Source organism: Vespula vulgaris, chromosome 23 (genome assembly GCF_905475345.1).
Source record: "Vespula vulgaris chromosome 23, iyVesVulg1.1, whole genome shotgun sequence".
Classification (NCBI taxonomy): domain Eukaryota; kingdom Metazoa; phylum Arthropoda; class Insecta; order Hymenoptera; family Vespidae; genus Vespula; species Vespula vulgaris.
Genome location: NC_066608.1, coordinates 132,792 through 376,584, shown reverse-complemented (window position 1 = coordinate 376,584; position 243,793 = coordinate 132,792). Strand labels below are relative to the sequence as shown.

General features: G+C 43.9%; 13 protein-coding genes and 1 long non-coding RNA gene across 29 annotated transcripts; 8 read left to right on the top strand and 6 right to left on the bottom strand.

Annotated features, from left to right (window-relative positions):
• The first annotated feature begins 4,845 nt into the window (after window positions 1-4,845).
• Window positions 4,846-5,949, top strand: LOC127071720 (BET1 homolog). Its single transcript, XM_051011291.1, has 4 exons — window positions 4,846-5,229; window positions 5,316-5,450; window positions 5,515-5,681; window positions 5,773-5,949. Exons 2-4 carry the CDS (start codon window positions 5,432-5,434, stop codon window positions 5,926-5,928), a joined length of 342 nt encoding a protein of 113 aa, XP_050867248.1. The 5' UTR covers window positions 4,846-5,229; window positions 5,316-5,431; the 3' UTR covers window positions 5,929-5,949.
• Window positions 5,950-6,091: 142 nt separating this feature from the next.
• On the top strand, window positions 6,092-8,101 carry LOC127071719 (probable ribosome production factor 1). 2 transcript variants are annotated; one of them, XM_051011290.1, is made up of 3 exons: window positions 6,092-7,014; window positions 7,238-7,502; window positions 7,593-8,101. In XM_051011290.1, the coding sequence occupies exons 1-3, from the start codon at window positions 6,570-6,572 to the stop codon at window positions 7,768-7,770; spliced, it is 888 nt and encodes a 295-aa protein (XP_050867247.1). In that variant the 5' UTR covers window positions 6,092-6,569; the 3' UTR covers window positions 7,771-8,101. The 2 variants fall into 2 exon arrangements, with proteins under 2 accessions (XP_050867247.1, XP_050867246.1); XM_051011289.1 differs by having other exon boundaries at window positions 6,092-7,152.
• LOC127071718 (tRNA (guanine(6)-N2)-methyltransferase THUMP3-like) lies at window positions 7,755-9,985 on the bottom strand. 2 transcript variants are annotated; one of them, XM_051011287.1, is made up of 7 exons: window positions 9,671-9,985; window positions 9,412-9,524; window positions 8,871-9,330; window positions 8,612-8,790; window positions 8,362-8,541; window positions 8,148-8,285; window positions 7,755-8,073 (listed from the first exon to the last, which is right to left on the bottom strand). In XM_051011287.1, the coding sequence occupies exons 1-7, from the start codon at window positions 9,762-9,764 to the stop codon at window positions 7,960-7,962; spliced, it is 1,278 nt and encodes a 425-aa protein (XP_050867244.1). In that variant the 5' UTR covers window positions 9,765-9,985; the 3' UTR covers window positions 7,755-7,959. The 2 variants fall into 2 exon arrangements, with proteins under 2 accessions (XP_050867244.1, XP_050867245.1); XM_051011288.1 differs by having other exon boundaries at window positions 9,605-9,741.
• A 2,414-nt stretch (window positions 9,986-12,399) lies between these two features.
• On the bottom strand, window positions 12,400-23,641 carry LOC127071760 (uncharacterized). 2 transcript variants are annotated; one of them, XR_007785217.1, is made up of 5 exons: window positions 23,146-23,641; window positions 14,603-14,728; window positions 13,614-13,691; window positions 13,426-13,547; window positions 12,400-13,353 (listed from the first exon to the last, which is right to left on the bottom strand). It is a non-coding gene; the product is annotated as an uncharacterized LOC127071760 (long non-coding RNA). The 2 variants fall into 2 exon arrangements; XR_007785216.1 differs by having other exon boundaries at window positions 13,426-13,691.
• Window positions 23,642-27,734: 4,093 nt separating this feature from the next.
• LOC127071894 (cysteine-rich with EGF-like domain protein 2) lies at window positions 27,735-29,466 on the bottom strand. The gene is made up of 4 exons (XM_051011701.1): window positions 29,015-29,466; window positions 28,226-28,883; window positions 28,033-28,128; window positions 27,735-27,962 (listed from the first exon to the last, which is right to left on the bottom strand). The coding sequence occupies exons 1-4, from the start codon at window positions 29,168-29,170 to the stop codon at window positions 27,742-27,744; spliced, it is 1,131 nt and encodes a 376-aa protein (XP_050867658.1). The 5' UTR covers window positions 29,171-29,466; the 3' UTR covers window positions 27,735-27,741.
• A 135-nt stretch (window positions 29,467-29,601) lies between these two features.
• Window positions 29,602-35,823, bottom strand: LOC127071895 (transmembrane protein 47). Of its 4 annotated transcripts, none has more exons than XM_051011704.1 (6): window positions 35,553-35,823; window positions 34,848-34,917; window positions 33,270-33,456; window positions 33,035-33,184; window positions 32,882-32,944; window positions 29,602-32,803 (listed from the first exon to the last, which is right to left on the bottom strand). In XM_051011704.1, the coding sequence occupies exons 2-6, from the start codon at window positions 34,896-34,898 to the stop codon at window positions 32,589-32,591; spliced, it is 666 nt and encodes a 221-aa protein (XP_050867661.1). In that variant the 5' UTR covers window positions 34,899-34,917; window positions 35,553-35,823; the 3' UTR covers window positions 29,602-32,588. The 4 variants fall into 4 exon arrangements, with proteins under 4 accessions (XP_050867661.1, XP_050867662.1, XP_050867663.1 ...); XM_051011705.1 differs by lacking the exons at window positions 34,848-34,917; window positions 35,553-35,823 and adding an exon at window positions 33,665-34,236 and having other exon boundaries at window positions 29,602-32,526; window positions 32,606-32,803; XM_051011706.1 differs by lacking the exon at window positions 34,848-34,917.
• Window positions 35,824-36,135: 312 nt separating this feature from the next.
• Window positions 36,136-39,954, top strand: LOC127071892 (CCAAT/enhancer-binding protein zeta). The gene is made up of 5 exons (XM_051011698.1): window positions 36,136-36,462; window positions 36,589-37,698; window positions 37,807-38,434; window positions 38,505-38,915; window positions 38,984-39,954. The coding sequence occupies exons 2-5, from the start codon at window positions 36,589-36,591 to the stop codon at window positions 39,517-39,519; spliced, it is 2,685 nt and encodes an 894-aa protein (XP_050867655.1). The 5' UTR covers window positions 36,136-36,462; the 3' UTR covers window positions 39,520-39,954.
• Window positions 39,955-40,096: 142 nt separating this feature from the next.
• LOC127071896 (chromobox protein homolog 1-like) lies at window positions 40,097-41,770 on the bottom strand. The gene is made up of 4 exons (XM_051011707.1): window positions 41,623-41,770; window positions 40,877-40,991; window positions 40,551-40,785; window positions 40,097-40,448 (listed from the first exon to the last, which is right to left on the bottom strand). The coding sequence occupies exons 2-4, from the start codon at window positions 40,970-40,972 to the stop codon at window positions 40,222-40,224; spliced, it is 558 nt and encodes a 185-aa protein (XP_050867664.1). The 5' UTR covers window positions 40,973-40,991; window positions 41,623-41,770; the 3' UTR covers window positions 40,097-40,221.
• A 524-nt stretch (window positions 41,771-42,294) lies between these two features.
• LOC127071893 (zinc finger protein 678-like) lies at window positions 42,295-45,442 on the top strand. 2 transcript variants are annotated; one of them, XM_051011700.1, is made up of 4 exons: window positions 42,295-42,659; window positions 42,992-43,266; window positions 43,354-45,270; window positions 45,416-45,442. In XM_051011700.1, the coding sequence occupies exons 2-3, from the start codon at window positions 43,000-43,002 to the stop codon at window positions 45,265-45,267; spliced, it is 2,181 nt and encodes a 726-aa protein (XP_050867657.1). In that variant the 5' UTR covers window positions 42,295-42,659; window positions 42,992-42,999; the 3' UTR covers window positions 45,268-45,270; window positions 45,416-45,442. The 2 variants fall into 2 exon arrangements, with proteins under 2 accessions (XP_050867657.1, XP_050867656.1); XM_051011699.1 differs by lacking the exon at window positions 45,416-45,442 and having other exon boundaries at window positions 42,296-42,659; window positions 43,354-45,336.
• Window positions 45,443-45,552: 110 nt separating this feature from the next.
• On the top strand, window positions 45,553-51,417 carry LOC127071891 (aftiphilin). Of its 2 annotated transcripts, XM_051011696.1 has the most exons (8): window positions 45,553-45,796; window positions 46,225-46,339; window positions 46,461-48,319; window positions 48,461-48,673; window positions 48,746-48,883; window positions 48,958-49,018; window positions 49,205-49,336; window positions 49,510-51,417. In XM_051011696.1, the coding sequence occupies exons 2-8, from the start codon at window positions 46,237-46,239 to the stop codon at window positions 50,040-50,042; spliced, it is 3,039 nt and encodes a 1,012-aa protein (XP_050867653.1). In that variant the 5' UTR covers window positions 45,553-45,796; window positions 46,225-46,236; the 3' UTR covers window positions 50,043-51,417. The 2 variants fall into 2 exon arrangements, with proteins under 2 accessions (XP_050867653.1, XP_050867654.1); XM_051011697.1 differs by lacking the exon at window positions 49,205-49,336 and having other exon boundaries at window positions 45,554-45,796.
• Window positions 51,418-51,700: 283 nt separating this feature from the next.
• LOC127071856 (uncharacterized) lies at window positions 51,701-55,316 on the top strand. Of its 2 annotated transcripts, none has more exons than XM_051011613.1 (3): window positions 51,701-51,868; window positions 52,216-54,730; window positions 54,807-55,316. In XM_051011613.1, exons 1-3 carry the CDS (start codon window positions 51,819-51,821, stop codon window positions 55,023-55,025), a joined length of 2,784 nt encoding a protein of 927 aa, XP_050867570.1. In that variant the 5' UTR covers window positions 51,701-51,818; the 3' UTR covers window positions 55,026-55,316. The 2 variants fall into 2 exon arrangements, with proteins under 2 accessions (XP_050867570.1, XP_050867571.1); XM_051011614.1 differs by lacking the exon at window positions 51,701-51,868 and adding an exon at window positions 51,899-52,151.
• Window positions 55,317-55,773: 457 nt separating this feature from the next.
• Window positions 55,774-149,845, top strand: LOC127071855 (amyloid beta A4 precursor protein-binding family B member 1-interacting protein). Of its 7 annotated transcripts, none has more exons than XM_051011609.1 (10): window positions 55,774-56,485; window positions 87,289-87,439; window positions 127,509-127,608; window positions 142,271-142,441; window positions 142,529-142,687; window positions 142,766-142,999; window positions 143,086-143,315; window positions 143,406-144,062; window positions 144,195-144,569; window positions 144,650-149,845. In XM_051011609.1, the coding sequence occupies exons 2-10, from the start codon at window positions 87,341-87,343 to the stop codon at window positions 146,048-146,050; spliced, it is 3,426 nt and encodes a 1,141-aa protein (XP_050867566.1). In that variant the 5' UTR covers window positions 55,774-56,485; window positions 87,289-87,340; the 3' UTR covers window positions 146,051-149,845. The 7 variants fall into 7 exon arrangements, 6 of the variants coding, with proteins under 6 accessions (XP_050867566.1, XP_050867563.1, XP_050867564.1 ...); XR_007785259.1 differs by lacking the exons at window positions 55,774-56,485; window positions 87,289-87,439 and adding an exon at window positions 87,453-94,972 and having other exon boundaries at window positions 144,650-147,098; window positions 147,173-149,845; XM_051011606.1 differs by lacking the exons at window positions 55,774-56,485; window positions 87,289-87,439 and adding an exon at window positions 87,453-94,972.
• A 6,156-nt stretch (window positions 149,846-156,001) lies between these two features.
• On the top strand, window positions 156,002-172,380 carry LOC127071898 (uncharacterized). Its single transcript, XM_051011709.1, has 4 exons — window positions 156,002-156,133; window positions 168,428-168,654; window positions 169,286-169,626; window positions 170,328-172,380. Exons 1-4 carry the CDS (start codon window positions 156,002-156,004, stop codon window positions 170,774-170,776), a joined length of 1,149 nt encoding a protein of 382 aa, XP_050867666.1. The 3' UTR covers window positions 170,777-172,380.
• A 43,676-nt stretch (window positions 172,381-216,056) lies between these two features.
• LOC127071897 (alpha-protein kinase 1) lies at window positions 216,057-228,284 on the bottom strand. The gene is made up of 2 exons (XM_051011708.1): window positions 227,521-228,284; window positions 216,057-227,371 (listed from the first exon to the last, which is right to left on the bottom strand). The coding sequence occupies exon 2, from the start codon at window positions 226,569-226,571 to the stop codon at window positions 223,116-223,118; it is 3,456 nt and encodes a 1,151-aa protein (XP_050867665.1). The 5' UTR covers window positions 226,572-227,371; window positions 227,521-228,284; the 3' UTR covers window positions 216,057-223,115.
• Between the last annotated feature and the right edge of the window lie 15,509 nt (window positions 228,285-243,793).

Sequence of the window (243,793 nt, the reverse complement as noted above, 5' to 3'; positions counted from 1 at the left end):
TATTTCAAAATTATCAACAAATGAATATGAGATGAAGAACTTAATAAATATATATGAAAGAGAGAGAAAGAGAGGGAGAGAGGAAAGAGAGAGAAAGAGGAAATATTTTTATTATATATATGAAAGTTTCATAAGAAAATATAATGAATGATACAAAGATTATTAATAAATGTTTATACATATTTGAAAAGAAATATAAATATTTTTTGAAATAAAAAGGTATACGTCTTGGTATATAAATGAAACGAATAAAATGGCTTGCCTGCACTCAGGAGTGCATATGAAAGGTTCACAGTAAGTACATGATTGCATTCAGGAATGCAAATGAACATATTATAGTAAGGATATATATTTCACATTCGGAATGATCAAAGGTGAATGAATGAATGCGCTAATAAGGATACTAAACGAAGAAATATATAAAATACGTCGATCTCTGGTGATAATTTTTTTTTTTTTTCAGTATATTAAACTTGTCTGTCAATAAGTAAATGAAATTTCATTTTATTTCATATGTAATAATTGAATGATATTTAAATGGTACAAATGAATTAAAAGGAAATTTGAATCATTCTGATAAGAAATATGTATAAACCTTGCTAGATGAATGAAACACATAAATGGCAGCCAGCACTCAGGAGTGCATATTAAAATATGTCAAGGATATACATTTTTATTCCAAAATTATGTACAAATGAATATGAAATGAGAGAATTAATAAGGATATATATATATGAGAGAGAGAGAGGAGTGAGAGAGAAGAAGGAGTTTTTTTATCATATGTACGAAAGTTTCATAAGAAATATTAAAAAGATATGTTTATATATTTCTGAGAGAAATATAATTATTTTTTGGAATAAAAATGCATAAGCCTTGGTATATAAATAAAGCGGTTGAAATGGCTTGCCTGCACTCAGGAGTGCATATATAATAAGTTCGCAATAAGTACATACCTGCATTCAGGAATGCAGATGAACATATTATAGTAAGGATATGTATTTCTCATTCAGAATGATTAAAAATACATAAACGAAAATGCACATATGAAAGTATTATATAATAAGTATTTAAAGTATTCCTACCTCAAAGTATTTCTTTAACATTACTTAATAATAAATCAAGAATATTTTATACTCTTCCTAATATAATAACTTATTTATATTTAAGTAGTGTGCAAATGAACGAAAAGAAATTTTGAATCATTCTGATTAGAAATGTATAAATCTTGCTAAGCGAGCGATATGATACAAAAATAACAGCCTAGCACTCAGGAGTGCATAAAATATGTCGAGGGTATACATTCTTATTCCAAAATTATCAACATATGAATATGAAATGACAGAATTAATAAATATATACATGAGAGAGAGAGAGAGAGAAAGAGGGAGTATTTTGATTATATATATGAATTTCATAAGAAATGTTAAGAAGATATAATGAATGATGTAAAGATTATTAGCAAATGTTTATACATATTTTAGAGAAATATTATTTTTTGGAATAAAAGTGCATATGTCTTGGTATATAAATGAAGCGAATGAAAAGGCTGTACCACACTCAGGAGTGTGAGCAAAAATAGTTCAGGGACAGGTTTGCATTCAGGAATGCACCTGGGATACTCAAGCATGTAGATTTTTATTTCAGGATAATTTAAAATATTTTATATGATTATTAGTAAATCAATAATTTTTTCTTTATCTTTTTTATGTACATTCACTTTTGATGATTATATATTTATATATATACTTTATCCAATGCCAACATAGTCTTATCACAAGTTGTAGGATGGCTCATTTATTGTAAGAGTCATTTTATGACTTGTATGAATATAATCATCATCTTATATAGATTTTAATTATTCTGATTAAAAATCTATAAGACTTGATGTAGTTAAGGAAATTAGGATCTGTTAAAGCAAGCAGTAGCAATAAAATAAATTCATATAAATAATATGTAAGAATATATTAAAGCTATTTTGCCTTTAATATGTGTAATATTTATATATATATAATCTTATTTTCCTCTTTCAGATTTCATATTTCATTACTATTTCATATACACATACAAATTGTATGGTTTTAAAATTGTGAAATTGTATTACTATATTTTTTATAATTTAATAGATAAAACGGTGTCTTATACGTAGACGATGTAATATGTACATCAGACACATAATGTAACTGCTTACTTCGCGTTAATATAAACGTAATAATATAAGATATATGTAATCTATTGATTAAATATATATATAATCTCGTTATGGATATGTTTATGGCGGTATACAAAATTGTGTATGCATTTTATAATACAACACAAGGTGCAATATACCTTTGTTCTCTTCCCTTTCTCTCTTTTTTTTTTTTTTTTTTTTTTTTAGCGCGACTTAATTCTTAAATATTGTGAAATATTCACAATTCTTTTTCTTTTTTTCATAACGTGTTTTGAATTATTTGCAATATGTATTTTAATTGTATTAAACAATTGTCAATTTATTATGTAATTCTATTTTTATATGTGTTTTCTATATATTTCTATATATTTCCATATATTTGTACATAAAATTCATTCATAAATTCATATTTTTATTTAAATGTAAAACCTATTTTCTAATACATTGAGAATTCGACATATTCAGTGCCAATTTTATGGCCATTTTAATACTTTATTTTTTATTTTTTTTTTTTTTTTGAGCATTACAATCTATGGTGAAATATATATGTATACAATTTTTTACTTATTAAATTATCAAAATTATGAAAATATTTGTCCATAGATCGTAAATAAAAATTTTGTCTTTCCACACATGCCCTTTTATATAGTTTTCTGTTACAGAGAGGTCGTTTTCAATTTTCAAGATTAAATATTGCAAAATATCCTTTTATATATCAGTGAGTACTAACAACAGTTTTGAAAATAATCTTCCAAAATTTGTCATACTATCATAGTGTATGACATAAAAATAAATTGATAAAGATTATGAATTCATCATGCAAAATTTTTGTTTCAGGTTTCTCAGGTGCTTTAATCAACAAAAAATTATAGCAAAATAATAATGTGGAGATCTAATTAATTATTGATGACGAATGAAGAATCGGAATTATAAAAAATAAGAAACAATGAAGGATACATTGTTTGTAATCATTTTTTTTTTTTCGTTTAAAATATTAAACGAATTTTAACTAAACATAGTTAATTTCTGTTTCAGGAGGTATCATCTAAATTGGCTCCATTGATTCGATTCCACTTTTCATTGGTTGTTCTTTTCGTTTATGAGATATGTATATGTGCATGTATATGTGTGTATAAAATAATTCTTATTTTAATATGTTTTATTTTCAGAAACTAATAAAATTATAAATTTCTTATATCCACAGGTTGTTTCTTCATTATATAAAATTTACATATTGTTTATATTGAAATGATTTACATGTTTTATGTTCACAGATGACTGCTAATTTATTATATGAAGTTCACACCTTTGGATTGCTTTTTATTTAATTATGAAATATTTTAGATGTTTTATGTTCACAGGTGACTGTTGATTTCTTATATGAAGTTCGGACCTTATTTTGATTGCTTTTTGTTTAATTATGAAATATTTATATTTACAGGTGATTGCTGATTTATTATATAAATCTCGCATATTATTTTATTTCTTCTTATTTAATTATGAAATATTTTAGATGTTTTATGTTCACAGGTGACTGTTGATTTCTTATATGAAGGTCGGACCTTATTTCGATTGCTTTTTGTTCAATTATGAAATATTTATATTTACAGGTGATTGCTGATTTATTATATAAATCTCGCATGTTATTTTTATTTCTTCTTATTTAATTATAAAAAGGTTCAAATGTTTTTTTATGTTCACAGGGGACTGTTTCATTATATAAAACTATTATATGTATTCTATTATGTATTGTAATGTTTATAGGGTATGTGCTAATGTGATTAGTAATGCGTTTTATTTTCATTTTCATCATATTTCCTCGCGTTTATCGGGTAGGTAGGTCGATATTAAACGGATTCATAAATTTTCGTCTGATCTTAATTGATTGAACAAAAATTTTGATTCGTTTCGCGATTTTGTTTTTTCCAAATTATAATAATTACTATTGAATGTGTAATAATAATGATTCTATATAATTGATTTTGAACTATTTGGCATTAACAATAGAGTCATAGCCCGCGGGTCTCCATATACAGCAACCTCCAAGTGGTGAGACCTGGTAATCGATATTACTTGCAATATGTGACTAATTCAATTAATGCAAGTACTGTCGAGCTAATGGCTGTATTTTTAATTCAATTAAAATTTATTACGTTCTATGATGATCTTTTCCATTTTTCATATTTTCTCTTTTTTGTATCTCAGTGGAGATATAGATAGATTATTTTATTACTTAATATATTTATTATTATATTTGTTTTGACATTATATATCTGTATTGTATAAATTGTACATATTAGTTCCTCGAAAAAAATGGTCTCATAAAATGTTTTTTTTTCTTTTTCTTTTTTTCTAGAATAGTTGATGCATAAAAATAAAAATTTTCTAATAAAATCCAAAAGAGATCCTTGCATAAATTATCATCTTTGAAATAAAACTTCCCAGAAGTTTTCTTAAGGTGGTACTATTGATTCAGTTCGATTTCTATGATTAGCTTTTGGACATTTTTAACTGCACTCAAAATCTGTTTTTAGATAAATATTAATATTATATAAGCCAAGATAATATTTCATATCACAATTTGGAAAGAAAGTCATTTAGAGAATCTTTTATTTATGTTAATATTTCTATTTTATACTCTGTGAAAACGAGACTACTCAACTATAGTAATTTGTAAATCTGCCCAAATGTGCCAACGTGTTCAATGACGCGAAATTTGATCTAACTTGCTAACATTTTATTATTTGTTGATTATGTGCGTTCAAGTTACTTTTTAATGACGTTTGTTATCATTTCTTTAGATTTTATTAGTAAATTGTAGATTTGTCCAAATGTGCCAACGTGTTCAATGACACGAAATTTGATCTAATCTTGCTGATATTTATATTATTTGTTAATTATGTATGGACTAGTTGTTTTTTAATGACGTTTGTTTTCATTGGTTCAGATTTCATTAGGGAATGAGATAAATATTAAATTATGAGTAGAATAATGACACATAACCTTCTGAGTTGATTGTATCATAGTAATTCTAAAATAGTGATTATTAATTTATAGATGTAGGTAGATGATGGTTTAATATATATTGTACTAAATTAATTGTTGATTATTATTGAATATTTATTAGCAATTATTATTTTTGCAGTTTTTACATTGATGTTGTATTTTATATCAACAATATTTGTGTTACAAACCTATAAAATAATTAAATAGTTCCACAATAAAATATATTATTTTTAAAGCTTCAAAATAGCGAATAAAATGAGAAGATCCCATTCGGGTGAGTAAAGCTAAATACGCAAATATACAAATATTATTTTATTTTAACTTGATCATCCTTAAAGGAGGTTATAACTATGAGCCTTTGCCGACAACATCTAGTCACAATGCTTTCGAAGATGAAAATGAAAAGATGACAGAGGAATTAAGTACTAAAATTAATGCTCTTAAATCATTATCAATTGATATAGGAACCGAAGTGAAATATCAAGAGAAAGTCTTACGTGGAATGGTTTGTAACTACATTAGATATTTATTATTATTTTATGCTACTGAAGTAACATCTTTTTTTAAATATACAATTATAATTTGTATTATTTTAGGATGATGATTTTGAAAGAACTAGTGGATCATTAGGTGCATCTGTTGGACGTGTTTTACGATTAGCTAAAGCTGGTCATAATTATTATATTCTATATTTATTTCTTTTTTCTATAGCAGTATTTTTTGTATTATGGATAGTTCTAAAATTTAAATGATTAAACTTCAAACTGCACTTATATCATTGACAATGATATATATCATTAATTTTGATTAATTTGATAATACTTCAGTAAGATGAAAATATATCTATCGACAATGATAACTTTTTTCAATTTAACTGTTAGTTATTCTAATGAATATTTTGTGTATGAAAAGTTTCAATATTATTTTGTATAAGACAATGTTTATACTTGTTTCTTAAAAGGATCTAATTAAATACTTGTATGAAAGAATTTCTTAAGATAAGCTTTGTGTATTGCAACTCACAATCGATTAATCGCAGTTCGATTAATCGAAGCTCTTGAAAATCAACCAATCAAATTTAATTTTCAAATGATTGATTCAACCAATCAAGTATCAGAAAATCTATTCCTGCCGAAATATCCCTTTAGAGAAAGTTTTGTTTTATGGTCGTATCTTTTTACAAATTGATATTTATGACATTATAATTATATAATTAAATCATTCAACCGTTACCATACTGAAGTGCTATGAAAATATATATATCTATGTACTTAGTTTGTAGTATGTCAAATAGTAGTTAGGTTAAATTAGATATATGTACGTGCGTGGCACGTGTTTCGCAGGGAGTATTGAAATATATATTTTATTTACGAATTGAATAAAGAAATACAAAATGAAGATTAAAAATTTAAAGAAAAATCCTCTAAGTCGTCCCAAAAAGAAGAAAGAAAATGCAGTGGAAGAGAATAATTCAAGTACATCAACGAGTCAATCTGCAGAGGTTATGTTGCCATCTGAAAGTAATTTCAATCATATTAAATGTAAAGCTGTTAGGTACGAAAAATGTAAACAACTGTTAAAACAAAAAGCAAAAGCTAAAAAGGAAGCAAAAAAGAATAGAATACAAGAAGGTGCTCCAAAGCAAGTACCACATACGATAGAAAGTTTAAGAGAAAAAGATGAAACTGCAATAGTTGGTGATTTGGATGATGAAGAAAATGAAGAAGTTAAAATTGATTTGGAGCATGATGAATTTGCTGCATATTATAGAAAAGAATATGAGCCTAAGATTTTGATAACGTATTCTGATAATCCAACAAGGAAGACCAGAATTTTTGGTAGAGAACTTACAAGAATGATACCTAATTCTATATCTTTATATAGGAATCGTTCTGGTGTTAAAAAAATGGTTAAAAGTGCTATTACTAGAAATTTTACAGATCTAATTATAATCAATGAAGATCGCTGTGTACCAAGTATTTTTTTTTTTATTAAAATTATAATTATAAAAAAAGTAGATTTTTACACAGATAATCATTGATTTTTTTAATGATATTTTAGATGGAATGTTAATAATTCATTTGCCTGATGGACCAACAGCGTACTTTAAATTGAGTAATGTTAAAATCACACCTGAATTAAGACGTAATCATAAAGAAATTACAGAGCATAGACCGGAGGTTATATTAACTAATTTTACAACTCGTTTGGGATATACTATAGGAAGGATGTTAGGTGCATTATTTCATTATGAGCCCGAATTTAAGGGTAGAAGAGTTGTAACTTTTCATAATCAAAGAGATTATATATTTTTTAGACATCATAGGTAATTTATCAAGATACCATATATAGCTAAAGAGAAATACAAAAAAAGTATATTGTATGTTTAAAATTAAATAAACATTTGCTTTGACAGGTATGAGTTCAATTTGAAAACAGGTAAACCAAGATTAAGAGAGTTAGGTCCACGATTTACTTTAAAATTAAAATCATTACAACATGGTACATTTGATAGTAAATATGGAGATTATGAATGGCTTATTCAAGGGCGACGACACGAGATGGAAACCAGCAGAAGAAAATTTTTCTTATAGATTTATTGGTATTATCTTTTTTACTTATATAATTTAACAGTATAAAAAAATATAGAAAATTACTTTTAGTGATTTATATAAAAAAACATTGAACTCCAATAGATTTTTAAACAAAAATTTAATTGTTTAAAAAATTAATTAGTTTTATTGTTTTGTAATCGTATGTTCGTTACTCGTATGTCATTTTAATTACTTATATTCTATTTTTGTTCGTTTTAATACGTATACAGCAGCATGTAGTCCTCCTACATTAACACCTAACATTTTTGTTACCCTGAATAAGTTACCAGCTCTTTGTAATGCCTATAAAATATAAGGAACATTTAATTTACATAGTGATTAATTGAAAGTATTATTTTTATATGCTTAAGACTTACTAGATGAAAACTACGTCTATCATACGTTAGCAATACTAATCGACCAGTAATAGGTTTCACAACTCGACCTAACTGCAGTAAGAACTCTTTATAAAGCACTCTATTGTCTGATATTTTACCACTGCGTTTCCCAAAAGGCTACAAAATGCATTTAGTATATTTCTGAATTTCATTATACGTAATAATGTAGAAAAAAAATAATATTTATAGATACCATATCAGTTACAACAATATCAATAGAAGAATTTAAGAGTGGTAAATAAGAAACACTCCACTGTGTTAAATCGACTTTAGATTTAGGACAGGAGATATTTATATTAGATTTTGATCTTAGCACAGCCTTTGTATGATTATCTCCACATAACATGTATGAATTTTCATAGGCTAATCCTCCCTAAAAATTATATTAATTTTGTAAAATGATAAATATATATAGTATTTAATTTTGCTTAAAACTAACATACTTCAATAGGAATAGAACCACTTCCACACATAGGATCAATTATGATATCCCCTGGATTTGGATGTGCCAATCTTAATAAGTTGTAACATATGGTAGCTCTTAGTGTAGTTGGTCCAAAATGCATAATATTTCTATGATGTTTAGATTCATGTGTAATACGCAGTTGTGTCACTATTTCATCTAATTACAAACAAAAAAGATAACTTAAGATCTAAATGTATCATAGAGTTGGACAAGTTTAATGATAAAATAAAGTTTACTTTTAATTATTTTACAGATTATTTCCAAATGATATGTAGATAAATCAACTAGCCAATGATATTTATCTTGTAATTCTCCTCCTATAATTCTAGCAGCTTCAGGAGATTCAAAGCTATGTGTACCAATTCTTTCACAAGTTACTCTATATCTTAAAACATCATTAATTTCTGCATCAGCTGGATTCTGTCCTCTTTTTCTGATTTTAGAACTTGTAGCTTTTAAGTTATCAAAAATTTTATCATGTTTTAGTGCCTCTTCATATTCATTAATAGTTGGATAGACTTTTCCTGGGAATTGAGTAATGCTTTTCCAAGCATTTAATGCCTTTTCCAACTTCACATTATTATGTACAACATTTGTACATAATTTTAAATCGGCTTCTTTATTGATTCCATCAAACATAAGTTTAAGTATGCTTCCAACTATAAATATATTATCTATAGATCTCATTTCTTGTACCTAGAATGTATATTGAAAATGATGTTCAAGAGCTTGACAGTTTTAAATAAAAATACATAATGCACATCAGTGAACAATTACCTTGACTAATTGATCCCAAGGGACATTGAAATAAATGTTTCCACGTTCTTTAACAACGTGAAGATGTTTATTTATTTTCTCTCTACATTCATCGATTGCTTCCCATTCAAAACCTGTACATAAATATATGTATATATATATATATATATATATATATATATATATATATATATACACATAGGCATTGTATTACCCGTATGTGCTTATCGTAGGTTATGATCATTACCACGTAATTAGATAATTTATATTATTATTTCACCTGTATCTACGCTTGTTCCAATCATAAAAAGATTATCGTCTGTTAATGATTCTTGAAAAAGACCGTATAAACTGGAATTCTCAGCGTTATCCATCTTTTTTTTTTATATTAATATATACAAAAGTATAAATTAGGTTATCTGCTGCACATCCCATCTAACTACATACATTTAACACGTGACACATCTCACGTGACAAAAAGTCATGTGATCCTGAATACAAATACGCGATGGGAATCATAAGATTTGAAATCGAATGCAATAGAATTAGAAATAATACACTCCAAATAGCCGATACCGTGACGTTTCGTTAAACATATCAAAATGATATATAAACGTTTGAAATAAAATTTTCGATGTTCGAGGAATCCTATTGGAAATATTTTGAACTTTCACGATTGCGCCTAATGAATACCATCCGCTTTGCACCGCGCTATCTATTTCTGCATTCTGTCAATTAACGTAGAGACTAACACGAGCTTTTCGCGATGTTTTAATTAATTTAGTCTATTATTAAAAAATACGTCGGTGGCGTAACCGTTGAATATACGAGGTCAACGACATCCTGATCGATCTTTGATCGTTTTATAACGGCTATCAATGAAATATTCGAAAATATTCGTAGATATCAAAAAGATGTTAACAGCAAAAATAGAAAGAGTAATATTTCGAATTCGATGACGTGTGCGCGAATGTCATTGTTTTAAATAAAAGATTTATCGGTCAGTTTCGACACGTAACATACACTTCAAGAATCTGACCCCCGTTCGACAACCCCTTTTCACGGTCCATGAATATTCAATGATGGACAATGGATGTCCACGGTAGGTGTCAGTTTCATCTGTTGTGTGTGCATTACGCCTGTGATTTAACTACTCTCCACTTCCGACACTGTCATCGAATTTACCGTCATTTTATTCGACTTTCGCAATCGTAGATTGAACATTTCAATGTATCTTTACGTTAAATAAGGTAAATAGACTTTACGTAAATTTCTTTAAAAAAGTGTATAATTACAAAATGAAGGAAGGAATTAAAAATGAATAAAGCTTATGTATTTTAAGAATTATCATCGTGGTCAAACAAATAGAATATTCGCAAGAGTTTCTTTTTTATTTTATTTCCGCAGATACGTAAAAATGAAAATAGGTGGGAAGATACATATACGTGTATCTACCTTATATGTATCTTCCTTATGTATGTAAATATGTAATTTCTTGATATTCATAGTACAATCGATTGATAGCCCGGATTAGGGGCGATCATTACGAATGGTAAAGGTGAGACAGGACAGGGTAAAGGGGGATGAGGAGTGATAGTCGTGGAAGCGTCTGCATCTTTCTCGGGTCATTTCGGGTCGAAAGTTCGTCGGGGCACCGTCTCTATACATAGAATCCTCTCTTTTCCTCCCCATATTGCGCGTCCTATCTTCTCACTCACATTTGTTTTATCCTTTTCGCCTTCTCTTTCCCTCTCTTTCTATCTCTCTTTCCAGCTATCTACCTATCTATCCATCTATCTCTCTTTCTCGTTCTCTGTTTCACCGACGACTGACAGGCGAAGCTAGAAACCTAAAATATTCATCAGCAGGAGCTGAACGGGCGCGACCAAACGTCAATCTGTCAACCTGCTTCCATCTCCGCGTCGGCATCTCCCCTCTTTTCCTCTCACCCTCAGCCACGATTTACCTATGCAGGTGTAGAACGGGCATCGGTTAACTAGACGGCAAAATTAAGGGAAAACTTTGAAATGCTTTTAAAATTTAAATAATGCACTGTTGCCCGACGATACTGTTGTTCTCCTCCCTCTCTCTTTTTCTCTCCTCACCCTCCTCTTCTATCGGCCACTCCGTTGATCTTTCGCGAATCGGAGTAGATTCGCTCGCACCTTCTCGCAAACCGACCCATTCCTCGTCTGCCAACCCTTGTTGTCTCGACTTTTGGCAGTTCTCGAAAAACATACGTCGAGGCGCGCCGGCATTGACGTTACGCACCGCGATATTAATGGCCTACCGATAGAAGAAACTTCTCGATATGACGTATGTCTGATTCTTGCTTCGCAAGAACGATCGAAGAGGATAGAAAAATACAGAAGGTTAATCGAGTTTTAATAGGAATTATCCTTTCGTATCGAAAAACTATCGTAAGATTGATAACGATTTCGAGTTATATAAAAAATTTCCTCGTTTCAAAAGTACGTTCGACGAGCATGGAGCGTAATTAAAGCTGGAAAGCTATTCGACTTTGAATAGCGAAGGCACTGTTGTATTGGCTTTCGATATCGTTTCAAAGACGCTATCCAAACGTAGAAGATCAAACAGTTCATTGATCTTTTCTCCCTCTCTCTCTCTCTCTCTCTCTCTATATATATATATATATATATATATATATATATATATATATAATAAATTAATATCGGGATTAAAAATTATATAAACTACTATCCTCTTTTCAAATAATCTATAACGTAGAAGAAATCTATGACTCGATGGATTAACATCATCAAAAATGATTCCGTGTTACTGAGAAAAGTTGCACTATTCTCTCCAGTAATTCAAAATCTATTCGATAAGAAAAATGATGAGGAAATCTTCTCGAAATAGTTCGAGTTTGAATAAATTCAATATTTGACACCTGTTGAAGTGCAACATATACTATTTCAATCTGTATACTGCAAAAGACAATTTGAACAGCGCCTTGGACTTCTTTCAGTTTGTTGGCACGTTATCCTTGGCACATGAAATAGGAATATTCTACGTTCCCTAGTAACGTGCTCGAGATAGACAATAATTTGTTCAAGTAAATGGTATTTAGATATCTAGATGAGTAAATATTGACCTCGATTCAAGTAGGTTGAAATCTATCGACGATTCAACATTCCTGTGCTACTAGTATATTCGATTTTTTATAAATCAATGTACAAATTCTCTATATACATTGCATTTTGTAAAATTTGCACTTTCTAGGAAAGGATTTCAACGAAATGTAGAAGTTTATGATTAAATGTATTATTATAAAATGTTTATTTCAGAAATATTTATAGCTTTCGATACATATTATCAGTTACAAGCATAGGAAAATTATTATGACCACCATATTGGTCTATGTAAAGGATTTATTTGTATTACGATAATAATTTTTCTAACTTATGTATAAAAGATTCGTGATACTTATTACAAACATAAAAAATGTACATATTTTCATTCGGAGATAATAATCGAGCCCTTTGAGATGAAAATCGATGAATTCAAACAATTGTATAACTTAGAATTTAATAGGATTATTATATAATTAACCTTGTTAATATAATCGATACTTGTCCATATTATACATACATTTCAGAAACAATGATAATGCGAGTGGAAAGTCCATATATACCCAGACACAGTACATTTAACAAATAACTTATAATAAATCTTAATGTCTATATTATATTGTTCGCAATAAAGAAGTCATACATCTGCTTTTGCTGAGTTTATGACAGGCAAATGAGGACAATGTTCCTTTCTCAGGTTTAACGACGATTTAAATGACAGTCAGACGTTGATCGAGAGGACGAATCTTTGCTCTTCCGTGATTATGATTATTGCCCGAAAGCCAGTATTGTTTTCAAGGCTTTCTGAGCAACAATCAAAAGCATAAAGAGCATTTTCATAGAAGAAGAATAGATAAAGATGATCCCAGCACTTGCAATAGAAAAATATCATTATTAATTAATAAGTCTTTTTAAGATTATCAATTTAAAGAAAATTTCATACCTTTGATTTATCCTTGAAAAGTTTCGATGTCATAAGGCGGGAAAACAGGAGTTTGTAAGAGAAGGATTAGCTTCTCGATTGTAATCTTTTTAGACGTCATCCATAGTAAGTCGAATATTTAACTTGAACGTTCAAAGTACATATCGATTGTTTACTTCTCGATCATTTCCAACATCCAGCATACATACCTTCGATGGAGAAAATCGTTACATCACTGATTGAACTGATATGTAAGTAGTATGTACATTGATACATAGTTTTCCAATCTAGAAGAATAATATTGAGAATTAGTATATTAATAATAAAAAGTAAATAAGAAAGTGACATTTTCAACTAGAACAGCTAGCTGTTAAAGACGAACATGTGGAGAGAATTAATTTGTGATGGGAGATGCGAAGAATCCTACGTAAATAACTGTTATTAGTACAGAAGAAATTGATTTGATAGAAAAAATAGAATGTAAAGATGTACGTACGTTGTTCACACACAAAGAGACAAATCTAGGTGAAGACGTTAAAGCAAAGGATGAACGAAAACGAAATCTTCGCATCTCGAGAATTGTGAACTACAGACGCAAACCTTTCTTCGAATAATTTAAACGTAGTATACTTCATCGAAGAACACTGATGATCAAAGAGAAGGATAGAATTAGAAAAAGGCTTTGGAAAAGGAAGCGAGTCCTGAGAAACGGAATAGCCGAGGTTAGGCCGAGGATAAAGCAAGACTCACTGGAATGACGATATGAGAGAAGACTCTCTCTCGAAAACGGAAATGGGATCGGAAGCGAAGGGCTACCATCGCCCTCGGAGTCCGAAACTCGAATGACGTAACTTCGGAGGTCCACGGAAGGATTGCAGGTGGATATCAAGTAGGGGTTGCTTCGCGTTCGAGAGAAGAGGGTTGCGATTCTGCGCGATGCGTCGGCGTCGTGCCAAGACGACGCTGACGCCATCAGCGCACGCCGCCTGGATATCGTCCTTTCCACGTAGCATCATGGTGGTGATGGTGATGGTGGTGGTGGTGGTGGTGGCTCGTCGTAATGGAGGAGGTTAAGGGGAAACTATACGGTGGGGGAAAGCGATATGGCGCGTCCATTAGATATTCTTGATCTTTGTAATTTGACAATGATCCGACAGCGAAGCAACGTCCGACGTTCCTCCTCCTCTCCTAAACTCACCCTTCGAATTCACCCTCTCTACCTTTTCGTCTTTCCTCGATGCACTGGGGTCATTGCACCTTCATCCGTTGATTTATTTTATTAATTAGTCGATGTCACTCCTCTGCACAGCGAGATAGAACCTTCCTGGAAGAAGATTGATTCGATTAGGCGCGCGTCACCTGTCGTATTTCCGCTTCTATCGTATATGTGAGTATTTCCGGACTTAAGATCTCATTGTCAGCTTCTTAGCATATCTTTTCCCATTCCATGCATAGTAAAACAAAAAACTAATATCCTTACTGTTAGGAAAAGTTTTATTTCTTTTTTATAGTTCTGCGACTCTAGCTCGTGCTCGAGTAACTAAATCAGTTTGCGCAGTTTCGTGGCTCTACATACATATTAGTAGTTATTTTTGCTTTATTCGTTACGTATCATTTTTATAATGCAATTATTTCATTTTTATAGTAAAAATAATTTTTAATGAATTATCGATTTGGATGTCTCATAAAATTTTGACGGTGGAAAATACCAGAATTAGAATCTACCGAACCGTAATTCATTTTGTTAATTAGCGTCGGTTCACGAAGATAAGGTAAGAGTATATACATTATGCAAAATCTTCGAGACGATCCTCGCCGACTAGATTAAGCTCGTTATGCGAATGCATTTCTGTCGCTCGATCGATTCGAATGGAAAAGCAAATGTGTATGGCACAAGCACAGATTCTTTGTCTGCTCGATGATATTAAAATGGCTAATCAATGCACGACAATAACGTTAAAAAATACTATAATTGATACGTAAAATAATATATAAATTTTCGTCATTACAACATCGTTTTTTCATATTTATAATATATATAAAGAGATAGACGATACGGTTACGAGATACGTTGGATGTTTATTTTTATACACGTATAGCATTTCTTCTAAGGAGAAAAAAAGTTGTTATTTCTCTGTAGTACGCGAGTTAGGCAGAACGATACAAAAAAAAAGACAACATATCTAGGATATATAACGTAGATAAGAAATACATGATACACTTTTGAATGAAACTACTATTTACAATCCGTGGAAGATTGTTGTTACGCGTCTCATTGAGCCAGTTCTATTCCGTCCTATCGCATCGTTCGTACGTAGATGTCGTCGAATTTATTTCGCAACGGTTCACGTTTTAACTTCGCACGGTGTATCGCAGATATATGAAGAAATTCAAACCAAGCACATACGTACGTAGTTACGAAAGAGAAGAAAGTAGAAAAGAAGATGAATCAACGTAAGACTCGTGGAGTTATCGACGGAGGATCGATTTGCGGGAAGGATCGAGAGTACGGAATCGTCCTGAAGAAGGAAAAGGAAAAGGAGAAGGAGAAGAAGGAGGAGTCGAGAGAAGAGAGGTGCATTGCCCTCCCATAATCCTCCACAGGCCGATGATCGCGTCGGACCAGGACTGCTTGGTAGGTACAGTGGGCAGCCTCGAAAGGGCACGTTCTAGCCGTGTCCAGTTAAACGGCCGATTGTGATCCAAGGTCATCGAAGGAACAGACGTGAGTAATCCAACCGCGTGGTCAACGACACGTTATGCAACACGGCCATTATAATCCATCACCCTTCTCTCTTTCTTCGTTCCTCTCTTTCTTCTAAAGCGTTACTTTCTTTTTAGTCGAATAAGCAAACGCCGAGTATCGATTTTTTACCGAAACGATTGAAAAATTAAGCTTTAGTTTATAAGAAAGCATTATTAATCTCTTGCAGATTACGGTTCGATGCAAAGGTGTTCTCGCTTCATGCTCGAGTGCTCGTTGCGCATCGAAAAAGAGAAGAAATCGTGTCTACCATTCTTTTTCATACTTTACTTTTAATTGAAATAATTTTTCTCCGTTCGTTCTAAATAGTTTTTGTTGCTCCTTCCTCCAATCTTCTTACTCCGTATTTCACTGTATTCTTTACCAAGAGACTCGTCGTCTTACACCTGTTGCTTCTTGGATAGAGATAGATCTACTCGTATAACGCGACGAAACGAAAGACGTGATAGACGGATAGACCTCGTTTTTGGCACGTTCACGGTTTCACGTCCGAGTTCGCGTTTTCTAGGACAAGAGAAAGGGAACAAAATGCACCCTATCCCGTTCGTTTTCGCCTCGCGTAATCCCATGTGTGTCCCGCTTTTTAGATTCGTCCCCGCGGCGGTACGTTGCTTTTTTACCCTCGAAAATCCAGCGTATCGACTGCCGGCGAAGCTGAGAATAGAGCACGTGCTACTACCCCGTGTGTGAAGTAGAGATGAAAGGGGAGAAAAATGGGAGAGGTAAAAAGAGAGGGTAAAAATCCAGGCGAGGTGCTCCAGGCGCAGCCGTCCTACCTAAAAGCATCAACGACGATTCAAACTTTGATCGAATTGGAATCCTTCAACAAATACATTTAGTTTCGAATAAGTCTTTCGATTTTAGATTGAAAAATTTATCTTTTCCTCTCATTTTATCCTCTCGCATCGATATTCATCTAAATTATTCGAAAATTTATCCTTCAAGTAGAGAGAGAAAGAGAGACACAGACGTATCGCTAATATTATATTTTTTTGCTTTCGGTATCATACAACTGCATATTGTATCGCAAAAAGTAGCCTAACGAGCTAATATCATGGACTTTAACGAAACGACGGTCTTCACTTTGTGTCTCTCGAGCTCTTACGTCGTTAATGTTGTTAGACTGACGTTAGAAAAGATTTGAAACACTTTTCAGGATCGTATTTTACTCTTTAGATCGTGCGAATTATATGATGAACGACTGACAATGACAGATTTCATCTTTCAAGCGACTAAGACTTCTTGATTCCATGCAGTTTCATCATTATCGAATGCCCTTAATTGCTAACACCGGTGCTCGCATGCTACGAGCGAAGGTAAGAGAGGAGACAAGAAATAAGTAGAAGAGTCAAGAAAAGATAGAAGAGAGAAAGAGAGAGAGAGAGAGAGAGAGACGAGCGTTTGAACTTGAAATTGCACGGCCCTGGACGCAAATCATGCTCGCTCGAGAATCCTTAAGCAGCTGTTGCGTACTCGAGCGGAGATCTACAGGGTGGTCCAATTTTCTGCCTCGTGTCGATTAATCTACTCGATCATTGAGAGAGAAAAGATCGAACTAATTTAATCGGTAATTATTTCTACTGAAATTTCTAAATAATACGTAAATCCGATACGTAGACATCTTTTTAATTTTCGAGTTTATCAGATCTTTAACTAATCGAAGATAATCGAGTTCACCCTATAGAAGGCAGACTTTGATCCGTTAAGTCTCGCACGGACGATTGTAAAAAAAAGTTGCGGTGTTAGCAAGTTTCGTTACTAACTCTTACATCTCGCTTAGAGTCGTTTTTTTTTCTCTTTGGCACTTCCATTCCTAATGGCTTTTAAAATCCACTTCTGTAAAGAAAAAGATTTATACTATCTTTTGTTTGTGTGCGATTAAAAAAAAATTCTGCGCTCTCTCTTCCTCTCTATCTCTCGATGATGGTTTCACCTGATGTTGTTTGCGCAGCTGCAATGTATTTCGAGTAGGTACGTTTCGTCGTATCTCAAACTCTCCACGAAATTCTATTAATAAAAAACCGATGGTGGTACGCTTAAAAATCGTGAGAGACAAATATGAAAGCAGACTGGATTCAGTCTGTCAGATTGATTTCAAATTATTACCAACTATTCTTATCAAAAAACTGTGAAACTTGGCGTCGACGTAATCGGATACGGCGATTCGTCATCCTGGTGAACGATCTTTGTTGCTAGCGGCGCTCTTACGTAAAAAGTGTCTCGTCGATCGAACAAACTCGAATATCCTAACAGAAAATCTTACATATCATTAATATACGCTACATTTAACCTCTTGATAACGCGAAAGATATCAATTTTTTTGCGATTCTGTTAATTCGCCCAAAGTATTTTACTTTTATTTCAATTAATCAGAATCAAACGGGTGATCTACTCAAGTTGAAACACAAGACGCGGGTTTTTCTACTTGGGTTGATTACCGATCAGTTCGTTATTAAAATTTCATTTCTCTAGTAAGGGAAATCTATCCTGGTAATTTTAGTAGGATCGTTCGTTGACCTTATTACGAGATCGGTTAGAAGAATCGTACCATCAGGACCGACACGAGGTGAGTCTAAAGAAAGAATAAAAAGGGGTGGCAGATGGAGGAGCCTGTAGGGCCCAGCGTTAGGGCCGTAGAGCATTAAAGCGCTGTTACGAGGGACTATGAAGCAGCGTGGTTATACACGGTGATGCGGCAGAAAACGAGAGGACGGGTTCTATTATCCTTGAGAAAAAATCTTCCATCCAACGGAGATACCACTGGAAAGGGGAGAGGAGAAAGAGGAGGAAGGAAGAGAAGGGAAGGAGAAGAGGATTGGATTGGATTCGTGGAGATCAGCGAGGAACGTTGTAAGAAATCGAATACTTCGATCGTGAGACTCTCACGAAGGAAGTAGCCTGAAACGTTCGATCGGTTTCCTCAAAAAAATCTTGTGGGTTTGATGAAAACTTCACGGACGTCTTGCGTAAGGGAATGGTGCTAGCCGATCGTCGAGTCATGGAACGGATTTTGTGAAATAGTCCAACGATATAGTGATCGTTCGAGTCTTTCAAAAAATCTCCGATTTAGATATTAGAGACAATGTCTATTGTAAAATCCGCTTCAGTGATTTGTGTCTATTATATCGAGGACGACGTGATCCAATTATGAGCGGAAAATGAGAAAAATAATTGCGATCTTTGCTGTGAGAAAACTGGATCTTTGAGTAACGCTTAACAATGAGGAATTTGATGTGTCTCAAAGAGCGTATCTCTTCGTATAAGTGTCCTTGGTTCGATTGGTTAAAATATCGAAAGAATACTTTGAAACGTCCCGTAGCATCGTTTCTTCGTCCGAAGGAGAACGAAAAATCGATTGGTCGAGGGAATTGTGGTTGTACAGGTGGAAAGTTTTGAAATGACCGGCATAACACCGTCGAGTCATGATAGCCGATAGAAGTTGTAGTTCGCTGAATACACCGATCAGCTATAAAGAAGCTCGTGAAACGAATCTGGATCATTCTGGACGATTTTTTTCTTTCCCTTTTTCTCTTTCTTTCTCTATTTCTTTCTTCGTTGTTCCAAGATTGGAAAGAAGTAAAAAATGTGAAACGATATAGATAAAAGCAATACCAATGAGGTTGTTAACTTTGCTCTCTAAAGAATTTAAGCGAATACGTTCGATAATTACCTTTCTCCTGGATAGAGTCTTTGATAATGTACATGACAATTCGTGTCATCGAAGATAATTAATTGGAATTGTGTAATTTCATTTATCAATAGATATTCTATGAATGTCTAATAGCTAATCGATTCTCGATTGGACGATCACCTTTCGTTCCTTCTAAATGCAATGCGACGATAAGTTTTATTTTGAGTTTCTTCTTTCGAAAGGACTTTCCATGATGGGGATAATTGTTTATCATTTGGCGATATATAAGGCACTGTTTCATGGTTACCAAGACGATGGATTTTAATGACCCTCTTTTTCAATCCTTTTTCATAAAATTCACAGACTTTATCGTGTCGTGTAATTATCACAGGTACATTTCGCATTTGAAATGACATTAGGACGACGTCCGGTGAAGGAGAAATTCAGCGAAAAGCATTTTATCGTTGGTTCGCTAATAAATTCCTTGGTGTTGCGCGAACAATAGTGAAAGATGCAATAAAAGCAGGATATGGCAAAAAAGGAAATGGCCGAATACCAATAATTTTCTTCTTTTAACGAAGGAGAGAAAACCTTTAAGTATCGTGATTCTGCGGAAAGGAAAGTTTTATCTTTCAACGGAGGTCGCCACACCTTTGATTTTAATGCCGTCGCGCGATATTATTATAGGATAAACGATCGAGAGTTCCGTTCGTCGAACAGCATCTCTCCTTCGCCAAGGTGCACCAAGCGCTAAAAGCAGGAACGGAGAGCGGTTGCAAATGCACTTAGAAACGATGTAATACCGAGAAGCCGGTCTTTCTCCGCATGGCAATAAACGTAGTGCAGCCAAGCATCGCCAAGGCAAAAGGATTCCGGCCAATGGAGAACGCTCAACCCTTTTCTTTCGTTCCTTCTTTTTTTTTAGACTTCTCGCAAAGATCTCCGGAAAGAAAGTTATTGAAAAACGAAGGAATTTTCTCTGTGATAATCACATAAAATTAAAACGATTAAAATCTCTTTCCCAGAAAGGTGTACATATTCTTTCTCTTATTTCCAAGGAAACTGATAACGGATCAGGATTGTCCTGTAATCGTCGAACTTTAACGTTCGATTATTTCTTTTTGTACGAGCTTTAAGACAAGATGAGTGAGAGAGAGAAAAAGAGAAAGAGAGGAGAGGGAGAAGACGCTGTTAACTGTATTTTTTCTCCGTCAGATAGAAACGAGTTTCCTCGAGGTCTTCGAAGAACTCCCCCAATCCAAAGGGTGGGATTGGCCACGCCATTTCGTTGTCATAGCAACAGTAGGTTAGGATAGGGATAAGCAATAGTAATGCGTCCTTTTTTCGGCGAGGAACCATCTTGCTGCTCCAACAATCACAAAAGCTTTCAACTTATCGTTGAATTTGTGCTTCGACCTCTCCTAACGTTTTTAATTCGAACTTTTTTTTAAACGGATGATTCGCACACTTTTTGACCCTTCCCCGTTTTTTTCCTTTTTCTTTTTTCTCTCTCAATGTCGATATCTTCCCCGCCGAGTAAAAAAGGGGGTGACGGGGTCGAAAATTTTTCGAGGAAGGGATTCGAAGCAGTACTTTCGTTCGTTGAATGAACGTGTGTTCGCGTAACGTAAAGGGAGAACAATATGATCCAGGTGTCGATAAAAAAAGGTGCTGGAAAAGGAAGCTTTTCAACCGAATCGATAGGATTGAAATTCCAGCGATTGTACGTCGTTGAAAAATTTCGAGGCTTTCTGCTGAGCTTTGAGCTTAAAGGTCTCAACAACAGTAGCAGTAGCAATACCAGTAGCAATTAGTAATTTATGCTATTATTTAATAATTACTCTACCGAGTAATTATTCGAATAACTTCGTTGTAAAAGGTTTACGAAATTTTAGAACGTGTTCTATTAACTAACCATCTATACTATGAATATCAGTGCGTTATTGTACTTTAAAGAACATCTCTGTAACATCTACATTCATCCGATGGATTTAAAGCAAACCGCATTTGTCGGTTCATCAGGTAGTCAATATCATCGATCGTCGTTTGAATCGAAAACGAAGAGAGAAGAGATAAAGGACCCATTAGGCGATTCACGTTAATCAACTCGTCGATCGATGTAATAATCTACAATGTTGGTTATATACGCCAAATACATTTTAAGTGATACGTGCTAATCATTTATATATTGCCTTGATTTCTTATTTTCTATTAAATTACACGATGTGTAATTTTTTGAGTTTATCAAAAGAGAATAAGAAAATGGAAGGAAGATACCGAGCATACGATTGATGGAATCGTTGCTGTAACTTTTTTCGTGAAAGCTAATAGTATCTTGCTTTCTTATCACATTCATTATCGTAGTGATTTAATTATAAGCATAACATTATTTTTTACCTCTTCCGTATCTCCAAAAGTCAAGAAAGTGTGTTATATGAAAAGGAAAGAAAGTTGATTATTACATTGTAATGATTACACGGAAGAAAGCCTTGGAATATTGTCGAAAACAAAAAAAAGAGAAATCTTCTTTTTTAGGGATGAGAAAAGTAGAATTCGATAAAAAAAATACACCATCAAAATGCGTTCGTGCGTATAAATATTGGAAAGTTGTGTTTTTTTATTGAACCGTATCTTGGCAATAGACCATAACGAAAAAAACTGAACAAAAATCATGGGTCCATACAAAATGGATCTCTATTATCTTTTAATTGTATTTTATTCGATATCGATTTTAAATTTCTCAGTCAATTACGAAAGAAACGATCAAACATTTCTGAAAAAAAAGAAAGGCGAGATTTTTTAATTTTCTATGAAAATGGATTAACCATATACTATATTAAAAAAATTTTGTTAAACTTAAAAAACAGGAGTTAAGAGAAAATGTTTATCAGAAAATAAATGATATTGATATTAATTAAATCATCTCATTTTGATATCGATAAGAAAATACACGTGTATATGAAATCCTTATCTTTTAATGTAATGTAATTAAATTTAGACATTATTTATCGCCTACAGAGAATGTTTATGTGATACTATGTTTTATCAGAGTATTTAAATACAAGTATTTAAATACTTAAATGTATATTTCTTAGAGAAATTATCAATTTCACATTTTTAACAGACTTCGTGTTATATTACGTTTTCATAAACATTCGATTATCAATGTTGGCATACACAAGCTTCTGTTTTAGTCGCATCTAAGACCATTAGCAAAACCATTAGCAAGCAATTAGTGCTGAAACAATATTATTTCGGAAAGACCAATTAAATTTGCAATTTATTCAGAAGTCAAAGAGCCACGACATTGAACGTCGACAAGAGAATACAAAGATATTGGAAATACCTGTAGAACATCGAAGAAAGAAGAATTTCCATGTTCCACGATCAACCTGCTGCATCCCGCAGGACCGGATTCTAACGTTGCGAGAAGGAAGGAAACCTGAGAAAGGATAAATCTGCTCTCGCGAAAGTCCCTCTAAGGAGATCTGACTCACTGATTCTGAAACGTATGTTTCGACTCGTTCGCGAATCGTTTTATCGAGTTGTGCCTCGACGGAATCGTTGATTTGATTATTTTATCAAAAAGTATAAAAATTCTTTTCGCGACAAGAGTACGACGCATCCGTCAGCCACGAACGCCCGTGACGGAATGCGAGAGCGTTCTTGCTCGCTCGCTCGCTCGCTCATTCGCTCTTTCGCTCTATCTCTCTCGCTTAATCTTTTACTCGCTTTTTCTTCCTCTCTTTCTCTCTTTGTTCTGTCATTTTTCTTATTTTTTGTGGTCTTTTCCTTTATCATATTTTCAAATCCAATTCTTTATTTATACATCATCGACTTGGTTGAGCTTATTCTTTAATGTCATTCGAGTTACCCGATTTGATTAATATGATTTTTGCAAAAGAATCAGACTACGAATTTCAATTTCATTATAATTAATTTGCAATATATAATTTAAACTGTTATGTTTAATGTTAAGTTTTTATATTCTTCATATTACTTTAATAAATAAGTGAATTTTTAACTAAAAATTCGACTATTTTTATGGTTTAAAATGAAAACTAAGAAAATAAAAATTTTGTATAATTTTAATAATTATAGTTTTACCCTTTGAATGATTATCAAATTTTTCAGTCAAAAATAAGAGCGATGAGATAGCTTGTATATCTTGTATATGCATATCTATTTCTAGATAAGTTAAACTCATTAACGTAATTCATTTAAATGAGATCTATTAGAAAAGTAACATCAAAAATCATAAAAATAAGTATTTTTGAAACAAAGTTTTACTCGCACTTACATTTCTTTAATACTGATTGAAGAATATTTGATGTAATGCAAAAAATGATTCCATTTTGCATTTATCTACACAAATGCATCGTTATCACATACTACACACGTGTGGGGATATAGGAGGGTGGGTACATTTTTTTAGACTTTCGTTGATCAATTCTACTCGTCGCTTGTAAGTCTAGGCAGTCCGTCCATCGATAGTTTATTACGTCAGCGGACGTCGACGAACCAATCCGGAAGAGTTTCTTGGATGGGTCAAGTATCCCCTCTCCTCAACTATCACAGTCATTCATTTTACCTAGCGACACACAATCATACGGACGTATGGGATGGATCGCATATAGCTTTGTGGATACTCGCGTAAGTAAAATGGCGATTTCATGATTTCAATAGTAGTAAAAAAACATTTATATATTATAAATTAATTATATATTCTGTAGTAACAATATTAGTATAGTCATTGATAAGTTCATAAAATTTATTTTAAAATAATACATATCACATAAGCATCTGATACATAATATTACATAATCAATAAGTATATAAAATTATGCATCTATAAATCGCAGAAAGATCTATGATTTTTACATGAAAATCCGTAATTTGATTTACGATAGAATGTTATAGAAATTGTCAATCATAAACGACGGACGACTTGTATATACGTTACACAAACTACAGTTTACTTATAAGTCTGCAAATAAAATTGTATTGTTACTATGTAGTTTCAATAACACTGGTTAAGAACAGAAATATTTTGTCTGAAATTATATAATGATTTGACTAGATTGTAGGATATATTTATATTTAGGTAAAATTTCAATTAATTATAGATATAATTATTATTCCATTTGACAAGTCATAATATCGGGTCAATGTTTAAAAATACTTTTTAGTTGTAGTAATGGCGCCGAATGTTTTCTTCGCCCCCTTCGCAAAAATTTGTAATATGGATATATTGTATTGAGTATTGCAATTTAAAACTTTTACTTTAAAGTTCTTTAAATCGTATAAATGACATTTCTCATGTGAGAAGCATTAAGCTTGCGTAGCCATCTATGAACACCCAACTGCAGTCAGTATTTTCGGAAAAATCTAACAAACTTGCATAATAAACATATCTAAGATAACAATACTCACTATCGACAATATATCCATATTATTTATTATTTGAAAGTAACTTGTTATTACAATGGCATAAAATACATAAACAATTATTTTTCCTAAACACTTCTTCTTATAGACAGCGATATGAATGTAGAAACAATTACTTTTATTACATTTAAGTGTTTCGTAAATTATATAATCATATTAATTTCCAAAAAAATGTATATATATTATTGTATGTACAAGTTATTTATTATCGTAATATACATACATTCTTGAGTGAATAATTAATTGCGAAGTAATTCTTTTGTAAAATAATACCCATAACTATAAATACATTATATAAAAGTAAAATGTATTATGTTCGTTTATTTTACAAACAATTGTTTCACTATCGATTGTTTGTTTAAAAATGAACGTAAGCAGCGGCCATTAATAACGCATTAATGGATTTCGCAATAGTAGGATAAATTTTCTTTTCATCTATCTTATATTATCCGTCAAATATCTTATTATAAAAAGAAAAATATGATTGTGTATCGAAAATTTTTATATATATCGAAGAAGCGACATATCTTCGCATATACATAGATAAGCAAGTAATTTTTAAACAAGATCAGCCGATGTTTCGGCTACTAAAAAAAGTATGATGTTGTAATCGTTATTTTATATGACAATCGCATATAGTAACTAAGCGATATTCATATAAGTTAAAACCATGTTTAACTCGTTGGATTTAAATTGTAAGTTTTATTAATTTGGGCCATTACTTATTGTGTTTAAAGTTTGAATACATATGAATATTTTCTACACGCAATCATATTTTTTTGTTTATAATAAAGTAAAGGATAATGGAAAAATATATATAAATGAAGTTTCAATAATGACGTGTGTACAAAGTAATAGAGATTTCATATAGGAGATGAGCTAACACATTTTAGTTAGTTATGGCTCTTATTTTTATGTAAAATTGTTTACGATACTAATATGATATTATTCTTCTATTAATGCGAACCAGCTTAAGTCAGAATTTCAGAAATTGTTTTTTAGGTAGATGCAAAATGTATACTATAACAAATGTTAAAGCAATTATAAAATATAAAAAATTTTTAAAGCAACATTCTTTTTTATATAGAGTATCCATTAATTAATGGGAATAAAAATACTAGCATAACAGACTCTTAAGAAGCTTACTTAAACACATGCTTTACGATTATTCCTTAATGCAGTTATATTAAAAACCAGCATCAAAAATTTTTAATGTGGATATAAATTGATACTAAGTATTGCAAGAACTTCAACTCCTTATGCAAATTATTCATAAATGAAGAAAGATAGTTCAGATTGCGAGAAAAAGTAGTCTATCTAAGCCATCTAGTGATAGAAAGTAAGATCATCGTTCAGCATTCCCTCGTAAAAATCTCTATATAAAATGAAAAACATAACTATTATAAACATTAGCTTCTTGAAAATATATAAAATCTTTGTTATTTTGTATACGTGTACATTGTTGACACCGTATTTGTTTTCTCATAGTTTTATTTATAATAAAATAACATTAATTAAATAAATCTAACTCATGCCAATACTATTATAAAATATCGATATCAACAATTATTATCTGGCAATAGTGAAAATATACTTTGCATTTCAAAAATTATACAAGTAAATTTTAATTGTTTCACAGTTTTATTTGACAACGTAGAATTGTCAAAATTATATACTCGGTTAAATTAATCACACAAATTTATTTTATATATCATACTTTTTTTCTTCAAAAACTCTTTACTTTTATATATCATATACTTTTTTCATTCAAAAACTTCTCTAGATAATATAAGTAAATATAGCATTAATTAATTAATACCTAATTTCTGAAAGATTTAAAATATTCCTAAGTGTCAAATAACAAATTATACCGACAAATTCATTTTTATACTACTAAAATATATAGTAAAATTATAAATTATACTGTATAACTTATAATTTTATAGTATATATTTTAAATATACACTGCAAAATTATAAATTAACTTTATATTTGTTATTGTTAAGAAAGCTCACGCACTGGTATGAAGCTTTATTCAAAAATTATAATATGGATATAAGTATTGCTAAAGAGTATTGCTAACGGATTCAATCATTCATACTTTTTGAATAGTCCTGAAGAATTTTTTCTTTCGTGCACGTTTTAATATTTATACGCCATCTATTGGTTATTACATGTATTAAATGGCATTTAATACGATTAGATAATTTCTAAATATAAATTATTATAGAAAATATATTAAATGTAAATTTTGTCTACTTTATAATATAATAATTTTTTTAATATAACTGTAAGTCACAAAATTGTACACAATGTTAAATAAAACTATATTAAAAGGAAAGAAAAAATAAAGTTAGCAAAATAACAATAAAACGCCATCAATTATTGTATAAATATTTTTGTCCGATACAATATTATTAAATAATTACATTCATAAAAATTATGAAATATTTATTAAAACTAATATATATTGAAGCTATATCTTCCGATTTAGTCAAGCTGGTCCTAAGATATCCATATTAGCTGTTGTATCTTGAATATTACTATGAGCAATCATATACTCAGACACTGATATATAAACTGCAACTAATATACCTATAACACTTGCTACATATATATTTCGTTGTAAAATAATACATGTTGCTACACAAAGACCAAGGTATGTTGCATATCGTGCAAAATTTTCATGTCTCTTGCGACCAAGAAGATCTGAATCTGAAATATATATATTAATTACTACCTCAAATTAATTTAGTATAATATCTACGAATAATAAAATATATACTTATGCACAAATTATCTTTTTTATGATAGTCATCTGCACATTTTATACACATATCTGGTCCATCTCCAGTACAACCATTACAAGCTTTATCACATCCTACAAATTTAAAATAACACAAAACATTTATTAAATATTAGTTCTAAATAACAGATATTTTAGCATCTTAATATTTTTCTTAAATTTATAAGTTTACCTAGACATGTAAAACCTCCTTCTTTATTGACACAAAATTGATTTCCTGGACAAGATTCATCACTTTTTAAGCATTCATTAATATCAAAACAACCTTGTCCATCTATCATATACCACCCATGAGAACACATCTCACAATCTTTGGGTCCTGGCCCTTTGCAAGAACCATTGCATGCAGCATGACAAGTAGAACATAGTAATTTATTTTCATCCTTATAAGATTCATAATAGCCTGGTGCACAATCATTACATGTTTCTCCATAATAGCCTTTGTCACAAAGACATTTACCATTCCCTTTTCTTGTACCTGCACCTTTACATTTACCATTTTTGTTACAAACATTATCTGGAAAACCTGGACATTGTATACATTGGGGACCATAATGATCTTTTGGACAACAACGTTCTGTTTGCTCTATACATAAATAATCAAATATATCTGGATAGGTATTTTGATGTTTAAACCACCATTCTTCTATTTTATTTTCTAATTCTTCTGCTATGGAATGACATTGATCTTTACCACGCTCTACTTCCTTACATAAATGTTCTTGTATTTCAATGAGACGTACTTCACTTCTTGCATAAGAACCTAACTTATCTTCTTCCCATGCACTATCACCACCTTCAAATTTTCCACGACTTGTACGTTCTAAACCCTACAAAAAAGTACTTGAACATTATTTAAAAATACATTCATTGTTTTATTAAATCTTAATTATACCATTAGACAGACAATTAATTAAAATGAAACTTAATAATAATTACTTAGTTAAAAAACAAACCTTACATTTTTAAAACTATTGATAAGTATTTTACAAGCAGCACATGGTGGATATTTTTCACTTTGTAATTCGTTTTTATTAGATTTTATACATTCAACATAATTAATTTCACAAAAGCAAAAAACAATGAGAAAGACAAATAAAATAGATTTATTGTGCATTATAATATAAAAATAATATAATTTATGACTTAAAAAATATATTTTCTAACATGAAAATAATGCTTAATATAACACATTAAATTAGTATATTAATATAAATTTTATTATTTAAATAATAAACATCCTTTTCTAAACATAAATAGGTACCTATCCCATGCGATATCAAAAAATTTTATCGTGTACATGATACGTCTGCGCAGATAAGTTGATTAGGTTGATGAGTGTTTATAAAAAACACGATAGATAGCGTTTCGATCATCAAAGCGCTACCTAGTAAGTAATTTCAAAAGTTTTGTCATTTCAAATGAAGGGCGCCAAATCAATTGATATTTTGAAAAAACTTAAATGATATAAAATCATTTTTTTTATCTATTTTATATTATTTGTTTGAGTTCACAAACCACAATAAAGTAAGTATAGAATAGTATCTCTTAAATGTAGATGTATATATATTTTTTTTCTTTGTACAATATGGGAGGTTCACATTAAAATGCGGCGGACTATTACACATTATACATAAGTCTATATGTTCTTTGTAGACTTCTAACAAGAAGACAAGCGGATTTACAATTTTTATTACACCAGTACTGTTTTTTTTTTTTTTTCTATAATATTATTACGATATGCATAGTATCTGTATTATATTCCCTACGTCTATTGTACGAAATACTAATAAATGCTAAATGTAGTATTAGTAATTTATTTAATACTACCAACGATATATTTTGTTTTCTTTTTCTTCATTAATAATGAGATGTGTATTTCTTTATAACTATAGATCAATTAATTATTATTTCTACGGACAATTCGTGTAAGAAACTATTGATTCATAGTTTCGATTAAATTAATATATCAATATACATTTACGGAATTAGGAATCAAATGGAACTATAGAGTTATTGCAACTACAGTCTAATAAATCAGACACTAATTTAATATTAGCCATTATATATACTGTTTCTCATTAATAAATATATACTTAATATATTACTGATAATATATATATATAGACTTGCTGAAATAAATCCCAGAGTTATTAACTTCACATGATTTTATGTGATGATTTTGATATATAAATATTAATTCATTACAAATAATAGATTACCTCACTAATTTCAAATTTTATTGTTATCTAAAATGCCTTTGTGAAAATTTGCCATATTATATGGGACAAAAAATATATGGCAAAATATTATACTTCTAATTAATGACTTTACTAAGATTAGAATTGACTTAGATTTTTCGTAACGTTGTTCACTGCAAAAGTTTAAATATGTTTTAAATATTGGTCGACAATACAATTTACAATACTTTATGATATTTTTTGTTTCTAACAATATTATATGTAACGCAGTCTTGTTTAGTTTAATATCATATAAAAATTTACTGGAACGTTAATTGTATATGTATATGTGTTAACATAAATTAACATTTCTAAATATAAACTTAGGTTTATGTACTGACAATGCATATACATATAATCGAACATTGCATATAAAGCTCTCATAAAATGCATGGTCATCCATATATCATGTTGTGAAAATTGCATGTACAACATATTAATAATATTACAATAACCATAGATGTATTACCATACTATTACAAGTATTTATAAGATACTTATATGTACATATACGTACATGTATATAATGCAAATAACGTAATGACAATACCTGCCCGAGCTGCCTCCATTGTGTTAAAGACTTATAGAATCTGTAATATGGTATTTTAACTAAGAGTGTATTTGGTTCATAGAAAATATTTCTAATTAAAGAGATATTCCTTTTTCACAATAAAAGATTTTGTCTTGGATTACATAAAAATGAAAAAAGGGATGTTCACTTATTACAACCCATTAATCGATGTAAAACATTATCAGAAATTTTGTTATATCATTTCATACTTTGGAATTATAATTTACATAAATTTTGTTTTACCGCGATTGTAGAGTCTTGATATTATTAATGTATTTATATTTACAGAAATGAACATTTTATACGAGTTTATCAAAATTTGTTTGATACTTGCTCTTACTGCTGTTTCAGTTGACTGTACTTGGGAAATATTCTATTAAATACAGAAATATAAATCATTCATATTACAAAAAATATTATTAAACAAAAACTTAAAATATAATAAGCTATATTCTTGTATGAGTATATATCAATTTACTAAATTTATAAAAATGTTAATATAAACATATAATTTATGTTACAAATATAAATCATTTTTATTTATAAGATCAGCTCGTGACAATAAATGTCAAAGCAAATATTTAATTATAATTTTGTAAATAGCAATCAAATAATAGAAATTAAAAATTTCTAAATATTATATAAATTCTATATATAATAAAAGTATTGACTACCAATAGTAAGTAAATCATAATAATTATTTAGAGCCTGCTATATCCAAGCAATATTAATTATAAGTATGACATAAATAAGTAAATTTATAAATTTGTATATTATAATTTTAATTAATTATTTAATTATATTTAAAAGAAGACCCATGAATATCTTAAGCTTGGAAGATACCTCATTAGTATGAAACCTAACTTATATATGTAAAAAAAGGCTGCACTATTGATAAGTAACAATAAATAAAATACATAAATTAATGATACTTATTAATATATTTTCTACTTATCAAAATTTTATGTATTTCTTAAAAATGGTAACATAATGTAAATATTTTACTCGTAAAAAACAAGATACATAACAACTAAAATAGAAAAAAAAAAGAACACAAGCTTCTTTACTTCAAGTCATTTTAGAATTGGTCAGCAATATTGTTCAATATTTCATCTATTATGTTTGTGCTTTACTGTAAATTATACCGAAATAACTTATGTTAATTGCGAAAATAATATGTATACACTTACATAAATAATATAAAACAATATTAATAATTTTACTACATGTAATATTGATTTGAACATTTCATGAGATAATTGTAATAATTATCAAAAAGTAAATTTATTTTTATACATCCGGAATTAACTTGGCAAACTAAATTATGTAAAAGAAATAATTTTCTAAAACAATTATAAATTTAGAATATATAAAGATTATATAATACTGTAGACAAAAACTTAAAATAACAATGGTCCCAAAATTGTATTAATTACTATAATTCCCATGATAATTCCAAATGGTAACTATTTACTAAAAAAATTATGTTCAGTCAACTGATAGATACTTTTGTAATTTCAGCAATGTTTGCTCGACATGTTCCATATATTTTACACCAAACCGTCTGTAACTCCAATATATTCTGATCTAACATGCAGGTAACATGTATAAAAACTGTTCATTTTCATATACACGTATACAACTCTTCGCATGGGTATCAAACTGTGAGAACAAAAAAAGAAAAGAATCACCTAGAGTACAACATCGGGCAGGGTGCAATGCCACTAGGCTAGTTGCGTACCACTTCGTCCACCATGATGTCCCATACCAGCCATTGAACTACCTCCTCCCATCTCGTTGCGAACTATTTTTCTTTCCTTATAATAAATTTCTTCACTTTCTTTGTCGCATAAAAGTAATACTGCTCCACCAAACAAAAATATAGCTGCACCCCATCCAACACCATATGCCCATCCAAATTCCCACATTGTTCTATTCCCTATAATTATTTTAATAATCTTGAAATAAACAATAGTTATAGAACAATATAATGTATAAACAATAGTTAAAAATTTACCAAGATTAAGTTCTGTGGCAAAGCACACAGGATAAATTACCAATGCAGTTAAGAGACATACAACTGAAATAAATAAATAAATAAATAAATAAATTACAAAAACAATTTATAGTATGCATGTGTGTATATGTAGTTCAATTTTACTATACTTACGAGCAATACCCATACATAAAACAGCAAATCTATAGAATTTATGCTTTTCTCTATGATCTTGTGATCTTAATCCAAGACCCGTTAAAACTGTTGCCATAATATCTGATAAGAGGCATATCACACACAAGGTAGCTGCAGCTTTTATATATGCTATAAAAAGAAAAATGGATCAATGTTTTTATTGTTTGAATTTCACTGTAAGAATACAAAACAGAAATATTTTTTATTTTCTTACCAACATCTCTAGCTTGATAACATCCTTGTGGATCTGGCATATTAAATGGCAGTGGAGTTGGTGCACCTTCTTCGATGCAATGTACAAAAAGTCCTTGTCTCCATCCTAGGGCCATTAGCCAATCCGTAGATGCAAGTCCCATTATCATTAAAAGTATCACTATGACCCCGCATATGAATGCTATTACCTATAAATAAAAATAATCATTTATCATATTTGTAAATAATGTAGATTGCTTGCATAAAATAAATAATAACATAACGATACTTTATATAAAAAACTAGACACTTGAAAAAACTATTCTGTACCAATTATGCTCTATTCATTTACATCACAGATATTAATTAAGATATTGGATGTATATTTTAAAAGTATCAATTAATGACAATGTATACCTGTGCAATCTCATTATCACTTATGTGTTCTTCCGCGACTGTATACATGATCATTTTATACTAGAAGCTTGTATCTGAGACAGTCGCGTCTTGTTATAGACAAACGATTATTAGACTATCTTTAAAAAAAATAATGGAAACTGACGTTCATGAACACCTTGCACCTCTTAACAAATAGTGTTGTTTAAGGAACATCGTATACTCTTTCGTGATTTATTAAATGAGAAGAACGAAAGTGCATTTAGCAAGCTCGCGTCAATGAGCAGATGAATCGATGGATGGATACAAGACGACGAATACACGAGAGTGGGGACGCACTTTCGTAAAAGGTAGTTGAACGATCGACAATAAAACTTTTACGAATGAACGTAAGGAATTTGTTTATTATCAAAACGTCACTAGAATATCGCAGATCGTTCAGAGAATTCATACAACTATTAGTCACTTAAAAAGCAAAGGTGAACCAAGAAGAAATTGTCGTGGGGCTCGTAAAGAGAAGCTTCCTACGAAAGAGGCTGCGCCCAGCTGCGCCCATTAAATGCCTGGCGCAGCGTCCGGGCCGATGCTGCGCGATCCTCCTCCTCCTCCTCCTCCTCGCCCTCCCCCTCTCCCTCCTCGTTGCTCTACGCAACTCCCAACCCCATTACCACCTGGCCCCAATCCTCTACTTTCCCAGTTTCTTTTTCTTCCTGCTTTCTATCAGATCTTTTCTTTGTTACCGGATCTCACCTCCATCTTATCATTTCTGTCTTTTTTCTTTTTTGTTTTTTTTTTTTTTATTTCTACCTCCCTACCATTTCTTTTATTATTATTTATTGTAATCTAACAATGTTTATTTTTCATTTAATACTAACTTTGTTCTCATGAATAGAAATAACTATTATATCATTGTTTTTATTTCTTTTTTTTTTAGATAGAAACAGTAATACTACTGTGTATATATAGCAGTATTTACTTTTTTTTTTGATATGCATACTTAACCTATTATTGACTTTATATATCAAACTTCTATTTTATTTAAGTGTGAAGTAATTCATCCTTTTTTTTATATTCTTTTTTTATGCATCATGAGGAGCAATCATAGTTTGATCATTTGAACTTGAATATTTTCATAAAAGAGAATAGCATAGTAGAAGATTTATCTATTTTGAAAACAATCTTTTCATAGTTAACATTACCTTACCTTTAAAGGTCTTGTGACAGTAACTGTTTCAATTGTTGTAGTTTGTGCCATAGCTTTCTAAGATTATAAACTGTAATAAATAAAAATCAATGTGTCATAAACAAAATATATAAACTCATATAACTGAAAAAAGAAATCAATTATAATCATTCTTAGAAATAATAACATAACAAAAATAATAAAATAAAAATAAAGCATTGAAAATTGGTGTATGGATGTTGTATCGTACTAAATTTATTTTGGATCATTAATAAAGAAAATAGTATTGAAATAACTTTGCTTGTATAAGTATGTAATTACATATCTAAAATCAAATATAAATAAATAGTAAAATAAAATGATTAGTTGTAACTATAATACTTTATATAATGATATAGGTAAAAAGGATCGTAGTGAAATAGGTAATAACATTATAATTTATATTACCTTCGTCTGTTGTATAGAATATCACATACAACCTTTGATTTTATTATATATATATTAAACGTGAGATAATATAAAATTCTCCATCATACTACATAATCAAAATGAACTGATAAGAGCTTAAGCAAAGTACAGATAATTATTTCATTGTATAAAAGTATCTATCTATGAAATATAGTTTTTGTAACATTTACGTAGATATTGTATTACATTGTTATAATTTATACTATTTCTTTCATTACCCATAGATTTATCTTCTGAAAATAATAATTGTTCACTTACGATATTTTACAAATCCATTTGATCATTGTCGAATGTCGCGTTGTCGCTTTTGTATTACTATTATCTACAATTTCATTTTAATATTGACACAGTTTCTCATCGTTTTTAGTTAATACGATTGCACAAATAGAAAATAATTATACTGAAAAAAGAATTGAAGTAGTCAAATCTTAAAACTGGCCATCCAGAATCATACTACATTAAATTAATGTGTAGATCTCATTGTTGACCGACTCTTCGCACTGATTCATGTATGTATGTGTCATCTAAGGAAAGGGAACACCCATGTCAAGTACTCAAGTGTGTTTGTAGAGACCTCTGGTCGACATACTTTTAGAAATGAGATAAGATCCAACATGGCGTTTGTTATTAAATTGAGAAATAAATATAAGCAGAAAAAGAGAATTTTTATATTTTAATTCCAAAAGTTTTTTTTATTATCAAAAAGATATTATTTACTTATTACAATCTCTAGTTTTGTAAACGAGAATTTGAAACTTAAATTTATTATATATCTAATAAGTGCGTGTAAACATATACACATATGTACATATTCTTGTATATTTTATAAACATTATCCATTTGTTTATATCACGTATCGATTCTAATAGATATTTATTATCTAATTTTGTGGATGTTTATTTTTATTTTTATTTTCACTTTCATACTCTACATTATCGGTATTATTATAAGACGCAGATTGTAGTGCCACTATTGGTAGGAATTAGTATTAAGAGTTTCGTCTCAAGCACATGTTCAGTTTAATTCAGTTCAGGTATCTGAATGTTAATTCTACAGAGAAAATGAATATACTTAAGTATATTTAAAAGATACATTTCTTTTTTGTATTTATAGTAGATATTAAAAAGTTATATTTGTGAAGTAAAATATAATTATTACATACGTAAAGGTAAATAACAAAATATATTATGTTTGTATTACATACATTGAGTTTAATTTAATTCTATAAAATCCTAAGAAATTACTTTATTTTATATAATACATTCATTTAATGTTTGGAAAATACTTATTCCAGATGAAAGGACATGGAAGTGATATTAAAAATAAAAATGTTTCTAAGTGGTACGAGGAGTTTCCTAAAGCAGAAGTATCTTACAAGCATGCAAAAACAGATTTTGAAGTGTTAAATTTAAAAGAGGAAGGAAAGAAGTATCTTAATGCAGACACTTCAGCTTTTCAATTAAAACAGTCACACTCTCGAAATTCAGAAATTATGTGGTTAAAAACTGCATTAACACGTGGTACAACTTCTGATAAAGTTGCAGCAGCAGTTGTTTTGATACAAGATAATCCAAAATATAATCTTGTGCAACTAATATCTCTTATTTCTCAAGTAAAAGCAGCTAAACACAATCAATGCAACATGATTATAACTGCTTTAAAAGATCTTTTTTTATCCGACTTACTTCATCCTAAATATAAACTCTTAAAATTTGAAGAGCAGGATTTAGATAAAATAGATAACTTGCAAACGTCGGATCAAATAAATAAGATAGATGGATCTAGAAAAAAATTATTGGCACATTGGTTTTTTGAAGATCAATTGCGTGAACAGTATGAAAATTTTGTTTTGTCACTTGCAAATATTGCCTCAGATACAGTGGATACAAATCGTGAGAAAGCAATATCTGTAATGACAGATTTGTTAATTGGAAATGCTGAACAAGAACATAAATTGTTAGAATTGATTGTAAATAAAATTGGTGATCCACATTGCAAAGTAGGTTCAAAAGCTGTATTTTGTTTAAAAAAATTGTTATATGAACATTCCAATATGAAGTTTGTTGTATTAAAAGAAGTGGAAAAGCTATTATTTAGGAAGAATGTAGGACAACGTGCACAATATTATGCAATTTGTCTCTTAACACAATTTGTATTAAAAACAGCAGATGACGAAATAGCAACTTCTCTTATAGAAGTATATTTTGCATTCTTCAAAGCATGTTTGAAAAAAGGAGAGCCAGATAGCAGAATGATGGCAGCAATCTTAACAGGAGTTAGCAGAGCATATCATTTTGCAAAAATGGATTCAGTTTTATTACGTGATCATATTGACTCTGTATATAAAGTTGTACATATTGGATCTTTTAATGTTTCATTAAATGCACTTAATCTTTTATATCATGTAAGTATAGTATTTTTGAATCTCATTGAATTTTTTTAATCAATATTTTATTAAAACGATTTGTTAAAAAATATAAATTTTTATTGATATTCCCTCTTTTATATATAGGTTGAAAGAACAAATCAATCAAACAGGTTTTATACAGCTTTCTATAAAAAATTATTGGATCCACAAATAGGTATAGCAAAGAAACAAGCAGTTTTTTTAAATCTATTATATCGCGTACTTCAAAATGATCAGAGTTTGTTACGCTTGTATGCTTTTATAAAACGGATATTACAAATTACATTGTATTTTCCTGCAAATATGGCTTGTGCTACTTTATACTTGATATCCAAAGTTCTACAATCGCGTAAGGATTTGAAGAACTTTTTGTTACATTCTCAAAATCCCATCAAAATAGAAAATAATTTCTCTAATGCACAAGAGAATAATTCATCAAAAAATAAAGAAATTATTAATATTGACGAAAATGAATCTATGGTTCCACCAGAAATAGATTTAAATATTATGATGAATGTTACTATCAATACTACTGAAAATTTACCAAAACAGGATATTGATGTAAAAGAAGATATTGATGCAGACATTAAAGATATTGCACAAAAACCATATGATCCATTTTGCCGTAATCCTTTATATGCAAATGCAATGAAAAGCTTATATGCTGAACTTGTATCATTGTCTAAACATTTCCATCCAAGTGTGTCCTTATTTGCAAATGCAATTATTCAAGGTAATTTTTCATTCATATATTGCTGTTAATAATAAATTAATTTTTATTTAATAAAATATTTTATTTTTAGAAAAAGCTATTAATTATACAGGAGATTCTTTGGAAGATTTGACATTAATACGATTTTTAGACAGATATGTCTTTAAAAATCCTAAAAAATTAGAAGATAAAAAGGTACAAAAGAAGAATGATCCATTGGCACAGCGTGGTAGTTATGTACCAAAAGGTATACGCTCTCTTCCTGTTGATAGTATGGCATATCTTAATGAGGCAGAAGAACGTATCCCAGTAGATGAATTATTCCTTTATCATTATTTAAAAAGAAAAAGCGAATCTACAAATATATGCAATGATAAAGACTCTGATAGTGAAAGTGTTAATAGTGAAGAGTTCAATGAAATGTTAGATAAATTTAGTACCAATAAAGATTTGGATGATTTGGATATTGCTGCAGCTATTGGAACAATAAAAAATAGAAAAGGTAATGAAATAAAATTTATATACAGTAAAATTTATTTTTATTTGCTGAAATTTAAATATTCATTATAGATGATGAAATAGATGATCTTGAAAATAGTGAATACATAGAAGATGAAGAAAATGATGTTAATAGCAATACAGATTTAGAGGCAGATATTGATGAAAAAAGTGATAATAGTTTAGATGATGTAGATGATTTTGATATAACAGACATAGAAGATGAAGATCTAAGCGATATATATTTTAGTGAAGATAGTGACAATAATGATGATGATGATCTAAGTGGAACTATCTCAAACATAAAAAATAAACACATCAAGGGCAATGATCCAATCAGACAACATAAGATAAAAAAGAATAACAAAAAGAATTTAGACGATATATTTGTATCCACAGAAAAATTTTCGCAAATGTTAGAAGAACAAAGTCGTACGAAAAATAAACATGGTAGTACAAATGCATTGAATACAATGGATGGTGCCACTTCTAAACAAATAGATTGGGAAACAAAAAGAAATCAGAAACTTACTAGATCCTTTGATAGAAAGAAACGAAAACGCGTCAAAATATCAAATAATAAAAACAGTAAGAAAACCAAACGATAGTAACATAATTCTTGTATTAATTTTTTTATATTTTGTAAGTTTTTAGATTTGACCAAGTCGTTTGGTCAGAATAAGATATTTTATTTTTGTGAAGTATTGGTATGATTAAATAGATGTGTGCTCGTAAACGATAAAATACACATTTAATATTTCTTAAAATAAAAAATCTCGTTTCTGTTGTACTATTCTGTTACTTATAATTGTAATCATTTGAACATAATACATGTATTTTACTTCTTTACATAATAATACAAGCAAACAAAAAATGTATTAAAAAAAGAAATAATCACTAAGAGTAAATAAACTTGCATCATATTAGTGATAATTAAGCTTCTTTTTGCTTAATAATGTTAACTTTATATTGTAGTGCAGTAAAATAATACGCTTTATTAATGCACTATGAATATCTTTTTTTGGTAAAATAAGTCAAATCATTCTTAATTTTAGATTGTCATATATACTAGTACATTTTTGATTCAACAATATGACTGTAACATGTTACTTACAAAGTCACGATAGATGTGCAAGTACTTTGCATTTAGCCACTTAGTATACTATTAGTAAAAAATTGCTTGACTTTGTTATTCTCCCAGTGCAACATTAATATATTTCGAAGATGGTTTACAAAACACGCAATATAATTTGTCGCTATATGCGGCAAATTCTAAAGCGTGCTGTGTACATATATTGTGAAACTAGACGCTACTCTTGGTCAGGTTTTGCAGAACTTTCTTCATCATGAGCTGGACTATGCCATGTTAGGCGTTCTTCATAAAACTTAATTACAATTTGTGGGCACTTTTCATTAGCAACACGAGCAGGTACTAAATCAGCATCATCTGTGCCTTTCCATTTCATTAAAAACATCAGTTCTCCACTTGAATCTGTTGCTCCAATAATGCGCTCTGGTTCTAAATTTCTATCAAATCCTAAAATAAAAGCTTTAATATAATTTTAACCTCTTAAAACTTACTACTGGTAGAGTTAGTTTTGTTTGGTATAAATGAAACTTTCAATTGTTATATATTTACCTTCTGGTTTCTTTTCTTCTGTTGCTTTTTTCTTAGCTTGTGTTGGTGTAGGTGTGCTAGAACTCTTTCTCTTTTTTTGTTCTTTTTCTTCGTGTCTTTTACCAGACGCTGCTGCTTCTTTTTTTTTACGTTGTTCTTCAAATTGTGCTATTAAATCAGGACAATCAAGGTTTTCCTCAGGTTCCCATGTATTTTCGTCATTGGAATAACCTTTCCATTTAAGAAAATATTCTACCTAAAAATTTACATTATAAACATTTTTAATCAATGTGAATCATATATTGTTCTCAAATAAGATAAGACTATAAATATAATATACAATGTACCTTTCCTTTCACAACTCTTCTATCAAGGACCTTTTCAACACTGAATTCTTCTTCAGCTTCTCCTTCCGTAGCTGATGATTCCTTTGACTTGCTCATTATATCTCAAGTAATGCAACTAAAAAATATAAAGTAATATAATATAAAAAGTAACATTGAATTTAAATTATAATAAATCACACAAACAAACTATATTCTCTTTTACACTTTTTATTTATTTTTTCATATAAGGTTATCACTTTTATAGTTGTTTTAGATACAAAACATTTTACAGATAAGTCTTATTCATAATATGAGTATAGTTAGGTTAGTTGTATCAGTCAAATATATTATTTACTATTTTATTTAATAATATATCTATAATATTTCAATATAATTATATAAAAATAATGTTACATTTGAAATTTTCAGCAATTTTTTAAAATAAGAAGAAAAAATGCTTATAGAATATAAATAATATATTCAAGTCTTTGTTATTTGTTATGAGATAAAGAATATAAAAATCAAATTTTTATAAATTTGATAATATTAAAATCTATTATAAATATTGCAACAATTCGAAATTAATGTATATTTTGAAGAAACTAAGAAGAAAAAGTAATAAGTTAATGCAAAGAAAATGGCGGTAAAGTACCGAATGCTATATAAGAGTAATTCGTTTATACTGAACTTTAATAAAATTACTCTAAAATTCTATCTTGAAAACATATTACAACATAGACAATGTACGTCATAAATGAATTCCTTACTTCTTATTATATATTCACAAAAATCTCACTGTATATAAGTTCATAAACCGACGCGGTATCGTACTTCTGGCGCCTACGCTGTCCGGTTGCTGTTCAGTGTTGCCGGACGGAGGGAAATTTTAGCGATTGCGCAGTTGTCTTCCGTTACTGCAGCTTGTTTCGGCATCGGTGTATCGAAAGAAGAGGGAAATTTTGCCGATCATGTAGTTATTTTTTTACTTATAATTACTTATAATGTAATTAATTAAACTTAAAAAGATTAACCTGAATTTTCAATCATTATAAACATAAATAATTTATTCAAAGAAATTTATTTTATATTTTATGAATTAATGTAATAATTTTTATTTATTATTGTTTTGTGAAGACTAACGCCATATGGTGTTTAAAAAAGAAAACATCAGCGTTTGGAATTTTTTATTCGTTGAGAATCATGCTTATTGATTCACATTGATATGAATTAAATAAAAAAATATTTCAATAATAAATTGAAATAATTTTTTATTTATTATATATAATCGTAATAAATTTTATTTATTCGTGAATGTTCAATTTTTTTATACTTAGGAGTTCTATAAAAAATTGCAGACATATATGACTACATATGACTAGCAGCCAATCAGAGGAAGTTTTATATATAACGTAAAAATTAGTTTAAATTTCAAATCATTAAACTATTGTTTTTTTTTTAATTTTATTATAAGTAATTATAACATTATTTGGAAATATGTTTGTATTTAGATTAATGAACATATGTTGTTGTATAGTTATTGTGCATTATTTAATTAAGAATTATTTATTTTTTGAAAATACAATTAAATAATGTGGTTAAATTCGTCGTAACATTGATTACATCCATTTTTGTAATTCGTGTTACTTCAAAAATTAGTAGATATTTATTTGTTTCTTGTTACCAAGACAATTTATTTACGAATGTTGTCTTAACGATAGTAAGCTACTAAAAAGCTTTGCAATTCAAGGACATTGAGTTTGCCATGAAAGAATATTTGAATATTTGTCTTCTTTTCAAGGAAAAGGTAATCTACTCCAATTCTTACTTGACAATTTCATTTGCCTTTTATTGTTCACTATAATTAGAAATAAATCAACAGAATTTTTTCAAAAAATATATTTCAGTGACTTTTATTAAAATTATTTATTATTATTAGGAATCCAATTAACTTTTAAATTAAACAATGTTTTCATCTCTTAATGTTCTTTGTATATTATTAATAATAATGATTTGTTTTAATTATAATCCTAATTACTATCTAATAACTTCATAAAATTAATTTGCAAACAATTATTATAGGAGGAATATATTTTTATTGATAAATATTATATTATTATGCTTTTATATACATTACAGTAACAAAAATGTTAAAGTCAGAATCTGTGAGTACTGTAAGTGATCGGGAAGATGATATTGATGATTTAGATGGTTCCATTGTTTGGTCCCAAGAGGATCCTCTTTCACCTAATGAAATATTAGAAATGGAACCTGGAAGTGCATTAATGAGAACTGATGTATTTTCCCTTTGTCGATTATGTGCAGGAGAAACTCCAAATCCTATATATATATATTCTGAGTTAGGAGAGTCAATGAAATTGGCCCATAAAATGAACACTTGTTTGAGTATAAAGGTATTATTAAATAACATGATTTAAAAAATTTTTTTTATATTTTTTTTATATCATAATAATCTGATAACTTGTAATAATATATTGTAGGTGAGGAAAACAGATCCTTTACCTAAACAGCTTTGCATCGGATGTGTTGAGAAAATAAATTGGTGTGATGAATTTGATATTCAGTGTATCAAAGCGGAGGAAACTTTATTAGAGATTCTTAAAGAGAAGCAATCCTTTAATATTACAGAGTCAACAACAGAAAATATTTTAAATAACACTAAATCTTGCCCTCTCTGTATAGAAGGACATATGAATACTTGTCAAGATGCAATACAGAATCCAAAAGAAATCGAATTATATGATAGTGATATTGTTTTGGAAAGTAGTGATGAGGAGAAAATATTTCATGATTTCAAGGCTGATTATGAAGCAGGAAATCGATTAATTATGTTACAATGTTTAGGAAGTAAGCAGAAGTATTTGAAGTGCGGTGCATGTATGAATCTGTATCATACAAAAGAAACTTTGGATGGCCATAAATGTAAGCCAAATATACAAAATACTTCCAAGCCATATAAATGCTTTTTATGTAATGCTACATTTACTTTTGAGGAACGTTTAAATTTTCATATGCAATTTCATAAAGGTGCAAAAGCACTGTATTGTGAAATTTGCAAAATTACTTTTGGCAAAGAATTAAAATTATATTATCATTATAAGCGATATCATTGTAAGGATATGACTGTTTCATGTTTGCAATGTGGAAAATTATTTAGTAATCAAGAGGAACTTAGGATGCATGTATGCGTTGATGGTAAGAATAGACCACATGTGTGTGAAGTTTGTAACAAGGGATTTTCAGATGGATATACTTTAAAACGACATGTAGTAACACATCTACCAGAGAAACCATATAGATGTTCTCAATGTTCTAAAAGTTTTACACAAAAATCAAGATTAAATAAACATACAGCTGCACATGGTATAATTATTGAAAATAATCAAACTATATGGAAATGTGTTCGCTGTGGAGCAGCTTTCAATTGTTGCGATGATGCAGATAATCATTATAAAATACACGAGGATAAAGTAATATTAATAGAAGAATTATTAATATCCAAGATATACCATTGTGAATTCTGTAATATGCATTTTACTGATATTGAAAATTTAAAGAATCACCAGAATCAACACGTTGTGGAAAGACCTTATAGCTGCAATATATGCAAGACAATTTATAAATCATTCGCAGAAGTTGTTTTACATTGGAAAGAACATCCACGTGTGTTTAAAGTACTAACTGTATTCTTATGTGATATATGTAATAAAGATATGAAAGAATTATCTCTTCTTTACAAACATAAGCAAAAAAGACATCAACATGTACCACGTATTTCTGAAACTGGCAATATGAAATATATTTGTGAACTTTGTGGATCTATATTTGATCAAAAGGAAAATATACAAAACCATGGACGAGATCAATGCTCGAAATTCCCGTGCGACATATGCGGTAGTTTACTACCTACTGCAAATTCTCTTAATGCTCATAAAAGAAGACACAGTGGTTTAAGACCGTATGTATGCAATATTTGTGGTAAGAGTTACACTCAATCTAGTCACATGTGGACACATAAAAGATTTCACATGGGAGTAAAACCTTATGCATGTGAATATTGCGATCAGAGATTTACCATAAAGCCTGACTTAGCAGATCATACAAGAAAAAAACATACAAGAGAAAGACCTTTCAAATGCGACGTTTGCAATAAAGCTTTTCTAACTGGATCTGTGTTTTACCAACATAGATTGATACACAGAGGCGATCGTCGATATAAATGTCACTATTGCGAAAAAGCTTTTACAAGAACGGAAGCTCTAAACAATCACATAAAAATTCATACTGGGGAAAAACCACATGCTTGCGATGTATGCGGCCGATGTTTTCGGCAAAAGGGTGACATGAGAAAACATCGACGTACTCAGCATAATGCCAAACAAGAAGGACAATGAAATGTAAATGTTTTAAATTTATAACAAATTATTTCACCGATTATAGTTTGTCATATTTTCAATAAACAGTGAGATCTATATTTATAAAATAAACGATTTGATTTTTTTTATATCGTTTAGATTAACATTCAATATTTTTTATTTTTAGTAACATTAGTATATATTTCGAACTAATTTGTATAAAAGAACAATACATTTTAGTTAAATTTATTATGGAAATAATATTGCTACGATGACTAATTAATTTTGTAAAACGCGCGTGTCACAAATGGCAGGTGCGCAGATAGCAATTGCGTCGCAACAGTGCGGAGAACAGGTGATATTCCTAATGTCTCATGACTTTATCACTGTCACGTATTTAATCGTCATACGGACGATCATCGATATTTAGCATTTGGCTGTGACAGTATCAATTGTGTAAGAAAGTAGGCGATTTCCTTAAATTATTAAAAAATGAATAGTTCAATTACAAGATAAAATTGTGAAAAAGTGCTCCTAATTTTTTGGAGCGGATACGAGATTTACTTGTGTAAGTATGTACATCTGTCAAGGATTTTTCTTTACAGACAGTACGCATATAAATAAAAGGCTATTAGTTGTTTTACTACCGATAATCGAGGAGATCTTTCTTCTATTATATTATGACAAAATATTTTCCAATAGAATATAAACGATGTGTAACCTATAAATACAGTGTTCAATGTATCTACCATGTTGAAATATTGTAAGGAAAACATTCAATATTTTACAAAAAATGTACTATATTATTTAAATAAGTCCATATAGGAGGCATGTGCATTAAAGAGTCATTTCTAAAATCTATAATTAACATTGTAGTGTATTATATGGGAACACAATTTCAATCCAAGAGTAATAATTCTATAGTATAAGTTATATGTATAGAATATAAAAGATTGATACTTAAATATTATTAACTTATTTATTTTTTATTTAAAGCAGGTTTGAAAGATGGCTTTTCCACCTTTAGTGAGTTCTACACCTCCACCTTTGGATAATTTTGGTGATTCGGATGAAGATGAATTTGGAGATTTTACGGCTGGTGGAATCGATGGTACGATTACATTATAATATCAACTCGTTATGCAATTCATAGTATTTCAATCGCATATTTTTATTTAAAATTTGTGTATAGATAAAATTTCTATATTATGATAATTTTTTTTGTTTTACAGGCTTATCCATTACATCAGATTCACCACATAAAATTATCACTCCTATTCAAACACCAATAATGTCTGAAAATGTTTCTCCAAAAGTAAATGGAGTTAATTATTCTCCATCATCTAACATATGCTCTAAAAATGATAGCATTCTTAAATGTAATATTCCAGATGATGTTTTAATTGTTGAGAAAGCAGAAGATATTGTGAGCAACATAGAATTACACGATAATTCAGAAAATAGTAGTATTAAAAAAAATAATTTTGATGATAATAGTATCATTCAACACGATAACTTAAATCTATGTAGTGAGAATGATTTAAAAACTACAGAAAACAATAATGATACTTACGATATTTGTACTCAGGTCATCTTAGATAAAGTAAATTTTATTAATAAGAGTGTAGTCAGTAGCAATAATAGTAGCTTAGCGAATAGTGTGAAGACTGTGAGCGAGCATGAAGGTTCATTAAATAATTTGGAAGTCAATGATGATGTAGAACCTTTAAGCCTAGATTTAGATGACCCCACAAATACATCTGATGGATTACAACATCTAGACAATGATTTTTATAACTATGAACAATTTAAAGATTCTGCAGATTGGAGTAGTTTTGATAATAATAAAATATTGCATAAAGAGTTGTCAGTTTCACAAGCAAATTGTTTTGATCTACAGTACGAAATTGTAAGCAATTCATATAATGATACAATTGTTAATACAGTCAATGATACTCACTTAGAATGCAAGTCGATGGATGAAAGGATTAAGAAGAATGAAAGTAATAAAAGCATTGAGAAGTGTGATTCTATGCAAAATAGTAAAACATTATCCGATTCTCTTCCCTCTCAAGACAAGGATGTAAAAAATGTTGACATTTTTCCTCAATCAGACTGTGATTTAACTATTGAGGAGGATCTTAAAGAAATTGGAGGTACATTTGATAAAAGTGAAGCATTAAGTAATGATATTGTATATACCTCTTTCAATTCTGATTTGGGTATAGATAAAACTATAAGGGACAAATCAAATATAGGTTGTAAATTTGTAAATAACGATATTGGTACCTTGCCTAATCTATCATGGAGAGAAAATACAAATCTTGAATCAAATACATTTGATACACTGGATATAGTAGAAAATGTTAAAAGTGGAATAGTTAATAATAAAAGTATGATTGCAATCAATGAAAATACGTTTGCTGTGAATACAAATTTAAATAATGAAGAAAATTTCATAGAGTCTGCTTTAATAGATAATAATTCGTTCGATAAAGAAGATCCTAATTTTACAGATTTCAAATCTACTGAAGATCTTGATAGAGTGTCAATATCTGAATGCAGTTTAAATGTCATATCTGATAATTTATCTAATACAGTACAAATTGAGGATAACTTATCCAAGTTATCGAGCGAAACAGATTTTAGACAAAATCTCTCATCTTTTGTAAACGTATCACTGCCAACCAATAAAACATTTTCTAATCATATACAGGCAGAAAATAGCAATGTAAAAAATAATTCAGATTTGGAATGTGCCACTTATAACGATAGAACCTGTATAGAACATTTCGAAAATGATACTTTTTGCGATTATCAAGAAATGCAACAAGAAAACGCAATGCCAACACATAAAAAGAGTGATACTTTTCCAGTACTTTGTAACACAGAAAATGCAGACGATGATTTTGGTGATTTTACGAATTTTTCAAGCGTGGGAGATGAATGGACATCTAATGTAGTTAATCCCAAAGTACCTGAAACTGATGATGACTTTGGAGAATTTAATAATTTTGAATCATCAAACAGTACAGTAGAAACACAACAATTTAGTTTGAGAGAATCTATGTGTCGGATAGAAAATAAGAATGTGAGTTTAGAATTTATCAACAAAAACATCTATTAGCTTAGTATATCACTCAGAATATTAGCATTTTTACCGCATGGTTGTTTCTTTTGCATGTTATTAATCTATATTTTTATCGTTTAGTAATCATGTGATTATTTCCAGGCTGCAAACAAGATAGAAGATATAGTAACAAATATGTTTTGCGTGATGCCTACGCTTCCTGAAACTGATTTAAAACCTTTAATTACGAAAACAGATAAAATCTGGCAGTGCTTGAAAAATGTAGAAGAAACTAATGCTTTAACTTATCAATGGTCTAATAGTACTAGTAATAATGTGCTTTTAAATGCACTTGGCATTGATTCGCGTAATATCGTAAGTATACGTTTTTTTTCTCATGTAAAATATATAACTTTTAATAAACTATAAATCCTTTTTTATTTGCAGTTATTTGGGCCAAGATGGAATACTAGTGTTCCAAGGTTTGCAGCTAATCTTGGTTTTACCCCTTTAGAACCGATAAAGGCTTCTGTTGATTCTCCCCCGTCTACCACGAATAAGGTGCAAGGAGTGTCTACTTCAGATGTAAGTTTAATTTACAGATAATTTAAGTAAAAAACTCATTTAAAGCACAATTAATGTTTGCAAAATCATACCAGGAAGTACCTGCTGCCCAATTTGATTGGAATAGTTCTGGGCTTGTTAATCCTTTAGATGCTAGTAAGTATACATTGTTTAAAAAAAAATTACTACAATGCATAGAAAAAAATAATCTACATGTAAAAATGCGGAAAATATGAAACGAAGATTGCTTTGGCTTTTCAAATAAAACTACTTTTCTAAGCTATGCACGCATATATAAATGTATATAATACATCCTCTTAAATATCACAAACAATAATACAGGTGGTGGGTTATCAGCTCTTCTACCATTGGATTTATTGTGTCCGTTTGACCCTCTACTAACACCCCACTGTTCCACATATTCCGAATCCTATCATCAAACAGCTGCTTACACACGGGACTCCATATATTATTGTAAGTGGTAGTGCTAGCATTCCTTTACCCTTGCACTCTACTATTTTTACAAATGTATTTTTTATACATGCTGTCCATAAAAAAAGTTTTAATATACCTTAATAGATGATACTGTATTTATTCATCATTCATGTTAATATTCATAAGAAATATTTAATTTTATTATTGAACAGATTCGTCAGATCCAACCGTTATCTCCGAGAACAGCAATTTACAATCCATGAAAATATCAAATAAAAGTACTTTGAATCCTTTCAATAGTGGATTGAACGATAGCTTAAAATCTCAGAAACAAATACAAACGGGCAAAATGATCGAACCTCTACCAGGGCCACACATGATCGATTGGAAATTAAAAGAGGAACATGAAATAGGGGGTAAAGGAAAAAGTTTTCCGCATAAAGTATTAAAAAATGCTCCGTCAATAAACAATAAATCGTTCCTAGTAAGCAGTAATGCTACAAAAAGTCAAGACTTATATTATAGAAAGTCGTCATTGTCAAGAAGAGAACATTTGCAAAATGCAGAACATGTCACTGTGGACAGGTTTGGTAGACCCATGTCTGTACACGCAGAGACAATGAAAGTTCTGAATCAACTACCAGATTTATCCTTTTTAAGTGCTAGAACTTTATTGTTTAATCGTGAGCAAAAACAAATTGTTCAAGACTTAGGTGCCATGATAAATCGGAAAATGCCTGGCTGAGTAACGTCGGTCTGAATACGAGTTTGATAAGGTAACATGAACAGAATCGAAAAAATTTGTAATAGATACTCTCAACAATCAGTATAATCAAAAAAATCTTCTGCTACCTTTCAAACCTGTGTTCAGACCAACCTCTGATCCATCTTGGCTCTTCCATGTTGGTATCATTGAAGAAGTTATGTCCTAAATGATATAACTGATGCTTCGGTAATTTACTACTTATTGGCACACAACAATGCACTTGACATTCCAAGATATGATTGTTTGTGATTATTATGAATTGTTGTTATTATAGTTATCCTTAAAAGTATTTCAATTTGTTTTACAATTGTAATTTAATATCTTGTTTCCTTAACGGATAATTGTCAAATAGTTAAGGTAAATATGTGTTTACTTTCTTTTTATGTAGGTCACATAGTCACTAAATTTCAGTATATGAAATAGTACATGAGATATTTGTTAATATTATTTCGTTTGACCATGTTCTAGTCTACACGAATTGAAAGAAGTTCCACACATAATGTATGTGTATGTGTGTGTTAAATTTTGTTAAGATATACTCATTGCAAATCTTTACCTAAGATAATACCTAAGAGTTTGACCTCTTTAAAGTATTATCATATGATTCTGTATTTACGATATTGCATGTTGCTACTTTGCAACATGTTTGTATATTAGAATATTTAAAAAGAAAAAGAAACGAGCAAAAGACAGATAGATAATTTTCCATGCAAATATATTACTTTTACACTCAAATAACACTGTTATCCCTATTCCAATATAGAATAATTATTATATTCATAAATATTCATGTCAGTTAGGGCAAAAAATACTTAAGTCAGAAAACAGTGGCTATGGTTCAATTTAATCAAGAAAGAAAGAAAAATAATGCATTCTGAAGCTACTAGCAAAGAAAAGTATTTAAAACGTGATGTATATATGATGCATATACACATAAACACGTATTTTTATTTTTAAAGCGAGAGTGCATATTTTTCTTTGCTTCAATTATTTTAGACATGGTCTGCATACTAATTGTAAGTCAATTACTTTAGATCCAAACCAGTTTCAACTGTTAATACGTGTAATAAATCTGTCAAGTGACAATATAAAAAATTGCCCACATTTGTCCCTTGACATTTTTATTATATTTTCTCAATTTCTATAAAAAAGAAAAAAAAAGAAGAAACTAGGACGTGATACTTAAATATGTCATAAATAGCCTTTACATTGATTACCAAGATATTAAAATACTAAAAAATTGCTATTACTAAGTTCGTTATTTATTAATATTAATATTGTAATATATTATATATATATTTTATGTAAAATATTGTCGATAATAATAATACATAGGAAATCATTGAAAAGAAAATAGTATTATTCTTATTCAAACATTATATTGACGTTATAATTATTTAACTCACTTTTAAGGATTATCATTTTAGGATGAGACTTAAGATATATTTAGAAGTAGTGTTATATAATTATCTAGTTATTTTGCTTGTTATTTATTATCAAATTTCGATATGTTACGTTTATTGCATGTTGTTACGTTTTATTGTTATTTTATTTTGAAGTAGATACGCGCGGTAGATGGCAGTAGTGTATCTAAAAATGTAATGGCGGCATTGGGCCGCGTTGCACATATTCGACGCATGCGTAATTAACTAGCGTGTGGTAGAAGTGACGCCATTTTATAACAAAGGATTTACGTTTCAAATTGAGGAGAGTTCGTAAAATCGTTTCTCAGTGATTTACTTGTAGCGAAATAAAATGATCTTCGCCCAATCACGTAGCAGAACTTTTGAGAAGCGTTGCAAAAAGTAAGTTTACTGTATATATGGCATTGACATTTTCCATCCCACGATTATATTACGCACAACATATTGCGTGTTACATGTATACAAAAGTAGCACGAGAAAACATTGAGAACGATGAAAGTTGTGAATTATTTTGTGTAATTTGGTCTTGTAATTGCCTTGACTTTTTCTCAAATTTTTATTTTATACCATTTTTTTTAAAAGTTTATGATTTTATCATCGACCAAATTATACAACCAAAAATATAATATATACAAATAAACTACATATTATTTTGGTTCTTTATGTAAGTCAATTAAAAACATGAGATCATTATATTATTATTATTATTATATCTTTTTATTTTGCAGTTTTACAAATAAGAAAGATAAAAAGTATCTGTTTTCTCAAGAGTTATCAGTGATGATGAAGGCAAGTGGAAGAAACTTAAGGTCTGGCAAGACGTCAACCAACAGAACATCTAATAAGATTAATAAATCTACGATAAAATCTGATACTGCAATGACAAATAAAAAGACAGCTATGAAAACCTTAAGATCAACATCTAAAAAATCTGATTTAATCAAAATAGAAATGATTAAAGGGAAAGAAGAGAAAGAGATTGTATCAAGATCTAAAAGAAAAAGTACTACTGAAACTAGAAGTACAAAACGCATAGTTTTAAGTAGTAAGAAAAAAGCAAACATTCCAGAGGGAGTGAAGCTAAAAAATAAGACATCAAGTTTTCGACAAATGTCTCTAAAAGAATCCTTTTCAAATCAGGAGGCTTTGTCCAAACGACTTCGTCCAAGAAAAGAGTGTAGGAATTATTGCGAGGATTCTGTGTTACAGCAAACAAATATTGTATCTCAGCAGCAAAAAGATACAGAATTAAAAAATGAACCAGCAGTGAGTGATAAGTTAAAGTTGCCTGTGTATAAATCTGTGAAACTTAATGAAGAATCTTTAAGAAATATGAGTGATATATATGATTTTAAATTTGATGAGAATGACTCTAAAGAAAAATTGACAGGGAAAAGAAAAAGACGTATCGTTAATCGTGTGGGACAAAAGAGAGTAAAAAAAACTAAACGTCCTAGACAGAAAAAGGTAGCAAGAGTGGTTATAGAAAGATTGTCAAGTGATATAATATCGTTATGTACTAAAGAGAAAATTGAAGATAATAATGAACAAAAGCATGTGTTATTACCTTCTACTGATATTGTAGAGAAATCTGAAGGTGACATTGAAGATCAAAATGAATTACTGCCAACTGCTGATAATAACAAATTTGAAGCTGAATCTAATAATGTGCAAAATTTAGAAGCGAATCAATCACTATCAACACAAGCTGAAGATACGAAAAAGCATCCAGAGATTACTGTATCAAAACCTACTGTAATTCCTATCGAAAACCTTAATAATAATGAAATTTTGTTACTTGATACGCCATTAAAATCAAAGCCAGATAATTTTGCTCCATTTAGAAAAACTAGTATCTTTTGTAATAGAATTAAGTCACATCAAGAAAATACGATAAATGATTCTTTAATTAGTAAGTCTTTGTCACCGATTAAAAAAACATCCGTAAATTTTGATGTAGGTAGTCCTTGGAGATTATCATCGTTGAATACTTTTTCTCAAGTGAAGAATCTATTCCAAAGTACGCCACAACCTAGGACACTGGAGATATTACAAGGTAAAATTAAACAAAGTACAAAAGATCAAGCTACAAAATGCTTGGAGACTATTAAAAAGAATGACGTATCAGAAATAATTAATGAAGATATAAACAGGCAAAAAACTTGTGAAAAATTTAATTACGTAAACAGGAAAGTTGGACAAGCCATTAGGAAATTTGGCACAGAGATTACAAATTTAGATAATTCTGTATCAATAAACAACAATACTGTGATTACTGAGCAGTACGAAGAAATGGCAAATAATAAAGAATTAAGAGTTTCAAATAAGGATTTGCAGAATACAACTGGAATACAAGGATTACAGAATACTACATCAATGGATTCTTCCACGTTCAACGATACAACAGAAGATAAAGAAAATGCTGCTCCTAAATCTCCTTCAAAATCTAAGAAATTTTTAAGAAACAGATTGAGAAAAGTTACAGATACAAATTCTTCTCCTTTACGTAAAAAAAGACATATAAAGGATAAGGAAAATTCAAATATACAATCACTATTAGTTAGTACACAAACATTTAATCGCAGTGGTTCTTTGCCACACGGTCAAGAAGAAAAGCAGGAGCAAAGTACGGAAATTTTTGAACCCCAACCAGGACCGTCGGGCTTGCAAAAATTTAAATCTCCGAGTCAAAAACCGCTACAACAAACAAATTTAAATGCTTTCTTAAACATAACGGAAATGCCTCAGAGTACTAGAATAAATACGGCTCATGGTATTTTCGGTGATGCACAATCTACGCCTATTAGCGGTAAACCCATTAAGTCTATTAAAACGATAAACGATACAAAACATATGGGATTGGATAATGCTTTTGGATTTAACGAAGATATTGGCGATACGATCTTAGATATATCACCAATTTATTCTGATTTAACGAGTAACGATGTACAAGATAAAAATATTTTGAAAACGAATGTAGAAGAAACGAAAAGAAAGTCGGCATTTCCTATGAGATATTCACTAAAAGAAATAAAAAAAGATACCGTGCCAAAAAAAGTAAAGGTTGGCGAGAACAACGAAAAAGGTAAAGCAGAAGAACCTTTACCCGAGACGAAAAATAAGCTCATAGATACAGCCGCTTTTTCGGATACTTTCGATGTTTTGGGAGAAGTAAAAGAAGTAAAGAATGACTCAGTAGATATATCATTGTTTACCGATCTCGAGCCTACTCACTTTACACAGGTTTGTATCGTTATAATATTATCATATCTCGTGCTATCTTCGAGAGATTAATATATTTACTTCGATATTTATTTAGCCTCCTACGCGTTCGTACAAGAGGAAACGTAAAGTCAGATTTAATTTCAATGAAAGCGACAGCGAGGAAGACGAAGAAAATAATATTCACGCAACAGAGAAAAAAAGAAAAAAACATGGAAAATTGAAGGAACACGAAGTACGCAGAATGGAAGAATGGGTCAAAAGTATCAACGAAACTTTCCAAGAGATCGATCATCACGAATTGGTGGTGGAATAAAGTATACAAAAGTGGGATCAATTATTATAATATCTTTATTTTCATATAATGTATAATTTCTTTATCGTCGTTTTATCGTAGGGTCCTATTTTATTTTTTTTTATCACCCAATTTTTACAACGTATCGCGTAAGGTTTTATAATTATTTTAGTTGTAAATGTATATGTATACATAATTTATCACACTTCATATTTTCCTAGGTCCCTCGTTGTTTATACATTACTATACTATTGTAAGATTACGTAGAAAGCTTAAAAATGATATTAATATATTTATATCTGTTGAAAGTAATCGAAATATTTTTTATTTCATACGATCATTATACGGAATCGTATGGATCGTAAAACGTTCAGGAAAGAAATTATAAAAAATTAAAAAAAATGTAAACAATCGAAGCTTACGTATCTAGTTTTTTTCGAGGTCGATAATGCATCTGCGATGCGTTATCGTCCTCGCGTTTTTTTATCGAACGAGTCGAGTCGATAATATTAACGATCGTATTTCATTGACCATCAGGTAAAGGATCCGTATGGGTAAAGAAGAAAGAAAAAACATCTAGAGTCGATAACAGCGAGCGGGGGAGTAAGAGAGTCAAGGACTAGCAGTTTGAAGAAATCGTCGCTAGAGGCGTTCGTGTTGCGGCGCAGAAACGAGGGGGTGGGGAGGTCGCGAGCGATGCGCGCGCATCGAGCGAAGGGGAACATGCGCAGGAATACGGGCGAGTAAACCGTCTGGACGGTTAGTGCATGGCGGCCCGAGGCCCGTATCGATATCGTCGTATCGCGCACCACTCGAGCTGACGTCCCGGCCGGGCACGAGTGCGTGCGTGCGTGCGCGCGGTGCGCCGGATTTCTCTCTCTCTCTCTCTCTCTTTCTCTGTCTCTCTGTCTCCGTCCGTCCGTCCGTCTCTCTCCTTTCATCCGACCTATCTATCTATTTTTCTCTCTCTCTCCCTCTTCCTCCTTCCCTTTCCCCAGACTATTTCCCTCTCTGTCTTCTCGGTCGCGCACATCTCTTCCTCCTTACGCGTTCCTTGCGCGATTCCTTTCCTTTTATCATCGTCGTCGTCGTCGTCGTCGTCGTCATCATCCTCATCCTCATCCTCATCCTCCTCCTAATAACCAGCCTCCACCCTTTTTATTTTCCATCTCCCTTCCAACAGTCCCTCTTTTTCCCTCCTCCCTGCGCCTAACCTCTTCGGGAGATCGCGCGCGCGCGCGACCGTGCGACGCGATCGTGGCGCGTTTTATGCCAAAGTGCGCGACCGGCTTAACGCACACGCTCGTTCCTCCTCGCGTCACGCGAGTATCTCGTGTCCCGATCGAGTAGTGCCTCAGTCATTCCTGTAAGCCTTCTTTATCCTTCTGGAATTCGAGGACACGGTTGCAGGGCAACGAGCTGCCTGTCTAGGATAAAGAGAGAAAGAAGAGCAGAAGAAGAAGAAGAAGTACGTCCTTCCGGTGAGTCTTCTTCCTTCCTCAAATATTTTTTATTCTCTCGTCTCGTGCCTCGTCGTATCTACGGCATCTCTATTAAAATCGTTTCTTTCCGTTCGAATTCCTACGAACAGGAATCGTCTTCGCGAGTTAACGCTCGAGTCGGTGAGTCGTTCGGTCTGATGTCATCGTCGTTCAATGTCAAAGGAAGTCGTTCCTATCGCGTGTCTTTCACGATCTCGCGGAACGTCACACACTTTCCAACGCATCGTAGTCGAACGTCACTCTTTGCGCACGTTACTTTTCCGTCACGAGTCGACCCAAGTACTTGCACGTTCCTTCGATATTACTCCTCTTGCAAGAACTCGCTCGATCCGCGATAAGCTACGATCTTCTCGTAGAACGTCCTATAGGAAATAGATAAAAGAAATAATAAAAAAAAGAAGAACTAGTCTCGCGAGATATCAGGCAAGAATCTTTTTTGCTCCGAGGAACGAATCGACCATTTCCTTCGATGTAACTGATTTTTTCTTCCTATTTTTTTTTTTTTTCAATTTTTTTTCCTTCCTTTCTTTCGTCGTCTCTTCTCCCTTATCGAGCCGTCATCTCGCAGTCGTACGAAAGAGAGAAAAGAGAGGAGAAGTAGCGCGGACGAGACGGCTTTCCTTCTCGTTTTCATTTCCGATCGGAGAGGAGAAGGACGAGATGGTTCTGCCTCGGAGTTGGACGCGTACGAAAGAACGAAAGAACGAGTCGGTGCTCGGCCGGCTCTGATACGCTGCCTAACGATCCGGAAAACGTTCGAGGGGACGAGAATCGATTCGTTCTTCGTGAATGCGAACACGTCGATCTCTTTCTCTCTTTCTCTTTTTCGCTCTCGTGCCTAACGAAAAAGAAAGGAGAGCATGGAAAACAGTATAATACTCTCGAACGGCAGCATCCCACTCACTGTCGGTCACGCGTTACTCCACAGCGGCGTTCCCAAACGACGCCACAGGTGTGGTCGTTGACTCCGACGTCGAACGCTCTCGTGCGATCGTACCGTCGAATCGATTTCATACCGATTTAATAGGAAAATTTTCATACCGATTTAATAGGAGAAAAGGAAAACCGGCTTTGCCAAACGTCTCTGATTTTCTCTGCGGAACCGAACGACCTGCCATAGAACTCTTCTGCTAGAGAAGACGTTTCGAATCAACGCTATTTCCTTTATATGGTTTTTCGTTTTTTTTTTGTTTCTTTTTTTTTACGGTCGAGTCTTCGGAATACTGGTTAAACGAACTTTAACAGGAAGTATGAAAAATGTAGAACGACGTGGAACGATTCTCGATTACAAGGCCAGCGTCTATCGTTTCGCACGTTCGTCCTATTAAGTCTGGTAATTATGCGGTAGCCTCTCTGTACTAATTGTAGGTTAAACGTTTATAGGCAGATTAGATTAGATAGGAGTACAACAAAAGAAACAAAACAAGGGGACGATCTCGGTCTATTTTCCGTTTAGATGGCCTATATACGTCGATGTAGATAAGAACGTTGGTATCGTTGGCATCCTTAGCGTCGTTCGAGTCCCAGTTTCCGGGAACGAAAGGAATTTCATCGTCCTTACGAAAGATCGCGCGATCGATCCACGGGGACGAACGTGGGGTAAAAGTTCGTTCGTGGAAAAGCTATCTCTCGAGGTTTAATTCGACGATCCTCGACGCTGCCCGTTAGATTTCATAAAACGATCGTACGGGTTACGCTCGATTTACTCGTTTCCGGAACGAATCGCGTCTACTCTGTATTTCTGTACGTCGCTCGACTTGTAATCGCCCGATGTAAACTCGCAATCGTTTCATAAATGGTTCTATTATTTTTGTATCGTTTGTTCCTCGAAACATCTTTACCGAATAGTTTTCGCGCATGGACATTATTTTCCCTCGTAGCTCAAGAGAGCTAATTCGAGAACGGACTTTCATTTACGCTTTAAATCGAGCGAAACGTGACGTCCAACGTCCAACGCAACGAAGAGAAAGAGAGAGAGAGAGAGAGAGAGAGATACTCGTTTACGTGATTCTAAATACACCTATTCGGACAATGGAGCTAGTTTCGAAATACGAAAATAGCCGCTTATCTGGTCGTTAATGTATTAGCTCGATGTTTGAGATAAATTACGATACGGTCGGTCGCCGCGTATCAAATTAGATAGGATCGAACGAGTTTTTTTCGTTGAACGATCTACGCTTCAATCACGCGTTTCTTGAACGGAGCTCTCGATTCGAGGCTAACGCAGAAGACGGTTAAAATCGAGAAGAGAAAACGATATATCTAATCGCTCGTTATCGGTTAAAACTTACGTTGTTCCTTATCGTCGAGCCGCGCGAAGATCCACTACGTTTGCCGAGCTCTCTTCTCGAGCAAGCTGTTTTTTAACCGCGTAGATAATCCACCTCTCGTGGTTACGGTAGTACCGGAAACGGAAACGAGGAGACAGGTATAGTATGCGCGTCGCATCGTAACCTCGCCTCGGATGTTACCTCCGTAGAAAGCCAAAACCATTCGCTCGGTCTATTAGCGATAATACGCCGAGAGTATCCTCTATCGCGTCGCATCGAAATGGGAAAGAAACGTTGGGGAAGATTCGTATTTCGAGATTAAATGCGATAGGCCAGAATTCGTTTTATCGTCGGGGCGAAACGTTTTTTATCGAATGAAACGAACGGTCACGGCGAGACACCGGACTCTTTCCAGCTTTTCCTTTTTTATTTCTCTTTCTCTCTGGCTCTATCTCTCTCTACGTCTCTCGCTTTCCGATCGATTTAGAGCGTCGTATCGATCACGCAACGGGGATTCAAATTCCACGGATCCGCTCGTACAGATCGGTCTAGATCGCGCGATAAAACTCTCTCGTGGTTTCCAATCATCGCCGGCTCGCTCGTTTGGATATAACCGAGATATTCCATTATAGCTTAAACGATATAATTACGTTCCTATCTCGAGTCTCCTTCGAGCAGAAACGAGATGGAAACGAGATGGAAACGAGATGGAAAGTTCATTTAGATCGCGATAATTCTCGTTGGAGTCTCCTCGGATCATTAAGGTATTAAAGTAGGAAGACAATGACCGAGCTCTGAGTCGACGGGCACCAGAGAGGAGAGCAAGAAAACCGTTGGACTCGACGCGGCGATACGCATGCACGCGTTTGCTTCTCCGCAAGACGAAACAGAGGCACGTTTATGCCGAAGGGAGAGTACCGCTCTCTCGAGTCGGGAGAGCGGTCACTCGAGTAGTAGCGAAATAGAAGTCGACGTTACGAAAGTTTCCTCGAAGAACTCGGAAACTTCTCGCCTAACGCGTCGGACCGTTCTCCTCGCAGCTTTCTTCGTTTATCAACGTCCGGCGCGTTTCGATGGTCGACGAGCACGAAATAACTATCGCGCCCACTTTTCTTTATTAAACGAGCCGCGCGACTACACCTTTAACATTTTCCATCGTGGAAGCGTTTATTTATCCTCTCTCGCGAGAAATTCATTATATCTTTGTATCTTCGAGTATCGTCTTTCGCGATCATCGACTTTGCCTCGGTCGACCGTGCACCTTTATTGACCTCGGTCATGACCTCGATAGCTATACGGGTGCGGGAAGATATCAAAGAACGTCGTTAGACGGACCCTTTGCCCTTAGCTCTCTCTCTCTCTCTCTCCCTATCCTTCTTCGTCTCGATCGCCGTTGCTTCTTCCCTTCGTTGATATTCTTATTCGAGTCGATAAAAGGTCGCTTTTCGAAGACGTAACTCCTTCGGCTATTAATAGAGTCTCCCTTTCTCTATCTTTTTTGGTGCTGCCGCTGGCAGAAGCCCTTCGTCGATGCGTACACGCCACTCTCGAGAGACGGAATGCTCCGAACGAGGAGACGAAGGAGAAGAGACGACGGCGGGTGTACACATCGTGCGGCCTTTTTGCCGCACACCGGAGGAGGACGAGCACACTTGTGCGGTTCGTTCGCATACGCGTTCTCTCTCTCTCTCTCTCTCTCTCTATTTCTCTCTCTCGCAACCTCATCGCGCGCGCATCCCCTTTTACGCTGGGCCCTCGGCTCAGCGCCCAGACAGAAAAAAGTGTCCAATAAAAATAAGTCCTTAAAGTGGTTCCCGCTAGTGCACGCGCGCGCGCACCAACTCTTTCTCTTTCCGCTTCTCTCTTGATCTTCCTCGCTTCGCATTTTCTTTAATCTCCGTTCGCCATCGGGTGTCGAGAAAATTTATTTTTTCTTCTCCTCTTTTTTCTTTTTTTTCGGTCTTTCGCGGAACCACCTAAACGATAAAGTATTGGCTTTACGATATCTTTGTTGCTTCGAGCCGATGAAAAGCCCGCGAGCGTCGCGATTCTTTCTCTACTATGGCGAGTATTTTTTTTTGTTTTCTCTTTTCTTTTTTCTTTTTTCTTCAAGAGAGACTTTTATTTTTGTCCCAGTTGCGACGTACTTTATCGCGTCCTTCGGGATTATATAAAATATAATCTTAGCTTTTCGATCGAGTTTCAGCTTGGAATCTTTTGTCGTCTACGTGAATCATCCTCCATCGTGATACATTATCGAGACTCTCGACAACGTTTCGTGGACGAGAAGGAGTTCAATAAAAATAAGTACCGAGTAGTCGATAGATTTTTTTTTAATCTTTTTTCTTTCTTCCCTCTTTCTGACTCATCGAAGTATATCGGACCGGTCTATATCCGACAGTTATGAAAGAGTCGAACGGTCCTGCCGTTATTGCTATCTTAAACGTTTTTGATCTTTAATTCGTGAACTTTGTTCCTTGGAAAATTGAAAGCGAACACTGAGACGTTTCCTGGACGTTTATGGTAGCGGAACGTTTCGAATGTTATCGCAGAAGTTTTAGCGCATCGCTTGTGCCGTCGCTTATCTCGAATCGTCGTCATTTGCAAACGTCGCTGCATCGTAGACGCGAAAGTATATCTGCGATGCGTAAGTACGCCTTCGTAGTCGCGATCCTCGAGCATCGCGATAACCTTGCCGATTCGACGACGATTCTTAGAGAGTCTTAGTCACGAGTTTGTTTTTTTTTTAAATAAATTTTTCCTCGCCAATGAATAGGACGTTCGAGTCGTTGAGAGCTTTTTTCACGTTATTGCGAATCAATTTTATCTGTTCGATTAATGTCATTCGCGAGCATTAAAGTAACGTAAATGTTTCTTCGTTTTCTCTCTGCGTTTTTACCGTTTCGTCAAAGCTAATGGAAATCAATGGAGCATTAAACGCGTTACGAAGCTCGACAAAGGCTCGCAGTTCTCCTAAGAGGCTGTTTGTACCCTCGCTGGCGTTCGACACCTCCCTCTTATTAACCCTTTCCTTTTTCGGTCGTTTTTAATCGACGAAAGTTAATTCTCGAGCTCGGGAAGGGTGTTTCCTCGGTACTCGTCGAGCCTTTGGCCCTCGCGGACCTAGCGTTTATCGCGAATGTTTGCAGGGTTTATCTTGGCGCACTTTGGAACGAAGTCGAGTGGCCGAGTCGAGTTAGTCGCGACCGTGCGACCCTCGGATTAGAACGACCACGCGGACGAGAGGTACGTACGTATTACACGAAGAACCGTTTTAATCGTCTTATCGCGTCTTAAAGAAAAAACGATTAAAAATTTTACAAGCCGTCGATGTTCCTTTAAATCAATTTTCTCAACCTTCTACCGAAATCGCTGTCGTCTGGAAGAATACGTTCGACAATAAGTATACACCTGTGCGGTAGGACGCGTGCCTTCGCTAGTTTTCAAACGCAATAGTACCTTCTTCGTGCCTTCGAGTAGCACCGCGTTCGAGAAGTTACACGCGATTTCGTCATTCGTTACACGATGCTACGGGCACGCACGCACTCACGCACGCACGCGCTCTTAGACCGTGCCGATAGCGAAGAGAAAGTAGCGGAGGTCTTTCCTCCTGCGAAGAGGGAGAGAGACTTCCTTCGATTTTCCTGGCCTCGCGTGCGACCTTTCCATATTTTCCCTTTAATCGCGTCCTCGTCCTTCCTTGGCTAGGATCGTCCTCGCTCGTATTTTTTACTTTACCAGAGTTGCTTTCCTCTATTTTCTTTCCCACATATTCTAGCTTATCTATTATTGGATTTTTATCCAATTAACACGGTAGCTGATACAAAGTACCGATACTTGTATTAAAAATAGAAATAAGAGCCGAGGCTATAAAGGGGTTCGCACGACATTCACTTTGCTACGACCTGACTGCGATCGACTAACTTTTTCCTCGGACAAGTAAATAAAAGTAGGAGGAAGAGCGCGGAGAGCAAAAGAAAACAGCGGTCACCTCGCCAACTGTGCGATACCGTTGTCTTTCCGTTTAATCGGTTAGAAAGATTTTCTTCGGTGCGAACGTCTTGGAATTTACCGCAGAGAGTTTTCACAGCTGCCCCGTTGAGCAGAAGGCGAGCAGCACGCCGTGCCGCTATATTTACTACTCCCTTTCGGCTTTCCGGTTTCCCTGTTACCATTAACGGCAGCCAATCGCGGAAGTTAGTTAATGTATATACGCGGCCTATTATTAGAGCCCTTTCGGCTTGCGGCTGTACGCCCCTCCTCCTCCTTACTCGAAAGGGTGGAGAGAAGTTACTCGCTCTTACACCGATCGAGAGATCCTTTTTCGACTTTCGAAAAGTCGATCGACGTTCGCGCGAGTAGTCACGAGTCCGCGTCGTGCTTGCGTCGAGTTCTCGAGAATGCTTACGCCTATAGGTGTGTATATATATGTTCATATATATATATATATTTATGTGTTTTGAAGTGTGCGTGTGCATGCCTCCGCGCGAGGAACGAGAAAACGATCGATAAAACCCAACGGAACGCCCCCATTGTTGGTGGAGAAAGGAAGAGAGAAAAAGATGGAAACTATTCTCTCTCTCGTTCTCTTTTCCCTCGAACGAGAAGAATGCCGTGATGAGAGAAAGAAAACGAGAGAGAGAGAGAGAGAGAGAGAGAGAGAAATTTCGCTTAACCTTTTCGAAAGCACGATACGAATAGAAGAAGTCGAGCAGAACGTGGGATAAGCGAGCGAGAAGAAAGACGACAGGTTCATCGAGCGAAACGAGCATCCAACGTCGATCGAAAGTAATCGCCGAGGTTGTTCTTACCGCGCCCAGGTCTTAAGAGAAGAAAAATTTGTTGACTCTAGGAACTAGCGAAATAGCGAAGGGTTCGACGTTAGAGTACCTCGAAATGATGCCGGCGCGACTACGAAATAATATTCTCGTAACGCGTCAAAGTTCGACTATAACTCCCGCGAGCGGTAATATTTAAAGCTCAACGATAAAACGTATCGCTGTTTTACGTCCGAGTTGATGCGTTTTAAAGCGCATTCCATGGAGAAACGACCATCGGTCTCCCTTCTTTCGGTTTTCCATTCTTTGCGGCTCATTTTCAGCGTTCCTTTCCTCGCCTACTCTCTCCTAGAGAGATCGTATCGTATTTTCTTTAACGTTCGTTGTCGCGGAACGTTAAGGAGCAAAAGAGATACGCGCTCGGTCGTTAACGTGACTCCTCTTCTGCTATGGGAGTAACGATTGCCCTACCGACGTCTTTGTTTCGGTGTTTACCACTTGCACGTTTTACGCGCGTTCAACGGCGCGGAAATGAGGGAGAGAGAAAGACAGAGAAACGTTTTCCTCCGATTTCGCATAGTAACCGAGTTCGGATAAAAACCGAGCGTCGTTTCAAGCGAATTCGCTACCTCCGGCCGAGCTCGTTCAAAGTTACAAAGAACGCGAGCTCGTTGCCTTTGTTACGTTTCGGAAGAATTCTAGCGGGCCGTGTTTCTTCTTGCTAAGCCCTTTTATCGTTTCCACCCTGAAGGCACAGCACCTAGTGTGTAGCACGTTTTATCTCGTCGATATCGACGGACGATTCACCGTCGCGTAGGTACATCCGTCCTCTCTCGAGTTTTACTCGATCGTGATTAGGATTTAGTCGGAGCGTGTACAATTTCCTTTTTATCTTTCGAGCGTAAGCGATTCGACCCTCGATCAGGACCCTTTTTTTTCCCACGTAGCCGCGGGTTCGAAATTATTAATTAAGACGATCGTTACGAGTCCCTGTTCCATCTTGACGTAGGCCGTACGAGTAAATGGAATATGCGAAAATATTGCTCGCAGATTCAACAGACAGGAAGAAGAGTCGAGAGGGCGGTGCAAGGTGCAGTTCCGATACGCGTACTCCGCACGTACCTATAGGTACTTTGGAGTTACCGGTGGGCGTTTACGGGTTTCTGGTTTATTCGAATCGATACCAGTCGACTCGCCGAGTATCTCGAGTTACTCGTAGACGCGCGTATATCGCGCCAACAGGTTGTTAACAACGAAGTCACGGACGTGAATCGACAATTAAGGAACGGCCACGGCATCGAGTATTCGAGTCGCACGACTCGCGTGGGCTAGATCGACGCTCCCGTCTTTTGCTCCCAAGGACACAACTTCTTCTCGACTTTTCCATTCTTTCGAAGATTTGCATCCTCCAAGAAGAAGCTCGCAATTAATCGTCCTTGTTCCATTTAACGACGTCATTCTCTTCCTCGATTAGAGATTTCCGCGCGTATCATCGGAAAGACGGAATTATTCTCCAAAACTACGTGATTTGCATTTCAACGTCATTTCGAAAAGATTCTTAGGGCGGCCGAGGAAGTTCGTTGACCCCAAACCCAAACCATTCCCGTTCGATTTCCATTTGAAAACGCGTTCTTTATACGCGACACCGATCCTCGACCGAACTCTCTACGATTTCCGAATGCGTACTTCCTCGTCGACAGGAAGTCTCGGCTACCTTCGTGGCACCCACGTAGCGACTTCCACTCGGTGTCTCAACCCGGTGTCGATGGAGGAGGAGGAGGAGGTTATTGTGCGCGACGCTCGAATTCGCGTAGGAGGATGTGTCGAGATATCGCATTCGATAGGAGCATCGCGCTTATGTAGACGTGTACCTTCGGGCGTATGCAAGTACGAGGGAGAAATACGACATGGGCGTTTCTTTCGACATCTCTTCGCTACCTCTTCTTCTCCCGTGGGAGACTCTCTCTCTTTCCCTCTTCCCTTCTCTTCCTTCCTTCCTTCCTTTCCTCTCGTCCGAGGAATTCATTAAGACGTATCGTTGAAAAGCCGTGAACCCCGATTTCATCGATCGTCGTCCTTCCACGCCGAACGAACGATACAAAAACTCGCGATCTTTCTCCTCTCTTCGTTTTGTCCGTTTCTTCTCCCTCCTCTTCCTCCTTCTCTCTTTTATTAGGCGCTCTTGATTCTCGAAATGATTTAATGGGGGTTCGGTCTCTTGAAAACGAAATAAAAAATAAAGAAAAAAATGCGTTTACAAGTTTTGACACGCCCTGCGTGTTTCCTTATCAGGCACGTCGACGCGACGAAAAGGCGGAGCTGCTGTGCCTACACGACTGCGCGTAGGTGCATTCGTGCAGGCGAATTCATACGGGCAATACGGTAGTAGGCACCGGCCAACCTTTCTTTGCCCCGTACTTATTATAATTTGCGAGGGACTACAAACGCAGAGCACGAAAAGCGTCTTTGCTCTGCCGCTTTGTATCGCTTTTAATTGAGACACGAGTTCTATTTTTTTTCCTTTTCCTTCCGCGAGATTCACCGCGATATCCGATACGACGTATTATACGCTCTGCATATATTTTTTTTTCAAAGTAGCAGTTTCGCGTCGCGAATCGAATCGCTCGCGATAATTTTTTTTATGAAAATTAATTAAAAAGTCGAGACGCCAAAGATCGCGCGACATCGTTAGAAGCGGACGTCTCTTTCGAAATATCTTTTTAATTAGCTGCGAGCGAAGTCTTTGCGAGCAAACGTTATATTTTTATCGGTAGGTACCACGCTTTCCGGTCAGAAAGTTACGGCCATTCGTAAGAGTCGGAAGATCTATTTCGATGCTACCACGGGATATATCGATAACGCGCTCCGGTGCGTCGACCGATCGTCGACGCAATTAACGCGATTACGCTCTGTAATCGTTCGAAAGATACGGTATCGTTGAGTTATTCGAGCCTTTCCTTCGTTCCCTAGCCACCCAATTAGGTTTCGCGGCCTTTCGAGATCGAGAAGGGTGGGCCCTCGGCTCGTAAGGGCGAACTCGAGTTTCTGTTGCTACCACGACGGGTCACGTTTTTTTATCGCAAGGGCGATTTTTAACGAGGTGTCCGAAGTGCCACGTTTTTCACGGTCTAGCCACTTCCTTTTCATCTCATCTACCTTTTTAATCGAACGATTGTCGACGAGACGAAAAAGAGAAAGTACTAGATTCCGTTTTTGATTTAGTTCCGTTTTCTTTTTTCCCGAGAGTACCGAGGAAAAGTATTTCAAGGGCTTTCGAGCTTCCGAGCGTGGAACGAAGAATTAATGACGAACTTCAAGGGAAAATCCGTCGTCGACGCGTTGAAACGCGGAAGCGGTAGAACGCTCTGGTCTAGCTTAGTAATTAAAGGAGTTGGTGGAAGCCAAAGGGATTTCGTGCCCCCGGCACCCACCACCACCTATCGCGGTACGTAAGTGCAGTTACTGCCTGACATTTTATCGGCTAACGGAAGCACGTTATTACGCGTTAACCCGAACACGAGGAAATGATAAACCTGTCGGCCATCTTTTCGCTCGTCACTTTGCAACCCCCTTCGTATCTTTACGCGGATATTAAAATTCGTATTTAGGAAGTTTTTGCCGTCTTTCGAACGAAATCGCTTCGAGATTGTCCCTAGGAACGGAATATTATAACGTCGGAGAGATATCAAAGGCAAAGAGACGTTGGTTATTGTTGAAGCGTCGCGCTCGAAATGTTGTCGACCTCTCGCATAGAACGACTCGTTCTTTGGTCTCGAAAGCGAGGCGTCGAAAGAACGCAGAAATGCACTGTGCAAACAGCGTTCTTGTTAACGCGTAGCAAGTGCTGCACCGTTTTTAATCCGGCGTGCACTCGTGCCTTTGCGGTTTCGACGTTTCCTCGTCCATCGGTTTTCATCCATATTCCCTTTCTCACGTTCGAACGTTTCAAACGAGCCGTATTTAATTTCAATATTGGCTCGTTTATCGTCATCTTCAAAAGCAGCCGACTTTCGATCGACGCCAAGAGAAGTTTATGGCCAGGATCGTTTGAGATTTCAAAGCACTTGCGAGGAATATTACTGACGGAGATATCGAGCTCGTGTTTCTCGGAAATACCAAGTTCAACTCGTTCCTTTCGTGCATCTAGTTTCTCGTCCGGTGCTTCCCACACAGGTAATACGACGATTTCATGTTTGCCCACGTACGTGTACATGTGCAAGCGTACATAGGTGCATACGTATGGCCGTCGTCACGAGGCACGGTGCATACACCTACTCGCCGTTTATACGGTCGCACGACTCGAAAAGAAGTATGCACAAATGTTGCGCGTATGCAGGTAGCTCCTCGCTAAAGGAAACGTGTGCGTACTTAATCCTTTATCCGTTCGCAGAACGGACGCGTGCAACCGCGAGCCTCCCATATTGCATGACGCGTCATTCCCAGAAAAATGTTTATTTGCGGAACACGACCTACTTCTCTTCTCGATTGGCAAAAAATGTAGCGAATTCATTCCTACGTTTTTACGATCGTTCGCATAAGGTTAAAGGACGATTTAGCAGGAGATTGGATTAATTAGTCGAGCTCGGTGCAACCTTATTAAAGTTATTGAACTTAATACGATCTTAAATAAGTCGACTAAAAGTAGTTTCCCAAGGGTCGACTTTTTCTCGGTAATTTTCTGGCCTTTTCCTCATAAATTTAATTCCGTTTTTTAGTACCTCGTCGCGCTAACGAGTCTCGGTGAATTTCTTTCGACGAGGAAATACGCTTCGATCTCGAGTGCGAAATCAAAAGAGAGAAATAATTGCGAAGGAAAGTAACGAACTAGAGTTTCGGGGGTGGATACGAGCTCGAGCGCGAGCGCGATCGCGAGTTAGCAACGTGTCAGAGCACGTAAAAAAGAGAAGAAAAAAGAAAAGAGAAGAAAAGAAAAGAAAAGAAAGGAAGAAACGACGATAGCAGACGGACTATAGTCGAAGCCAGCGTCCCTCCTCTTCAAGTTTCGAGCTTCTCTGTCTGTCCGTCCCTCCGTCGTCGTCCATCTCTCCCCTTTTCAAAGACAGGGAGAAAGAGAAAGGAAGATCTAAAGAGGATTCACCGTTCCTCCTCTCTTACTCTTGGGAAGCACCGGCTAGGGACAAGCAGCTTTTACCCATCGAGTGTTTCCGGGCGTGAGCTTAGAAATCGCGCGTAAGGGAATCCAGGAACGACTGTCGAGCTCTCCGATCCCCTTTTTCTAACGTACCTACATCGAAATATCGACGATTAACACCCTCGTCTATCGTCGACGAGAGCGTGTCGCGAAGAACCTCGAGGACGTCTCTCATCGAGATCGCTCGATTTTTACGCTCTTGGAGGACTTGTTGCTCCGATCGCGTACTCGCGCGCTTTGTCCGTCATCTCGACGCTTTTCTTCGATCTTTCATTTCGATCGTTAGTCGATAGCTCCGCGTAATAACGTTCGGAACGTTTGCATCGACGAATCGATACGAACGGTTAAAAGAATTTCTGCTCGAAGTATCTCGATAGCACTGCTCTATGTAATTTCTTTGAAGGAGAAGTTTGATGTTGAAACTTGGTGGCATTTAGAGGAGTTTAATGCGTTCAACTTGGCGAATGGCGAGTTACGCGAGAACTCGGAGAATTGCTGGCAAACCAGTGGAAATTTCAATGATGCTTTTTAGACGACTAATCGAGAAAAGTAGAATATTCATGGAATGGCAACCGGGCCAGAGAGGAACGCTCTACCTTTCTCTCCCTCTCTCCATCCCTCTCATCTATTAGTACCCACGATTCTGATGTAATTAATGAAGTTACGCTATAATGGAATAATGCGTTACTGCAACGTTCGCTCACCAAACGATGCTCGTCGTTAACGGCGTTGCGCCGACGACGATTGCAATCGGAGGGTCTTTAAAGGGTCATCGTTAACTCGCCGTAACTATATTCGACCTTTATGAAAAAAATCCTCATGGATTTGGAAGTAGAAAAATGTCGAAGCTACGTGGACGCGCGCTCGTTTGTAATACTCGTTTCGTCGGTACTCTTTTCAAGATATTCCGATATTTTTTTTTTCTAACTTGTGCGATAACCGATGAAATATGCGTGTATGCGAAACGATACGTGTAAGTTACGTAAAATTTTATGGATTTTTTACAAGGCATACGTTCGTGTAAAAGATGTAGTCGTCGCTGATAAAGGCCAAAGTGTAAACAAACGCAGCTGATTCCACTCGCGCTATCGTCCTTCGCTACACTCTAATAAGTTCGATCGATACCACGAATATCGTTCGGTCGAAGGGAGTGAATTCTTGTCGCTGTACGTCGATAGAAAAATTGGATAAAAAGGAATCCTTTTTTCGCGATTGAATTGACGTTCCGCGTGCGTATACGAGAAAGTATCTACGTGCGTGTACCGTCGAGAATTCGAATCGAAATTGTTATCGTCGAGAATAGAGCATCTCCGAGTCGTCGATTATCCTTCGTATTTCTAAAACTCCTACCTCTTTTTCCAAAGTCCGTCCCAACTTTTTCCCCGTTTCTTCGGTGCCGATTAAATCAATGGCTTTCATTAATTACACCGGACAAACTTACGCTTAGCGATCGCTTCGAAGCAACGAACGTATCGGTTTATCGATTCGCGGTGGCACTCCGTTTGTCCACAAATGGACAAACGATGTGACGTTAACGAGAAGAAGTAAATTTAGCAAATAGAATTTCTAAGGGACAATTCGTGGTAGAGGCATTGGGACGAGGACGAACGCGCGACGTTCTCTTAAAAGGTAACTATACGTCCAAGTGTGCGTACGTACATACGTAAGTGTATACGTTTGTAGCGAGTCGACGTGCATCGTATTCCTTGCAGCTACGACGTTTATTTGTTTTCTTTCGTGCGTACGTAAGCACGGTAGGCAGTAGACAGAAGTGCGGCTAACCGAGCCAACCGCAGTTAATAATCCCACCCTATGCTACGCGTTGTCACAGGTAAATAGATGTTCTTCTCTTAATAAGCGCACGAAATTGCTTATCTATTTTCTCTCTCTCTCTCTCTTTCTGCTTCCTGGCAGCGAGCGTAAATAATTCGATCTTCTCGTGGTCGATCGGGAGTACGCAATTAGATCGAGATAGAACGTAAAGCTGTTTTCACGCTCGTCGAAAGCTTCCAAGGATCGTCGTCGAGCGTGCTCGCTTTCCCATGAAATATTACAGCCAAGTCCATGCAGGAGATCCGGATTCTACAAATATCGATACGACTTTATGCGATGTCGAGACGTTTGCGCGTACGCGAATGAGCTCGTTCGAAGAAGAAAAAATGACGAGGAGTTTAGATACTTGGATACACTCGAATGATTCTATGACGATACCATTATCGACCCCTTAAACGTGCGTCGTTGCGATTGGACGCGATACACTCCGCACGTAGTAGATTTACAATTGGAGCTTCGCATACCGTCCCACGATAATCAGCGCTTCGTTATCGGCTGAATTGGTACCGTGACGGCGATTCGCTTCGTTGTTATTTCTCTCTCTCTCTCTCCGTATCCTTGTCTCTCTCCATTTCTTCCTCTTTCTATTAGTTTCGGGATGAAAGGTCAATGATAGGCGCGATTAAACGCGTTCCATTGATTTTCGAATTTGAAATTGACCGTAGCTCGGGAACGACGTTGGTCTCTTTTCTTTCTATTTGTCGAATAGTTTTTTCTTCTTTTCGCGTAGCTCGCCCTTACGAGGGGATATTCGAAATTAATTGAATTCGTGTACTAAATTTGTGCGTACTCGATAAACGCGCGATATATATGTTCTCGTAATACGAATCAATCGTAATCGCGTAATTCACGGGCTTCGGTGATTCGTGTCTCGCGATTAAACGGCATCGATTGGTTTCGCAGCGAGCTCCATCGACGCGCCTCTAAATGCATAGAACTCTCTACAGTTATGTCGTGAATCATTAAGGATTCATTTATTCCTTTGTGCTCGTTGTCTTTGCGTTCGCGATCGTTGGTCTGTAATCACGATGGAAAGGATGCCCGACAACGATTTAGATCGGGGTTAGTATTCGCGAAAAAGGATCGATGATAAACGCCGTTCTGGCACGTCATACCGTCGTTCGAGTAATCCTTCGAAGGGACAAACGCACGCGAGAAGACGAGGCGGTTCGAGGGACCGAAGTCGGTGCGTGTCGAGAGTGAAAATCCGATCGGATACCGTTGTACTTCCTTTTTGGTCCCGTAATTGCTTGAAATTTTTCCATCGTCGCAGCGTCGTTCTAACTTTTCCATACGACGACGCGATCTAACTGTTCTACGTGTACGTGCGCCTAACGCTCAAGTACGTACTTCGATCGTCCTTCTCTATTTATAAAGCTTTTAACAAAAAATTGCTATTTATTTAATCGATAGGAGAAAATCGATACACACTTACTTCCATCGTGAAAACTATTAGAAACGCGTTCGTGACCGGCTATTCCGTATCGTCACGCTCGTACTTATACGCCGGCAATCAACGTGGTGATCGCTTTCAAGCTACATTGTTGTAACGTTGTTGCGGCACCCTAACCTTATTTTATTATCGTTATTTCGATTTAACGAGGCTTTGTGTTCTTCCACCTCCTGCTTCAGCTCCAGCTCCTCCTCTTCTCTTCCTCCTTTCTCTCAGCACACACCTTTGCACCGTGCATTCTGCCGCTACGATGACTTTGCGATCCACGATATAGATTCGAGTCTTTCTTCGAGTCACAATTAGCTCCGATGAGCAATGAAAAAAAGGGTCCGCGTAGTCATCGTTAAAGGAATAAAGGCGATACCTCGGCGCGACGCATCGTTTACTTATTATCGCGATAATAATGCTCGTTGTTGTACTCCCTCCGAGATTGTAGCTTTCGGCAAAGGGGGTGTTGACAAAGAAACCCGTGATTCTATTCAATTAAAGCCGATCGACCCTGTCGGCACTTTGTGCCGTTAATTAATATCGCAAACGTCGTAAATAATTAGTAATGCCGCGATAATCGCGGATTAATCTATCGCGGTTAATCCTTTATCCGATATTTTCTATATACTAAGAAGCGCACTTACCAGAAACATCTTGTTAACGTTTTTACGCGCGAGAACGATAAATTTTCGCCGCTTATAAAACGCTTTCCTCGGAGCGAAGATTAAATTATTACCACCGTAATTGGCCGCGGAGAGCGCGCGCGCGCGAGAGAGAGAGTCGATAGGAGGAAGAGATAGGAGAAGACTTGGTGCGTACTTTGTAAACCGTCGGTGATAAATATAATTGCATCATCGGTGTGCGAGCGGAGGCTGTTTGGAAGCGAAGGAGGCGCTTCTTCGGGGAACAATGTGCCTAGATCCTAGCCATTGTAAGTTTCGTCACGCGTAGGCGTAATCGCCGTAATTTACGATCGTCTCTGAAGAACGCCAGAAACTCGTTTGAAATTTTCTGGCAGCCGGGTGGTCCGGCACTTGGTCGTGTGGCGATGTCTTCCCGACCATTACCATTCTTAGCTGCTCGGATTTGTAACGAGTCAAAGAAACCTAAGAGGACTCGCACCTTTTTCGGAATACAAATGGACGATCTCTCGTGGTGTCATCCTTTCTTCTCTTTCCCTCCGTTTTCTTTTTCTGTTTTTTTTTGTTTTTTACGATACGTCACATCACCTAATTTGACGGTTAATTATGAACGGCGAAGGGCATCGATTCGGAGTCAGTTTCACCGAAGAGAGATCAGGCGTGTGGGTAAATCTGGAGCTCGATCGACCGTTGGGTACCGGCTAACGACTGCCCACGTGCTACGAATTGGCACCCACACGAGCGAGATCGTCGCGTTAAACCTCCGGTGTTAAGCACCGCTTTTATTTGCACCTGGTTACACTCGCTTATACCAGTACCGCCCTACCATGGCACATAGAATTAACGATTATTGGCTGATCGGTTTCATTTGCAACGTTTATTCCAAGTAACGCTCGTAAACGCTCGTGCGATTCCGTTATATCGATACTTGCGTATGTTTTTAGCGATGATCAAAAGGCCGTACGAATATCGCAATTTGAATCGAGGTATTATATATATATTTTTTTTGATTACGAAGCTTTCCCACAATCGTCGCGAATCGTCGTATTATCGAGAAGAAGGAGAAAGAGGACTCGCGATTAGTCGAACCCGACAAATTCCGCTATCTCGAGTTTAAGCGTCGATGAAGGCAACGATCCGCGTGGGAATCCGATTATAGCGTATTCTTGACGTACGATCGATGCACTTAGAGTGCAGTTACGTAGGTAACGGTTCGCTACTCTTCTCGTGTGGTATCGTGGTTGCAACTCGCAGCTTCTCCGGAGATCGTTCTGCGCTGTTACAAACTCGTCCGTGCGTAAACACTGCGAAATCGAGGGAGCGAAAGAGAGAATTACCACGAAGGATCGACGATCCGTGCTCCCGATCGTTTCGTTTTGTCTTCGCATTCGAGCGAGCTTACGACAATGACCCGCTTCGAGCAAGGATCGTTCGTGCGTCACGAGATCGTTCATAGAGCGGGAAACACGATCGATATCCATTGAAATAAAGACATCGATCTAAGCGAGTCGTGCTCTTAGGAGACGATACGAAGAATATACATATACCTATCGATCTCGATCGAGATCAGAGTTTGAGACCCCGTCGCGTTCGGAAGCCATTCAAGGGAGATTCGTAAGACGATCGTGACTATTTGTAAACTATGGGTCGTTCGACGTGCGCTCGATCCATATTTAGATCGCGAAACTTTCGAGTAGCAGAACCACGTGAGGATATAAAACGTAAGGTACGCGAGAGAAGAGGACTTTTGTAATTAACTTTGTCATCGACCTAGATCGCCTGTTTCTTCGGGAGCGGAACGGAGAAACGTTGTAACGGAATCGAGAAGGTTCGTTTCTTATGCGCGCTATTCGATCAAATCTCGCGTGCCATCGAAAACGCGAGCCTGATTGAGACAAGAAGGTAGGCATTCTCTTGCGACGACGAATGATCGAGAAGAGAAAGAGACTCCCTATTGAATTTTATTCGGCATTGCGATTCGTCGTAGTCGCTCGAGAATCCTACCGAAGAAACGATCTCGGCGCGATATATCTCGTTCGAAGGTGGTCACGGGGTCGTTGACGATTCGAGTTTCTTGCGCCACGGGACCCCATCGGAGCTCCTCCTTGACCAAATATGGCGTGGAATGCGCCCAAACATTGATTGAGACTAAAAGAAAGCATTCCAAAATGGAAACGGACTTTGGAAAAGGATCGGAGAAAGAACGAAGCTCCTTGGATCTTCTTTTTATCGAAAAATAAATTATTACCGCTTTAAGAGTTCATCTCTCGAGCGTTGCTCGTGCTGCATTTTCCGTATTAATGAAATTCCGTCGAAAATTTTTTACAGCCGCGTTAAACTTTTGCATCCGACCGAAAGATTTCCAGATTAACCGTGAACGCTCGCAAGAAAAGCGGAAAGATCGCAAAGCCCGTTTAAATAAGAAATAAACTGCGACGGACGGAGAATTCATTATTTCCATAGGATGCACCGTCGTAAACCGTAACTTTCTACGCAAGAAGGTTATAATAAATCTTTCATACTGCCGCTACGAACTTCGAAAATGCAATTTTATAATAACGCTGGTGTAAATAGGACCCGTTTGACTCGAAAGTTATATTAAAATTGATAATATGCGAATACGAGTATACGGGGTGTCCCTGTTTACGACGGTAGTATTTAACGGAGAATTTCACTTTTATTAGTAATAAAATAATAAATACGTCGTATTTGATAATTACGCAAATACTTGTTTCGTCACATATAAAGTAATATCGCTGTTAACGAAGGACAAACCACGTATCTTTCTTTGTGCCTTTGAAATGATCGATCGAGTCTCTTACGAGATATTCCAATTTTTCGCGATAAACGGGACACCTTATGCATATTCATATTCTTATTATGTACACACGTTCGTGTAATCAAAGGTCGATCATTAAGCCGATCGGTAATACGAGTTTTACGAGCGTAACGAGAAACAAAATCGAATTGAAATTTGTTTCGAGCGAACGCTCAAAGCTCTTTTTCGAAAATGACGGGAAATTTATGCATTCGTTGGAAAGTTATTTCCCATACGAGCGTATAGTTTGCGGTTGGTATCAAAGTTGATGCGTAGAGATCGTCACGCAACGAAACGTACTCGCGTGAACGCGTACGTTCTCCGGGTAGAAAAACGAGAAAGATGAAAGAAAGAAGAAAAGAGTGACGTAGGGAGCTAGAGGAAAAGGGAGACGAAAGGTACTAAGAACGAGATAGATCGCGGAGATGTGGAGTGAGAAAGAAAGAGAGAAGGAGAGAGAGAGAGAGAGAGAGAGCAAGCATGAGGATTTCAAACGTGGCTTTACCACCGCACGTTGATGCACGGACTAATAGAAATATTGATTTCAGGGTCGATGCACTTTGTAGCAGCGCGTTTCCACGGGTTCTTTAATGCTGCATGATGCATTATATCGTGGTTGGAAAGAAACGTTTTTCGTGTAAATATTCTGTCGTACTAACCGTGTTTGCGGTTTTTGGAAAAAGAATGGAAAGATTAAGACCCCTACGTATCGCCGCTTAAAATATTAAGGAGGACCGATTTCTAAGAGTGTATATCGTCAGACCGGATATAGAGTCGACGATTCGATAATAGAAATTTATATTTAGAGACGGGAACACGTTCTAAGCGTTAAGTACGGCTCGGCTATTCCTGTATTTCTCTTGCTTCTGATCGCTCGTCCTTTATAATCTTCGTTTTTCGTCGATTCCCCCCTACCACCACCGCGGTTCCTTTTTCTCTTTTTCCGGAGTGAAAGATGGGAGAGAGACGGAGAGATCCTTTGGTGCACCGGGAAATACAGAAGTTCGCTTTGTTCCTAGCGCACAGCTGTGGTCGTGTTTAAAGGATGTCTCGAAGCCCGCCGTTATCCTTCGGCTTTGCCTTTGCCTCGTTCGTCTCGCGGGTAATTAAATTCAAGAGCGCTTAAGGATTACCACGCGGATTGCGACCTTGCTTGCAACGATCTTGCTTGCTCCAGGGGCCTTTCGAAATCACTATATTTAGTACATCCTATGCCGTGGAAATTGCAAGGTCGATGCGGATTGATTTCGATTTGCTTCTCCTTTGCTACCCGTTCTCTTCCATCTCCTTCGTTGTTTCAAACGAACTCGTTTCGATATTCTACCTCGCGCACCGAGCTACTCCTTTCAAAATTGCTTATAATAACACGATTTACGCGAGATTATTCGTATATACGCGCCTCTCGAAGAAAATCATCGCCGAATAGAATGAATCGCTCGTACGCACACACAAAGGATCATTCATGGTCGCCGGAAGACATCTCGATCTTCGATATCGCTTTTGACTTTCGTAGATGCGAGTTATTCCGCATACACATAAATATTCCTCCGTAATATATTTCGACGATCGATCATTCGGAAAAGAGAAACGGGCTTTGGCGAGATTATTAACGTTACTTATTAATTACTATACGGTAATAAACGATTCCGTTTGACGTTATAATAATTCTTAAGAGTTAGTAGGGTCGTAAATCTTGTCTCTTCGGTTGGCTCTCGAAAGGCAGAGTTCTTCGTTATTGTCGAACAACCCTCTTGCGCGAGTAATTTGCAAATAGTCGTACTTTTAAAACGCTCTCGACACGCGCGCTACGATACAAATGCACGCTTATCGAAAAAAAAGAAGGACGAGTAAATATAGAACTTCCTCGACTCGTAAGCGCGTTTTTTATCGATGCTGCCACGCGTGATACTTCGAGTCGTATATTTTCCATACGATTTCATCTTAGCACGCCTTGTCCTCCATTCCTCGTCCTTGAATCGCGATATCTCCTTAGAGTCTACTTTCTCGTTTCTCGGATTCTATAAATTTCCATATACATATCTATGGACGTGTAGATAGCTCGTGAAAAGTGAGAAGAAGCGACGCATGTCGAACGCGCGAAGGAATTTTCGCGGAAACGCGGCCTTGGCGCGGCATCATCGAGCGGGTGTTACGAAGTCCCAACTGATTATTTTCCGAATGAATCACGAAAGAACGATCACTGCGTCCGAGTTGACGCATACCTGGAGAATCGAGCGTAACGCAGCGTCGATCGATCGATCGCTTCGCGAGTGCATTTTTGTCACGCGTAATGTAACGCGTAATCGTCTCTATTGTTTTCGATGCGTTTGTAGCAGTACCGATTCAACGCGCTGCTCCGTCACCGAATCGAAGAATTTTCTTTTTTTTTCTCTTTTCTTTTTTATCTCGCGTTTATTCCCTTTTGTTTCATTCGATCGAATGGACGAAGCGTTCGATTTCGCGTTTGCATCGCGCGACGTTAACCCGCTTTCGAGATGCGATTACAAAAGAGTTATCAAGATCGAATGAGCTCGATTGATCCATGCACGAAGCGTGCCCTATGCATCCTCGGGAAATACCCTTTCAAAAGGGAGAGAGAAAGAGACGCCTGAAATATCGAGTTTCATTCTCTAATGCACCACAAATTGAGAGTCCGATTGAAAAGATTCGCAAAATCAATGCGTCGGGATCGCTCCTACGATAGGAAGAATTCCCAAATGATTTTCTTTTGACGATCCACGTACGTACGTTCCTTATTTCCTTCTCTCCCTCTTTTTCACGATCGTTTGCATGCTCGTTTCAACGGCGTAGGCCGGACTCGTTCTTTGTTTCGTGGCGCCTCGGGAACGCACGATCCTCCTTCACGGTGGATGATCTCGAGTGTGACGTATGCACAGAGAAGGAAAGATGAAGTAAGCGAGATAGAGTGAAAGAGATAAAAGACAGAGACGAGAGCAGCGGGTGTAGCGATGCTAAGTTTGGAACCGTTAACATATTTCCATTCATAACCGAGCCCTCTTCCCCTCTCCTCCTTCCCTCCTTTCTTACCCTTACGTTCCGTCGCGCAAACGAAGTCACCGACCCTCTTTTCTCTCTCTCTCTCTCTCTCTCTCTCTCCCTCCCTCTCCTTCTCTCGTTGCTTCGTTAAGGGACGTACGGCAGCCATGCGAACGACATTGAAATCGGATAGCTCTTTTAAACGACTGAGACAGCTCCGTATCGCGTGAGTCGCCTTTACATCCGGTCTCTGATAGTCGATAAAACTCGCTAAAACTTATTAGAGACGGTCGAGTATTTATAGAATCTTATCTTGAGTGAAAATTCAACTCACCGTCTCTCGGATAAATCGACATCTTCCGCGAGCTCGAAGATGGTCGCAATTAACGTTTGGTCCACGCGATCGTTCCACTTTCGATCCGGCACCTATTTATCAACCTTGTACTTTCCTATTAAATTACGTGGAACGTCTCCTATCGGGTATTAATAGCGAGTTAATCAAGTTCACGGTAAAGCGCAGGACGCGCTTTAAGGGTCGAGAGAGTAAGTATATCTTTGTACGTACGGGGGTCATCGACTTGGACATCGCGGAAGAGTCGAGCCGCGCTAAACAGTATATTTATCCGTTATTATTCCTTACCGAGATAAAAGCGAAGAAAATTTATTACTCGAATTGATCATCCAGCCGTGGGCCGACAGAAACGGAGAAAGAAATAGAGAGAGAGAGAGAGAGGGAGTCTATCCGTTCTCGGTTCTTCCATTTGGTTGATCAATACGTGCATCCCGTCTCGCTCTTTCTACGCGCTTGCATTTAGTATCCAACGTCCACGATATAAATCGCGGACGCCTTCCCGAGCGACAGTAACGGACAATCTCGGTGAAATCGATACGCCTTTGTCGCTGCTGAGATCATAGTTTGAAAAGGTCTCAACTTTTTACAGGCCTACGCAACGTTCGGTGTCAAGGAGGCCACTCGCTTCCATCCGATCGTTCTCGATTCGTTTTCTTTCTTCTCGATTTCGTTTTTATCTCTATATTTCTCTTTCTCTTTTTCCTCGAGTATAATCGTAGCGATCGTAGTTTCTGATTAGTCGGACAGTTCCAATCATTGTTCGAATTTATCGGTGGCGCGTTCGCGATGGAAAACTCGGGAAACGTTGGAGAGCTTCGTTCGATCGTCTCTTCCGAGCTTTGTCCGACGACAGACGTCGCCTGAATGTAACTCGTTAGGTTCCTTGTTTGGAAAATAGTCCACGTTGTATTCCGCGGACGCGTGGACTCGAATGAGTTTAGAAAAGCAACGCCCTAGTCTCGAATACCGTATATCGGCGCGTCAGCGTTCTATCGAATTAAGGTTCGATATCTCGTTCGTCGAACATCGAGCGAGATTATAAGAACGGCATCGACGAAAGACCGGATTCGTGTCGCGACTGACGTCGATTCAGACGTTTAAGCCATTTTGAGCACCGGGATTAGTAGAGCGGCGAAGACGTAACCCTTACCAGCAAGTTTTTACGTCGAACGTAAACCGGAATACATCTACGTAGGATCGATTCATTTATTCGATTTCGAATTATTACATCACGATTCTATTCGCGGTTAACGTCGGACATAATCGAGGACTTAGCTGCATCGACGATTTCGACGTTTATCAATCTTTCCGTTCCAGAGTACGTCTCATATAACGCGGAAACGTAGCTACTAAAGATTCTCCAGAGGCGAATTCGCGTGCGTCGATCCGTGTAAATCGTAGTTAATCGTACTCTCAAGGTAGAACGTAAGACGTAAAGTATACGTAGGTACGGTAGCTCTTCGAAGGTGGTACGAGTAGAAGGGCCATTATTATTTAGCATCGCCATGGGCAACGACAGTGCCGACTTATCGAGCGGTACCGTTCCTACCCGAAATACTCCGTCTACCGTTTACGTAGACGTAGTTCTTGCCAGGGAATACGTATCCTTGCGATTATCGCATTTTCCTGCTTTTCAGCAAATGTATTTTCCCTGAGTGAAAATCTGAGTCCCGGGAGCATCGAGAGCGTAATTCGTTCCGTTTATTTCGAGTAATTCGATCGGCCGAGATTTTTCTATGGAACCGAGGAAACGCGAAACGAACGTATGTCTTCCTTCGTGTCCTTTGTCCTATACTTGGGCGTATACGTGTACACCGAGTCGAGGATATAGAGAACGCTTTGTGTACGAGTTACGCATTGAACGCGCAATTTTATTGTTCGTAACCAACGCGTGGAGTTTATTAGGAGAGAGAAACGTACGCTCGGTTTCCGTTATTAGCGTTCGGTCAGAAGAAGACTCGTCTCTCACTGGCGTTTCCCGAAAGCCACGGCAAACGTGACTCATGTGCCACCCTCTCGAAGCAGCCGACATCGGAGAAAACCGAATTGATGCATTGTCCCGACATTCCTCGCCCTCGTCCTTTCCTCCACAGACTTTTCGTAATGCGTAGAAATTGTAGGCGAGAGCTTCCTTTTCGTCCTCTCATCCCCTCCTTTTTTTTTATTTTCTTTGGCACTCTCTCCGCTTCTCGCCTGCCTCGTGCTTGCATAAACGAAGATGTAAATGTTCGAAGGTAAAGATCGATAGTATCGGGGCGTTGCACTCGCGAGTAAAGTACAAGATGAAACGACGGGCGGTGGACGTGGAAAGGTTCCTCTTCGAGGGGGAAGCGAATGAGATTGCACGCGCCGGAGACAGGACGAAATTCGTTTATCTCTGCTAGCGAGGGAAAAACAAACGTACGTTCGATCGCTGATCAATTAAGATGAAAATTTGATGCGACATTTTTGAGGCTTTTATTCTCACTCCCCATTTCCAAATTCCAATAATCGGTCCGGATGAAATCTTGAAAAGACATCGAATCGCTCGTCATTCCGGGAATTCCTGATTCTCCCGAGAGAGTTCATATTCCATAATGTCGACTGCGATGTAAAGCGTTTGAGCGGAAGGATCGATCGCGAAGGGGGTGAAGCGCGATGGCATCGGGATGGACGGCTACGTGAGGCGAAAGATAAGACTTGGAAAAGGTGACGAGCGTCGGTGTATCCCTCCCTCCACTCGACCTCCAACTTCTTTTCCCCCTTCCACTCGTATATTCGGAGAAGGAAACGCTTTATCAGATTACTTCTGAGCCATGAGACTTATTCGATTGCCTTTTCGGTGCTTCGCGGAATCTCCGTTGTCGATCTTTCCTCTTTACAAACATCGCCTTCGAGGGAAAACGTTGGATATTCGAGAGATCTTTGACGAGTCTCCATCGATTCGATGGATTCCATTCGCTGGGAGATCAAATTAGACGTATAAAGGAGCGATCGCTTTGATTACGATTGTCCTTCGAATCCCATTCGAAGTAACAGATTTCCTTCGACCGATCGGATACAACGGGTATTTATTCGAGTTCGTTAACGAGTGTTTAAGGAACGATCGAGGAACACGCTTGGATGTTTGCCATCACTTAACTCGAACCTCGACAACGAGTCATTTAATGGAATCCGTCGATTCCATAGGTTCGTCTCTGTATCCCGCATCGACGATTACGCAATCGTAGGAGAGCCTTTCCAAAGAGGAATAGACTGGACTGGACGTTCTCGTCATCGAACGCCGATCCTCCGGGTATTTGAAGTGCGCTCGTCTTACCGGAGAAGGGGTCTCTCTCTTCTCTTTGTGATTTAGGCATCGATAGTGTGGTACGACGATAAATACGGTTGGCACGGCGGTGCTATGGGCGAGATACGAGTCTCGATCGATGCGTTTGCACGATGTCACCTCTTGCGACGTCTCGTCGAAAGGGATTCTTCGTGTTTCCTCGCTTATCTCGTTATCGAAGCTCTATTTATCCTATCGAATCGCGACCCTTTTCTCTCGCTGCTCGATACCTCGCGACATGCCTCCTTCTTCGCGTAAATCTCTCCTCTCTACGAATTTATGTAAACGCACCTGGGCTTCGATAAAGATCCCCGGACGTCCGCGCGTTCGCTCGAATTCGACGATAAGCTCGAAGATCGAGACGAAAGGATTTTTTTTCTCGTAGATCCTCCTTCGATATTCGCGCGAGCGAAAACGGATATCGACGTACACGTAACCAGACGTGCGTGCGGCAGCGGACGCAGGTACTAGATTTTGAGGAGCGTGCGTGTACGCCGCCACGGAGATCGATGGCAATCGATATCGGTTCGCTTTTATTTGGCGGTCGCGTGCGAACACGCACACGGCGCGGACACGCACGCGCACCGTATCGCTTCTGCGATTTCGCTCTACGAAAGCTCGGTTCAACGCTCCGAATTCGTCAAAGGATATTCCATCTATCCGTCGAAATCGAACGAATCCTCCGAGATGAGATCGATGGCCGATCGTAGAATCGCGGCGATTGGAAAATTTTTATTTACAACTGTTCTTTTTTCTTTCTCTCTTTTTAGAACGATTTCGGCCGCGTTTATTCTTCGTATTTTTCCCGCGTAGTACTCTTATTGGAATATTGCTATTTATCTTTCTACCGCATTTTAATACCCTCCCAAATTAAATTTTCAAAGAGTCAAAGATCGACTCAAACTACTCGTTATTATTCAAAGTTATTTCGTATTAATTATCATGTAATTAGCATACCAACGCGGGATAGAAAACAACGTCCTGAAAATACTATCTCTCTGATTCGCTACGCGCTCGGTTATCTCGCAACTTTCATCGGTCAAAAGTTAATTTTATTTCCTCCGGTTTCGTTTCAGTACCGCGTACGTTATATCGATCTCGACGAGTAATTAAGCTTTCTGCCATTTCATCATTATTTCTACGACGGACAAAAATATTTACGCTATCGCGAGTAGCTATAAAGGTTCGTCGAAATTCGAAATAGATGAAATTCGTTGTTTACGAGTAATTGAATTTTTTTCCTGAAAAATATCAATTTTTATAGAATTTTTCAAACGAAGCGAAGAAAAGAATTTTTGTGCGTCAGTTTCCATAACTTCGCAGAGTTAAGCCGGCAGTGCTTGAATTTCGAGTTTGCGGTCGCTACCGGTGTGTGCACGACATATTAGAAACGTGGCCGAAAGGCCGAAACCGATCGCATTACTGCATGCACTCGGGGAGTTGGTCACGGGAGAAATCACTGCTGTTTAATGTTGCGCGATATGTATATTCTCAGCGACGGTTTAACTGCTGCGAGCCCTTTCGCGTATACTTACAAGCGTACGAATTTTTCTATTTTCCTCCTTTCTTTCTCTCCTATTCACGGTACCGTAATCGCGTATGCGGCGTGCACGATGTAACAAAATTTATTCGCGCGAGCAACGTTCACTTTTTCCCTTCTTCTCTGAAATTCGAAAGTACCGATAAAAGAAATTTACATTTCAGAGATGCTATTGACGTCGATAACGCGCTAAAATACGTCGACCGACGTTTATTTGTTCCGAAATAAGTATCTCAGCGTGCGTCAGGATTGCGTACGCTCGAATTGTTAGTTTTCACAAAGATCGAATAACAAAGTCGGGCTATACTTTGTATAAAAGTGAAAGAGGGAGAGAGAAAACTCGTTACGCGCAAATGAAATCATCCTTACGTAATTCCTTTTATTCCTTTGTCGTAAAAATAAGGGCAAAAAGAAATACGTAAAGTTTCGGAGATAAAAGACGAAAGGTTGCGTCGTTCGTCGCGAGGATTTTGTAAACGGAACTCTCGGAGAAAATCGAATCTCTCGTTCGTAGGTCGGTGGGATAACGAACAGTGACATTCACGACGGTAAAATAAGACGTGTATGTACCTACGTTCTTACATGTGTGTGTATGTGGGGAAAAGGGCAAGCGTTGAACTACAAACGCGCCACGCTTCGTTGACGTTACACCCATCGTCTATCGTTGGAGTTGCTTTCGCAAACGGTTCTCACAGAGACCAGGCACGATTTATTTTGCAGATCTCTTTTCTCTTTTTCTTCTACGCGTAAAGATACGACGGGGAGGATAAAGAACTCGATATCTTAAAAAAAAAAACGTGAGTATTCCATTGCGTAATGACGTCGGCAGCAACGGGAGCTCGTCTCAGGGTTGAACGCGAGAAGCTAGCAGGAGGCCCTTGCTAGGTCGTTGCATTATTAATCGAGCAATCGATATCTCGCTCTATGCGTCGCGTCGTCGTCGTCGTCGTCGTCGTCGTCGTCGTAGTCGTCATAGCCGTCGCAACGTTTCGAATCGTTCTCTCTTATTCCGTCGCGTCGTTTCACGGTAAAACCTTGCAAGGACACGCTGGGAATGGCGTATCGGAGAAACTCGTCCTTTTCTTTCTCTTTCTTGTTCACTAGCTAGCGTAATTACGGAGCTGGCGAGGAAAGCGATTGACGTTACTCCTAAATGCAAGGTGTACACGCAGCAGCCGACTCCGTGTATGCACTTATCTCGTTATGCAATCTGCCCTTCGAACGCGGACGCCCGCCTGTCGCGGTGCGAGCTTCGATATGCTCGACTAAATAATTACGAGGACGCCCTTCGCGTACTTGCAATTAGTTTATGCATATCCGTACGCATCGTGCGTTTTTCTGTTTACATATCGTAACTTTTTATCGGTCTGGAGAAGTCGACGCGTTTTTTCTCGAATACGACCAAAAAAGAAAAAAAAGAACGGTTTATCGCGTGGGACGTAATAAAAACGATCTCTTTCAAATACAACGTTCATTCACGTTCGCGTTTTGTTATTTTATCTTTTTCTAGATTGGTTTGTTTTTACTCGCATCGACGTTTTATGCGCGTGACTCGCGAGAAGACTCTCGCACCGACGCGATTCGATCATTTTCCCGCTAAAGCTTTAATAGTTCCTGACGTAATTCGGAGTCGGTCGTGCCGAGGTCGTAGATAATATCGTCGTAGCTAGAGCATTGTTCGGTGTATGCAGCTCGATCCTCACGGTGGTATCGTTACGCGCAATGCAAATGTTAAAGGTTAATTCATTATATGGCGAAGGCACATAAGATAAACTTTTACTAAGAAATCTGGCGATACTACGAGCTCGTTTTCTAAACGTTCCTATAACCTTTTGCTCTTTCTTTCGAACTACGAGATCGTCGATTACGCCCGGAGAACGAGCGTTCGTTCTTTAAACGACGATCGAGGCGTTTAATAAAGAACGAATTTATCTTTCTTCGATTACTCCTTATTGAGACGTTTCTTCTCGATCCTACAACGTCTCTTCTTTTCTTTTCCTTTCGGTTTAATATCGAGAATTTAAAGAGAGCTCGTTAGAACCCGCTTCATTGATTCCAAGAGCAAATTCGCGTTCGTCTGGCTACGATCTTACGACGCATGCAACGACTCTGCTTCATTTCGGACGATCGCTAACGACCCGACTAGACGTACTTTGTGCTCGCCCACGCGATCGAATCGTTGAGAGAACGAATCGAATCCTCTCGATCGCTCGACGTAGAACGTTTCTATTTATTTCGAAGGATTATATTTGGATTATATTCGACGAATTTCCAAACGAATGGAATTTCGTTTATTAGAACGATACCGTGATAAAAAAAGAGAGAGAGAGAGAGAGAGAAAGAAAAAAGACCAAAGCGTTCTTCACGGATGAAAGAGCCGTGTTCTAAACAAAGAGAGGAGAGCCATCCGGTTGGACAAAGTTCAAAAAGTTGAGAAACTTTTTACGAGCAGGCAGTCTTTTTCTAAGAGCGTGCGAGTGACACGAAAGAAATACGCGTCGGACTTCTTTTCTGGGCGCCACGAACCTGTTTTTTTCTATGTTTACGTTCCCCCGGTTAAGCCGGGAATGGCGTCATACGTGCCACATATATACATATACCGATATGTTTGACGTCGTCTCGTTTGGCCTATCTCTATTCGTATAGGACTCTTCACAGGTTCCTCTTACTTTTCATTAAATTTTTTGTTGTTTTTCGATCGTTCGTCTTATCCCCGTCGTCGCGTCACGTTCCTACGTAGAACACAACGAACGATTACGATCTCGTGCGATTAAAAAAAGGAAAGGAACCATCGATTTGCATATATGTGTTTCTCGAAGAAAGTCACTCCCACGTTCGTTCGAGTCGTCGTAAAGGGCCCGAGTTTAAAAGTCGGCCGGAGACGTTAATCTTGGAATATGAATGACCGCGTTATCTCGAGGAATCGGACGAAGGGTTGGAAGCGTACGCGTTTCCAGCACCTGTTAGCTTCCCTCGAGAGCGAGAGCACGGCCGCGACCTTGAACCTTTTCCTGGTATCCCCCTCCGCCCCGAGTACTTTGATCTCGAGCTTCTTATATCCGAGTCGAATCGAATCGAATGGAATCGAATCGAAGCGAATCGAAGCGTTTTAATAAGAAGAACGTCTCGAAGAAGAGTCGCCGCCCTCGGCTCTGACTCACGCTCGTTTCTTATTTTTTCTCCCGTGTGGCAGGCGTGGGCGAGGATACACGTCGCATCGTTTCTCGATAAATCGATGAGAACGCACCGTAATCACCGTAAAAAGACGCAACGATCTCTCCGCGTGTACTCCGCCTTTTAATGTACTACCTCTCCCGTGTGCCTCGTTTTTTTTACTTTCTCCGCTTTTTTCCCGAGCTATTTTCGGCCCGTTATACGCGTACTCGACGTCGAGACGTACGGAGCTTCGTATCTTGTTTTCTCCATTTTGTGAGTCGCGGTAACACTTGACCCAGATCAAATAGGGTCCGTTTATCCGTCTCCATCTGCGTATCCGTATGGGTATTTACCGTTTATTCGGACGTCGAGTCATTTAAAAGCCTCGGTATCGATCACCGCCGCTCGTCCGCTCGATGGAAATCGGTCCGATACGACTTTGACGCGGATAATTTTACGAGGATGAGATAACAACAACGAGTCTTTGTCGTTTTCAGAAAGCGGAGGAGTCCAATAGCTCGGACTCGTAAGCCGAGTTAAGAATTAATCATGGATCGTTACGAGGAAGAAGCCGACGACAGCGACAACGAAACGGATCCCGAACAGCTGTTGAACGAATGGCTCGGCGAGTTGGATAGCCTGACCGTGGTGAGTCCGACCAAAGTTTCTTTCGATGTTATTTTTAGAGACAACCGTTGATCCAGTCGTTCCCTATCGTTGACAGTACCCAAGAATCGTTCGACGTTGAAAGTTCCTACGAAACGAATCGTAAGCGAGATAAGAAGGTCTCTTGGAAAGACAAACGTTCGCTGCTTCGAGTAGTCGTTCCACGCTCCTCAATTGGTGTCAATTGGCACGTGGTCTAAATAATACGACTCTATACGCGTACGTCGCGCGATCCTATGTATACGCGGGTACACGTACGTCGTACACGTATGCCCGAGAAACACGCAAGACGAGATACCGCCGACGGCGCGATGACATTCTTGAAAAATGTGACGTTCCTTTTATTATTCGTTGCGCGCATACATTCGCGATATTACGAGGGTACACAGTCACGGCGGGAAATGCCGAGCCTTTGGGCTATGCTCGATAATCGTGCGCCGTGTAGCATCGAGAGCACGGTCCGGTTCTATCGTCGATAGTTTTACTCGAAAGTCTTCGTTAACTCGGTCTTCGTATTACTTATTTCGCGACTATTGTTCGGATATAAACGATTCGAAGAAGCGTTCGTTTCACTTGGCTTTCGATTCCCGTTTCGAAACTCGATCCGCCGTTAACGCGTTAGGTACTCGACGATAAATTACCGACGATCGACTCGGTTAAACGATCGTGACTCGAACTTTGTCCATCTCGCTGAGTTTCGCTGAGAAAGAGAAATAGCGGGCTGAGAGGGAGGACTCCCATCCGTTAGTTCGAGTTCTTCCTGTCGGATACGAAGTTCTCTCGTTGTTCAGGATTCCGGGCGTTAATTCGATGAAATCGAACGTAATCGTAGAACTGCAGAGTTTGCTTCGCTTCGCTACTGGCATCTTATCGAAGATGGTCGGTCGTCGCTCAGATGTATCGCTCGTTGAATGGTTGGAAGTAGCATTTCCATGCGCTCGATTTTAACGAAAAACTCGAGCTTTACGAACACGCGACTCTTTTCGCGTTTCTCGCGTCGGTCGAACGATCGTAAATTTCTCGGACCGACGTAAATCTCGTCTAAACGATGGAAACCAGTTGGTTCGAATCGTCGAATCGGTCCTTACTCGGACGAAGCGCGAAGAGGGAACGCGAGTAGTCGCGGTAGCGCAACGAGTAACCTTGAATCTTCAGCGAGGTTCGAAGTACGACGAGTAGATACTCGAGCGAGCGAGAGAGCGAGGAAAAAAAAGAGGAAAAGGGAGAGAACGAAACGAGAAGAGAGTAGCTGTTACGGAATGAAGGATGTACGAGCACGGTTCGAGTGCCGGTCGATGCCCGAAAGAGCTTTTGCACTCGTGGTTGCACTTGCACTTGCACTTTGCATTCCCGACGACTGCTCGGCAGACCGCGCCAGATCGATAGCACCTTGATGGATAACGTTCTTGCGAAACGGTTAATCGTATCCTCCACTTTATTCGCTCTCTTTACAGCGGGAAAAAACAAAACCATGTGCTCTCGTTACGAGCCTGGTGAGATCGAGCGAGTCGAGCGAAATGAAACTAATTACGCGGCACTCGATACAAAGAAAGTCGAGTAAAACTAAAGCTAAAAGTTGTAACTGGGTCTTCGCTCTGCTATTACTCGATCGCGAATGACGTGTTAAAAAACTTGAAAATGGAAACGGAATGGAAGAAACGAAGCGAGACAACGGTCTCGCATTGCCTCGCGACGATCGATGACGAAACGTTCGTCGAAATATCAACTGCGATGCGAACGAACTGATTTCTCGCGACCAAAAGATATAGAGATTCGGAGGAAGGGAGGAAAAGATCGGAGAGGGATAGAACGAGAGCGGGAGAGTGACGAAAGAGCTTTTGCACTTGCACTTGGCGTTGCATCGGAGGTCGGTCAAGGCGGCCGTGCACAGATCGATAACATGGCAACGCGGAACGGATAACGTTGCACTCTGGTCGGTGACCTCTGGGTGGGTGCGGGGACCGTCGCAGGACCGTACTCGTTGCAATTCAGCGGTTGATTTTCGAAAAACCGCAAAATCCGATGCAGGTGTATACGAAGATGAAACGTCTGTCGTAAACCGCGATAATTAAAAAACTCGATCGAAAAATGATACGGGATCGAAGGGAGCGATCGTTGCTCTCGACGCTTTGAACTTACTTTTACGATACCTTTTTCTCGACTCGGATCGAACGGATTTACTTTCCGGGATACCGCGAAGACCGCTATAAAAAAACGTGTCGAAATTTTTTAAACATAAATCACACGTACGTTTAATCGCTGTTAATTTAACGTCACGATAAGATTTATTGGCGTATTTATAGATAAGATGTAGGTCGATGCAGATATTTTTTTATACTCGTTTTCAGCATCAGGAGGCTCTGCACGCACGTGTTTCGAACGCGTTAATAATAGCGAAGCTTTTAATTATATCTCGACAACGATTTGCACGCAATACGTTGTATACAACTTAATAATTTATTATATACCGTACCGCCTATCCGTCGCCTTCCAGCGGCAGGAAGACGTCGGTCTTGCAGCGACCTGCTCCGCGTCGTTATCCGCGTGCGGTACTTTACCGACGTTCCGCGTCGGTTGCTAACGTTCGTCGGTACAACAGATTCCAATAGGATTCTTCGACGGTGTTCCCGCGCGAAACACGGGCGGCGCTATCGTCGAGCGATTCGAATTCGTAACTCTTTAAAGCGCGCGCTTTGTCCGGCCGCGCATCATGTCTCGTACGATCCAGCGATCTAACGCTGTTAAACGAAACGTCCAAGGAGATTATATATTTTAATCGTAACGAAAATACCGCATAACGAAGCCCCGCATAATCTCGAGAAAAGTCTTTCCAAGAATCGTTTAGCCGTAGCGGGATACGAGTAGACGATATCGAGGCATTATTCGATCGTTAAGATAATAACGTCGAGTCGCGAGGCAAGATCGGTCGAGACATGCCCCTGGCGAAATAGACGAACGCTTAAGAACTTCCGGTGGTTATTAGTATGCGGGCTTCGTCGTATCCGCATCCGTACAAACGTTCGCGGCATCCCGAGTCCCGATGAGAACGAACGAAGCCTTTGTCCGATGATATTACTATATCCGTTGGATCTCGTTAGTCACGAGATCCTATCCGCGGCTCTGAGCTTTTCCGTTTACTCGATTTCTCAAATTATACTCCTGCGTCGCTTTGACAGGCGCATCCATCGTTCCGAAGAGTAAAAGTTCTTTAATTACCGTACCAAGGATTTTTCTCGACGAAGCATCGACATTAATATTAATATTTTCTTCCAAGGCGGTAGAACGTCGTAAAAGTGGTTTCTTCAAGGGGAGCAAATCTTTTCTTCGGAAAACTTATCTCCTCTGCGATCGAGGCCCGGTACCTGTGCTCGCATAAAAAGCGTGAAGGATCGGGAGAGACCTCGAAAAGAGAGAAATCATTCAGGTAGGTGCGTGCTGCACGTGGCAAAGGGCAGCTGCGCGTTCGGCTCGTCTTTCCCCTCGGCTACCCCCTCCCTTCCGTATCTCTCGCAGGGCTTCTGTTTTTATCCATATCAAGGTCAGTTCTTTCTGCCGCGAGTCGTCCATAGAAATTATTACTCTACGTGGAGTCGCAAATTGAGGATAGCGACTCGTGGCTACGCCTTTCTCTCTACGAGATTCGAAGAAAGAGCGGAATCCTATCGGCGCATCGGCCACGCGTCCTATTTGCCATCTGTTGCCGTCCTTCCGTTAATAGGCTAGACTACCAGCATGGATCTCGAAAACCTCCGCAGATCTCTTTCGTATCGCGTCAAGGATCTAATTGATCGGGGCCGCGTCGTTCCGATCTACGGGCTTGCGCGAAGAAAGTAATCTAGCTCGGCGATAAATTCGACGCGCGTCGAATAGATCGATCGAAGATCGAAGACGTTGCTTTCGAGCAGGTACATCGAAAAGAGGGCAAACGTATTGGCGCTCGTAAAAGGAAAGGAAGAAGGGTCGAGTTGCGAATCGGAGTTCTCTCTCAACACCTCGGCTTTTGGGTGTTAGCCGATGCACGCTTGTGTACATATCGGCGCTCGGTATCGTGGATGGCAGCTGCCTCGTAGTATAGGCAGCACGTGTTCCTCTTTTCGAGGCAGGTGGTTGGCGTCGTTAAGCAATCTGCCTCCCCCTCGACGAGAGCCAAGATTTGAGCGGCGGTCTACGGAAGGAATAAGAAAGGGAGAGAGAGAGAGAGAGAGAGAGAGGAGAGCCGTGCGGCTGTAGGATGGATCTCGTCGAGGAGGAAAAAGGACGGAGGGGAAGAAAGCAGATAGGGATGCGAGAGGAAGGTTCTCGTTCTGGCGAAGAAGAGAAGAGGCAGGCAGGTGACGCGGAGTTCCTCGCATCGCTTCGTGCTCGTCTCGAGCAACGACGACCGGTTTTCAGGATCGTCGACGTGCCGGCTTACTGCCGCTTAATAAGCCGTAATAAGGGCTTCGACGCATGCTCCTCGATACACGAGACACGATAAATCTCGCCGGCACGCTGCGACTTATAACGCGAATTGCAGAGTCGCGTCTCGATCTAAGCAGGTGGCTTCGATCGAGTCCCATTTCTTTTTTCTTGCTTTCCTTTCGCGATCATCCTCCCGTTCCCGTTCCCGAGCGTCTATCTACACGCTTCGCTTTCGATTTTACTCCTCGGAGTTCGTAAGACGCGACGGTTCCAAGTCTCGGGAGAAAGTGGCCTTTTGCTCGTATCGATCTTAGAAAGGTTGTGCCAGTAGGAGATCGTACGAGACGAAACGCGCGTTTACAAAATCGATGTTCCGTTCGTCGTTCGGAACTATTAACGACGAGGATAACCCGGTCCGACGGGGGTCGGGTCTTCCTAATAGATTTTTCCGCTCGCCACTCGAGCCGAGGAGTATCGCGTTGCTTGTCGTCGGAGCGGATCGAATTCGAGGACACGAGGGCAGCGTTCGACGGGGTGTTCAAGCCAAGCTCGCAGGTCCGCACTCCCTTTCGGTCCTCGGGGATCCATTTGGAGGCGTTTCGAGCGAGAAGAGCTAGAAGCACGAGCACGAGCTTCTTCGAGAGGACGCGAAAGGAAGGGAGAGAAGAAGCGGAATCTTTCTTCCTTTCTTCCGTTCGTTTTTCTTTCTTTGGTAAATCAGATGCAGCCTCGCTTCTCGGGAGCGTGCAACAGTTGGCGAGGAGGAAACATCTGTCGGTCTCGGCGCATGCGTATCCCCCAGGTAAAACCTGCGTTCTCAGGGATTCTCAAATTTTCTTTCGTCGCAGCTTCTCTTTATCGCGGACCAACCGTACAGAAAGAAAGAAATAGTCGGCGAATACGAGCGACTCTCGTATATTCCGAAGGTGTGGACAAAAATATTGATACGATATAAATCGGAGTCGAGCCCTCTGACTAATTCGGACAGTCCCTCGAGGGTGCGGTGAGTCATGCGAAAATTATATATATTTCTTCCGATCGTTTCGAAGGGCGCACGGAACAAGTCCCTGCCTTAAACGCTTTGGAGTCGAGTAATCGCGATAGCCGCGTAGCGATCGCGTGTTGCGATTCGCACGTAAATATATCGCTTGTCCGAGGCGAGTTCGATTAGTCACAAAAGCAGAACGGTGCCCAACCGCGTTCCTTGCAAAAGCGATCGCTCTTCGAGCGATCATCGCGTTACTTTCCGTTCAACGGCGCGAAGGACGCAACCTTTTAACTCGTACGAGCCTTTTATGCGCTCGTGAAAGAATAGGATCGATCACGCCTTCCTCGTTACGCGTCAAGGACTACTAAGATGCGAAGGACTTCTCGCAGGGAGCGCGGATTACAGGAAAGTTAGACGAAAACCGCAGAAATTAGCGGTTGAGAGAGACCTTTGGGTTTCGAAGCGGTTTCCTTTTCATACGATCCTGCTCGGTCTCCGCTCCTCGACTCGACGTGTCGCAAACGAGACGCGATTAAATCGAGGAGTATCGTTCGAACCGATCGTAGGAAGTTTCGCGCGCTTGATCTTGGATTGCTTCGTCCTACGCGTTGCTCTCGAATTACGAAGGATGTCGACTCGAGGCGATTAATTTCGATATTCTAGATCGGTAACGGGGTCAGTCGGTTGGCTGGAAGATGGATACAGTTCCAGCGGCGGTACGCTAATCCTTCGAGTCAAACCCGTTCGTAGGTCTCCTCGTAGGAGTATCGCGATGAAGAATATCGATACGCACGCGAAGGATCGCGTCTCGATCGTCGTCGATTGGCAAAGAACGGACGAGGAGCGGTAGAAAAAGGAAAGGAGCAGGACTTTTGAGAAACACTGCGTATCTGTGCCGAGCGCCACGCGACCAGGTCGTCCGGTCGGCCTGGGTGCCGGGTGTTGTTGAAATCAACGTGGTGGGGTTCCTTCGACGACCACAACGGAGCCTTATGCCTTCAGTCGACTCTCGGCTCTCACTGCGACTCGAGCTGCCTGAGATTCCGTTAATTGACTTTCGGACGCAAGTGTCGACACGCTCGATCGGATCTTTCGATCTCCGAGGAAGCAAAGACGCGAGTCTTCTCTCTCTCTCTCTCTCTGGTAGTTTCGAACCTGGACCGCGACGATAGCATAAATTACGCGTTGAAGTCGACGTCTTCTCGAAGGAGAAGGGCAATTCGACGCCCGAATTAGATGCCTTCGACCCGATAGAAAATAATAATCGACTTTACGGCGTGGCGCAAGGATCGTCGTAGCCAAGATAAATTCGAGCGAGATCGGTCGACGATCTCCGGTTCGAGCGCGGCCACGCGAGCATCGCGAGTATCGATCCAACAACCAGTTCCTTTTACCGGTCGATCACCTCCGGATCTCGGCTCGATCGCTCTCCGCTCAGTCGCCGTCGAGAAGTCGTTCGAGAAGGCGAGAGAGCACGCGCGGACGTGCTCTTCGTTGGCGCTTAATTAGTACGTGGGTGTCGACGATAGTCGAGGAAGGAAAAAAAGAAAGAGAGATAGGAGGAGGGAGAAGGGACGGAGGCAAAGGGATGCCGAAAGTGGTGCCGCTAGCGGAACGCTCGACGAACGGAGGAATCGAATAAAAGGAGCTCTGAAACCGTGAGAAGGAGCAGGCCGAGGAGGTGGGGGAGGAACGAAGGTGGTAGTAGGGAGGTAAATAGATGCAGGAATCTCTGAACGGCGCCATGTCGGTGTCGTAGTCGCGAGAAAAAATATTCGGTCTGGGCGCTCTTCTGTAAACGCTTTACGACGAGGAAGACGCCGTCTTGGAGCGCGAGGACCTTCCCGTGAAGAGGAACGCGCGTCCCCCGTTTAAATCGTTTCTTCTTGCGTTGATGGGACCTTTTTCTCGTTTCGTCGAGAGCCCGTTGAAAGGAGTGCGCAAACATGCTGTGCGGTACGTTCAAGAAGAAGAGGAGGAGTCCGGGGGAAGAGTACCGGTTGGTGAGGTCGAACACCATGCCGAGAATCGTGTCGACGCGAGAGGGTTCTCTGGTAGCCGTTCGAAGGACCAAATCCTCGAGGGCGACCGTTCGATCGTCCTTGATCAAAGATCTTCTCAATATGGTGAGTTTTCGTAAACGTTTCGATTCGAGACGTACCGATAGAGAAAGTCGATCTTTCCGATCGGAGCCGACTTTCCTATTTCTTTTTTTTTTCCCTCTCGAACGAAAATCGAACGAGTCCGTCGTCCGCCGAGTCTTCGTTCCAACTCGATCGGTCGCGTTCCGAAAGGTTCCCACGGGGTTTTTCGAACGTACGAGGACAAAGATGGTATAACTTATGCATCCGTCCCCACGGACGTCGATGTTTCCTTTGCGTTTTGGCGCCACGCTCGAGTCACGGTAACGCGAGAGGGCTCGCATCGTCCGGTCGATTGGTTCGCAAAAGGATTTCGACCGTCTTGAATCTACATACATGAATGCGAATGCGTCATGCTGCTACATATGTATGCACGTGCAACGCTCTACGATCCGTTGCCCGTCGCTAGCCGCGTACGTACTTAATTTGCATCCTCCTCGTTCGTACGGGTTCGTTCGGTAGATCGATACCAGCGAATCGGGACGATTCGGAAGGAGCCCTTCGTCCAAGGACGCGCGATTCGGTAAGCGCGTTTATTCCTCTTTAGTGCGCCGGATTTCGGCCCTCGGAACGTCGTTATCGGTATCCCATACGCGTCGGCGAGCACTTTTCGCGCGAGCGTGTCCCTTGCCCGGCCGGGTTAATTCGAAGCGATCGATCGATACGCTTTAAGAGCACTCCAGGCGTCCAATTAACACGCATATGCATACTTTACGAGTGTAACGACGATATGCGAGGACTGTTATCTCGATGGCTAGTGAAAGGAACGGTAACGGCTTGTCGCGCGAACTCGTAATTCTCGTTTCATTACCGTACTTTTTACTCCGCCGCCGTATACGAAGATTGAGATAAATTACGAAGGAAACGAATCGACCGCTATAAAATCCATCGTCAGGCGCTCCTCGATATATCCATTTTAAAGGCGACTTTATTTTTCAAGGACAGGATCGAGCAGGGGACACGCTCGTGCGAGACAGTTCTCATTGTTCCTCGTTTTTGCCCATACTTTCTTTGTTCGTTTTTTTCCCTTCAATCTCGGGAGACGCTTTTTGCACGAAAACCGGACTCGAGTACGGTATCGATCGAGAGATCGAAGGCCAACGGCGGTGCGCCCGGTCACGATCGAGCCTGCAGCTCGCGACAGCGTTCCTTTTAGCGTGCTCGTCGCGCTGCCGCTGCGACGAAGTCTTCTTCGTCGTCTTCCTCCCGAAAGTCGAGCTGCTTCTTTTTCGGTCTAAATCCGGCCACGTAGGCGCCTCCGAGCGCTCGCAGGAGTCCGAGTGTGCTCGGAGAAGAACAAGAAAGACCGAGAGAGAGAGAGAGAGACCAAAAGGAGGTGAAGGCACCTCGCGAGCTTTACCTTATAAGGTTTCCTCTCTGGACGCTGCTGCCCAACGCCCATTAGAAATCCTTTGTTGTCCCGACCTCTTTTCTCCCCGATGAATTCCCCGTCGAATCGACTTCGAGTCGTACTCCTCGATTCCTACGAGATGAGCTTTTTCTACAACTTTTTTCTTCGATAGGAATTTCGAGCAACGTTAGAGGACATCCAAGCGTTGGACCTTAATATTCAAGGATTTCGCTCGAGCATCTTTTACTCTAAATGTATCCTTTTTGTACGAGACGTTTTAAAGCGTCGAGAATAACGCGGTATAAATTGCACCCGTAGAACGAGAGAATTCGAGCGTACTTTACGGAGAACTCATGAATAAGGAAAGGGCGTAGCGGAGGTGTACGCACCGCGCGGCGTTCTCTAATTCCAACAGGATAACTTTTAAACGCTGCTGTGAAAAAGTTCTTCGCATGCCGCACGGAACGTTGCCTACGTTAATTTCCTCGGTAAACCAAGGTGGAGCGAGCGAAACGGCGTCCGAGATTAACAACGTGACATATTTTTTTCATCTAGAAACAACAGAACTCGTTTGCACTTTTTAACGATTCTTTGCGCTTGGGATATTTACCTTGGACGACTCCGCGTTTACTACCGCGGGATTTTTCTTCGTCGATCGATTACATTTCGACGTTTTTATTCCCGATGAGCTAGCGAGAGCAAGGACGAACAAAAAAGGCGAAGATATTCGGAAGGGGAAGAGACGCGAAAGAAGACAAACGAAGAAGCGCTTTTTTCTCTGTAAGCAATTTGTGTACGGCTGGACCACCTCTCGGCCACTCTCTCTCTCTCTCTCGGTCTTTGTCCAGCTTTTTTCTTCGTCCTTTTCTTCCCGATGTACCACCGTCCCTTGCTTCGACGAGATTCTCCCTCCGGATCTTGGCGTCGCGAAATACCTCGGCGCATTCCTTCGCATCGCGCCGCCGCGATTTGGGTCCACTCGCCGTTCGCCCGGCCATCTTTCTTAAAGCCGCTGTTAGAGCCCGAGCACGAAATAAAGTCGACTTCCGAGCGTTTCTCTGTCGAACGCAGAATTCACATTTAACGTCGTATTATCGTTTGAAATAATTCCGTGGAAAAGCGCGTCTCGTGTTATTTCAAACGGCAATAATTCTCGGCTCAGCTTGCAAGACGCTGGACACAGAAATGCTTTTCGAGATCTTTGACGGTGCATTTCCAGCTGGCCGCAGATCGAAACGTTCCGTTGCCTTCGTATTTATATCCGTCCCAGATCGTCGAACTTTTTCTTCCGGTAGGCGGTCCCTTCGCCGTAAATCCTGATTCATCCCTTTTGATTTTTCAGCGGGCAGCGCATATTCCTTTTCGTGGATCCGCGCGGGTACGGCTATATATACGACGGGAGGCACGCGCTTACGGTTTGCGGTCTATCGCCGAACGAACGCGTTCTTTTTTCTCCTTTTCGTCGTTCTTCCGGTCTTCTATTAGCGTCTCCCTCTCGTAGAAGCCGGAGCCATAGAGCGCCGTTACGACGTTCTTTCGAAATTGCGCAATCGGCGCGCGATCCGGCTACTCGTTTCGTCGCCACCGACGACCAAGTTCGTCGAACTTGCATCCACGTTGCGTCCCATATTTCCTTATCTCGTCGCGTCTTCGATATTTCACTCCGCTCCGTTCCACTTGTCATTCTTTTCTCTATTTTCCTTTACGATCATTAATAACTATTCTATTATTGCTTCCCCCGCGGCTCGCCTCGGTCAAAGACGCGCAAAGTAGCTTTCCTCGGACTCAATGAGATTTTTTGAACGAACCTACGAACGAGAGAGCCCTCGGCGCCAGTGCGCAAATTTACAAACGTCTAGTATTTACGAATACTCGTAATGCGCTTGTTTAAGATCATGTTTGCCGACGATAGCTATAAGAATTTCGTAACGACGTTCGATCGTCGATGTTTCTCGATATTCAACAAAGAAAAGGTCGATCTCTTACGTCAGGCAACGCGTATCGCATGCGCGTAAGTACCACGCTCGCGTCGAAGCATAATTCTCGCGAGTCGGCGGTGATAGAACATTTCATAACACGTCCGATCGCGAACGAGTCTTCGAGTCTCGAACGAATGGCGCCGCTTTTATCGTTCGAATCCTCGGAAAATATCGTTTGGAAGGCTCCGGCGCGTCTCTCGCAATTAATAAACTTCATCCTGCCGTTGTTGAGCGAGATTAATTAGAGAATTATTCCGAGCGTGCGCGATATAAAATCAATTCGATTCATTTTCCTATGGAACGAATCGATCGGAATCATGGGCGAAAGCTACCAACGAAAATCCCTCCGAGACAAAGGATTCGAGAAGGAGATAGGAATGGAAGAAGAGGGAGAGAGAGATAGCGAGAGATCATTGCTCTTGCGAGATCGACATTACAATTTCATTTCGCTAGCATAGCGATTCGCTTCGGTTCACCGATCCCCTCTCTCTCTCTCTTTCTCCTGTGGTACTCTTCTATTCTTCCTCTTCTTCTCCTCTTTCTTCGCTATTTTACGCCAGTTTCAATTTATGGCGCCGTACGAGGAATTTCTCCTAATTACCACTAATTAGAGTTAATACGGTAAATGCCGGCTGCCACGAACTCGACGTCAAAAGTCGATTCTCTAGTCAGCGAGCGCTTCTTTCTACGAGGAACGAGAGAAAGAGGAAAAGAGAGGGAAAGAAAGAAAGAAACGTCTTCGATAGAGAATCTCTTAATATTCTTTACGGATCGTTATCCGATCTTTTGTAAGTTTACTTATACGCCTATGCGAGTTTAATAGACAAAGAGAGAGAGAGAGAGAGAGAAAGAAAGAGAAACATCTCGAAACGCGCAGGGTTCGATCGCAAGGACATTCGTATAGACTTTTCAGAAGAAAGAACGCGTTAGCGTTCAACATAATGCTTTTACATTCCGAAAGCCTCCGACAACGGACTCGTAGCCGAAGGGCGTGGCCGCGTTCTTCGTACTCGGTTTAATCGTTCTCTCTGAGTAACGCGACGAATCGCTATGGACATCGGCCGAAGAAAATTCTCTCGAGAATAAGAAGAAGAAGAAATAAAGGACAAGAGCTAAGAGACGATCGCGACCGCGCGAGAATTTCTATTTCATTCGCCGAGAAAGTTCGAGAGAAGAGATATCGATAGTCTTCTTGATATCTCTCACGCTATTATCATTGCCTCGATACTTTCTGTTAACTACGTTTCCCAGACTTTCTTCTTGATAACTCTTTTTATTTTTTCTTTTCTTTTTCTTTTTACCTTTGCCCTACCAACGATGATCGGGAGAAAAGAGCGACGATCCAAAGAGGTCGACGTTAAGTAAATACAATCGTTCGCGATACGCGTTTGGAAATCCAACGAGAGTAAACGATCGTCGCGCATATTTTAAATCTAGAACGAGAGCTCCTTCTTCTCTTTCTGCCATAGGAGATACTCGAAACTTATCGCATTATTTAATGGCAGAAGGGGAAGGCACGCTGCGTTGGTTCGTTCGCGCGATCACGACGCGACAATTTCTTGCCGGTCGAAGCGGGACGATATCTCTCGTCGGATAATGAGCGTGGCAGCTGCTCCCGTCGTCGTTTGATACACCGACTAATATTTTTAGCGATAAACCGTTCGCTCGCTAGAAAACGCGACACGATTCGGTTTGTCGCGATGACGAAATCGTCGCGTTTTAAACGATTAGCATCGGAGTCCTGGAAGCGTCTCGCAATCGGTTAATCGACCCAATTGCCTACGATCTAGTCTTTGGATCATTTCTTTCGGACTCGAGCGGGCGTCGAGTCGTCTCGCGCTTACTTTTTAAGACGAAGAAGAGGAGAGAGGGAGCTCCAGAAGGGACATTTTCTCGTGGGATCTCTTTCAGCTTCCCGAGAACCCTTTTGGCTTCCGAGTACGCGTCCGTTTTTCTCTCTTTCGCTCCCGTGCCACTTCCTTTCTCTCTTTCTCCTCGGGATGTAAATCTCTCGAAACGATCTTTCGCCTTCCCCGGCATGCGAGCGGAAATCTTCAAAAGAATCTTACGCGAATTTTTTCTCGCAAAATCGTTTTAGCCTTCCAGTGAAATTTTGATTTCTTCAAAAGTACGGTTGGGATAATACGATTTGCGCGACGCCCCGTAAAAAATATTTACCAAGAATTCTTAAATCAATTAAGGCTCGTTAGCCGTTTAACTCGCAGGAGGTAAAGACGTCCGACTATTCGCGTCGTGTACGCTCGTCCACTCATATAGCTCGTCCCTAGATGATGAAAGACAAACAGGATTTCGCGGTACGCACTTCCATAGAAAGCGAGTTCGCGAACGAACCGGCTGCATGGGAAGTACACGGAACGAGATTACTGAATAAATCTAGGACGTAGGGAAACCCAAAGCGATTCGGATAATCTAATGAACAAATGGGATTCCAGCGGGTTCTACCTCGTACTCGCGAGTTTATCCTATATGTCTAAGTTTATTATTTTATCATTAACGATCGCGTATAGTCGTTTAGAAAGTTTCCATAGTTTCGTAAAAAAAGAACGAAAATATCTTTCGACGAGATTACGTTTTTTCCACGAAAATCTCTTCCACGAGACATAAATCTAGCCAAGATGGATTTGAGAGAGAAAGAAGAAGACGGATAGAAAGAATTCTTAACGTTTCGAAAGTAGTAATAAAAGAGACCGAGCTCGTAGGAAATCGGAGAAGGTGCCAAGATTTCGAGAAAACCTTTTTCCAGCTTCGACTCGTTCGATCGTCGCGTAGGTGGCTCGTCGTTTCTATGAAATACAAGATGAGAACGCACGCACGCACGTTTCCTACGGTCGTTGATGCTCGCTAATATTTCATAGAACGGTCGCAACATTTTACGATCGTTCGACCAAGGACGATCCGGTTGTCGTACTTCGATATCGCGAGTACATTTCGTTTGCGGTCCATTTGAATTTAATGCCTCTCCCATTATCACCGTTCTCTCTTCCTCTTCTCTTCTTCGCAAATCCGTTCGATACGGGGTATAACGTTGCATCGATGCATACCTACGTACGAAGCTTGATGCGCTAGTCGCGGCTGGAATAACGCGGTGCAAGGATAACGCGGAGGTCAAAAGTCTTCGAGGATCGTGTTATACGCGTTACGTGAGAATAATATTCGCGTTGGTTAGTTCGCTTTTTCGAGATCGAATAACGGTTATTCGATCGTTTAAGATAATCGTTAAAACGGTAAAATTATCTGTTATAAAAATAATCGATTTCAGAAAGATTCTTCTTCAAATTTAAACTCTTTAACGAGGCAACGCGGCAAAGGGAATAGAGACGATGGACGTAACCGAGTTATTTAACGCAATCCATATTGTAGGTCAAGCCGACCGTCGACGCATAATACTCGACCCTAGTTTTTACGACCGTCCTCCGGACCTGAACACTTTGCGTTTTCCGAACCGAATCGCGCAGCGTTCATCCTGTTGCGTCTACGATAAAGAGGTGTCCGGACCATCGTCCAGATTACTCTAATCTCCGCGGCGATAAATCCTCTCTCTCTCGAAAAATCGTTACGAACGCTCTTACTCTCGTATATTTTACGATTCTGTAAATGTTGGAATAATAAGGATAGAGGAATACTTGGAGAATTTCGAAAACGAAGCGTCGTTGAACGCGAACCTGGGTCTTCGATTCGATTGCGTTAACGCGTTTTCGATGCGTTACTTCGATCGGGTGGCAACATATCGAGGCGGCCCGACAGAGCCGAAATCAATTAACTTAGCTATGCGTGTCTTGTACTCTCTCGCTCGTCTGTGTGCGTGCCTGCATGCGCGCGGGCGCACGTACGAGCATACAAGTCCACGTAATCGGGCTCCCTTCGTATCGCGTCGCTCGTACGCACGCACACACGCACGTAACACGCACAAAGTCGGTCGTCGGTGTGCGATACGTTTGGAACGATGTGCCTAGAGCCGCGTGCGTAGCTGCCGCGTGGGTTGCCATGGGCAACTCATGACTAACACACACTGCACAGATCTCTCTCTCTCTCTCTCTCGCTCTCCCTCTCCCTTTTTCAACATTTCGCGGCTCTCTCGTGGTTCCCGCAGTAACGTAGCTACGAGTTTCTCGATCGACGCCAAAAGAGGTGCGAAGGTATCTTTATTTCGATTTTTTATTAATTTCCAATCAAAGTATATTCGCGGACAGACATTAAGAATAAATTCGACGTTAAGAAAAAGAGGAATCGACGTTAAATGGATTTTACATCCATCGAGGAATCGAGGAATGCGACGAGCCAAGATAGGATCGTCCGTTCGGACTTGCATCGTACGCGAAATAAATTCCGTGCGTGCTTCGTTAAACTATTACTTTTAGTTTCGTCGATGAATCGATGAAACCGTAAAAGTAATCTTTGCGCCACGTCACCGCGGATACAGGATTACCCAATAGTCTCTCTCGTATCATCGATCTCTCCGATCTCAGAGGATTTCACACGCTTCTCGAGTAATTAATTTTTAACGATCTCGTTCGCGATTTCGAAAAGGCGTTACGGTCATCGGGGAGTTTATTCAGGTGCGTTCGCGTCTCTCTCTCTCTCTTCCTGACATTTCATATCAATCTTTCGCCGCCCCTGCGCTCTTTCCGAGTTATCTTTGCCTCTCTTTGTCGCACGCGTTGGGACATCGTATTCTCCGTCTGTCGCAAGGGATAGGGACTCAGGGATGTAGCAACGTTAGCTCCATTGGCGAGCAACGGTGCGTGACCGAGGACACACCGTGTTTGTTCGAAGCATACACGAGACTCGCTGAACTCGCAATATTTTCTCTCGAGTCTTATCGCCTTCTAGTCCTTTTGTTCGTCCGTTTCCTATCGCCGAAAGGGATACTCCTCCGTGTTGTTTTCTCCTAAGGCGAACCTAAGCACTCGGAATGACCAGGAGACACGTCGCTTCTACGGATCGCACGTATATTCGTGGAACATAGTTGGATCCTGGTTAAGCAAATAGAGAGGATGATAATTTCGCAATCGGCTAGGCACGTTTCTCCGAGTCGAGCAATCTCTTTTATGCGGAAGAAAGTAATCGAAGGATACGGAGAAACAAAGGATCCTTTCTCGAGAGATAAAATAAGGATACGCATTCCGTCTTCCTGGAAAAGGAAAAGAAAACTTTCAGAGTATATCTGTGGGATCCTTCGAGGCGCTGACCCCTTAGTCTGGACTGAAAAGGGATCGTCCCTGAACCCGCGGCGAGTCGGACTCCGGAGCAGAGTGGGGGGTGGATCGTCGAGGTTCGTGGAGGGGACCGAGCTAGCTAGTGGGGGCAAGAGAAGGAGAGAAAATGGATGCTGCTCGGAGTGACGAAGAGCGTCAAAGTTGGAAGGTGGAGTGGGAATAAAAAGAAGGACGGAGACAGAGAGAGAGAGAGAGAGAGAGAGAAAAGGAACCCTCGGCCACCCTCGTTAGAGTGCACCTCCGCTCCCTTCTCCGCCTCTCCTCTTCGCCCACTCTTGCCTTCTCCCGTCTCTTCTCTCGACTCACGTTCGTCCAGCGGGAAGCTCGCAGGACAGGCAGACGCTTTCCGGCCGGCTTTGTGGAGAAGACGAGAGTGCGAGAGAGAAAACGCGCGCGCGCCTTCGTACGAGAGTAAGAGAGAGAGAGAGGAAAGGAGAGGAGAACGCAAGCCGGCTCGCCGCCTCCATACCACCTCCAGCATTCCCGGCGTGCACACACAGTTGCAGCTGCACCGCCGTCGTGGCTCGCTCGCTCGCTCGCTCGCTAAGCTAGCTAGCTAGCTAGCTCGCTCGCTCGCTTGCTCGTGCGCACACGCGCCGTCTGCGCGCGCGTATTTCTCTCTTTTTCTGTCTCGTTCTCTCTCTCTCTCTCTCTGTCCCTTTTTCACTATCTCTCTTTTTCTTTTCATCTCTTCCGATAGAATTTCGCGTATTTACGTGTGCGTGGTCGAACGACGCTGACTTTTACGAGCTGCGTGCTCGTAAGGAAATCCTCCCGAAAGGGATCGTCGGTGTGTTCGCGTTGATATCGATGGATCGTTTTTCCGTGTGACGATATTTTCACTTTTTTTTGGAAAAAAAAATTCGGAGTGATCGACGGTACTTTCCGTCTTTTGTCGATATTTTCTGTGCGGATAGTAGAGAGATCTCGTTTTATCGAGGATCACGATCGGCGGGAAGGATAATTCGATCGGTCGAATCGTGAAGGTTTGACATTTCGCAAATGTCAGACTCGAGAGGCAACGCCGTATTCGACTCGTAATCGGAGTGTCGAACGTGGACCCGCTACGATAACGGAACGATAACGGAGAGAGTATATCAAACGGTGTAAGTCCCAGGTGTACGTCCGAGAGATCGAGTTGTGTGAGACATGTGATCGTGAACGAGAGAGTTTCCTATTTTTCGTTCCTCGAGGAGAGGAAGAAGCTCTCTTTCTATTAAGGGAAAAATTTCCACGCGTAAAAAAGTCGACGACATGGATTGGATGAGGAGACAGGATATCAAGGAGGAGTCGGCGGAAACTCCTGCCGTCCTGACACCGGAAGACGCTGACGAATGTTACTTCGAGGAAGATACGTCGATAGACGAGGGCATGGTACGTTTTGCGACTATCAATCGACCATCGTTTTTATCGGATATTCGCGATACACTTTAACCGGAAGATTACTCGGTTAACGAGCACTCTAGTTTTTATCGTTCGATAAAGGAAACTATCCTCTTTGGATAGAATGCAAGTAATCATATACAATTATGTCGAATCAAACGACGTTCCCTCGAAACGTCCGGCTTTGATGGGATCCGTCGAGGATTCGACGATAATCCTGTCCTTTCTCTTTGATCGTTTCCCTCTTATCAAAAGGGCTTTTGTTCGTGGAAGGCGCGACGAGCTTATTTCCTCGCGAATATCTCGAAAGAGCCGTTCTTATCGCGAACTCGTTTCCTTCGTGCCGGGAGCCATGTGGTTCGCGAATACGACTTTGTTAATCTTCGATTCTTCGCTCGGGGATTATCCTTCGCAAGACTTCAAAAGCGTGTCTGCTTGAATACTTCCCCTCTTCCATCCTCTCTCTCTCTCTCTCTCTCTCTATCTCTCCATCTATAGCCATCTCTCTCGCTCGATTCTATTACAGCATCTCTTGCCGTCGTCTCCCGCGATCGCCCCGAGCTACGTCCAATGGCGCACGTAGGTAGGTATATACCACGATGCGGAATTAAAGGCCACGTAATAATTCATAACTCCATAATTGTTTATCCCGCGTAATAATTTACCTCCCTCGGCAACTCGGCTTTAATAGGGAAACGCGCGTCGCAGACGAGATCGATGCCGGTGGAATTTTCGAGGAGCGATAAGCTGTAATCCGTTTGCAAACCGGGAGCCTCTAATTTTCCGACGTAACGCGAACGCGATCCAAAGTGGTTCGATGATTGAAAAAGGAAAGAAAGAAAAAAAGAAACAACGGGGAATAACTTTTGAAAGCTTCCGCGTGATCTCGCTCGGCGTCTGGCGATAATTGGCAGGAGGACGAATCGGGCCGGGTCGACCGTTGGAGAAATTTCAATTCGCACGTGTCTCGTCGGCACCCTTTCTTTTTTACGCGTCTCACCACAGCGTGGCAACTCCCTCGTGGTCACCACCGGCACTCCTTCGAGACGATGCTCGATGCCGAGTGGCGGGCAAAGAGGAGGAAAATGGAGATCGAGCGTAAAGTTACCTCGAATCTACTGTTACGAGCGTTCGTCGTTCGCATTGTCCTTGCCTTTCGAGTGGTCGCTTTAGTTACCTACGGCTATCGGCTCGACCTAACGTTCGAGAGAAAGAGGGCGTACATGCGATCATTGTGCCAGCGTACGCACGTGGACTCTTTGATCGTGAATACTTCATTCGCAAGACCGAGGGTTCGATTATGTTTGACAAAGGAGAAATTAGTCCGGAGCTTCGGATTACGAGGGCAAGAGGGAAGAAACGCCGTAGTCATCGAATTTAATTTCTTTCGTATCCGACTCGCTCGTCGGTCGTTTCGTCGGGATGCCATAATTTTTCTAACGCTTCCTTATAGGCAGCTTCGTTAGTTTTGACCTTTTTACCGCAACTTTTCTTTCTCCTCGGTCTCTGGGAAGCCGTAACTTAGAGAATAATATTGTTACCAGCTGCGTCGCGCCGCTCTCTCAAGCCTTTCCGGTTCGTGTATTTATGATCACTGTGTCAGCTGATACCGACTCTCGGTTCGCTATCGCGTTACGAAGCGTTGTTCCAGAGCCAAAGCGATCGTCGCCTTAGGAACACAATACTCTCTGTGCTCGAGTGCATTGGCTCGTCGATGATAAAAAGAAAAAGAAAGAGAGAAAGAAAGAAAGAGAAGAAAAGAAAAGATTAGAAAGAGAAAAAAGTGTAGTCGTTTGGTAGTCGCGATACTAATTATCTTTGTGTTCGTAGCAGCCGCACAGAGTGCCCGAACCTTTTTCGTCGGACTTCTATCGTACTCGAGGACGTACTTTTTCTGGTCCTTTCGATAAGAGGAAGCGATAAGTTACACGAATCTACTCGGAAACCTTGGTAACGCTCGTGGAGCAGGTCTCGATGATTCAGCGCCAGCTGTGGCCTTCGTACGCCCGCTCCTTCCTTCGAGTGTCACGTAAACTCTTACCCCGAAATTTGTTAGTCAAAATTAAAGTGCCTCTCCCGAGGCTTACGCGTAGCGCGCATGGTTTCGCTTTCGACGATATCTTTTTATGGAATCTTGACGGCACTTTTTACCGTCGTACTTATCCACTTTGAAGCGACGATATAACGAAATCTTTTTCTCGAAATTTATAAAATTATTGTTCGGTAAAAACGGGAGAACGCGGAGAAAATCGTGGACGACTGGATCTGAAAACGTCGTAGACGCGATTCGAACGGCAAGCTTCGGCGCCTGTACGTCGGAAGAAATATAATTTCAGCGTAGGGTCGTTCCGAGCGATGTTGGGGATTCGTCTGTAGCCCTGAAAACGGGGGATGACGGCGACCAGTCACTTCCCTCACCCCTGGAAAGCCAGGGGATGAAGTATGACTCACCGTTTGCCGCCGCCACCCCCGTCGTGCTTTCTGTCTCGTGCGCTGCGAGTTTCACCCTCCGGGACCCTTCATCGAAATCTCCCGCACTCCTCTCTCTCTCTCGCTCTCTCTTTCTCTTTTACTCCGACTCGCTCTCCGTGCACCCTTCGTTGCTGCGGATCAAAAGAGAATGAGAACGACATTAACATAATCCGCGCCGACAGAATATCGAGAAAAAAGGCTCGAAACACGGGGCGGCGGTGGTTCAGGTGCCGTTTCAACGAATTATCGTTACCGACATTATGCTCGCGCGTGCAAAAGTCGAGACATTCGATAGGGTCATTTTTGTTCTCTTTCATCGACGATCGACCGTGAACATCCACCTACTTTTTTCAAGCTCCCCGTGAGATCGCATTAACTCCTAACGGACGAGGAGAAAGCCCTTTATCGAGTCACGTAAAGAAACGTACAATGGATATAATTAACGTTGGACGCGACTCCTACTTGATAGATTTAAAATCGCGGAGTGCGTATCGCAAACTCGTAGAGTTCGTTAGGGACGTGACGCGGAGTCAGCCGTCGCGAGTACCGGAAGTTTCGGATACACGGAGTCGCTAATTAAGGGCGTCGTTAGCGAAGCTAAAACGACGGCTCGTTTGCGATCTAAAACGTCGAAAGATGAAAGGGACGGACGCGAAAATGGCGGAAAGCGTCGGAAGCTTTGGTCGAGCGAGGTCGAGATAACCCGCGAATTGAATCAAGCCTCGAGTAAAAATTCGGCATCGAAGATAGTACTTTTCGAATGCATCTTCGAGCATCCACGAAACTATCATCGGAGATTTTAATACTCGTTTCTCAGGTCATTTATCATTTCACGACTAACGCAGCTTGGATAGATCTCGCCGAGGAAGCGAGCTAAAAAAAAGGTCGACCTAAAACGCACGTGGGCCAGTCGTCGTCGTCGCTTTCGCCCAAGGAATTAATCCATTAGAAGTCGCGTCCGTGCTCGCATATTCTTTCTCCATTAGTTACGTCTTCTCAGTCGTCTTTTCTTTCAACGAGGACGAGTAACGACCGAGCCGGAATGGGCCTGGAAAAATTCGATGGGTCTGCCATTGCGTTTCGATGTCTGTACGAGATTACGAGACGACTCATTCATTCTCTCTTTCACTCTCTCGAAGAAGGCGGGGAGAAGCCGGATTTATGTCTTCCGCAGGCGTATGAACGACGGAATGCACTCGCGGGTAATCGTTGTTACGCTAGGGGTTGCTGGCCGATTCGATCTTTCGATCTTCTCTTTTTCTCTTTCGGTCCGTTTGCCTCTCCCTCCTTTGGTTCGCGCGAGAACGTACGCTGTCCTTTATCGCCGTCCGTTCGATCGATCGAACTTGCGAAATTATCGACTGCTCCGGAGGGCAGCACGGAAGAGAATCGTTCCTTTCGTATCTACGAGATCGAGTGGCAGTCGTCGGCGAATTGGTACGAGCTTTCACGAGCTCGTAATGGTCTTTTCGTATTCCTTCTTTCTTCATCGCCAAGTTTTCATTTCCTTTATAAATCGCGTTTGCTTTGCGAGAATACTCGCGAGAGCTGACGATTAGTCACCGCCGCTCATTATCTATTTTCTCTCTCGCTCGTTTCACTTTCGATCGCGAACGCGAGCGAGATCCGTTCGACGGACGGCAAGAGAAATCGATATTACGGACGAGCAGCGAATTAGCTGTTTTTTAACGAATCGTAGGCAGAATTTTTGCGATGGAAAACGGTCGGACGAGGCTGCTGAACGATGGTGCAAAAACCTCGAGAGCTCAGCGTGGGCGAACGGTTATTATTGCCTGGCGCCAGACTGGAGGGATCCCCATGCTAAGAACGCGTTCCAGCCACGTTGTTTTCGTGCGAATAAAAGACTCGACGAAATAAAAGAATTCATCACGGATTGCATTAAATCGCAGGAGGTCGACGTATCGTACGTCACTTTCGAGCTCGCGATCATTTTTATCTCGGGAGAGACACGAAGATCGCGATAAGGCTTTGAAGGTCCTATTCGGCGAGACTCCGGAACAATTATTTTTCCACTCGAGATCGGAGAATCGATTTCGCGCGGTATAACGAGTTCGTCAAGAGTATCTCGTTCGTTCGAAGCTTATCCTCTCGACAGCGCGAGATCGGTCAATCGCCGATCGTACGCGGAGGGGTCGCGCGTCGCAACGAGCCTCGTGCTTTTCGTCGCGCGAGAAATTCCGACGCGAGTCGCGGACGAGCCTTTACCTGACTCGATTAGGTCCCATGGCCCCGTGGAATGCCATTTATCACAAAGTCCGAGGGCCCTCGTGGCCACGAAAACGAACGGTCCGACCGGCGGAGTCCGCTAGGACCACACCGTAGTCGTCACAAAGAGAACCCGAAAGATTTTTTGGCCAATTAAATGCCGCATTATCGGGCGCGCGATCGTTAACTAGACTCTTTCTCCTTTTAATAGCGTTCTTCGTTCGAGACGGAACACAGCCCGTTGTTAAAAGTCTCTTCTTTTCTCTCTAGCAGATGCGATCTACCGGTCCGTTCGCGGAGCGTTGTTAGAGTTAATAGTCTATGGTATTTATTAGCTAAATATCGTTAAACTTTGCCGGTATCTCCCGTCGAAGATCGACTTTATCCGACGTTACCTTCCTACTCGTAAAACTATCGAGTCGAGATAAGATCGTCGATCGGCGGATAAGGATCGCGAGGGTAATAATTATCTCGTTTTATTCGCCTCGGGATAGGGAGGTAGCTACGAAGAGGAAGGAAGCGCGCTTTTGTCCGCGTCGCGAATTCTTCGCTCGCTCGCGGTTCTCGGCAGCGATCGGCAAAGAGAACGTAGATAGTCCGAAAGTGGATTCGTCGATAATGGCCGAGCGGGCTCGTAAAGAGGAACGCCGGAATTCGAACTGAATTTCCTCGTTTCTCGAAAGGGAGTTTCTCTTGGCGCTATTACGATCTCGCGTCCAACGAGACCGCCGTTTCGCGGTGCGCTCGCACCACCCTCGATGACGATCGTTGCCCGAGGCACCTACGGATAACCTCGCGTCCGGATATCAACTTTCTTATTATATACCTCGTGGCAGCTGCGGGGAACGTAACGCGAAGATATACCGGAGTAGATTATCATCCTAATTCCCGGGTGAACGTGCCAAGATCGTTGGATAGCCGACGTTCCTCGAGTCCCGACGATCGACGCGTGCTTTCTTTCCTCCGATATTTTCATCCGGAGAGCGCGGAACGTTGAGAGCCCGCGCGATGACTCGGAGAAATCTCATCGAATCCACGGGTTTCCATGAATTCCAGGCGGTCTTCTGGCACGGAATCACCTCGGGATCACCGCGGGATCACCGCGAGGATCGAGGAATAAACCGGTCGTGCGTGAAACGTCTGGCCGGTCGATCCTTCCTTCGTCGTTCTCCTGGCAGAGTTTACGAGAAGGAAAAGGGCGGAGTCGGCCTTCGTCGTTGCCCCGTGCGCGACCCTAATGGGCTCGTCGATGGACGAACGACGCTCGTCTCTCTCTTCCGCGCTCGCTTCGTCGCGTTTCACCGTCGGCTCGGCGTTGACGAAATCTCAGCCGTGACGTCGAAAGACGTTCGTCGTTTTTAATACGATATTTTACGAAACAGCCGTCGTTCAAAGTCTTCTTTATTCGAAGCAGCTATCTCTTGTTCTCTTCGCGTTAAGCGTCCTCTTTTGTTCGTCGACTCTGCCGCGATCCTTCTTCCTTTCACCGGCATCCTTTCTCCGTAAAAGGAATCGCGCGGGCAGAGAGAGAGAGCGCAAAGTGAGAGTCGAAGGACTCGCAACGCGACCGTGGGGATCGCTCCTTCTTCTTACTCTTCTCGGTGCGGCAAAGGACACGCTTTTACGCCAATGCGTGAGCGAACGTTGCGTGCGCGAGAGAGAAAGGGCGGAGAGTAGACGACGAGAGGAGATAGAGCTAAAATGAAAGAGAAGACGGAGAAGAGAAGAAAGAGGGAAAGAGGGAGACGTCGAAGAGACGATGCGAGGATCACAGGCTCCTCGCGCTAGGATCCGTCGTTGTCTCGCCGCTCTTCTCTGCTCTTTCTCTTAGGCGTTCGCGCGTTCCTCGGCAGGGCCGAGTGCTCCCGGTCGTGCTCGACAAAAGGGTGCTTTTTCACACGGAAATGCCACGACGACACTCGAGCCGGATTAATCGAGCGGAACGCGGTACAGAGCACTCGACAAATGCGGCCTCGATCCACGATCGTTCGTCATTGTGCGTCGTCGGTCGTGGCGGCTACGCTCGTTGCATTCTCTCCTCGCCTTCGACCGATCGAAAGACGATAAAAAGAGAGGAGATCGATCTTGCGCTTCGCTCGAGCTCGAACGTATATTTACGATTTATGTTACAACCTTTGTGCAATAATTAATGCGATTCTAATCGACGGGATTACGTTTGCATAGATCGATATCGCGCCGTCGAACGTAGAATTTCAACGAACGAAAACGCGGCGACGTTATTAGCCGATCAAGTGCCGCTAATGAAGAAATAAAAGAGAAAAGAGAGAGCGTTTCCTCGAACGAAAACGAAACTCATCGTCGTCGTCGTGGTCGTCGTCGTCGTCGTCGTCGTCGGCGGCGGCGGGGAGAGAGAAGACGAACCTGGTGGGAAGGAGACGCGACGAGTGGGAGAGGAAAGACAAAGGGCAAAGAGTAGCTCGCGGAGGCGCGCTCTCGAGAGAAGGACGGAGGGAGAAAGGTTGGCAAGGTCACGGTCGAGCGATCTTTTCGACTACTCCACTCTTTGTCTTTTCCATCCATCTCTCTTTCTCTCTTCCTTTCTCTCTCTTTATATCTCCCTGTCTTTGAATTTGCGGCGCGTGGCGGGCGAGCTTTTCGTTCGTCGACCAGAAAAGCTTTCACACGACAGCTTGCACTTAGCGCGATGCATTTCCCTCGTACTCTAGCCGCTTCCCACGGCCTTAAAACTTCTTCGACCGTCGAGCTAATGCCAGTCCCTCCCTCTTCTCTTCTCCTCTCTTACTCTCCCTCTCCATTCTTTTTCGATATGAACATTTTTATCGTCAAGTTAATTCTATCGGATACGTCACGCCGTCGAACAGAGTTTCGCGAGCCTAAGCAAAATGGAATAACCAAGATAATAATCTTTTGGAGTCGCAGGGCAAAGGAAGAGATAGAGGGATAGGGGAAGAGAGAGAGAAGGGGGGAGGAGAGTAAATAAAAGGAAACGAATGAATCGGATAGAATCGGGATAACAATGAATGCCGTTTTTAGCACGTAGAGCTAAGCCGCCGTGACTAATCCGATCGAGGAAATCGACCAACGGACAGCGCGAATCCCTTTATTTCCCGTAAAGAGTGTTTCGCTGTACTTTCTAATGGAAACCGTACCGCGCTAATATCTCTGTCAATTTTATACGTTCGCGTTGCATAATAAGCCGAGCTTAGTATTGCTGAAAATCCGTTCGATCTCGATTATTTTCTCTCAACGTGTAAGACACTCGCGTTTCGTAATCCTCGTTGAATCGTATTTCTCCGAGTTTCCGTTTCGTAGGACATCGTTCTTTTAGAGCGATCGTTTTACGAGTTACACCAGGCGTGCGAGTTTACCTTATCCGCCAATATTTTTATAGTTTCCGTTCCGACCTCGTTCCATATGTGGAAGTTTCTCTCCGTCTCTCTCCTCCTCCTCCTCCTCCTTCTTTTTCTAGCACTTAATTCGTTATCGCCGAAGAAAAGTCAACGATCCCAAGGGTCTACTTATTTTTATCGCGGCTTCGCGTTGACGCGCGCACGGCTGACTACCTTCCTTTACATATTTTCAGACGAGGAACGACTTCACCGATATTTGCGTTTTTTGTGGAACGCTGAAAAAGCAAAATATTTTACAAGCTCGTCTACGAATTTAAAGGCTGGAGTTTCGCGGGACGATTACTCGGCTAGATCGAAGGAAAAGAGAGTCGAACGGAACGGAGTCCGCAGATGTCGCGCAGCTGCCAGGGCAAATTATTACCGCGTGCTCTAGCTGGATTTTGCTCTAAGAAGAACAACGATCCGTAGGGCACGATTCTCGAAACGAAAGCTTCACAGCTGTCTCGGGACTTTAGAATTCATAGGACAATGGGAAAATGTTGTCCGGCCGTACGTCTATCGCTCGTCAGCGGGACAGGTCAAGTTCGCATATTTTATTCCGCACGAAAAAGATCCTTTCCCAATTTTCTCTTCTTTTGTCCTAGACTTTTTCTTTTCTTTTCTTTTTTTTTTCTTTACCTCCCGTTCTTCGAAGAGCTTCATAAAAATGCCAGATCTATGAAAGGAAGAGCGTGCCCGTTGTGCTCATCGGAACGTCAAGTTCTCTAGGAATTTTAATGCGTTAAGTCGATCTTTCGAGCTACGGATCGACGAGTCATCGTTTATCTTACACTTCACACGCTCCATTGTGCGCGTCTTCGATGTTTTAAGAAGTTAGATTCGTCTCTATCCTCGAACGTAAGGATATCCGAGCGGCTATTGTCCATCGAATCGACCATCGTAAAATCTAACGTTTTATGTCCGGATTAGAGACGATCGGGAGACTCGTAATCGAGAGACGGTCCGAGGGCGGGACGAAAATCGTCTTGACCGAGCCTCTCGTAAGAAATATTCCAACGAGATGGTGTCCGATTACGTTCCCTTTACCGGAGTCGTTAATTCGGGATCCTTATATTCCTTGAAAATATTGAAATTATAACGTAAACCGTTAAGATATTTCGTGAACGTTCGTCGGCCTAACGAAGAAGAAGAATTTCTTCGGGTTAGCCTTTCTTGGAAAATCGTTAAACGGAAGGACGAAGGGAGAGGCGAACGTCGGCGGATAGGGAAGGGTAGCTTATTAACGGTAGAGTTTGGTAGACGCTTTTAATAGCCCTGTCGTTCGCCCGTAAAGTTAGAGCTTCGCTTCCGAAAATTTGCTAAATCGTATGCGAGCCAACGTTGGCGCGTGTCGACGCATAAATTCCTGCGGCACGCGATCCCTTTATGCCCTTGCAGAACTTACCTTCCCATCGTGGGTAAACCACCCCCTTCCCGTCTCTTGCTCCGACTTGTCAGGGCTACGACCTGCTTTCTCATCGAGCGTTTTCGCACGCGCGCACGCTTACGAAGCGAAATGTCGTCGGCATAAATTAGCGTCCGCTTCGGCGTGGGTAGATAACCGGAATTATTTTACGGACTACGCTCGGCCGCGTTGAGTTTAATGGTCGCTCGGCAGCAGACGTTTTTACCGCGAGAAAGAAGCTCCGATTACGATCGATCGGTTTAAAATTCCCTACCTTCTGTCCATTTTACTCTTTCGAACGGTTATCGTTCGTTGGAGCCAGTCGAACCAATTTCCATCCCGAACCGAGTTCCCCCTTTCGCGGTATTAAAACGAACGAAGGAATCGACTTCCATTCGCGGAGAATTCGAAAGGGCTTCCCAAAGTCCTCCGTCCCAGCGTGCTTTTCGACGTTACCGTGGCTTTTATTCAAAAGCATCCCCTCGAAGATTCGTCCTCGGGACGGACGTGTACCTTCCGCGAAAAATAAACAACGCTTTTATTTCCATCGGCCTGGACGAACTGGGGTAGCGAGAAAGAGAAATCGCGAGACTACCCCGCTCGGAGAGGAAATGGAGAAGCAACGACGAGCTCATCGGGCGTAACGTCATCCTTCGCGCACGATGCAACGATTTAACGAGCGACTTGGTCGTACCACGTCCGGTAATGCGAATTTGAAAGGTCCGAGAGACGCGGGTATTACGTTGTAACGTAGGCGCCTGCGGTGTATTTAATAATAAACATTCGTCGTTGGTAGTTCGATCACGTTGAATCGCGCCGAGCGCACAAGTCTTTCGTTGAATATTCATCGAATATCGTTCGCGCGAACGACGGTCCGCGAACGAGTCGTTCAAAATTTATACCTCCTCGCTTAGTTACAAATATGTAACTACACGTCTGTCCGTACGCGACGATAAGCGTTGCTCGCGTTTGAAATTTATTGTCTTTTAAAAAACGTGCGTATATTCGTGCTCGACGGGAACATCTTCGAAACGTACCGGAGTAACGCGATCTTTCCATCCCTTCGAGCCCTTGTTTTTTCCCTTTAACGTTTTTTCTCTCCCATTTACAAGCGTGAAAAAGGGCTGGCCGTTTGTAAGCGGAACGGCAGAGTTTTGATGCCGCTTCGAGGTCTCTCTTAGGGACCTTTAAAGCGCATACCCCTTCACGGCCTACGTGGGTGGTTCCTTCGTGCTAGGACGTTACACCTCTTTCCTCCTCTCTCTCTCTCTCTCTCACCAAAGTTCCTCGGAAACGTCGAAGGGTGAAACCCTTCTGGTGGCAACGATAAAAACGTCGACCTTCCGCTCGTTCGGTCGCTCCAAGAAAATCGATGCTACGTACGCGTCGCTTCGAATGTTCCCTCTCTCTCTTTCTCTCTCTCTCTCCCCGCGAATTCGTAAAGATAATTCATTTCGATAGCAACGCGCTATTATCCGTCGTATATACCTACGGACAAAAGCGGGAGACGAAGGTTCTAGTCGGGCTCGCAATCTCTTCGCGGAAGAAAACGCGTCGACCGTCCATGTTCCTCGAAGCGCAGGTGAATTCGAGGGAGAGTATTCCTTTGTCCGCACGGTCGGTGTCCACCGATAGAACGAGCTACCACCAGGAAGGAAGAAAGGAAGGAAAGACTCCGCAACGTCGAAACCGTGAACAACGAGACGGCCAGAAGAAGCTGGAAGAGGCCACCCGCACCTTTCTTAACGACGCTTTGTTACCACGGCCCACCTCTCTACTCTCTTTCGGGCACCTTCTTCGATGACTCACTCCGTGCTCTTCCTCCTCCTTCCCCGTCTCCTGTATCCCGTCTTTTATTTTTCCAGCATTCAAGGACCGCGCGTGCGAGCTACGCCTCCGAGAAGGATACTCGTGTAGCGGGACGACGCGACGTTTCGAGAAACGTTATGACTTTCTCTCTTTCTCTCTCTCTCTCCCTCCCTCTCCCTCTTTCTCCCGCCGACGTAATTTATTCTTGCCGCAGACGCGAAGCCGACGCTGGTCTCGACTCGAAAGTCGTATTATCGTAAGACGATGCGTTTTGAAACGTTCACGGAACTTGACTTTAGTTAGAATTTTGTTCGACCTGGGTATAGATTTCACGTATCAAATTTTACTAGTCATTCGTTTTCACGATTATTCTTACTTCGACTAATCGATATAATCCGCTCCGGACCGATATCGCGTCCGTCGGCAGCCCGTTGTAATATAAATATTTGACTACGACCCGGAAGCGAGCTCTGTTGTAATCGTCGGAAGTTTTCTTTCCGGCCTGGACGTTTCTGCGAAGCGGACGGTCGACTGTTCGGGCTGAGAAAAAAAATCTCAAAGTCTGACCAAGCGCAAATTTATTTGAACTCTCCGCAAACTCGATGAAAGCGATCAAAGTGCAAGGAGAACGTCGCGAAGAAACAAACGAGTCGTTTGAACGTTCATCCTCTTCTCGGTAAAACGGGTAAAAGAAAAGGAATTTTTGGCTATCGAAAAATCGTCCGACGAAAATTGATATATGGACGATTCGATAAATATCGATCGGAGATAAAAGCTAGTCGATAACGGATCGTGGTATGTACGTGATCGCGTCCGATACGTAGAAGCGTCCATAAAATAAGAGGAAGAGAATGAGAGAGAGAATAAAAGAAACTCGAGAGGGATATCTCGAGAGGACGAAGAAGAGATGCTTCGCGAGCACGCGAGGCTTCGCTACGGCGTTCGAGATCTCGAGAAAATTTACTCGACGAGAAAGAGAAAGACGAGAGAGAGATAGAGGCAGCGTCGCGAACGTTCTCTGCCGAGTGCAAGGGTACTAGGGACGTCTTGGCACGGAAGAAGAGTCCGAGTAAACGTCGGTCTCTTCTAGTACGATTCAAAGAGGAGTCGAAACTCGCCAAGCGGATTCCGCAGTCGATACGAAGCGCGAACGATTTCGAGTACCTACACGTACGTTCGTCTAATACGGATCGTGCCGTGAAAGTACGATCGCTCGGATCTCTCTGGTCCATCTATGATAATCTTTCGAGTCGAATTCCCTTTGAATTCGTCGAACGTAGCAACCGACACTACTGGTTATCATTTATGCAAATCCAATTCATGTTTTACGATATCTCTCGAAAAAGCGATTGCTCGATCGACGAAAAGACGGTGCGACAAGGATGCCGAAGGAAACGTTGGCACGGTCGTTCGGTTTCGCAAATGTCTGCTAGATGGTCGGACCGTCTGGGCGTTCAATGGTGAATTCTATGCTTGAATCATCCCTGGACGAAAATACTGCGAGTTCGGCGATACCGCGGAGCTCGTCGCAGAATGCAAACGGCGAGGGTCTCTTTCGAGAGAGCGAGAGAGCGAGAGAGAGTGCGTGTACCACCCGGTATATAAATAGACGGTGGAGTTACTCGCGTTCGGCTAATATTGGAAGCGTCTCTCTCCCCCTCTCTCGCTCTTTCTATCTCTCTTTCTATTTCTCCGCTGACTCGTGCTCGACTTTCTCCTTTCTTCTTTCTTCTTTCTTCTTTCTTCTTTCTTTCTTTCTTGCCGTCCTTAAAGAAAACGCGTCTTTCGCCACGAAGACTAACGCACGGGACGAATTTTCTTTGACGGTCATGGTCGGCGCGTTCGTCGGACGATATTTTTTCGCCGAGAATATCCGCGGCGGTCCTATCTTCTTCTCTCGAGTATTCGCGATGTTGCGACGACTGCATTTTATTTCTCTGTTCTCTATCATTGTTTTTTCTTCTTCTGCGTTACGGTACGTAATTTCAAGGTGAAATTTATATTAATTAAACGCTTAGTTTAATTATTCTCCAAGAGAAACGAGGTCCTTCCTCTTCGCTCAAATATCTCGTGGTAGAGAGATAAACGAACGGAAGAAAATAACGCAGATTGCGTGACAAGCGTAAAAATAGAAAAATCTTGTTGCTTTTGTCAGCGGTACGTTTCAAAAAAGCAGAAAACGGAAGTCGACGACATTCTTAATTAATAGGTATCTGCTTTATAAAAAATTTCACGATCTTTAACGAAACTCTAATCGTATAATTTTCGATTATTAAAACGGAGACGCTCGTCGACCTTCGTTTTACGATAGAAACTAGACGTCGTAATTCGCGACGAAGAATCAACGAACAAGAAAAGTTTTCGATTGCTTTCGGCTAAATGACATCGCTTGCTATTCGAACTAAGTTCGGTCTCCCTTGGCTTTGTTCTAAAGGGACAACTCTGGATTCACTCTATATTCTTGGCGAAAGTCGTTGAATTTTTTGCGATACAGGTGCTACGGCGCGGCTTGTGTCCTCGAATAGCCGGCCGATAACTCGAAACGATTTGCATTTTGAAAGGATGCGCCTACACATCCTGCTTGTTCTTCGTCGACGATGCTACTTCTTTCCCCACCTCCTCCATTTTCTTCCTTTTCGTTCCTTTAACATCGAAGTCGTGAGGGGACGTTCTAATCGACGAGGCTCTCGAAGAACACACGACGAGTAGAAAGAAGCACGTCTATATTTAAACCAGCGGGCCACACGACCACGATTGGGATGCGTGGAAATACGGAGGGTCGTGCTCGAGGAACGGAAGTCCAAGTTGCAGCTGTAGACGCCACGACGCGTCAAACGGAAGGCCGATAAGCTAAGTACCTTCGTCCGAACGAAAAAGATGGCCGCCATTTCTCCAAACGCGCAATCATTTTATCGTATATTACATTTTCTAAGCGACTAGTCGCACCAACCGCGTACGTCTGTTTCGCTCGATACGCGCGGCTATATGCGTTAGTCTCCGAGCGCTCGATGTAAATGACTATCTTGTGTGCGTCGATCCGGTTTCTAAATCACCTTGAATGTCACTTTGAAGAATAAGTCTGTCTCGCGCCCGGCCTTTCCTTTAAATATCGCACTTTTTCGCATTCGCTGTCCGCTCCGTCGTTTTGCTCTTCGTTCGACTTTTATACTTTGTTGTATTTCATTACCATTAACTTTCTTCTATCATCGTTTGAGCAGGAAGACACGAGAACACGCGAGACGATTCGATTTTCCATGCTCGTTATAAACGAATTGAAATAGGCACTCGTCTTCTCTCTCTCTCTCTCGTTTTATCTCGTTTCTCGGTTACTGAACCAGCGCTTCCTCGAAAGAGCCAATTCCCTCTGCGACGGCAATTCAATATCATCCAATTGTGTTCAAGACTATCGTCGGTGTCCGCAAAAAATTTCTCAAAGTCCTTGTTCGTGGCTAGTTTCTCCGCAGTCGTTACGTGCGAGCGAGCGTCAAGCTCGCGAGGTGGTATAATTAATCTCGTCGACTATTCCCATTTGTTATCAATAAAAGTGGTGCTTTTTCTATTCGACGCGTTTAAATGGCATCGAGAGGGAGTTCGCTCGGAAACGTACAGGATATTTTAATTATCGGAGCGTCTTCGGGAGCTATCGTTAGCGGGTCTCGGCGTATTCTCGCGAATATAATTTTGGTCTCGATAAGACGGACGGCTGAAATAAACGCCCAACGTGGTTTAATCGAGGTCGGACCCAAAAAGGCAAGGCTTGGTCGATTAAAAGTCTATTTTTGCGTCTCATTACTCCTTTCCTAGCTCCTCTCGCAGATTCTTTTTTTATCGTAAGAAAGGTAGAAAAGAAATTCGCGAGAGATCCGTAGGTCGCGTCTTACCGTACGCTGATAAGAAAAGGGGCGACTTTTGATGCGACGACGGTGAGCTCGAGCCAAGTCGAACGAGAATGGTTACACCGGCATCGGTAGTTACTCATCTTGCTCTCGAGCGGAAAAATATTCAAAGGATCCTTCTTTTGGCGAGCGTTCAAAAATATCTGCCGCGACGAAGTAACGATCGGCGGTGCGCCTCCGTTGCGGCTTTCTCGATATCAATTGTTATCTTCTTAATTACGACGCGGAACGAGAACGCATCCCGATTATCGACTCGATAATCGATATATCGCTTAGGATTCGTATAAAAAACATAGAAAGTTCTTTTCGCTCGGCGGACACGTATCAATCTCGATCGCATTTTATTGCTTATTCTTATTAGTTTGGCAAAAAGGCTCGCGTGTCCATTAGCGTTATTAAATCTTCTTTTATCAGTGATCGGGGAATAACTCGAGGGCAACGAGAAGTAAGTATATTTACGTAAAAGTACGTGCAACGCCAAACGTACTTATCGAAATGAAATTCGATATGGTAAATCGTATCGAGGGGGGTAGGGGAGAGGGTATATGGCGCATTTGTAAAATGAATTCTTTTGATAAAAACAATAACGCTCTGTGCGTGACAACGACTCCTTTTCGAGATACCTAATCTTCGAAAAAGCCTAAACGATTCGATAAATCTGGCTAGACGGTCGACTTTAAGAACGAGTAAACTCTGGGAGTACTTTGCAGCTTATCGCGACCTTATCTTTGGTCGTAGGATAGATTTATCGATCGACGACTCCTCGAACTTTATCCGCTCTGTGCGGTATCGTATGAACTTTCGTCGAAGTCGTTCGAAACGTCTCAAAGTTAAAAACAGATCGATCAAATCCGAACGGTGTCGAACGGACCAGAGGAGATCCTCGTTTGGCTTTTAGGAATATACACGGCGTCTCCGTAAAAGCGCTCCGAAATCAATACGTCACCGGTTTTGTCGAGCCGCGCGATTAATCACGCCGCTGGTACCATCGTCCCAACGAGTAAGGGTTGACGTCGTAGGTGGACGCTTTCGGTTGGCACGATGGATATTAGGGTGCCAGCTACGGAGGGTTTCGAAGATCCGATCTAATTTATCAAGCGGCTGACGCGGCGTTTCTCGATCCCGACGAGGATCGCGAGATGCGCGTCTCGATAAAGCCTCCTCGAGTCTTTCGAAAAAAATTTTCCTTCCACGCACGGCTTCCTACGCGCGTATCTCCTCGAGACTCTCGAGGATCCACCGATCTTATCGTTCCTCGCGAGGTAACGCCGCGTTTCTAGATCCAATCTTTTTCTTCGAGTATGAATTAGCTATAAATCGAAACGGATCTCAAGAAATCTTTCGTGACGTGGAAGCCCCGGAAAGGTTCATCGAGCGACGTTAATAAGCGTTTAATATCGAGCCTGAAATCTCTGCTGGTACCCTTCTAACGACGGAGGGAAAGTTAATCGGTCGGCGACTAGACGAAACGTTAGGGTCGAACTTTTGGGAAGTAGATGGGTCGCGCCGACTCAGCCAGCAGGATGCTCCTCGTTCTCTCGAAAGATCGCACGATGTACGATGATAAGCGGCGAGCTTTAAAGGAACGCCACTTCCGGACCGCTGCGTTCTCATGGGTACCGTCTAGTGGAAGGGTTCGTTGCGCCTAGAATCGTTAAATCTTAATCGGCTGCTCGATCGATCGTAGCCATCTCTCTGTCAATCTCTCGTCTCCAAAGAAGAACAGAGAATTTTGATCGCGCGAATGTCGGCTTCGAGGAAGCGAAAACGGGACTCGACCGCGCCGATATTGTATTCTCTCGCGAACATCTTGTACTCGAGAAAGCGACGTCGGTTCGCAAAAAGGAAGCAACGGAACTTTTTATCCGCGCGACTAAGAGCAACGAGATAAGCATCGCGCGAACACGTGCAAGTCTCTAGTGCGGCGTGTGCGTCGTATGAAAGCACAGGGAGAGAGAGAGAGGGAGATAAAAAGAGCGGAAGAAAGGGAAGGAGATGGATGAATCGCCTCGGTCCTCGAAGGTGATACACGCACGAGTCGAGCCGCGATCGTGTGCGTGCACGATGTACCGGATATGCAAGCACGCGACGACGGTGCGCCGAGTAACACGTGAATGCGTCTTTGCGACGGATGTTTATCCGCGAACGTGTCTGGCAATACAAGAGACGTCGCATATTTCTCTGTCGTTGGTGAAATCGACGAAGACGCTGACGGATCGTCGATGGATCGTCGACGGTACGCCGACGACTTCGAACGTCGTGCCGTACGATTTGATGGATCGACGAATTCTACTGGGAGGTAGAATACTCGCTTTCGCGCCGAGCATCTCGAGAAGGTATTCCTCGCGGAACGTCGAGAAAAATGGACGCCCGGATGACGAGCTCGCGAGCTGCGTCGTTACATCTTCCATCGTGTTTCGAGAAGGAACGAACAGGAACGAAGAAAAGCGGATCGAGCGAGAAAAATGAACGGTCCTCGGGTAGGACGCGAGCCTCTCCTTTCGTGGAATTCGACCCGCGAGATTTTTTTCCTCCGAGCGAATTAATCCTTCTCTCGGGCATCCGCTTGGGAAAAATTAGTACAAAACAATTAGTCGTTGGTGCGCTGCGTCTGATTCACTCGATGACTTGCTCTCTGTTTTTCTTCTCGTCCCTTGGCAACGCGTCTATAATTATATCTTTGCCATTATATCCTCCAGCGAGGCGCACGGATCGCTGCCCTAAGTCGCGAGTCGTCTTCGCGGCTATTTCGAGAAGAACACGGGACAGGAGCGAATTAAAGTTTCGTCGATCGCGCTCGAGGCTTCCAGATCGATCCTATCGAAGATTCGGTCGCGCGTACGTTCGCGTTGACGAAAGGAAGGAGAGAGGCGCGACCTGGGCGGGGATCCTTCGAGGGGCACTTCGAGAGCGAGTTACAATCGGGGAGGAGGGTGCGTTGGTACAGTCCTCGGTCGCGGGAGTGCACATTCGCTCGCGCGTGCACGCACGAGTAAGCGTCGACGCAGCACCTGAGCGACCGCATCGAATATCCTCGTTCGACGAGGCGTCATCGGCTTGTGCGACGTTCCACAGGGATTTGATTCGTCCCCCTCGACGACTCGTCGCTGGCGTCGTCGTTGACGAGGATACGGAACAGAAATTCCCCGGAAAGAGAAATTCCCCGAGTTGCGAGGAGGTACTCGTGCCTCGTTACCCGAAGAGGAAACGTTCGGTCGCGCGCCCGAGACCAAAGGAGGAATATCCCTGGCCGTTTCGTCGGAAAAGTGGAAACTGGTTTGGAGGACGTTCGAGGAAAAATTTGGCGTCGTCGAGGAGTCTATAGAAAATCGTAGGCGTCGGAGAGACATTCGGCTTTGATGGGAAAGTTTGGACGTTATCCGCGAGAGAACGCAATTTCGCAAGGCGTCGCTGAGAGATCCTCGATCAAAGGACGAGAGAGGAGGATCTCCTTCGCGCAGGAAAAAAGCCGTTGGCTCCTGCGAGAGAGTCGACGGAATCGATAGACGCACATGCGCGCTCGCGACAGGAGGCAAAAGAGAGAGGCCGAGAACGTGTGCGCGCACACGAACGTCGCAAGGAGGGAATCGAGAGAGGGCGAGGGACGGAACGCCGCTCGACTCCACGCTGAATCCCCTCGCGGATCAGCATCCAGTACTCGTACCACTACGACGGATCCGATAACACGGCCGGGAGTCCTCTCTCCTCGATCCTTCGTGCGCTCGTCCTAACCGGTTCGTTAGGAGAAACGATCGTTCGGAAGAAAATCGATCGCGATTTCACCGCGCGTGCCAACGCTGCGTCGTCGAGCCGAATCTTGGATGTTACGAGGAAGGGAAAAGACTTTCTCATCGTCGGCGGTTAACGCGGGATCGTCCGCAAACGGAGTCGGAGTACCCTCGATCGCGTCGTCTTTCGCTCTTCCTCCCGTCGATCTCGCGTTGGTATTTTCTGGCCGAGGGGAAAGATGTCTTTCAAAAGGTTCCTCTCGTCGTCCGTCCAAACTCTCGGAGGAACGCGAGAAACGTCGGAAAACCGTCCACGTGACTTTCCGTCCGATCGAGCTCCGCGCTCCGATAATATCGATAGCGGCCGACGAAGCAAAGACGAAGAAGGAAGCGATGGCTCGTACGCTTAGAGAACAGCGGAAGCACGACGAGTGTTTTCACAGCGCGTCCAGATGGACAGGCTGTTCCGATGGAAAAGCCACAAGGCGCACGATGTCGTGAGTACGCTTACGTATTTCGCCGAAGCTCGCGTTCGCGTTTTATTATGCGTTCTTAAAAACCCCGGGCGAGTTTCCTTCGACCTGCACGAGAAAAAAGAAGGACAAAAATAAAGAGAAAAGGTACGAGAAGAGACGAGAGGCGCGCGAACCGAATAGGAATAGAGCCCGGGTCTCGAGTTTTTTCTACGACGAACGAAATTATGCATGCATTAGGCAGTTCGGGTCATTCTTGAAAATTTTATACGGGGACTTTGAAAATTCAAAACGAATTGAACGTTTACGAGCGGCAGCTTTTGTACCGTAAAACGAATTACCCCGCGAACGTATCGCTCTCCGATGGACGAACGAAACACGCACGCGCATATTTGAATTTCGAGAAAGCATATATTCCGCAGGCAACTCATTTATTACGCAAATAATCGTACAAGGAATAGATTGATATTACACGGAACGTTTGACCGAATGCAAATGAAACACGTTCGTCTCGAGCGTGAAGCGTTACAGGGGGATAAAGTCATCGCGATCTTTTAAAATTCTCTTCGTTCGCTCGGCGATCCGACGACGACCGAGGTCGGAGGTACCGGAGGGAAGAACCGAATATTCGAGTCTCGTCGCGATTTAAAAGTCGTGCGGGACGCGCAAGCGACTGCTGCAAAGCGCGATCTGGCGACACCTCGTAACTCTCATTTCCTTCCGCGAGAGCGGGAATACTTTTCGTGGAACGATCGGTCGAAGTTGCTCTCGGAGTTTGGGGAAGCAACGATGATCGGTGAGAGGTAATAGGTCCTCCGAACGATCGATGAAGGACCGAGGGAAGAAGTCGAGGCGTACGCACCGTCGAGAGTCTCGACGTTAAATTCATCTTCCTGACTCGGAATGTTAAATGCAAATCGTATGTAAAGCGCTCCACCGGCTCTTGTTCTCCCCCTCCCCCGACTCTCGGCGGCATTTAAATATCGCTGTTAAGCTCTCCGCACGCACTTTCCTCGTAAGCCCGTTCGCGCGGCATCGCGAATCGCTTCCACGCTTTTTGCGATAGACGCTGTACGCGCCGGAGTTGCGACGAATTTATGCCAATTTTTTATCTCGCGGAAGTCGTCGCAGTCGCCGCTGGTTCTTCCATCCTATCCTTTAAAATTCTGCGCATCCTCGTTGGAACGGGATCGACTTTTGCGAGAGAACTCGTTCCCTTCTTCTTCTTCTTCTTTCGGTAGCCAAATTGAACGGAGAGACGGTGGCGAGTAACGAAGGTTCGAAGGTCTCGCCGAAAATAAACCGGCGCCAGGCTCGTTTCGGGTTCCTCTCTTTCGGCCCGTGTTCTTCTCGAGGAAAGCGCGAATGCCACTCGAGAGTCGTAGTTCCACGGAAGATCTCCGTCGAGAGAGCAGATCTCGTCTCCTCGTCTCTCTTCCTTCTTTTCCGTAGCGGATTGGCACGGAAAGCGGCCGGAGCAGCGCCTCTGCTCTTTTCATTCGCGCTGCTTGCCTACGGACGAGAGATTTGTTTTCCCACGGAAGATCAAAGGAACGACCGTTCTCGAGAAAAACGTTCCAGTCGTTTTTATCGAACGTGGAATCGATCGCCCGCTCGCGGTGCCCTGTTTCCATTCGTCCCGACGCAATCGACCTAACGATTCTCGACGGAAGACGCGCTTAATTACGTCCACGGGTTTCGCGTTACAGGAAGAGACTGTTTATTCGACGGGACCTAATTGTCCCATTCCTATCTCTCTCCGTCCCCCTCCGTCACAAGGTTCCGCGTCGCGTCGTATCTCCGAGACGAGAGTCGGTCGTGCGCGTTTTCGCGTACACGCGCACACGGCTCGTCGCTTTTATCGCTAACGAAGTTTCTACGCGCGCGCGAGCACTCGCTTCCATCTTCGACGTTCTTCGTCGGAAAGGAGGAGCATCGATCGAGTTAGCCAGTCAACTTCGTTCCCTAATTTCGTTCGTTCTCCTAATTAGTAGTCTCGTAGCCGAGCAAATAATCGTACGAGTTTTCTCTCCGTAGCTCTTTGCAACGGACATTTTTCTAATAATACCTTCTCAACGAATTTATCACGTTCCATTTAAGATCTTTATTATCTCAATTTTATCCGCATTACACGTTAGGCGTACGTGCATAGTTCGAGTCGTCGAGAGAGAAGGTTCTCGAGCGCGCGCATAGGCGCGCACACACGTAGGCGCGTGCACTCGATAGAGCATCGCCGAGTCAACATTTTGTCGTGTGTTCGAAGGTACGAGGCATTGTGTGCTCAGCGTGTACGACGCTCCTGCTTGATTAAGCGCCGTATAACACACTCCGTGTACACACGGTCGAGCGCGGGCGAGCAGGCTCTCGCACATTATTTACAGCTAATGGCTCAAAACGCGGAAGTCCGCCGGCTATATACGGCTTTTGCGCGAGCCTCGACCGTCCGTCGAACGCCGGAGAAATTTCTTTTCTTTTCGTAGAAAACGTGTCTTTCGTGCTGGCCACCCGGTAAAACGGTGGATACGTACCTCCCTCTTTCCTTCGCGGAGCCTCGCTCTCGGTATCCTCTAGAATCTTAATAGGCGTGAATCTTGCTCCTTTGTCTCGATTTACCTCCGTCTTCGGAGGGACTCATCGACCGCTCACACACAAGCACGCGCGTACGAATGTCCCGAGCGGAGTCCCTTAGACCACGTCCCATGAAATTCGCTTTCACGAGAGATTTACGCGCAAGATGTTGCCCCGTAATCTCGTTTCATTTCGCGTAGTCGCCGGGCGATGTTCGTCCGACGAAGCAGCGGAAAATAGAAACTACTTGATCGATCCCTTCGAATATTCTTCGAACGAACGCTTCCACGAGATAGCACCCTTGCAACGAGACTCTACGGCGCACCCCTTTTGCCGTGAAATTATTCGAGCGACCGGCGGAAATTGGGTGAGCCAATCGACGATCTCCCACAAATCGCTTTTCCAGCCGAGATGCGCCAACCTAAAGAGACCCAGAAAGGATCACCGATGGGAACTCTGCAGCTTACGAATTCCCTTTCAACCTCTCGATCGTCGATCGAGTCTCCTCTCCTGTTTCGTCCCTGTTTCGTTTGGATCGCATCGATTTCGTATCCTCGTCTCCGGAATGCGAATTAAAGCCGAGCAAACGCCGTTTTTACAGCATTTCTCTCTTTTTCTTGCAGGGTCTCGATAACGTGAGCTCGGCGACCCTCAGGCCCTTCAACTCGGACATCAATACTCCGAGAATCGACAGCTACAGGTTTTCTATGGCCAATCTCGAAGGTAAGAAGCCCGTTGGTGGTGACGTTACGATCGTACGTCGATGAGATTTCTTCTCCTCGTATCCGTCTCCTTTTTTCGCGACGCGCGCGAAGATGTAGCTCGGCGAAGGGAAAGCGGAGTCGCGTTTCAAACAGATCTTTATTACGTCCAGCGTACGATCGCCGCTGATCGATCAAAGACTCGATCGAAAAAATTTCTCGAACTATCTGAATGACCCAACGAGACGAATGGCTCGCGATACAAACGATCCGTAAATATTAATTAGAGATCGTTGTCCCTTTGAAACGCGCAAAAAGTTGACGCATCGTCGCATCGTTCAAAGAGTATTTCCATCCGAGTGTAGAAAATCGAAGGCAGACGGCGATATTAATATTTCTATTTCTGCGTAATTACGAGACTGAAAACACGAGACGTCTGCGTGGGTAGACTCTGGACAACAGTTCTTTCTACAATATTAGTTCCCAATAACGATGTTTTGCTGCCATAAATCAGCGGCGTTATCGGCAAACTCGTATACGTAATGACCATTCGAGGCTCGAACGTCGAACGATTTGCCGTCGGAGCGGACGATCCTCGCACCGACGTATACGCGCGTTTAGAATCGAATGAGATCTTTACGCCGCGTTTATCGCATTTTTCCGTGTCCGCGCGATCCAATCGCGAACCATTACCGTTCGCGAGAGTCGCTCGTATTTTTCCAAACGCGAATAAGAGGAACGGAACGAGCCCCGTGTCATTTAATATTAGCGAGTTCAAGGCGAGCGAGTCGGGACTTTATCCAATATCTTTCAAAGTACAAGCTCGAACGGCAGCAACGGCGGCAGGAGGGACTCGGACAAAAATCCTTCTCGATGCCCGGCGTCGGCTTTCACGTCGTATCTGCGGATTTATGCTCGACGATACCGCATTTCACCCTTGCTCCCTCCCGGCCCCTCGTTCGGCCCACTCCCTGCCGCAGCGTTGCGGCAGTCGATAATCTGCCATAGCCGACGGCCTGCGGTTTCATGACCCCTCCTTTTGTACTTTGCTCTACTCCTCTCTCCTCTCTCCTCCTCTCCTTCTCGCCGATCCTTCTTCCTTTCCTTTTTCGTCTTCCTTTCGCCTACTAACGCGACTTTCTCTCTTTCTCGCTCCCCGCGTTATCTCTCTCCGAGATACAACGTCGTTTTTCTTTCCCCAAATCCGCGAGCACCGAAAACAAGCTCCCTGGGCTTTCGTCCAACGCGCACGTTTCTCTCTCCCCGAGCTTTCGAACGCTTCGTCGAAGGATCCCTTATCTTCGAAGCAGCGATTCAAATATTTACTTCAAACGATATTGCACCGACGATATCTTCGTCGTTCGTAACGCCGAAGCAACGATCTTCCATCTTACCGATCTCGAGTTTAATACTCGCGCGTCGAGACGCTTTTTCTTCTCCCTCTCCCCTCCCTCCTTTCTCTCCTTCGATCCTTCACCTACGCGCGATTCGCTCTCTTCCGTCGAGAACGCGCGCGCGAGAAAGGTCGAGGGATAACAGCGATCGGCTTCGATGCCCGTTCGTTCCCTCGATTCGCAAGTTCGCTCGAGGGCGGACAATCGATACGATAATATATCGTTTCTCGCCGCGACGATGAAGAACTGGCTCTGGCGCGGCTTCGTATGTAGTATACGCGCGAATGGTTATATACATGTAACACGGGATTTATTCCGTCTTCGAAGCGAGAAAGAGAAGAGGGACGTGCTTATTATTTCTCTTCGTTCCGACTAACGATCGACGGAAGAGAGAAAGAAACGATCGCCCAGCGGAATTAACTGGCCGTCTGAATTTAATATCGGAGAACGATGTATCTTCTCTTCCTCGCGGAAAAGTTTATGCTCTTGGATGTTTCGTCGTAACGCTTTGGTAACGGAATTACGATCCGCTGCCCGTTACCTTTTTACCCGAATTTTCCTCGAATCGACAAAGGCGCGTTCCTTTTCTTTCCGATCGAGCATCGAAATTCTAGAGGCGCGAAGACTCGTCCGGAACGAGAGACAGAGAGAGAGAGAGAGTACCCGTAGACGTTTCCACGAAACGAGACCGTTATCGACGCCAAGAGGCGCCGATTCGCGGAGCGTAAGAATCGCGACTGATAGATAAAACGTGCCTTCAATTACGAGCTCGCGGCGTCTTGGCTCCTCGTAGAAATTTAATCAATCATCTTTCTCTCTCTCTCTCTCTCTTCTCCTTTCTCTCTCGCGTGCGCGTATTAAAATAGCTTCGAAGCTATTACGCTAGCGTCGCTCGAATCCGGCACGCCGCGTCGGTGCTTCTTTTCCATTCCGTGGCGATGCGCAGCATCTCCTTATTTACCTCCGTCTCCTCTCCCTCCTCTCGCGCTCCTTCCATTTCGCTCCTCTCCGGGCATTCTTCAGATAAGGTAACGTTGAATTCCACGGCTTGTTTCGTGTCTTCCTCCTCCTCCTCCTCCTCCTCTTCTTTCTCGAGCATTCCGGAACTTATTTACCACCGACGCCTCGGAGAACGCTTCGCTCGGACGAAACTGCGATCCCTTTCAAAAGCCAACGAGATCCCGCGTCTCCATCGAGTCTCCGATCTACGACGAGATCTCGTCGCGTGGACGTCGACGGGCCCCCGTTAATTATCCAAACCGTTTAATTCGTTCGCTTCGAAGAAATATTCGCGATGGAAATAAAACGCCTCGATTACGTACACGGTTGTCTCGGGAAAGAGGAGTCGATCGCTTTTCCCGTGGTCTTTTGATCGGTCTACCAAAGGAGAGAGTTCCGATCGAACGCTCGTGTTTTTTTTGCAAAGCTTTTAAAAGCGACGTAAAAGCCCGCGCTCCTGATAAAGTGCAACGTCGAGTCGGCGAGCGCGCGCGCCTTTATGTCCGGTAATATAGCGAAACGATACCGCGGGGAATTTTCTCTCCCTCGGTGGAAAACGCGTTTTCCTAGCCAACTCATTTTCGAGTCGATTCTTCGCGACTTCGCTTCGATTCCACTTGGGTGCACGAGGACGCTCGAGGACGTAATAGAATCGTCTCGACGATAACCCTCGCTCGTTAACAACGCCGAAAGCCGGTTTTAAGCTCGCGCGCTTCTACAAAGACGTTTCTCCTCGAAATACGAAGAGCCTCGATTAAGAGATATGCAAATCCTTTCCTCTTTTGCTTCCTCGTCCCGGCCAATTTTTTCTCGCGCCTACACCCGTGACGCTTTATTAGGATCGAGCGGGCTATAAGGTAACGCATTGTTTTTCTCGTAAAAAATTTCGATCGATTCGTCCGAGCTCCGTTAATTCGCTTTTTCAAGCGACGCTTCGCGCGCGCGCTAAGGTACGCCTTATTACGGGCTCGCTAACCGGTTCGGACATTTTTGCATGCAAGACCGTACACCGTCCGAGATACTTTTAACCGACGCGTATCTACGCTGACTCGCGGAGGTCCGCTCGCGATTACCGCGTTACCGCGTCCTTTAACCGGTAATTCGAGGTGAAAGTGACACAGAGAGCGTCCGTTAATATCAATGTCGCTCGAACTTGCCCTCGGTGATCGATCGGTCTCGAGCTATAAAGCTCCGTCTTGAAATTACTTTTCAACGTGTCTCCCCGTAAAAATCCTTTGAAAAAAGATCGCTCGATTCTCTTCTCCATCCGCGATTACCACTTTTACGATCGTCGAACGAGGCTTTTATCGCAACTCGCTTATCGTACTTCCGTTAAACGCTTCTTAAATCTTCATCCACTCGCGCGTTTTCGCGCGTTTCATCGATTCCCCGATAGAAGGGAAGCGGACCTCTCGAATTCGTGGAAGCCGGCCAAGATAGGATCTGTGCGTGCGCGTTACACGCCCAGCGTGAGTCGTAAGATCGCCGATATTATATCGGATGGAGTTTCCCGAGTGAAAGGAATAAAGGAGAACGCCCACTCGACGCTCCGCGACTCCTATCGATCGTCTCTCGGATCTTTTCGGATATTTTTCAGAAAGCCTCGATAAAGCGCTTATTCCTAAGACAATTTCCATCGGTCGTTTTCTATCGAACGACCGACTAAGACCGTACGACTTCTTTCTCTTCGCTCGACTAAGGTTCCCACGCGGTGGAACATTTCGCGGCGAATTTTTGTCGCCTTTAAGAGAGTTTTACGATCGTCTCCGCGCCGGGCAGGTGGGCGACTCGGCGGCCGACGTCGCTGCTCGTCGATCGCTTAAATCGCAGCGGATGCGTGCTTCGATCGAGCCACGGTAGATACCGACGGAGTACTTTACGATCGTCTTATCGCGCGAAACGGACACCCTATCGATTCGAGGCGATTTAAACGGCGCGTGCGACTTCGATCCAACTAAATATCGATTTTATCGTCCCGCGATTCTCCTACGTTCTTCGTATCGTCTCCTTCGCGTCGCGCCGTACGAGAAAATTCTTTTCAAAGATCGAACGTTCCCGTCCCATCGATCGAAATCGATTGATGGATCTTTGATACTTTATCTCCGACGCGGCGAAACACACTCGACGTCGCCGCAATGACGGCTATTTAATTTAAGAGCGAACGTCCGATTTCCTCGTCGAATTGGAACGAGCGATCGTAAATTTAGCCGAGTATTCGAATGGTCGGCGGATCGAACGACGACGTCGGATTCCGGAACGACGAGAGAATCCGAAGCGCTCTGGATCTAACGTCGACGAGGATGCTGGACGTCGTTCGTGATGCTCGGCTTCTCCCTGGGTTTCCGCGATCGAATAGGAGGGTTTCCCGTTTCCATCGAGACAGGTAATAACGATGGAAACTCTACTTTTCCGACGTCTTCGGATTCCGGAACGTCGAGACTTTCAACGATCCTTTTCCTCTCTTCCGTTCGAGAGGAGATGTTTACGATCGCGTCGTTAAGTGGATCAACGTCGAACGATTCGTCTCGATACGAGCTCGGGCATAAATAAATCTTCCTCCTCCCCCTCGCTCTCTCTCCCTCTTTCTTTTCTCTCGGACAAAGAGAGCGCGTCGTCTCGTCTCGTAACGAGAAATGATTTATGAGAAGCCTTGGAATACTTATGCATCCGTCGCGTCGTGTCGTTAATTAAAGAGTCACGTTGATCGCAACACGACGGAGGTAAACCCGTATTTTTCGCTACGCGTGCTCGTTAAAGCGCTGAATTAAACGGGAAAGAATTCGTTTCCGATAGAAATTCGACCTAAAAGGAAAATAACTCTTATCTCTCACCGATGCAAGATTCTATGTCTCCTTTATTCGCGAGTACCTCTTTAACTTTGCTCTTCTCTCGTGCCTTTCTTCTCCTCCTTTTCTTTTTCTTTCTTCTTTCTCAGGAAGCGCGAGCCACTTTGTAAATCGACCGAAAGTGCTACTCGTCGTTCGTTCTTTCCATCTTCCACGAACTTTCTCATCTCGTTTTCTTCGACTCGTCGGCTCTCCGCGTCTTCGTCACCTTTTCTTCCTTTTATGGCTCGCTAATTTATTCTCTTCGAGAAATCATTTCTTCTCACGCGACAGCGCGACCGACGGCCCGTTGCGAGTAAGATCGAGGTAGAAATTGCTGGAAGCTCTCTCTCTCTCTCTCTCATCCTCTTCCTCTTGATACGAAGTGCAACCGGTCGTCGTATTAGATTTCAACGTCTCCCGGCGAATCGCATCGTCGACTTCTTTTCGATCTTCCGCCTTTCCTCGGATAATCCTCTTCCAAGTCTTTTTCACCGAGTACCATTCTTAAACACCGCGCCTGGCAACTTCTATCGTTCCTCGTCGACGTTTCCTTCGCCTCTGGCCCGAAAGGATATCGGATCTCCTCGAGGTCGGAAAGACTAATTTCTCATTTTCTAGGATTACTCGGAGAACGCCGGACGAACGATTAACTCGATCAAGCGGCTGGGATCGTCGTCGCGATCCTCGGAAAAAAAATCCTCGAGGGCTACTCGAGATCGGCGAGAAGGAAAAGACGGGTCGTAATAAATCGGCGTGTTTGTCAGCTATTACAAGACTCGAATACCTCGCAAAGATAGAAATTTACAATTCGCACCGTTCGTCGAGCGTGTTATGGTCTGACGACGAACGCGAACGAACGGCTACGGAGAAACTCGCTGCGGGCGCTGCTCGCAAAAGTGATTACACGAGATTAGCGTATGCTTACGACAGCTCTAAACCGTTCGTCATTGTGTTCTCACAGTCGTCATTAGGGTCGCGTTTCGATGCGAGGTGCAAACGCGAATAACGCTTCGCCTTCGAAACGCTTTGCGCCGGCACCTCGACGCCTTCCCGTTGAGACTTTGAGTTTATTACGCTCGCCATTTAACCTAATTGCGGGTAGCACCTCTAATCGTCGCTGTTTCTCACCTTTCCGCCGTTCGTCAATTTTCCTCTTTGCCGTTTTATTTCGTTTCCTTTTTTTCCTTCGCGTTCCAATCTCCTCTCCCTCTGAGCAGAGCGCAATGCGTATCTACGAAATTGAGCTAATGAAAAAGTGTTGCGTCAGCGAGAAGGCGTACCTTCCCAATTAAATTCTGCCTCGGAATTCCAATTCCCGTTTTCGCGATTTTCCGCGCATCCGTGGCACGCTTTTTCTAAATCGCTCGCGTGCGCACGCGATCTCGTCGCGCGAACGCATCCGTGCGAGTCGAATAAAAGTGTCTGCGTTCGTGACCGTGGGCGGGGTTCATTAGTTGATTAAACAAACCGAGGGTAGCGCGTTCACGCGATTTCGAGTCGACCTTCTCCCTTTCGTTTTCACTTTTAACGCGCGTCCGAAGTAATTTAAAGAGCAACTACTCGCGAACGACAACTTGCGACAAGGCCTTCTCGCGTCGACGAATCGCTACGACGATCGTTCGTCGTCGGCTTCGATCGACGATCGAGCGTGACGGAGACAAGCGGGATCGACGTTGTTTAATTCGGTCGGATCTTTATCGACCTGTTAGAGCGCTGACGGAAAAAGAGGACAGGGAGAGATCATAAATTTATCTTCGTCGAGATCGTAGGATCGAACGAATATTAACGCGTACGCGCGGTATCGATGTATCTCGTCGCGACAAAGCGACGGGATTCGATTGGCATCGACGTAACAAAAAATCCGTTCTGGATAGACGCTAGTATCGGCAAATTGCCGCGGTAATTGCGACATATCGCTCGGCTACGAGTATCCGCCTTCCATTGTCATCGTCGTTTGCCTCGCACCGGCCAAAGCTTGCCAATTAAGCACACGACCGGGAATTGTTGCTAGCGAGCGGAGCTCGAAAAACCGGACGCTTCGATCGACGTCTTGCGCGTTGGAAAATCGCAAAACGTATTTTTCGAATTTTCGAATCGACCGTATCTCGCTTTCGACGCTCTATCGCTTCGAAGATAACGAATCGCACGTTAGCGTTTTTAACGTTATGCGTCTATGCGAGCCAAGGTGCCAAGTCCAACGAACGAAAGCGGTTCAACGTTCTCTCGCCAGCGAGTAATGGGTTTCGCGATGAACTCGTACCTAATGACGCTTTACACCTGTTGCAATTGCATACATAATCGCGGGTAGGTAAGCGATAACGGAACGCCGATGAAATCGACCGCACTCGCGAAAAGTCATTTCCGAAGGAACCATCGATACATACGCGCCAATTCTCTGCAAGATCCGCGCGTACGCATATAAAACCGTACGCCGTAGACTTTTCATCGGTTGCTCTCGAATTACGTTCGCGATTTGCGGATCGAGAGGGAGAGGGAGCGCGAGCACGGCGGTGCGGCTTCGAAAATTAGTTCCGGCAGCGTTCCGTTCGCGGCAGGGAACGTTTCCATACTGCGATACCTTGACGAGTATCGCAACGATTTAGTCGCCTTTTCTCGCGGTATCTCTTTTTTGTCGGCTCTCTCGAAATATCATTCAGGAGGTGTCGAGGAACGGCGATAAAGGGAAGCATAGAGGCGGAAAGTTCGGAAACGCGAGAGCGCGAACGGATCGTTCGGGAAAATGGCTCGTTTTCTTTGGATACCCTCGCGTGGAGCACTCTCGAGGCAGCGTTCGATTATTCGGATTCGCATTGTTTGATTTGCGCTCGAACGTTACTCGAACGCACTTGATACGCTCGTCGAGGCCTCTTTTCGCGTACGCCCCGATCGCGCGGGGTGGGCTCGATAAATACGGTGTTTCCGCGTCGCGAGTCGAACGCGACTCTTTTGAAAGAGACTCCGCCTACGATCGAGTTCTACGCGCTCGATTTCCGACTCGGTCGAACTCGAATCTCGTTCCACCGAGAGAAAGATTCGCAAACTTTTGCACGGTCGTTCGTCAAGAGTCGCAGCCTCGTCCGAGAGACGAGAGACGAGAATAATAATTTCGTGACGTTGTACGGGATGCAAATGTACGCACAAAGTTGGACATCGAAGGAGGAAGAAAAAGGGAATAAAAAACGTTTGAAAGACGTCGCAAGAGCGTCTCGAGATTTAAGATCGTCTAGAAACGGCGAGGTCGTTGGAGATCTCGCAAGGATTTTCTTTTGCTTATGGCGAGACAGAAGCAAACCGACTTGGAAGGATTGCCGATAAAAGGCGCGCTCGCACGCGAATCGTCCGAGCGCTACCTTATTACTTCTTTTTCTCATTCTCTTTATTCTCGATGGAAACTCGCTCGCGGTCGATACGCCGCTCGATCGCTTCGATTCGGAAATAATCGAGTTAATCGCGAAACCGACGACGTTCGATCGTATTATGGCAGAAACGAAGGATGTCTTGCGAAATCGCCCCTTAGAATTCGCGTTTTCTCGCCGAGTAATGCGGTCGTTCTTCGCGTCGAATATCGACGGAGATCGATGCGCGCGTGACTGTCCTCTGAAACGTCTCGATCGATTGCGCCATCCGTCCGAGCGAATTATTTTATAGAAACGTTCGCGACGACAGATCGAAGAGTTTTGCGAGTCGACTCATCGGCGCGCTCAATAATAAAGCTATCGGAAAGATTTTCTATCGCGAAGGGAAACGCGAGGAAAGATAGGCGAAAGAAAGAATAATCGAGCGGGCGCCTTCGGTCGATAATGCACGACTCCGGTTCGATTAATACGGGTTATTCCAGCTTATCGAACTAACGCGCTCGCATTCGCGTAATCGCGAGAAGGAGAGAGGGTGAACGAACTTGGGTGGCGATCGAAACTCGCCTTGGCGCGTTCGCCGACTGCGAAAATCGAGTAATAATAGCGATCTAACGTTTTGCACGACCGATCGCGGTTACGACATCGACCCTCGATCTTTATTTTCTCATGATTCTCCTCGATCTCTCGGCGATCGACCTTGAATCCGAAGAGTCTCGTCACGTAGATAGGACGCTCGAGACGAGCATCGGCGTTCTTTGTTCGCGAGCGCACGAGCGTCCCCGCGAAGAAAGACGTCTCCGTCGATACGATATTTCTCTAATACCTCGTCAAAATGTACAATATCGAAAGAAAATTTTTGATAGCCTGCCGGACGCGTTACATACCGCTACGCGTTCGCAAAATTTCTCTGCGGATCTCTGCGACGTAAGTCGGAAAAAAAACAAATTCCGCGGTCCATTTTTTGGGAGAATATTTTCAAACGATCCATTTCCCGCCGGTCGCTGGCGGACATTTTCGCGGTGGACGAACGAAAACCAAAAAAAGAAAATATATAGTTGCGATCGGAAAAGCGCGCAAAAAGCTAGGATCGTCGCGAAAGATTTATTAGGATTTTTACGTTGGGTTGGACAACGAACGAATTATTCGGAACGCGTATCCCGCTTGCTCCAGCCGGCATCCTTCGTAATTCGTCGAATCGCCACTGGCGCCCACACTTCAATCAATACAAATTTTCTGCTCCGTCAAGTCGCCTGCCACTAATATTACAACGCCGGAACGAGCTGCGCCCACGCGTTTCGCACGTTGGAAAGCTTTTCTTCGATCGTTGTTAAAAAGCCGCGATTAATACGGCACTTTCTATTATACAAATACGTATATATTTTTTTCTCGAAGACGACAAAGGGCTCCTATAATTTGCAGAAAGTCGCATTCGCTCGGTCGAACGGTCCAGGCCGAGGAGAGAAACGATACCGGTGGTAGCTGATAATAAACAGGCAGGGCTTGCACAAGTGTTATTCGCGTGTGCATCGTTCGGGTTGGAGAGCGTACTCGCTCACGTACGTAGAAGAGAGAGAGAAAGAGAGAAGGACGGTGAGCGTGTGTGGCAGCGCGTTCGTTCACACGAACGCTATAGAATCGTACCAACACGCAAGCGCGAAGGCGCGTCCGCGTGGAAAACTCGGGGCAGGAGGCGAGAGTGTTCACCTTAAGGCCTTCAGTCGAACGTTGTCACGCGCGCTGCGCGTATCTACGTACGGTCTTCTCCCGTCTTTTCTTCGAACGCCTTATCAATTTTCTTCTCGGTCCTGGGCTTTATCGATCATCGATCGTTACTTCCTCTCGAGTGCCGGTGTGCCGGACGGACAATCGCCGTGGCTCCGCTCCCTTTTGTTTCGTCGTTTCTCGCACGTGCTTGGATACAAAATGGCAGGAGGAGAAACAAAAGCCTAGCTGGATTTATTATTTGTCGCAACATCGCCGCGTCGTTCTCGCCGAATCGATAGCGTTCCGCGATGTTGATCAGTGGCAACGGTGGAACCAATGCGAGAGGATCGCTTTCCATTTCGTGCGATTCTAGAATGCTGACGAACTTTGGTAGCAACGACAGCATACTCGGTTATCTTACTGTCAAAGGTAACGACGTAACGACTAGATAATCGCGTACCGCCGTACCCTTCAAATTCCGTGGCCGATGACGAACGACGGCGTTCGGTCGTATACACGAATCTCGTGTTTGGATGTGTCGTCGGCCGATAAAAAAGCGTCGTAATCGAAAGATCGGGAGTACTTCGTTTCGATGGACGAACGATGAACTCGTCGGGATATCCCGTGGCACGAATTCAAAACACGGACCTTGTTTTTGCGGATCGTCGTCTTTTTTTTTTGCCGTGTACGTATCGCGATTAATATCTTCGTCGTCTAGCAGCGATTCGTTATTTTTTTAGCGAACGAAATCGATAACCGTGGGCGAGAGGGTCGAAGAAACAAAACGCGCGTTTTACCGAGCCTCCTCCACAGATCACGTAGTTTCGCGTCGTAGTGGCGAGCCGACTTAGCGCGTTTAACTTTTCTCGGAAAGACGTCCGTAGTCCGCTCTCTTCGTCGAAAACAATGTTTGCCGATTTGTTCTTCCAAGATCCACGATTTTCCTCGTAACTCAAAATCCGTCGACGAGAGAGCCTCGTCTTATTATTAGCGACGACAAGTATCCTTCCACGAAGCGCTAAAGTCGAGGGATCGCGCGCAGCCGGATCTTTCGATCGGTCGATCGGTGTTACGCGAGCAGTAAGGATATTTCTGCCGTTTGGAAGCCCGTGACTCACGTGCCCCTCGAGTCGCTTTAGCGTCAAGAAAGCAAGCATCCTCGTACGGAATACGAAGGAGACTCGTTTCGAGCGACTCGCGCCGAGCCTCGTATCGTCGACGTCATCCTCGTACTTTCGAATGGTTTCAGGCAAAAACGATGACGACGACGACGACGAGCGACGTTCCCCTTGGCACTGTAACGTTTTCTTAACGGTAACCGCTCGACGAGGAGGTCTCTCATCGTTCTCTTTCTTTCGCAGGCTCGTACGTAACATCGGTAAAACAAAAGAGGAGTCTCCTCGTTAACGTTATCGCCGCAGAGCCGACGTGGAAAGTGCAACGAGCGAGCAACGACCAACGCGTTCCACTCTGCTTCCGGTTTCCATTTCATTCATAATACATCCAACGGAACGCGTCCTATTATTCGTACGTCGACTTCGAGATATCTACTCGCACGGGAATCGTACTTTCGATCGTATGTATTATTGAACGTTAACGCGCGGCGAAGATCACCGTGCCACCCGGATATTAAATTATTTTCACTCGGCGAAGCAGGATACGGCCCTGCGAACCGAGCTTACGAACTTTGTAGCGTCGAGCTCGCTCGTTTAATACGAACGAGAGAGGCACGATACGCGGAAGCCGATCGTACGACGTATTCTCTCTCGACACATTTCCCTTCTGCCGATTCATTCCCTTTCGATCGAAAAGAATTTATTATCGCGACGCAACCGAGCTCGAATTTCTTCGACGAAAGTGCTTTCGACCAGCCTTTACATTTTTCCTCGGAATTTCGTTGCTCGTCGTTTCGAGCGAGATATCGCGTCGCATTCCACGCGACTCTCGTCATCTTACGGAGTCGAGTATCGCCGACGTGACAGAAATTATATTTTCCGACGTCGATTTTACGTACGGAACGGACGAATCGCGCTTGGAGTAAGTCGACCGATCGAACTTGCTCGAACGAATTTATCTCTTATTACGAACGAGAGCTTTCAAACTCGCACCGTTGCGATATTTTCTATCGCAAAGTAGAACGGGTTGGCCCATAAAGGGAAGTAAATCGTATAAATTTATGATCCAAGCTGCGGTACTTTGCCTTGGTCGTCCTCGTCGTCGGGAGAGAAGAAGCGGAAGGAGGGTACGTGAAATTCTAGGAGAACGAAAGAACGACGTCGAGCGAGCGAACGGCAGCGTCGTCGAAACCCACACGCGATCGCTCTCTCTCTCTCTCTCGAACTCGATGGAATGTAACGCCCTCGCATAGCTCGGACGCGAAACGAGCTTAATTTTGTTTTCCATGGAGGCATCGCAGCATCGTCCCGTCTCCCATAGAAAACCCGTTCCCAACTCGATCGCCCTTCCGATCGAATTTCGACGGGTAAACTTCGTTTCTTATTAGGACAAACGATCTATTCACGGTCGAAGAAGTTTGCCGAAGCGCGAATAGGTACGTACAATGTCTCTCGTTGAGGTTGATGCTCGCGCGTTTCATCCTCGAGCACGTGCTAATTTCGTTAATTATACTAACGAACTATACTACGGGCCTCGTGTTATCACGTGCGATTAACGATCCGCGATAATTACTACGCTACACGGCGCATCTAGGACCGGCGAGTTTGACTAGAGTTTAGTTCTAATAATTTCGATCTAGCGTACGCGCGTAACCGAAAGTTCTCGGTACGAGAATCGAGTCGGAAATAACTCGATAATCGCATCTCTTTTGCATCCAAGTTCGATTTACATCGTCGTTCGTTCCCGATGATAAAACGTTTCAGATTTCTACCAGCTTCCCGGAACGTTCCTCATCGCGTATGCTTCCTCATTTACGCTCATCAATCAATTTGCACACATTTCCGCGATTCGCTGGGGCCTCGCTATATCAGAAGAGAAGATTACGATTCGTAAAAATTTTAAAATCGCACGTTCCGCGTTTTTACGTTCGTCGAGCTCTCGTAGTCGGGCGAACGCGCGGTAATCGCTCGTACGCGTTCGTCGGACGTTTCGTAAGGAATGCTCGGCTAATCTCGTAAACGTGTGATTATTAGAGATGGATGTCGTGGGCTCTGCCGAGATAGAGCGGATTTCTTGGTGGCAATCGTTATTCTCCCGGCCTTTTTCTCTCCTTCTCTTCTATCGGCCGATTAGCGAGAAGCGGGAGTCGCGGCGTTGTGGGAGTCCTCGTTTCACGCTGGAACGAGCAATCGTCCTCGTTCGTTCGCGCGAACGCCAAACGCGAACGTAGAAATGTCCGGCAATTAGCGCAAAACTGGTTTCTTCGAAGGGATCGCCCGTAACTCGACTCGAGCAACGAGAGTCACCGATCCTCTTACCGGATCTCCCTCCCTCCATCTTCATTAACTCCATTCTACGTTATTGGAACGCGCCACCGTCCGATCCGATCCGATCCTAGACTCGTCCGCTTTTTGCTCGGACGTTCCTCCCGAGCTTTCGCGGATTACTCTCGAACGATTCTTCGCTGTCCACGTCGCCCTTCTTATCTCCTTCTCCGTCCTTTATAAGTTTTCCCTTCGTAACTCTATCCGTCGATATCGCTCGAGATATCGAAGGGTTAATCACTGCTCTCTCTCTCTCTCTCTCTCTCAATCTCTCTCTCCTGTAATCTATCGTAATCGCGAAAGTAATTGCGACGTACGTCTTTCGAGCGTTGCGGATATCTAAATTATCCCTACGATCGGAAGCGATTAATATCGACGATACCGATTCGATCGTATCGCGGTCGCGCGTTTACGTGTCGCGTAAACTCGGTCTATTTACGAAACGACCGTAGCGCGCGCCCGCGTCCATTTTCGTTTGTAAACGTTGCTGGATACGAGTCAGATTTCGCATCGATGAACCTTCCCTCGAGATATCGACTTAACGACGCGTTCCGACTTTGCCTTGTGTCATTTTATAGATCATTACGAGAGATACGAATATCGGTGCGCGCTCGAAACGCTTTTAACGACGACATTGCCTCGTCGGAGAGACGCTTCTCTTCGTTCGAGCGTGCCCCGCAGTCGCCTCGTCTTTCCACTCTCATTATCTCGGTTACGAAGCATTACCGACTGATTGAGAACAAGCTTCCATGTGATCAGGATATCCGATACTTCATTGAGATATCCGATCGTGAGCCTTTCGTGCGTACCTCGCGCGTTTTTCCCCGTCGTACGTTTCCTCGAGGATGGTTCGAGCGGTAAACGTTTCCAAATTATTATCTACGGATCAAAGTTCGATGCCCTACGCGCGCGTCCACGTCGCGTTTGCCTCAATCGACACTTTTTTTTCTTTCGTTCCTCTAGATTCGCAAGATGTCGACCTGGATGCGATTCTCGGCGAACTGTGCGCTTTGGAGCGGCGTTGCGACGGCGATATCGCGGCCACTCCGGCGCAAGACTCTCAGAGGCAAGGACGCCCGAATAACGGAAGGATCACCGCCACCGATAACACGGATATCGGCAAAAATGAAGGTGGTAAGAGGAGCCTGCTCCCGACATTCGATGCAAATTCGTGCTTGCTTTCGCAAAATATCGCGACTAACAAAGTTTCGATTCGCGCAGGCATTCGCACGGACAGCCCCGACAACGACAGCGCATTTTCGGACACGGTTTCGATGCTGTCCAGCGAGAGCTCAGCGAGCAGCAGTGGCTCGGGACACAAGCCACCTCAGACCGCCATGCACGCGGCTCCTCAGCAACAACAGCCGCATCAGCTTATGGGTAGGTACCTCGAAGCGTTCGTCTCGATTCCACGCGAAAGGGCGCTGCAAGATCTCACGTTGACAAATACTTTTTCAGACGCCGCGAGCAGAGCGAAGGCCGAGAAGATACGGCTGGCGTTGGAGAAGATGCGAGAGGCCAGCGTCCAAAAGCTCTTTATCAAAGCCTTCACGTTGGACGGGAGCGGCAAAAGTCTCCTCGTAGACGAGGGAATGAGCGTAGCTCACGTTTCGAGGCTCCTCGCGGACAAGAATCACGTGCCAATGGATCCGAAGTGGGCCGTGGTCGAACACTTGCCGGACCTTTTCATGGGTAATTCACGAGTCGACGTTGCGACGATTCGACCTTTTGCACGGCCGAGCTAGCTAACTAACGATGAAACGTTTTCTCCGTCGCAGAAAGAGTATACGAGGATCACGAGCTATTGGTCGAAAACTTGTTGCTGTGGACGAGAGACTCGAAGAACAAGTTGCTCTTCGTCGAGAGGCCGGACAAGACTCAACTCTTCCTCACTCCCGAAAGATTCCTGTTGGGCCCGTCGGACAGGTGTAGCAACGAATACGACGACCATTCGCGCAACATTCTATTGGAGGAATTTTTCTCGAGCAGCAACGTTGGCGTTCCCGAGGTATAAGACGAGGCGTCGAACGATAACCGTGTCGATTTCCCGTCGTGCTCTTTCGGTATCGCCTATTCACTGAGAATTTTCTCGTTTCAGGTCGAAGGACCGTTGTACTTGAAATCCGACAGCAAGAAGGGCTGGAAAAAGTATCATTTCATATTACGAGCATCCGGCCTTTATTACTGGCCCAAGGAGAAAGCTCGTACCGCCAGAGATCTCGTATGTTTAGCCACGTTCGACGTGAACCAAGTTTATTACGGCGTCGGTTGGAAGAAAAAGTACAAAGCACCGACGGATTTTTGTTTCGCCGTAAAGCATCCAAGATTGCAGCAACCCAAATCGACGAAATACATAAAGTTTTTATGCGCGGAAGACAACGCGTCTTTGGAGCGATGGATGGTCGGCATTAGAGTGGCCAAATACGGTAGACAGCTAATGGAGAACTACAGAACGTTGGTGGACGAGCTCGCGCAAGAAGACCTCGATCTATTGGCCCACGCGAGATCGTGTTCCGTCAGCTCGATCGCCGTACCACCTAATCAAACTCAGTATAACACGACCAACGACAACGCGAGGCAATTCATCGAAAACGCGAGGCACGAGACCCAAGCGACGACGAGGCAATACGACGGTCAACGGCAGAGTTACAATTCGGAACAGCGACAAAGCTACAACAACGACGGAAGGCTTAGCAGAGCCAGCAGCTCGAGTTCCAGCGGATGTTTGTCCGATGGAGCACCGAGTAGTTGCGAGGTACCGGATCGCTCCATCTGTCTCTTTGCTTTTCTCTTTTTTTTTGCTTCTCTTTTCTCTTCTTGGACGAAACTTCTCTCCAACGAAATTAACCCCTCGCGTGTCCGTCTCTCTCTCTCTCTCTCTCTCCAGGTGGCTTTCGAGTGTGGAGAATTTCCAACCGGAACGATAAAGCGAAAACCTTCCATGAACCCGAAACTTCCGCTGACGTCGATCACGAGGCAATTGAAGGAAGTGGGCGAGACTGTACGCGACGAGCCGGATTCCTGCCCGAGTCCGACCAGCTCCGGGTCGGGTACCTTGACCAGAAGACACAGCCGTAGGAGAAGCGGCACCGATTCGGACGGGTCGGGCACCCTGAAGAGACATCATAGATCCGGCAACGCTACTCCGGTCAGTCCTGTACCGCCCGGAACGCCGGTTAGGGAGAGAGCCAGTCCTATGGGATACGGGCGAACGGAGAGTCAAGAGTCCAAGACGCCGACCAGTCCTATACAACCGTGTATGGTGAGTAATACGAAGGAGAGAGCGGCTTCTACTCCAGCCGTAACTCGGAGCGAATCGTCAAGCCGTCGTTTCTTTCGTAGATGGATTCTATCACGTCGCTGCCACCTCCGCCGTCGCCCTCGAGAGTCGCCGAGGAGGGCGAATCGGACAGCGAGCCTTTACCGCCACCGCCGCCGGAAATGTTTCGTTCGAATCTCTCTCTGGACTCGTTACCGCCGCCGCCAGGGGTAGGCGAACTTCCAGTTTGCAACACGCCGGAATTGACCGGCTCCTCGTTGAGTCTCGCCTCCTTACCGCCGCCGCCGAGTCCTCTGGTCGGCGAGACCGGCACGATACGCCGCGCGAGACCGAAAACCTCGAGCCCGTCGAATTCGATGACTCCCGAGAGCACGCCTACGCACGCCGCTTCCTCCAGGCCATCCAACAGCAGCAGCAGCAGCAACAGCAACAGCAGCAATCAGCAGACGTACACGAGCGCGAGTATCGCCACGCAAAACGCCTCTGCTCTTCAAAACAGTCAGAGTTACGGGAGCAGCAACGCGACCAACTCGTCGAATTCTCCACACAGTTCCTATCCTGGCTCGAGCGCCAGCACGCCGACTTACGCGCCGAGTTCGCCGAGTTTCGCGTCCCCGCCGCCCTTCGTCCCGCCCCCGGCTTACGGTTCTCAAGCGCAGCACGTCGGCACGCAAAGCTTGACGAGACAAAATTCGAAACCCGAGTCGATCTACGGGAGCCACCAGAGCGGCCACAACACCGTACCAAATCCGATCAGGCCGAATCCGAACATGGACACGGTCAGAAGGAGTGCCATGAAGCAAGGTACGAGCCATTACGCCGCGCCGCCCTATCTCGCCGAATTGAAAGCGGCATCCAGCCCGCAACCGCAGCGTCGAGTGACCATCCAAGAACCACCGACGTCGCCCAAGTCGAAAAGCGGTACGGGCAAAAAGATCACGTTCAATTTACCGGCGCAACAGGAACCCGGTAGTCCGGCGTTGCCGCAAAGAAAGCCGATGCCACCGAGAAGATCCGACAGTACCAGATTGACCTCGCCGAAAAAATTAGCTGCCTCGGATCAGGCACCGCCCGGCGACTTTTTGAAGGATCTCCAACGCGTCATGAGAAAGAAATGGCAGGTCGCGCAAAAGTGCAAACTCGACTCGACCACGACGCCTCACGAGGTCTTGGGTTTTCGAGATCCGCCGCCGGCCGTGGCCGACTACAGGGAGACCAACGTCTCCAATTGGGTGCAGGAGCACTACGGAGTGGACAATCTCTACGAGAACGTTTACACGACGGATCCGCATGCACCGCTCGAGTATGCCTCGAGTCCCGCTCGTCAACCTACCGTCAGATTCGCCGACGAAAACCGTAGCATCAATATCGTCAACGCGATCGCCAGCAAAAGGAGACCGCCTCCGCCGCCACCGAAAAGGGCGGAGACCACGCATCTGACCACGACCAGGGCGATGCACTGACAATAGCAGATAATACAACCTCATCCGGAGAGGCGATGGTATTGCTGCTTGTGCGGCTGGTGGAAGGACTGAGAAAGGAGGATTTTTCGCCGTTTTCTTCCATCCCTTTTGCGGTCCTGCGCAGCGTTTGCTTCGACGTTGCTTCGCCTCGCTACCTGATTTCAAACGGACTTTCCTTCTCCCCCCCCCTCTCTCTCGAGAAGATCAAGCTTCGCTTCATCGCTCCTCGTCGAATCTTTTTTGTCGATATCAATGACCGATAAAATTTACCTTATCCTATAAACCGAAACGGATTCAACGACTTGGACGATACGAGCGAGTTCCTTCGGTCGCGTCGATAATCGTAAAGACGTTCGATGTCGAATCTCAGCGTCGGATAAAAACAAAGCTTTTTCATTTGTCCTAGCGATTTTTCTCTAAGCGCATTACTTTTGTATCCCTTTTGCAAATACGGGGCGCTGCTTGACGAACGAACGTTTATCTTTTATCGTCTCGAAACGTTTCCACGCGATAGTCCGATGGGAAACGTTGATAACGCTGCCGAAAAATGATCTCGAAGGAGACGATGCCGTGCTTCGAGTAGATGCGTGCTTGATGCTCGGTTTAAGGTCGCTACTCGACGCGTAGAAAACACTGCCGCACTCGTTAAGGATGTGATATATAAAGCTTAGGTCCTGCCTGCTCGCTAAAAAGAAGAGTACTTTCTCGGGCAGCGGAGACGGAGGGAAGACGCGCGATGGTCGAGCGATCGTGAGCGATCGAACGCTACTGCGCGTTCTTTTCGCTCGAAAGAAAATATTAAGAGGAAGCGTCCTTCGGTCGCTCGATCACGCTCGTCCTTCCGAACGTTCCTTTCCGCGTATGTTCTCTCGCGAATCGAAGGCGCTCTTCTTTCGTTCTTTCCTTTCCTTCTTTCTTCTTTTCTTTTCTTTCCAATAACCAAGGTGCTTTACAACGCAGTAAATAAAAGAAAAAAACGTGGGAAACGTCGATAGGAGAGTTAGCGCGACGCCAGTTCGCGCTTTTAATAAAGGATCCTTATACATAGGTATACATGTATATAGAAACTAATACATATGTGTGTTTATATCGATATAATTGACAATGATGCTGTATGTGTAGGTATGCCGTATCCTTCGAAGTACGCTCTAACGACACGTGGACACGATGAATTAGAAATAAAAAGAAAACGAGCGATTTTTATTCGTTTCTCGAGACGCCCGAGAATTTCGGATTCTCTTTACATTCGTCTCCGAGCGAGGAGATGAGTTCCTTCGAGAGTTCGGAGCTCGTGTGCTTTTATCATCGCGATATACAGATATTATAAGTATACGTATGTATTTACAAACTTGAGATCTCGTTTATGCCATTTTTTCCTTCGTTTGCTTTGTTTCGTTCTTAATGATATACGTAAAGATACGTATATGTATACATGTCGACGCTATGGAAGCAAGGTCGTGTCCGCTTTCTCCTCCTCTTCTTCTTCTTCTTCTTCTTCTTTTTTCGAAATGATAACAAAATATTGCCGAGCATGGAAACGATATACGATTACGTGTGTGTATATATTTCCCAGCCATAGAAGACGAAGGAAATGAGAGATCAAGATGGTAATTTAAACAAAGTACGAGCTACTGTATCGCGGAAAACGATGAAACTTCGATCGTCGTAATCCCGACGACACCTGCGTATAATATACTATATACCTGTATAACGTGCATCGCGCACTCCCTTTCTTTACGTCGTCCTTGGAAAGGACGAAACGAGCGATGAAAAAAAAAATAAAAAAAGATATTTTATCGATTCGAGCAGGGACAAAGACGACGAAGATGGAATCGAATCGCTTTGATGCGAGACGGATCGATGTCCGACTTTACTTGCGCGTAATCGTCAAGGGGATTTTCAGCAATGACTTTATAAACGAACGAAATCGTAACACTTGGACGTACGATGATCGTATACCGTGATAAGGCTGATATATACTTTTGTATCTCGATTTTTGGAAAACTTTAAGGGCCGACACCCCTCGTACTCTCTGCTCGATCGCTTGTATCGCGATTTTCATCGATCGTGCAACGCTGAAAATTCGTTCAATACGAGTTCGCGAGAACTCGAATGCATTTGGTACATATTGCGTACATCGCTATTATAACACGAGCTATCGTATATCGAACGCCAAAAAAATAAATAAGAGTAACAAAACCGACTTGTAACGAGCAGAAACGTCGATGTGTCGATCACAAGTGTGGACCCGCGTTCCGCGTCGTAGCGATTAACGCGATCCAATCAAACTGAACCAATAATATAAAATAATTTTTGAGATTGATATATACCGATCTTTGGGACTAAGCCGATTTAACGTCAGAACTTTTCATACGTGAATTTCTACGAAAATATCGTTCGTATGTCTCTCAACTCTTTCTATCTCCTTCTCTATCTGTCCGTCTATTTCTCTTTGTCACTGTTTATCCGTGTGCGCTAAGGCGATAATCCTTAAGAGCTAGCAATGTCGCAAGGAAGAAAGGATTTCGTTTTTTTTTATTCTTTTTTTTTCTTTCTATTTTTTTCTTCTTTTTTATTTTTATTCTATGCTATAAGCTACGTACGAGATTTAAGGATGGGAAAAGCATTCTTTAAAAGCGAAGAGTCATTGGCTTAGCGGTTTGAAGCCTTTAAACGTTTGCTCGTCGTTCGTCGTTCGTACGTACGTAACGTCGATGACAAATCGATTTGGTATGCGAAACCGCGATACGCGACGGAAACTGTAGACTTTGGCTCGTATGCGAGTGTATGGCGCGAAAGCTCGCCATTTTTCTTCTATTCTTTTTGGATCGATTGAGAAAGAATAAAATTCTTGTCTCGATAAAGGGGATCGTGCGTGTATATATGGATATATACGCGCACACACACACACACATATATATATATATAAAAGTAAGATCTAAGAAATTGATTAAACAAGAAAAACACAAAAAAAGAGGGAGAGAAAAAATGTAATAGGTAGATAAATTTAGAAAGAATCGAAATTCGCTCTCGTAGAGCACTTAGCGCGAACAAAAAAAAAAGAGAGAGAAAGATCGTAAAAGAATCGGCGAACGTGTAAGAAGACCGTGCAAATTCCCGACGATCCCTAGCTCTGTTAATTAATTACGACGAAGACGACGCGAAATGGGAAATTATGATTATTGCCAATGATAAGAATGACGATCGTAATACTTTTATCGTTGTATCGTACCTTTTCACTTATATTTCCTAAGTTGTACGTATGTTTCTGTAAATATTGTAACGAATGATAACTACGAAGAAAATTATTATCGAAGATATCGTGACTGATTTAATATAAAACGCAATTATTTATGGGAGGATACGAGGAGAGAAATCACATTCTGTAGACGGATCTTTAGTCTTCTTTAAACTTTTACTCTACAGATATACTTTTTTCAAAGTCGAGATAAAATGAAATTCGAAGTGCGAAGAAAAAGCGAAGGGCGAACGGAGCTTTTCTACGAATTCGTCTATAGAATATCGTTGTTTTCAGGTCGGCCTGATTTGCCGATCCTTTTTTCGTTTACTACCTTTCATTTTATTCATAATTTTGATATAGCCTAGATTTAGATTCTTACGAGTTGTTTCTCACCGTGGAAGTGTGTTCGACCTTAATATCGTGACAATACCATTATTTTGAGACTCGTCGCCAGTTGGTTGGGTATTTTACCACATGGAAAAATGCGCAGCGGTTGAAATATTACAGGTATTATATTCATGTTTTTATGTAAATAAATTTTTGGTATATTTCAATGATCGAGTATCGTCTTTTCTTTAATAGACAATTCCCTAGTCCTTGGCTTCTCCCGACTCCGTCCTCTCGTCTCCCATGGATCGATCGGCTTACGGACGTAAGCATTGCCAAAGAGCAAATCCTCTTGGAGATATCAAAAGGAACGCAAACGTCTTATTTCGATATCGAAAATGACGAAACTTTCATCGATGAATCTTTAATGAATCATCAATTATCATAGTTAATAAGCGATTTCGACTGCGACGTCGACGGCTTAACGGTAAGAGAAGAGATATATTCTAATGTTAGTTTCATGACTCGGGAGGATTGTCGTAAATATATGAAATTGCCGTGGACTCGTTTCGAGGGTAGACGTACAATTTTATAGGCCCTTTTTACGACTTATGGAAGCCGCGCGTTCTACTTTACGCTTACGTCATACGCGTCTCACAAAAGTTTACGAGCAGCACCATTGGAAATTCCCCTTCCGTATGTATATCGAGAAATACGAAGGAAAAAAAGAGGAGAAGGAGAAAAAAATACTTGTGAAATGGAATAGCTTTTTACTCCGCGGCGCTTCGCGTTTATGAGAAACGCGTTAATCCAAAGTTACGAGATTCGAACGCGTTTGTTCGCGTACTTTGATGTCCCGAGTCTATATCGTAACGAAATTTAGATCGATAAACGCGCGCTATCTATCCAAGCTGTTGAACTTTATCGACGTTAACGAGACGGTACCCGTACGTTTTAAAAAAGCTTTAACCTTTACTCTAGAATTTTTGTTCTCGATACTTTTCTCTTTCGTCGAAAGGTCGGAGCGTTTCTCGAGGGAATTCGCCGTCGTTGTCGTCGTCGTCATCGACAACCTCGTCGTATTCGATCGGCGAGACGAAGAAGGAACGAGGAGAAGAGAAAGGAGCTGGAGCGTTTGAACGATCCGCTTTTCAAGAACGCGGACGTAAATCACGGTTTTATTACGGATAATTTTACGAGGAGTCGAGTACCGCTCTCGATCGGTCGGCTCTCCCATTGCTCCGCGTTAGGCCGTCGAGTGGCGTCGGCTACCTTAAACTTGTAATCGCGCTCCTTGGACCGCGAACCAACGGCGACGATAATACGGGACCGGGAGTGGAACCGGCCCACGGTTGGAGCCGTGCGAGGTCATTAACGAATTAGCGAAACGAGGTAAGGTCAGGAAGGAACGCTCGAAGGTCAGCGCATTCTCCTCGTTCCCTCGTCGCGGAACGACGCGATCCCGTTGAGAAGCGCCTCTCCGCTTTTCTTCGCCGTCCCCCGCGGTTCCGTCCACCCTCCGCTAGCCTTTACCACTCCTGCGAGCGCGCGTAACGCGATTTTTAGTCCCGCACCGCGGGTCAAGCGAGGGGCTTTTGTCGGTACACCGACATTCCTCCCGACCGCAGGAATGTCGGTCAGCGTGCGAGACCGAAGCGCGCCTACGGTGAACCGCTGGTGGTCCAACGTTGAGCTCGATTCACGAACCTGAAACGATACCTCCGCTCGCTCGCTCGCTCGCTCGTTCGTGGTACCTTTCCTCGACCCACGGTTCGAATCTGCGGTCGCGAGCCAAATCAGATTTCAACGTGCGGCTAATAAATCCGTCTTTGCGTTCGACGAGAGAATCCCATTTTCCCTTCGTCCTATTTTCCCTTCTCGAGGCCGCGTTTGCAAGGAGAAACCTTCCCTCCCAGCGATCGGACCGCGCGAAGCTAGATTCGAAACGATCCGCGATTATTTTAGCCAAAACGTCCGTGTGGTTCTCCTTGAAAAGTCCTACGAGAAAAAGCAAGGACGAGGTCCGAGAGATTTATGCATCGTATAACTTTTCCAAGTACCTCTCGAACGCGTACCATTGCGTTACGAGGGGCTTCGTCGCCGAAGCAGCGACTTTGCACAAGGTTCTAAGTTTTATCTGCGTCGGTGCAGTCGATTTTTATGCAGGATTTTATGTATATCGGTTTTACATCGATCAGATTATTTTCCATTTTCATAGATGCTTCGGAGAGGATCGAACGAGTTTACGGTTTACAGAAACGCTTCGTCTTTTTTTTTTTTTTCAATGTGCAAGACGATCGATACGAGGGACTGGTCGTTTTAAGAGAAAATTCAATTTCTCTTCAAGCAGCAATTTTTGTCGAGGAAAAAGTTTCGATCGAGCGACGGAATTATTTAGATCGTGCGTACGCGTTCGGTGCACGACCGCTGGGCGACCGAATTCGAAGAAGACGACCCTTAAAGAGGAGGTATGGGATTAAGATAATAGTCTCGAGAGGGAAGAAACTTAGAAGGAGAAGGTAAAGGCAAAAACGAGCGATATGATGTGGGTCAAAGTCTTCGGGACTGGGTCGCAGGGCTCCTTTGCCCGGAGTCCCTCGCGAGCTTCCTCGAGAGATCGTCCTCCTCGACTCGAGGTCGAGAGGTCGAGACCGATTTCAATTTCACTTCCCGTTTTCGACGCGTCTATATCCGTCGCTACCTAACTACGTCCGTAGCCAAATAAACGTTCGACTTTCTTTTCGCGCGCGTACGAATCTTCTACCAAAGCGTATCTTTTTACCAAAGCGTTTCTCGTCGCGAACGAAAAAAAGCCTTTTGGAAAAAAACTCTTTTCGAGTAGCGCGAAATCGTTAACGCGCTTTGACAGGCGCGAAATGAAATCTCGTAGTTGGGTGACAAATTCATTAAGAGACCGTACAAGGAGCAGCGCGCGCGAGAAAAGGAGAATGTAAAAACGGCGCTCGAGGAAAAAGAAGACGAATAGAGCCAGGGGAGAGAAAAATGGGATGGTTTTGGGCGATGACCGATGGACCGTGGGGTAGGTTCTCGTCTCCTCTTCATTTTTCTTCCTTGCCGCGCGGTCGCGACCATTCACCCAGCATCCCTCGGTCCTCCGTTACACGCTTAATAAGATAACGCCATAAGGACGATAAAAGTCTTTTGGGCCGGCTTCCGTCATACCGACGACCGCATCTTAAGCCTCTACGCGAGTTAATAAAAAAGAGCGTGCTGAGAGAGAAGAAGAGTTCGCCTTAATATTTATGACCGGTAGTTTGCTTTCCATTGTGAAAAGTCTTTCCTTTCCTTCTTTCCATCCTCTTTTAGCTCGGAAACAATAACGCACGTAGTTTCGAACGGTTCAACGAAAGAACGAAATATAACCGATCGAGGTACCTACGAAAGCTTTTTACGAATCGCGAGATTTCACTTTTCACTCGTTTCCTTTTGGAAACCGGCGTCCCTATCGCGCCACCTTTCTGTCGTATCACGCAGAGCTATAAATTAATACTAATCTCCGAGCGCACCGTGCAAGAACCAGCACGGCCAACCGGGGACTGAATTTATTGAGATTCGAGTAAGTTCGTACGTTCGTTATCGTCGGTGGCTCTTCCTTTTTCGGTTATACGATATTCCGTCTCTGCGTTGAACGTCTTTACAGTTCGTTTCAAGTTTCGAACGTTGAAACGCGCCGTTCGAGCAATCGATTTCGCAAATTCTCGATATTTCTCCGGTTTTAGGGTGTGGTCGTTTTCGATCTCCCTGTATCTTCACGATCGATCGATCGAAAAATCTATTCGCTCCTCGGACCTTTAGAAGGAAATTCCAGCGAGTAAGAGGAACTTGCTCGTTGGAACGTTTCGGTCTATCGGACATTAAAAAACGGATCAAACGGGAAAGCGACAACGAGTTCGAGGATATATAAATTCGCGGGGATAGAAGTGACTAGGTTGAGCTTGAGAATGAGAACCGCTGCAGCGTGTCTAATGTAAGAGGAGGAGACCGGAGGTGAGAGTGAACGTGCGTAGCTGAAGGGGCAGCTCGGAAAGCCGGACTTCGAGGTCCTCCGCCTTCGACCCTCTTTCTCTTCTCTCTCTCTCTCTCTCCCTCTGCCTCCCTCTCTTTCTCTTTCTTGCTCTACCGAGAGTCGACGCTCCGTCTCATTCTAGTCAATACTTTCTCTCCCTCTCGCTCGCTCTTACCTCGTGCATCGAGCATCCCTTTCTCTCCTTGGCCGACGCGACCCCCTAGGAACAAGCAGGGGTGGCTTCGCGATGAGGCGGAGACGAAGGAGACGAAGGAGACGAAGGAGGTGGTCGGAGGTGGCCGAGGAGGGAGAAAAGGGTGGTTGGGTCTGAGCCTAGATCAATACTCGCATCTCCGACGGCTGGACCAGGCCGGACATTGCGTTCCGAAGCTCACCTTCTCGCCGATATCAACCCTCCTCTCTCTTTCTCCCTCCCACCCCCAACCTTACCACCACCTTTTCCTCCTCCTCCGTCTCCGTCGAGTCTCTCTCTCTCTCTCTCTCTCCCTCTCTCTTAGCCGGCCAACCCCTCTCGCAGTACTTCGCCTTTTGCATCCGTCTTTCCCGAAGGAAGCCCGTTTTAGGCTCTACCTTGCTCCTCGTGCCTTTTTTTTATTCGTCGATCTATCGATCCTACACTCTTTTTCTTTCCCTTACTTCATTCCAATCAGAAGAAATTTTTCCGTCGTTCGAAGAATTCGTCGCCGCGAAGATCTTCGTTTGCAAGGACGCTTCTCCGTCTTTCGGATCGCAAGCGAACGATGACGAATTTAACGCGAAGGCTGTATAAACGACACCGAAAACAATTCAATTTTCCTGTTACTCTTTTACGAGCCATTCCACGGTACAATGCCCCTTCGCACGTGGAAATGCTTACGTGCGCGTACGAAAATATCGTGAGATCCATTAAGTTAATTGGACCTGGGGACGGCCCTTCTGAAATTATAGCCGAATAGCGACAGCGTAAAATCGGTTCGTACTTTCGGATCGGTTCCTTATCCGTCGACCGCGCTTTAAGTATCCAACCGTTGCGGTCGAAGGCATTTTTTGATCTCGACGATAGCTTCGGCGTGCGGAGGTACTTGAGAGAGTATCGAGAAAACGACGTATGAAAAGTATGAGAAAGAAAAAAATCGACGAAAGATCGGAGAACCACTGTGCACCGGTCAATTTCCCTTAGTTTCGTTTCACGTTGGAAGGATGGACGGTTCGTCTCCTCGAATACGCCTCTACGTGCGCTCGTAAACGAGTACGTAGGAGGAAACGTGCCCGCGCACCCTGTATTTACAAACACACTCGCGCGAATTCGCACACAAGGGCGCATTCGCGCGCGACTACGCGTAGGAGCTCGGAGAAAATTCAAGCGGCCGGTCCATTTGCATGCTCGTCTTTTTCCAATCTCTCGAATGCTTTCCCCTCCTTTCGATTCCTACGCGCTCTACGTACCACGCCGAATACGCCGCGTCCATAAAATTCTTTTCCCCTTTATCTCCCCTTTTTCTTGCTCGGGAAGACCGTCCGTAATGCCGTTGAAACGTCGTCTCTCGCCGACAGATAATTATCTCGTTTTCACGAATACCTTTTATTCGCGAGGCCGATTAAACGTAAAAACTTATTTACCGTTTATACGACTTTTTTTGCGGGATAAGGGCTTTTCGTTTTTCGCCGCGTTTCGACGGAAGATCGGTTCGCGACGCGTTGTTCGACCTTATCGATTCGATGATCGACGATGGCCCTCGTCTCCGTGCCTTCTTCTTTAATTAATTGAAATCCCCGTCGTCGCGCCTATTTCTCCTCCGTAAAAGCAAGCCCCGACTCGACGCGACGAAGACGGCGATGATTCCAAATTTTCTACCCCCTTAATTATAATTTCCAGTGGCAGCACGACCGCGGCTCACGTAGACAATACTCGTCGAGTGACTTTCCACGGAGTTACTTAAAGGGGAGCCGTCTCTCCATGTTTTTTGCCGACGCTTTGTTTTTCTTCGAGCTCTAATAGAGCCTCTTCCCCTTCTTCGTCCTCTTTCTCTCTCCCTTCGTTCCCTCTTTCTCCCTTCTTTCGGTGCGTTCCACGAGGCTGCCTCGTTCCGCCTTTCGAGTGGACCGCATTACCGAAAAGAGGAGGTATTTTCTTCCGAAGCTCGTTCCTTCGTGAAAGCATCGTGAAAGAAAATTCCGGGAAAGCCGATGGCTTTTATTCCTCGATTCACTCCGCTCTTTAACTCGCGTCGGAAAGGTAATGGATTTGTTTTGAAAAATGGTCTAATCGGAGATACTCGTTGCATCTCGTCGTTCGCGCGTATCCGCTGATTTTGCAGGCAAGGGTAGAGAGTGATTCGCGCAACGAGAGACCGATATGAAACGTATCAAGGAACAAAGGAGAACTCGACGCGGAGCCAGCGGTTCTGCAGCGGTCGCTTCCAAGGGCGCGAAAATGACGGGGATTCTACGGAACGCTACGGCAAACAGATTACTACCGTTGATACTTGTATGCATAACGCGAACAACGTAATTGCACGCTCTTCGACCGCTACCGAGGCTACTGGTACGCCCGGTACACGCAATTACGATGTTTTACGTTATCGAGCCGACGCGAAACGAGCCACCTCGGGAATTAGAAAATGCTATACGATTTCGAGTCGACATTCGCGTGACGAGGAAAGATCGAGGAAAGAAAAGAACTCGTTTACTCGCGAGCCAGTAAGTTCCCGCCGTGCGGACGTCGGAGCGGTTAAACCTTCTTAACGCAACGTCGATCACGGAAATTCGCATGATGGATACAACTCGAAAGGAGAAAAGAAACAGTGGCGAAAGCTTTGGAGTTTGGAGGAAAGTCCAGGTTGATCACCACTGTTCACTTTCTCCGGGCGGAGGAGAGAAAGAGAGAGAGCACGAAAGAGGGAGGACGAGAGAACCCTTTAGCGTCTCACCCCGTTCGGCTCACCCGGCAGGCCAATCTCACTCTCGCTCTCGATTCGCTCTCACTCTTGTCCTCCCTCGGCTCCTTCTCTCCTCCTCTCGCTCGCTCTTTCGCTGCTTTTCTCCCCTCCCAGGGCAGCGATCTCCTTTCTTCCCTCGCCCCTTGCCCCTTGCCCCGTAACTTCCCTCGGCCCTAGCTCGGTCTCTCCACCGACTCGTCTACGTCTTCTCCCTCTGCGCCGGCAAGTGAGAGTGGACCTTGGTCCAGCGCTGAATCGACCCTCTTTGCGCCCTCCACGATCCGCGAGGCTTTTCTCTCTCTCTCTCAGCCTCTTCCTCCCTTTCTCTTTCTCGCCCCCTCGTCCTCCTCCCACCGCTTCGCCTTCTCCTCTTCTTGGTCTCTCCGGGCCGTCGTGCAACGTCGCCGCACCCTAATCCCCCATCTCGAAGATACGTCTACCCTCGAACCCTCGTATCGATTGGCGAAGAGCTCGCCAGAGGACGCCACCGGAGGACCTAACCTCCTTACTTCTCCCCCTTTCGTTTTTCGAAAATCCTTTAACGAGAAACTCAAGAACGTCTCCTCCTCTCCCTTTCTCTATATATATATATATGTCTTTCGCTTTCCTCTCGGTTCTTTTGTCTCTCGACGATTCGTGGAATAGGAAAAGGTACAGAAACGCGAGACTATCGTGGAGCGCTCGGAAGGGTCGGAAGGGAGGGCGAACTCGTGCTTAAGGGTGGGTGGTTACTTTCACCTCAAGGTCGGCACCCTTACGAATGGAATTCCTTCGAGGTCGAAAGTTTTCCTAGTCTCGAAATTTGTATAGAAACAACGAGACGGAAGAAGAAGAATACATTTACGATACTTTTTTCGGATAGAACGGATCGAGATATATGTAGGAAACTTTGTTCTCGCCGAGGATCATAAATTTGTATCAGCGCGCCCGATTATTTCACGGTTCTCTCGGCGCAGGGCGGAAGAGAGAGAGAGAGAGATTAAGAAGTAGGTCTTGGTATATTTGTCTTATCAATTAACGTCATCCGCCTTTATCGCGATTATGTTTCAGGTCTGATCGAAGGAAGAGATACGCGCGTGAACATTCGAATAGACACGAAAGCTTCGAACACTTTGGCTCTCGTTTCTCGAACGAACGAGCGGCCCATTAAAGGGCGAACGCCGATCCTCGCATGACTCGGCCCAATTATCCGGCAATTGCCGGAAATACCTCCGCATTCTCCACACTCGGCCAACTTCCCACACGGACGGATGTACGTACGACACGGAAGATACCGAGGCAACGCGCTTCTAATTACCGTTCGTGCTAAAGCAAAAGGTGGCACCGGCCACGCTCGAAAAGTGGCCTCGATCGGTCGAAAGAAGCGAAGGAAGAAATTTTCTCTCACGATCTCTCGAAATCGTGGACGTACGTACCTTGGACGTACGCATTTTCTCTCTCGAGATAATAAAAGCGTCTCTGTTGCGAGCGCGAAGCTAATAAAACCTTTTCAATTATCGAATCTCTCGCTTCGGAGATACAATGTTGTTATTAACTCTCGCCGTTAATAAAAAAAGATGGTAGAAAAAGAGAGAGAGAAAAAAAGGATTAGAGGAAGCAATGAATATCAAGGCACAGAGCCAAAAGGAGGCCCACACAACGTCGGATTAAAGACAAAGTAACGTATTCGGTTTCGCGGACGAATGAAAAAGAACGGAGGAAGGAACACTCCCCGTTCATTAATATTTCAGAGGCAATAATATCGAATGCCGGATTTTCGAGGCGGCCAAAGACGGCACACGCACGGTGGCCCTCGGGCGCGCACACCGGTGCGCTTTTTACGATCGATTCGACGTGACACGCGCGAGAGCTCGAGGAACGCGCCGATATGAACGTTTAGTTCGATCGGTTTTTTCGTGCGCCGGTGCCCGTAAAAAAAGCAATTAGCGCTCGACACATTTAATCGCGTCATAAACTCTCGAGTCGCCGCCGCCGTCCTCGTCGCCTCTCTCCTCTCTCTCGCTGTTTCTCCCTCTTTAACCTTGCCTCTCTCTATCGCTATCTCTCTCGTCGAGTCGAGAAAGGAAGGAAGCCTTTTCTTAGAACGACCGGCTTCCTCTTTGGATTTTCTTGGATACGTTATATAGAACGGTAGAAGGTCTCGTCCTTGGATTTACAGAGGGTATTAGCTCGGCCGTCGACGGGATACAAAAACGTTATGACGAATTAGGCCACCCCTCGGTTCATCGTTGACCGGAAAAAGCTCAGAACGAAGGACCTACCCTAACGATATGTGTCTTTCGGAGGGTCGTTAGTCTTCCCATAACGCGATACCTCGCTTCGCCAAAATCTTTGCGCCTTCTTTTCTTACGTTTCTGCTTTTTTTTTCTCTCTTTTTCTTTCTTTCTTTCTTTCTTTCTATCTATCTATCTTTCTTCAATTTCATTCGGTCGCTTCGTTCGATTTTCTTTTCCGACGATCGATTCGACGGCGAGAGTTTTCCAATTAATTATGATACCGTTCTAAGGGATCTCTCGAAAGAAGACCATCGAGTATCGAGTCGCGACGGGAGATGAGCAGAGAGGGAGCGAGAGAGTGCTCCGCGGTACGGATCGTTATAGAAAATTTTTCATACTCAAAGGATGAAAAATGAGTCGAGAGGCGGGAGCGTAAAGGAAGAGAGAAAAGAAGAGAACCCGGCAAAAAGCCGAAGCTCTTTTCGAAAGGAGTAATTCGCCGTCTCTGATGTCTGCGTTAACCCTATTTGATATTTTAAAATTCAATGAGCCAATCCGATCGCTAGGTGCGCTAGGTGGCTCACGAGGTACTTTTGCGTGCTGGAGCGACGTGGCTGGAAGGGAACTGGTCCAAGGGAAAAGGACGCTTAGAGCAGCGAGGGCGACCCTTTGTGATACGGTTAACAGCTTCGTTCGCCCTTTCGAGTTCTGGGTAGATCAAAAGCATCGATTACGCTCGTCCTCGTCGCTCGACTTCCCGATTCGTTCGAGACCTCGAGAACGAACACACCTACGCACGAGCGCGCGCACGTGGAATATCCTTCCGAGGGAGAGAGAGAGAGAGAGAGAAAAAGAGAGAAAAGAGAGAATCCATCGACGTCGACGGGGCTAAACTCGAGGAGTAATTATACCCGTAGCATTTATCGGAAAAGATGCTTCGTTATCGTCGACGAAATCAAAGTCGATATTCGACAAAGCGCCTCGCGAGAGATCTCGATGGTTACGCGATCGAAAAGGAACGAAGGGAATTTTGGTATTCGCGTCGTTTTCACCCGATCGACACGCGGCTTCCGGCTTTTCCATCATATTTCTGTCGCACCCTCGGCCGGCCTCTTTTCTCTTTCCTTTTCCAAGCCAAGGAAAAATCTGGTATCCGTGTACGAAATTATCCCCCGTAATCGTTACACGGGAATTCCTAGACATCATCCCCTTCGACCGGCAGTAAATTCTTGAGAAGCGTCGAAGGTGTTGGCCGATAACGACCGACCGTTTACGGGCGTATAAATGAAAAAGTGAGAGTCTTGCGTACCACGGAGGGAAACTCGTAATTCCGTAGCACCCTCCATCTTCTAATAAATGCCATAAGCCGTTCGCAGAGTGCGAACGTAATTCACCCTCGTATATAACGTCCGCGAGCGCGAGCGCACGCGTGTCCGTTCGCACGTGTACGAATCAAAGACGCTATTAATATCCGGAAAGCCGAAAGAAGACTCCGGTCGCGTCCTAGGTGACTCCGAAACGTTTTCGAGTCCTAATTCGTCGAGGAGAACGTTCCGTGCGCGTCTGCACGTGTATCGTATCGAGAAGAGGGCTGCCTCCGCGTTATCGGAGCGAGCAAGAGAAAAGAAAGGACAAGGAGGGGGAGGAGCGGGAGGAGGAGGGTCGCTGCTGCCACGGCGATAACAAGAGGCTGCCGACCACGTGACTCCAATACCAAAGTATCGATAGACGAAAAGGGGGAAGGGTGGCCGGAGAGTGAAAAAGAAGGCGACTCTGAAAAGGGGGATTCGTCTATCGATACGCCAAGCCGAGAACGTACTTTTCAATAGCGAAGAAATAGCGTTACGCGCGCGGAATTTTTCTCGAGTTCTTCCTTCGCGCTCCACAAAGTTAAAAACTATGGCGAGCTACTGGCCCAGTTTATACATTGTCCAGACACGTTCCTCGCTTCTCCGGAATATCTGGAAACGACCGCGCCTTTCGTTGTTCTTTCGCACGCGAGCGTGGAATCGTTGCGGAGCGATAATTAGTTTCGTTATGAAAAAAAAAAAAAAAGAAACGGAGAGAGGGAGAGAGAGATGAGAAGAGATGGAACACTTAATGCCAGGCAGATCGGTCGACGTTCGTTAGTAGAATGCGTTCTGAGAATTGGATTTTAATAGGCACGTAGTTTCACGTGGAACGTTTCGAGTCGTCGGGGGAAGATTTTACGACTCCTCGTTTCAGCCTTTGCCTCGGTACCGGCTACGAAGAAGGACGCTTCTTTTACCGTACGCTTTTTGAAAGACTAGTCCGAGTAATTAAAATTAATGCGACGCTAATACCAATACGCGTTATAATCTTCAGGGCAGGCGCGCGCGGTGGGATATAAAATCGGCTCCTACTCTTATAAACCGGCCGTTCTAAATTCGTTCGAGGATCGTTTGGAGCTTCGGTCGTCGCGTTTGCGTCAGCGGTAAAGAGACAATTGTTATCGGACAAGACGGTCCCGGTTCGCTCGCAACCGTCGGAAACCCGACGAGGCCGTCTCGTAAACGTCTCGATCGCCGCCTTTGTATATCATCTCGCGAGCGACGTAACGAGTATCATTATCAACGTCATAATAATTTCAACGTTGTACCTTAACTTATTTATTCGCTAGAAATGGCAGGAGTTACGGTCGGAGGGACGTTAAAAAATAAAAGGATACGCGCGGGCGTATCGAGAAGGAGAAACGACGTTGCTCGCAGGCAGCGTTACGAGTTTCGAGACAAGTTACATCGTCCTTTCGCTAGGCGGATGTAATATTCAGGACGGTCGACGGCCGTGTCGCTTTTAACGATACGACGTTGGGCGAAACAAGGAGAATAAGGGCCGGGCAAGCCGACGGGGTGAAACGATAAAACAAACTCACTGTCCGCCAAGTTTTCTCGCGTGCTAGATGCCATAACTTTGCGTCAACGCGAAACGTTTTCGCTCTTCTGCCGCGCCAAGCGGAAACCCCGAACGGGCACGCGATACGCTTTACCGATTTCCAAGCTCCTGCACCTTCGCGGCTTAGCCGACGTACGTGCACGGATCGGCCGACGTCGTAGCGTTGCCAATGACACCTTCCGCGCTAACGTCGGCCGACGATTTACGACGATTTGGGACGATTTACGACGATTTACGACGAGAATGAGATTTCAATCTGCCCTGCCGCGTTCGATACGAAACGAGAGGAATGGGCCCAACTTTCCAGGATATTCCACTTTCCCGCGCGAGCGACGGAAATGACGTTTCGGTTAATACGCGTCGCGAGATAACGACGCCGTTTATCCGATCGAAAGAAAAAGGGTTTAACGAGAATTATAATTCGCGCTTATCATCGATCTCCCTTTAACGTTGGAAGGGAGCCGAACGAGATCGATATGGATAGATGCTACGGGCGCCAATCTACGCCTTGGCGAGTGCCACTATTCGCGTACGATAATTGCTTACGAACTAGAAAACTTTCCCTCCGCCCTCTCCCCCCCCCCTCTCTCTCTCTCCGTTCCACTCGCTCATTTTCATTTTCGCTCGCTCTTTAGCGGCTCGTAGCACGTCCATCACTCAGCCGGTCGTTCACGAATGCTCGTTCTACTGACAATAGGAGGCCTCAAAAGGCAGAGCCTGGCACCGAATGCTTCGCAACCAAAGTAGAAACATATTTTTCTGAAAGGTGAATCGATCGGTGCCAAGGGAATGCTCGGCAGCCCTCGAAAAATACCGATGGAAAGTTTCTTCTTAGCGCGTAATTAAAAAACGGAAAGAAGAAAGAGAAAGGTAGTAAAAACGTTGCGCCGTTCTAATCCCGCGGCCGAATCATTAAGCCTCGTAATAAAGCAACCGTTGTAACGTTGTAACGTTATAACGGAGCGCCCTCTCGAAGCAGGGTCGGTAACACGCTCTAGTTTTGGAATTACGGCATTTGCCGTGCCACATATCATAATATCGTACGTATGCATATAACATATATTATGTAGCCGACAGGCGTACAAGGACCTTCGCTCCCCAAACACGAAACTCTCTTAAAGCCACGTGTAGTCTACCGCTACGTATCCTTGGCCAACACGGGGGATGAAATCTTAACGAGACGCGCTACGTTTCAAGGAAACACGCTTGACAGTGAAATACCTTGCCGACGCGTGCTTCGCGCCTCTCGGCGTAACGGCCCTATCTTATTTTTTAAATATTTTTAATAAATATTAATCGTCCGACGGTGCGCCGTGCGCGATCCTCGTCTATCCTCGCGTCGCTCCTTGGACGATCGAACGAAGGCGCGAGAGAGGAGGGGACGAAGGAGAAAGGGAAGTTCGGACGTTTGCCCGGATCGACGAGGCTCGATGTAACACGATGTAACGTCCGGTAACGACGCAACCTCCGGAGCGATCTCTCGGCGAGTCCGCTTCGGCGTCGCGACTCGACGTACGACGAGGGGGAAAAAGTTTTTCTCCTCGTCGACGAGACGTCGAAACGCTCGCTTGGCCTACTACCGTCGCCGCCCGGCTCGAAAGGGCAAAGGGCAAAAACGCGCCGCGTTCCTTTCCTTTCGAAGGTAGGACGACGAGTCTATCGAGGTGCGTCTACTCGCCCCGAAGAAACCTGCCTCGCTTTCGTGTACTTTCCGAGTTAATCTTTAAACCATACTTTATTGGCTAACGGACGTCGAGAAAGCTTTAAATTCTTCTCCTTTTTTCTCTCCCATCTCCGCAGCTCGTCCCTCTCGAGAAACGATATTTCGTGCGAAGTAAAAGGAGGAAAAAAGGAGGAGAGAGGAAAAGGAGAAAAGAAGAAAAGAAAACGAAAGCTTCCCCTTCCCGAAGGCTTCACTCGACGACTTTTTCCTCGTCTTCGAGTTTTAGCTCGTCTCCGTTCTGGCAAGTCGCTAAAAGCACCGTAAATTATTGCTGAAACTCGCAAAAGTTTACGGTGACACCTCGCGACGCACGCTCGTCCTGGCTCACCCCCTTCCCCGTAATTACTCTAATTATCGTCGTTTCGGAAAACGCGAGGGAGAGGCGCTCGTTTCGCGACGTCGCAGCCATTCCCTTTGCCGAGAGACACGATAATCCCGATATTCCACGAGAAAGATTCCACGTTGCTGCGTTCGGTCGATTCCTCCGTTATCCCTGACGAACGCGAATGATCGCGTTCGTTTTGCAGTTGCAGAACGTAAAGCGCTCGAACGGAAAGCCGTCAGGTGCGTGGCACATATCCATGGAAACGTCCGCGGCAATACCGCGCGTATGCACTTACATGTTCGCCCAACACCACGCGCAACGGTATGCAAGAGCGCAGAACCGTCTACATACATCGAAATGTTCTAGCCGAGTATGCACACACTCAAGATTCGATAATAGCGACCCGTCGAGGGTGGCCGAGGCTACGGCGTGCAGACCTCGAGCACGACAGTCCGTGCTCAGACGTGACTCGCGACGCAACCCCTTATTTTTCACCTTTACGCAAGTGCCTATTCTTTCCTATTTTTTCTATTTCACCGCATCCTCGGGAGTGGGCTCGTCGATCGTCGTCTAAAATAATCCTGCTCTTTCAAATCGTCGCGAAATCGAATCGAAGATTAAACCGACTGGAACGATCGAGCGAGAGAAGGAGGAAAGAAACGAATCAACTCGATAATACGATTCCAAGGAGGAAAGACTTTTGCTCGTGAGTAAGCCAAAGTAGGAAGTCCGATGGGACAAAGGCGAGGGCCAAGAAACGCGCCGAAATATCGGGACAAATCGCGTTGCGTAAGACAGCCGCCTAGTCGTCGTGCCGTCGTCGTCGTCGTCGTCGGCGTCGTCGTCGTCGTCGGCGTAGTTCATGCGCCGACTCCTTTTTATTTCCCGGAAATTTCTCGACCAAATTTATTCGTCTCGGAGGGCTACGGGGCAAAAAGAAAGATGCGAGTGAGAGAGACAGAGAGAGAGAGAGAGAGAGAGAGAGAGAGAGGGAGAGTCACGTGTGTGCGAACGTACGCGTAGGCGCGAACACAGAGGCGAAATCACACGGGCGGGGGCAAGCTATCCTTGATATTTAACGATTGATTGGCAGGATTGGCAATTTTGCCAATTACCGTGGAGTTTCGTCGGCTTTCGCGGAACGACCAATCGAAATTACATAGTCGGTGTTTCGAAAAAGATCGTTTCTCCTCTCTCTTTCTCTTTCTCTGCGTACACACACGCGCACACACGTATATATCTTCCTAGTTCGGTCTACGCATCGTTACGCTGGATCGACGGTGGTCCTCCTTAAAGTCGGAGAAGAGTCCCGTTGAAAGAAAGAAGAGGAGGGGAGAGCCTTAGGGCGTCGATCGAACAAACCGCGCCGTTCTCGAACAATAGAGCGAATATACGTAGGTATTGCGAGAGAGCGAGAGAGAGGGAGGGAAGGAGAGGGCAGAGACCTTCGAAATTCCGCGACGTTTAGCCTTCGCGACGACGTGCCTTCTTGTCTTTGACGACGATCCTGCGAATCGATAGACATCCCGCACGCACGTCTCTAACTCGGCAAGGAAATATTCTTACGGCGAGAGAAAGGAAAAGATCGGGCTGCCGATTGGTTTCAATCGTCGCTATCGATATCCTTTTAACGGCCATCATCGATACGACGAAAGAAGAGTTCGATATCTCGGCTATGATTTCGGCGAACAGTAGCCAATTTCCTTCCGTACGATTTCCGGACCTTCCTTCCCTCGATCGTCCAGAAGAAAAAGATCTCCTAAGGTTTTTCTCGCGATCCCGTGACTTTTCTCAGATAGCAGAAACCCAGGGCAAGTATCGATTTGGCGTGTTTCCTTTTCGGAAATTGCCTTGTTTCTTTCCTCCGGCTGTTGTCTCGGCGGCCGTGTTCCGCGGCGAAGATCGATACGATATCGCGATGCCGCTTGCGGACCTTCAAATCGCCTGGGTGGTCCTTCCTACGGCGTAGCGAAACTTTCTCGAACACGAGCACGGCAGAGAGTTCGAGTTTCGATACCCTTCGATCGACGTCGAGTTTACTACTAACGCTTTCTCCGAAAATACGTTTCCGATAAAAATAGTCCTTTCTCGCCTCGAACGTTCGACCTCCTACGAGGATCGATTAACTTTTTATTTGGTCCAAGCGTTTCTCTCGTTTTCTAACCAGCTTACATACCTACGATTATTTTCTATCGTAGAAGAGAGCAAAGACTCGCCAAACGAATTTTATCCGATATCGAAGATCCTATCGATCCGGGGCTCTGGCACGATCCGTTCTCGTCCTCGTCGTCGTCGTCGTCGTCGTCGTCGTCGTCGTCGTCGTCGTCGTCGCCGTCGTCGTGGGTGGACCGAACGGTAGAAGGGAAGAGAAAGAGAGAAGGGGATCTCTTCGCGGAATATGTTTACATTAAAGGCGTGTCTTAAAGGGAAGGAAGAAAAAAAAAAGAAGGAGGGAACGAACCGCAAACCGCTTAACGAGTTCTCCTTCTCTTTTCTATTCGCGACCAAACTTTAGCGATCTCGTTTCTTCTCTCGTTGGACCGCGCGACCTTCTTTGTCGTCCGATTCGGAGTTTCTGATTTCTCAAAGAAGAGAAAGACGGCGTAACTCGACGTGCGAGTTTCTAGTTAAATAGAATCGTTGGGAAAAATGACGTATCGTATCTTTGACGAAAAGCAAAATTTGTAACGCCGTGGATAAACGTGATACGTAAACGAAGGAGTTATTTTTTAAAAGATCGCTGCCTTGGGTCATCGCGAATTTTAATATTCGCGAGCCGCAACGACCCTCGGCGTCGTCGTAAAACGACGTGGGAACGGAGAGAAAAGTCGTCGGAGTTACGAGTTACGAGCGAGGGACGAGGTGTAAGGGGCTTCTTCGGTATTATTAGATTTCTTGCGAATTACTCGCGCGTCCCATTAACGAGTCCCATCTGTCTGGATTACGCGGCCAACTCGAGCTCACCCGTGCCCACGATTTAGAGCGTTGTTTTTCCACGAGGAAAACTCTTTCTCCCTCCTCTTCGACTTATCGCCGAGCTCGATCTTGCCCTTTCTTTTTCCCCGCGATTCCGATTACGATCGCGTTCGTCTCCGATCCGCTTATATCTCTCGATTATCGCCGATATCGAAATTCATCGGATATTCGATCGATAAGAGAGTTTTCTTAGTTTTAAAGGATAATTCGGGAAGACTGGAGAGTCGGAGAACGTCGAGGAATTACGTCGAGATTACGTCGTTATTATCGATCTTGAGAAGGGGAGTACCTACGCCAGCGGAATACGACTCCATCCCCTTGCGTCGAGTCTCAATCCTTACGCTCGATTAGCGCGACGAATCGCTAATGAGGCAGTTTCAATTTGAATTCTCTTTCACACACGCGCGCGCACACACCTACGGAGCGCGTCGTCTACCACGCCGTCGAAGAAAAGTCGATTCCGGCAAACGTCTTCGATCGCGCGTTTCGCGGTCTCGACGTTTCTCCACGTCGTCGTTCTTTCGCCCAAACCACTAAAAAGAGGCTCCGCGCGTCCGGTCGTTCTCGGTAACTCGATCTGCTCGAACACCTACGAAATCAAATTATACCGGCCGACACGTCATGAATTTTAATCGGCATCTAATCTTTCGTGGTCCGACCTACGGGACCGTTCCTCGATCGTACATAATTCCCGTTCGCTTCTTCTAATCGGTGCACGAGGCCGTTTAGAAAGCAATTTATCCCGAATTGTTTAAACGGAGATTCAGAGATGGAAGATTTCGTCGAACGACACCTGCGATCGACGTTTTATTCCAAATGTACATTATCACGAATTAATAAACATTTCCGTCTGGAGCGTGAGAGAGAGAGAGAGAGAGAGAGAGAAAGGGAGCACGAGGATCGGTGTGGTCCCCTTGAAACGCGAACGAGTGGTCGGCAATGAATCGTCCGAGGAGAGAGAGAGAGAGAGAGAAGTCGGTCGTACGGTCGTTCGGTCGGACGGTCGGTCGGACGGTCGGTCGGCCGGCCGCCGGTCGGTCGTTCGGCCGGTCCAGTTTGCGAAGCGGAGAGATAGTCAGTCAGTCAAGCCCGCGGCAAGTAGCTGACAGTCATGCGAACGAAAACTAATCTATCCCACACCTTGGCTAGCTCCAACAAGAGCATTAAAATTCAAAATAGCCTGTTAAACAACGTTTTAATGTCTTCCTCTCCTCTTTCCCTTCTTTGCCTCGTCCTCTCGTTCGGTCTACAGGTCGATTCAACGTCTCGCGGCTCTTTCGAATGCTCAAAGACCACCTGCCGTTTCGCGAACCGCTTAACCGTGAGTCACTCGTCCCGCCGAAGGTAAGCAGAGGAAATTGCTAGAATCGCGAGTGATTTAGAAATTTCTAACGAGCGACGTGTAATTTGCAGACGAACGAGATGGAAAAGGAGTAGTAACGCTTTGGAGGAGGATGTAGAATGCGAGCTAGATTGCGGTCCGGTCCGTGACGATGATCCAGCAGGATGAGTCGTCGCTAATTGGCTTCGCCCACGAGAGAATCGATCTTCTCGTCGGCGCTCGATTAGCGTACCCGGCGTTACGAAAATCTACTTGCCGGTCGGCTCGTTTTCAGCCCCCGTCCATCGACGGCCATTTCCTCGACGATTTCTCTCCCCTCGTTCGACGCTTTCGAACAAGAAGGAATAGAGGCGCGAAGGCCGATCGACCGCGAGAGTCGTGGCTTCCTGCGGGAGAAGACCTCGACTGGCGGAGGAGGTGCCAGGACTTTACATTCGGCGGCTGACTCTCGAGGATCCTCGGAGCGCGAAGGAACGGTCGAGCGGTTCAAGGTCGCGCACGCCACCGCGCCATATCTGTCATCCCGCCGGTCCTTACGTCTCCTCCTCCTTCTTCTCCGGCCGTGGATCTTCCAGGTATTTTCCTTCCGAGCTCGCGACTCCGCCTTTAATTATCCGACGCGTTCGCGTACGTGAAGGTCGCGCAGAGATCGCTTCTTACTCCTTTTATTCGCTCCGACGACCAACTTACCCGATCATTTGTACGATTACTCGATTAGCTCTGCCGAGGGAAGCCTCGAGTCGAATCGATTCGATCGTAGTCTTTCTCGAGCGCAGCCTCGATTATTCTCAATGCGACTCTTTAAAAGCGTTACCGTTCTTGAAGGGTCTGATAGAGAAGAGGACCGTTTACGCGCTCGTCCCGTGCTTCGAAATCCTTTCTCTTTCGTGTCGTAGGAACCCCTAATTAAACGCACTAAAATTTAACGGTCGGAACGGAACAAACGATCGCGGCCGTACGACTTAATAAAGACTCGGCGCGCGGCCGTCCGATGGTTGTTAAAGAAATCGGCGTTAAACGCACGCAAATCGGTACGTCGTCGTCGTCGTCGTCGTCGCCGGCGTTCGATCGGGTTTCGCGCAATTTTCTCTTCTATTACCTCGATCTCGAGCGTTCGCGACGCGCCTATCCAGGCTACTGGATAACGAAAGAACCTCCGGAATCGGAGAGCCCTCGTCTCGCTCTTTTTACGACTCGCAACTCCAGTTACAGATCGTGGCAGGAACGAGTGCGAAAGGAACGACCGGCCTACTTGACGATCGTTTCTCTGGAGCTTCCGGAAGCACCGGTACCGCTGATCGAATCGCAGGGGAGCGGTCGCAACGACTCGGACGCTAATCGGTCCGACGACAAGGACGACATCCTCGACGAACTTTTGGAGAAAGTAAGCGAGGTCGGCAAGGAGAGAGAAAGGGAATCTCGCGGGAGAAAGCTCGATACGTTTTTCGGAGAGGGAAGAAGTCGGAAGAGGCAGGTCGGCTCGTTGGAATGCACGAAGGAAGTCGCCACCCTCGAGGAATGTACGAGAAACATTCTTCGAGCTCGCCGTAAGTTTCTCTTCTCTCTTTTCTTTTTCCCTTTTTCCTTTCTTCCTACTACTTTTTCCTCTCCCTGTTACGCGACAGATAGCATTTTTAAAAGAGCAAAAGAATTTGGAGTTTGGAGCGATTGTGGCTTCGACGTTGGTCCGTCGATATCGCGCGCCAACGATATAAATTTGATCGAATCGATCTGCAAGCTCGCGCAAGCGAGGAAGAAATCTAATTAAAGGAAGCTAGTAAACTTTCCTCCGACGTCGGCGATTATCGGCTCGGATTTAACCGCCTATGGGAGAGAGAACGAAAGGATCGGCAGTTTGGAAGGTCGTGTGCGATTTAATGGCGATGCACGTGACGGTATTAGAAAATTAAAAGCGCGATAATCGAGGCGCGAAAGGTGCGTTGTGCGAGGGAAGGTGCGCGGAGAAAGGTGCAGCCGTGAAAATAGGGTTGCATTCGCTTGGGTGCATTCATTAAGAGGGGCTGCCCCTGTTGCTATGCAACGCATTAGAAGAAACGTTTACGATCGGTCGCGTTGCCGTAGTTAAAGGACGATGACGTAATTCACGTTTCCGCGCACAAGTCGCTTTGCGATACAATCGATTTTAGTTTTCTTTTTATCTCGATTTCGTGCCATTGCCGACTCGTCGATCCTTCGATACTCTCTCTCTCTCTCTCTTAGACGATAAACGTGATCGCTCGAATTCCAGAAAAAGGGGAGAACGAGATGCCGCCGAGGAAAGGAGGCTTTCGAGAAGAGGATTGCATGTGTTCCGAAATCCCGGAGAAGTTGCGCGTCGACGTAAGAAAGAAGACGGAAGTTACGAGCGCGTCGTCGAGGAGCCCGAGCCCGGAGGTGACCCACACGATAAGAATCGCGATGAAGTATCACGGACGACCAGGACGACGCAACGAGGAGGAGAACAAGGAGGCTGGAAGAAGGGGTAGAAGATCTCGAGGGGGGAACGCAAAGGATATTCGCGAAAGAACGACGACGAGTGGGCCGCTTGGAAAGGGGGATGAGATCGTTCGGGAGGAGGGTTGTTGCACCGGTGCGAACGTAGCTTTGGATTTCACGTTGAATTGCAACAGCGTGCGCCTGACGTCTCGTGACACAAGTCTCAAAGCTGGCGACGTCTCGCGAAACCCTTGCGATTAGCGTTTCGAACCGCTTAGTCGGCGGTTCCGATAGATAGATAGATAAAAGAGTCGACGGCGAAAATACGTTTTTCCAAACGAATTTCTCTCGATCGTCCAAAAGGCTCCGCCGCGTCGATCGCGTTTATAAATAGCAGAGAGGAGACGAAGCGTAATCGGATAGAAAAAGAGGAAGAAGAAAAAGTATAGAGGAGTCTCGGCAGAGTCTCCGGCAAAAGTAGAAGGACCGCTTCTCGCGCGAATAACGAAATTCGGAATCGTGAATCTCCCGGAGGGCAATAAATCGCAATCTCCAGTTCGATTTCTCCGAAGAAGAAGAAGCAGCAGCAGAAGAAGGAGGGGAGGGGGAGGAGGAGAGAAACGCACACTCGCGCACGCGCGCGGCCTATTAATTAGATCGTCTAATAAATCGCCAGCAAGCGGACGGCCAAGTAGAAGCGCCGTTAGGCTCTTTCTCGTCGTCCTTCGGTTCTCTCGTCGTCCAAAGAAAGAATCAGAAGAGAAACGAGAAGGTGGAGGAGGAGGAGGTTAAGAGGACGAAGAAGAAAGAAGAGGAGGAGGAAAAGAGAAGCGCGTAGGATCGTACGAGAGGTTCCTTTTCTCCCGGTGGACCGGCGCAAGATGAGAATCGCGCGTCTAGCTTGGCCCCTTGGAAGGCCAAGAGAGCCAGCCCAAACCGGGTGAGAGAAGTTGGCCGGTTCTCCCTTCCCTCCACCTCCCCCCCCCCCCACTCTCTCTCTCTCTCTCGTCGCATTTTTATTCTGTCTGTGCTGTGTACGCTGCTCTCTCTAAGGGCGAAAATGGTTCATGGCCGTTTCCAACCGCCGATTTCGTCGCGGATCCTGCGAGGAGGATCGACCACCTCCTCCTTCTCGTCCTCGGCCGTTGCTGCCGCTGCCGCCACCGTCGTCTCTCTTCTTTTTTCCCCCTTTTTTCTCTCTCCTCTCTTCTTGTTTCCGATAAACGCGCGTTTGTAGAAAACCCGAGAAGTTTACACCCGGTACGAGCCGTTTCCCGCGAGATTCGTATATTTGCGATCATATTACGCGTTATTTGCATACCGCGCTCGTTCGAATAACGTCAGGTTAGCGTTTATTCCCTCCCCCTTCTTTTTCTCTTTTTATTTTTCAACGGATAAAATTCAAAGTTAGAACGTCTCCTTTGTGAGAGAGTGGGAGAGAGAGAGAGAGAGAGGAACGTTAACGTCGTTGCGTCCGGCTGCAGTTATAACGAGTATGCGAATAGGTATCTAGTTTGCATCGTGGACCGTATTTTTCACGAGTCTCGATAAAAATATAAACTTTATCGCGAGATAAAACCGCGTTTTATCCCACCGTTTCGGTTATTACGAATGAGAGTTCAACCCTTTCGACGTTATCTCCCGACGGAGATACGTGCACGATATCGTCCTATTTTATCGATTAGTTCCTTCATTGCCGACAAAGCCGATTAGATTATTTTCTCTCTCGCTCTTTCGCTTCTCTTCCATCGATACGCCTCTCGTCCGTACTCGCTCTTTCTTTCTTCCTTCCTTCCTTCCGTAAATCTTCTTCCTCGTCATCTTCGCAGTTCGCTCCGCTACCAACCCCCCTTTACTTTGCGTCGGCATCGATTAACGTGTTTACTCGATTGAGACGCGCAAAAACGCGCGAACGAGTATCCACAAATGACTTTCGACGAAGATCTGCGAGAGAACGAAAGACAAAGGAGACTTTGTGCGCCGTTGATGAGGCTACGACGTCTTGCGCTTCCTTTTTTCTTTCCTCTTTCTTTCCTTTTTTCTCTTCTCCCCGTCCACCTTCTCTTCCATCTCTCTCGCTCTCGCTCGCTCCAAGATATCGATGTAAAAAAAAGAAGAAAAGAAGAAAAGAAAAAAGAGACGCAAATGGAAGACGATGAGACGCTATTGTAGAGATTGCAAATTGGTATGTTGATTACTGTACCGGGAAAAAGAATAAAAGATGAACGCGCTTCTCTTGTTTCAAAGTCTCTTTTCGAGACGAGCTCGTTGTTCGCATCGTTTTGTTTTTCCCTTTCCTTTCGACGTTGCATCGCCTCGGATGTTTTCCGATAATATCCGTTCTCGTCTTTTTTCGCTGCGCGTCTTAATCATTGCTACGAGTCCTGCTTCTGAAAAATGTAATCCGTGTAAGTGTTCGCTTCGATATCTCTTTCGGGACGGTCCCATTAATTCCATTATTCGTTTATCAAATCCGAACGAAATTGATAACGTTCTATCTAAACGACGTTTTTAAATTCGCGCTTCAAAAATTGTTCTCGAGTCGTACGCGATTCCGAATCGAGTTTTTCGTCGAGCCCGAACGTGCAAGACGGCGATACTTTGGAATTAAGATATCGAATATACCGCATACTCGTCCCCTAAGTGGACTCTCCGATCGAGGATCGCGTTCGCGAACGAGGCTTCGATTAAACCGGACAGCCCGATTAATTCCGTCGATTCGAAGAAACGCGCCCGTGAAACGACTCGAGCGAACGGTCTCGAACGTTCCAACGTGCGCGCCAAATTTCTGACATTTTTACGACAATTAATTTCGCTCTTGAAGCGGTTGCGTGTCCGCGCGGCGAATTGGACCGTCTGCTCGGCGATTAAGAAAACGCGATAGTTGGACCGTTTTGACGCGTATACGCGTACATCCTACGGACGTTCCTACGCGAATAGACGCTCGCAACAACGAGATTCTTTTTTAGAGGCGGGTGCAAAAGGAGAACAACGAAATGAGCGGAGAGCGCCTTTTGCGCCCGTCTCCCACCCTCGATTAAAGATACAACATCGGCCACGAAGAATGTAAAATACGAAAGAAAGGAAGGACGCGCCTAGCGCCTTAAAACGGGTATCACCGGTGTGCGCGCGCGCGCGCGTGAGAGAGATCGATCAACGAAGAAGAAGGAGAAGAAGAAGAGGAGGAATCGGTAAGATAAAAGAAATACTAGGTGTACGCTTGATGAGCGATCGTTATCACGATGAAAGTGCAGTTTCGAATCGATCAACTGCAGCCGATTCACCGTCGCTTCTTTTATTAAGCTGCCAATTTCGCGGCGCCTTCTCTCTCTCTCTCCTCTCTCGCACAGACGCGCACTATTTTTTATCTAAAAAGATTCTTCGAATTTAGACCCTCTCCGAGAGAGAGAGAGAGATAGAGAAATAGATTCGTTATGGATAATCGCTGGAAGGATTCTCGATTGAAACGGGGTCGACGCGACGGCCTTGACTCGGTGTGCATCGAAAAGTCGCGATCGAGTTGTCATCTTAAATTGCTCGATAAACGGTTCGCTCTCCTTTCGGATTTCCGTTTCACCGTCATTTCACCGCGTTATTTCAAGGCGATCGATGCGCCCCGAAGAAATTCTGCAGCTCGCCTCCGTTCGAGCTTAGCCCGAGCAAGTTCGGGTGGGGGATTTCAATTTCTCGGTTCCATCAATCTCCAGAGGTCCCGGTAGCCAAGTGGAAAACGAACTCGATGACTTCCCCGTGTGACTCGGGATGAATTCGAGCCTCCTTCGAGCGGCTTTATGATCGACGAACGACCTTAACTCTCCTCGGAATTCGCGGATACGTGTCGTCTAATCTTTTTCCTTTTCTTCCACGATTCGACAAGCGGATTATACTTTAACGATTTTATTTCGAGAAGCTGAGAAAATTGAGCGAAAATCGATTACTTGATCGACCAAAGATAACGCCTCCAACGAGATCTTACCCATTCGAATTTTGAGAAACGATCGGAAGGTAACGTTCGCGCCGTATCGCGAATTTCCTTCTCGTTTTGAGGAATTTCCTGCGCCCGAACTCGTAACGCGAGCTAACGAGACTATAATTTTAGTCGTGCGTGGTCTCGGCCGTTCGTTAAAGACAACGATGCTCCGCCGTTCAATGTTCTTTGCATCTTCGTGCCTCGCTGTTCCCTCTCTCGTTCCTCGTACCGTATCCGGTCTTTCTTTCCGGCAATTACTCGCGTCGTCGTTGGCAGACCCATTATCGTCGCTAACCGATCGGCCGAGAAGCGAAGTCGAAAAGAGGGAGTTTCGCGAAATAAGCCTGGAGAGAGGAGGAGGAGGGGGAGGAGAGAGAGAGAGAGAGAGAGAGACGCTACTCCGAAGGAGTCATCGCGCGTAATTAAGAGCGTTAATGAATTTTAACTGCGCTAGCACGAGGTCCGAGTAGTACTCCCGCCGCTCGACGTTCGAGTTTTATCAAAAATTTTGCAAAAAACTTAACCGAGAGTTCATTACGCGCTTTAACGAACGTTCGCGAGCTCTTTCCGGAGCATCGGTCGACGAGGGATTTCTTTCGAATCGTATTACCATTTTCTTGCCATCCCGGAATATGCCATTAATATTCCGTTTGCGTAAACGCGCTTCTCCTTTTGACTTAGCCCCTTGTCCTTTTCCTTATACTCCTTTCTCTCTCTTCCTCGACGCCCTTTTATTTTCTCTTCTCTTAATATAAGAAAAGAATCCGAAACGTTCCTCGAGCGTCGTTCTCGTTCGCGATACGTGCGTTAATAATCCTTTATTGCGCGGACCCGCGCGTCTTCGCGAGTCGACGACTTTAATAAAAAACCTTTCAATGAGTTCGCACCTGGAATTTGATTTTTTTAATTAAGAATCCTCCTACCCTCGGAGCACCAAGGAATATTTTCACCGCCGCGTCGTCCGAGATCGGCACGGAAACCGAGTTATCCTTGCCGAAGACGTAAAACGTAAGACGCAAAGAAATCGGTACGGTCGAAACGTCATCGTCCAAAGACTCTCCCCGATCTCCTCGCTCTTCGCCTATCGTCCGTAAGCCGCGCGCTTACCGAGCCAAGAATTTTAACGATCGCGTTCGAGCGCATACTCGATGAATCTCGAAGGATGCTAACGAACTCACTTTTCGACGTTCTCTCGTACGCGAGACCACGACGGCTCGCGCGTTCCTCCTCGCCGAATTTGATTACCTCTGCCAATTGACATACAATTTGAAAGACGTTGCCGATTATTAAACGGTACACCGAGGAGAACCCGCAATGAGAGCCTACCGTCGACCGCACAGGAAGGATTCTATCACCGCTGATTTAGCTTCATTACGATTTATATTAATAATTTCGCTAATTGCCGGTTTGCCGAATTAATTGGTCGAGTCTGGGAACCGTGCGCTCATCGCGACCGCTCGCCTCGATCTTATCGCGACGATTTCGAATCCGAAGCAACGTCGAATCCGCGGGAGTCGATCGGTCGATCGATCGATCGATCGATCGACTCGTCTTCGAATATTCTTAATCCGCGACGGCGATGACTCAAGACCGAGTCAAACCGGAGGTCATAAATTCTTGGCAAGTACTACGGAGGAGAGAGAGAGAGGGGGGGGGGGGCTTTCGAATTCGTAGGCGCCTTTTCTTACGGCGCTCGGTTTCGTTCGGCTTCGTATCGAGCGAGCGTCAGGTTGAGCGGCACTGTTTAACAATGTCTGATTTACGTGGCACGAACGCTAAACACACAATCGCGGCGGCCCTACTCACGAGAACTTTAGGCAAGTCGACGTGCAGCCGGTTGGTCGGACAAGGCTAAAGGTGGGCCAGGATTGGTCGACTAGAGCGGAAATCGATGGAATGCAGTTCTTCGGGCTACGCTAAGGAAAGAGACGGAGGGAAGGAGATCGGAAGAGAGGGTGGGGGAGGGGCAGAGGAGAGAGAGAGAGAGAGAGACGAGAAAAAAAGAACGAAGCTGACTGGTAACCTGGCGCGATCAACGCGCCGATAAAACACGTTGCCGAGGTGCTTACGATCGACCGACCAGTCGATACGCTCTCGCTCCCACAAAAATGAATCATAAGCGTTCGTGGTAAGTAACGACGAGCCTGTCTCTCGTCGTTGTCTATCGACCGAGAAGAATCCTTCGAGTCGATCGATCGTTAATTAGGGACAGGTGCGAAACGTCGAAAGGATCGATCGTCGCCTCGACCAACGAATTCCCGTTATCCTCGTTCGCTCTCGATAAGCGCTTCTTTTCTCTCTCCCTCTCTTTCCGAAACTTACGAGACTTTTTTCGAATTCTTTCGGGCGGTAACGTCGAGATCCTCTTCGGCGTGGGCTATAGTTATATCGTAAATATAGGGGTTGCCGTACCGGATAATCCAACAAAGTTTATCGGTGGAAAGCGAGTCGTCGGGTCAAGCTCGCGTTCGAGGTCACGGTGCGTCTCGAAACGTTTCTCTATCGACTCTCTTCCCCCAATCGATTTATACTTACTTTCGTTTCGTCTCCTTCTTTCTCCCAGCGTCGAATTTCCAAGGCGAGAGAGTCGTCTTGGAGAAGCTTCACCGTCGACCTTGAAATTCCCTGACGAAAAAATCGAGTCGGAAGGCGTCGCGATTCGATGCGCTACCAAAGACTACGACGAGCGATCATTACATCTTCGTGATCTCCGCGTTTTGAATTTGTCGTTGTCGAACTCGTAAAAGAGACGACTCGCGCGTTACACGCGATAGCTCGCGCGATAGGGATCAAGAGTCTCGAATAAAGAGAAGAGGAGGAAGAAGAAGAAGGACGAGGACGGAACGGATGGCTTCCGGAGGACGGGGTGGAGGTAAGGAGGGACTCGCGTCCACGACCATAGACTACGGCACTGGGCCGTGAAGGAGAGATACACTTTTTGTGGGTTTCTAGGCCGCTAAGGAGCGAATGAATGAACACGGCTCTTCGTAATCCATTCATGCTTCAAGAGGGTACACCCTCCTCCTCCTCCTCCTCCTCCTCCTCCTCCTCTTCTTTTGCTTCTCCTTCTCCTTCCGTCTTCTCGAAGGAGACGCAAGAGAGAAGGAATGGGTGGAAAGGAGCTAAGGAGAGAAAGAGAGAGACGGAGAGCTAGAGACCCCTCATCTCGACGGGATCCTTCCATGTAACTCGCGCTGTTATATTTTGTTTGTCTGCTTCCGAGGAACCCTCCGGATCCCTCTTTCTCTCTCCCTCCCTCCCTCCCTCCCACCCTTCCTCTCTCTTTTCTCATCCTTCGTACTCCCCCTTCCCTTTTCTCCCTCGTGTTAGACCTCACTTAGAGCCCGGGATCTGGGTCAGATTATATGTATACAACTTGTTGAGGCATCGGGCCATCGAGTATATCTGGAGTACCCTGGCGCCTCCATTCCATAGCTTCCTCGGCTTCTTCCTCCTCCTCCTCCTCCGCCTCCGTCACTTTGCTTTTTTGCTTTCGAGATTTGCAAATTGAGTTACGCTCTGTTATAGCGACGACGGTAGTGGGATCTTTTCTCCTTTTGTTCGTGTTTTTTCCTACGTGATGTCTCGCGTCAGCTGACATCTGCCTTTCAAAACGAAGAAACAGAGGAATCGTCTTTTGTCAGATTCTTCAATTACGACGAAACGAGAAGGCGAGCTGTAATCGCGAAGTAAAACGTACCGAAGACAATCGACGAGACCAAAGTTTATCGGGGCGAATAGAAATTATATTCCCAAGGTGGAAACGGTCTCTATGAAATCGTAGACTCGGAACACGTATATGCATCCTTCGGGAATATCTACGCAAGATGATTAACGCGATGTAATCTCATTAGAGAGGATCGATCCTCCGAGGATCCCGACTCGATTTTCCATAGAGTTACGCGACGATTTATTAAGGATTTACGTGCAGATAGGTGCAAGGAGAAAAGCAAATATCGTAACGCTCGACGCGACGAGTAAAGTGGAAGCTATATATAAATGTTTTTTGTTCGATGCAGCAGGACGGTTCGTTAATTTCCACGATGAAATTCTGGGCTCCGCCAGGCCGAAGTAACGAGTTCGAGCGTTCTAGCGAGCTACGGATTCGTCTAAGAGAAAGAGATGGAGAGAGAGAGAGAGAGAGCACGTTAATGAGCAAACGCGCGACTTATCTCTTCCTTTGCACCGCATCGACAAGATATAACGTCGTTTTATGAGTTACGCTCGGAAAATACGCTTCTTTTCCCTTCTTCTATCTCGCATAATTATTAAATACATCGAACGGCCGTGAGAAAACGCGATATTAAGACCGTTTCGACGTCGGAAGACACCGTGAGATTCGGGTCAACCAGAGAGGAAATCATTCCTAGACCGTTGAATCATTTCCTGTCGCTTCGGGCAGACTGGTCGCGTTCGCGAGTAGTACCGAGTAAAAGTTTGAAAAACTTTAATACCTAGGCCTAGGTTTCGTCGTACTTCCTAATCGGCAGGAATTCCTAAACGTAGTCTCGCGTCAACGATAAAACGAGCGAGAATCGAACGCTTTTTTCACGACGTCGAGGCGACAAAAGAGTTTTGTACCAAGGAGAGCCGTACAAGATGAAAGAAAACGAAAAGAAAAGAGCGAAGGAGGAGGAGGAGAAAGCACTGGTTTCGCTCTCGCAAATCCGCCACCCAAGAAGCTCTCGCAGAACTTGGAGTCTCGCGATCGAGTCGTGCTATCTCTCGTGGCTTCTAAAATTAGCCAGGCTCCTCCGGCATCTCACCGTCCACGATATTATTCCTCGTATTCATAAACCTCCGATTATGAGCGTGAATGGGCCGAGTCTCGAGAGAAAAATTGACAACGAGCCAGTCTGTTAGTTTATCTCATCGCGACTATCTCTGGCTACGCGAGATATACAAAGAGACAAAGAGGTGACTTCTTCTTCTTCTTCTTCTCTTCTCTTCTTCTCCTCCTCTCGTCTTATTCTTCTGGCTTGGTTTCGCGCAGAGAAAGGAAGATCGCGGGGCCTCCTTCTCGCAGAGCTTACTACGCGAGAGTATATCGATAATAGGAAATATCGAATAGGTCGGTTTACATCGCATCGATCAAAGCGTTCTTCGCCGACAAATATAATATTTCGATGAAAGGGAGTCGAAACCGGTTTCTCGCGCGAGCATAAAGACGGCCAGTATCCTCTTTGATATCGCGTATGCGAGAAGGAGGGAATATGAGAGAGAGAGAGAGAGAGAGAGGAGGAGAGAGCGAGCGAAGATAGGAGAGGGGAGAGGTCGATTCGCAAGCTCGTCGTTCGACCTTTCTCAAAAGTTCGGCTACGTTTCGTTCTCGAGGCGTACCGGCCCGACTCGCTTCGAACGCCAAGAAAGGCCTCCCTCCTCTCCTCTTGCTTCTCCCACGTAGATGGAGGAGGATGAGAGAGAGAGAGAGAGAGAGAGAGCGCTCCGCGAGGGTCGGCGCTTTTTGCTCGTCTGAAATGTCGCCGCCAAATGTGCGAAGGAGAGGCTACTTCTTCTCGCACGCCGTTTTGCGCCTAATTGAAAGCGACAGTGACCCACTTATACCACCTAGAGAGCGCCAAGTTTCTTTCTCGCTTCTTCCTTCCTTCCTTCCTTCCTCCCTCCCTCCCTCCCTCCCTCCGCGACAGCGCCGTTTCGTAAAAACTCCTGCGCCATCTAATACGCTTATTTGGTCTGTGGGAATGCTTCGATCACGCGTTTTACTTTTACTTCGTCGTTCAACGATTCCGAGTCATACGTATCTCGAGTTTATCGAATCGTAATTACGGATCGATAAGATACAGGTTGTACGCTTTCGAACGGAGAGTAGAAAAATAACGAGATCGAGAAGCGAATCGTCGGCGAAGAGGAACGATAATAATGACATCGACGATAACGTTCCTTCCGTAATACAAACACCGAAAGGATTTCGAGAATCCGAAGGAGTCTCGTGATCGGACCGATCGAAGAGTATCTACACGATCGAGAACCGTGTATTTGTACACGTTCCGTGCGTAATTACTATTGGCCGGATAGAAAGAAACGGATTCGAGAGACAGAGAGATAAATAGAAGGAAGAGAGGGAGAGAGACGGAGTCCGGCAACTACCGACTTATTATTTCTTAGTGATTTTCTGAATTGCACCGGGCACGAACGCGAGCGACGTCTTCGTGACGTAAACGAGATAATGGCTTCCACTCGTGTACCCACGATGTAGACATAATGACGACGGTCTTTGGATTATAGTTTGGCCAGTAACTCTCAACTTGCTCGGCGATCTCGGAATTGTTAATATCCTTGGTAAAGAATAACGACCTAGCTCGTTATAATCGAATCTACGTCGATTAAAGACGCGACGAAGGAGAACGAATCGATCGATCACTCTCGACGTCGAGATATGTCATCGCGGTCCAACGAGTCGGCTTACTTCGCGAGCGACGTCTTCGCGCTACGGAACTGTTTACGTGCAAGAGTCAAAAAATTGTCGAAAAGGATCGAAAGAGAAAAAGTCCGAGGGAGAAGGAGCTCGATGAGTCGACTAATTGCGATCGGTGATCGATAAGAAGAGGGTGCTCGAGAAAATCGGTGGACGGAGGTACGCGGAACGAGACCGAGGAAGTCGAAGGTGGAAACGGTACGACGGAATAAGTAAGAACGTTAGAGGGTCGGATGAACGGAGACAAGGCGAAGTCGGAAAAAAGATAAGTACCTGTCGGGGCACGGCTTTTCTCTTTGGGTCCGCCATTAGAGCAATTTTAACGTCTTCGGCGGGGCGGCAAAAAATGCCGGTGAGTCGTTGCGCTAGACTGAAGAATGATCGGAGAGGCGCCGAACCACCTTCGTTTTCTTCTCCCGTCCTTCTTCTCTCGTCTCTCTGTCTCTTTCTCCTCGATCCAAGCCGGCCGTTTCATCCTTGTCTCGGTCTCTTGGCCAGAAAACGCTCCCCTCGCCATCTTCCTGCTCGCTCTCCGAGCGTTCTTCTCTCTCCCTCTCGCCCATCGGCACGGCGCTCTCTCGGACTCGTTAGATTTACCCCGGGATTGCGTTTCGCGCTATTACGACTCTCGGAACACCCCCGCCCTCGGCTCCTCTTGCGCTCCACTTCTTCGTTCGCTTTTACGGCTCCTCCTCGAGTTCCTTCTCTCCTTTTTCCTCCTCGATCGATCGAGTACACGCATACGTGGCTCGCGCTCGTCCGCGCCGAGCCTCGAATAATTGGTTTGTCAGTCGGGAACGATCGCGTCAAAGGATAATACTTGTCAACGGGACCGCATATATGAATGCATTATGCGCGCTCCTGTCCGTCGCTACGTGGATCTCGGCCCTTTATGATAAGTAAGCCGAAAGATTCCGCTCCTTTTCTTTTCCTACCGTCCCTTCGCTCTCCGACTTTACGGTCGAGCAATTCCGTCTTCGATGGGGAAAAGCCACCTGGTTCTTGCCGCTTCGAAACGTAATTTTCTATGGGCACGATTACGTCCTGCGTTAATTTTTACTGAACGAGCGGCAACGCGAAAAACTTGCCATTTTTCAGAGCCCGAAAAAAAGAAAATCGTGAATCTACGAAGATCTTTAGACGGGATCAGGTATATCCTCGAACAGACCGAGGAGCCATCCGTCTCGGTCCCCACGCTGTACGTTGGAAGATATATTATTCTCGAAGGGGGTGGTAACACTTGTTTGATTCAATTCCAGGAACACGCTTCGAGGCGGCGGCTCAATTTTTCTTTCCGCCGAGACCGCATGGACCGCCGATGGCTTCGCATATATTCTCTCGACGTCTTAACGCAACGAGTTTCGTTTCGGTTTCTTTACCGAACGGTCGCAAGGACGAAACTCTTTTCGCTCCCGACTTACGTAAGATCTAACACGAGTATTTTTATCAAAAATATCGTCGGATTTCGTCGTTAATTGGCAACCTTTCCGAAACGTAAATCTACAAAAAGATATTCTCCGACGAGTAGGAGAAGCGGCCGGAGGCATCTTCGATTTTTGCGTGACGAGGAGAGAAAGAGGAGGACGAATAAAGAGGAACGAGAGGGAAGCCGAGGGAGAGGCGCCTTCCTCTCTCCACGTGGTCGTCCGAGTAGGTCCGCAGGACGAGAAGATCCGTCCTTTCCGCCGGCACGTGGCGGCTCGCGTATTTCAATAATAGCAGGAATTAAATTCGGGGCTTCCTCGTTCGCTCTCCCTCTCTTTCTCCTTTTTTCCCCCGTTCTCTCTCTCTCTCTCTCTCTCTCTCCTTTTCCCGACAGTCACGACGAAGAGGCGATACGCTTTCTTTCCTCTACCTCCCCGACCTTTCGCCTCTTTTTTCTCTCTTTCTGCCCCGTTCCTTGCCTTTTTTCGGGACGCACAATCGGGACGAACGCGTGCCCGTGGATCCGTGCGGGTCCACGTGACACCTTTTGCCTTCGCTCTCTCGCAGACTCCACTTTTACGCGCGCTCTCTCGCTCTCTTTCCCGAACCTCCTCTCATTCAGGTAGACCCCCAGAGTCCACGTCCCTCCGATTATGCCACGAACGACGGAGGAACATCCTGCTAAAACTGCCACCTACCTCCCCTCCTCCGCCCCTCGTTCAGGTAGCCGCATGAATTTGATTGCAACAGGTTGTTTCGCTTCCCTCTTCGGACCCACCTGTGATCTCGTCCGTGCTCTCTCTTTCTCTCTTTCGGATCGGACACGGAATGGCCTCGTTTCCTTTCGATCTTGGAATCCTTCCTAGATCGATCGATATCGCATCCTCCTTCGAACGCGCGTGCATCTCCCTCATCGATCCGTTTCGCGAAATTTTTCTTCCAAAATTCGATGTCTTATCCGCGCGACGGGGTTCCGACCCGTTTGCGTGCCGAGAGGTAAGTGTACGGAATACGTTCGTTATCGCGAGTAAAGGTCGCTCGATACATAAGAGAGACGCAAACAATGAGAGATGTTATCGACGAACGTAAACATTCGAACGACGGATTACGCGTTCGTTCGTTCGTTCGTTCGTTCGTTCTTTAGCAAAACAATAAACGAGAGAGTCGCGATAAATTCCTATCGCGTACAAATATAGTACGTACGACGTCGACGTTGCCTCGGTCAACCGTGTTTCTTCGAGCGCTTCGTCGATGGATTAGGTCGAGGCGTACAACGGGTGGGAAATAAATAAGGTCGGACGTTGGACGTAAAGAATCGTCTTAATTCGCGAGCAAAGCGCGAACCAACGAGTGCGCATTTTACGTTGGTCGAATGGGACCGTAAGTGCGATTCGCAAAGGGGGAAGCGGTGGCACGTAAATACGTTTGTTAATTCCGAAATGAAAGGTGCTCGGTAAAAGTAATTAGGAGCGGAAGGCAGCCGTCTCTTAAAGAGCAAAATATCCATGACGCTCGTTTGCTCATGCAAATGCGATAGATTTTCGATAAACGCGGCCATCCTCCGCATCGACGCAGCTCGTAATATTCCGAGCATTACGAGAGGGCTGGAATCTGCTCGTTCGAAGGCGGTGCAGCGTAAAGCGCGAGAGCGTTCCCTCTCCGTAAACACCTGTAAACGAAGGAAACCTACGACGTTACGAGGGTCGCCTCGTTACGGCCGAGGGGACGTTGCATATTGTTTCCCATGCCCTAAACGTAATTCGATAAATGTGCGACGTCGCGAAAGTAAATCTTCCTTTCGAGAGAAAGACCACGGTCCCTGCTCCTCCAAAGCGAGCATACTTCAAAGCGTATCGCGAGCGATTTTTTACAAACTTTCTTCTCCCCTTTGCACGTATCTGCGTACGTTCGTCGATAGTCGGAAAGCTTTCGGATCCTTCTTAAGCGAGTCTAAGAGCGAGGCTAAAACGCGACTCTACGTTATCGATCTACGATATTCGCCGTTGGACGGATCGATTCTCCGTCCCGAGAACGACGCGATTCACCCAGCTGCGCGCGACCGATCTCCTCCCCTCCTCCCTCCTCCTCCTGCTCCTGCTCCTCTCATTACGAAGGATTCACGGTGCAGCGGCGAGGAGCGTCGCGCGTTGTCCGCCCGTAACGTCGCTCTCATGAATAATAACGCCGGTAACGCCGTAAACGACAGTTTATGATGTATCAGTTAATAGTCTTCTCTCCTAGAGACCACTTAGACGAGCCTTGGTAGTTCGAGTGGCCGACCGTATATTTTATTCATGAAACGCCGAGAACAGACCCCCGCGCGCTCTCTCCTCGATCTCTCGTCTCTCTTACCTCGAATATCCATGAAATTGGTTCTTCGTTCCAAAGTTCGAAAAAGCAAGATTCGTTAGGTATTACGAAACTCTCAAAGAGTTTTCGGCTTTCGATAAATCAAAGAGGTCTTTTCGTCGGGCAACGCGATCAGCTTTAGTTGCTCGTAATTAGAAGCGAAACGATTCGATCGTCGCAACTTTTTAAGACGGAACAAAAGGGACGGGCCAGGAGGAAAAAGGGGGGTTAAGGTAAATATACTCGACGTCCTGGTATCGTTATTACCGAGCCGGTACTGTTATTACCTTCGCGATAACGCGTAATGAATGAGAGAAAACGAGCGCTCCATTATCGATAATTTCCCCTCAGGTGCATCGTACCCTTAATGTTCTTGCTTAGGCGGTTTTCTAATATCGTCGTAAAGCAGCCATCTCTCTCTCTCTCTCTCTCTCCCGCCCTCCTTCGCAGCCCTCTTCCTTATCCAGCCGTCCGAGTCGACGTAAACCGTGCCTAGCATCTAGCAACAATGGTAGATCGAGATAAGGCGCGTTCTGCAAATATTTCTAGCGCGAAACGCACTTGACACATATCCCATCGATGGGTCTGCGATATTATCGACGCGAGACGAAAGGCCGGAAGGGTTGCGGAGGGTGGAAAGGCGAGGGCTCGGAGAATAACGGGATTCCTATTGGAAGGCACGCTCCCACGATTCACGAGAGATCAAGATCCGTCCTTCGTTGTCGAGGCATAACGGGTGACGGCATAGAAAAAGGTTAAGGTACTAGGGAAAGAGGAGACGACGGTAAGGAGGAGAATCAAGACGGAGAAAAAGTCGATGAAGGAAGAAAGGGAGCTTTCGTCTTTTACTTAGCCACGTATACGGATGAAAACTATACCGATGGCGTGAAACTCGAACTCGAGCAAAGAGAGAAAGGTGGAGGAGGACTTGCGCGTACGCGAACGAGCAAACGAATCTCGCTTGTTTTTCAAAAGAGAGGAGCCGTTTCTCCGGAGGCCTTCGCCACCGACGTATATAACGTATCTAGTTACCTGCTCCTGTCATCGGGATGATTCACCGTTAATTCGTAGGATGGATATTTGTATGGGCGCGCGGACACGGAACGGAGAGAGAGAGAATGTTCCTTTACCTACGTCGAAAGAAATATCGTTTACCAGTCGCGCGAGCGAACGCTCCGCGAGATGAAAGGCCGAACGCCGCGTTCCGAATAATTTATTTTCTACGCCGAGTTACCAAATTCCGCGGGGCGCGTTTCGTCGAAACGAAAGCGGTGACTCGTGTTTCTTCTCTTTCTCTTTTCATCGAAGCTTCGCCGTCTCGCAGATTATCTCAAAGATTCGCGATTCTATCGACTTTCTTCTTCTCCGTCGAAGCATCTCTCTCTCTCTCTCTTACCCACTGTGCCGTACGAAAAGTCTCGAAATCACGAGTGAATCTCCGACGCGTTCCCGAGCTTCGTCATTATAGACGGTGACTCAGAGTGCCGCAAAACCAGTTTTCGTAGCTCCTATCCTTCCTTTTTTTGCGCCACACGGTATATGACGTTACGTTCCGAGTTACCAATTGCAGGCGAAGCGACGGAGCCTCTTCTTCTCCTCCCACATCCGATGGAATTTGCCGGGTAAACAGGTTCAAAGTGTTTCCTACGTTAAGGTGTCACTGTGTCAGTGTTATAAAGAAGAGCGTATGGCTTGATTCGTCGATCACGAAGAACCTCTCGCTCCTTCTAAATTTGTCTCTCGCTCTTCTCTCTTCGTTCATTGGCGTACGAGCGTGCTCGTTAAGTCGTGAATAATTTTTAGCTCGAAAGGGCCAGAGATACTCGACGTACCAACGGTAGGAAGGTAGGTAGGTAGGTAGGTAGGTAGGTAGGAAGGTAGGTAGATAGGTAGGTAGGTAGGTAGGTAGGTAGGCAGGTAGGTAGGTAGGTAGGTAGATGGGTAGGTACGTACGAGAGGAAAGTGAAAGGGTGACGGGTGACGGTAACTCGATATAGGCGACTCGAAATTTTCGTTTAAATCGCCACTCGCTCGATGTCGATGTCTTTATTAATGAAGGAGAGGCGGCACACACGCGCGCACACGCACATCGGGCGTCGTACTCGTCCGCTTGGAAAAGCAGTTACTCGTCTCTCACCGACTGGATATTTGAATCGGTGCTGATTGGAGGTTTCGCGGTGTTGTTTGCTTTTCGGCCGACGAAAAATCCGACCGCGATGAATAGGCGTTCCAGAAACGTGTTTCGTGCTCTCTCTATTGCGAGAGAACGAGAAGGAAAACATATCGAAGGAGAAGAGGAATCTTTTTGCGAATTTTCTCTCTCTCTCTCTTTCTTTCTCTTTCTCTCTCGAATTTCCGAGATTCTCGTAAACCGGACCGAACGAGAAAATTATCCTGTTCGTCGTTTAACACTCGACGAAGGGGTCGTTCGATTATATAGATCGCTTCGAGATCGAAGGGAGGAAATTGAAAAATCGACAAAACGATTTTCCTCGAGATATCCCGTTGCATGCTCGTACGGTTGAGGAGGAGACGCGAGCGCGAGGAGCGCGAGGAACGCCATTTTCAAAATCGCAAAGTCTTCGACCTCATAAAGAATTCAAGGCCAGTCACCCGATCGGGCACCGTCCGCCGCCCATCTTTCTTCGCGAGACGAGATCGACGAAGGCCTCGCTCGCTGGTTCGCACGAGATCACCGAAATCCAGTGTGGACCAACGAAAAATCTTTATTTGTCGAGAGTTTGCCGTGAAGCACGCTCGGGCGATTCTACACGATGTCCGAGATGTAAAGGGACTCGAAAAGAAAAAATAAGTACGAAGAGTACGAAGAAGAAGAAGAAGAAGAGGAGGAGAAGGAGGAGGAGGACTGGCCTTAAAGAAGTAAAGAAGAAGAAGAAGAAGAGGGAGAAGGAGGAGGAGGAGGAGGAGAAAAAGAAAAAAAGAAAGAAAAGGAAAAAAAGAAAAGTCGAAGGCACGAATCGAGATGCAATTTGATCCCGGGGAAGACGCGGGGGCAGGTTGGAAGCTGGTTAGACGCGGTTTTCGACGTCGAACTCGCTCGCGATCCGCGAGGAGACTGCATCACCGTCAGCCGAAACTCGGTAGTCGTTGGATTCGCTTGACGTGAATGAGGCGACAGCCATTGTCCCTCGTGTTCCTCGTGCTCTTGCTCTTGCTCTCTTTGATCGCCAACATAATATGGGAGTCCCGCGTGCGCGCGGTGCCTTTTTTAAAACGTAAGAGGAGAGCTTCGAGAGGGTCGAGGGAACGCGAGCTCCTCTTTTTCCTTCCTTCCTTCCTTCCTCTTCGATGCCATTGGCAGTAAGTACGCACCGTCCGGAGCTGGAAACGAGTCCCGCGGAAAGAATGCGGGTCTAATTGGTCAGAATGGAAGGAGACGCCTTTTCTCACACGTATTTCGGCTCTGTCGTGCTATTTGCGGAGAAAGTCACGCATACTAATTAGATCGGGCGACGATACAATGACGTACGCAACGAATGAGACGTTTCAAGAACGAATGAGACGGAGCGAGCGACGCATCGAACGTCAAACCATTGGCGTAGTCCCGAATCGCCTGACGAAACGGCGTCCCCACTTTTTTTTCTTTGTTCCCGGTGTAAATTCTAAATACGAGAATCGTACTACTATGTCGGGACGCATCGTAGGAGCCGAATAGGAGGGATTATGGGAGGATCGAAGGTGCGTACGAAATGGACTCCCGGGGTATTCCCTCTTGTCCTGCGCCTTTTTTCAGCTTCGAACGATACTCGATTACGCGACGCAAGGAAAAAATAATAACGCGAGAGCAAGCTCGAAAGTCTCTCTTAATCTTTCACCTAATTCGACGCGACTGCTCCCAATGCGTATCGTTCTTATAATAAACGTGCCACGAAACGGGCTGCATTAAATAGGCTCGCAGGGTGGACGGGGGCAAAAGTAACGACGTCGTGGTGGCTTAACCGTTGCCAGATGTTACACCAATACCACGAAAACCGCTCCGTGTTACGCGCCTCGTATTATTACCGTACATTTACGACATCTTTACACCAGTGTCCGCAACAGGTTGCCGCAGCACCCTCGCTTTCTCCCTTTCTACCTCTAGCTCCCTCTTTGTCTCTCTCTCTCTCTCTCTCTCTTTCTTCCTTTCTCCGCATTTGCTACGCATGCAGCAAATCCAATAAGTTGTGCAACGTAAAACGAAGCGATTCTCTTGGAAATAGGATTATTTCGTCGAAAGGATTTTACGTCGCGCGACGTAAAACAAAGAATGTAAATTTTACGCAAGATTTAATTTCGATTTGTCGAGATTGAAGGTATCGAGCGCGTTTGAAGTACGTAAAACGATTCGCGGGATGAAATCGTAGAACCGTGTACTAGGAAAAGTTCTTCGTCGAATCGTTATCGCCGAAAGGGATGCGTAAGGGAGAGTCGAACGAATGGAATCAGGGGGCTTCGTGCTTGATCGGGTTCGCAGGATCGATCGAATTAATGAAAGGTGGACGCGCGTAATTAAATCGCCTTGGAATCGGCAGGCCCTTCTAATGAATATTCCGGGGCGACTCGTAAGCCAAGCTTGCGAGTTTCTCTTGCGATTAGGGTGTATCGAGCCTTGTCATCTTTCTCGATTCCTCCCAAGTCGGCCCTTTAATCGGTCAGCGAATTTCGAAAGTTCTTAAACTCCAAAGTAAAACGGACATCAATCGGGAGACCTCTCTAATCGAACGCGAATCCCGTTGGAATAAATTTTTCGTTCGATTTGATCGTCTAAGGACGTGGAGAGGACGGAGAAGGAGTAGACACGGCGGTATCGAGACGAACGTGGCGAATTCGCTAGCCCAAAGTCGCGTCTCGGAGGACGAATCGAAAGAAGGGAGAATCGCGGAGTGGCAGCCTTCGCTCTCTCTCTCTCTCTCTCTCTCTCTCTCTCTCTCTCTCTCTCTCTCTCTCTCGTAGAAAGAACGAGGATAATGAGGAGGTTTGCGAAGGTGGTTTGGAACGCGTGATTCGTAGTACCAACGTAAAACGAGAGAGAGAGAGAGAGAGAACGAAGCGGAGGAAGAGAACTCGATTGTCCCGCGAGCGTTCTCGTTCCCGTAAAATCCCCTTAAAAATTCCTCATCTCCCTCGCGATATCATGTCGCCGGATAATTTCTGTGCGATTCGCTTTTGTAAATTGCTTTCCTGCACGAATTTAATTGACTCTCGCCAAAGAGAGAACCCGCTATTCGTCTTCCGTGCCACTTACGTACGTATGTATTGTACGTAGGTACGTACGCAAAGATTTAACAATTTGTAATTTCTCGACATCCGTCTCCCCGTTCGATTAAATTTTGAAGCACGACCGCAAATAGTTCCTTATTAAGAGTTTCTACGATATTCTGGCCGCTATCTTCTTTTTTTTCGTAGCGTCGAAGAAAGAAAAAAATGAAGAAACTAAATTCAGTTTCTAGGAAATACTAATCGCATAACGTAGCTGCAAGTTCGAGACGGTCCATTAATGTTGTGAATTCTTGCATCACAACAAAATATTTGCTTTTCAGCGGGGCCCTGTTTGTATAGGTTCCACTAACGGTGCCCCAAGGTCTCTCTCAGCTTCTTTCTTTCTTTCGCCCTCTCTTTTTCTTGCGGAGAATCTTTCATCTCCCTTTCTTCGGCTCTCCGTGTCTTACTAACCGGCCTAAAAACGTACGGCCACAAATAACACGTGGTCCACACGGTCGATGCTCGTCGTCTACTTTCGTCTTCTAGCTGTTCTAGCAAGCTGCTTCTCCTCGCTTCGATTCTATCTCGTTACGCGTACATCGATCGGACGAAAATTAAATTAAACCGATACTCCGTATCCTCCGAAGAAGCTGTAAAATCAACGAGCTCGGTCCGCCTCGTTATCGTTTCGCTTTACATCGGACAAGCATAGGACGAGGCAGGGTGCGTCTCTTCGACTCGATACCAGTAGAAATGATCGCGCGCAACTCTCGCGATTATCGCTAATTTCGCGTAATGAGCGCGGCTTATCTCGCTACAAGGAGAGCGCTCGCCGTCGCCGAAGATCAAGTCATTTACGTTTGCATTACGATCGCATTACGATTACGCGGTCTAGTCATTTTCTACGGTTCGTAATGGGCTTCGTAGCGCACGGAGAAACATTTTGCAACTCGGCCCGCGCGTTTTATTCGTTCCGCGGCTCTTTTCTCGGCGCCTCGAGCGTTCCTCGAGCGCGACTTGGCACGCTTTTTCACTTGGCACGTTCGAAAGAGGAGATGCGAGCATAACGAGTACGTAATAGTTCGGCCATTTCTCATACACCCGATAGATCGTTCCTCCGAGGGAGTTTACGATTCGTTTGTAATATTAGCATAACGTTATTTTTTCTTCTCGTCTCTCGACGGATATCGAATTTCTCGAAAAGTACATCAGTCGATATTTCTAGCCGGGGGGTAGACGAAAGGAGAGCAACGATCATCGCACCCCGCGGACGTCGAAGGTGATTCAAAGAAAAGGAAAAAAGGGGGTTGGTAGAGGAACGCCGAAGGTGGTCGGAAAGAGGAGGACGTCATTGAGGCGTAATTTGCGGGCCATGGCCCCTGCCCTTTCCTCGATAAAATCGGATTAAAGCTGGAACGTATAATTTTCGCTCTTTCTTCCGCGAGAGCCTTCGCGTCGTGGGCGCCTCTCGTCAATGCCAAACTGCAATTTTTTCTTTTCTTCCCCTCCTCCCCACTCCACTCCACTCCCCTTCTCTTTCCTTTTTTTATTCGATACTCGGCACTCTGCGAGTCTCGTTAACGCTTGGAAAAGAGTTGAAGAAAAAAGGCGGAGGCTTTGCTAGCGCGGCACGGAGAGCTCGCGTTTCCGGGGAAACGAGAGAAGGAAAGGCGGAAGGAGCGAGGAAAAACGAAAGACGGCCGGTGGATATTTAAAGGGAGTCTCCGATTACAATGGAGGAAAAGTTGCTTCGAAAAAGAGAGAGCGAGAAGGAAAGAGGTACGCCGGATGCGACTCGTTTCGGCCGATTCTCGCACCGGAAGTAAATATTATTCTCCGAGGTGCATCACGGTGCCGTCTTGCTCTCTCTCTCTCTCTCTCTCTCTATCTATCTATCCCTCGCACTGCCTATACCACTACAATGCAACGATTGTGAGGGCACTCTCGGGTCTCTCCAAGTGCGCGCGACTCGCTCGGAAATTCGCCGTGTCTAGAATGCCGAGAAAAATGGAGGAAGGAAAACCTTGTGGTAGAGAGCTGAAGCTAGAGATAGATCGAGATGGAGATAGAGATAGAGAGCGAGAGAAGGAGAGTGAAAAGAGAAGGAGGGTGGGACTATCTTTCAAATTTCCCGGTACACCGGTTCCCGAGCTCTCGCAGCTTTTGTCGAGACGTCGACTCGGATTCCAACTCGCGAAACGCTTCACTGGAGAACGACGACTATGAGTCTTTCTTCTCTCCTTCTCTCTCTCTCTCTCTCTCTCTCTCTCTCTGCCGCGCGCTTTCTCTACGTCGACGCTCGTCGCAGCTTGTCGCTCGTTCCACGAGCTCCGTATCTCGCTCATCTTCTCGCTTCTTTTAACATGGTCGCTCTTTCCGGGCCGTCCTCCCGCTTCGACGTTCTTCTCCGTGCGGAGCTTTGATCGCCATGCTCTTCTACGAGAGAAACTACGACTACTCTCAGGAGATCTTCGAGGAAGGAAAATGCGAGGCTGTAATCGGAGATCGAGGGATTTTTCCGGACAAAGGCTTCGACGAAAATGCGCGTGCGTCCTTGAACATGTCACTCCCCGATTCCACTCTCCTTTCTTTTCTCCGTCCTCGCGATCGAATCTCTTTTCGTCCGTTTCGAGCGTAGCGTAATTCGATTACTAGCCGCGCTCTCGTGTCCCATTCGTATCCCTAAGTACTCTCGAATCGCGTATTTCTAATGTTTTTATTACAAAGTAGAAGCTTCGTAGGTTTTTTTTCGCATCTCCGTAGGTATTTTTCTTGGCTCGCACGTCTCTAGGAAAGTCTTCCTTTGTAAAGCTTCCGAAAAATTTCCGATGGCCTTGGCGAAGCTAGGAGGAAAGCCGTGACAAAGGGAGGGAAGAGAAGGGGGATGGTTTGAACTAGCCACCGCTCTCTCTTTTCTCTTCCCCCGACTCAGCCTCTCCCCCCTGCCCCCTCCCTCGTCCCTCTTCCTTTCCGTCTCTTTCTTGCTCGCTTCCCCCCCTTGGACGAGTCCATTCTTCGGATGCGGGGGTGCCGACTCGTTCCGCGACTCGAGCGCCGAACACCACCACAGTTCCCGCCCTGGTCTACGTGAAATTCTCGGAACGGAAGATTTATTTTTTCTGAAAAGGACGCCTAAGGGCGTACCACGAACCGAGAAACTCTAAAGTGCCTGAGTTACGACCTTGTAACGGAGGCTTCCACAATGTCGGCTTCGATTTTCTTCTCGCTTCCATTCTTTTTTTAAAGTTCCCTCTCTCTCTCTCTCTGGCTCGATCTTTTTTCGAGAGTCTTTAAAAGGGTGCACTCGCATTGTTCGGCAATCAACGAGAGCGAAAAGGACGTCCTGGTCGGCCATTTTTTTCCTTCCTTTTTACGTTGGTGGTGCGACGAGTCCGTTGCTACGAAAATAACACGGAGTTACAAAATTTCATTCTACCGTGGGTAGGTTATCTATCGTTGCCCCTGCGAAAAAGAAGAAGAAAAGGAAACGAGCAGGCTCCCCGTTCCTCGAACGGAGTCCGTTTTCGTTAAGCTCCTTGGAAAACAAGAGCCGAATTTTTCGACGCACCCGCGTGAGTGCGTGTTTTCTGAGAGGAACGGGAGAGGCGAAGGGAGAGGAGGAAGGAAGACACAAGAGGAGAAAAACGTGAGAGCACGAGAGAGCGAGAGCGTCTTGTAATTTAACGTAGGACAAAACCGGTTTCCCGCAAAACGCGCCGGTGGATGGCCGAGCGACGAGACGGTGGAGAGAGGAGCGAGGAGGAGAGCGCGGGAGAGCGTAGGATCGGAGACGGAGCTCGTCTTCCCGCGGGAACGCTTTTTCCTCGCTGGAAACTCGAACGTTTTTCGAAAAGCACGTAGAGAAAAAGACGTCGAGGAAGAGGCGATGGTAGAGGCAGAAGAAGAGGTGGAGGAGGAGGAAGAGGAGGAGGAGGAAGAAGAAGAAGAAGAAGAAGAAGAAGAAGAAGCGGGGAGCTAGCAAAGAGTAGGGCTTTTCACGGGGGTGAAACCTGTTGCCAAAGCCTCCCCCGCTCTCTCTTTGTCCCTCTTCTCCCTTGGACTTTCCAGTCGGCGTTCCTCGCCTCTCTCCAGCTCTCTCCCCCTCTCTCTCGCTCCTAGCCTCGCTCCCTTCCTCCTCGACCTTTCACTTCCCTTTCCATCGTCGTTTCTCTCCTCCTTTCGTCTCGTCACGGAACGAGAAGGAACGACGTAAACCATCTCTCCGGACGTCTTCCTTTTAGTTTTCGAAATAAAATCGTTCTCGTGGAATGTAAATTGACCTTTCTGTCGTGGACGATCACCTCTCTCTCTCTCTCTCTCCCTCTCTCCCTCCCACCCCTCTCTTTCTTATTTATCTCGTCTCCTTATTATTTTTCTTTCTCTACCTCGTTCCTTGCGGTTTCACAAATATGCTCTCCTCCGCGAGCATCTTTATGACCGATGATTACATGCTATGGAAATACGGCGGGGGAGGAGGAGAGGGAATGCTTCATTAATGTCGATAAACGAAACGGAAAGTAAAAACGATTCGTGTTCGCTTTGACGAGCGTTTAACGAAAGATCTCCTTTCGTCTTTAAGGTAATATACCTTCTCCCACGGACGCGTTTACACTCGGAGAGATTTCTCGCATAATATTATATCTCCGTCGAGAAGGCGTCGAGCGTTCGGTCTGCCACGCGAAAGAGACGCAACGTCGATAAGAGAAGAAACTATAAGCGTTCTCCTCGCACGAATCTCCACCGTGACGCTTCTATCGCGACTCTCGTTATATCGGTCTGTCCGCAAATGGAGCGACGAACGACGCTCGCGCCCACGCGTAGCGGCTCCTACCTCGCTATCTCGAATAAAGATTATCGCTAGTCGATTCGAACCGACGCGACGACGCGCCGACGAGACGAGGCTCTTTGTCATCTCGTTCGAGACGACGTCGATTTCCTCGATTAATCGATTAATCGATACGTTCGATGCGTTCGATGCGGCTTTTATCGTTAGAGCGTTAAAGAGAGAAAAAGAAGCGGTCTAGCCCGCGCGCGCTCGGCCACGCACGCACGCACGCACGCACGCACGCACGCACGGCATCGTAGCCCGGCAAAAGAGAAAAGCAATTAAGCTTTCCTCTGATTTATTCCGGGCATAAATAATTTCGTAGAGGTACTAATTATCGGGCGGCGAGCGCGCGCGCTCTCGCTCATCCTCGGATCTATCTCCCCCACCCTACGCTTATCTTTCCCCTCCCCCTCTCCCCTCCCCCTCTCTCTCGAAGGTTAGTCCGCGCCCTTCTTTTCTCGAGATGAAAGCACCCGCTTCTGCGTGGCCAAACTTCCCGTGAAGCGATAAATTTCTAGAAACAATAGGAAACTCTGGGGACTAGACAATAGAAGAAATATATGTACTGGCTCGAGCGGTGGCGGTACGTGATGCTCGAGAACGTGGACGAAAGCGGTTTCGGATTTATTTTTCAAAGAGAAAAAATGCTACTCTCGACGGCGAGAGAGACCAGAAGGAGACCACATTTTCCACGGCCGATGCTTACCGAGAAAAAACTGGAGGAAAAAATTGAGTCGAAATCGAGGAGTCGTATCGAGTCGGCGAAACGAGTAGGCGAAAAATACCCCGTTAAATTCGATAGGGACAGCTCGCAGGATTTATCGGGCGAGCGAACGAGAACGATTTACGTCGAGGGACCACCCGATCCAAACGCCTTCGAAGGCGCTCGGTGGCCGAGATGACGCATAGTCGCTTTTCTCCCAAAGATCGCTCGCCTTTCCGCCGTTTGTGTCTTCGAATCCGCGATAACGTATATATTTTTCTACGTCTCGACACGATACATCGTCTTTGGTGCATCCCATTAGAGTCAAAGACGTTCTCGTTTTTCTCGCCGATAAAAAGAATAATAAGAGGAGTATCGTTTGTACCGACACCGAAATTGTCTTCCACGAAGGGGAAGGTATTGTTCCACGACGGGTGCGCGGGACTCGTCGATTTTCTACTATTCAAAATAATGGGAAACGCCTGTCGGACGTCAGTCAACGTCAGTTCGGTGCTCTGCTCCACCCACGTGATTCGAAGACGGAACGAAAAGGACGCGCGGCGAAGCACGAAAAACGTCTATCCTGGCCATCACCGTTGGATGGGTCTCGGCGTAAAGTTTTCAGAGAAAACCATTTTCCTCCCTTAATTATTCATCATTTTTTAAATCTACGCGATGCGCGCGCGTCTACCCGATAACACCCGCTTGTCCGATATCCAATGGAAATTCCCCGATACTCGTGCGCGAAACGCGCGACAGCGAACCTCCCTTTCGCCTTCTCTCTCGGAAACGGGATTAACGGCGGAAGACAAATGAAAGAAGACGTTAATTGCGTAGTCCTTTCGAAAACGAATCTAACCGGGTCGAAGCGTATCTTCGAGCGAGATCTTTAAACGATGGGAGGGGGCGTGTCGGCTGCTTGCATTACTCGCAGAGTCCGTAGTCTCCCGCAGCGAGGAGGTGTTCACCGAGTCGTAGGTATAGTCGAATGGTTTTGTCGAAAAACGAGCGCGCACTTGTTTCGAACGATCGCCTTGGAACCGACAGGTAGACGAAATCCGAAACTCCTTGCGAGAGTAATGCCTTGAATACCGTCCCACCTGCCTTTCGAGCGACTATCGATCATTGGAAATTAAAGGACCGGCTTACTTTTAGTTCCTTTTGTTTCGCTCGCTCTTCCTTCCAGCTCGCCGTCGCGGCGCCCGTTTTCACCAAGTCTTTCCCTCGGTGGATCGGCGCAGAAACGCGAAACGCTTTCGAGCGACCGTCCGAATCGTTTTTCGTTCGCCACTCGGAGATTCCGTCGACGATTTCCTCCTCCTTGGTGCTCGGCCGCGGCCAGACCTAACTAATGAGTGATCAGAACGGCAAGCACGTGCAACGCGTGCGATCTCGCCTTTCTACCTCGCCGTTTCTGCTTTCGATAGTCCCTCATTACTCCACGCGAGTAACGACCTCGAGATCTCGCGTGGTTTTTGCATCGCGAGAGCACCGAGTCTCCACGCCGCTGATCAGAATCGCGCGATAACGCTACGTCGACGTCGTAAATTATGCCGATCGACGTCGAACGCGGTCTTCGCGTCTTCGGGATTCGATGCCAAGTATCCGTGGAATTCTTTTATCCGACTACGAATACTTGTTATCTTTACCGCGAGTAAAGGCGAAATCGTGTCCTTCTCTTCAGCGACCTCGCCTCTTCGCTCAACTCTTTTCCTCCTCCTTTCCTCCTCTTTGACGACTCGATCGAGTTTCCACGTTACTCGTATTCCATTATATTTCGACCTTAATCGATTATCCGTACGCTCGTCGTTGAAACTTTGCTGCGATCGCTAACGAAAAGGTAGAAAGGGTGAAGGTAAACGGACGCACTTTGCTCGTCACGATTCGAGATAAGCGTGTCACAAAACGTACGGAACTCATTTACCAAGTCCGTAGGACCTCGCGCTCTCCTGCTTCGCAGTCGCATTCCTCGAAGAGACGAGCCAAGAAGAACAAGAACGAGAACAAGAAGAAGAAGCAGAAGAAGAAGAAGAAGAGGAGAAGGAGGACGAGAAGGAGGAAAAGGAGGAGGAGGAGGAGAAGGAGGAGAAGGAGAAGAAGGAGAAGAAGGAGAAGTTCGCCGCTAATGGCGTTCCCCTAATGAACGCTTTCTTTGTCCCGGGCAAACAACGGGGTCCTGGAGCCATTTCGTCTGGAGGTTGAGCCGTGAGATAAATAAATTCTGAGCTTTCGCGATGAAATAAGGACCGGAAGGACGAGCGTTCTTCCTGATATCGCGAGTCTTTTGCATTCGTTGAACGGAAGCAACGATCTCTTCCGATAATAAAAAAAAAAGGACGAAACGATTCGTTTTAGTCCATCTCGTGATTAAACTGTAACAATTTGTCGCTTGAAACGTTTCACATTTTTCTCCTTTTCGGATCGTTCTCTTTAAACGAAAAATCGTTAGGAGACACTTAACGCTCGTAATTATTCGAAACTCATGAAAGATCGACGACGTTAGTCCGTTAGGGCGGAAAGCGTTACAAGCTTGTCAGGAGTTGTCCAAGCAAAGAGGAATTGACACAGTGACACAGTGGCTTCCTGCATTATTAACGAACGAGAGCGCTCAAGGACGTCGCGGGACCGCTAGGAATTGGCCGGGAGCAAAAGTTGGACGTCCGTCGTTCGAGCGTGGAATCGACTCGAATCTGGCCACGGTCCGACTCGAGATCTAACGACGTTTGCGTTCCATTTCCTTCAAAAAAGTTTACGATTTTAAAACGATCCTTCCGCGGCCATACGTACTCGCGAGATTCCACGACTTTTTTCGATAGAATTATTTCCCGCGTCGCTCGACTACGTCAACGACTCTTTAATCTCGAGTTCTATTTCTAAAGGTAGATCGATAGTCGAATTTCCCGCGGTATTAACGTATAGAGGCTGCAAGAAAAAGGGGGTTCGGTCCGGAGGAAAGTCATCTTCTTGTCCACGTATCTCATTTTCTCTTCTCACGACGCTATCTCTCTCTTCCTCGGTTTCCCTATATCACCTTCTATCGGTGATCACCCCTCGCTTCTTCTCCCTCTCTAAATCTACCCGCTCTTTCATCTCTCTCTCTCTCTCTCTCTCTCTTACTCCATTCGTGGCACCCTCGCGAGCTATCCAACGCCCTCTGGATATCTCCATACGCCACTTACCGAGCTCAGGATGTTCTCCGACCTCGTTTCTCCTCCTAACGTAACAAAAATTCCTACGAAACATTTTTCCGATGACCTTACCGTTTGATTACGTCGTATTTAAAAAGCAACGAAATATCGAACAAAGCGAGCTTCGATACTTCGAACGATCGTAAAGTCGACGAATTGATCGAGACGCATCGATCCTTGAAGATGCCATAAAGAATCGAAAGCTTCGTCTTTACCAAAAGACCGCATTTTATGGAGTAGTTTAAGTTTACTCGAAAAAGTAAATCTTTTATCGCGACGGTCTATATCGGAGGAGTTCGACTTTGAGCGTCACTGTGCTCGGCTCGTTGCTCACAGAGGGGTGGTCACCCTCGTTGGACTGCAGAATGTTGTCGCTGGAGGCGGCAGCGAGCGATGGGCAGAGAGAGAGAGAGAGAGAGAGAGAGAGAGAGGGAGGGAGAGAGAGAGGGAGAGAGAGAAAGATGAAATGGCTGGCTAAGGGGTGGATTCTAAAGTCCATCCGAAGGGAAGATACGTAAAGGTGCAAGAGAGAGATAGAGAGGCAGAGAGAAGAGAAGAAGAAGGAGAAGGGAGCACGAGAGAATTTACGCCCGCCAGTGAATTCCTACAGGACCTCATATCGCGCGAGCGCACGCACACGTGCACCCTCGTATTTTCTCGACACACACACACACACACGCACACACGCGCGCGCTCGCACACACACGGCTAAGGCACAGGGCACAAGAAACAGCGAGAGATACTGTATGCGGCCAAATTTCTAGCGCGTGTAGATCGTAGCATTGCGAAGCGAGGAAACCTCGCGCATGGAAACGAAGCTCGTTCCGAGTCGAGCAAAAACGAGCTGCCGGGGATACTTTTATCGATCGTCTCGTTAAATTTCGATCGATACGTTCGACATTATTCGATAGGAAATTTGATAAGGAATTGCGGAGAGGCTAGGCGGGAGAACGAAACGTTTCGCGGATATTTTTCAGGTCGGAACGTTTCGAAGCGTTCGCCGATCGGAATGATTGGTATATTCTCTTTTTGTAATTCTCTTCTCCGATATTTTTCCTCGACGATATTTTTCGAGCGGATCTATAGATACGTCGTGAACGACGATTCACGTAGGTCCGCCGTTGAAGGAAAACGTCAATAAACATTCGCATATAACAGAGCACGAAGGAAGGCGGCCCGGATGGTAGACCAACAAGAACGGCAAAGCAAGGCGCCAATCACGCGCAAAGACAAACAGTGCCTGCGGACCACCGCTGATTGCCGAGAGGTCCTTCCAGGACCCGTTGTCCTGCTGCTAGACAGCCACGTTCTCTGAATACGAAATCAAAAGACGCTTGGCTTTCGCGAGCACGCACCCTCCGTCGTCTCTCGAATACGCTTATGGAACGAAATATGTCAAATCTAACGACGGCCCTTCTCCTTCCAAACCTTTCTCCCCGGCCCACCTTCCTTCCCGCTCCTTCCCCCTTCCCACCGTACCCCGACCCGTTATTCTATTAATTTTCTGCTAATTTCACGTTACGTCAACTGCAAATGGGAAATGCGAAGCGTTCCTAATGAATCTTTCCAATCGGCGTAACGTGACATTTCGGAAATTTAGATAAGAAAAGGTCCCGTCCTATCGCTCCGATACCGATTACTCCTCGAAATCGCGCAATAATCGATATTACTTCTTCCTTGATCGTAAAAACGACACCGGCGCGAGGCGGAGGGGCAGGGCTAAGGCGTAGTTCGGAGAGCAAAAGTTCGAGCTGCTGCTTTCGTCCTGTCAATTCGATATCCGGCGTGTGACGGCGAAGGAAGAGATAGCGCGTCGATATGCTCCAGCTACGCGTGGTAGGGATGTGTTTCGCTTGTCCAAGCTTCGTCTCCTGAATATTCCAAGCTCTAAAAGCTTCTCTCTTCCCTCTCCTCCTTTCCTGCCTCTTCGTCTTGCCCGAAGGTACGACGAACGGAGGGTCCATCACGTCCATAACAAGCTGTCTCTCTTACTCCCTCGATATTCCTCTCCTTCGGCCTCTGACATTCCCCCCTCCCTCCCTCTGCCCTCGCTCCTTGCCTAGGCCTCTTCGAGGAGAGCTCTCAAAGGGTCCAGAGCTATGGAGATGTTGGCACCAGTGGAGAGAAGCGGCGTCGAAGGGAGTCGCAACCCAGACGAGAGAGGGAGAGAACGACGGAGGTTGGTAAGAGCAGGAAGGAAGAAAGACGAGGAAGGACGGAACGAGGAAGAGAAGGAAGAGACTATATCTCTCTGGCGCGCCTACGTTAGGTAAATTCGGTAGTGTAACTCGAGGGGATGAGGATAAGAGGGCGAAGAGGGCGAAGAGGGCGAAGAGGACAAAGTGGGAAGGGGCCGAGCGAGTTTGCGAGGAGACCATCGCCCGCAGGGCTGGACCGGTGATCGATAGCCGCATACTTCGTCCACTACCACCTTCCGAGACTGGACTCTTCCAACTTACCCTCCTTTCCTTCTCTCTGGAAGCTATCGTGCCCGAGCTCGCGAGATAAAACGACAACGTAACGAGCTTCACCGATAAGCTTCTCGGATAGAAAGATTTTTCTTTTCCCCTTTCCTTTTCCTTTTCTTCCTTTTTCAGAAATAGTTTGCCGTTCTTCTTATGGGTTTCGTTAATTACGGACCTTTGTTATAATTCTTTGCAAAAATGTTTGCTCTTCTCAAAGGGTTTTCTCGGACGTGTCCAAGGCACAAACGTATATCGACGTAGCAACGACGGTACGTCGTTTCCTTTAGTCGCTGTTTGTTCAGGTGCCACGAAGGATTAGTACTCGGTTCATCGAGTTCCGATCCAGATCTTCCTTTGGAAAATCGTTCAAGACTAACGCAGCTCGACGTTGGACCACCCTAATTGGGACTTTCTCCGAAACTATCGGGAATTCCTTTGTGAGCGTAACGTCCGTTCTTGTAATCAGTGAGAAGGCTGTGCCAGATCCCAATCGATAACGTAAAAAGATACTTGTCCTTGATCCGTAAAGCCACCTTAATATAAATTATACGCGTACCTTCGTTTTTTATCCGTACGATTTCTACGTCGATCGAAAATCTTGGCGAATTTTACCTTTAAATCCTTTCTGCCCCCCCCCCCTCTCTCTCTGCTCGAACGGACGAAGAAGAAAGAAAGAATGGGCGATAGGGAGAGAAGGCGAAAAGGAAGAGAAAGAAGAAGGGTTGGGAGTGAATATTCCGCATTCCTCTTTTTGGCGGCACACAACTAATTGCGACAATGCTGGCATATTTCTACGCGGCGTGGGTCACCGAGGGTGAGAAAAACGACGTTCGTTGCGAGTCTCGTTCGTACGTGTGACACCAACACGTATGTTTGCTATAGCAACCACCCTCGCTCTTTTTTTCCTTCTTTCCTTCTTTCTCTCTCTCTCTCTTCCTCTGTAGCTCGACGTACCGACACACATTGGCCGCGCACGCTAAAGAACAACGTGTGTGCGCGTAACCACCGTTGGCCATATACCGAGAACATTTTGCGAACACGTGCGACGGTACCACAAGTTCTGCCTCTCTCTCTCTCTCTCTCTACGCTTCTCTCTCAGTGGGCTTTTATTACAGAGACCGCCTCACATCTTTCCGCTTGTGGTTGAATTTTCCGAAAATTGCGATTAGCGACGCTCCCTAATGGCTAGACTTTCCAAATCGCACGGAAGGAAAGCACTGATTTATGTTTATTACTTTCAATTATTCCTTCCTCCTCGCTCGCCATCTTGGCTTTCTCGTACCCCCATCGTTAAGTTCTTAAACGAACGATGTCCGATTCGGTTCGAACTCGGTGGACGAAATATGGGGAAAAAACGTAGGTGGAAGAGAAAAAATAAAGGTCGTTTTTACGATATCGACGACATTCGAGATATCTTCGAAAGGGTCTGGTGTATGTGCACGGGACGAAACGAAAGAAATTATTCATTCTCGATCCGGAGAAAAGAGTCGCGAGGCGTCTATCGAAAATGCCCACGCAACAAATCGCAAAGGGAGAAGAGAATGTAAGAGAGAAGGGCAAAACGAATGTCGGACGCGAGAAAACCGTGAACGTGGACGTATACGGACGGAAAATAAGGGTGGGCTCTCCCAGGAGAGCCGAGAACGTAGGATTTGTTTGCGCCCTCCCGAGTCCAAACGTACTTTTCCGTAACGCGTTCCGCTCCGATGGGAAAAAAACGAAGGATCCGCGTAATGCGTCCAGCGAAAATGGTCGGACCTCGTATTAATATTTACGAAAGAGAGAATAGCCCTTCCTCGCTTTTTCCTTATACTTTTTCCTCGACGATTTAGGTAATCGGTCATAACGTATACGTTTTTCCTGCTCGTTTTACAGTTTCTCCGTTTCGAAAATAGTCAAACCCGTATATTCCTATATGGAAATGTCTTTTCTCTATCGCCTGCTAGGTTTCCACGACGGAAACTGCGATTCGATCTACTCTCTCTCTCTCGATCTTACTTCTAATCTTTTCCGAAAGAATCGTTCTGCTTTAACGTCGAGCGAGAAGATTTCAAGACGTTTTTTCAGCGCGTTCGAAGCTGTAACATCGAGGGAGGAACGTACCGGCTGAAAAGAAAAGGAAAAAGGAAGAACGGACAACGTGGGCGATCGAGAGAGAGAGAGAGAGAGAGAGAGAGAGAGAGAGAGAGAGAGACGAATAGAGACGAAACGAAAAAGGTGAAAGGAAGAGAGACAGAGAATGCAGTCTGTACATTCGGCATGGATTTTCACTGGCAGTAAAACCGTCACGATTTCCGCACGATTGTCGTCAGCAATGGTCGGACAAGCATTGTCCGACGAGCAAGAAGAGGAAACAGCGGGTGGCAAACGTTAGGAAATTCGCCGAAGGAACGGCCGAGCAGAGCGAGGAGGAGGGGGCTCGAAAGGCTAAGCCGAAACCTTTTTCAAGGCTCTCCCTTCGTTTCGTATATTGTACGACGATGCTTTTTTCTCTCTTTCTCTCGCGCATTTACGCTGCTAGACGCATCGCACTTTTTTCTCCCCGCTACCTGTCAAACTTTCAACGCAATTCATCTTTTTCCTACCGTTGCAAGGAAGCGCGGAACGCTTTGCTTCTACGCATATATTTCTATCCCTGCTTGCTTCTCCCCTGTTGTTTTTATTCCTTCCAACTTGAGCGCGCGTTCTTAATCGCGAGATAAATATCGTGTCGAGCATTGAAAGCTCTCTCTCTCTCTCTCTCTCTCTCTCTCTCTCTCTCTCTCTCTCTCTTCTCTGCCCGTTCAAGAACGCTCGCCTTAACGCGATTGTTTAGCGAAGAAGCCAAGGCCTTCTCTTCTCACCTGTCGTAACGTTAAGACTCGCTGAATTCTCCGAGCATGGTCCATCCTTAAGACGCATCTCGATTACTTTCTATTTCTATTCATTCGAGCGGACTCGCCGGCCGACGATAATAAACCTCTTTTCTTCGGCCCTTCTTTCTTTTTATACCTACTTACAACTCGGAAGAGAGCGCATTTTTTGTTTCTCGTAATAAATTAGAGTTATGCGCGCGTATTCCTATTTTTTCTCGCTGTTGTATATCTCTCTCGTCGAAATCGATTATTTTTGAAGTTTTACGAAGAACGGAGTTAGCCTTCGAGAGTCGATCGTTTCTTTTTCTTCGTGTACGTGTGTAGGCGCGCGCGCGCGAATTCTGCGTCAATGGAACCGCGCCAAAATTGCAGAAATGCGCCGAAGCCGCTGATGGCTTTTCGCTCGTCTTGCTCGATTTTTGGTAATTACGGCGGTGCGCGGAAGGCTAGCAATCTCGTAGCCGAGTTGCATCCGCAAGGAGAAGCTTCTTCGTCCGATGATCGCTCGGCAAATAACAGAGAGACGAGAGGCAGCCGTGGCTTTCGAGCCGGTAGTTGTCGGCGAATCCTCTCTCTTTCTCTCCTTCCCCTTCTCTTTCTCTTTCTTCATCTCTCTGTCTCTCTCTTTCTCTCTCCCGTCTCGCGTTACTTCTCTCTCGGGCGTTCCTTCTTGTCTTCGATTGTTTCATCCGACGATCCTCGAAATTATCGAAGACGGTACGCGAACGTTTCTTCCTTTCGAGTTTTCTTTTCTTCGAGAAAAGATTTTTTCCGACGTTTCGTTTTTGCACAAATCGTCTTACCGTAACTTTAATTGTATTCGCTTACTTCGTCGAAAAAGGGAAAGAGATAGGACGAACGATTAGCCGCGATAAGAATTCCTCGTGTTTGCTTATCGTTGGAGAAAAGATAAATGCAAGTGACGAGCATAGAAACTCGATGGCTGGCACAACGAAAGACGGTCGTAAATCCGTCAACGCGTAACAAAAAAAAGGAACTCGACGAAAATTCTTTGCTCGAACACTAAGGAAAAGGTATTGTCGGATAGAAAAACCTCTGCTCGAGTAGGACTAATCTTCGTTTCTAAAAGAGTCCCTGTTGCGGGTATCCATCAGCGTTATCTCGGAATCTCCACGGCTTTGGAATGGATTCATTAAGGGCTGGCTTCATTAACATCGTCAGGGGATGCTCTCTGCTTCCTCGTACGTACGAGACTACGTTTCTACGCTTCTCTCGTTTCATTTTGTTTTCTTCTCTCTTTGGTTTTTTTTTCTTTTTTTTTTTTTTTTTCGTTATTATCATCGTCGTTATTTCGTATATCCAAAAATACACGAACGAAACATCAATAACCTTGTAACGCTGCAAACACCGTCGGAACCTTCCTTAGGGTCGTAAATACTTCAGCCGTTCGCTGCGAAGACGTTTGCTATTGTTCTAAGAGTCCCAGGAGGTCCCTGCTTTTCGGACGCTTCTTGCAAATCTCTTTCAAAAATTTGAGCCTGCATCGTTTACTTTAACCGAATGCTTTCAAAATGAAACTTTCTCTTGACCTTTCGCTACTTGGGAAACGTTACAAGCCAAAATTACTTTGAAAAGATCAAAGAGAGAAAAGGCGAAATAAATGGCGTTGAAAAATTAAAGAAACCGAAAGAAAAGGATTACGTTAATCCGTCCCTTTCGTCGAATCTTTCGCAAGATATTATCGTAAAATCTATAAGTATACTTTTGGGTAATAATTCGGAACTTTCCATCAACGAGTACTTTTCCAAATTTTCAAGAATTCGAAGGAACGTCTTTGAAAATAATCGTCGCTCGTTCTTACGAGCGCGAAAACTCGTCGCAGGGATCTGCACGCGTACGGTTCGTACGAAATCACGCTACCGAGTCCTTTCACCTCTTTCAACCCTCTCCCTATTGCGGGATAATCCCCATCGATGATACAGCGTTCGCGCAAGGAGTCGAAGTTCCCGGGGAGGATAGGTGCGAAGGACGACGAGGACGAGGACGAGAGGAAAGAGGACGAGTGAAAGAGGAGGAGGAGGAAAAGAAGATCCTTCTCGACGCTCTCGCGGTTCATAATCCTTCGAGGGGATTCACGCTCAGACAAAACGCACGAAAGCGTGCGTGTCACGTTGCCGATGGGAACGAAGAGGGCAAGAGACAGATCGAGACGAAAAGAGAAAAGGAACGGTGCGAGCTGAATGACTCCGCCTGGATGTTTCTAATGCCTGACTTAGAAAGCTTACGAGTTCGTGAAGAGAACCGATGAACTTCGGATAATCATGTCCCGAGCCTTTCTTCCTTCCTTCCAAATCCGCAGCGTACGCACGTCTCGACGAGACGTTACGTAGGCGTTTTGTCCCGCGTTTTGCGGATTCCAAGCGACGACTCGTCTTTTTCATAAAGGTCTCACAGTTCTACGTGACTTTATGCTCCTTATTACGTTAAAATCTTATTCGTAGAAACGAATTTCTCGTTCGTTCGCCGGGCAAGTCTCTTTCGTTTTCGGTGAAACGACGCGTTTACGAGCGCGAACGCCGTCTTTATGTTAATAGATCTTTTTCGACGGTGGTTCTATAAATTAAAAGACCTCGTTGCGAGATACACCGACCTCGAATTACTTTTCACTTTCCGTGGTACTTTTAATGGACCCATATCTACTATCTATAGCCGCTCGTTCACTTTCGACCGGTTATATATGGGCGTCGAAACGACGTCTGTTATCAAAAAATGAGAAAGTTTATTGTCCCGGTTGGAGAAGTGCCTCGGGGGCTCGTAAATCGATCAAATTCCGTCCGTTGGAACGCGAGTAGACGGAAGAGATGCGAGAGGGAGGGAGGGAGAGAGAGAGAGAGGAAGAAGAAAAGAGGGAAGGAGAGAGAACCAATTTGGTACACGTTTACGATGTCGTTTTACTTCGATAAATATGCTTCGGAACCCCTTCGAAGGGATGCAAAACACCCCTCCGATAGGCGGGGTGCAACGAAACCTGTGTAATCCGCCATACGTTTCCCATGAATATGCATCTGCGAAGCTAATGCGATTTGATTCACGATTGGCCTAAACGACGTGAGGGGACCTCTCGAAATCCGCAATAATTCGATACATCGACCGTAAGGCAGAAATTATCGTTTGTTAGCGTAACGTTTCTGGCGTGCCGCTAGGTGTGCGCTCGTGCGCTCTCGCGAGAACACGTTTTCTCGATGAAAATATATTGCTCGAGATACCTGAGAATACGGAATTTCCTTTCGCATCCTATCCTGTCGGACCCAAGGCGTGCGGTTGGTCCGTCGATTCTTCTTTTTTCTTTCTTCATTTTTCTTTTTCTTCTTTTTTGGAAAAAATCGACGATTCGGTAAGCCTCGTAAAAATAATCGTTACGTCGTTTGATATCTCTGCCAACGATCGGGAACGACGAGAGTTTAACCGCCTAAGATCGTTATTATCGCATTTGCGTCTACGTCGTCGATGGTACGTACGTCGTGCATCGCTTTATCTTCGATCTGCTTTCACCGTTTGTATTACTTATATACGTTGTATATCTGCTTGGCTACGCTATTAGACGAGCGTGCAACGTTCGTGACAATTAATAAATCACTCGATCGTAATTAACAGCGTTACGAACTTGTATCAGCTCCCACGGGTAAAGCGGCAGGGCAGATGTAAATCGTATTCCACGTGCTCGTTTATAATCCTCTATCGTACCGACTTTCCCGAAAGATTTCCAATTTCTGACAGAGCCGAAACTGCGCGCGTAAACGTGAGGCTATAGAATGAACGACGATACGTTTAAGATAGAGAGAGAGAGAGAGAGAGAGAGAGAAATAGACGAAGTTTTCTTTTTCAATGCTTCTATTGCTTTGCCCTCGTCCTCTTAGAAAAACGGTCAATACGGTCGATATTTCCTCGTAAACCTTTGTAAGGTTCGAGCTCGTTCCGTTTACGTCGAACAAACAAACAAACAAAAAAAGAGTACGACGAAAGTAAGAACGACGAGACGACGAAAGAAAATGTTGTTAAAAAAAAAATTTGGGAAAATAATATCGACTACGATAATTCATTAAGTTCGGTATACGCGAGAATCTTTAACGACGTCGAAAGCAAGGACGTCGATGACGGTGAGCCGATAAATATGGAAAATAGAAAAGAAATATTAACGACGCACGGCTGTTTGCCTGGACGAAACAACTTAGAAACAAGAATCGGCCGAGACTGCGTATAATCGTCTCGAAAGTTGCGAACCAATGAAGCAGAATATCCTTCGGACGTGTTTTCTTTTTCGTTCGTTTCCTCTCGAAACGAAGGACGAGCTCGAGCAATTACGCGTAATCTTTCGTCGCCGACGGACTCCTCTTTATTTTTTCTTCGACGTTCGTCCACGACGTTCGTTTGAAATCTCAACGAAAATTCCAATATCAAACGTCGAGTGTTTCGGAGAGTTCGAAATCGATTTTATAAAGACGAGATAAGCGCTACGAATGCTTCGGTTCTTACGGAGTTTGTATCTTATATAACAATTATTACGTATCTTACACGCAGCCGAGCAACGTCACGTACTATTCTCGTCTCGACGACCTTTCTCGAAACAAATATATTAACGATCGATCACCGGTTGAAATTTTTTTGCTCCCTCTTAACGCGAGACTCTCGCCTACGTTTCCACTCTGTAATTTCGACAATAATAAACGCTATTGGGGAATGCGATCCGTTTCGCGCGAAATATTTTTTCTTCTCCGCGCGTTGCGTGCGCGTGTCCGTAAAAATACATCAACGAGAAGGAGGAGGAGCGACGCACAAAAATACATCTTCGATAACCCCGTTTTTGTCCTAAATCTAAAACGAGATTATTATTAGCAATCGATTCGATTGATTTTCCACTTTACGCACCGCATCTCGATAAAGCGTCGGCTCGAGGCGTACGCGTAGACTCGTTCCAGTTCGGACTCGTCCCTTCGAAAGATCCTCCGACGAACCGAATCATCGTCGCCATGAAATCCTGTTAAAAAAAGGTCCGATCAGAGAGGGAGAAGCGATCCGGTTCGGTGGGTCAAGAGAAGGCCGGCTTTCATGGAAAACCGGAAGGCACCTGCCGCTCTCGATCGTTCGGTCACTGGTCATTTCCTGTATCATCCTGGGGGTAACCAGGTTAATCCATGATTGACCCTCCTGCACGCAGGTTGGACCTGCCGTGGCCGGAGCGAAAGGGAGAAAAGGAAAGAGGGCGAGAGAGAGAGAGAGAGAGAGAGATAGATTCCGGTCCGGCACGCGACCAGAACCGCGATACAGTGACAAAAAGGTTTGCTTCGCACGTCACACATATCGTGCCTGCAGGAGAGTTTACGTCAGCTCGTGCGCGTGTATACGTGCATCCGAAACACATCGAGTTCTTTAACTCGAACCTCAGCCCTCGGGAGGCAGAACCTTTGGCGAGGGCGTGTACCAAAGGGCTATTCTGCCTTTCAACGTCGTCCTTCGACGTCGGCTTGCCACGATAAACTTTGGCCACGTCTTCTCCGAGACAACGTCTTTCTCTCCCGAACGCATCGCTTACGATATTACGTACTCCGGCAAACTCAAAATCCTTCCGATCAAGCGCAGAGAATCAAGTTTCCGATCGTTCTCGCGCTTTCGTCAATTCGTTCCAACTTTCCTAAGAGATGGATCGATTCTAGAAGGAAACGGCACCGTTATTACGATCGCGATAGACGTCTTCCAAGGATCAAAAGAAATTGCGAACAGAGAGAGAGAGAGAGAGAGAGAGAGAGAGGAAGAGAAAAAACGCTTCCAGGGCAATCATCCGCATTCCCATGATCCTCCGTGGGTGAACTGCTAAGGAGGAAGGTGAACGAGCAAAGGAAGACCGATACAGCCCTTCGTGGAGCTTATGTAGGTCGTCGATTCAAGAATAGTACCGAAGGATATCCTGCCTATAGATATCGCCGACGAAAGAGAGGAAGGAGCGTGAAGTGCGTGAATGAATGAGAAAAGCACGGGGGGAATCTAGAGAAGACCTGTCTCTCTTTCTCTCTCTTTCCTCCGCGTGCACTTGCGCTTCTATCGCCTGTGTCGCCCCTAGAGACAGCCCTCTTCCGGTTCGTTGCTTCTCATCGGCATTCCGAAAACCTCCTCCTAGAAACGTTCTATCGTCGCAAATTTTCAACCGGCACTGAAACTTTCAGGCCTTACGATTCTATTCCTCGAGGAATTATCACGCTACATGTCGCTTCTTACGAGTCGACCAAGTAATTCGCATTCTCGCAATTTACGCAAAATATACAATTTTCCAAAAGTACGTGTACTCCTTCGTTTGGAGTTTGCTGGCAAAGGAGAGGCGAACCTACCTCGAGATTCGTCCGCATAAAAATGGATCACACCCTTCTCTCCTTTTTTCTCTTTTTTCCCTTAACCGAGTAAAAGCAGCCGGCACCAGCCAATGCGGAGACATGTGTACGCTCACGGAAGAATATCGAGGAACGTATTTTCGGGAAAAGAGGCAGAAAGGATTCCGTGGGAAAACGGGGCAAGAGCTTGATGATCCACCGTGCGTGCATCCGCGCGAGGAAGAGCAAAGGGGTAGAGGCGGGGAGTTTAAAGGGGAAAAGAAAAGAAGGGAGCGCGAACGTTCGATGGGTCGAACGGGAAGAGTTTAAAAGAAGGGGAACGCAAACCGTTGTCGTTCTCGCAAATTTTCACGGCTTCGAGGTAAAACGAGCCCTCTTAGAGTTCCTTATTACGGATAAAAGTATGAATTATTGGGAAGAAGCGGTGGTATCGAGGGTCTCGATCGTACCTCTCTCGTCGAGCGAGGACGGAGGAAGGGTTGAGAACACGCGCGGTTTACGCCTCGCGATACTCGGAATCGCGTGACAAAGTTCCCAGGAATCACGGTGACGATCGTCTAAATTTTCGATAAAAAGGAGGTAAATTTCGCGGATAAGTATACCCGTCCTTTCTCCGTGAAAAGGATTTCGATCGCGCACGGAAGGCCCGAGATTTATCGTTTTTTATTAACGGGACACGAGATATAGGTCGTTTCGGCACGTAATTTTCTCGTAACCCGAAAAGGGTTGGATAAAATTTCGATGCAACCGCGTATACGATCATCGCGAGACTCTCGCTTTCCCTATATTCACGGAGAAAGGGTTAGCTCGGATAATTCCCGAGCTGGCTGCCGGTACGTACGATTTCGTCGATCTTTTCCTTCGTTTTTCACACGCTTTCGTCGAAAATGCGTCGGCCGTTGCCGAATACCTTTTTCCAAACGTATCGACGTTAAGTGTCGCATTCAATTTCTGCGGGATCTCTGATTTTTTTTTTCCCTTTAGAGAACCTTACAAGCATCCTTCTCGAGACGACGAGTTACACGCGACGTTAGAGCGCGACTCGCTCTCGCTCACCGACGACACACGTTTCCATTGTCCGAAGAAATCCCTTGTTTGCTCGAGGATCTGGCGAACAGCTGATTGGGATTTTCACTCTCGTCCTTCTCCTCGTGGATTACACATGGCGCGTTGCTTTCGAAACCGAACGTCGTGAACGTGTGTGCGGAGGTGCTCGGCAGCGATAAGCGCTCGTACAAAAACCTCGCGTTTGCCGTTCGGACGGCCTCTAAAAATAATATCCGACGTTAAAATCACAAACACGTGAAATCGAACAAGGGGATGTTTTCATCGAAAATAAAATAAATATTCGATGTTCCGTATTGTTCATGAAATGGCACATACGTATCTCCGAGTTCGAAAAAGAATTCGAAGTCGCAACGAACGAGAACGCGATCGATTAAGCGACCGATAAGTCGGATTAGACGAGTTCCCATTCCCTTCCACCATAGAGACAAGCGAGAAAGAGAAAGAGAGAAAGAAAAATCACCCCATCGTCAGGTTTATTTAATACGGAGCCGACTGGAGGCGGCGCATGGGGTGGTCGATGGGGTGGTCGATGGGGTGGCGCACCGTAGCTGTCAGGGGGTGGTCGGTGGCCTCTAGGGTGCCGGCAACCTGTTGAGTCAGACAATATCGCGTTTTTACTAATGCCACGTCCTCGGCCCCGGCACGAGCATCGAAAGGTCGACTCGAGGGGCAGGCCACTTCGCGCGACGATCCCATCTCGGAATCGTCATCGTTCAAACTTTTATTATCGACGACGACGATTTCGCACGAAAGGGTAATTAATTCGCTTCGCGGTATATAACCTTTATCTCTTCCCAGGTCTAAACTTTTCCCCAACCTTATCGGTTTCGTATCTCTCTCGAAGAAAGAACTCGTTAAAAGACCAATTTCGTGGAAGTCGTACGTATATGTGCGCCAAAAGCGCGCGTTTTTCGGTTGCCACGTGTTACGCAGCCGCGTACCTATTTACTCGCTCGATGTAACAGCGGCTTCTCTCATTTTCTCGACCACCCGAACGAGTTTGCCTTTCGAACTCTGACCGAAAAAGAAGGAATAGTCGCGGACTCCTACTCGATCGTTTAAACGAACCCAACGAAATACATACGAATCGAGAAGCTCGACGTTGGATATAAAAGATCGTATAAAGATTAAAAAAAAAAGAAACGTTCCAAAGGATGAACCGAGTTCACCTACGACGGGGTGTCTCTCTACCGAACCGATTTAGGCTACCTCCTTTCTCTATCTATCTTCGTTTCACTCTCGTTCCCTCTCTTTCACCGTATTCAGGTTTACGAGAGCATATCCGCGTCGGACGATCGGAGAGAGAGAGAGAGAGAGAGAGGAGAGAAGCGAATGCACCGGCAACCAGACGGAGGACCAGGTGCATCTCGGGAGCCTGGGAAGCGCAAACTCCAAACCGATAGTGGCAGATGCTACCGCTTCGAGTCGAGCCACGTCTCGCTTCTCTAGTCACCTCTAGTTGTCTCACTAGCTGTCGTACGTGAGTCATCGCGTCGTTTCATCGATTTATCCTTTGCGTCTTCGTCGATCAATTAGAAACCTTCCATGTTGATAAATAAATAAAGACAATTCGATTCGAGTCATGGGTACGCTCAAAAACAAACATATACGATCGGCCTCAAAGATTCTTAAAAATAAAATTCTTTCGACGTACGTCATCTTTTGGGACGTTGACCACCTTGATTACGTCATCGAGTCGCGCATCTCCATTACGCACGTACATTTATGTATACTCGTTATCTTCTCGAGAAAAGCTTAAAAAAAATTCCAAGAAAAAATTCCAAATCGTGCACGACGAAAGAAACAAATACAATCTTTCGTCGTGTATCGCGAAGCTCTTCTGCGCTCTTATTCGTCGACTTTCTCCGATGCTTTCACTCTTGAACGAGGAGATACACGTGCGACGAGAACAATCGATCCCTGCTCCTTTATTAGCGACGATATACGAGTTACGTAACGGCGTAAAGACGTCGTCGAAAAACTTCCCATATGGACGGACATAAGGAAAACGCGGAACATCGACATATGCACGCTCGTGGGACTCGAGCACGCCGAAAGTTAACTGACGAATCACGAACACCGATTTCCTTATAATCTACCGTGTCCAGCCCATATGCGAGAACATATTGAGACGTTTTGTTCGAAGTAGTTTATTTATATTGTTTTTTTTTTCTTTTTTTTTTATACCTGCTCCAACTTTACTCTCGTTCCGTTACAGCGTTGTCGATCCATCTGATATACTTGTAAATTCGTCCTTGTTTCTTACATCCACAATTTTTCTTTTATTTTATCGAAGCAGCAACCGATTTTGATTCGATTCGAAAAAAAATTGGGGAAACGCAGCGATTTCTTAATTTGATCTCTCCTCCGTTGTGATATAACGGAGAGCCGACCTACCTCACGCAAGACTCTTGTCGGTCTCCTATAACTTATGATGCCACGATAAAGCTAAATATTTGTCAGGTGACCCTAAGAGAAGTATCAGGACAAAATATATCCCGTTGGATCGTTAAGAAGGGAGAAAAATCTGGCTCGAATAAATTCGTTCGTTCGTCCATGCGGTTAAAGAGACTTTGGACGATTTTTCGAGTGCTTCGAACGATCGTCTCTTCACTCATTCGTATTCTTGGATGTTCGTATTTCGAAACGGTAAAAGATGGTGGGGTCAGAGGCGGCAACGTCGAACAGCCGCATCGCGAATTCCGATCGAACTGGGATTTATCTGCCTTATCGGGACGATTTATGCTCTCCAAACTCGTTTCTCAAATTTCTTCCTGACTTTCTTTCTTCCCGCTCGTCCCCGGACACTGCGAGGCTCTAAGGGAAGTACCAAGTTGCATTGTCATGTAGGGGTATATATCCTCTTCCGAAAAAGTCGGCATCTATGCGTAGATAAAGAGAGAGAGAGAGAGAGAGAGAGAGAGAGAAAGAAAGGAACGTGAGGATGCAACTTATTACGACAGCTGTCTTCGCTGTGGGAAAAATCTTTGGATACGCATCGTCGACTAAAATCGAGCCCTATACGTGAATCGCGAGAAGTCGGGATTTAGACCGACGGGTACGGGCGAACGGAACGATTTAAATACACGGTAAGAACAATTTCCAAAGTTACACCGAAATTGATTACTTTCGAGTATTCGTCCGCTCGAATATAACTATAATTCTGCAACTAAAATTTTCGATAATCCTATAATAATATAATAGAGAAGTAATAACTCGATCGTTATCGCTTATTATCTCGATCGAAATAGATCAAGGAAGTTGTAACGACTTACGAGAACACAATGTAATTTTAATGACGACGTGGTTCTCTTCGTGCGCTTGAATCAACCTTCGCTCGTGAAATGAAGTCAGCTTTGCTTTTCGGTCAAAGGCAAACTCGAGTATGTGTGTACGTGTGTGTGTGTGTATTATTTTAAACACAACAGCCTCGTGTAGATGTTCGACGACCGAAATTATTCGTATTACAATGTCACGAGATCGTCGTTGATAAACAACCGTTTCTTCGAATAGCTACGTAACCGATCAAAAGTCCCAAAAGAAATTATTCTATTCGATTGAATATCGCAACGAAAGAAAGAAGAAAGAAACTATAAAAGAAAAAGACAAGAAATATAAAAACATACTACTGGTAAATTTTCATAGAGAATCGAGAAAATAAAACTAGAAAAGATTAGATTAGCATAGAAAGAGGACGGAGAATTAAATAGAAACGTTCCGTCCTCTGTGACCCGTTTAAGTCTCAATTGGGAGTTGCTCTCTCTCTCTCTTTTTTTCTATCTCTCATTCTCTCTCTCTCTCTCTCTCTCTCTCTCTCTCTCTCTCTCTCACATATAATCGAATACAAGGCTTTCGGTGTAGAGGAGACATTGCGAAAGTCGTTCGATTCGTAGTTTCGAGCCGGGCAATGTCCATCGGAACAACTGGAGCTCGACGTTTCAGAAGGAAAAGAGAGAGAGAGAGAGGGAGGAAGGGAGAGAGAAGAGGGGAGAAGGAGGAGGAAAGAGAGAGAGAGAGAGAGACGGACGTCGAAGCAAGTCTTGGAGCAAAAGGGTCTCACAGCCTTGGAAGAGGAACATATGGTCCACGGGCCGACGCATCGTTCATTGGCCGACACGTAGTCTCGTAATCTTGCTATTTATCACAGGATGCGCGAGAGCGCTGGTAATCTTCGTAGCGTTAAGCCAGTCGCGACTTTTGAAAGATAAATAAGCGGCAATGAGCAGGGACAAGCTTCGCGTCTTCTTTTTCAGGGAAAGGGAAAAGGTGGAGAAGAAACTTGGAGCATCGATTGCGGAAGGACGTTGTAAAATAAGATCAACGTAGGCTCGCGATCGGCAAAAAAGATCGAGCATGTTGTGTTACATTGTCCGATATAGATATCTATATATATCTCGTTAATTGTAATTTAATATACTTCATTTCTCTCTTATTTGAAGAAAATCAACGCAAAACTTTCAAGTTCCTTATCTCACGGCGATAAAAATAAAGTAGATGGTATTATAAAGCGTACTTAAATGAATCGACGGTATTATTCGCATACGTGCGTATCGCAGATTCTGACGTTGTCTCCTCTTTTTTCTTCTCTTACTATTACGTCCGGTCGTAATTATCCCTCTGACGTAAATACATGTAAGGTCTTGCCGCGATAGATACGAAGGAGGAGCGGCGGTAGGAGTAGGGTGATATCCAATGGTTAGAGACCGCTCTGTGTGATCTGGATATTGTTATTTATTAATTAGCTAATATCCTGAAAACGTATGAACATTTGTACATGTATTTTGTATCATGAGGTACTTGTGTATGGCATTCATCGAGATACGTTATAAACACGATAATCTCGTATACATTCCTATACGGAAAGAAAACCGCATATACGTGTATACGAATTTACGTGAAACTATACAATCGATCGATCATTAAATTTGTTCTATCGTTTTTTCTTACTTTTGCTTCGTCTTATCTTCTCTTTATCATCTTCTCGTGGCGGCAGTGTGCTCCTCTCGAAAGGACGAATATATTTTTTATATTTATATTTATATATATTTTTATATATATATATTTATATATATATGTATATCTATATTTATATTTATATATGTTATACTTATGTATAATACGAGTATATAAATAAATCGATAGTCGTTCGGCTCCGATGTCGCACGCGCGTGTACGCGTCGAGTTGTCCTCGTCTACTCGGTCGATTCGCGACTGGATGGCTTTGATTTATCGCTGCGTACACAACAAGAGTTATTATTTTCTTTCTTACGTCTTGAACGATCGCCTTTTCGAAGGTCGCCTCTATACGACGAAGTAAAGTTTCTGCTCGAATAGGAGATCGTCTGGTTGGTACGAATTCTTTTCGTGCGATAAAAAAGGAAAGGAAATATTTACGTACGTATCTATATAAACGGGAACAGCGATTTTTTCATGTTCCGACGATCGAAATGTTTTTGGTTTTTGATCGTTTATCCTCGGCAAAATTTCCGATAGATTTGATCGATCGGTCGTGGAACACTCGCGAGAAATAAATAAAGCCACACGCAGCTCGTTGATTGGCTTCCACTTGCGATATCAATGACCTAATATCTTAAATATATATATATATATACACATATATATATATATGTATGTATATATATATATATATATATATATATATTTACATTTATATTTATATTCATATATTTATATATTTATACCGAAAACCCCATTCGTTCACAACGAATTAGAAAACATAAAAATGTGATAGACGCGCGTTGCGAGGGTAGTGCACTATACAGCTAACATCATTCATCTCTTTCTACGAGTATCCTTTCGTTTTCTTTTTCTTCCGTTCCTCTCGTTTTTCTTTCGCTTCGCCGTTCACTCTCTTTATCCTTAATAAATCATAGATAGATCGCGTCAATATTGCTTCGTCATCAGGTAGGACGTTGCCTAAGTCTAACTGCTACGGCGAGACTCTCGCATACGCCGAGCAAAGTGTAAGTAGCCTTTTAATCGCTCTAAAGTATCGCCGTGTGAGAAACGAATGGATCGATTTCATTTTCACTCGTTAGTAATCGCTTCTTCTTTCGAGGAATAAAATAGATCCTTTGCTTGGCGATTTTCGATTATCCTTATTCTTGAAAAGCACATCGATAAAAAGAAAATTTATTCGAAAGGGGACAGAAAAACGAGATAATCCTAATACTTTGTTTTTGATATACAATAATTCTATTTTGCATTCATACGGCCACCTTCGACGCGTTCTATTCGATATGATAGCAGAGAGTATCGTTACTATTACTATTACTATCACTATTACTATTACTATTACTATTACTATTACTATTACTATTACTATTACTATTACTATTATTATTATTATTGTTGTTATTATTATTATTACTGTTGTTATTATTATTATTATTATTATTATTATTATTATTATTATTATTATTATTATTATTATTATTATTAATGAAAAAAGTAAAGGAAAAACGTTTTATCGACCTCTTCATTCGGCACGGTAATTTCTAATTTATCGCGAAATACGCATCTCGTAGCAGCGAAGAGAGAAAGAGAGAAAGGATACTTTGCTCGCAACGATCATCGTGCAGGGTCGAAGCGTTGGCGAATCGAGCGATTCCTTTCGCCGAGTCCGCAACGATTTGCTAAATTACAGAATGCTCAAGGTTACGAGAGCACGAGCGGTACTCAGCGTACGTAAGAACGCGCGATAGGTAGGGGGCAGAGACAGAGAGACAGAGAAACGAAGAGCGAGAGAGACGAAGATGGAAATGGAGACGTCGAGAAAGAAAAAAGAAAAAGGTAACGGTGAGAGTGGGACGAAAGGGATGCAAAAGGATTCTCCCTACGATCTCATGGATATTTCATGGAATCTCGCGGATGATACGTGCGACGCAACGCGTGGTAGTACGCTCGTACTCGGTCATTAACTAAATTGGCCAATAAAAACGGACGCGCGTGCGCTTACGAAGAAGCAAAAGTATCGTACAAAAAAGTAGAAACGAAAGGTACATCGCGATTTTGGCCGTGAAAAGGCTCGAACGGCGCTCGTCCTCTTACGAACGAATTATTATGATTTTATCTGTTACAAGCGCGACTACGACTTTGGAAATTAAATTTTATTCTTCGCGCATGAGAACACGATCGATCGATCGCGATCACGAGAGAACTCGTTTCGTGCCGTTCGTCGAACTTTTGAGAAAAAAATTAATATCGAAATTAAATATTAATGAATCCCGCTCTTTCGTAATCGATACCACGGCTGATAATAAATTAATCGGAGTATCGGAAAAAGGAACGATGGATCTAATTATAACAAACTTTACGAGAAAAAATCAAGTTTACCGCTAAAAAGAACAATGCGCGCCTTGTATAAGCAACAAGTGGACAATCCAAAATAAGATTCACAAAGGTTTGACAAATAAAATATATTTATGTATGAAAACAAAATTAAATTTATATAAAATAATATACACAGTAATAGTATATCTTTTATATATTCTGTAACTATTTTCTTTTTTCTTCTATCACTTCTCTTTATTAATCTCGCTTCTTCCTTCTTTGTTGCGCATTTAATAGCAAACATCGGGGAAACGACTATATCGATCGATCATTACAAAATACGTATAATAAAAAAGGAACAGAAACCGCGTGTTCTATTATATCATCTTTTCGTAATTTTGACGGTGCGTTTTAAAATTGATCTTTTTCGTGATAAATCGAACGCCCGAAAATTTTCCTTTTTCTCTCTCTCTCTCTCTCTCGCTCTCTCTCTCTCTCTCTCTCTCGCTCTCTCTCTCTCTCTCGCGCTCTCTCTCTCTCTCTCGCGCGCGCGCGCGTTTTCTTTTGCTTTTCATTTTATAATTCATTATATGGCACGTGAAATATCTAGACATGCATTGGGATTATTCAAAAAGAAAAAACGAAAAAGTAATAATACATCTTTCTTTGTTATCTCTTCTCTTCCGTTATTCTTTTTTCTGACGCAAACGCAATAAACGCAATAAACGCGAATACTTGCTCACGCACGCATACACACATCTCTTTCTTTCTCTTCTCTCTTTTCTTCTACTTCTTTGCGAATTACTTGCTGTTTTCTCGAGGACTTACTCGAGAACGATTCTTTTCGCATAACGTATTTGGCACAACTACGTACGATCAAACGGAATGCGGAGTAAATATCTACGATTCGTCCTTTTTCTTGTAGTTGATAATAATAATAATAATAATGATGACGACGACAATATTATTTGTAAATATAACTAATAATATTATACATAATAGTAATGTGCGCAAGAAACACTCGACAGCTTTTTTCCACCTTTTGTCTTTCTTTATTAACAAAAACGAATATCTCTTCTCGACTGTTTTCACTCGTTCGCTCGCTCGCACGATTCTAAACGAAAAGAAGAAAGATGACGTTCCTCTCCTCGTTAGATTTCCCTCTTTCGCTTTCATCTTTTTAAAATTCTATATGAAGAATATGATAATGATATGAATTACAAATATGTATATTGATCGTTCTCACTTTTTACTCATTATCATATGCACCCTTATTAACGTATCAATTATAATTAACAATTAAATGAGAGTTTACAGTAATACTGCTGATATGTTTTTAAAATTTACGTTGTTCTATGCCATCCGCCTTTTTTTTGTGTTTCGCTTACTCTCCTCTCTCTCTCTCTCTCTCTCTTCCCCCTTCCCATCCCATGCTCTATATTAAATTTATATGAACTCTGCTATGTTACGCTTATTACACGATTTTACGATCGGCGGGCATTTTCGAGGAACACGGTGCAAAGAAGTTAAAGAGAAAAGAGCGTCCTTCTTTTTTTCTTCTTTTTTCTTCTTATCTTTCTTTTCTTCGATCTCTGGTTCATTCCCTCGGAACAAACTAAGGACGATTAATGTCGGTTCAAGTAAAATTACGTAGTCAAAAGAGAAAGTTATTTTATCTTTTGAATTGAAGATGGTCTGTTGTAAAATACTATACTGTTAAGACGACTTACGCAAATTATAAACTTTCTCGGCAAGAATCAATTGAAGACTTTTCGTTTCAAACGAATTTCTGGACGTTATAGAAAATCGTAATTTTTATTCGAAGGTTTTTATTTTTGCTTCTATAATTCTATGGCGAGATGACAAGAACAACAGTAAATAGTAAAAAAAAATGTAAAAAGTGGTTTCGCACCGCTTAGTAAAAATGTACGCTTCGCTCTATTTTTTTATATTATTATTATTATTATTATTATTATTATTATTATTATTATTATTAATATTAATATTATTATTGCATTGGCTCTTTCAACTTTTCTATCTTTCTTTCAATCATCGTTAAATACCTGATCATTGAGGTAGTCTGTTCTGGGTGTCATTACATAGTAAAAATGGCAAGAATTCTATATTATTCATCAACGCTTTCGCTTCTCATTTTTCTTTTACTATAATTATAACTAAAAGAATGTAAGAGGATTAGATGTTGTTTGTTTTCTATTTACCTTTGCATATGTATATATACGTATACATATACAGATGCATCTATGTATATACATACATATATATTATATATATATATATACACACACAGACATATATATATATCTATAATATAATATGTACAAATTATATATTACCAGTAGAGCTCGACCATAACGAAACAATTAATAAAATGTGAAAGGTCGAGTATGAATAATCGTAGTTATATACACGTATAACTTTGTAATATACAAGGTAGAGAAAAAGTGGAGAAACAACAAGGAAGCACGAGTGTGAATAAGAAGATATAACGGAATCTAATATAACTAACACTTTTTTGATCGAATAAGCGACGATTAACAAAAATAATTACTTAACAAGATGTAATTTCGTTCTAGCGAAGTGAATGTTTTATTCCTACCGCTCGTCACTCGAAGAGAATTTCCTTGACATCAACGAGGACAACCCGAATTTTTAATTATTCGGAATTCTAACTTTCTTAAAATGATTCATTATATTATAAATAAGGAACAATAATCGAACGAGTCACGATTCATTTATTTGATGAAAAATCGATATTAAAATGATTGACGAGCTATGAACTCTAAAATGAAATAAGTTCGAAAATTTAAACTCGTTCGTCAATAAATCTTGAAGATAGATTTTAAGTAGGAAGCCAAAAGCATATTATAAAGATTTAAAGTTAATCAATATTTTGGATCAATCACAATAACGAAAAAAATAGATCGTTAACAACATTAGATCCAAAATTAAGAATCAAACTTTGTTTTCGCTTTGATCAAATTGCGATTATTTTGCAATTATGTTATAATTTAATTAGAAAAAGATGAAACTCTCTGGGCAAAATACGTTTATCATTGAATTATTATATACCTGTAATGAAATATATGTCAAATATTCTAATGATGAGAAAGTAATTTCATCGAATGAATTTTTATCGTAAGTTTTATCATAAAATCGTTCTACCGCGCGGTGCGTGGTCTACTCTCTGATCCAACTTTACCGTCAAATTTATCAATTAATAATTATTCTACACTCTTATGATCCGAGTTGCATCTTTTTCGATCTATTTTTTAACACGTTATCTCGTCAATCTATATTCAAATATGCTATAATATATATTGTAAAATACAAATATTATTAATATTTTATTATCACTTTTCAAACGATATTTATGAATTCTATAGTTATAGATTACAATCGATATATCTATACATTTAATCTATTATATACAACCGATAAGCTTCGAAGGTTTGACGTCTCGTCGACATTAATAGTGATCGATAATGATCAAATAGCAACTATTTTCAAAATAAAATAGTCGAAATTGGATCGATCGAAACATCCTAGAAGATCGCGATTTTTCGAGTCGAGCTGCTCTCGAAACGAATAAGCTATCTACGATCGACTCTGAATATCGCGACTCTTTCAAGGATCGCATTACGAACGTTAAGATATACGTTGTCGTAAGAATAAATATCACTTTGTCGAGTACTAACTAGACAGAGAGAGGGGGAGGGGAGAGAAGGGGAGAAAGGGGAAGAGAAAGAGAGATAGATAGATAGACAGAAAAAAACAGAGAGAGAGAGAATAAGACTGACTAATAGAAAAGAATAAATAAAAAAAATGAGAAAAAAAGAAATCGAATTTCGACGTACCTTCGAAGAATAAAATAATTAATAAAATCGAATATAAAAAGTAGTATTGTGACGCTTTCGAACGTCTATTTTTTAACTCAAAGTTTATAGAATTTCCAACAATAAAAAAAAAAAAATAAAATAAATGATTACATAGTGCAAGAAATAGAGAATATTAATAGAATTGTTAATAATATAAATATATACTTAAATCAAATAAGAAATTCACACATTGAGAAAACATCCAATATCTCGCTAATATCGTTCAATTGTATTTTCTCTGACTCGTTTTCTCGGTTGCATCGACACAACATTGATCGTCGCCGTCGTCGTCGTCGTCGTCGTCGTCGTCGTCGTTGTTGTCGTCGTCGTCGTTGTTGTTGTCGCCGTCGTCGTCGTCGTCCTCGTCGTCGTCGTCGTCGTCGTCGTCGTCGTCCTCGTCGTCGTCGTCGTCGTCGTCGTCGTAATTGTTGTAGTTGTTGCCGTTGCCATTGCCATCGCCGTTGCCGTTGCCGTTGCCGTTGCCGTTGCCGTTGCCGTTGCCGTTGCCGTTGCCGTTGCCGTTGCCGTTGCCGTTGTCCTCGTTGTCGCTGACGGAAGCCGCGCCAGCAAATCCACTTTAATCACGCCCGCAAAAGGACATTCTGATTATTTGATTTTTTTTTATGCGTTTCAAGATGTTTCATCATGTGATCTTTTCTGATGAAACCTTTTCCGCAATTATCACAAGCATATGGTTTTTCCCCCGTGTGAAGGCACATGTGCCGTCTGAGGTCGGTCTTGTGGTTGAATTGCTTTGGACAGATCTCGCACTTGTACGGTTTGTCGCCAGCATGCTTCTGCAGGTGTTTCGCATGCAGGTACTCGAGGGGGAATCTTTTACCGCACTGATTACATTTAAATGGTTTATCACCCGAGTGGAAGCTTTTGTTATGCTGAGTCAGGTAGCATGCTCTGTTAAAAACTTTGTCGCATTCGATACACTTATGTAAACCATCCTGGGAGATGTAATGCGAACCCGTGTTTGTGCTGGTTACCTGATGCTCCTTGCTCAAGAGCATGCCTGCAATTTTCGCTTTTGGATTTTCTTCGAGTTGCAGGCCAACGTTCGGATTGAGTTCTTCCTTAGCTTGCACATGTTGCGGTAGATTGTTGTTAGCTTCGTGGATTTGCTGCCGTTGTTGTTCTTGTTCACCTATTTGTTGTTGCAATTGCTGCACGAGATGATGTTGCTGTTGATTCTCGATCTCATATTGTTTAACAATCATGCCATCGGTATTTACTTGCATAGTCGACATATCCATATTCGTCAAAGACTCGTATCGCGGCGATGAATTTCTATAGGTATCATAACTGGATCCGGGAGACTCGAAGGATCTGTCTTGAGGAGATCGATTCTCCTCCGGACTTAGCCCCCCCACGTTAACGGCCTGTACTTGATCGTGGCCTACCAAGAACCCGGAAATGCCGAATTGGGTGAAGCTCGGCAAAGATCTTTGATGGTTACTAAAAGTTCCAAAACCGGGTAACATATCTTGGGTCTGCTGATGAAGATGGTGATGCTGGTGTTGCAGTTGTTGTTGTTGTTGTTGTTGTTGTTGTTGTTGTTGTTGCTGCTGCTGCTGCTGCTGCTGTTGCTGCTGCTGCTGCTGCTGCTGCTGCTGCTGCTGCTCGGCCGAAGAAATCGGCAATAGCGAATTACCAGTAGTAGTTAGTTGGATGGTGATAGACTCCAGCAGGCCCATGCTGGTAGAAGTTGTAACGTGGGGGGGCAAAGCGTTTGGGTAAACCTGTTGAGGGGTCGTAGTATTCCCCATCGCAGGGGGCGACGAAACCATTGCTGGGTGAACCGAGCCCGACGTTGTAGGCGAAGTCAGGTGGTGCGGATGAGACGAGCCCATTTGCGAAGGCGAACTCAGATGGGGCCCCGGATGCGGTTGCATTACCGAGATAGGAGAATTCATGGGATGATGTATGTGGATTTGGCCCGATGGCGAATCCATTGGTATGTGCAACTGTTGTTGCTGCTGTTGCTGTTGCTGATGATGCTGCTGCTGTTGCTGTTGATGTTGGTGCCGGTGATGATGTTGAACCAATTGTGGCGGCGATGAGCCCATTTGTTGATGATGCGCCGCCATTGGCGACTGACCCGGGGAATTGAGAGGCAACATTGTGGAGCCCAAGAGAACCATTGAACCCTGTGGCTGCTGTTGCTGCTGTTGTTGAGCAAGAACTACCACCGAAGATTCGTTGCTGCTGTTGCTGCTGTTGCTGGAATTGTTGTTGTTGTTGTAGAGAGTGCTGGTGGTGGTGGTGGTGGTGGTGGTGGGCGTGTGCAGCAGGCCCCTCGCCGCCTCGCCCGAGGGACCTGCAATCAAGTTTGGGGGACTGGCAGAGGATGATAACTCTGGCGACGACCTCGACGGGCCGGTACCCCTGACACTTCCATGACCGTGTCCGTGTCCGACGCCGTTATCCCTGCCAGGATGATGGTGCGCGCTTATCGGTAGATTCGCCGGATCCGGTTGATTGCTTTGTTTCACGGCGTTCTTATGAAGGGTAGTATTATAGTGTCTTTTCAAATGGCCCGAACTGGTGAACCACTTGTTGCACGCGGTGCAGTTGTAAGTTTTTGGCCGTCGTGCCTCGTTACTCTTCCACGATTGATTGGCCAATGGCGGAGCTTTCGGTGGTTGTTGCAATAGAGTCGCTGGCAATTGATGCGTAGGCATCGTTTGCGTGCTGGTGATAATGGGAGAGCCAGGATGTCGGGACGACTCCACTACGGACATGTGTTGGCCGCGGATGAACTGTCCCTGATCGGATATTGGCGAAACGTTGTCCATACCTCCCATAGATGGAAGACCCGGATGGTACTCGTGCGGTTGACCGCCCGGTGGCCAACCCAACATAGAACCCACCGGAAGCGATCCGCTCCTCTGTTGTTGATGTTGGAGTACTTGCTGCTGATGGATCTGCATCTGTAAGTCTTGCTGATGCTGTTGATGATGATGAAGCCTCATCAATTCTTCCTCGTATCTGTGAGTCTGAACCTTGTGGGAGTCCAGATCGAGGATCTCGGCCTGTTCCTCCGGTTCTTGTTTCACTTCCGACGACTTCATCGCTTGTCCGCCATTATACTCGTAACCATGCTGTTGCTGTTGCTGCGGTTGTTGACTCGGTTGAGTAGGAGACGGATGCAACTGCGGCTGATTTTGTTGTTGAGGACTGCCACCTAATTGTTGATACTGCGGTTGACCCGGATAAACGTTAGGCGAGGTCGAATGACTCGTCCGGACGTGTTCGCCGAGTTGATTCGCATCCTCGTAAACGGCACCGCATTTGTCGCACTGAAGCGGCGGACTTTGCGGGCTCGTCGAGCTGATCGAGCAGGTACGCTCCGTTGGAAAATGTTGTTGATGTTGATACGGATGGTAACGCGAATATCCGCTACCACCAGTAACGCCGACATTGTTCGAAACGTCGTCTTGAGACGATGAATAATGATGGGAGAGGAGGTAGGCCGAGTCGTTTTGTATAAAGTAACTTGTTTCGCTGTACATTGGTGTATGAAAATGATTATAACTTTGACTCGTTTGTTGTTGTTGCTCTTGCTGCTGCTGTTGCTGTTGCTGTTGCTGCTGCTGCGGCTGCTGCTGCGGCTGCGGCGGCGGCGGCGGCGGCTGCGGCGGCGGCTGCGGCGGCGGCTGCTGCTGCTGCTGCTCTTGATGCTGGTGATGCGAAGAAGATGGTTCCTGGGAAGGCGACGTCGAAGAAGACTCGCACGAGTCCGCCGGTGCCGTTACGCTCTCGCGTTTAACATTCGCGTGACTACCGCCACTGTTATGATTTCCAGCCTTGCTATTGTTGTTATTACTCTCCTCTTGTTGCGTTTGATTTGTCCAACGCGTAGATAGATTTTCTTGATGATAACACAAATGCACCCTGAGACTCTTATCGCTCTCAAAATACAAGTCGCAATCTTTGCAGTGATATTCCGAATTGGAACTGCCACCAACGTATTGCTGCTGCTGCTGTTGGTGCTCTTGTTGCTTTTCCACGCTCGTCATCTCACTCATATTATGGTTTTCTTCTCTCGCGTATTATTCCCGTTCTTGCCGTCGGTCCATCTGTCTTCGTTTACCTACGTCTCTCTACGTTGGAAAGTCTTTGCTCTACGAAACGAACGAACGGACGAACGGACGAACGAACGAACGAACGAACGAACGAACGAACGAACGAACGAACGAACGGACGAACGAACGGACGAACGAACGAACGGACGGACGGACGGACGAATTAACGCGCGGAGAAGGTCCGCATAGGGGACGCGCGCGGTCGCGCTCGAACCGCTAAGGCTGACTTATCTCTTCTCTATCACTTCCACCGCGATTATCGTTCAATTTTATATCCGACCCTTTTTCTATCTCAGTCTATTAGTTTTTAGTCTATTTTTCACCTACTATTACGATCGTCGTCGAGGAGCGCTAGCTTTTTCACATACGGCACATCACAGAAATAACGTGTTCGAGAGAATCGAATCGAAAGCATAGCTTTTATATCGCCTCTTATCTCGATGATCGGGAGGTGGCGGTAGAACGAAAAAAAGAAGAAATAAAAAAGAAAAAGAATGGGATACAACGTGTTCTACATTTATCATATGATCGCACCTAAACGAATCATAAATGTCCGGATCAACGTGAAGCACATTGGCTTCTGCGACGTCTGCCGATTCGCCGCGTACGGCATCGTCATTTTTCTCTTCCCAAAGTTATCACGAGGAATTCGACGAATCGTAGAAGCGACAGTAACATCGAGCGTCTCGGAACTTTTGTGACGCGTCGTGTCTCCGACTCCGTCCCGACTTTGCGCGCGTTCTCTGAAAAAAGAGATCAGTCGCGGGAGTGATAAAATAAAAATGGAACTAAAGGAGAAAAAAGCGACAAGGGAAGAAGAAAAATAGACGATAACGAATCGAAAGAGACAAAATGCGAAAACGTTCTTTCTTTCTATCTGAATCTTTCTCACATGCTTAAGGTTTACTTTCTGTCGATCATCTCGAAGCGGGACTCCTTGAGGAACGATCGCACGGTTCGACGAGTGCGATCCCTTGGCTGGATCATCGGTTGTCACGATGTCGCTTCACTTTTTACTTTGACCTTCGCCGTGCCGCTACAATCCATCCCCTCCGCGGCCGCGGCCGTCGAAAGTATCACTCGCGACTATCGTATCTACTATATCTCCCTTTCCTTTCTCGATGCACCAACACACTTCGGAAGCCGTGAGAAACACCAAGGTATTACGAAAACGCGGCGAAAATGAAAACGGAACGAAACCGAAACCGAAAACCGAAATCACAAGAACGTCGATGACGAGGACGACGACGTGGATTCAATCGCTAACACCAATCGTAAGTACTTTATCTTTGGATAAAGACGTTGGTGAGTGACTCGTTGGTCCACGGATCGTTCTCGTGCATCCCTCTCATGCTCACTGATACACCATTTACTACTTTTCTACGCTTATCTTCCTGATTCACTCTCAAGCTATATCCATGCCCGCTTCGTGCGAGAGCCGGCACTCTTCTGTCGCTTGGAATTCGAGAGTTTCGAGTTCTATGGTAGCTCGCGCGCCAAGGCGCTGCTGCCGCTACCTCCCCACTCCTCCTTCCTTTCCTTCTTTTACCGCCTTCCCTCTATCCTCTCTCTCCTTCTCTCTCCCTCGCTCTCATTCTGCATCACCGAACGTCGCCCTACCACTGCGAGACTCCCACTCTCGTCGTTCTTCGAGTCTCTCTCTCTCTCTCTCTCTCTCTACGGTATAGCACGGTCGATCTACAGCGATTCCTCCTCGTAGCGAGGAGTGCGCGCCAAAGAGAGAGAGAGAGAGAGAGAGAGAGAGAGAGAGGGAGCCGCTTGGCAGCGCCTCGAGACAGCCAACCAAATTTGAGACGTCGAGCGCACCTTACCCCCACCAAGTCCGTCTCCGTGCGTTCCGGACCTCCCTCTCTTCTCTCTCGCTCCCACAACCGCTTCGTCGTCGTCGTCGTCGTCGTCGTCGTCGTCGTCTCGAAAGACGATGTAGGATCCTGCAGGACTACGCTGACTCTTCCATCTCTTTCTTCGTCGTGTCTCCATCTCTCTCTCTCTCTCTCTCTCTCTCTCTCTCTCTATCCTTTCTTCTTCCACTTCTATTTCTCGCGAGAAAGAGCGATTCCCTCTCTCGTTCTATCTCTCCTTCCGTGCGCGTGCGCGTGCGACAGGAGAATCCTCGCACAGCTGTGATGTATGCTCTCTCGTAGCGCGTAGCGTCCTTGCTACTCGTGAAACTTTGTTGGGTGAGATTTTTCGAAAACTCCCACGGTCGAAGCTCGAGTTTCTCGATCGAAGAGAGTTAGCGACGTTGACGCAGGAGTCAACCTGCCTTTCCCGACCTCCTTCCATTCTTCCGCTTTAATCCCTTCGCGACTTTGATTCGTTTGACCTTGTCGTTTATAAAGTCTAAATAGACCGATTTGCAACTCGCATTTACCGAGATCCTTCCAAACGATCGCGCGAGTCTTTTTACGTTTACGAAAGAACTTCTTTGCTTTTCCTCGTTTTTACGAGACTCGTTATTTCGTTTCAGAACAGGTTGAGAATTAGCTAATTTCTCGGATTAATTCGGTAACGCGACAAACTCTTACCTTTCATCCACCTTTCGATAAAATATAACCGATTCGCTCGAGTGAAGCCTGAGAAAAAATCGCAAAGGTATTATCGGACGATAAGGAACGATCCTTTTCTCTCTCTCATTCTCTCTCCTTCCTTCTGTCTTTCTATCTCGTGAACAGATCCCGCTTCCCTTCGTTTCTCCGCTCAGCTTCCCTCGCTCCGTCCCTCTTTCTCTCCATCTTGCTTCGGCATCACCCCGACTCCGGCCACGAAGCCGCTCTCGGCCGAATAAAAAAGGAAATGTGGGTAACCTTGCATTTTTTTACGATATCCTTTTTTCTACGCGGGGAAGCAACTTCTCGACTCGTGCACTTTGCATACAGAATGCGACACTCCTTTGCTCTCTCTCTCTCTCTCTCTCTTTCTCCCCTTCCCCCCTCCGACACTCCTACAACTATTTTCCTCCCTCTAAGAGCTCTCTATGAATACGTTTACGACGTTGCACCGCACGACCACCCGATGAAAATGAAATATTCGAGAGATTCGATCGCGTGACCGATCTTTTCGACGCAAAATTCTCGTTTTGAATTACGTAGAGGAGATCAACATTAAGAGCTTTTGAGAGGAACGCGAATCGAGTCGTGTCGAAAGACTTTGCAATTAGTACGGGATACGAAAAATGTTTAGCCCAAGTGATTTTTTACTTTCCAAGTGAAACTCTCCTTACGATCTAAGTGAAAGTTTGAAATAATTTATGACAGTTTGAGATACTTGAAATACCTTTCGAAATGTTATTTGAAAGGAAATAAAATAAATTGTTGGATACCTTATTGCACTTTATTATCTCGGACGTCATTTTACTCGTAATAAAGAATTGTCCCTCGATGAGTCATAAAGTCCTACAAATTTTATCTCTTTCTTTTGTTGCAAAGACACGCACGTTTGGCTCGCTTTTACGGATTTTCCGTTCGCTATAAGAAATACGAAATAATCGTTTTATAAACATCCAAATGGAGATTTATTTTCGAAGACAAATATGTGAGCTCTATCGTTCGACGAAATTGAAAGTTTTTAAGATATTAAAGAATCTTATCTCTTCCTTTTGTCGCAAAACACCTTCGGATCGCTTTCACGGATTTTCCGTTGCGTATAAGAAATACGAAATAATAGTTTTAAAAACTTTCTAATTGCGACTTATCTTTGAAAAAAGTTATGCCGGCTCTACCGTTCGACGAAATTGAAAGTCTCCATTTTCAAACCACTCGTTTTGCTTCGAGAAAAAGTCTACGGCATGTATGTATTCATGAGATACTAAAGTCACGTGATAGATTTACATAAAGGACGAATTAGTTTATGGGGATTCCCCAGCCCTTCTGGCTCGAGCTCCGAAACAATGCGCTTCGCTTTTCGAGATCGAATATTGAGATCGCGCATCGAATCCAAGTTTTTGCGGGATCTACCTACCGATCGCGAAACATTCCATCTATCCGTCCATTTTTTACGCGATATGATTTTTTTCCCGTTAAATCCACGCTTCTCCATGGTCGATCGAGCATAGGTAGAAGTAAATTAATGAACGATTGCCATCGTTCTTACGATTTATCTCTTTATTTAAGCTACGATCGTAGTTTCGTTTAAACGCAATCTTTACGACATTACGTTGTTGATCTTAGGTATGGAATTTACACCGTGTGTCCAATTTATCGCTTATATTTTCTTTAAGAAGGGTAAGATACAAGATTTGAATAATATATATCCGTCTATCGCATGCGACACGAAGAGCCGCCGAAAGAAAGGTAAACGTTGTCGAGCCTTGGTAAACAACCACCAATATCCACGGAACGGAAGCGAGCACTACCTCGAGTATTTCTTATCCTGGGAGAATTTGACTCACTCGCAAAAGAAAATCTATAAATAAGATAAGATATCTAGAAATATCGTCTTACGTGGTAGATGTACGTAAGAGTACCTATATTCGTAACGCGACGATCGTACACGTAGATGCTTCGAATAATGACTATATTTGTACTTGGTAATTTTACGAGATTACGCGTATAGTACGACATCGTATGACTACGCATATGCGTAGTTTAGAAATAAATAAGCCTATCCCGGAAGAAACGCATTCGATTAAAAAACTTATTAGCCTGTCGATCACGAGTCCGTACAACTCGAAACATGTCCGTAGGCTAGTCGTACGATAACGGAAGTTTCGAACGAGGGTCGATATCGATTCGAGAAGAGGTACTTGCTTTCCTCTCTCTCTCTCTCTCGCGCGCGCAACCACGAACAATAATTTCCATACCAGCGTTATCACGAGCATCCCTTTGTCGTCGGACTACGTGTCGGATTTGGATAATGCCAAGTTGGCGAAGGGTATTCGGCACCCTCTTCGATTTTTACTTACTCCGTTTCCTCGGACCACGATTTTTCCCTCATAAATTCGATCAGCGAAAGAAACGTTTATTTTGGATTTTCGAAAGAACGGTTCGAAATATGTTAATTCCTCTTTACGAGTTCGCCGAGGATATAGCGCCGAAAACGCGTTGACCCATCGATCCTCGAAGGAAAATATCTAGCGGAGAACGATTTTGGCGTTCGACGAGCCGTTAGCGCGAATTTAAAACTAGGTCCGAAAGATCGTCAACGAGATAATTTACACGCGTCGAGATAAATTTGGTTCTTTCGCAAACACGTGGAATACGTGAATTTGGAAGAAGCAAGAAGAAACCTTCCCTATTTCACGATCGTATCCGATTAAAGTAAAACGACAAGGAGTCGACGAGAATCGTCGGAAAAACGGTATATATATATCTATATGTACGTACGTATGTATGTATGTATATACATACATGTAGGTACGTACATAGACTACACACAGAGGATACGTAGCTCCGATAGAGGAGCGAGGAGATGGAAGGAGAGAGGAATATCCTAGCTACCGTCGCGAGAGAGGGTGAGTTTGGGAGTTGAACGGAAGGGGGTGTAGGAGGAACGTTCTCCGGCATCAGATTGAATCAGCCTAAGCAACACACCCAAGCCGTCCACGACTTCCAGAGCCAGGCAAACCGACTCCCTCTCTCGCTCTCTCTCTCTCTCTCTCTCTCTCCTCTTTTCTCCGCTCCATCCTACTCGGCATTTTCCGAGGTGGACGCCGAGCTGACCGAACCACTATCAGCTAGATATTCGCTGGCGTGGCGTTTGCGCCCCATTTTATTAAGGAAATCCTACCTCGTCCCCATTGCATCGCTTCTCCTCCCCCCCATTCCCCCGTTTTCATTCCCCACCTTCTCATCCTCCTTCCAGGAGCGTCACGAGATCCTACAGGGACTGGAAAGAGCTTTCCTCGTAACACGTGCGACGACGTACATTTCGAGCGACCCCTTCTTTCTCTCTCTCTCTCTCTCTCTCTCTCTCTCTTTCACACATACACACAAATTCTCTTTCTGTCTCTCCTCCCCTTCGCGAAGCGGAATTGTTTTTCCCCGGGCGGAGCATTTTTCTCGCGAATACGGATCGAGAGAGAGGGGGGGGAAGGGGAGGAAGAGAGAGAACTAAAGGCAGCTTCGCTTGCAAATCGATGACCGCGTTACGCATATCGATGAGCCTGAACACATCGTGTGTCGCCTACGCGCCACATCGAAAGCCGACCATCTTTGGCGGCCCGCGAACTGAAAACTGAGAGGAAGATATCTCGCGTATAGTCTACTTTCGATTAGAAAAATGGATCGCAATCTGTGCGTAAAATTTTAATCAAGATGGTAAAATCTTGTTACTTTGGCACTGCCAAGGTTCGTGACCCAAGGTTCGAGAGACGAGAAGAAGGATAAGGGAGAGAGAAAGTAAGGTTGCGAAGCTCGTCGTGGCGCAACCGCTAGACAGCGAAAAGTAATAAAAATATTCGTCGATGTCGTAGTCGCCGTCGTCGTCGCCGTCGCCGTCGTCGTCGGAGGAAGAGAAGGGACTGCGGAAAAGAGGGCAGGGTCGCGTCATTAAAGGAAATTATAACAAAGTGGTGGCTCTGCGGTCCATGGCGCTTGCCCCGGACCTCACCACGCCGAGTCTTTCGCGAAAGACGATGGAACGACGAGAAGGGCTGACTCAGTTCGCGAGGAAAACGAATTGAAATTTTAATCGTCCACCCCGACGGCAAATGCCCTCATCTTTCTTCCTTTTTCCTCTGACCCGACCTTCCTCCGCTCCCTCTCTCTCTCTCGTCACCTTGGTCGTCGCCCCGTTTCCTTGCATCTCTCCAGCCTTCCTCGTTTCCTTTCTCCCTCGCACGAGATAAACGCTTTTACGCCTTTACCGTTATTTTCCGTCTCTTCTTCTTCTTCTTCTTCTTCTTCTTCCTCTTCCTCTTCTTCTTCTTCATTATCCGCGATATAGCAGAGTGTTTATCGCGCGGGGAGTACAGTGACTCTTAAAAGTCGGTTAACAAAATGGTGGCTACATACGTACGTCGGTTGCGGAGATTCGAAAATTCGTCCGCTCGCTGCTTTTTCTTTTCTTTGTCTCATTATAACGCTTCGAGAAGGACGTATCACGGTACGGAACGTGCTTCTATTATAACGCGTTATTCTGCGTCAAAGGGGTCCGTCGTTTCGGCTTAGATTTCTCGTACCTTCTTCATCGGATTCAGGTTTTGTATCGAGTTACCGTGGCTCGATCAACCGCGCACGAGTTTTCTACGCGAGAAACGAAAGAATAAGGATCTATCAGGACGAGTTACTCGAAAGCTGCTTTTCCCTTCGTCCGGTCGAGAAGTTCTTACGACGAAAAACGTAGCCGATCGCGAAGATGACTCTCGGGGAGGTTTTGTTCGAGAAAAATAGGAAGGGGGGAGGGCGAAAAAACGACGCGTTGACCCCAGGCGCACACCTGACGAAAAATAGATCGGCTCGCGCCTAGTTTTCGGACACGAAACTGGAAGGGACACGTTCGAGATCCATTCAAGGACCGCTCTCGATCCTTCTTCCGTCGTCACTGTTCCATCGTCCGTATCAAATTTTTCTCTCCGACAGGCGGGCGCAACCTTCCCTATAAAAACCTATAAGAACGGACACGCGCGTTCCGAAGCCATTGAAAATTTATTGAGAAATCGAGAAAGTTGATCGCTACCTCGAACGCACACGATCAACTAGTACTAGAGAAACAGGGAGAGAGAGAGAGAGAAAAGGGGAGCATTGTGTGAAATTACAGCCCTTCTTATGGTAATCGCGCGATCACCGATTCTTACGTGCTCGCCTATGTACGTACGTTCCCGATAGAGCCAGAGTTACGAAAGATCGGGGCGATCTTTGTCTCGCGCCGACTTTTACACGCCCGGAGCAGGAACGTTTCCATTCTCCACGACAATGAATTTACAATCTAAGCGCGTGCGAACGGCATCGAAATACCGAACGATTCGAATAGCCGACTCGGACGCAACTCGGACAAAATATTCGACTCGAAAGGAAATAAAAAACATTTTGTGCAGTTCGCGGAGACACCGCAAGAAGAATATTCGAACGCGCGAGCTCGTCCGGCTCTCATAATACCGATAACCGGACCGGCAAAAGGAGCCAATTTATCAAACGCGCTCCAGTCTGACGTTTCGAGGTCAGCGCCTCTTTTTTCGGCGTCTCGAACGATCGAAAGGTAATTAAAAGAAAGGAGCAAGGGGAATGTTTCGGAGGGAGAGAAAAGAGGATATATCCCAGAGAAAGTCGGAAAAAATCTCCCCTCCCGGGGGAGGAGGGGATCGCGTTTAAAAGTAACTCCACACCCCTTTTTCTTTGGCGTGAATTCGCGAGAGACTCGTCGGCACCATGGTTCCCACAACATCCTTTGTCCAGTTTGGCGCGGCGCGAGAAAGAGGGAGCGAGAGGGGGACGGCCGGGGGACGAGAGGGAGGCTGGACCTCGAACTAAAACTAAAACTAGTCTAACTGCATCCTGACGTCATCCGCGGCGCGATTCGCCTTAACCTTGAGAGTGCTCCTCCTCCCCGCCACCCACCCGCCCTCCTCCTCGTCCTCCCTCTCTCTCTCGCGCGCGGCCGCTCGCTCGCTCGCTCGCTCGCTCCGTCTCATCTCGTTCGAGCGCACGCGCTCGTACAGCCTCTCGCGAGAGAGCGAGCGGTCCGGCGAGGTGGGAGGCGAGGAGCCGAGAGGAGGAAAGCGAAGCGCGCCGAGCCGCCGAGGGGAGAGAGGAGCGCGAGGGGGATGCAGCTTCTTTTGTTTGGACCACCGCGGCACAATTAAAGTTCGTTCACACGTTTTCCTCGAAATTTAATCGCGATTCGCCGCCGCGGAGGTCGTCCTCCTCCTCTCTCTCTCTCTCTCTCTCGCTCTCTATGCGAAACGCCGTCCACTTTAATTATCGAAGCCAACTCGAGAGAAGTAAAAAAGAGGAGCGTCAGAAAAATGAAGTATCGGCCGAGATAGAACGAGAGGAGAGACAGAAGGAAGATGAAAGATCGGGAAACGTGGTCTCGGCCGAATACTCGCGTTCGACCTCAACGATATTTTTTAATTATCGCTACAGTTCCGTGGAGATAGGTTCGACCTATCGAAACCTTTCCAATCTTTTTTTCATAATATCATACATTGACATTTTATAATGGAACGTGAAATTAACGTCAAGCAGGTTTTACGCGATAATCTAAATAAAATAAAGAGATTGTAAATCTTTGCCGAAGGACGAAGCTCATTAGGCAAGTACGTTGTATGAATTTCGCGCTGGCCAATTAGTTTTTATGATTCACGTCTCCTCGTGGATCGATAAATCCGTGAGCGTCGAACGTCGAAGAAAAGGAATCGATAGGATCGTCTCGACTCGTCTAACGGAGAGCGTATACGCGAGACTAATTCTCGAACTAATAATAAGATCTACTACGCTCCGCTCGCGTCTCAGGTCGGCGGCCGACTTGACCACGACGATCTTCGAACCGATCCTTCGGCTCTCGTCGAGAAGGAAATAATTCAAACCGCGATAACCTATAATTTTCGTCCTGCCGTCCCGCGAGAGATCTTATCGTCGAACAAACGAAGAAATATCATCGATACTATTGGTAAATACAGAAATACCGTTCCCGTCGGCGAATACCGCGGGGACCAGTTTCGTGGTATTCACATTAATTTTCGATGCGTCGTCAATCCGCTGTACGAGAGACCGACTCGGATTTCTTCTTTTTCGTCGTCGTCGTCGTCGTCTTACTCGTTCTCTCTTTTTTCTATCCTTTACTCGCCGATCATCGCCTTTTCCACGAGTTTCATTGTCGTTGAACGCGAGCTACGAGAGAGAGAGAGAGAGAGGGGGCGACGAAGGATAAGGAAGAAAAGGAACGGAACGAAACGGAACGAACGGAACGGTAGAGGAGACAAAAATCCTTTGTTCGCGTCCATAGGCGAGCACCGATCGAAATTCAACTCACGCTTTACTCGCGTGCGATTTGAAAACGAACGAGTACGGTTCTGGCGAAAGACGTCGAGTCGAGCGTCCTCCTTTTCTCGATTATTGTTTACGAATTTTATGAAATAACACGAATGCTCCTGGCAAAATAATCTCGAGAAAAGAATATTTTCAAGTACGCGCGAGTAAAGAAAAACGTTCTTTCTTGCACGTTGGTTGCCAAAAAGCGATTAGGCATCAAAGGAAATTCGGGTAATCATAATTACCATAACTGTATACCACGACGATTTAAAGGGACAAGTGCACTTGGTCGCTAGGGGGGCGACAGAGCGAAAGCGCAAGGGAGGAAAGTAGAAAGAGAAAAAAGGAAAGAGAGAAGGAGGAGGCTTGGAAATTCTTTTGTTTCGCGAACAATGTTATATACCGGGTGTTTCCGACGACACGGTAGGATCCATAAAAGAGCTTTAAAGACCGCCGTCGTGTCGCATTGTATTTCAAAGTTCAGGTAGGCAAGAAACGGTATCTCGTTGGACTAAGCTGGACCAACAGTACGTTTCCACAACTTTCTCTCGACAAATACTTTGTTACGATAATTTCGTAGATTAATTTTTAGGACGGTAATAAACTAAGTAATAAATAATTTAACAATAGAATTAAACTAAACTAAAATTTACGACGTACTTTTTCCCAACATTAAAATTATTTCACATTAATATTTTTATATTTCAAAAATATAATTTCTTAAAGAACAGAAGCTTCAACGAGGAAAAGAAAGAAATGAAAATATTTCGGAACCGAAAAACTTTCTAAAGAACGTTAGTCGTAAAGCTCAAAAATGCAAGTGTTATGGATATAGAAGAAAGGGAAAAGACGGATAAAGGGGATGGTACCGGCGACGACGACGACGACGACGACGACGACGACGACGACGACGACAATCGGTAATTTCTGCGGTCATCGATCATCTCTCGACGTGTGGCGATTGGTTGAGCGTGCGGATTTGCTGCCGAAATCCGGAGCGGCGATTGGCCGACACCGAGTGTGAGAAAATCTTCCGCAAGACTACTCAATGCCTGCCAGTCGAGAATGATTTATCCCGATGACGGACGCTCTTCATCCTTCTGCTCTTCTCGCAATTCGTCGGTATAGACGCAACGCAAAACGACGCGAATTATCCTCGAAATGTCGCTTTTCTCTTCGAAGCGACCAAGATTCGCGCTTCGCTGGAATTTTTCATTCCAGCTGAAGAGACCATTGCGTGTTCTCTCTCTCTCTCTCTCTCTTCCTCTCTCTCTCTCTGGTTACCCCTCTCGACAATGGGTAGTGATCGAGCTATTTTCACCGGTTGCTGTCGCTCGTATTTTGGCCGGCGAATGAAAAAACGATGCATTGTTACGAACGAAATTTCGCGCGTAACGCTTCCGTTGCACTTACGCCACGGGGCTGCTTGTTACGCGAGAGTATGCATTTTATCGATAATCGCGTTCGATAATCAATGCGCTTTCGACGTAACGATCACCCTGAAAAGATGGATCGTTTGGCTCGTTGATGCCATTTCGCAACAAGGGGTAGATTAGAAATGGTAAAGGTAATGAGATCGAATGAAAATAAAATGGAGTTACCAGTTGGATCGATTTAAAGAAGATTATCTCTCTCTCCCTCTCGTTCCTTCTCGTTGTCTCGTTCTTCGAAGCGATCTCGAAATAATGCAAACGTTACGACAGTATCTGCTTACGAGAGCGCGGGATCTGCAGTCTCTTTATGAGGGTGCATGTCAATGACCCGCTCGTCGAGAGCTGACATAGGGGCGGTTTCGCGTCGGTGGGAGTACGAAGGCACGTTGCCGGCGTGTTTCGGCATTTTTCCGAGCACCGACGGGGGTGAGCCGCTTTGCTGTCGCTGCGACTTTGTTGGGGTAGGTTCGTGAACAAACCTGGGAGCGATTGCATCCCACCTATATTGCGGCCTATTCATCGAACATTATAGCCAGTCCTCTATCCACATTGTTTCCACTTTTATGCTCGTCAATTTTTTCGAACGTGATGAATGAAGGATCAACGACTATACGATCCATAATTTTTTATCCCCTTCTCTCAGCTTCGTCTCTGATAAATAATTAATTATATCGAAAATGAAATGGGATCGTTCGGAAGATCGATCCGATATTCGTATTTAAAATGACGAGGTACGTTGGTAGGAGGCCCCTCTCGGAGGTTCTCCATAAGATTAGATACCGTAAATGGACACGGCTTATCTCGAAAGAACGGACGGCTGGAGCTCGGCTCTCGAACGATAAGACCGAGCTAGCTGAATTTCTCTTCCCCTTTTACGATTTCGACCCTGTCGGTTTAAAAAGTTTGCATTTTTACCGAATTTGCCTACTTCCCGGGTCTTCTTCCTCGACCCTCATACGTCCGTTATCGTATCTCCGTTTTCTCATCTTTTTCTCGTGGCGAGACTAAATTCGCGATGAATGGCGTTAGGTGGAATAGTTCCAAGTAAATCCATAAATCTAACGCGATATCGTCGGCGCTATCGTAACGCGTTCGAGTGGCAATGGCTTTGCTCTAACAAAAACACCATCTTTCGCGTGCACTTGGCGTTGACTGGACCAGGTGATGCCTGGATATATGTACGTTATATACATCTGTGTGCGCGCGCGCGCGCATGTACACGTATACGTATATAATATATGAATATATACAAGGTCGTAAATCCACAAACGGAGGCCGAGCTAATAGTGGCCCGTCCGTACAATGTTATTAATCACGCGAACGCGTTACCGAGGGTCTTGCGAACTTAATTAATTAAATCATATAATAGCCGGAGAAACTAGAGAGGAACTCCTCCGCGCGTTATTCCTCTTTCTCACCGGGCGCCTTTCCCCTCTCGTCCCTTACCTTCGACGATACCCTTCAACGCTATCGGAAGCGTCCATCAACGGCAGCATCCCCGAGGCATTGTTTCTCCCTACTGTCCAAACCTCCTAGCGAGCTCGGAAGATATCGTTAGAACGCGCTCGTAAAGGCCAAGTAGCCAATTCGCGAGCGTCGTCTCAAGACTGAAAATTAACGCTATACGAAGGCGTAACGGATATCGCCTCGATGGAGGCGATCCTAGTAGATCCTTGGTAGTAGATCCTAGCGGTAGCTAAGATAAAAGTAAATGGGTCATTTATGCGCAGGAGATATCGCGGCTATCCTCCTCGTCGGCGCATCCTCTCACCTTCGTTCGTAGCCACGTTCGTAGAAACGTTTCTTCTCCCGACGAATCGTGAATCGCAAGATGGCTGGAACGAATCGCGCGGACGGGGAAAGGCGTTGCGCGGGAGAGAAAAGATATTGGCGAGAGTTTAACGCTCGGCAGGAGATTATCGCGAGGCCGATATTCTCGATCTCGAACGATACGGGATTGGTCTCGCGTACCGAAGCGCTCCTTCACGGAGTTTCGCCTTCGAAACCGTGCGTAACCGTGCATAATGCCGGATGCGTCGGATCGATAATCGCTTCTTTCTCTCCCTCTCTCCCCGATAACCTTGGCCAACGCACGGAAAGAGATTCGTCTCCCCTTCTTTTTCTTTTCGCCCTCTGGTCATCGTTTTATCAGTGAATGCTCGTTTGGCGGCAACGGCACGCATCATTAAGCTTCCAGCGTGCCGTAACGTCGACGTAGCTCGCTCGCGCCAACTTCGGTACGTGCATGCCTCCCTCCCCCTCCTCCACCTCCTCTTCCTATCTCCGGCATCCCTCGACGAAGCCGCCCTCGCAAATCTCCCTCGCAAAGCACCCTTCCTCCCGTTTCCTTTTCTACATCGGCTTCTCTCCTCGCAGATGACTCCTACAAGCGCACGCACACACACCTACGTTTTCTCGTCCACCCTTTCGCATTCCTCCACCCTCGTAGCTTCAGCCCGATTCCCCTTAACGCTAATTTATCTTAATTACATTCTACGCGCGTTGGCGTGCACGAGTGTGCGCTAGTGTCACTTTCGTGCATGTGTTTGCCACGTCTCTACGTTCGTTCGTAAATGTGCGCTTGGATACGTCTACGCTCGCGGCTACACGCGAGCTTTAATCTTCGCGTCACGGAATATCCGCTCCGTGTCCGTCCTAGGGCCGGATTTCGGCTCTCTCTCTCTCTCTCTCTCTCTCTCTCATCTCGAGCGCGAACGCACACACGCGCGCGCTCTATCCTTGCCTTCCTCGTTTCCGCATCGATCGCCGCTTCGCCCAAATTTTCGGCTTATCCCCCGAGCTTCTTTTTTCCAGCGTATTTTATCCAGTGGCATTTGACTCGATGAAACTTATTTACGACCATCGACCATCTTACTCGTACGATTTCGAATCGGCGAAAGCCTAAGACGAGTGCGGAGACGAATTTGCTGCCCGTTAATCTCGAGATTGGGCATTAGGATTCAGTGTATGGCGCCGGCCTTGCCGCTGGAAGATAAGGGGGTAATTTCTGCTCGCCGAGGGGGTCAGAACTGGCCGTAGCTCATCTCTCGAACGGTTCAGCATCCCCCATGGGGTGGTCGCCACGTTCTCTCTCGCACGGCCGAGCATCCCATCCTTCTCCTCCCGCTCGAAAGTCCTTCGCAACGATCTTGAGCCGAGAATTCGGCCTAAGCTCAACGCCATCGCTACCATCTTCGTTTCTCCTTCGTCCCTCCTTCGTCTCTCCCATCCATGCAAATTAGAAGCGGGATCTTACGACGCAGGAGGGGTCGCTTCTGGAAAACTCCATCGATCGATCAAATATTCTCCTAATAATCGCGGCCTCTCTAAACGTTACATCGGTACGACTTCGCTCTCGATCTTAAAAACTTTCGACAGCGAGCCGAGGTCGCAGTCGAGTTTTGGAAGATGATTCTTTTTCCTTCGTTCGTTGTAACTTTATTTGTTGGGTATTTTAGAAAAAATCAGTTTCTACATACGCCTCCTTTCCTCTTTTTTCCGGCTTAGCGTACGCGGTTAGAGAATCGATTTTCTGGAATCGCGAAAGGCAGGAGGAAGGGGGTTTCCTTTCGGTAGGGACCGTCGCCTTTCAGATTATTTACGAAGTTCTCCCGGGGCTGGGTGTCCTCGTAGCGTTTTTCGGTGGCGCTGCGAGGCGCCGTAGAATTTTCGCGTGTGCCGTGGACGAGGTCCACCAACCCCTTTCGCTTTTACATCCGGCCAACACCCTCCTAGCTATTTCTCACCCCCGCATTGGCGTAAAGAGCCGCGAGCCGAAGTTGGATCGAGAACGAGGCTGTAAAACGTTCCGAGTTATCGAAATTTCAAGTCGAACGGAAATTAACGATAATGGATTCGTTGGATCGAAAACGCTTCTACGAGTTGTAACGGAGGTCGAACGAACTCGTTACGTCTCAAGTTCGAAATGGCACCTAGAAAATTATTTCCATCTTCGGCGCGTAATCTGCAGAGCGAGGATCGACGCAGCTACCTTTTCTCTCGTCTCGCACGCACGTTCTCGAGCGATCCGTCGATCGGCAAAAATACCAAGAGCCCGAGGTGAAATCGGTCGAGTACGCCAATGCCTGGTCCAGCCCTTGGTCAAGGGAGGTTTAGGTACAGTGCGGGCGTATAAGCACACGAAAGGGAGAAAGCGGAGAAAAGACGAAGGGTGGTCGACGGGAGTCGGGCAGGCGGGGAGAGAGAGAGAGAGCGAGAGAGAGAGAGCGAGAGAGAGGGAGGGGGAGACGAAAGAGATCGCGAAGGCGTGTGCGTGCGGACCTTTACAGAATTCCGTAGGATCGCACGTTTTCCGTGCGACTCGCACACTTTTCCATGCGTCACGTGTACCTACGTATATAGGCGAACCTATATATACGGATATGCGCGTATGTAAATAACGTCGATGTGGAGCACGTGTGACTACGTGTGGGCGAAGTAGCCAGTGGCAGGCAAGCAGCAGGGAGCTTTACCCCGGAGGAACTTTCGACGGAGATGGAAAACGTTCGAGGAGAGGGATCGAGGGAGGACGTAAGGAGGGGCAGAGGGACGAAAGAGGGTTGAAAGAGGGAGGCGAGAGAGCGGCGAAGGGTGGCTCCATCTCCTGCACTCCTAACTAACATGTATTTTGCATAAAGCTTACATTACTTGAATTACAATGCCGTCTCGTACCCTTCGCCGGCGTCCACCTACTATGGGATCGCGAGGAGAGGAGATGCTGCCATGTAAATTGCTTCCCGGAGCTTCGCCAAGTTTGCGCGCAAGTGCTACTCCGAGCACACACACGCGCGCGCGCGCACACACACACGCTCGCGCGTATGTTAGGCCGGTCGAACCTTCCTAACGTCGCTCTTCGTGTTTCACGCGCTCACTTCGCGTCTCCGTGTGTGCGTCTTCTCGTACGTACGATATCCTGGACACGCTGCACCCTACCTTCGCTGCTCCTTCTTAGATATGCCGAATGAGAGACAGGGAGGAAAATTCGTTATCTCGATCGTTCCGTGGCGTCTACGATTATCGAGACCGACGCACGCGATCGATCGAACGACCCTTTTCTGCTTTTCGAAAAGAACAATTTTCAAAGAATTTATCGGCTTTTTCAATGACCCACATTTACGTTCCTCGTTATCAAAGAGACCGCGTTTCAAAATGTAAAGTGCTTTCTCCTTAAAGAGGAGAGAGAGAGAGAGAGAGAAGAAAGTTTCTCGAACGAAATTAATTTGTTTTCGAGGGAGGAACTTTCGGTGCGGTGGACAAAGGCTGTATCGGCTTTTCCCAAGCCATATCCCCCTTTTCCTTGCCCTCCTTACATTATTCACGCTAGGCGCGTATACGCGCAGGAGCTTACGTGTGTAGGTACGTACTATGTACCTACGTACATACGTAGATAGGTGCGAGAGCTAGCTAGCTCGCTCGCTCGCTCGCTAGCTAGCTCGCTCGTTCGCCCGTTCGCTCGCTCGAATACACGAACGTAACGAGCAAAACTCGCACCCCGTGCCTGAGATAATGGAAGCTGGATGCTGGAAGGAGTTTGAGCCGTATACGCGTGGGTGGTGGATAATTACGCGTCCGTGTCCTTGATGCCTGCCTGCCTCTGTCCTTTCTTCCTGGTAACTGACTCACACTCGTACGACAAGAGGGTAAGCAAAGAAGTTGATGCGATCTCCGTAAGGCGGAAGGGTGACGGGGGTTATCGGCAATCTCGTAACAAGGTGTAAATCATCGTCTGGCTTCTCTCGTCGTTTCCAACGCGTCGGAAACGATAAGTCGATTACAAAGTTTTTAAACGATGCCCCAGACA

Coding starts and splice junctions, on each gene's coding strand:
- LOC127071720 (XM_051011291.1), top strand. Junction 5,682..5,772: donor AGAAAGTCTTACGTGGAATG/GTTTGTAACTAC, acceptor GTATTATTTTAG/GATGATGATTTTGAAAGAAC.
- LOC127071719 (XM_051011289.1), top strand. CDS start 6,570: ATGAAGATTAAAAATTTAAAGAAAAATCCTCTAAGTCGTCCCAAAAAG. Junction 7,153..7,237: donor TGAAGATCGCTGTGTACCAA/GTATTTTTTTTT, acceptor ATGATATTTTAG/ATGGAATGTTAATAATTCAT. Junction 7,503..7,592: donor ATATTTTTTAGACATCATAG/GTAATTTATCAA, acceptor TTGCTTTGACAG/GTATGAGTTCAATTTGAAAA.
- LOC127071718 (XM_051011287.1), bottom strand. CDS start 9,764: ATGGATAACGCTGAGAATTCCAGTTTATACGGTCTTTTTCAAGAATCA. Junction 9,525..9,670: donor TGGAACAAGCGTAGATACAG/GTGAAATAATAA, acceptor ATTTATGTACAG/GTTTTGAATGGGAAGCAATC. Junction 8,542..8,611: donor GTGGTTCTATTCCTATTGAA/GTATGTTAGTTT, acceptor TATAATTTTTAG/GGAGGATTAGCCTATGAAAA.
- LOC127071894 (XM_051011701.1), bottom strand. CDS start 29,170: ATGCACAATAAATCTATTTTATTTGTCTTTCTCATTGTTTTTTGCTTT. Junction 28,129..28,225: donor AGGAGGTTTTACATGTCTAG/GTAAACTTATAA, acceptor TTAAATTTGTAG/GATGTGATAAAGCTTGTAAT. Junction 27,963..28,032: donor AAAAGATAATTTGTGCATAA/GTATATATTTTA, acceptor TATATATTTCAG/ATTCAGATCTTCTTGGTCGC.
- LOC127071895 (XM_051011703.1), bottom strand. CDS start 33,718: ATGATCATGTATACAGTCGCGGAAGAACACATAAGTGATAATGAGATT. Junction 33,457..33,664: donor GTGATAATGAGATTGCACAG/GTATACATTGTC, acceptor TTTTATTTATAG/GTAATAGCATTCATATGCGG. Junction 33,185..33,269: donor TTATCAAGCTAGAGATGTTG/GTAAGAAAATAA, acceptor TTCTTTTTATAG/CATATATAAAAGCTGCAGCT.
- LOC127071892 (XM_051011698.1), top strand. CDS start 36,589: ATGAAAGGACATGGAAGTGATATTAAAAATAAAAATGTTTCTAAGTGG. Junction 38,435..38,504: donor TGCAAATGCAATTATTCAAG/GTAATTTTTCAT, acceptor TTTTATTTTTAG/AAAAAGCTATTAATTATACA. Junction 38,916..38,983: donor AACAATAAAAAATAGAAAAG/GTAATGAAATAA, acceptor TATTCATTATAG/ATGATGAAATAGATGATCTT.
- LOC127071896 (XM_051011707.1), bottom strand. CDS start 40,972: ATGAGCAAGTCAAAGGAATCATCAGCTACGGAAGGAGAAGCTGAAGAA. Junction 40,786..40,876: donor GAAGAGTTGTGAAAGGAAAG/GTACATTGTATA, acceptor GTAAATTTTTAG/GTAGAATATTTTCTTAAATG. Junction 40,449..40,550: donor AGAAGAAAAGAAACCAGAAG/GTAAATATATAA, acceptor CTTTTATTTTAG/GATTTGATAGAAATTTAGAA.
- LOC127071893 (XM_051011700.1), top strand. CDS start 43,000: ATGTTAAAGTCAGAATCTGTGAGTACTGTAAGTGATCGGGAAGATGAT. Junction 43,267..43,353: donor ACACTTGTTTGAGTATAAAG/GTATTATTAAAT, acceptor AATATATTGTAG/GTGAGGAAAACAGATCCTTT.
- LOC127071891 (XM_051011696.1), top strand. CDS start 46,237: ATGGCTTTTCCACCTTTAGTGAGTTCTACACCTCCACCTTTGGATAAT. Junction 48,674..48,745: donor GCATTGATTCGCGTAATATC/GTAAGTATACGT, acceptor TTTTATTTGCAG/TTATTTGGGCCAAGATGGAA. Junction 49,337..49,509: donor ACGGGACTCCATATATTATT/GTAAGTGGTAGT, acceptor ATTATTGAACAG/ATTCGTCAGATCCAACCGTT.
- LOC127071856 (XM_051011613.1), top strand. CDS start 51,819: ATGATCTTCGCCCAATCACGTAGCAGAACTTTTGAGAAGCGTTGCAAA. Junction 51,869..52,215: donor TTTGAGAAGCGTTGCAAAAA/GTAAGTTTACTG, acceptor TTTATTTTGCAG/TTTTACAAATAAGAAAGATA. Junction 54,731..54,806: donor AGCCTACTCACTTTACACAG/GTTTGTATCGTT, acceptor ATATTTATTTAG/CCTCCTACGCGTTCGTACAA.
- LOC127071855 (XM_051011606.1), top strand. CDS start 94,793: ATGCTGTGCGGTACGTTCAAGAAGAAGAGGAGGAGTCCGGGGGAAGAG. Junction 127,609..142,270: donor TTCTATGGCCAATCTCGAAG/GTAAGAAGCCCG, acceptor TCGTTCCTCTAG/ATTCGCAAGATGTCGACCTG. Junction 143,316..143,405: donor GCAACGTTGGCGTTCCCGAG/GTATAAGACGAG, acceptor TTCTCGTTTCAG/GTCGAAGGACCGTTGTACTT.
- LOC127071898 (XM_051011709.1), top strand. CDS start 156,002: ATGAAACGTATCAAGGAACAAAGGAGAACTCGACGCGGAGCCAGCGGT. Junction 156,134..168,427: donor GATTACTACCGTTGATACTT/GTATGCATAACG, acceptor AAGAAGGAATAG/AGGCGCGAAGGCCGATCGAC. Junction 169,627..170,327: donor AAACATTCTTCGAGCTCGCC/GTAAGTTTCTCT, acceptor CTCGAATTCCAG/AAAAAGGGGAGAACGAGATG.
- LOC127071897 (XM_051011708.1), bottom strand. CDS start 226,571: ATGAGTGAGATGACGAGCGTGGAAAAGCAACAAGAGCACCAACAGCAG.